The sequence below is a fragment of the Candoia aspera genome, chromosome 18 (genome assembly GCF_035149785.1).
Source record: "Candoia aspera isolate rCanAsp1 chromosome 18, rCanAsp1.hap2, whole genome shotgun sequence".
In the NCBI taxonomy this organism is placed as follows: Eukaryota; Metazoa; Chordata; class Lepidosauria; order Squamata; family Boidae; genus Candoia; species Candoia aspera.
In genome coordinates this window covers 880,972-1,165,243 of record NC_086170.1, presented here as the reverse complement: position 1 = coordinate 1,165,243, position 284,272 = coordinate 880,972, and the positions used below count along the sequence as shown (strand labels likewise).

Genomic DNA, 284,272 nt, shown 5'->3' with positions numbered 1-284,272 from the left:
AGAAAATAAGGAAACAGGTTAAGGGCGCGAACACAGCTTTGTAGACCGCAGCACTTTATTATTACTATTTTAAAAGGCAGTTTAATGTTGGGCTGCTGTGAGGTCTCCTCTGTTGTTGAAAGAGATTTTGCGGTGGCTGTTCACAATTCAGTTTTATGTTGTTTTGTTTTTAAATTATTTTGAACAACACTTAAAATGTCAGCCAGTTAAGACTCTCTTTTGTCACTTAAGGGACAGCAGACAGACATTGGAAATAGTAATTAGTGAACATGCAGAATTTGTAGGGTCTAAAGCACAAGGTATCTGCATGCTTTGGATTAAAACTTCCACAGTCCCTGATTACAGAATCCCCAGCTTGGGCTTTCCACTGGAAGTTCCAGAAATGAATTTTCTTGGGTTCTAAGTGGGAAGAAAAACAGATTCTGAAAGGACTGAAGTTTGTTTGTGCATTTTATATGCCCGTTTACTGCGCCTCCCCAGCCAGAGTCGGCCCCGCTCCTGGTTTGTCTTGCTGAAGATTACAGGCTGAGCTGAGCTGTCTTTTACCAGACACCAAAACAAAGGGGCTCAGTCTGGCTTGGAGACCGACAACGTCAGCGCTGAGAGAAGAGAAGTTCTGGGATGCAAACACCGCCTTCTGGACGGGACCCGCTGCACGAGATTTATGTGATTTGCCCTGAACTGTTGATGAAAAGAGCTCCTTAAACTGCGAGTTCAGGAGCCATTAAAGTAAAATTAGAACCAGCACCGAAATAAAAGAGGTCCCTGTATTGAAAATTAGGGCGTGCTGTTCCAGGCCTGCTTTGTGACGGAAGCAATGGGTCGATCATGCAGCCCAGCCAACCCCACGGAGTTGTTGCAAAGATAAGAGAAAGGAGGAATTAATTATGCTGCCCAGAACATCTGATGCAAACTTAACACACAAAGCTTTCTAGAGATTTGCTAAAATTGCTTAAGTTGTATTAGAACTTTCTACATCAGTAAGAGACTGTGAGGGTGCAAAAAGGAAAGTCATTCGTTCCTAAAGTCGAAATAACTGCAAAAAACACGGTCAAACAAGCTGCATTAAATATTGTTGGCTGCTGGAAACCAGAAGATTCTGGTTTGGCTCTTGCAGAGCCGGTTGGCCTGTCTCGGGGCACTTTCAGGTTCACACAACTGAATGCTCATCCGTGCAAAAATAGTTATCTCTGAATAACCAAGCCTTGTCCCCAGCGTGTTTCTTGTTCCTGGCACCGTGAAGATTTAGCACAGTACTCTTGCTGATTTTTGTCACGAAGGCTGAGTTTTAATGACAAGTTTAATGACTTATTATTAAGACGACAACTTGGGCTTGGACTGACCAATGAAGAGACTGGGTGGGAGTTTAGTATGTTCCCCCACCCCAAAATACAGAGCCTCGAATGCGGAAAAGGCGTACGTTCTCCACGCAATTCCAGCCAGTCACCAAGATCAATAGGAAGAATAAATCCTGCAATTCTACATCTTCTTTCACTCAGCTGCACAATACGGCGCAGAAAGCTAACGATTTATTTTGAATTAGGAACTGCTGTTTTCGATTTCCCCAGCCCTCCATCCTTGGTTTAAGCTGGCTAAAATGATTTCTGTATTTTTTGCAGCCTGTTTTCTGGGAGGCTCAATGCGCACTCTTGCGATGTGTTTATTTAAGAGGGGCAGCACTCAAGGGAATAAATGCACGCGCTCACCGCTGCGGACTGCAAAGTGGTGTTTTAGATTGCGCCTAGCATAAGAGTCTAATGGAACCCATTAAAGAAACTAACCCTAAAAACAACGGAACTTGTCAGAATCCAGTAACAGATGTTCTCTTAGAAATATCTGCCCCAGCCACAGCTGGCTGGAACAGTTGCCTTCCTAAATTATGCTTACACGCAGGAAGATGTGCACCATCAGCTCATTCTACCTAGAAATTTGTGCACTCACAGCTACGCACCTTGCTGCTTTGGCACTTCCTTCCGGCCAATCAAGTCCCAGTTTGTGGCCCCAAATATCAGAAGCTGACCTTTACATTTCGAGCCTTCAAGTTTCTGAAAAGGAGAAAAAGAACGACATTGAGGTGCATCAAGTTTTGGGAACCCAGGAGGGCTTGAATTAAGAGCTAAGTTGGATGCCCGGAATACAAGCTGAAATCCCCAGCAGAAAACAGTGGATTTGATTTTGCATCCAGAAAAGATGCAATTGTAGCCCATAACAAAAATAAAAGGCAAAACCCTGCCTTTACAAAACAGGAAACATTGACAGCCAAAGCCGCTGCTTTATGACTTTTTAATCCGCGGAAACCTTGCTAGTGAAACACAGAAATGGGTCAGACACCAGTGCAAAATGTCTGTGGTCACTCCTCATCCAGGAGAAAAATGAAGGGGATCAGATTAAAAGGATGCAGGAGTTTCCCAAATCCTTTCTGTGAATGCATCTGCAGTTTGGAAAAAAATTAAGCTTGCAGATGACCCGAGCATCTTTGCCGTTAAAAAAAGCAAATGCTTGAAAAAGGGCCCATATCAGCAACCGAAAGCTAGCTAACAAGATGCTAAAATTTTAGTCCTGAATCTCAGTCTGTACGCTGCTCTGGGGAACTTTCAATTTTCTCTGTAGTTGAGGAGGACCGCTGGGGAGGAACATCGTAAGAGCCAGAAAAGGGTGTTTTCGTCAACTTGATTTTTTTAAATTAATGAATAAAGGCAGCCTTTGGCCGCTTCTTAGCACTCTGAAAAGCAGGATGCAGGCAGAAAAAGGGGGGAGAGAAATGCTGGAGGGGCTTGGTACCCAGCAGAAAGTGTCACCACCGTAGCAGGGAGGAGGAGGTGGGTGATGCCTTCCAGCTGGACAGGGGCACCCAGTTTATTCTCTAAATGGAGCTTCCTTCTTTACCATTAAGAGCAGCAGCTTCCTTTTTTCCCCAGAAAAAAGCATGCCTAGACCCATTTCCCAGAGAGCAAGACCGATCCCCTTACAATGCGTTCCTTGGTGTGCTCCGGCTCGCTGACCACCACGGCGGCCTGGGGCGGCTGCAAGCCAGGTGGACTCTGCTGTTCTCCAGCCCCTCGCCCGCCTCCAGGCCGGGGTGCCTTCTTGCTCCCTCCGGGGGCCGAGGGCAGGGGCAATGCCAGCCCATCCTGCTCCTCTCCGCTGCTGCCCCCTCCCCCGTTGTTGCTGCTGCCGCTGCTGCTACCCCCACCACTGCGGTTCTTCTTCTTGGCTGTCAGCGGGGCCCCGCGTCCCGTGCCAGCCCGTTTGCGAGCTGCACCGGTGCCATTCCCGGAGCTGGCTCCATCTGCCTTCCGCCGGGGCATCTTCTGAGTCTCCTAGACTGGTTGTCCTCCTCTGCCAAAAACAGAAAAGAAAGTAAGAAGGCAGAAAAGCAGGCATCAACTGGGACCGGAATTTTGGTTGCTAAGCGAGGTGGTCATTAAGTGAATCCGACCTGAACTTATGACTTCTGCGGTGGCCGTTGAGTGAATCACCACAGGCATTAAGCAAATCATGTGGTTCCCCACTGATTTTGCTTGCCAGAAGTCAGTCAGGAAGGTCAAAAATGGAAATCATGTGACCACAGGATGCTGTGATGGCCGTAAGTGTGAGGACTGGTTGTAAGTCAGTTTTTTCAGCACCGTTGTAATTTTGAATGGTTGTTAAATAGGCGTAAGCCGAGAATTACCTGCAAGACCAAGGCCCCCCGTCTTCCGTCTGCCCACACCCTCAAATGTGCTGCAAGGCTATGGGTCCCGTATTTGCACTTCTCTTTACACGGGTGTGTGTGTAATTTTTTATTATTTATTATTCATACAGAGGAGTTTGCTTAAGGACACACTCCTGCATTTCATGGGACTGAATACCTGGATGCATGTGCATAAAACCACAAAATCGAGGGCCCATTAAATCAAATGGAATGTGTTTCCAAGGAAGTCCCCATATCTTAAAGGGGCCAAGTTTGAAAAACACAGACATGCTGAATTAATCCTAACATGGAAGTACCTTTAAACTAAAAATTAAGGTAGAAACAGGAAGAGCCACATCTCAGATTTGTTCTTCCCTCTCCCCGCCAGAAAATGAGTTTATATCTTACAAACAAGGCGATTCCTCCCTCAGACAATCCCAAACTAAAGACAATAAAATATAACACGGCCCAAGCTGTAACCCTTGAAGGGAAGAAAACCCCGTTTGATCTCTCTTCCTCATATATTGCTTATTTCCCCTTAAAAATGGGGAAGTCTGCCGAGCTGAAGTAAAAAAAAAAAAAAAAAAAGCTCCATTAATAGTTTGGCTCCTCATAAAACTAAAACAAAATATAGGTATTTAAAAAATGATTCCTGCATTAGGGCTTCCCTCAGAGGAGGAGAGAATAAGCTAAATAAATTGGAAGTCCAGACAGGGAAAGAAAATGAAATATATGACCGGGGGGAGGGGGGGGCCTTCTTAAAAATTTCCCGCATTCTGTCTTGCTTCTGGCTGAGAGGGGCAGGAAGACCCTCCCCAAATCCCACCCAAAGCGGCTGAAGTGGGCCCCCCGGCGGGTCTGGCCTGCCTTCGCCCCCTCCCCGGACAAGGCCCGAAGCCCCCCAGGCGGGCAGCAGGCCAGCCCAAGCAGAAGCCCCGCCCCTGGCCCAGACGGGCATCCTCTGCCAGGCTGGCATGCAGCACTCACCAGAGGGGGTGAGTGGAAACCAGGGCTAGCTGGGGGGCTGAGGTGCCACACAAGCCCAGCACGCTGAACTCCGGGTCCTCGGGGGACCCTGACCCACCACACTAGCCACGATTAGAAACCTGGCTTGGCTGAGCCAACTGAGAAGTAGAACTAGCCACAATTAGAAATCTGGTTAAGCTGAACCAACTAAAAGTAGAACTAGCTATGATTAGAAACCTGGCTTGGCTGAGCCAACTTAAAAGAACTAGCCACGATTAGAAACCTGGCTTGGCTGAGCCAACTGAGAAGTAGAACTAGCCACGATTAGAAATCTGGTTAAGATGAACCAACTAAAAGTAGAACTAGCTATGATTAGAAACCTGGCTTGGCTGAGCCAACTTAAAAGAAGAACTAGCCACGATTAGAAACCTGGCTCAGATGAACCAACATGACTCAGGTGCTGAATTCAGCCATGTTCTGAGGGACACAACCCCTGGATCGTCACATCCTCTGAGGAAGGTGAGACCCCGAAAGAGGGGGTCGAGCGGGCTGTTGCATGTGGGAAAATAAGCGGGAATAAATTTACTAAGTTCATTAGGGTTAAATTGTAAAGGGGGCAGCTGAGAGCCCCCTCTGGGTTGGCATCCCAGCTGGGTGTCCGGGACGTTTGGAAAAATGGGGGGCAGCAACTCTGAACCTGAATGGACAAAAATGGGGTACTTTATTAGGAACATTTGCATTTTCTATCGCAAAGCAGGGCAAAGGAGGGAGAGGAGAACTGGGGTGGGCTCAATTCCTTGGCCAATTTATAAAGATATATAGGAAAAAGTGGCCAATATTCCTTCACCTCCCCCAAAAAACTTTTTAGGGGCAGGAAACCTGAATCCTGCAAGCTGAGATGACTACCAGGCCCATATTGTCTCCAAGCCAGGTTTGGGCTGGGGGTTGAGGGCAACGAAGCCCCTCCCTCACCCCAGAGAAAAGGAGGACACCAGGTGAGGCAAGCAATCTCCCTTGGCAAATCCAGCCACAAAACCCAGGTTAGGAAAGAGTGAAAGGGGGCATTTGCAACCTGGGCCGATCTCCCCCGCCACAGCTTAATTTTGGCATATAAAAGGAGGCTAACTGCAATCTAGCCAAGTTGGGGGGGGGACTGATTCCAATACAACACAAATACTTAATTTAATTAACTCCATCCTTTCACTGCGGGGTGCAATGCAACGCTCCCCTTTCCTAACTTCAAAATTTCCTTCTCATCTTCACTTTGCAAGGCTGGGATGCTTGCAGTACCGCCAGTTGTAATCCAGGTTTTTTGGGGGGAGCCAACAGGACCCCAAAGTGATACTTGCCCACTTTAAAAGAGGGCCCGTCGTGCCTCCCTCACGTCTGCACGCCACCTTCCGAGTTGGGGACCGGGTGCACGCTGCGGGTATTTGGGGAGAAGCCTCCCTCCTCCAGGCCCTCACAGACCCCCTCAACAGCCCCCCCATCCGCGTCCCTCCCCAAGGAAGCCCCCCCTTTCAGGGCTTTGCAAGGGAGGATCCCCCTCTCTTTCGGAGCCCCCCAGGCCTCTCCTGAAGCCCCCTCCCCGCCAAGCCCTTTGTGCACTGCCATGTTCCCCACAAGTTTTTTTCTACACCCCCCCCCAAATACCTGCTGCTTCTGCTGCACGGCCCCACGCAGGGAATTTCTGCAAAACTCCAAATTCTCAAGAAATCATGATACGGGGGAGGCGGTTCCCCCAAGCTTGCAAACTTTTGGCCCGGGGAGGGGAGAAGCCATCGCAGGCTAAGTTTTGAGTTGAAAAAGCCCAATTTTCGCGCCGGACCCTTCTCCCCACAAAGCCCGCAGTCGAACAAAGGGGAGGAGAGCCGAAACGCGTCGCCCCCCCCCGAGACGCATTTTAATGCGAATAAGGCAACTTCACCCCAAAACCTCGAACAATGCAAGATTCCCGGCGAAGCAGGCTGAAAAAAACCCGCCCCCCCACTATTGCAACAGAAACAGCATGCAATACTCACCCGGTCCAAAGAGAGTTGGCCCCCGCGCCCAAAAAACGCATTCCTGGCACCTTTCAGAAGCCCCCCACCCGGGTCTCTCCCCCAATCTGCAAAAACACGCAGGCCTTCTCCAAACAGAATTGCAGGTAATTTTCATTAAAATCGACCACCAACCTCTTTCCTCCCGATTAGGACTTATTTCGCAAATGCAAGGAATTCGCTTCTCCCCCCCCCAAAAAAAAACCAGACGCCCCTTCGCGCTTTATTTTCCTGTCCTTCCTTCCTTCCTCGCTGCTTTTTAATCTTTTTTTTCCCCTTAAACCCACCTTCTCTTTTCTTCACTTTTTGGGCTGGGCCTTTGCCCCGAGAGTCCCGAATATAACCACCTCCTCCTCCGGCCCGCCCCCCCCTTCCTGGCCTAAAAAATCGCCTTGCACCTGCCTTTCTTCTGTTTTCTGGCTTTGCACAAAATCGGGGAAGAAAAAAAATGCAAAGAAACTTTGCAGCCTTCTGGGTCTCACGCCGTCTTCTGGGGAGGGGTGGGCTGGTCTTTCCCCCCTCTCGAAAATGCTTCTTTGCAAAATTATATTCCTCAATGCAAGTTGAGAATTATTAGACCCCCCGCTCCAGCGTCCCTTCAACCCCCCCTCCCCGTTTCCTCTGTCTGCCTTTTTTTTTTATTGATTTGAACAATGGGACCTCTGTCTGTCTCCGATTAAACCACGTGGATCCGCCTTCCTTCCCCTTTTTTTAAAATTCACCCCCCTCCTGAGTCTCCCCCCCCCCCGCCAATCTTGCAAAAAACGTACTCAACTTTAACCTCCCAATTGTAGTGGGCATCAGATTGCAAGCTGGCTGCAATGCAAGAGTGGAGCGAAAATGATTTGGAGGGGGGGGGAGAGAAAAGAAAGCAAGCTTTGAAATCTTTTAATGTTTTGCACTACTTCCTGTGAAAGGGTGGGGATCAAAAAACGGCTTTTGCAGAGCCCACCCACCAGATATACTTAAAATATAAATAGGAGCCGCCAGCACAAAACAGAAACACATGTACGGGCAGGAAAAGGAGAAAAAATGGGGAGTTCGTCTGAAAGGGCCCAGTTGCATCTGCACAGCACCACCTTAAGGACGGGAAGACTCCAAGGAGAGACGCTGGTTTGAGAAAAAAAAATACATATCGTCATCTTTGGAAATAAAACTCCGGCGGGGAAGCCCGAGCGTTTATTTGCAACCCTCATTTGCAAAAGCCACCCATTCTTAGCCATCCGCAAGGGCATAAATAGGCATTTTTTAAAGCAACAGCGGAGTAGCTTTGTTACGGCCGAACGGAAAGCAACGAAGCCAGCGTCTGGATCAGACAGAGCTCATGTTCAGGTCCGATAATTAGAAGGAAGAGGCACGCGATGCTTTTCGTGGGGCCAGAGCAAAGCGGGAAGCAAGCTTGGGAGTTCGCTTTACTTTTCTCAGGTTTCAGAAAATTGAAAACACCCCCCCCCCTTTGCCAAGGTGAAGAGGCAGGATGGCAAATCTTAGACCCCCCAGTGGAAATTTTCCATGGATCTCTTTTAGTGCCTGCACGGAGAGGATAAATCACGTTAAGCAGAACCAAAGAGATTTTGCAGAATTCCCCACCAAGGACCGCAGGGCGTCCCTGCCACCACCACCCCTGCTAGAACCGGGAAAATAATAAAATTTTTTGTTCTTATGTCATGTTGAGAAATCTGTCTTGCAATCCTACCCCTGTTTTGTTCCATCACAGCAGCCCCACCGCTGGCCACATCTCCAAACCAGCTGGAGAAATGTCTGTCCTCTTCTGGGTCCTGAGATCGAGGTGGGCCTGCAGACAAGAGGTAGGCAAATATTCCAGCAGAACCAGTTAAAACCAGTTGCGGGAGGGATGCTGGGAAGACGAGAGGGTGCCTGTGCAGTCGAGGCTGAAAGATGCAGATATGCGGCTGGCTCGTAAATCCCTCGGCTGCTTCTGCGAGGTTCAAAATAATGATCACTTCTGTGTTGCGTGGAAGCTGTCTTAACTTGTTTAATTGCGCTGGGTGTGTCTGGAGTTTTTGCTCCAGGCACAAAGTGGGGAAAACTTGTATTAAATAATCCCTAGATCAGGTCTGGTCTGATTTTATGCATTTTCTCTCCCCATCTGCATCTTGGCTGTCTGTATATGCGGTCTAGATTTGCAAAGTCAGGTCAGATACTTTGATGCATAATGAAAACAGAACTGTTTGGTAATGTTTGGTTCAGAACATAATGTCAGACTATTTACCCATGAAATTCAGTGTTGCTGCTTTATATAATCGTAGATGCTGGCTGGGGAATTCTGGGAGTTGAAGTCCATACATCTTAAAGTTGCCAAGTTTGAAAAACACCACTTTGGGCAAAGACCCAGCTCTCTGGAGAAGGTTCTAATGCTGGGAAAGGTGGAAGGAAAGAGAAGAAGAGGATGACTTGATGGCACATAATCCATCAATAATTTACCTATTCCAATGTTTGAGTTTTAACTGAAGAAATTTCTCAGCTTAATTTTTCTTAATTTACCAGGAATGGAACTGGGTGCAAAACAGGCACTGGAAGGGTCCTTCCCCATCTTTCGATAGCCCAGGGAGAGATACAGCTTTTTATTTCATAATGCAATACCTACTTTTGAAGATAGATGTAAATACAGGGCCCACTTTCCAGTCACTAAAAATGCAATTTTTTTCCCCTAAGAGAGCCTTTCTGCACCACTTCCAAAGCACCAGCAGGGGGTGCCCACGCTCCGAGGCTTCCCCTAAGTGAAACCAGGTTTGGCGCTCTCCCCCCACCCCACCTGCAAAAAAAATAAGTATTAATAGCATGACACATTTTTATGAAAGACATTACAGGAAGGTTTATATCATCTCGGACCATGGAGGACAAAACGGGTGCTGAGTTGATCTGACTCTTTGTTTCTTTGCACCAAATCACTTTTTCGGGGTGGGAATTATAAAAATTGTGGAAGGGCAGATGTTTTGCACCCCTGTCTTTGTCAGAAGACATAGCCCTCGGATGTCTTTGTTTTGGCAGAAATCCCTAAAATTGCTTCAAGGGGGATTTCCAGGCTGCAAGCCGGACATCGTTCTGCTCTCGTCTGCATGAACTCCAGCCCTGTGGCCCGAGCTGATTCTAGGGGCATCCATAGGCTCCCTATCCCACCCCCCAGATTTGTTGGACTGCAACTCTCAGCACCCGCTAGCCAGCCGGGGAGGGCAGATTGAGGAAATTTGCAGCTGAATGTCTTTCAGGAATGCCCTGTAAAAGAAATACAAACTATTGAAAAGTCTTAAAAACTTTCTTGGCAAGGGGAGACCTCTCCCTGCCCACCCCTGAGCTTGAATGGCAGGCTCATTGCTGTATTCCCAATTGAGGAAGTCTGGAGGAAGTCCTTGGCTAAGAAGAAAATCATAATGTCACCAGTTCCTCAACTTTATGACCAGGGCTTAGATTTAGAAACAGGACCGCCTAAATGCATGGCCTTTTTGGAGTTAAACCATAACCACGCGTCATCCTGAGTCTGCAGTTTTGGTTAAGAAAATGAAATCTTTTTCTGGACCGGCTCAGATTTCAACCATCTTGTGCTTTGCAGAAGTTGATCTCCCATATTCAACTAGATGGGGCTGTGTTGAATGAGCCCAGAATTGTTTTTGGCAACTTCTGGATAAGCCCTAAAAATCCCCACCTCTAATTAGGTCAGAGTATAATGCATTTTATCCTTGCAGCCTTCACAGGTGAGGTTTCTATTGTTCTGGTTGAGAGCAGCATTCCTCAAGCTCAGGAACTTTAAGATGACTGGACTTAGCTGGGGAATTCTGGGAGTTGAAGTCCAGTCATCTTAAAGTTCCTGAGCTTGAGATTATACCCTGAGAATGCTGTGTAGTTGCAAGTATAGGATATAACATTGATGGATAGGTATAAGATTAAAAATAACTGCAGTAAACATTAAAAAAAAATCTTTACCTGACCTGGGCTGCACAAATCCAAGCGAGGGCTGGATGGCACCAGTGAGGTGGTTTCTCTGCATGGAGGGGGTCACTTTTTGCAGAACAAAAACGTTTTGCAGAGTCCTGGCTTTGCAAAGGGTGGATCTTGGCCTCAGGGCTGCTGAGTCAGAGAACACGAAGGTTCCTCCCAGCAGGTGATGCTACAACGGAGGGGAAGTCACCTGTGCTTTTTCTTCGTAGATCTTGGGCTGGCTCCCTTGCCGTTTTTTTCCTGCCTCGCCCGGACGTCAGTCTCAGAAGGGGAAAAGGCGACGGGCAGACCCAGGACTGAGCAGCTGCTATTCTGCGCAAAGGCAACGAGAGATTTCTGGGACTGCTCAGGGAGTCAGCAAACAGGTTTGTTCTTCATTCTTTCATTGCTTTGATTTGATTTGAAGTCGTTGGTTAAAGCAAACTTTGGCACGAATCATCTGCAGTTTGATTATTTCTTTCCTGCCTGATCCAAAACTTAAAGCGGGCTGTACTTTTAAGCTGATCTCTGATTTTTCCTCTGAAGGCCCAGGCAGAGAAGACAATACTCTGAGCATAGGCAGAGTATTTCCCCCCACCCCCTGTCTTCCAGGGATTTAAATGCTGCTCCTTGGGTGTTCTTTTAGTCCTATGAAACCTGAACATCAGATGCTGTCTTGCATGGAGCTAAAATATTGATCCATTTAGCCCAGCATTGCATGCTCTGATATCCGCAGCTCTTAATCACAGAAACAATGTTTTTCCTCCAAACTTTTCTATCTGAGATCTTTATGTCTACAGGCAGAGAGGCTCAATTTTTGACCTGTCTACAAACTCTTTGCTCTGCCTCTGACTAAGTGTAAAAGGAAGGAAGTAGTTGCAATATTTTAACGTACAGTAATGTCTGCAGCACACAGTAAAGAAATAGGATTGCAACAGGTGAGCAGTGACCTCATCTTGTAAGGTGAGCCCGGGCACGATGAGGTCATTGGCACGATGAGGTCATCACACACATTTCATCATTCACCACTCGTTCCCCATCCCGGACACCCTCGTTAAAGCATGAATAAATGGCTTGCAGAAAAGGAAGCAAAGTCGAAACAAAAGCAGAAATATTTTTCTGAGTTAAGCCCCAGTTTTACCCCACCTATGGTTGGAGAATCCCCAGGTGGGCTGGTTTGGAAAAATGGTGTTCTAACTCAGAAACAAATGGACGTTTTCATGTCACTGTAACCTTTTGAGTTAGACAGTAGCCCAGGCCAGCTATCTCAATCTTTCCCAATCCAGCCATTTTTAATGTCTGGATCTGTTCCATCAACAGCTGCTTCATCTTTTTAAACTTGTTTTAAGCATGGAAATGGGCATGCAAAGCAAGAGGTGGTGTGTTGTACCTTATTCCAGATCAGGACTGACATACAAATGTACTTGAAACAGTGATTATGAATTGAGATGGCTTTTCCTTCGGGGGGGGGGAGTGGAAATCAATCGCACCCAGGTCTGAAGTTAATGGGAAAGTCTTGTTTCGGGGTGTGATGCAAAAGTGAGTTCCAAGCGAGTTCAGCAAAAGGATGCTTGCTCACTTCTTCCCCCTCTAGTTGCTTCCAGCTGGATTTCAGTGGCTTTAAAAACACGCTTCCCGTACCTTTTAAAAAGGGCACCATATGGAAAAATACACTTTTAAAAAAGGAAGCGAAGTTGAAACGTTGAAAGATTAGATTTTCCAAGTTAGCAAAAGCCACTGAGAAAAAAAAATCAGGACCTTATTTTGTCTTTGAAAAGGGCCAGGATAGCCAAAAATAAAAAATCCACCGGTGTAACTTGTGCCTCGATGGGGCTTTTCTGTTAAATGCCACAGGGCACCCCATTACTGCTTAGTGTGGGGTACGAACCTGGCATTAAAGTTTGTGCAGCCAGCCGTGGCTTTAAAAGCCTGTGTGTGTCTGCAGGAAATATGGGAATGGCTCACAAAGTGATTCACTCCCAAGAGGACAGTAGAATTACTTCTTCCAGTAGATTTAGCGAATTCATAGGACCTTTAAGTTTGCGGACGCTTTGGAAAGTTTTAGGAGTGTATTCTCACATTTGCATCTCTCCCTTCCCTCCCCAAAACCAGCTTTTTCAGGAAGTTAAACGAGACTGAAACTGATCGGGTTTAAATACTTCAGCCCAGGATGAAGCTTAAGAGATTTTGATATTCAAAGATGGAACCTCTGGTTCTTTCACCAACACATCAGATTAGCCAACGCATACGGGAAGGGGTGCCAGCTTCTGTGTAATTGTTATCTCTCCTTTAATCTTATTAAAATCCCTTCCCCCCCTTCCATCTTGATGTTCCCTATTGCGTCACCCAATCCTTCAGGAACAGGTACAGGTAGTCCTAACTTAATAACCATTTGTTTAGTGATGATTCGGACTTACGACGCTGCTGAAAAAACCAATTTACGACTGGTCCTCACGCTTATGACAGTTGTTGTTATTATTCTTCAAATTTTGCTACCGCCCATCTCCCCCAAAAGAAGGACTCTGGGCGGTTGCAGCATCCCTGCTATCATCTGATTACAGTTTGGGCGCTGGGCAACTGGTTCGCATTTATGACTATCGCTGCATCCTATGGTCACGTGATCACCATTTTCGACCTTCCCAGTCGGCTTCTGGCAAGCAAAATCAATGGGGAACTGTGTGACTTGCTTAAGGACCGTATGGTTTGCTTAATGCCCATGGTGGTTTGCTTAACAACTGCTGCAAAAAAAGGTTGTAAAATCAGGTCGGATTCACTTAATGACCGCTTTGCTTAGCAACCAACACTCCAGTCCCGATTGTGGTCGTTAAGCGAGGACTACCTGTAATCCATTTCTTGGTTGGCTGTGGTCTAGGCGCTCTCAGAAAAGTTCCTCAAATCCCTGTTGACCTCTGAGCTAACAGATAATGATTGCCGGTTAAAAAAGAACTTAACAAACATCACAACCCTTTCTGAAGATAATGCGTAGACTGCACGGTGGCATCTTTGTAGATAATCTTATCACACCAGCTTGTAACGATGATCTGGAGGGATGGGAAGAGATGGTTTCGAAGTGTTGGAAAAGCTTAGGATGGTGGCTGGGGCTGACGGAGGGGGAAATGCGGGTTGGGGACGTCTCCAGGAAGTTCATCTTCCCAGGCTAACAAGGATTCAAGACTCAGCAGGGCTGATTTTGCATAAAGCCGCACAGTTTTGTGTTTCTGGGTTCTCAGAGGTGCAGAAATTCCTCGTTATGTCTTTTAGACCTGTGTGTTTCATCTCACTGATGAATGTCAGGCTTCCTCTTTGTATCTTTTCTCTGTCCATGTGCAGGGAAGCTCGAAAGGGTTTGGGGACCCAGAATCCATAGCTAGCCAAATTCCGATGAATAAAAAGTCCTTTCCAACCAGGACAAGGGATCCCGTTTCATAAGTAAGTCTGGTCTACTCTATTCAGATTTTCTTGGACAGGCTGGGAAGGTGTCAAAAGAGAGAGAGAGAGAGAGAGAAAGGATTGAAAAGCCCCTTACATTTCATGCCAAAAAACCTGCTTGGTTACCTCCATGTCAGTCAAGTGCAAACTCAATTTCTTTTAACAAGGGCTGCAGGTAGGACCTCATTTACCCAGAACATTTACGTATTTCGTTTTACCTGCCTGCAGTAAATCACTACCTGGGGTTTGGGGTTTTGTGGATCCTTGCTGGTGTTGGCGTTCTTCAGGAATCAGCTCCCAACCCAGGAAATCGATGGAAACTGAGTCAGACCGTGTCACACTATTATCGGGAGCAGCCGAAGAGTTACTCCATGTTTCCAACTGGTTTTACAGCCATTCCGGAGACTGAAGCCACGTCCAGCCTCTATCAGCCGTGCCAAGTGTTGGCCCGGGCACAGAAATCTGGCCCCTTGAAGCCAAGAGCCCAGGGCTGGCCACCGGTTTCACACACTGCAGCTGCTGACGTGTGTTTTAAGCTATTGATCGTTGTTTATTTTTTCTAAACAACCTCTTGATTATCGCAGGACAGCCTTTTGCAAAGCAAACTCTATAATAATAATAATAATAATAATAATAATAATAATAATAGTAATAATCAAGGAAGTGGGGCCCAGATGCAGTGGGGTACTACTAACATTGTTTATTTTCAGTCTGTGAAATGTTGGGTGCCAGGGAGAAAGTGTGCCTGGTCTCCCTCCGTGGAAGTGCAGAGTTTTGCGCATTTCTTCCTTCTTCCAAGGCTCCCTCCCCCACAGCGCTGGCAGTCGGTGCTTCCCCTTCTGTTTTCCAAACCTGCTCCCTTGTGAGGATAGTTGGTGAACACGTCGCCCCACGGAATAGACAGAGGTCTGCCCGTGAGCTGGTGCCTTGGGCCAGGCTGCAATTGCAGACTGCAGCACTGGGTCTGCCGGTGTATTGATTTGTTCTCCACAGAGCAGGGAACTTTATTTAGCATTTAGGAAAGAGTGGGGGGGAAGGAGGAGGGTGGAAGGATGAAGAGAAGAGGGAGAGAAAGAGGGAGGGAGGGAAGAAAGGAAGGAAAGGAGAAAGAAGGAAGGATGAAGGGAAGGGAGGGAAGGAGAAAGAGGGAAGGATGAAGGAAAGGAAGAGAAGGAAGGAAGGAGGAAAGGAAGAGAAGGAGAAGGAAGAAAGGAAAAGAAGAAGAGGGAAGGAGAGAGAGGAAGGAAGGGAAGGAGAAGGAGAAGGGGAAGGAAGGAAGAGAGAAAGAAAGGGAAGAAAGGAGGAGGAAGGAAGGATGAAGGGAAGGGAGGAAGAAAGTATGAAGGGAAGGAAAAGAAGAGGAAAGAAGGAAGGAAGGAAGGGAAGAAGAAGGAGAAGGAAGAGAGAAAGGAAGGAAGGATGAAGGAACGGAAGAGGAAGGAAGGAAGGAGGAAAGGAAGAGAAGGAGAAGGAAGAAAGGAAAAGAAGAAGAAGGAAGGAGAGAGAGAGGAAGGAAGGGAAGAAGAAGAAGGAGAAGGGGAAGGAAGGAAGAGAAAGAAAGGGAAGAAAGGAGAGGAAGGAAGGATGAAGGGAAGGGAGGAAGAAAGCATGAAGGGAAGGAAAAGAAGAGGAAAGAGAGGAAGGAAGGAAGGGAAGAACAAGGAGAAGGAAGAGAGAAAGGAAGGAAGGATGAAGGAACGGAAGAGGAAGGAAGGAAGGAGAGGGAAGGGAAGGGAATGCAGGGTCCGTGCAGGAATCTCCCATCTTCAGCCGGTGACGTGGGGCTGCCACCGACTTCCCTCGGCCCTGCTCCCCTCCTCCGCCTGGTCACGGCCGGCCGGAGGGCTGCTGGGCCGGAGGGACAGGCCGGGCTACCATTGGATGCTCCGGCAGCGCATGGCAGGGCTCCTATTGACTGAGCGGGCAGGGGGTGGGGAGCGGGCGAACCCTCTCCGAGGCAGCCTCGTTGCTCCCTCCCCTCCTGGCCGAGCGCAGCGGGCCAGGATCCGTCTGGCGGGCTCAGCCGCGGCCTAGGTCCTGCTCCCAGGATGGGAGGACCACTGCCTGGCACAAGAGAGAAGACCTAACGGGGAAGCCCCACGCACCAGCAAGGCTCTTGCGCACCAGAGCCGGCCAGAGGAGAGCCGGAGGAGCTGGATTTCTAAGCCACATCATGCAGCTGTTCTTGGCCGGGTCCCGGTAACAGTGCCACAGAGCCAGGGGTCCGAGCAGCAGGGTGAGTGGACGGCCCCTGCGGGCTGGTTGGCTTTTCAGGGTTGCGCTGGGTGTGCTGTGGCCGAAGGGCATCTTTCTGGGCACAGCAGCTGGCCACCCTTCCCTTCCCCCCAAGTTTCTGTGATGCCACCCTATTTCCTTGGCATTCCTTTTCTTTCAAATCCTTGCCCACTTCTAGTTTTCAGACTGGGGTAAGTATCTGAAAAGCAAAACTTTTCACGCTGCCGAAGAGGCTGGGGAAGAAAACGTCCTTAGAATTGCAATAATCACGTCGCTCGGTGGTATTGTATAAAAAGCGGAATTTAGGAATAGCACAGTTCATAAAGCCAGGTTTGCCAGTGGGAGTGGGTGAGGGGGCAAGGTCAGTGGGCATGCCATATAAAGTGTCCTAAATGCCAAACAGACACAGGAGAACTTTCTGTGGCCAGCATAAATAGCCTGGTCCTGACAAGGGAATGGTTTATATATAACCACGCCGGGGTGTAAATAAATCCCATCTTGGAATTGGGTGGGAAGGGACGGAAGGCGAAAATGTGCATCCGTTTGCCAACTCGGGAATGGCACAGGTGTGCATTTTTGACACTGAGGGAAGATCTACAGCCTCAAGAGATACCAAACTGGTTCCTTGGGTTTACCTCTAAGATAAACAAGAAACGACCCCCTTCGGCACCCACAAATATCCTCTTCTTTGGACAGGCGTCCCCAGGCCCCAAAAAACATAGAGGAGAAAATGCAGAGCGTGGGGTTAAAATAATGGAGTCAAATTAATGACCATTCTGTTTTAAGCTTAAACAAAATCAGCAAAACCAAAGGGATAATCTCACGCTGGCGTTGCAAAGCTTTTGCGAGGCAGGAAGTCATTATCTTAATTCCGATACCAAATACATGGGACCAGACTTTGCTATTATTTATTTGTTTGTTTATTCAATTTATATTGCCGCCCATCTCAGACTAGTGACTCTGGGTGGCTCTTAGGCTGCCCTCAGCCCTTTTTGAGGGTGGCGTTCCCATCGGCCCTTAAAAAGACCGAGAGATTTATTGCAGAATTACCTTTCAGCCAAATGAATCAATCTGAACAGGGTTTTGCATGCCTAGGGGAGGGGTATTGTGGAGAGTGGAGAGCTGTGTGTGTGTCTGTGTGTGATTGAAACAGGACTTGGGGGATGTTCTTCCAGATTTCCCAAAATATCTTTGCATGCCTGCTTTTGATTCTCCGGTCGTTAAGGAGATGCAATCCTACATACATTTCCCTGAAAGTAATTCTCTTTTTAAAATATATTTTGTTTTGTTTTATTTATATTATTTTATTTTTTATTCTGGTTGTTCTATGTATGTATGTATGTATGTAAATAGAACAACCAGAAGATAAGATAAAGTACAACCAAAAATATAGCAGTGCTAATAAAATCAGGAGAAAAAAAATAGAGAGCGAGCGAGTGACATTTGTAGAAACTAAAATTGTACCCATCAACTGTTAATATGGAACCAGTATTTTTAAATCTAACCATAGAAACCATCTATTGCTCCATCTTCTCAGTTTTAGTACGATAGGCTATTCTGAGGCAACGACACTTACATATATGCCTGGATTCTTAACGTTCTGTTGTGTAAGTGCCAAATGGGAACGTAATTCTGCGTTTATTTCTGGGCACACCTGTAAGAACGTGATCACTTGCCAATAATGTTAAGTTTCTTAAATAACGAATAATGGCCAGTGCTTCCTTATTGGGTACGATGCGAACATCCAGCAGCGCAGAAAGGCGGCATGGGTCTGGGGTCTTCCAGTCCAGAGATACCCTTGTAAAGAAGTTCAGGAGCCTGGTCTGGACATTGCACTGGACTATGGTTTAGCATGGTGTGAACAAACATAACCGCCTCTTTGGCTCTGCACACCCCTTTTGCACAATCCACGTGAATCAGTTTCAATGTTTCTGTTTCCACGGTTGTTTAACAATGGCATCCTACGGTGTCTAGCCCAGGAGCTACTGTTAATACTAACAATATTAACAAATAATGTCAATAGTTAACGAAAGAAGCCCATTCAAAAACCAGGGTGCAAGGCTGGCTTAGCTGGCATAATCCACAGCTGGTTTACTGATTGTGTTTACAAATGATATCCGTTCCTACCACAAGACACAACATTTTCATTTATCTAAACAGTTGATTTGAACAGGAAATAATTCCGCCTGGCTTCGTGGGAGGAATGGAGGGAAAGAGAAATGCAGTGCAGTGCAAAGCAGGAAGGAATTTCTGATTTTTTTTCAGTGCTGGCTTCCCCAGTCTGGATGGACCAGTCTAAGGGCAAAGTGACTGGGGGATACTGGTGAAGGCTGACCCAATAGAGGGGCTAACTTACCCACTGATTCTGGCTTAGCGGTGGGTTGTGTGAACTCATCCACCAGAGTTTGCTTATGGTTTAACACAAGGCATGTGGCTTATTCAAATAAGCAGTGCTTGTCAAACTTGGCAACTTTAAGACAAGAGGGCTTTAAAGTTTAAGACAGGAGGGCTTCAATTCCCAGAATTTAAGCAGAATTCTTGAAGACAAGAGGGCTTTAAAGTTTAAGACAGGAGGGCTTCAATTCCCAGAATTCCCCAGCAATGCTGGCTGGGGAATTCTGGGAATTGAAGCCCTCCTGTCTTAAAGTTGCCAAGTTTGAGAAACACTGAATTGTAGCATAGTTTGTGAGTTTAGCCACTGAAGAGGGGTCTGCTTAAACCAAACCCTTGATGTGACTTTTGCAAACAAGCATAATCTTCCTGTTAACCAGCCCAGGGTCTTTGATTTGGGTGCGCTATAAAAACGGTGAAATATATAAATACAAGGCGCATTCTAGCAGCTACCTGGAGGTGTGCACAACCCACATTTTGAAACGTGAAAAAGCCACTGCTTTTTCAAATGTATTCACACTCATTTTTATCATCACTTTCCGACTGTATTACACTGGGATGTTTATGTCAAGGGCCACGAAATCCCTTTTGCGGAAGAGGGGGCGTTAAAATCATCATGGCTACGCCTGCTGTTTACACCTGGGCATTGAGTGCTGAAAACAGGAGCCCGGCTGAGTGCCGAGGGACCCTATGCATGTTTTTCTATTAAGAAATAATAGGATGTCCAGTGGAATTTACTCCCATGTAAACGTGCATGGGATTGGAGTTGAGGGGTCCTGCTGGACACGTGCTTCCTGACCCACGCAGAGGGCATCTTCCTGGGCAAAGGAGTGCAGAAGGTTTTAGCATCCTAGAGCAAGATGTGTTTTTTTACACCAGCTGCTGGGGGTGCCCATACTTGGGTCAACACAGATCTCTTCCTGCCCACTGTGGCCAAATATTGCAGCATTTGGGAAGAGAAGGCACCTTCTTGTTGAAAATTGGCAAGTTGGGGCAGAGCACACGTCAGGGAGGCACCACCTTAGAGATTAAAAACTAAAGGAAGATCCGCAGAGAAAAGGAAGCGGAAGGGCTGAAGGGCGGCCCTTGTGGATGAATGGACGTTTGGCCAAAGCAAGATCTGTTTGAGCTGGCCAGAGGAAACGGTGTGGAAATCACCTGCAGGCAAAGATTACCTTCCTTTTCTCACCCAGCTCCATCTGCTCTACCTTTTGACCTTTTTTTATTCTGTGCAGTTCTGAAAGAGCCACCTTCCTTTCATCTGGCTGATATTCAGATTTTCCCACTACCCACGTCTTCCCTCCCCATTTTCTAAACTCAGAATTCTAAATCTGGGTCACCAGTGGCAGGGCAATTTGGTAGCTGCACATGCTCAGAGGCACCCTTGAGCCTTTTTACAGTCCTTGTCTCAGGCATCCTTCTGGGTCTGAAATCCAAGCCAAAAATTAATTTATCTCCTTCCTCCCTTCCCCTTCCCCTCCCTTCCTTCCTTCTTCAGCAAGGCTTAGCTTTTTACAAATGGTTAGAAGTCCTAAAATGAGCTTTCCCAGGTCTATCGAGTTTATGTCTCACCTGCAGTATTTAAATAACAGTATATTTAATGAGTATATTTAAAGTTCTTTGGGTGGGATGACAAACCTCTTAAAAGAATTAAGCCTTAAAACGATGGAATGTGCCCTGTTTCCAGCCACTCTTTGGGAAGTCACAAGCAGATAAGAAGCTCTGATGCCCTCAGAGTTAAACTGCTCTATATTGTGTCAAATAATGCTGTTCAGCCCACAAAATTTCCCATGTAATCCATGCTTTCAGCTTTGCTAAAGATATGGCACAAGAGGAGAGGGAGTTGGAGAGGAGGAGGAAAAAAGCAGGAAACTCGAGCATCTGTAAAACTGCAGCCAGTTTTTGGTGGTAACAGAAAAAGCAAAAAAATTTCGACTTGGCCCCAGGAGAGTATCTTACATTCTTTGTTAGGTTAACTGCCCTTTTATCGGAGTATTCAGATTGCAACTGGTCCTCTAAAGCGCAGAGATCTAGAGATTTTCCTGTTCTACCGTCAAAGCTCTCCTTCAAAGCAAGGAGTTCACATCTTTCTCATGGGGTCTCCAGATGCTGAGAGGTTGGACCCCACGGCAAACAGGAGGCTGGTTTACATCGTCCTCTGAGCCAGAAAAGCAGCTTGTATGTATGGACCTCCCAGCCCTCCTATCAGTTTTTGTTCTTTTTTCCCCACCCAGTTTGGCTGATGATGACCAGGATTGAGGATTGTGCAATTTTGAACTCTGCTCTCCAGTAACCACACACACACACACAAGCCAAATTGCTCCAAGCAAAGGTTGACCTTAGACATTCTTGGCAGATTCTCCGGCAACCATCAGGGTGTGATCAGGCGTTGTCTCCCTGAAACAACACCAAATTAAACACCTGCGTAATGGAGGCAAAAGGTGGTGGAGTACTCTCCCAGCCGGGTTGGACTACAGGCCCCCTCATCCCCAGCCTGGCAGCCGTGTCTTCGCAGGGCACCAGAATTCCCCCAAAACTTGGGGGGAAAGCCTGTCTGCCAAGGGCAGGGGTTGCCTTTCTGGTGCCAAGTGACCACAAGCGTTAAGCCCCCTGCTGCCTTTCCTGAATTGGGATGGCGTGGAAGAATTTGAGATTTCGGTTGCAAAAAAACATTTTGCTGGTACCCCAACATGCTTCAGCAGGTGACATCTGGAACCACGTGCAAACCAAATGGTTGCATTGCCGCAAAGCAAAGCGAAAACGCCCCAGCTGGAACTGATGTGGTTTGTGAAGACAGTCGCTGAGCCCTTGTGCCACCCGGGCTGAGTACCTCCAAAGCCGCCTCGCGGCGGGGAGGCGTCGGAAAGCCTTTTGGCTTGACAAGTGCCAGATGGATGCCCCCCGACCGATTTCCTCTGCAGCAAGCCGTGTTTCTCCCTTTCTTTAACCGCCATCTGGTTCCTGCGAGCAGGTCTGCGATGGGAGAAAACGAGGAGACTGATTTATCTGCCCTCCGCCAGCAAACGGGCTAATTGCTCTTGCGTCGCACACGTCTTGTGTTCAAGACGGGAAGTGTTTTGTCACTTTAGGGCAATCGTGTTAACGCGGTTGCCGAAGCTGATAAAGACAAGAGAAGTCAGACACGTTTTTTCAGCTTGCTGGGTTTCGCCATATGTTGGCCCTGGCGATGGCACATCTCCTCAGCCACTCCCCGGCGTTGGCACAGGAAGGCCGAGGATCGGGGAGGGGGATGCCTGCCCCAAGCCACGAATGCTGCGCCAAGATCCGTCCATCCACCTTCTTGTGCCTCTCCAAGAATGGCAGATTTGGCGCTGCCTCAAGAGGGCTCAAGACCAGGGACCGAGCTGATGTCTGAGCTGGGCATCTCTCCAGCTGAACCAACCCTTTGTTCCACCGTCACAGCTCTGCACCACTGCAGCCCTTTCTGGAACGGCCTCAATGAGGACCAGAGTGATGACTAGCCAGCTTCGTCTGCTTCTCTAAAACTAGAACAAATGTGGATGAGTGCATTTTGCTCAGAGGTCCTCCCCCATGAGCCCAAAATGAATTAAAACAACATTCCCTCTTATGTTTATTGTTATATATCCTATCTATCATCTATCTACCATCCATCCATCCATCATTGATCTTTCATCTATCATTGATCTTTCATCTATCATCTCTCTTTCTTTTTCTCTCTCTCTCTCTCTCTATTTTGAGCGATCAGTCACTGAGCAAAAAATCGTGTTAGCTAGAAACCCAGTATCATTTTGGATTTCATTTTTCTCCTCCCCACCCACCATCTTTCCTCTTCGGCTAAACTTTAACAAGACTCTGAAGGAAACCTAAGGATATTCTCAAATTAAATCAAGTTTATTACAGCCCTAAGGCCAGATACAACCTCAGGAGGGAAAATCACCAAGCGTGAGGCTATAGGACATATGCATGAATTGCCATAGGCAGAAAATTTGAAAAGCAAAATGCACGTTTTTAGCCCTCGCAGGCCCAGAGGAAAAAAACGCAGTGACGCCATCAGCTGCCCCTGCTTTTTAGTTAATTCCGTGCATGCATTGGGCATTGTCCCCTGACCCTTGCAAATTCCCCTGCAAATTATTTTCTAGAAAGAAGAAGTGTTAAATGAGGACAAGGTGCAAGGGGAAACATTTGCTAGGAGAGCAGAGTCCCTGCTGAACACATTTCATCTACTTTTCTCCCTAGGGAAACGGCAGGGGAAGGAACCAGGACAGACGCCCGAGAAAGTGTGGGAGACAGACAGAGATGACCTCTTCCGAGCCACCCCCAAGGGCTTCTCTAGGTACCGTCACCCGCAAGGCAGCGGCTGGTGTTCCTGCAAAAATCAGAGGCAAAGAGGCTGCTGGGTGTTAGTGCAAGGGCCTGAAATGTGCAGCAATATAAAATATCTCTTTCCACCCATACTCCACCGTTGCAGGAAAGTCAACTTGCATATAAATGTAGAGCAAGCGTCTAGACCTCATTGTTGCTGGACGGAAAAATGAGCAGGTTTTTGACGTTTTCCTTCCTTGAATTTTTAGACTGCCTTTCTGTAGTTCCTGATGGAGGGGGCTAAAAAATTCCCCCTCTTTGCATGCTTCCACCCTGAGTAAGTCTTGCCGAGAAGTTCCAATTTGAAACATATTTTAAACGTTGATTTTCCTCCAAAAGGTTCAACGGAGACTTTTACCAGCACAAGTCGGTGACAATGTTTACCCCTTCAGCATTAATCCCTGGTCTTTGGGCAGCTGGACTTGGTCTAAATCGGGAGCAAGCCGAAACCAGACCCTGCGCAAGGACGTTTCATTCCTGTGCGCCAAGCTGACCTAGAGAAAGGGGGGCCCAGAAGAGAGAGAAAAAACACACATTTGAAATAAATACGTTGTGTTGCGTGCACCTGTTTCTGGAGCTGTCAACCTCTACTCATAAGTCTGGCTCCTGTGCTTTTAGATCCAGACCAGCCAACCCCATCTCTAAATCAATCATTATAACACCGAACTGATTTAGCTTTATAAGGCCGTGAGGATCTGTAATTTTACTAATCTTATTGAAGATTCTCTGTCTTTTTCCCCCCCTCTTTGGTGTCCCTAAATTGGTTTAGTTTATTTATTTGATGAAGAGCCTGAGGAACCAGACAGACATATGCATTGCAATAAAAATAGTGGTTTAGAAGAAAGTGTTTATAAACAGGAAGGTAAAAAAAGGGGCCAGGAAGAAACAGAAGGCTGTTGAAATGGGTATCCTCAATATCAATCAATCAATAATATTCATTCGGTCAGTGACCAGCAAAATTTAAAAGGACAAAAACAAAGAAATACAATAATATACTACCAACTAATAAAATAGATCATCAATTCACATTATAAGCCAGGTCCAGAGGAACATTTAGCCAAGCAGCCAAAGGTCTGAACCTGGTTTGTTTTGCTCAACCTCCAATTTTACTACAAATCTTTAAAGATGGGACTGCAGGCACTGCTGACTGTCATTTCAGCATCCCTAACGTTTAGCCTTCGGATTGTGGCTAGAGAGTCTGCCGAAGGTTTTATTGTGATTTGCTAGCAGCTCCGCAGCCAGCCACGGATGGCAATGTGGTGTCTCTGCCGGAGTCCCTGGATGTGGCTCAGAACGGGTAATCCCACCTCTGGGACCCCTGGATGGTAGCCCTGTTTTTAAGACTGTTTGCGGAGGGCCATTTCCTCTTCTGCCCCAATTCACTGCTGTTTCCCACCTGTTCAGGGAGCGAGGGGGATAATGGCGGGGAAGCCTTTGATTTTGAAGACAGTGAGGAAGAAGACACCACCAGGCTCGTGGTGAGCAATGCCAGGACGGAGCTGGGCACCAAGGGGGCACTGCAGGACCCTCCCCCGAGGCGAAGGTCCAGCATCAGCGATGACCTGGAGCCCCTGGGGGCCTGGGAGGCGGAAGAGGCGCTCCTCGAGGATCGGGTCCCCTTGACGTCCTCCGACTCTGGTGCCCATCTTGGTAAGAGTGGGCAGGGGAGAGGCGAGCATTCAAACCGGGCTCAGCCCTTTTCCGCCCCCCAATAAGCTTTTACTTTTTGGTTTAATCCGTTTGTGCAGCCGCCTGTCTCAAGGGCATGACTCTGGGCAGCTCCCAAGGTTAATACAAATATTAAAATTAAAAAAAGAAATAAAGCACACAGCAGCTGGGGAATCATAAAATGCCCCCACCCAGCCAAGAAATGGGTTCTATCCCACGCCCAGGGCCCCAAAGCTCGGGCACAGAACCGGGTCTTCAAAGCCTTTTCCCCACTTGTTGGTCTACAGACCTAGAAAAACCTTTTGCTGCTTTCTAGTTTAAAAAAAATCTTATTATTTCCCATCCCCTTCACCTGCCTGCTTTGAAATAGGTTCCTGTGGTTTTTCTTCCTAAGCTTGTTCCTCTTCATTCCTGTTCCTTGCCTTTCCCTCCCTTGTCTTAATTCACATTTTTAAAAACTTTTTTTGCCTTGACTCTGTATGTACTTACCTGGGAAGGAAGCCCAATGAACACAGTGAGGCTTGCTTGTACGTAGGCAGGCATGGTCCTGCAGATTTGCAAGGGGCAATGCAGCCCCCTTCCCCACAGGTTTCTGTTTAGGACCTTCGTTCTACTGGGTATCTATTATTATTATTATTATTATTATTGCTTTTACTATTATTATTATATACACAACAATGTGAAATCACAGCGGCCGGTTCCTTAGCTGGCGTTGAGCTTCATTCGCATTGAGTTCTTCCCAAGAACCTCAGATATCTAATGTATCAGCGTAGTAGGTGTGTGGATCCAAGCCATGTGGCCTTTTCTAATTGGCAGGTGAAGCTTTGTCAACGTGCAGATTTTCTAAGGGCTGTCCAAGGTTTTTATTATTATTATTTATTATTTTCTTATTATTATATAAAGCAAGCCTGCCTGCCTGCCTTCCTCCTTTCTATCTCTCCTTCCGTCCTTCCCTTCCTCTTTCTCCTTTCTATCCTTCCTTCCCTCCCTCCCTTCCTCTTTCTCCTTTCTATCTCTCTCTCCTTCCTCCCTCCCTTCCTCTTTCTCCTTTCTATCCTTCCCTCCCTCCCTTCCTCTTTCTCCTTTCTATCTCTCCTTCCTCCCTCCCTCCCTCCCTCCTTCTCCTTTCCACACATCATCTGATTCTAAATCACAATATATCCCAAACAGAATACAATTCCAAAGCGTTTTCCAAGTTGGTGCGCTATAGAAGGGCCCCTGTACGAGCTGATAGATGCTGGACATGCTACCGGGTTCCAGATCCCGGCGGTCCCCGAAGCCAACAGGTGGATGGGCTGAAGGACGGAGAAGGCCGCCCTTCATTCTGACGAGCTTCTCGCAGGCCAACTGACGGAGTTTCTTTTCTTTTTCTGACAGATTGCCGTGACCCGCAGGGACAGCCCGAGTAAGTGGCCCGCTGTACTTACACTTTAAAAAAAAAAGAGGAAATTGGTGTATGTCAGCTGGGAGGTAAAGTTCTGCAGCTTTGCCTCTTTTTCCTCCCCTGGGTTAATCACAGGGCGTGGGGAGGTTACACAAAGTTTCTGAACGGGTGTGGCGGTGTGGCAGCTGCCCGCCTCCTGCCTCTTTCCGGGCTGAGGGCAGCCGGGGGTTAATCCTGCCAGGGTCTCCATAGTCAGAGAGCTACGGAAAAGCTGTTGGCGCCCTGCCCTCCCAGGCTGCCTCATGGATCCAGCACTGGGGTTAATAATGCTAAAAGTTCCCTTTCCTCTCCCAGGCTGGGCTCCAAGTCCTTCTTTCCCAAGGCTAGATGGGTAAATTTTGGAAACCTGAGACCGCTGGGCTTGCATGGCAGGGACCCTCACACAGTGGTCCAGCAGCTTAATTTATGGGTATCTGAACAGGGTTTTTCTCTCCAGGTAAGGGAGATGAAGGTAGTTCAGTGGGTGGGCGACTTGGGCCTTCCCTTCTCTAGAGAAAAAGCCCACATGGAGGGGCGTAGCTTCTGAAATGCAAATAAAAACAGAGTGTTGAGATTCCAGTGTACCTGGAAAATATTTATTTGGGGTGTAGGGCTTACCTGTCTGTTGCAAACTAGACAATGTTTATCAGTAGGTTTGATTATATAGAGTAGTTGCTGATTGTTTTCCCCCCAAACATATTGCAAGTATTTTAAGCCACAGGCATAAAAGGTGGAGAGCAGCATATTTTACTGTTTTTTGTTGCTGTGCTTAGCAAACCTATCTATGTGGTTTGCTAAAATGGAAGTTATTTCACCTTGTATTAAAAGAGCCCTGTTAATCTTTTGCAAATAAGCCAAAATACCCTTTCTGGCATTCAAACCTTCCTTCCTTCCTCTCTCCTTTATCTCCCTCTCTCTTTCTTCCTTCCTTCCTCCCTTCCTTCCTTCCTCTCTCTTCCTCCCTCCCTCCCTCTCTTCCTCTCTCCTTCCCTCTCTCCCTCTCTCTTCCTGCCTGCCTGCCTGCTAGTTGTATGACACAGCTAAAGCCAGCAATGGCTAAAGGCTGACCAGTGAAAAGAATGGGTTTGGGTGCTCTCCAGGGCTCGTGTGAATGTGGTGTCCTTGTTTTGAATCTCCTAGGTACCCCAGTCTTGGTTCATAACTTTGTTTGTTTGAGGGACACAAGGCTTGCCTGAACATGCAAGGGTAGCATAAAAGTACTTTTTAAAAAATGGGGAAGAGTTATAAATGGCACTAAGCCGCATTTTTTCATACATCTCTCCTCCATGGTGTTTCAAAGGCCAGGTACAATCATGCGGCTGCAGTCCTAAGAAATATGGTTTGGCTGCAGTTTTTTCTTCCTTTAACTGGCGTAGCTAATTTATTCTGTTCTTATTTATTATATTTATTTTATAAATTTATTCACCGCCCATCTCTCCCCTATGGGGGGACTCTGGGCGGCTTACAATAAAATGACCCTCAAGTTTATGGCCGCCAGCCCTGGCAAGCACCCGCATAACGGGCAGAGGGGAGAGCCAGTCTGGTCTAGTGGTTAAGGTGCTGTGCTAGAAACCAGGAGTCTGTGAGTTCTAGTCCTGTTTTAGGCACGAAAGCCAGCAGGGCGACCTTGGGCCAGTCACTCCCTCTCAGCCTAACTCTGTGCAAGGTAGACCAGCCTCCTCGTGGTGCACCCTGGGCAACGTGGCTTGTCACGGCTAAATAGTCTACACCTCTGGCTGCTGGACCTCACAGGGATTTCCCAGCAAGGAAAAGCAGCATGAACACCGAACTGCCATGCCATATGATTAAGAAAAAAAAAACGGCCAGAGGGCATCTTTGTTGCCCTCTAGCCACATCTGGGTTTCTGCAACAGCTTTACTCAACCCCTGCTTGGTTCCCCAACCCAGAAGTCAAAAGAAAATTGGGAACTTCCCTTCACTGATGAGGTTGACACGTGCATGCTAAGCCAAAACTTAACAAGCCACCATTGTGAACTCTCTGGCTGGGTTTGCAAAGCACATTGAACTGGACAGTTTCAAAATGAGCGCCTTTGTTAAGCCTCGAAAGCTAAACTGGGCTGAATTTAATCTGGATGTTTGCTTGTTTGTTTTGGGTGGACTCAATCTATCGAATTAGGTTGTGTCTTGAAGAGTAATGTGAAACCGCAGGAAATGGGTGAATTCAGTAGCCAGGTAAGTGTATTGTGGGAATCCAGCCAGCCTGTATCTTGTTAAGCTGACTGGGGAGTAAAAAAAAACTGGTTTCTTAGAATATCTTTCCCAAACTTGTCAGCTTCTGATCTTCCCCATCTTACCTGCCTCTTACCTGCAAGACATCATGGGTGTTGGCGTTCGGCCCTGTGGTTGGGGCAGAGGGGCAAAGCTGCCCTCTGGGAAATTTTCCCCTTGTTTTTCCATGTCTACATAATCCTGTTACCTACCCTGTTTCAGAAAGGGTTGGGAATGTTTTTCAATAAATAAACTGTGTTTGGTCTGTAAATACTGCTGGAAAGGAGACAATTACGTGGTAAACTTTTCCATTAAAATCTAAGTTCCTGCTGGAGTAGTCTGGCTGTTTCTAAGTATTGTTCTTAATAAGGAGTACGGCAGAAGCTGCTTCAAAATTTCCTGCAGATGTTTTAAGGGGAAAAGATGCCACATGTTTTAGACTGATATATAATCAGGTTTAATCAATTTAAGAGTTTCTGTAACCACACTTCATCCTGCTAAATCCTGTTTCCTTCATTGGCAGCTTTTCTCTTCATTGTTTTCAGTCAGAATAGTTACACCACTTTCAATGTATTTAATGGCTGAAACCACCTGAGATTTGATTTAGTGATATGGGGAATGCAGCCCTTGAGTGAGTGTGAATTTTTGCCTTAAAGCAGCAAAGTCTTGGTGCGTATACATGCACCTGCATCCATGTGTGTGGGAATTTTCTGATAAGGGCACTGGGAATTAGTTAACACTTTTCTTGAAGCAATTTTTACTCAAGAATTGCAGTTGGCCCTATGAGGTTTTCAAAAAATTATTTCTTTCCCCTATTCATACATACTCTGAACATGGACAGAGTACAGGGGGGTGTTGAAACAGCACTTAAAACACGCCCTAGACCTGCTAGTCGGGCTGAAATGCAGACATCTATTCCTGCAATCTTTAACATGGCTTCTTGGTGGAAAATTAAGGGAGTTGCCCACAGAAAGCTTGATTTTTGTTGAATTTTGTCTTATCTGCCTCTAGAAAATCAGTTCCTTACAGAGGGCCCCCCGTTTCTCCCCAGCTGCGTGCACACCCCACAGAGGAGTTTTGGGGGCAATCAGGCAAATCCTGCTTTGGGAAATGCGGTGAATTTCCAGGCCTTAACTTTTGATCATCAGAGTCTGTCCTGGCCAGCAGCAGTGGGATTAGGCCTGAATTAGGAAACCAATCCAGATGTTGAAGAACACATTCTGGCATCTGGGGATGGGGGTTTCCAGGACAGGGGAGGGATCTTTGTTGGGAATGATGGGAAAGAAAAAAAGGAAGGGGGCTGGTTAAATCTGCAATATTTGGATGCTGTGAAGGGACTAAGCAGGAAGATGCTGGCAGCTCGGTTCTGCCCCCCAGTGGCAGCGGATGGGAAAACACCAATCTGAATTTGGCGGCCGATCTTTATATTTTTAGAAATAAGGGGATCCAGGTCTGTGTTCCTATGTTGTCCTGGAGACATTAGGTGGCTTGGTCTCAGTTTATTGCAACATGCAAAGCAAACTCCGTAATTAGGATCTGTAAACTGTGATTCTGTTGCTTAGGGTGTTTCGCTGAATCAAAAAAGTGGTTAAAATTGGGGGTTTTGTAGCATCAGTGAACCCCCCTCAACTCTTAATCGCAACAACCTTTAAAGTGCACCTGAACCCGAACATAACCCAGCCTGGGCGTCTTCTACCTCCTGTCAGATTTTGCTTGAGACTTCTCCCTGCAGACACGGTCCCACGTTCTCTGTTTTTTTTTAATTTTGTTTTGGCCTCTTGCCTGATCAAGCATTCTAGAGAATTTAAATGGGCGTGTTTCTCCTTGAATTAACCCAATATGGATATTGCCTTAATAATAGATTAGGAAACTTTTCCTAGAGTTATAATGACCAGGTTGTTTTTCTTTTTTCTTTTTCGCTGTTTTTGCAGCAGTTTTGATTAACTGGGATCATACTCATTTTGCACTTTTTTCAAACTGAGACAAAAGGAGAATCAAGTCTGTGGAGCTGTGCCCAGTGAGGGAAGAATGCACGCCAGCAGCTCATCTTCTCCTGTCTCTGGGAATTTCATCATCCCAGGCTGCTTCCTTGTCCCCAAAGTTGCCAGGAGTCGAGACAGACTTAAAAGCTGAACAGATAAATCGAAATTGCTATGTTAATGCACTTGGCAAGGGTTTTTGTTTTTGTTTTTTTTTCTCTTTCCTTTTCTGTTGCCAAGAAGAGTGGCTTTTATGAACCTCTTCCCAGCTCTGTCCATTAAGAGAGGGATGGTGGGAGGAGGCCAGCTGCTCGAAAAGGGTTTCCATTTAGAAGATGCTGAAGGGTGCTGGACAGGGAGGAGTCCAGATTGCTGGAAGCCCATCGCGTGCCCTGCAAAGAGAGGGAGGGGCGTTGTGCTGTATTGCAGTGTGAGGAAGCCGAGCAAGGGCGAAAATCTAAGCATCCTTCCTCTGGAAGGCGGGGATGCGTCCAGGGAGCCTCTGCCATCTTCAGGGTATGGTCTCCTGGCAAATGTCTTAGGGGATCTTCTTGCCTGTGCCCAGAAAATTGGGGTTGTGCACAGACGAGAGAGGAGGGTGGACTGGTACCACAGCGTAGTGCAGAACCACTGACACACAGGTAGTGTTACGACGTGCTTAAAAACACCAAAGGCATTATGGATCTGGGGGAAATTCTGCTTATTTCTGGCAGATCAACCCTGGGCCCATTCAAAGGACGTGAGCTGGCAGGGGTGGGGGGCTTGTGATCTTGGGCTGATTTGCAGGAAATCTTGGCAGTTGAATTCCAGATTAACAAAAAGCAACTTTTTTTTTTTTTTTGGTAAATTAAGATGCTGGGATGGCAAAAGCTTGGGGGGAACCTAGAATGGGCTGTGTTAGTTGCCTGTATGAGAACCGTGAAGGCAGTTTTGCTACTTGGCACTGGTTGCTGGCCTCAGAGGACCCTTAATCCTGGGAGTAGGTTAAATGCTTAGTGGCAGTTTCCTGGGAGTAATTGTGGACTGAGTTTTTTTGGGTGGGTGGGGGCTCCCTGGCTCTTCCCCCCAATTGCTTCCAAAAGCCCTGCCCTTCACCATCAGGGAAATCTGTGCATGAGAGGCTCAGCAAAATGGTGCAGCCTTAATACCTGGGCAAGTATTTTGCACCTTCCTTTAATTGCTGCAATTTGGGATTCTGATAAAACCTTGCATGAGTAGATGCTGCAAGGGGGGAGACCTTAACCCAACTAAAAACGAATTCTCCTGCCACCCCTGATGTTTTGGGCATGGATTCCTTTTTCAGGAAGACGTTGGGTGGCAGAGGAAGATAACAAGAGACGAAATCTCTTCCTGCTTGGATTCTAGCTGATCGTTGGGTGCAATTGAGTTTTTTTGCTTCCTGTAAGGGACGCCTGCTCAGGGGCCATAAGATGATTCCTGGCAGGCGAAGTTCAGGAATAGCCACTTGGCCTGGAGAAATGCAAGTGATTCCCGTGAGAACGAGAGGCAGAAGCTTTGAAGGGGTGCTGATCCATCCCTGTTCCTCTTTAGAATACCTTGTCTGCACCTGCTTGGGAAAGAAGCCAGAAAGAGTTTATGGGTGTGAAGGAAATAGATCTGGATCCTGCACGTTTTGCAAAACCGCCTTCCTGTTTCAGGTTGGAGGGCGCTGTGAGCAATGGAGGCTTCTCTCAGACCGGGACACGAATCTACAGCTGGAAGAGAAACTCAACTCAAGGTAGGGCACGGAGACATATTTATTGTCTGTTGGTGGCTGGGTGTGGGAAGCGATAGATAACTTGCTCTGGATTGCTCACCGTACAGGTAGTCCTCGACTTATGACTGTTGGTTTAATGACTGTTCAAAGTTACGACAGTGCTGGAAAAAGTGACTTACAACCGGTCCTTGCACTTAACAACTGTTGTAGTGTCCCCACGGCCACGTGATCAAAATTCGGGTGCTTGGCGACCGGCATGAATTTATGACGGTCGCGGCATCCCAGGGTCACGTGATCCCCATTTGCGACCTTCCCAGCCAGCTTCCGACAAAGGAAGGCAGATTCGCTTAACAACCACAGTGATTCGCAGCAAAAAAGGTAATAAAATTGGGCGTGACTCGCTTAGCAATCACACTGCTTAGCAACAGAAGTTCCAGTCCAATTGTGGTCATAAGTCGAGGACTACGTGTAGAGACAGTGTAACTCCAGCAGGCCAAGATTCTAGTCCTCACTGTGGCTTTGTCTCACCATCGCGTTAATATCATCGTTGACTTAGTCCCTCCTGGTTGATGGTTTCCGTGTGGCCAAATCCCTCCCAGGTGCATCCTTCAGCCCCCCCACCTTGTGTCATTTTTTTATTCCAGGTGACCAATTTACTTTCCCCTCTGCAGAGGACGAAGTGATTTACGATGACGTGCCCTGCGAGAAAGCCGACGCGCAGCAGTGTGGTAGGCACACACGCACACCACGCCCCTCTCTCACTCTTCGCACGCTTACTCCTTGCTCGAGATCACCGGTTGCCGCGTTCCCCTCCTGTCCTTCGACATGCCCCTTCTCCATGCTCTTCGGCCCTCTTCGTGAAATTGTCCTTAGTGGGGCAATTAAAAGGCTTCTCTCCTTTTAAAGGGGCAAAAAGGCAGGCCCGTGCCGTGAAGTCGGGACAGAAAGAAAAGGAGGGACCTATGCGTGATCCTGGGTTAATAAGTCAGTTTGCACTTCACTGGTTTACCTACCTGCTCTGGATAGAACGCGACCCCAGTTTTATGTTTTAAAGGAATTAAAGGAATATATTCAGTGTTTTAAAAGACTTGCGAGTGTTAGAGGAATTTTCTTCTCCGGGACGTTCCTTACGCGCAAGTGCTCTGCTAGCAAGTGACCCGTGATCCCCCAACTTGTTTTCCCTCTGTGAACAGAAGTCAGGAACCCCAGATAGGTGCTGAAAAAGCTGACTTACGACCGGTACTCATACTTACGACTGTCTCAGCGTCCCCGCAGTTGCGTAATCACGATTTGGGCGCTTGGCAACCGGTTTGCATTTATGAACGTCATGGCGTCCCATGATCGCCACTTTTGACCTTCCAGGCCGGCTTCTGGCAAGAAAAACCAATGGGGAACTGTGTGATTCGCCTAATGACTGCGTGATTTGCTTAACGGCCTTGGCGATTCACTTAACAACCGCTGCAGAAAAGGTCATAAGATTGGGTCAGATTTGCTTAGCGACCAAAATTATGGTCCCAGTTGTGGTTGTTAAGCGAGGACTATCTGCATAGAGAAGCAAGAGGATTTTCTTGCCAAATCACAATGCTTTTCTCTATATTTTATTTTATTTTATTTATTTATACATTTATTCACCGCCCATCTCCCCCTCATGGGGGACTCTGGGCCGTTTACAATAAAATATTCCTTACATTTTCAGACCTGATTGGTAATGTTTCTCTTTTATCAATAAAAAACAACAAATAGAAGACAACTGTTACGCTAGCTTGCCCGGTCTCAATTGGCAAAATGCTACTGAGGTTTTTAAGAGGGTGCCTGTAATTGAAAGACTTCTGCTTTTAGATCCCTGTTTTGCTTTTCCCACTCAGTGTAGCTAGAAGGACGTTGGACTTTTGCCCCTTTGGAAGACAGCTGATGGTGCGACATTTAATTCCTTCCTTCCTTGTTAGCAATCCCTGCAGAAGACCTCGGCCGTGGGGATAATCCAGGCCTGCATTTAGGGAGTTTATGAATCCCTGCTCTTGTTTGGAATAAAAACTCCCAGCTGACTCTAGGAGGAAATTGCCCCAGTACCACTCAGTAAGATATTCTAGCTTGGGTAATAACCTGCACTTACTTCTCTTAATTCCACCTTTTTTTTTAATTCACCCTGTGCCATCTGATGTACTCTCTGCAGTTTCCTGTCATTATTCTGTTTCGAGGTCTCCTGGTTCTGGGCTCCTCTTTGCCCCGCCTGTCGCCACCCTTGGCTAAGCGGTGCCATGCGCGTCTCCCTCTTCCAGATTCGCAGAGGAGCTTAATTTATGAAGACGTCCAGCACGCAAATGCCCTGCAGGATCCGGAAGACGTAGGCTGGAGCTCCAGCGAGTTCGAGAGCTACAGCGAGGACTCGGCCGACGAGAGCAAGGCAGATGCAGTCCACGCCAAGCCCAAAGTGTCCTTCCAGCCAAAGGTGATTGGGCAGCGGGAGCGGAAGCAAAGCCTTCGCGTGGTTTCCAGCACATGGGTCTGCCCGAGAGGCTGGCATTTTCTCTGATGGCAGGAAATATCTCTCAAGTCCTTAGTGAGCCTCTCCCTCTTGAGAAGGACTAGGGAGGGGAGGTGGGGTCTCCGCTACAGGTAGTCCTCGCTTAACAACCATAATTGGGGCCAGAATTTCAGCCGCTAAGCAAAGCAGTCATTAAGCGAATCTGCCCCGATTTTACAGCCTTTTTTGCGGTGGTCGTTAAGCAAACCACATGGTTGATAAGCCAATCACGCGGTTCCCCACTGATTTTGCTTGCTGGAAGCTGGCCAGGAAGGTCGAAAATGGCGATCACACGACCATGGGATGCTGCGATGGTCATGAATGTGAACCGGTTGCCAAGCGCCCAAATCGTTGTGTTTTTTTTTAATTATAAGAACGTTATTAGAATTTCAAGTAAAGTTCAATACAGAATAGAGAAAAGCTTGCATACAGAATTAAAGAAAAAAGAAAAACAAAGACAGTGCAGAGATAGCAAAAAAGAAGGGGACTTCAGACCTTCCCCAGCACAGATATAAATGTTTATTATACAAACTTAATTTCTGCCCAGAGCCCAAATTGTGATCCCGTGAATGTGGGGATGCTGTGACAGCCATAAGTGTGAGGACTGGTCGTAAGCTGGGTTTTCCCAGCACCGTCGTAAGTCTGAACCATCACTAAATTAATGGTTGTTAAGCGAGGACTAGCTGTAAAGCAATTTCAGCGCTCCTGTTTCTCTTGGTTGGAGACGAATCATTGGATTCGTCTCAAAGATCCAAGCCAAGGGGCAGCCCACGTTGTTCAGGACCCTCACCAAGGGGACGTAGGAACGCTGCTCGCCAGCTCGGTCCAACCCCGCTGCTGCCTGCTGGGCCCTTCTGATGCCTCCTTGCCATCCCCCGAGCGTTTGCTGAGATTGTCGCTGCTCACCCCGATTTCTGTGCGTCTCTCTCTTCCTTTTCCCGCGGCTCCCTCTCTTCTTCGCTGGCGCTCAATTTTGGGGGTGGCAGCTTTCTCCCGACCTTCGCAGGCTAAAGGAGAGATGCTTCGGGACTAAGAGGGACATCCGGGCTTTGGAAGTCGGGGGGAGAGAGATGCAGGAGCTGAGGCAGAGATACGACTGTAAGGTACTGTCCTCCTTCCTCCGGACCGCCAGCGGTTTCATTTTTCTTTCCCGCGCTGTTTCGATTCTGCATTTTCTGCTCCTGTCTGAGTCCTGGGCCTTCACTCCCTGCTTGCTGCTCCGTTCTCTTCTGTGCAAGAGTTAAACTTTTTTTAAAAAATAGGATGCTTTCAATCCTGCAGCTTGTTCCTGTTCTTATTTAGACTTAAGAAAAGTGACTGGGCGACGCTGGGGCCAGGGGGCAAGGAAAGGAGACGTCCAAAGAGCGTGTAAAAGAGAGGCTGACAGATATGATTTCGCTATTTCACTATTTCAATATGAAATAGTTTAGTTTAGGAGCTGTGCATCTTCTTCATGGCTCCTTCATCAGCATCTGGGGCCCTTGTCCGGAAGTTCCCCGCTGCAGAATTACGCCAAGGCAAGCAAGAAATGCTTTTGGGGAATATGCTCTCTCTGGAGACCTGCTTAGCACCCGCCCAGATTTTCCAAACCCACTCCCAGTTCCCGGGATTTTTAACATTGCATCTGTAACAACAAAAGATTGAAAAACTGAAACCTTGGCAAACAGCGAGGTTTGACAATTCAAGAGTTTAGCTTGCAATCTGCTTGGGGAAGAGCGGGCTGTACGTTTCAGAAACGGTAAATTACTGGGAGCTGTTGTGAACGTAAAAAAGAGTACAGGTAGTCCTCGCTTAATGACTGCCCTGTTTAGCAACACGACGGCGCTGAAAAAGTAACTTTACAACCGGTCCTCACACTTATGACTGTTGCAGCATCCTGTGGTCACATGATTGCCATTCAGGTGCTTCCCGAGCAGCAGGCACTTACGACCATCACAGCGTCCCATGGTCATGTGACCACCATTTGCGAGTTTCGCAGCCGGCTTCCGACAAGCAGAGTCAGTGGAGAAGCTGGCAGTGAAATTGCAAGTCATGGTCACGTGATGTCTCACTTCACCACCACAGGGAAAAGTGAGGTCATAAGTCTGTTGTGGTCATATGATGTCTCGCTTTGCGATGGAGTTGCCGGTCCCAGTTGTGGTTGTTAAGTGAGGACTAGCCTGTATTTTTCTGAACTGAAATAACAGCGAGAGGGGTTTTTTTGGCCAGGATATCCAAAACCACAGGTTTGTCTTCTATATATATTTTTTAATTGATTTTGTGCAGATGACACAGTTGATGAAAGCGGCAAAGAGTGGCACCAAGGATGGTCTGGAAAAGACAAAGATTGCTGTTATGCGAACTTTCCTGCATAAGAAAGATATCCCAGGTAACAGGACTTATTTGGCATTCTGCACGCCTGTTGCGTTCGGGGTGACCTAACGGACAATCGTTTTACTGTCGTTCATTTTCTTCGCCCACCCTTTTTGCTGAAAGCCCTCACGGCAAAGCCCAGCTCCGTTAAAAGATGAACAGCAAAGCGGCAGAAAATACAAAATCCAGCCATCAGATTATTAAATGCATTAAGAGCAAAGCTAATTAGATAGCGCAATTAAACTGATGACCGATACGTCCTCTAAAAATTAGGACTCGGGTGGAATAACCCTGGGTTCTTTCCGTTCTGGGTTGTTTCAGAAAGTCCTCAGTTTCGTCATTAGGGAAGGCATAGTTTCTCTTTCCTCATAACAGCTTCCCTTATAGCTCTACAATTGATGAGACAAAAAAGGGGGAAAAGTGCCTGAGACAGAAAATGTTTGTATTTCCCGGGATTCGAGTGTGCCATTCGGCTGCTACGGAGGCTCCTGAAGTGGCAAAATCTGCTGCCTTAAAAAGCAGGAGGGAAGAGGTATTACGGGGTAGATGCATTAGAAGAGAGAGAGAATTGTTGTGAAATGGCATGGGCTGATGCGTTAAAATTCTTTTGGAAATTCAGTCGAACTCAGGGACGCGTGCGTTCGGCCAGCGAGATGCGAAGAAAGGCAGTGGGTGGATTTTCTGCTTTACTGAGGTCTGAGGGGCCAACTGAGTCTCACATTTGCAAAGCCAAAGTGGCTACTGGGTTCGATAAATAGGGCGTAGCCACTTAGCGGTCCTGGCTCTGCCGGCTTGCTTGCGAAATGCAAAAATTGTGGGAAGGGCCCCATTTCCTGGTTGTGCGGACCCCGACAGGCTTTTGTACTGTTTTAATCGTTTAACTGTTTTTATGGTTGTTAGCCGCCCAGAGTCACTGGTTTGAGATGGGCGGCTATATAAATTGAATGAATGAATGAATGAATGAGAAAGAAAGAGAAAGAGAAAGAAAGAAAGAAAGAAAAAGAAAGAAAGGAAGAAAGAAAGAAAGAGAAAGAAAGAAAGAAAGAAAGAAAATTCCCCCTCTAGATTAGCCTTGTTTCCAGAGAATGTTGGAAGTGAGACCAGGATATTTTTTTCCCTCCTGCTATCTCCTTCACACTTTAATTTACGTTTAGTAAATTAATTATCTCTCTTCTATACGCCATTCCTGGGTCCCAAGATGTTTTGCCTTGAAATAATTACTTTAATTGTGCTTCTGCTTCTCATAGAGATGAGAGAGGACCATATCTCTGGCGTCTTTCTTTTTTACTTTTTTTGAGAATAACCTTTGGAGTTGGACTTCCTTGGTATTTTCACAGGCTTTTAAACTTTTAAAGACAACGTTATGTTCCTTGCAAGTTGGTGATTCTTTCTCTGAGTGAATAGTGTGTTGGTATTTAAATCTGAAAAAAAAATTAGTTCTTTTTATGGGGCTGGCCATCTTTGAACATTTGCTGTGAACTGGGTATAAAATTATATTGATACTTTTACTGTATTTTATAATTGTAATGGCTTTATATTTTAATCTTGTTTTATTGTAAGCTGCCCAGTCCCCCCGTTGGGGAGAGATGGGCCGTGAATAAATTTATAAATAATAAATAAGTAAAATGTTTCTGGAAAGCGAGCAAGTCGTGAAGGATGAGATGTGAGTTGCAGAACACAGCCTCGACTTTTTCTCTCTCTTGCACACAAACACACACACACACACACACGTGGAATGGGTGACGTCTCCCTCGATCTGCCATCTGAAGATCGTCCACCGTGCAATTTTCTTACCCACTTCCCTCTTTTGCCAGGCGCGTTGCAAAACATTGATAGAGTAATTCCAGAAGTGCTTACATGGGGGAAATAAATATTAGGAACCAGCTGAACTTCACATTCACTCCGAGTTTCTTTTACAATTATATAAATGCAATGGTTATATAAGGACTGCGGGTTGCAATTGAAGTAGAGAAAGAAGGCCCAGCTCAGCTTTTCAGAGGGGAGAAAATGCCAGATAGGTCTAATCCTGCCAAGATGCTTTTTCCAAAGAACAAACATTTGAATTCATGAGCGAAAGAATTAGGCGCTGCTGATTGTAATACTTCCCTCGCCGTAGCTGCGGATGGAGAGCCAGGCAGAAGGATTTTGGGGACGCGTTCTCTCTCCTGGACCGGGGAGGTCTCCAAGGTCCATAGCTTGTCCACAGAGAAAGGTACAGATCCCTCTGGATCCCCCTGAGATACAGAAGCATGGTTTGATGTGCAGCATGGCATCGGCTGGTGGTTGATGGAGTGACTCGCACCTGCCTGGAATCCATGCGTTTCGCTCAGGTTCTGGGCAAACGGGCTGCCAATGCTTGAAAAATAGTGCTTTATGGATAGCAGAAGGGGTAAGCCGATCTGTGTCTCTTCTTGTGTGCAATTGAGGGGACACAGAAAGGGCTTTTGTGAGCCTGCCCTGTGACTCTGCTCACCGCTGGACAGTCCCTCGCCAACCCACGGAGGTTAGGAAAAAGGGAAATTTGGAAAGGGGTTTTTTGGGGAGCCCAGCTTCTCAGGAATGCCCCAGCCTTTGTGGGCTTTCTTTGCTTGCAAGCACTCTGCTACTAAATTCTCCTCCTTTTTTCTCGCTTTAGCATTTCTGTATATTGACTAATTCTCTTCTGGGTTAATATTAGGAGGGAAGATGAGGATGCATCCGTGTCTGTTGCTTCTCCTGGGGGAGGGGGGAAACACCAAATAATGTTTAGGTCTACTATTTCTAATACTTAATATACCCCACTGTGTTTGCAGGGGGGTGGGGTTTGTTTTGCATCTCAGTTCCCAGGCACTATTTGCAAATGGCCAAGTTCCCAAAGGTGGAAATGTTTTACTGCTGTATTGTATATTGCAGTCTGTGAGATTCGTAAATTCTTCGATTTCTAAGATTTCTAAGCCAGGATGTTTTTGGAGACCCTGCCCCCCCCCTCTCAAGCTGCTTCCGCCCTCCATCGCCCTCCCCGGATGGCTGGTTTCCCAAGTGAGGCGGGCAGCTGTTCCAAAATTAGGGAAGGAAAAAGGTCAGCCGTGCCATCACTGCTCTATTCCTGTCGCCCTCCAATCCTCACCCCTCCCCGAGCGGCAAACGCCCTCCATTTTCCCCCTCTGCCGGCTGGGATCCCGCTGGGGTCCTTCGCCGTCTGGCTGGTACCCGGGCCCTCTTCTGCCGGGATGGAGAGCCTCAGGCTCAGATGGGCACCGAGTTAGTGTGAGTTTTGAGAAAGAGGAAGTTTCGGGCTGCCTGGAGGGAGGGGGGCAGAAGACCTCCCGCGGGAAAGATGTGGAGGAGACGGCACCAGAGCAGCAAGGAGTATGTGATCGTTCACTTCTCTTCCTCCTCCTCTTCCTCGCTCTCAGGTAAGGCCGGGGAGCCGGCGGATCTTGCCCGTGGTGCTCAGACCCCGTGCCAGGGGTGCGCGTCTGTTTTGGGCGCAGCAGAGCATCGGTTTCGCCCAAGGGCCCTCCCGCAGGAGCTGCCAAGATCAAACTCGGTGGCATCGCAGCCTGCGTGGCTGGCCCTGCCTTCGCAAGAGGGCGGGGGGGTTAATTGCAGTCGAGGGAAGTCAGTCTGTTTCCCGTCTGGCTGCGCTTTATTTTATTTATATCTTGCCTTTTCTGTCTGAGCACAGGTCTGCCTTGCGCCCTGTGGGGTAGGGTGAGCTGGCACAGGGTCCCCTGGGCAACATCACGTGCAGCAGGAACCCAAACCAAATCTCCCTCCTCCCCATCCAGCACCCTCTAATGCTCCGGTCTCTCCCCAAACCACGCAGCTTGGCTTACTTCCTTGAGTCGCTCACTCCTGCTTTTTCTGCCCGGGTCAGCCCACGATTTGGGTTGGATGGCGCCTCTCTGCGTGTCCTTCTGGTCCCTTCGAACAACGTGGCTCCGTAAAAATGGGGCAATTTTTGTTTACTTCCTCCGTCTTGGCAGGACTCCTGTTTGGAGACGCTGCCCAGCCAGGAATCCTCTTGGATTCCACGGGCAGTGCCTGCGGTGCCAAGCGGGTGGACTTTTGCTGAGTCACTTTGCCCCATAGCCAAAACGCCTCCCAGTCTTGTGAGCAAAGATCCATGTTCACAGCACACAGCGGGGGGCAAATTCACAGAGGACCGGTTAATTAAAAACTCGTTGATTGTTTGAGGGGTGGGGCAGGGGGCAGATAAGCCATGGCCCTCAGTCTTCCCTCGTGGGGCCCCCAAAGGAGTTTGGGTGTCTACTATAGGGACAGCTGGACTTTTTGTTTGAGCTAAATCCAAATCCTGCGTTGTCCGTGAGCGCTGTGAATAGAACCTCCCCAGTCAGGAGCAGTTTAGCCTTGCAAACCAATTATGTGGAGGGGGACAAGAGAGATATCTCTGTTTTAATGCCCTTCTGGTGGGCTTTTGAAACGTTTCTGCCTGACCACTTTTGGAAGGAGGACCTCAGACCAAGTGGACCAGGATTATGTTTATTTTGCAATGTTTCTCTGACGTTTCTATGGAGATGCATGCACGGAGGGTGCTTAGCGGGCAAAGTATGGGTTCTGCCACTAAACTGGGTTTCCTGTCCCTAGGAATGGCAATCCCCACCACCACCACCCTGCCTTTTTTTCAGAAGGAAACTTGCTTAGAAGTTCTTGTCCCAACGAAAACCTAGACTCAGGCCCAACTTCTGTGCTGTGGGATGATTATTCAGCAGCGACGGAGAAATAAATTCTGCACATGCTCAGAGGGCAGAGCTCTACCGGTAGATTTCTGCCCCCGCCCGGTCATCCTAAGATTGCTGCAAGGATAAAATGATGCAAGGGCCCAAGGCAGCAGGATGCTGTCTGGAAAAACACAGCAGGAACGGGTGCCGGTGCTGCGGCTGAAGCATTTTATCCATGGGTGGACAAGTGTCAGCCTTGCGGATGGTTGTCTGAGGATCTTGCAATGGCAGTTGCAAGATCTAACCCTGACCCTGACCCTCGTAGACCTCTGGAATAAAGGGGAAGGGGCGGCAAAGCCCCATCGTCAATTGGTCTGTGCTTGAAAAGGTCTTGCAGACAGATTGGTTTGCATTTAAAAAAAATTAGAAACTTGCTTTTTTCAACTGGGACTTTGAATTGTTGGTGCACCGGTTAATACCGCTCAAGGAGTGTGAAGTTGCTGAATAATAATAATAATAATAATAATAAACGTCACCTGACTCCCAACTTCTCTGGGCGGTTTGAAGGTGCTGTTTTTGAAAGTGAAAAAGGCTGTGAAACAAAAGTAACTGTGGAATTTGCATCTATTCATTTTCTCTTTCGCTTTTTCTTTCTAAAGGATTTTATATTTTAATGAGGACCAGGAACTTCCTCCCTTCTTTCCTTCCTGATGTATACTGCATTTTGAGTTTCTTTGAAATGGCTCAATATTTCCATCACAATGCAGCCGATTTCAAGCCAGCCTAGACCAAATTGTAATAGATTCTGAATGGGTAACAGATTTTCCAGCCTCGCTTTGCCCATTTGGTGAGGGATCATGGGAAACTCTGCGGTGTCTGTCTGCCTGTCTCGCAAGCCCTTTGCCTCCAATTTTCTTGGGAAAAATGATTAGGCACCAAATAACCTATAAAATAATTTTTTTTTTTAAATGTTCTGTATCATTGCTGTGGACTAAGGCAATATTCAGAACAGAAGGCCGAGCAGAGGAGTTAATTTTGCCCTGTGTGTTCAGTAACAATCAGCAAAACTGTGACTTTCTCAATTTATTTATTTATTTGAAATCATGAGCCACCCAACTCCAATGGACTTCTTAGAGTGGCTGCGATGGCCTCAATTTCCTCCTGATTTTGCCAGTTTCTCAATGGTTTGGCTGCATACTGTTGAGGTCTAGAAACATATTTTAAACCTCGAGTTGGAGGAGATGTGTGACTTGAAGCGTGTGAGCGGGATCCCTTCCCTGCCAGTGAACTTTAAGTTCATTCAACATTGCTCCATTCTGCCTTGTGGACATTAACAGCATTCCTCAAATACACGGACCTTTCCCCCTTGCTAAGGCGGTGGGTCACTTTATTTTTATTTTATGTGTTTTTTGTTTCCCAGGTGATTCTGAAGAAGACGACATGGGGTTCCTGGAGGTACCGGTTTCGGATGCAAAACATCAGCTACCAGAATTAGGGCCAATGCCTGAAGGGTTAAATCCCCAGCAGGTTTGTTCTGGGGACGTGGCTCAACCTCAACAGTTTTTGGCCGGTTCGAACTGGGTTCTCTCTCTGGACCTGTCTGGGGTTTGGGGGCCAGCGCTACTGAGCCCCTGTTTTTGCAAAAGACCCCATGCGCACGCCCTGCCCTGCCCTGCAGAGCTGTTGTGGGGAAATGATGGAGCAGGGCGGGCTGCGCGTGCCATCTGCAGCTGCTGGGAGAAGAGTGTGATCTAAGCCTTAAGGAATAAATAAGGGTCCTGGAGGAAGCAGTGGGAAATACATCTGTCTGGGGTCAGCCAGGCTAGAGAGCAAAAATAGTTAATATTGAAGATCTGAGTTCCTGTCATCTTGGACTGTCATTGCAAAGATTGTACAGAGTCTTTGTATGTTGCTTTTTATTAATAATTTTTTTATTGAAAGTTTTACAAAGGACATAAAAACTAACACAAGCTAGTAAAGGGTAGAAAGAACTAAGAGAAAAAAGAAAAAGTGCAAAGAGAAGGAACAGAAAGAAATAGAAAGAAGCTTCCGATTTCTTCTGCAGCAAATACAAGTACAATTGCAAAATTAAGCCCTGCTCTATGATTACAAAAAAAGCTCACTTTTTCCTGCTATGCAGGTTTTTTTCCTAATCATCTAAACCACAAATCATAACTGCATTTTGTTCCATTTCATATAAAAAGTCTGTAAGGGGTTTCCAGTCAACCATAAATGGAGATACTGTTTTTTTTCTAATCAAAGAAGTTAATTTGGCCCTAGTCTTCGTAGTTTTGCTACGAGAAGAGAGAAAATCCTGCTTCGGTTAGAGCCCTAAACAAACACATTGGACAGCTCTCTTATGAATGAGTCCACCCCAGTTGTGCATGGAGATGCACAAACGTTAAAATGCAAAACCATCCCCCAAAATGCATGCATTAGAGGTGTCCCTCAGTGTGGCTGTTAGGGATGAAGTGGCAGATCACTCGGCACCTTCTGGAATATCCCGGTGCATTTTCTGGCAGTAATTGGAAAGAGCTGATCTGGAGTTGTGCCCTCTGAGTGTTGCTTCAACAGGCAGGCCGCCCCACCTTGGAAACTGAGGAGAGTGCATCTGAGGGTGTGCCAAGCGCAGCCTGCTCTCTGCAACCCCATTACCTAAATGGAATTTAGGAGAGCAGGTCTTGCAAATTGGGTTGTGGATTAGGGCGAGATGAATCTGAATGGCCCCTCTTGTGGCTGTGAGTTCCACAAGCTGCTTAATTCTGTGCCTCTGCTTTTTCCCTCTGGGGGCCCCAGGTCATACGCCGTCACATTCTGGGCTCCATCGTGCAGAGCGAGAGAAGCTACGTGGACTCCCTGAGGCGCATTTTACAGGTATTACCAATTTTTACTTCTTGGGAAAAAAGAATACAGGTAGTCCTCACTTAACGACCACAGTAGGGACCAGGAAACTGGTTGTTAAGTAGTGTGGTCATTAAATGAGTCACCACACAACCGGACCCAATTTTACGACCGTTTTCACAATGATTGTTAAGTGAGTCACAGGTCATTAAACGAATCACCACGGTCGCTAAGCAAATCCAGCTTCCCCAATTGACGTTTTTTGCTGGAAACTGGCAAAAAGGGTCACAGATCATGATCAAGTGACCACAAGACACTGCAATTGGTCATAAATGAGAGCCGGCTGCTAAGTGCTCGAGGTAAGGGTGGTGCTACGTTTTGCAAGTTGTAAGTGTGAGGACAGGTCATAAAGCACTATTTCTGAGGCTGTTGTAACTTGGACTGTTAAACGAACGGTCATTAAACGAGAACTACTTGTACGACCCTCTCTTGGTTACCCATTGCCCATCTCTCACATCCTTTCGTCGAGATGGCAGAAGGGTTCTGGCCATGTGCCTGTGCCTTTTCAGACAACAACAGAGAATTGGTTTTTTTGACCTCCTGGTTAAGCCGATTGTCTTGGTGGTCTCCCATTCCATGCTGAAGCTGGTCCAACCTGAATTAGCTTCCTGGGATCAGCCAAGCTCAGCTTGGGGCTGCCATCTTCTAGAGCCCACGTGAAAATTAAGTTTCTAAGCGTTGGGGGCTTAATTTCCTGAAATCCCTCCTCCTTTGGCCCACCTGATGGAGTTACGTATCCTGGGAAGTCCCCCCCGGTAAGCCTGTTCCAACTGCTAAATTGGGGGGGACTTCCCAGGATATGTAACTCCATCGGGTGGGCCAAAGGGAACGATCGGGAAATTGGGCGTCTTCCCAGGCCTAGCGGTGGTGTTTCCTCTCCTCTCCCGAACAGGATTACAGGAACCCCTTGACGGAGATGGAGCCCAAAGTTCTCAGCGCCAGGAAATGCCAGATGGTTTTTTTTCGGGTCAAAGAGATCCTGCAGTGCCACTCCATGTTCCAGATTGCCTTGTCTTCACGCGTGGTTGACTGGGACTCCATGGAGAAGATCGGGGACCTCTTCGTGGCATCGGTGAGCCATTATTCGGTTAGAACGGCTCCCGCCACACCAAGCGAATCTTGGGGCCTCACCGTCCTCCATTTCTCTTTTCTTCCCTCAAGTTCTCCAAGTCCATGGTGTTGGATGTGTACAGCGAGTACGTCAACAACTTCACAAGTGCCATGTCCTTAATCAAGAAGGCGTGCCTGACCAAGCCGGCTTTCTTAGAGTTCCTCAAGGTAAGAAGAACAGATGTCACAAAGGTCCTGGAATGTGGGGCAGACCCAACAATGGGTTGTTCTTAGTTTAGTAGTCGTAAAAGTCTATCCATCAGCCTTCTACAGGTAGTCCTCGACTTACGACCATGATCGGAATGTCCATCGCTAAGCGAGGTGGTTGTTAAGTGAGTCACACCTGATTTTACGACCTTTTTGCTGCGGTCGTTAAGCAAATCTGGCTTCCCCCATTGACTTAGCTTGTCGGAAGCTGTTTGGGAAGGTCACAAATGGTGATCCCATGACCCTGAGACGCTGCAACCATCGTAAATATGTGCCACTTGCCAAGCACCTGAATTTTGATCACGTGACTGCAGGGACGCTGTGACGGTCGTAAGTGCGAAGACTGGCTGTAAGTCGCTTTTTCCAGTGCTGTCGTAACTTCGAATGGTTGCTAAACGAATGGTCGTAAGTCAAGGACTACCTGTACATCCTGGTTTTCTACAGATGTGTGATCGCTCCTAACCCATCTGAGGTTAGATGAAGGATGGGATGAAGAAGCCTGCATGTGTGCTTGATGTTTCAGCTGTTGAGTGTTTAGATTTTTATGAAAGCTGCAACTGAACAAAGATAATTGAATTAGTTAAGTAATCCATTCTACAGCTAAGTGCATTTGAATGTGAATGCATTGTGGGGAATCTAATGGTTATAATGAGAAACAGTATTTGCTGTCTGCAGTTGAGTTCAGAAGGAGAAAAATTAATAATTTGGGGCTAATCTGCTCAGTTAATTGGGTGTCCTTGTGGGGGTAAATAAGAATAATGGAGGAATGTGGTCAGAGGCTTGAAATGTTGTAGTCCGTGGTGTGCATTTCCATGTGCCGGGCGATGAAAGTTTTGCCCAGATGGCTGGCGAGAGACCAAGGTGCTTTACAGCTGCAGAATCGGATGCCGATGGAGAAGGGCTGGATCCAAAGCCCTACGTAGGAGTAGAGTTGTAGAGCAGAATGGTTTTCTCTGGCCCAGACTGAATTCTCTCGGTTGGCAAAACGGGCTTGTGGATGGGCCCGTAGCAGAGGCGATGCTGAAAGGGGCAAGCCCGGTGCCAGTGCTGTGCTGAGACTGGCAGCGCAAAGAAAGGGCCACCTGCACCCTGGAGAAGGAGGAGTGGAGGTCCACACTTCAGCGGCGTGACTGTGACCGTGGATGTTTCCCCCTCTTGCAGAAGAAGCAGATGGCCAGCCTGGACCGCGTGACCCTCTACGGCTTGATGGTGAAGCCCATCCAGAGGTTCCCCCAGTTTATTCTTCTGCTCCAGGTACCGTTTTGGCTTCCTGTGTTATGGAAGAACACCTAGATTGTGCCACGCAGAGGGAAGGGGCTGGCCTGGCCTTTTGAGGGACTGAGGAAACATCTGGAGCGGACCCTGTTGCCTCCGGGGCACAGATGGCGCCCAGCTCACGGTGCCCTGGCCTGCCTCCAGCTCCGCTCTGTCTTGCCCCCTGCCAGGACATGCTGAAGAACACACCGAAAGGTCACCCCGACAGGCTGTCGCTCCAGCTCGCCCTGACCGAACTGGAGACCTTGGCCGAGAAACTCAACGAGCAGAAGAGGTGGGCTGACCAGGTGGCCGAGATCCAGCAGCTGACCAGGAGCGTCAGCGACCGCAGCAGTCTCCATAAGGTGCGTGACTGTCGGCCGGACGGGCAGGATGCCCAACCCAGCGGTCAGTTCCCACCACCCTCGGGAGTCTTCGGATGACGGATACAAGCGTTGTTGTCATCTGGACCCATCTGGTGGGCTACAGGCTCAGAAAGTTTGCTTTGCTTTTGATTGGCTCTGGGAGGGGGCTCGCTAATTCCTGTGACAATTTGGGGGGGTCTGTTTGCTTCACCCAAATAGGAAGAATGGAAAGAGGCATGCAAGCAGGGAGAGGAATTTACAGGTAGTCCTCCCTTAACTACCACAATTGGGACCAGAATTTTGGTTGCTAAGCAAAGTGGTTGTTAAGTGAATCGGACCTGATTTTATGGCCTTTTTTGAGGTGGCTGTTAAGCAAATCACTGCTATCGTTAAGTGAACCACGTGGTTGTTTAGTGAATCACAGGGTTCCCCGTTGATTTTGCTTGCTGGAAGCCGGTTGGAAAGGTCGAAAATGGTGACCGTGGGACGCTGTGACGGTCATAAATGCAAACCAGTTGCCAAGCACCCGAATTGTGACTGCAGGGACTCTGTGACAGTCATAAATGTGAGGACTGGTCGCAAGTCAGTTTTTCCAGCCCTGCCGTAAGTCTGAACCGTTGCTGAACAAATGGTCATTAAGTGAGGACTGCCTGTAACTCTCAGGGGCTCTGAATTTTGGGAAGTCCAGAGTTATCTGAGCTGAAAGTCTTTTGCTGCCCAACAGCTGTTCTGGACATCAGTTCCCACCTCTTCCATAGAGCCATGGCCAAAGGGAAGGTTTAGCTGAAGTTTGCCTACTGCTTTCCCAGACTAATGTGGAGGCTCCGATTTAGATGTTCGCTGCCTTTCAAGCACCAGCAAAATTTGCTTTAGGAACGAGCAGCTGTTGGGGGCCAAAGCAGAAAAGACGCTCTGGAAACGCGGTCGCTTCACTCCCTGCTCCTGTCCCAGTCTCTTTACCGAAGCTGCCTTCAAGGGAGCCGACACTTTAAAGCGTTAAAAATTAAAAAAAAACATTTTGAGGCAAGCAAATACGTACAGAGAGCAAATACAGCCTCGAAAACCGGTGCCAGCATCTCAGGCGCCAGAAAGCATCCCTGCTGAGCCAGTCCATTTCAGATCTTAAACAACGAAGCAGATTTTTCCCCAGACAGCTTCAGATCTGAAGAGTCGCACACCCCTCGTTGGCTTACTCAGGGCAAGACAGCGGCTGAATTAAAAAAAAAAACCTGTATTAAGCCAGAATGTTCTGTGTGGGCTGGGATTTGTGGCTTGGCATTTAATTCTGGCTTACTCAACAAATCATGATTAAATAGTTTGTTGAACGATACCTGGACTAGCCCCCCACCTCTTTTCTCGTTTTCCTTTTCCCTCCAGGGAAAATAGCCTTTAGAAGCAGGAATCTTTTTAATGCCATGGTCATTTTCAGATAAGGGCTTCACTCTGTAATTTTGCTTTATTTTTCTTCCCCCCCCCGCACCGCCCATCTTTCGCCAGCTGTTAAGTTCAGGCCAACGCCAGCTGCTGTTTTGTGAGACCCTGACGGAGACCGTTTATGGGGACCGGGGTCAACTCATCAAATCCAAGGAGCGCAGGGTGTTCCTCCTGAACGACACGTTGGTGTGCGCCAACATCAATTTCAAGTGAGTGCCCGGAATAGTTGTGTGTCAGAGAGAGGAGGAAGCATGAGGAGGTCACGCTCCGGCACGCGTTGGAACAGAAATAGAAATTAAAAATGCAAAGGGTTTTTGTGCCCTCCCCGGGTGCAATCTGTTCCTTTGTCATTCTCGGGGCATATTGCAGCCTCTCGAAACGGGTCTGAGTTTCCTTCCCTGCGGGGAATTGTTGGCAGGCTCTGTGACAGTTACACCTTGTTCAAAGGGGGGGGAAATCTTGTAACTCCAGAAGGCTGCGGTGTGGTACAAAGGTGGGAAATCCTCACCCACCCACCCACAGAGTTGGAGGCCCTGCTGGTTGGGGAGAAGGCCACAAAACCAAGAAAATAAATCTCAGCAAGAATTCACCACTGGGGTTTGTGTTTAGCCCTTCATTCGCTCCAAATTGCAAAGGATTATTGTTGTTGTTGTTGTTATTATTATTTCAGTTCTAAAAGGGTAGGGGTTGGGAGGAGAATCGGATAATTACTTTTGTTTTGGTGTTTCTCTTCGTCAGGCCAGTGAACACCAGGTAGGACGTGAATGGCTCGGACCATGCTGCGTGGCTTGCTCCGGGCTGGAGGGACGCAGGTGGTTGTGTGAATGGCTTGCGTGCCCATGGATGCTTGGTGTGGGGCAGGCATGACCCTCTGAAGCATCTTTATGTATTTAATTTATTTGATTTCTATAGCCGCTCATCTCAGCAAGTGACTCTGGGAGGCTTTGTGCTGATTTGGGAGGCTGCAGCATGAAAAATTGGAGTGGTGGTGATGTGTTTCATTTTTTAACCGTGTTCCGGTGCAGAAAAACTTTTCCAAAGATGGACGGTTTTTCCTGGCAGATAAGGAAGACCACCCCAAGGTGAAGAGCTGGGCTGTTTCATGCCTTACTCTCCACCCTGGTGTGTGAGGAAGAAGGCTTCACGCCCACTAAAAAGTTTGGGCAGAAAAAAAGTTGAAATGGAAGGTTGTTAAGCATGTCTTAAGTTAAGAGTCCCCCATTGGGGGGAGATGGGTGGTGATGTAAATTTAAATAATAAATAATAAATAAAATAAATAAAAATGTCTTCCCTTCTCAAGTACAGGTAGTCCTCGCTTAAAGACCACAATTGGGACCGCAGTTTTGGTTGCTAAGCAAAGCAGTCATCAAGTGAATTTGATCCAATTTTGCGACCTTTTTTGTGGTGGTTGTTAAGCGGATCACCGTGGGTGTTAAACAAACCACGTGGTTAAGCAAATCACGTGGTTCCCCATTGATTTTGCTTGCCAGAAGCTGGCCAGGAAGGTTGAAAATGGTGATCACGTGACTAGGGGGTGCTGCGACGGTCATAAATGTGAACCAGTTGCCAAGCGCTGCAGTCGTGATCACATGACTCTGAGGACGCTGCAACGGTCGTAAGTGTGAGGAGCGGCCGTAAGTTGTTTTCCGCAGCACTGTTGTAACGCCAAACCATCACAAAACGAATGGTTGTTAAGAGAGGACTACCTGTATGTCGCTGGGCAGAGGTCTTCTTGAGACAGGTGTGGTGCAGGAAGGCATTTTGCTCCCTCGGTCCAGGGGCACAATGCCCGCGGTGGCCGTTTTTAGAAAGAGAGGAGATCCGAGATTTGCAGGGTCTCTGTGGAGACCCGCAAGAAATCAGGATTCCCGTGTGGCCTTTTTCTTCCCCTTGCACATCTTTCGAGTGTCTTGCGCTGGACCTGAAGCTGTGTTCTTGCGAATTCTGCCCAGAGCTTTGGGGGTTTCGGAGCATGGCTGCCGGACCGTCTGGTGCTGCTCTTTGGCTGGAGCAGGCCTGGAGGCAGGGCGCGCCCGCCCTCTCCTTTCCGCAGCAGGTTTTTCTCTTTTGCAGGGGGCAGCTAGAGATCAGCAGCCTGGTCCCTCTGGGGCCCAAGTATATCATCAAATGGAACGCGGCCCTCCCACAGGTGCAGGTGCTGGAAGTCGGGCAGGAGAGCGGCTCTCGGGACAAGGACGGCACGGCCATCCCGAGCGTCGGATCCAGGAAACACGCGCCGCCCGGCCAGTCTTCCCACAGTAAGCGGTCCCCCTCCTCTTCCCACTGTCCCAATTTACCAGCGGGGAGGGACACAGCGTGGGGGTCAGGACACCTGGCCTTCCCCCCCAGCCCTGCCTTGCAAGAGCTGCCTTGGACGCCGCCCATTCCTTTTCGGCCCCCGTTTCAAATATCACACAGATTGTCCTACTAGCTCGTTCTTAGGCGATTTAGGTGTCACTGGCAAACTGGAAGAACTTGGGAATTTTCCCAGTATTTCTCCTGAAAGGGAGCCAGCATTCAACAGGCTGCAGCTCCTGAATTTTAATTGAGGTGGCTTTTATTTTTAAAGCTGTTGGGTACCCTGTAAAATTCAGAGAGTGTTAATGGTCTCCTTCCCCCCCCCTTCGATACAGGTAGTCCTCGACTTACAATGGTTCGTTTAGCAACCGTTCAAAGTTACTTACGTGACTTATGACTGGTCCTCGCACTTGTGACCGTCACAGTGCTTCCCCCACAGTCACATGATCAAAATTCAGGTGCTTAGCAACTGGCATGTATTTACAACAGTTGCAGTGTCCTGGGGTCACGTGATCACCATTTGCGACCTTCCCAACTGGCTTCTGACAAGCAAAGTCAATGGAGGGAGCCGGATTTGCTTAATGACTATGTGATTCACTTAATAACTGTGGTGATTCACTTAACGACTGCAGCAAAAAAGGTCATGAAATCAGGTGTGACTCACAACAATCGCCTCACTTAGTGATGGAAGTTCCAGTCCCGACTGTGGCCATAAGTCAAGGACTACCTGTAGCATTCTTTTGCCTTCGGTAGGATGCATCCACCACCTGAGTTTGCCAGTAGTAGGAATAATGAATTAAAAGAAAAACAAAGAGAATTAAAAAGAACCTGGGAGAGGCTGAGTGTGCGCTCTCTAGGCAATTCGACCCTCTGGTGACGGCGCTCCCTAAAGTCCCAAGTTTGTCTCCTCCAGATAAAGTATATTTGGGACCTCCTCGCCTGTTTCAGGAGCTCCAGGATCTACAGAAAGATTTGGCTGTGGTGCAGCAGATAACTCTTTTAATCAGCACTCTCCATGGCACGTACCAGGTGAGTCCAGTTCTACTACATTTGGAACAGCATGAGATATTTTCGTTTGAAATGCAGAAGCTGTGAACAACTTAGGGGTAGCCTGTTCCCACTCGGGGGGGCTTGAGTCTTTTCTCCCTTCCAGCTCCTGGGTTCAAGCCAATCTCTCCCCTCTATGTAGAGGTTAAGTTGCTGTAGCATCATGCTGTTGTTTTGGAGGTCTTTTAATGTGCTTTGATGGGTTTGCAGCTCCTCCTCGTAACAACTGCTTGGATTTTTATTTTATTTTTTTACCAAACAGGGAATCAATGCGTATAGCACGTACTAAATATGTGGAGGGCAGAGGGATCAGGTGCTGACATTCTTTACTCTCTCTGGTGAGCTGCAGATGTACTGATCAGCTCATGATTCTCACAGCCTTGGGGGTCCACAGCCCCAAACACAGGGGTGGGTTGGCTTCCGGCTGCTTTGGAGGGATTGGAAAGAGTGGCTCTTAGAGAAACCCAGCGGGCACGTGAAGCAAACGTATTGTGCATGAGCGACAGGAGAAACCTTAGAGTCTTGTTTCTGCTGAAGTCGTCGAGATGGGTTTAAATCAGAATTTGAGGCTTTGCTGTAAACGAATCCCTGCAGTTCGGAGCCATGATCCTCCCAGGCAGTTGCTCTGGGAAGGGGACCCCGATGAATTCGTGTTTTTTTTTCCTCCTTGCTTCTAGAACCTGAATATGGCGGTAGCTCAGGACTGGTGCTTAGCTCTGCAGAGGCTGATGCGGGTGAAGGAAGAGGAAATACATTCTGCAAACAAGTGCCGTCTCCGTCTCTTACTTCCTGGGAAGCCAGACAAGTACGCGGGATTGTTTATTCTTTAACAAGAGAACCCAAACAGAGGTTTCAAGCCCACCTCCCACAGTCCTTGCTTCGGCTTACCCCCTCATTGCTGCTTCCTTCCACACAAAGCCAGGTATGGGTGACCCACCTGGCCTTCAAGGTCACCCACCTGGCCAGGCCTTCAAGGTCACCCACCCTAGCGGAGAGTCAATCTTTTATTTTTTCATTCTGGGAACCACCTGGTTCTAAAGACTCTGCCTGGTTAAATAGCCAGTGTTGACTTTTAAACAAAATGGTTGGTTTAGCATAACTTAAGAAGGCTGTTCCTTCCATGGTGTTTGAGATACCAACATTTCTCCTGGGTTGAAATGGTTTCTCCTCGGCGTTCCCAAACTCCAGATTTCATAGAAGCGTGTTTATGTAACTGTTCATTTTCCCCAAAAAGGAAGAATCTCATAGAATCACAGAATGACAGGGTTGGAAGGGACCTTGAAGGTCTTCCAGCCCAACCCCCTGCCCAAGGCAGAAATCCTCATAATCTGCCTTTAACTTACTGAAAGATGAACCACATTTGGCTGAAAGGAGATTTCTGCGTGCATGTCCTCATCTTTGTCCTCTGGCATTCATTTTTTAACTCAGGGCCGGGCGCCCCGTCAGCGTCATGGTGGTCTTCATCACGCCCAACCCGCTCAGCAAAATTTCCTGGGTGAATCATTTGCACTTGGCCAAGATTGCCCTCTGTGAGTAACCACATTTGCTTCATTATTGGTTGGTTCACCTTGGTTCAAAGCTTCTTCGGAGCGCAGCACACAAGCTTTGGAGATGCACAAGGCTGTTCTTCTGCTTCAGATTTAAGCAGGAAGAGAGAGGAATTTGCCGCAACAGATGCTTGCTAGCTCAGGATTATTCCTAGCTGTTGACAGGGTTGTCAGGAACTGATGTGCTAGCCCTCCCTAAAATACTCAGCTGTGTTTTTTTTAATGGCTTATATTTTAATTTTTCTGTAATTAAAATGCTGGGCTGCCACTCCCAAGACACGTGGCAAAGAAAAATAAATTGCCGATCCCCCCATGGGTGGCGGGGCTTTGTTCCGAACATTCAAAAAGGAAATAGGCAAGGGTCTGTGACTTTTAGATGTCTCGCTGAATTCTTCTCAGCCTGCAAGGCCTTTAGAGAAACCTTCCTTCCTGCCCCTTACATCATGAGATAACTTTAGGTGGACGCTTAAATTGCTTCATCTGTTTAAATTTTATTAATGAAGTGTGGCAAATAAACAAGGAAAGAATAATGCCGTCTGTTTAAATTTTATTAATGAAGTGTGGCAAATAAAAGAATGATGCATTAATGATAAGGAACTACATACATTCAAGCTGCTTTTCTTGGTCTCAGCAACTTTAAGAGTTCTGGAAGTTGAAGCCAGCACATCTTAAAAGTTGCCAGGGTTGAGAAACGCTGCGTTAAAGTGAAAATTATGTTACTTGGGTTTGACTGTATTTTATATATTTATTTATTGCTGATATTATTTATGGTTTTATTGAATTTTAAATCGTTTTTATTGTGGACCGCCCAGGGTCCCCCGTGTGGGGGAGATCGGCGGTCATAGAAATATGATAAATAAATAAATAAAATTAAGAGTGGGGGGAGGAGAGTTCAGGAAGAAAAAGAAGGAAGTCCCATATGCTATTAATGTAACATTAATTCAGTCCTTAATCTTATTATACCCAGATCGTATAAGAAGATACTGCTCCATCTTCTTTTTGGAAGTTAAAGACATTTCAAAAAATGGACGAAAACGCCTGTCTTGAATCCGTTCCATAACATCAGGCATATAAATTTATTTTCAGCCTCCTAGCTGAGCCCAATGTGCACTAGGTGTACGTTATATGTAGACAAGAGAGCCATCTCGCAGGTTGTCCTTTGGAAGGCTGTCCCCCAAAAGGCAGCAGTTAGAGCCACATTTGTGCACATTTCCAGCTGCAGAAATGGCATTTTCTGCTGCTTTGAGGAAGCCGACTGGGCTGCGGTGTCGGCTTCCATCCTTCTTGGCCTCGTCTTCCCTGAGCTGGTTTAATTCTTGAGTGTGTCTGTACCTCTAAAGATCGTGCATCATCCTTCGTTAAAGTAAATAAAAATATTGATAAATTTGATAAAATAAATAAATATTCTCCCCCTTTACAAGCATCCTGGGGTGGGGCTATCTGAGCCCAGTGCAGAGAAATCTCCATCATTGGGTGGTTCCTAAAGTCAGCAAGCTGGGACTCTGGGGTGCCGGGCGATCTGTGGTCACTTCTGTGCCCTTGTGGAGGGGGCAGTCAGAAGCGTTGCCACTTTTATCGATGTCCTAGATGGCTGTTCTGTCTCCTGTGAAGGGCGTTCCCACTCTGCTTCGCTTCACGGGCCTGGAGGGTTGACCATTGGCCAAGGTTGTACAAGAAGTGTCAGACAACGCGGCTGCAAAGGGGATTTTTCAACTCTTCTCTTTCTCTCCCTGCAGGGGAAGAAAATCAGCCGGGCTGGATCTGCCCTGAAGAAGATAAAAAGAGCAAAGCTGCTTTCTGGTGCCCCATTTTGGTGTGCCACCTCCCCGCCTTCTCCTCCAGGGCACTCGACTGGCAGGTAAAGAAACACCAAATTGTTCCTGTGCCAAGGGCCAACTTCTGACCCTTCTCCTCAAGGATTTGTGCTTTCTTCTAGTTCGTTAGAGCCATCTTGGGGAGTCCCTGAGAAAAACAGCCACGGTGGTGGTGGTGGTGATTTTCATTATTTATTGAAATTTGTTTCAGCCACGCAGCTCCCAACTGTTCTTCTGGGTCACAATCGTGAGCATTTCGGTTGGCTCATGGGTAGATTCTGCCCTGGAGTGTCATGGCTCTCTGGAAAGACAGGGCTGGTAAACAGAGACAGTCAACCTGTGGCTTTTGTTAGTCCACCAGGGGCTCACCAGCAGACTTGTTCTCCTGCACACCTGCTGGAAAAGCTGAGAAACCCACCTGTTCCCTACAGCACTCTGGCAGAAGCTCAGATAAGTAGAGGAGAGGGTTCTAAATGCCATCCTTTAAAAAAAATTAGCTTTTGAGCCACCGGTGAAGCGTGTTCTCTCTTGAATTTCAGCTAATTGGCTGCATCCCCTCCAGGATGGCAGACCCTCCCCCCCTTTATTTTTCATTTTTTGCAGTAGCTTAGCTTTTATTCTTCCTTCCCCCCATCAATCCAGCTGCAGTTTTGGCTCTCTTTGTTGATCTATGTTTTATTCCCATCCTTTTCTCCAAAAAAAAAACACAAAACGCTGATAAAGGGAAGCTGTTGCAGCACAGAATATATTATGATCAATCTACAAAGACTTTGGCTGCACAGTGTCCTTCCCTCTGCCCCAGAGGGTTTAAAACAGCTTCCAGGTTTCCGTGTCAGCATGAGAATCTTCAAAGGATGGCCTGTCTTTGCACCTCTAGTGGAAAAGAGTTTGGTTTGGTGTTTTTTTTTTTAGAGAAGAAGACAGAAGAAGTGTTTGAACTCTCTCTGCATTACTGTATATACATTTATTCGCAACCATAGGTTTTAGGGATGCTCATATAAAATGGCAACAATCCATATCAGTTCAATAAATCCCCTCTAGTGTTAACAGCACAATCTGTCAACATCTGCTTTCGGCCACTGCAAACAATGCAACTTGTCTTGTTCCATGTTCGTCTGCGTCAGTCAGCAGAAAATAGATTTTTTTCTTCTAAGCTAGACTGATTCAGTTGGATTAACAAAGGCATGATGAATCTGGCTCTAGGTTCCTGATATAATTTGCAATGTAAGAAGTAATGGATCGGATCTTCCGCCTGTGAGTTATTACAAATGCATAAACTGTGTGCTGTCGGTGATGCTTTATATCTTCCATCCAAATAGGCTGTTGTCCCTGTCTGAAAACGAAGTTCTGTGAAAGCTTGTCTCAGGGAATGGGATGTCAGAGGCTGTAAATAATACGACATTCCTTGTCCGTTTTTAAAGAATCGATACCACGTGGCCAATTTAAGCTTACGTGCCTGCTCCTTATCTTGTCTAAAATCTTTAAAAAATACGTAATCCCTCAACAGTGTACGATGAGCTGTGTCATTCAACAGTTCCTGATCTAATGATGATTGTGAGAATAGTTTTAGACACAAATCCACTCATCTATTACTGTTAAATTGTTCCTGGAGGCATTGTTTTGCCAAATAAAAGTTGGGCTTAAGGACTGGTCTCCTATAATATAAGATCGTTGCTTTCTCTATCCTTAAAGGCCCACTTCTAATCTCAGTGTTGCTGCTGGTGTACATGGGGTAAGACAGATTGATCTCACAAATCTATTCTGGACCTAATATCCACGGAGAGATGGTTTTCCCCTGGAAGATCTTGAGCGCAGGCTGAATTTATTTATCTATATTTCAAATTTCGGCCTCCTTTTGAATAGAAGAAGGAACAAATGGTTCTCGTTGATTCCATGGCCATTATTCTTGCTTGATGCTATCTGTTTTTTCCATGACGGTGTTTCCATAAACTGGGTACCCAAATATTTGAATGACCTCAGTTGTAGCTGCTGGGAGCATTGATTTTTCTACGCATGGATGAGGCCAGAGGGTTTTCAGGGCTAAAGGCAACGCTAGCTTGATTTGGCATAAGTACCCAAAATAGTGTGATGGAGAGAGAGAGAGAGCGAGCGAGCGAGCAGCGTTTGCTATTTATGCGCCTCTGGAGGGGAGACTCTGCTCTTAATCCCTGTAAATCCTCCAGGGCAGTGTTTCTCAACCTTGGCCACTTTAAGATGGGTGGACTTCAACCTTGGCTGGCTGGGGAATTCTGGGAGTTGAAGTCCACCCATCTTAAAGTGGCCAAGGTTGAGAAACACTGCTCCGGGGGCATAAAACTGGGAAATTCTAGGCTGATAAACCACCATGCAATTCCGAGCTTCGTGATTTAAAGCCTTCCTTCCGTGAAAGATCTGGGGTTTTTTGGGCTTTCTTTCCCAACCTCCCACCTCCCCCCAGAATCCCCAAGGGAAACTTCTTCTGGACTTGAGCTTCATTTTAAGAAGAACCTCCTTTCAGTTCCAGTGGGCGAAGTTTCATCCTGCGCTGCTGGCTGTTTCTTTTCCTCCCCACTTACGTTTTCTCAAGAGGTGGAAGAAAAATAGACTCAGCTGGAAAAAGAGAAAGCAGGCCCATAATTACCTTGAAAACCAGACTCTTATGCCCTCCCGTTCCATTTCTTTGGAACATCTGCAGTTTCCCAGCGAGTTGTGCCCTGTTTTATTTCCAGAGACTAATTTTAGCCCTCTGTTCTCAGCCCCTTCTCTTGCGGCCCCTCTTTCTGCCTTAATTGAGTGTTTTCATTGATTGTCTCTGTTGTTTTCTAGATATTTTTAGCTGTCCTTAACAATCGCTTCTTTTCTTAATATTTTTTTCCAGATACTGGTTGTAAAGATACGTTTTAGAAAGTTGGGCTTCACACTGCTTTGCCAATGCTCGTTTTGAAAGGCAGCGGATGCACCCCATAAAATAAATAACAAAGTTTTATCTTTTCTTCCCATTCTTGCTCGATTCCTGCATCCAGCTGGGTGCGGCTGTGCACAGCCCAGTCCAGTCTTCCTTGCTGGGGTTTTCCGCCATCAGCACTTCTCTGCCACAAGGCTACCTCTGGGTGAGTTTATGCAAAAACAGTGCCTGTTCCTTGCATCATGGTGAGCTTTGCATCGGTCTTCATCTCTGCAAGAGGACTGAGAACTGATGTCTTCCCAGGAGAGATCCCAAAAGGAAAAGAGAAGGGGGACCTTCCCATTCAGTACTTATGGGGCTGAGAGATAAGTTCCCCTTGTTTCTATTTCCAGAAGGCAGCAATAAATCCACTGCATAGCTCCCCTCCAGCAGAGGCAACTACAGCAGGGTGGAGGGGGACCCCAAGATTTATTGTAGCTCAAGCAGAATCCCTAAATGAGGACAGTCTTTCTTACATGGTTGTGGAATGCTAGCAGAAGAGGAACGGTGGAGGGTGTGGAGGAGGGTTGAAAGACCCCCACTTGTGCACAGCAATGATTTCTTTCATGCAGCCCATTCCTGCCAAGTCTAACAGGCAATCGGATTTCATACCTATGTCTCCGAAAGAGGACTTTTTAAAAGCAATTTTAAGAGGACTTCACTTTGGGGGAGCAACCAAGGTCATCTGCTAATTACTCTTTGCTGAAAAGAGAAAAAAAAAAAAGTTTTAAGCTGAATGATCAGCAGGTGGTAGTCCCTGGCTGATCTTCGCTGGATTTTGCAGTCTAGCGGAGCTGAGTCCAGCCTGGCACTTGGATGGGAGACCAAAAGGAAATCTCATGGAGGTAGACCAATTTGGGAAGCTAAAACAATAAGCTGCTGCTGTGTTGTTTGGCAAGAAACACACATGGATATCAGGACTTGACTCTGAGGCAGTCCTTAAGTTTTATCTAACTAGACTTCCCCTCCTCTTTTAATGCATGGACACTGTTATCTCATTAGGTCTTAACTTAGTTAAGAATGTGACTGTACACAGCTTTTTTCCTTCTCCATCTGGAATATTGAAAATCAACCTTCCTTTAAGACAGTGTTTCTCAACCTTGGCCACTTTAAGATGGGTGGACTTCAACTCCCAGAATTCCCCAGCCAGCCTGGCTGGCTGAGGAATTCTGGGAGCTGAAGTCCACCCATCTTAAAGCGGCCAAGGTTGAGAAACACTGCTCCGGGGGCATAAAATTGGGAAATTCTAGGCTGATAAACCATGCAATTCCAAACTTTTTGATTTAAAACCTTCCTTCTGTGAAGGATCTGGGGTTTTGGGGGCTTTCTTTCCCAACCTCCCACCTCCCCCCAAAATCCAAGGCTGAGAAACTCTGTTCTAAGTGGTGCCTTTCTGATATGCTCGACCACAGCTCCAATCATCCCCAGTCAGCATGGGCCTTGGGAGTTGGTAGGAATTGTAGTCCAACTGGAGGGGCCCAGTTTGAAAAAGAGGCTTTGTCAATGATAAAACCAGGTTAAATCCAAACCCAGGGTTCTTGTGTGCTTGGGAGAGACCTTTCTCTGGTCTTCACCCCACTCCTTCTGGCTTCTCTAGGTCGGAGGCGGCCAGGAGGGGGCCGGGGGCCAAGTGGAGATATTTTCCTTGAACCGGTCAGTGCCTCGCACAGTCAGGTCCTTCCCGGTGGCCTCCCGGGTCCTCTGCCTGGAATACATCCCAGAAAGGGGCAAAGAAGAGCAAGGGGAGGATTCTCAAACGGCTGCTGACCAGCCTTTTCCAGCCCAGCCTGTCCTTTGCCTCGGGCTGCAAGATGGCAGGTAAGGGCGTGTGTCCTGCAAACAAGGATGTGGGGGTCCTTGCAGCATTGGGAAGCCCCCTGCTACGTCTGGGCATGTCACCCCATGGTGAAACTCAGGAGCTATCACATATTGAGCCCCTGCCGTTGCTGGTCAGGCTGAATGCAGAATGCTGGCTGGATTCCTGTACAATTTGTGCTGATCCCCTCTTACTGCATATCTAAGGATTTTGAACTCGACTCTCCCTCCACCCAATCGCATTTCAAGATGTCTGGACAGCTTGGAATGGGGATGGAGAAGCACTCTGCACATGCTCAGAGGCGTCTAGTAAATTTGTGCTCCCCTTAATTCAAGCAAAGGGGGCAAACTGGTTCCAGCAGTTCCGTGTCAGCCACTGGGGGGAGCCCTTTCAGCGCTTGTGGTAGGTCTTCTAGCTCAGTGCTCTCCATGCAATTTCAGTGCTGGGCCTCTCTTGTTCCTTCTGCAGCATCCTGGTGTACAGCAGTCTGGACACAGGGGCGCAGTGCCTGTTAACGACCCGGGCCCCCGGGCCCCACCCCGTCCTCTGCCTGAAGCACAACGCCAATTACCTCTTTGCGGGCCTGCAGAATGGAACGGTAGCGGCATACGCCAGGACCAGTGGTGAGTGGGGCTGAGCATCCCTTCGTCCCGGTGCTTTTCCTGCCCACCTGTCAGGAGCCAGGGAAGGCTTTGTTGCTCCCCGAGGTGGTGCCCTCTCAGCACAAAGCATTTCTCCAAGCTCCCTTTTCTGACGCTTGCAAGATTCAAATGCAGGGCGATCGTGTCAAAATTTGGAATCCAGATGTTCAGTCTGTCCGGTGTCGGCCTTGTGTGTTGCTTATGGGGAGGTGTGTTTGGCAACAAGGAAACAAAACAGGAATGCAAGTTTTCTTGTAAAGAATTATCTACGTGGGCTGGCAGTGATTCTCCCTGGGAAGCCAGGGATGCGAAAGTAAGGGCTCTGCTGTTGAGCTAGAACTGAACCAAGTTTCTGGTCCTCATGGGTTTGCAAAAAGAGCTGATGTTATCAGGAACCTACGACTCTTGCTTCATCTACCCCAGCTTTGCTGCACTGGCTGAAGATGGCTGGGGTTGAATTTGTATTGAAGTAGGAGCATGGCATGTAAGTTATGCCTGTTTTCCTAAGCATGTTAAAAGTGGAGCTGTGTCTCCAGAAGTTTGCAGTACAGGCAGTTGAGAGGTTTTGATGTCTTCCATCCAGTTTGTTGAAACATCTTACTCTAATTAGAAATATTGCCCCCAAAAAACATACAGGTAGTCCTTGACTTATGACCACAATTGGGACCAGAACTTCTGTCACTAAGCGAGGCAGTTGTTAAGTGCGTCACGCCCAATTTTACAACCTTTTTTGCTACGATCGTTAAGCGAATCATGTGATCATTAAGTGAATCTGGCTTCCCACACTGACTTTGCCTGTCAGAAGCCAGCTGGGAAGGTCGCAAATGGTGATCAGATGACCCCAAGATGTTGCAACCATCGTAAATGCATGCTGGTTGCCAAGTGCCTGAACTTGGCACATGACCCCAGGGATGCCATGATGGTTGTAAGTGCGAGGAGTGGTTGTAAGTCACTTTTCCAGCACTGTTAATAACTTTGAATGGTCGCTAAACAAGTGGTCATAAGTCGAGGACTACCTGTAGTAATAACATTATTTGTGATTCTATCCCTCTGAGTTTGTATATATGGGGTGTGGTCTAGAAGAGGAGCCTATGGGACCCTGGGGAATAAGCTTCTGTGTTCGTTCATCACCCCCCAAGTTTCCCTCCAGGGGGACGTTTTACTCACACTTTGTTTCCAGGTGCTTTTAATTAATTTAAAATCTATTTTAATTTCCTGCTTGTTGCAAGCTAAGGGAGGAGGGGGAGGGAGGAGTGTTCCCTGCGCCGTCTCCCCATAGCCACCAAAAATACTTAACGTTAATTGGCTTTCGAAATGCAGCGTCTGGAATTTGGGTCCCAAGACAAAACCCTGAATTTGAAAGCTCTGTAATTTCCTATTGATCGGCTGTCAGTTCTCTCCGACGCTGGGGATGGTGGCCGTTTTACTCCTGCTGAAATCTGTCAGCTGGGTTTAATCCTCCTTCACTGTAAGCTTTTGATGGATTAAACAAAACAAAACAAAGCTGGCCTTTTGGTTCAGCTCGGTCTGGTTTTCCAGGATGGGGTGGACATCACAGGTCTGCGCCGATCTCACCCACGTCTGCTCCCACTTTCGTGTTGTGCGTGTTGCAAGGGAGCTGAGTATTTCACGCAAGTTTACCTGCCTGCTCTCCAACCTTTTGCTGGGTGCTCCCACTGAAACTGGGCACACCGATTTGCAGAGTCAAAATGCCCAGGGCGGGGCAGTCCTCCGAAAAACTGCAGCTTGAATCCAAGGGTCAAATCAGCTGTCATGCAGAGACGCCTTTGGGGTGTTTTCGTCTGAGTTCTCCCACCCCCCCACCCCCACCCCAATCCCAGCTTGCTTGTGAGCTTCGGCTATCTTGGCTGGTGCTGATTTGGCTAACTAAGCCATAATGCCCGGAGGAGTCAGCTGTTCATTAGCATCCGATATTGCTCCCTGGGGATGTCCTCGAAGCCCCGTCCAAGGTTATTTTTCAGCTTGCTGCGAAGGGACGGGAAGCAGAGTAGGAAATTCAAAGGGCCGTTGCTTATTGTGCGGCGTGTGGTTTCGTACCCGATTCCCCCTCCTGGTCCCCCAATTTGCTTTTCCTGTGGATGGGGGGCAGTTTCCCTTAATCGGGCACGGATTAATCTTCTGCTGCTCCCTTCCCTTCCTTCCCCAATTTTGTGCAATTTCACCCAGAGCGATTCCTCTCCATGTTCCATTAAATACCCACCATCTGTGACTTGATGCCCTCCGTTCCGGGGTTATAAATGGTTGTTTACACTGCACTTCCAAACTCCACTTGGCAACACGTTGCTTCTTATTAATTAGCTTTTGATAAGCCGTTTATGTTTTTTAATTAAAGTGTATGCTGGGGGCGAAGAGAGAGAGAGGCCATATCTCCCAGGCAGATACGGACTTGTTTAATCTGCCACTCACATCTTTGGAGGGCACAGATGACAAAGGCTGTCTTGTGTAAAGATACCTGTTGCACCTGTATTTTTAAATTAATGTATTGCTCGTTGAGAACACGGCATTTCTCCACACCTTGAATGGAAAAGAAACCCTGGGGTGGTTGTGTATTTGACTGAAGAACCATGCTTTTGGGTCTGGGACTAAAACAGTCCTCACTGAGGTGTTTAAACTCTTGTTCTGTTTGAGATCTGTGGAACTATATTTCTTGAAGGCTTGCCAAATACTAGCCTGATGCACCCTCTACAGTTAGTCCTCGCTTATCAACCATTTGTTTAGTGGCGGTTTGGACTTACGACCGTGCTGAAAAAACTGACTTGCGACTGGTCCTCACACTTACAACCGTCGCAGCATCCCTCACGATCACATCATTGCCATTTGAGCACTTGGCAACCGGTTCGCCTTTATGACTGTCACAGCAACCTGTGGTCACGCGATTGCCATTTTCTACCTTCCCAGCCAGCTTCTGGCAAGCCAGATCAATGGGGAACTGTGTGATTCACTTAACGACCATGTGGTTTGCTTAATGACTGCTGCAAAAAGGGCATAAAGTCAGGTTGGATTCGCTTACTGACCGCTTCGCTTAGCAATTGAAATTCTGGTCCCAATTGTGGTTGTTAAGCGAGGACTGCCTGTACTGAGCTGAAAATTTATTCTGGTATTTAGCCCCTCTCCAGGAGAGTAAGGCTAGCCTGCCTGGGCAGCACCTGTTCATTTTACCCAGGAGGTTGAACAACAGACTGACGATGATCTCTGTGCTGCCGAATTGGGTATGTGTTTGGGCAGCAGAAAGGCTGAGCTGATTAGATCTGGGGTGACGTCAAAACCATTGTCTAGTAGTAACAAAGCGACATGACGTGATACGGCCGGTTTTGACAATCGCAGTGGATGTGCGAGATTCCTCCAGCTGTGTTCGAAGAAACGCCGCTAAGAGCCCCCGGGAAGACTCTGTGCCACGGACATTTAGGACATTTGCAGCACTGGCAGACAAGGGCAAAAGATTACGATGCTTTATTTTAAACCCCAGAATTGGGAGAAGTCCAGAAATCTCCTTTACGGTATTTCAGTACCGGATCGCATGCATTTCTTCCACCCTTTAAATCAATGAGGCGGTGCAGAAAAGGAGGCTGTAGGAAGGGTGTCGGAGAAGGCACCGGATGAGTTGAGTTCGGTGGCCGAGGGGTTCTGCTCTTAAGATCAGTTAGGAACAGTGTTCAATGCAAGGATTCGCTGCACTCACAGGGATATACAGGCAGTTAGCCCACAAGACGTCAGTTTGTGCTCCCCAAAACAGGAGGAATTTTAAGCAGTGTGCACTTGCGGTCCAGGAGTGTAAAAACCCTGTGAGCTGAGGATGGAAGTGGAAAAACAGGGTGGGAACTTCATGGTTGGGGGAACAAGACGGAAGAAAATACAGATTTAGGCTCATCTTCTTCCAAACTCTTAACACAGCCACAGCTCGGTGGCTTCACGAAGTTGGGTCTTCCATTTTCCACTGGAAACCAGGTGGAAGGTGGGGCAGATTTTGTACAGGGCTTTGCGGGTAGTCCTCGCTTAACAACCACAACTGGGCCTGGAATTTCAGTTGCTAAGTGAGGCAAGGGAGGTGCAAAGGGCCAGGCTTGAGTGTGAACTATCCAGAGCTGTTCTCAAAAAGCTGAACAGGGTTGGAGCTGGTTAGAATGGGATGGGAGGCCACCGGGAAATGCAGGCCAGACTAGGAAAGCAGAAGGCGGCTGTGGCAAGCTACTCCCAGTTGTTCTCCAGAGACTGACACATGTCCGTGAAGCCACCAACAGTTTTTGTTATTGAAGAGAAACCCTCTTGAGCCTGGGGTCTTTTGCATCACCTCCTAAATTGATATTAATTTAATATAAATATAAATTTAATAAATAAATAAACGCAGGAGTGGTGTCATGCAGCTCCTGTTTTGAACCCATCGAGAAAAGAAAAAAATTACTTGTTTTTATTTATTTATCAAATTTTGTCATCTCCCTCAAAAGAGGGGGAGCCAATTTGGACTTCCCAGGTTGCCTTACAATTCTCCGTCTTCCCTTTGGGTCTTCGAAACCAGCTCCCCACCCGGTCTCATCGGCCTTCCTCTTCCTTCTGCAGGGGGTCTGTGGGACGCCGAAGCCGAGCCCACGTGCCTGGCGGTTGGGCTGGCACCAGTGCGGACGCTGCTGACTTTGGATGACGCCATGTGGGCCAGCTGTGGCAATCAGGTCACCGTCTTCGATGCCGTCAGCCTGAAGGCTCAGGTAGGTGGATGCCCAGGTGCGCAACGCTTTCCAGGGGTCCCCCCCGCAGAACCTGGATCACCTCCTTGCCCTCTCCTCTCACTTCTGCTTAAATATCTTAGTTTTTGCTTCTCTGGCCCCACCCTCATCCTCTTGTTTCAACAGCTTTTTCTCCCCCTCTTGCAGACGATTTTTGTCCCCCCACCCAACCTTCCTGCTTCACGACCCATCTTTGCTCTGCCAAAATTTGAATTTGAATTTTTGTCTTCCCCTGGCGCTTCTTCATCCATACTCCCCAGCCACGCTGCTTGTGGACGATGGGATTGGCAGACCGAGGTAACTGGGTGGTAGCAACGCTGGGAAGTTGCTCTAAGAAATTTCACCCACCTCTTCTGTTTCAAGGGAAGGATGAAGCCTGGTTTCCTTTTAATTCTCCCGTTCGAAGAAATGGCCCCCGCTGCCTCAGCGTCCCTTCCTCCTCAGCTGCCATGTCTTTCTCTCCCCTGGCAAGAGGAAGTTGCCACTCGCTTTAGCTTGGCACTTTTTGTCAGTGCCTTGTCAACACTAATGCAACTTTTTACATCTCCCCAGCTGCCCAGCGGGATTTATAGGAGCTCTGTTATTATATAGACATTTACAGGTACATAAATGCCCCGGTGGGAAGGGCTGTGTCAGCATTTTCAGGGTAATATTCTGGGTTTATAATGGAGGCATAAAAAGATGGTTGCTCCAAGCTGCCTAAGAGAGCTGCGTTCAAAGTGGGAGGGGGGAAAGTTGCCTTCACGGGGAGAGAAAGCATGAAAATTGGACTGGGCCACATTACAGGCACTTGGCAAAGCGGTGGCGAGGATGCAAGGGAGAGATTAATTCGAGCAAGGAGAAGTTAAAACTTAAATACTGTAAGAAATGTAGGATTGGTGAGGCTAGGAGGGAAAATAAGAAACGATTTCTTCCCCAGCGTTGGCTTCCTCGTCCATCTTGTCCTCTCCGTCTTGCCCAGTCTTAAAACCACCGCTTAACTTCTTGCTGACTTTCCTGCTGCTTTTAATTTGTCGGGTCGGCCATCGTGGTATTTTTCTTAGGGCTAATTGTTTTCCTCATCTTGCGTCATTGCCCGTAGCTTTATTTTGACCCCAGCATGTAGGGGACGCGTGGACCTACCAGACCGTTTTGCGGGGGCAGGTGGATGAGGGCTTAAAACCTTCACGCAGCACACTTCGCCTAGTGACTGCATTTAACCCGTGGGGGGGAGTTAAAACCAAACTAAAGTGAACCGAGCTCTGCACATGGTACAAATCCAGCTGCAGAATCTTTTTAAGGGCCTCTGTTAGACACGAATGCAGCTCCTGAGTCCTATTTCCATGATGTTTTAGCCCTAGGATTCTCCTACCCAACCCATGCTAGGTCTTCCCAGGATCAGCATTCAGGAAAAAGGTGAAAGTTTAGAGACTTACAGGTAGTCCTCGTTTAGTGACCGTTCGCAGTTACAACGGCGATGGAAAAGTAATTTTGCGGCCAGTCCTCGCATTTATGACCTTCTCAGGTCTGTAAAGCGGAAGAAAGCTAAGTAATGGCATAAGCACAGTCGTGGTTTCACTTGGCAACTGCTTCGCTTACCGACCGAGTTGCTGCTCACAATAGAGGTGGGATGGAGTTAAGAGCAAACTCAGGATAAGTTATTTTTGATCTTAATAAACCATAGTAATAAAAAACCTCCCTGAGTTTTTTCCAGCAAGTTTTCCTGCCTTGGATTTTAGTTTCCGGAAACTGCAAATGTGTCTTGCTCCCCATCTGGACTTTAGTAAAGAGCATTCCCCGTCTGAGAGAGATTCTGTTTTTGTTTTGTTTTAGTGAAAAATTATTTACCCAGAAGACTGTTCGAAAGGAAGGAAGCCTCCGAATGTCCGAAGGCTTAAGCGACAAGGAGTTATTTCAGAGGCACGAGACCTTATGCACCCCAATCCCCCACCACCTGTTCATTGCACGCCGATGGCCAGTTTCTCCTTTGTTCGCAGAAAATATTCGAGGCCCGCCCGGAGGAGGACAGCAGCGTGACCCACATGATCAAGGCCGGCAGTGGCGTTTGGATGGCCTTTTCCTTGGGGTCTTCCATACGGCTTTTCCACACCGAGACGCTGGAACTCCTGCAGGACATCAACGTTGCCACCCGAACCACGGCTGTCCTGCCAGGTAGGAAAGAAGTGGGATGAAACTGTAGGGATCCGTGGCACGAAAAGCCAACACAGAGTCCTGTGGCCCCTGGAATTCTCTTCGCCTACCTAGAAGTCACTGACGTACAGGAAACACTTTGTGCCTGTAAAGTCTGTCCAATCCACAGGTCGTCCTCGACTTGTGACCACGATTGGGACCAGAACTTTGGTCACTAAGCAGTGCAGTTGTTAAGTGAGGCATCACATGACTGCGCCTGATTTTATGACCTTTTTGGCACAGTTGTTAAGCAAATTGCATGGCTGTTAAGCAAATCCGGCTTTCCCCGTTGATTTTGCTTGTCAGAAGCTGGCTGGGAAGGTCGCAAATGGCGATCGTGTGACCCCGGGATGCTGCAACCATCATAAATTCATGCCGGTTGCCAAGGGCCCAAACTTTGAGCACGTGACCGCAGGACACTGTGACAGTTGTAAGTGCAAGGACTGGTTGTAAGTCATTTTTTTCAGCGCCACTGTAACTTTGGTCGCTAAACGAATGGTTGTAAGTCAAGGACTACCTATACCTACAGGCAATCTGGTTTCACCATCTCTTGCGGATGGGCGGATTAGCTTTCCTGCACACAGCATAGGGTTGGACTAGGTGGTCCCTGGGGGACCTTCCAGCTCACTATTCATGGAAATTATTCTAATTGCTGAATTGACATAAGTGGAAAGGCTTCTGGCACTCTAAACAAATACAGTGGGTTTTTAATGCGTTACAGTGGGTGAGATTCTGCCTCCTCTGCACTGTGCCCCTCGGCATCACCAACCTGTCTTCCCCTCCCTTCCCTGCCAACCCACCCCGGTTTAAGTCCCACATCAGTCCAGCCACTGTTTGCGTGTGATGAAGCAAAGGACCACGCACAAAAGCTTCTGCCTGTTTATAAAATGTATTACTCGGGAAAGATGCTACCTGTGATTTTTGAATTTTTTGCCTTGTGATTTTTGAATTTTTGCCTTGTGATTTTTGAATTTTTGTGAACGGCGGTCAACTCTCAGGCGTTTGTGCTATGGTCAAGCAGCTCCTTCCCTTTTAAGGACTTGACATTGGCATGCAGTAAGCAAGCTGGGTGCCCCTGTATCGCAAAAGCTGGGGGTCACGGGGTGGGTAGGATCACACCCTGGTGGGAAGGAGAGTTTTCTGCTCTGCTTCACGCAGAAAAGATGGCTGATCAGAGCCACTGTAAATTCTCCATTAATCTTTTCATTTTAACCTCCCTCCCGGCCTTCCTCTCTCTTTTCCACTTCTTAGCATGGAGTAATTGTATAATTAGTACTAAATGCATTACTCTTGTAAAGTGTTTCGTGTTTTAAAAAAAAAAAAATCCAGAAGAGCCATATTTAAAAAATTTATCGGGGCCGCTCTCCTTCCACAGTGTAAGTATTTTTGTATTAATGTATTTTTGAACTTAAGCTCTCTCATCCTTTTTAACTAGACAGGCCATTAATAAAGGCTTTTGCATAACAGAAGAGCCTTTTTAAATTTGTATATTCGCTGATGTATGGCTTGTCTGACATTGGAGCTTTAAGCCGGCCGATAAAATATTTATTGGCCCTCTTCCTGCTGTTTTCTGAGGGGGTGATGAAGATGGGGGTTCAAAATCCTGCTGCTGCTAAAAAGAGGCATTTGGGTCCTTGTTCCAAAAGCTTCAGGGATGGATAAATGGACTGTCCTCCCTTTCATCCTCAGAACAGCCTTTAAAGGTAGGCTGAGTGTCCTGACTAAATTTTATCTGCCTGGGAGCAAGAAAAAAAAATTCCAACCTCAGGATGAGTCCAAAATTAAATCCTACAGAAGCAATGCACACAAAGATATAGAAAAGCAGTCTTCATTTAGTGACTGCCTCGTTTAGCGACCAATCGCAGTTATGACACTGATGAAAAAGTAACTTGGCGACCAATCCTCGCATTTATGACCTGTAAAGCAAAGGAAACTTGAAGTCAGATCATAAGCAGTTGCAGTTTCACTTAGCGACTGCTTCTGTTAATGACCAAGTTTGCTGGCCTCAATTGTGGTCACTAAATGAGGACTACCTGTATTGCTCAAAAGAGCAATTCCACAACCCATCCTGTTATTAGGCAGAGTTCACAACATGGGTATTTATTGATGGAGATCCTGACTTTCATTCATTGATGGAGGAGAGGAAGGGGCCCAACGCCTCCCCGGGAGGTGGGATTCGAACCTGGGTCTCCCCCTTCCTAGTCCAGCTCCTTCCCCACTGGATCAAAATAACAGAAACTTTTGAGCCCCCACCCCCCAGATCTGGGTTTCTTTACCCTGTGGGGCCAGGGCTTGGCGAGAGATTGGTGGGGGGGAGCAATTATGAATCCAGATGTTGGGGGGGGTCTCCTTGCAGACTGATTCGGTCCCGAAACTCTTCCTTCCCTTCCGCTGAGGCTGTTCCTGTTCCTACGTCGCTTTATGGTGATTTTGCCTCCTCCCCTCTCCCCCCCCACCCCGCAACTCCCCTGGCTTTTCAGTAGCTAATTTGCAATTAAAATGCACCATTGCATCGCCAGACTTAAAAGGGGGAGAGGGATGGCGGGGGAGACGTTCTGCTGTTGCTTTTTCCCAGGATAGGTTTCCTGGGTCTCCTGCTGGAAAGGGGTCCAGACAGAGCTCTGCCTCTGCTCACGGACGGAGGAAAGCCCGCAGGGTGGGGACGGTGGGGTTCAACACTCGCCCTTTGCTGGTCTTTCTCCAAACCGGCTCCCCGGGGCGAGTGTTTTTTATTAGCTTTTTCATTATAAAATTTCTAAGTGTCTCGTAGAGTCGGAACTATAAATAAACGAGAAAAGGTCACGCGTTCTCGCCGAAGCAGTCCCCGTATCTTCTGCGCTCCGCAGAGAGTTGATTGATCTAAAATATCGCATTCGTGTGGCTCTGCCGCGATCCTCCATCCTCCTCCTCGGCCTTCGGGGATGCCGGCGGTTCAAACTGCATGAAAACCCAGTTTGTTGCAATTTGTAATTAGGGAGATTAAAAAACACCCATACCAATGGTTTTCTTAATCTGTTAACTGAATTTGCGGCCACCGAGGTCCAAGATTGACGGTGGCCTGTCTCCATTTTAAAAAATGTGGGTGGCTTTGGAAGGCAATGTTTGTCTGAAAAGCAGGTTCATATGAATAAATGATTAAAATTGGAGAAGGTTGGATACTCCCTGGATCAGTGCTGGATTCTTTGCAGAGCACATTTCCCAGTTTGCCCTGGGTCTGTGCCAAAGAGACGTGCCAGTCTGCCAATGTGGCCTCCCTTCTCCATTTGCCTTGGTTTTATTAAACTGGAAAACTGGAGCTGGGGGACACCTCCTTCTGGTCTGAAAATGCATTAATTCACACAGAGAGTTACAGGTAGTCCTCGACTTACAACCACAATAGGATCCAGAAAATGTGTTGTTAAGCGGTCTGGTCGCTAAGTGAGGCATGTGACCGCACCCGATTTTACGACCTTTTTTGCTGAGGTTGTTAAGCTGGGAAGGTTGAAAATTGTGATCAGGTGACCTGCATGGTCTGGATGGTGGAGGACAGCCAGATGAAGCCGAAGCCCCCTGCTTCTCACAGTGGCCGGTTTTTCCTTTCGTTCTGCAGGGCAGAAGAATGTCCGGGTCACCAGCCTTCTCATCTGCCAGGGCCTTCTCTGGGTTGGTACCGACCAAGGAATTTTGGTCCTGTTGCCCGTGCCCAGGCTAGAGGGGATCCCCAAAATCACGGGTAAGTCTCCTTCCTTATTCGCTCCGCCTGGACCCCTTTAACGGGGAGGTGGAGCAGAGCACCCAGCCCGCATCGGTACGGGGACAGGCTCCTAAGGATGCTGAAGCAGCTTAAGATAACCCTTTATTCTTATCTTTCACTTATTTTTATAAATAATCCCCTTTATATTTATCTTTCATGGCTCGGCTTGCAAGCACCCACCTGGGTTATTTCCTCTCATGTGTGGCTAGTAGAGAGATTCTCGCTGATTTGGTCTGACGGAGAGATTAATTCGGACCGTCCTGCATTCTGCTTGTGGAACGTCTTTTGGCTTCCCATTTTTTTTTTCTTTTCCTCTCTCTCTCTCTCGCTCTCTCTCTCTTTTTCCTATTCTTCTGCATGGCTCTTACCCCTTCGGTGCTTCTGATCAGAGGTAGAGCGAAACCTCTGGCTTTCGCAGTGCACGTTGGAGAATTGCATTACCTCCCTCCCCAGATCTTGCCGGCCTGCGCTTGTAAGGCTCCTGACACAGCGTGGGGCGAGCTCTGTGGGTCTCCCTGTTAATCGAAGGCCTTCTCTCCATTGCTCAGGGAAGGGGATGGTGTCGCTCAATGGCCACTGCGGCCCTGTGGAGTTCTTGGCGGTGGCTTTCAGCACGCTGGCGCCTGAGATCTTGAAGAGCGACAAGGAGGACGACGCAGCGGAGGAGCCTCCGTTGGCTGGAGACGAGCACCCCAACACGGGGGGCCGCCCCTCCGAAACGGCCACTCCAGACAGTTCCTCCACAAGGGAAATCAGGAAAAAGGGGATCTTTCTACAGTACCGCCTCCGATCCACAGCTCACCTCCCCGGGCAATTACTGTCCACGAGGGACACGCCTTCGCCGGCCGGCGGGAGTTCTCTGGAGCACACGGAAGAGGACGGCTCCATCTACGAAATGGCGGACGACCCGGACATCTGGGTGCGCAGCCGGCCCTGCACGAAGGACTCCCACCGTAAGGAGATCTCTTCCTTGGCCGTGATTTCCGGAGGGAGAGGGTACCGCAACTTCCGCGCCAACGGCCGGTCTCCCTCGAGCAGCGAAACCGACAGTATGTTGCTCCTGTGGCAGATCCCCTTGATTTTATAGCGCGGGCATTTTCTGCTCGGTCCTGTCGCCCCACGAGGCCCCAGTCCTGAGCAGCTGTTGCGTTGCCCGGTGGAGGTATGTGGGGCTCCCCAGGGACGTGCTGGTTTTGCTTCCCTTTCTGGGGAACGGACCTGCCTGGCCTGTCAAGTTTTTATCCGTCTCCTAGGCTTCGAATCCCCTCTCCGCCCAGCTGTGTTTGCAACCTCTTTTTAAGACTCCTTTTCATGCGTTCGGATCTTTGGTCTTTCCATGAGAAACGAGCTCGCACTTTCCCTGTTTTTTCCCCTGAACTTGTTTCAGGTTTTATAGGAATCGGCACCCTCCCTGCAGGTTTTGGAGAGGCCCAGTTGATTTTTCCCCCTGGATGTGTTTTCTTTCCAGAAAGAGGCATAAGGGTCTTGTGTACCCATGTGTGAATATCATAGACACACACACACACACACTTAATATAAAAGTGTTGTATATTATTAAATTGTATAAATAAAATCTGTATATATTGGGCTCAGAAATAAAGGTGGTAGAAAGCTCCTTCTAGTCCATCTGTATGACCGCTCTGGGGTGGTCTTTTCCCTGGTAGCGCTGCAAGTTTGGTGCAAAATTTGGCCATCTCATTAGATGCCAGGAAAGTTCTCCAGCCAATGAAAAGTCCAGTAGCCGGCCCTTAGCGGGCACCCTCTCCAGAGCCGGAGACGTGGAGAAAACCGCTGCTTTGCCTGCTGAGCTCTCCAAGGGCTGAGCATTCTCCTGATCTTGTTTTGTTATTTTTCCATTTCCTCTGCAAACCAGAATCTTCCCAAGAAAAGCAGGGAGCGACTTTTAGAGATCGTATAACCACAGTTGATCAGCAGGCCCGTAAATATCGTTGACCTCCCTGCATGCAAGATGCACAGACCTGCACGTGCGGACAGCAGGGACCGTTCGGCCAGATTGATGGGTGGTGTAGACCCACGTCGGTCAAATCCAGATTTTTAAGTCTTGTTCCCGAGGGGGAACAGAGCCAGGCAGGTCTCCCGTGGAACGGCATTGTGGTGGAGTTGCCCCTGGCCAAGGTCCCGAGGAGTGTGAGTTGGACGGTCCTGGGCCTGCAGGAAGCCCCCAACCTTATCACTGGTCTGGGAAAGATCGGGAAGGAGAGGCATTATTGCAAGAGAAGTGAACTCGAAAGCACACCCGGATAGACTCCTGTGCCGGTGAGCGTGAGGTTTCATCCCCCCATTCAGTCCGAATCCGATGCCCTGATAGGCTCCAGTTGCCTTTTTGTTTTCGTCTTTCAATTATATTCTTAGCAACTCAACCTTGAAATAGGGTCATTTCGACTGCCGCTGCTGGAGAACGATGACGAGGAGATGTACATGATTTCCAGAGCTTATTTTTTTCCTAATTAGACATTAAATGCCTGTAACGTTTCTCTCTTCTTTTTCTTAAAAAGTCTGCTCCAGATTAAGCTGTCTGCGCTCCATCCCCCCTCCCCAGTTTGTGCTCCGGCTTGGCAAGGAGGGGAGAAAGGGGGGAGGCGTTGGCAGGCTGCATCCCCCCCCCCGAAGCTGCGTGGCTGTGCGCGTTCACATCAGTCACACGTCATTGTGAAACCTTTCGGAAGAGAGCCGCGGATCCATACAATACGTGGAGATTCATTAAAGCATCAGTACAATTACACCAGGAAACATGAGGTCTTTCGGCCACTCGGCCTCGCCGTCCAGCTTCGCGTGAAAAATAGCCATTTTGCCTAGCTGGTTACCCTGCTTCCAACGGGACAGCCGTGTGTCTGAATGGGGTGGTGTTGGTCCAACTTTAGAGCGAGCCTGTTGGGGAAGATGGCTTTTCTCATCCTGGAGACGTGCAGATACAGACAGTCCTCACTTAACAACCATTCATTTAGTGACTTTGGACTACAACGGTGCTGGGAAAACTGACCTGCATCCGGTCCTCACACTTACGACCACACTTGGTAGCCGGTTTGCATTTACGACCATCACAGCGTCCCCTGGTCATGTGATCGCCATTTTTGACCTTCCTGGCTGGCTTCTGGCAAGAAAAGTCAGTGGGGAACCAAGTGATTCACTTAACAACCACATAGTTTGCGTAATGCCTGCAGTGATTCGCTTAACGACCGTGGGAAAAAAGGTCGTAAAATCAGGTCGGATTTGTTTAATGAACGCTTTGCTTAGCCACCGAGATTCCAGTCCCAATAGTGGTTGTTAAGCGAGGACTACCTGTAGAATGATTTTGCCCCTTCAGGTTCCGTTTGGCCCTTGCAGATCAATAGCTTTGCAGGCAGTGGAAAGCCTGCCCCACCCAGAGGAAAAATTAAGCAGCCGTACAGGACACATCCTGTACATTTTAGGATGCAACCATGCATTGGGCTTTGCATGCGTGCATGCATGCATCTTTTGGAGGGTGCATTTCAATGAGTGTTGCTCTGAAATATTTTTTAGATGTTTAGCACATTGCCCTTGATCATAGCTCTCCTGGATTTCAGAGGGAAGTGCCTGGTGCCAAGAACTGAATCTGCACCATCTCTCCAAGACTCTAGTCCTCAAGCTTCTGATGAAACAACCCGTTTTAGACAAAACCCACAGGGTGTGGCCTTACGCTGTCTCTGCTGTTGTTGCCTTGTCTGTGTTGTTGGTAGCTGTCCTTGTCTAGGCTCAGAAGCTCAGCAGCTCCGGTCTGCTTGGATGGGGGACCACCAGGTTATCCTAAAGTTGGTTGAGAACTCCAAAAAGCATCCTGGGAGAAGGCCAGGGCAAACCAGCTTTGTTTTGTTACTGAGAAAGGGTGCAGGATTTACCAGGTTTCCCACCAATGTCTTAACCCTTGGATTAAACCTGCGCAAAGCAGCCCCCCCCCCGCCCCGGTTTTAACCTTTCCTCCTCCTCCAGGAGCAAAGCCCCCTAAATCGATTGATCAGTTTCTCACTGGCTGTGGAAAACTTGAGCTGCGTTTCTTTACGAGCAGCCATAACAAGCTTGTCTTCTGCTGAAAAGCGTTCCACAGAAAGGAAAAAGAAGAAGAGATGAACCGCCTTCTTGCCCGTCTTCGCACCCCCTCATTCTGTCTCTGAAGTCAGCAAAAGACTTAATGGATGCACAACTTGATCAGCTTGTTTAATGCCATTTTTTTTTTATGTTTTAGTATGTTGTGTGAACTCAGCCTGCTGGTGAGTTAACCTGACAACAGCAGTACAATAACCAGGTTCAGCACGAATTGTGTCCTCGAATTCCCCAGATGCAGAGGTGCCCTTTTTGTAACTCAGGCTGGCAAGAGAGAGGATGAAAAAGGCAAGCTCTAAGAACTGTTTACTTACTTCTGCTTTAATACGGATCTTTCTGTGCCGGTCTGGTCCAGACAGCTCCGCAGAGCCACAAAACAGGGTTAAGGACAGCCAAGCAGTGACAAAACGTTACATTATCTTGGCAGTGACCAGCAGGGGCAGGTCCTAAAAAATAGCCAGCCCCAACATCAGCAAACAGCCACGGGAACTAGACTGGCACAGCCTCATTAATCAGGTTTAATACCAAGAAAAAGGGTTCGGTTACAGAATCCTGGAAAGTAGTCAGTCTACTCCTGCCCTCGTTTATTAGCAAGGGGGCAGTCTGGCCCTCTTCCTCGCAGGCTCCTTAAGGGATGGATGGATGCCTTGCTTCAGAGATAAAGTCGATTTTCTTCCAGATCATTTGCCAAGCTCCTTATTCTTCCCCGTTCTCTGGGAACGCAGGGATCCATGTAGTTTTCTCAATGATGGGAGAATGGCTTATTTGGGGTAGGGTATAGGAAAGCCCCCTCTAAATGCCCCTTTTTGCTCAAAGCCAACAGGGAAGAATCAGATGGGATTTTTCAAGCAGAAACGGCTGCTGAGGTTAGATCACTGCCCCCCGGCCCTCCCTAAACCATCAACCTTGATTATCTCTGGATCAAATTAACATCTTCCAGCAGGAGCCCCTAGCTAATGAAGATGTTGGCTTGTCACCTCCTTTTCTGCTCACTGATTAATAAGGTGGGTGCTGCCGGTACGGAAAACCTCGTTGCAGATTGAAGCTGTCCAAGCCTCCACTGTCCATCCTGGCTTCTCTGCGACGGCCCGGCGGCTGTGGGTTGTGACTGCAGCAGGGGGCTGCGGAAAGAGGGAGCCCCCAGGGCCCAGCCAGTGGCGCGTCTAGAGCCGAGCCTGTGGCTTCGCTTCCGTGGCACTTGGCATGGGAAATCAATAATTCATGCCACCCGTCACCAGCGACGGGGAGCGATGGAACGATTTGCAATATCGTTTAGCTCCAAAGACAGAGAGCTGCCGATGATGGATGGGGCAGAGCCAGCCCCTGCTCAACAAACCAGGATGTAAAGGGAGAAGTGAAGGGCAATGCGAACATCTGGCAAACTGGTTCCTCGAGAATCCCCTTAAGTCGAGCAGCTGGGCATTCTTCTCTTAGGGCAGCGTTTCCCAGCCTTGGCAGCTCGAAGACGTGTGGACTTCAACTCCCAGAATTCCCCAGCCAGCGGAATTCAGGGAGCTGAAGTCCACACGTCTTCGAGCTGCCAAGGCTGGGAAACGCTGCCTTAGGGAACTTGGCTAGTATTTTAGGTGTCATCAGTGGGAAAAAGAGGCTAGCTTTGCCCATCGTGTTTATCCAGGATTTGTTAGCTAAGTCACAGGGGCTGGGTTCATGCGACATACTGCAGGGTTACCAAAGCAGGTAGGTGCGTACGAGATGCTAAGCCCAAGGGGAGCACACGAGTTGTGCTTTAGAGTGATGGGTGTGTAAGTGTCTGGGAAAGAGAAGCGGCCGGTCGGAAAATGCCAAGAGATGAACCGGTGACTTCTGAGAGGGTCCCTTGCGCCTTCCGCCGGCCGTTCTCCATCCGCCAAGTCCAGGCCCAAATTGCTCCGGGTGACACCAGCCGGTGAATGGAGCGCAAGAGCAGCAGATTCTGGCGAGCGCCGCTCTTCTCAAATTGAGGTCAGACTCCGTGATGGAGGTCTTAGAGGGAGTTGTGGACGAGGCAGGCGGGGGCCAGGCGCCCGAGGCCGCGGGGCGTCGGGCCAAACTCTGTAGAAAGTGCAGGGTGGTTTCGGTTGGTCGAGAGGCTAATCGCGGGAGATAAATTGGTGTCAGAGGAGGGTCCCCGCCATCCGTCATACCTGCTCACCGGCACGTCCTTTGTGGCAAAGGGCGGGATTCACTCTCCTCTGCCCACAGAGCGAATCAAACTTTTAACTCTAGAATCTCAGCCTTTTTTGTTTTCATTTTTGCGCAAAATGAGAGGGCCGGAGGGCCAGTGGGGAATCTTTTCAGGGAAGTGGGCTCACGCAAATTCAGTGTCCCCTTTCTTCTAACGGCCATCCGTGTCAGAGCCCGGCCGGCAGAAGAATGTTTCATATGTCGGTTTCCGTTGAACGGGGACCGCCGGGATTTTCTGAATCTCTTAGAAATCTTCGGGTGGGAGGTGACGTGGCTCTGTTTGGGATACACCCTACCGCTTATGGGTATGAAGAGCAGTATTCCCCCCCTTTTCCTAATCATTTGGGATGTGAATCAGTAGAGGGCAGAGGCCAACGCAGAGTAAAGGTTTCACATTTTGCTCTGCAAGTTGGAGAGTTTTTCGGTTCGGTTATCCCAGCACCCAAAGAGTTCTCTGTCTTCTGTTTACGGAGGAATTGGGAAAGGGGGGTTACGTTGCTGCCCTCACACCCCACATGTAGAGTGACCCTGTGCTCTACTCCATTTGCAAAGGGATCCGGTGTTGGCAACGGGTGTTAAGAAGCGCGGAGCCTTCGGGAGAGAGAGAGCCACCCTCGGACGGACCAGCAGCAGGGAGACTGGGTGAGAGAGCTGGTTGCGTTCCTATTAAACCACAGCGACGATTGCTATGCGCATAAACCCTAAATGTAAGTTAGCTTGGGCGCAATTTAGGCAAATGTGTGTTTACTTTTCGATGGCCCCTGATCCCACGAAGGAATTCCCAGCGTTTGGGCTCTGTGTAATATAGGGGATTAAATGCCTGGTCAATGCTGGGAGTTTCTCTTGGCCTGGCAGCTGTGTGGAAGAAGAGCACAGGAGGATGACTCCACTACAGGTAGTCCTTGCTTAACGACTGTTCGTTTAGCGACCATCCAGAGTTACAACAGCACTGAAAAAACAACTTGTGACTGTTCCTCAAACTTACGACGGTTGCAGTGTCCCCGTGGTCACGATTGCCATTTTTTACCTTCCCAGCCAGCTTCTGATAAGCAAAATCAATAGGGAACCATGTGACTTGCTTAATGACCGTGTGGTTTGCTTAACAACCATGTGAATTGCTTAACGACTGCCACAAAAATGGTTGTGAAATCAGGTCTGGATTTGCTTAATGACCACATTGCTTAGCCACCTAAATTCTGGTCCCAATTGTGGTTGTTAAGCGAGGACTACCTGTAACCAGTTTTGGTTTTTCTATGGGACGTGCACACACAAGGAAGGTATCCAATCCTATAATATATGATAATGGGGTTTAAACCCAGACTCTGCTCCTGGAAGGTGGGCATCCTCTGCATTCTTAACAGCCTTGGAGAAGAAAGTGGATTTTTGTTTGATGCAACTTCTGTGGCTTGATCCCTCCCAGCTGAGAAAATGCTAAAACGCCTTATCCGCTGTCCTTTGCACCCTGCCGGGTCACTGGCCTTAAGCCACCGGCTGTCCATCTGGTTTCCTGCGAGAGAGGGCTGAACGATTCCTCATGCTGCCTTCTCGCTGGACCCTACGAGCGATTATCTTCCAGCCTTCCTGTGGTGTTTTTAAAAACCTTTCCTTGCTTGGCTTGGCCCAGGACCAAGCTGTTGGTGAAAACCCAGGAGAGGCCGTGTGGCGGCGGGGAAGGATCGGAAATACGGCGGGCGGTCACTTCTTTCTGGTGCTGGCTGAAGGTCGAAGGATGAATTATCCATGACCCCGTCTTCGCTTGCTGTTTTCGAAACCCCAACCACTCCATTGCCACCCAACTTCTCCAGAGTGGTATTTCAGTTGCGGGTCTCTCTGTGTGCACGAGCGAACAGGCTCTTTAAAAGCCGGCAAGGCGAGGATCACGGATTGCAAAAGGACGGTGTGTGCCCAAGGGCACAGCCCCAAGGAAACCGGCCACCTCAGTTGGGTTTGACACCTGCCCAGAGGCGTTTTGCATCACGAAGGGCAGAGCTGAACCAGGTTTGGGAGGGAAGGACCTCAGAAGGCCAGTGGGCAATGCAGCAGCAGGCCCCCTGCGCTGGTGCTGAGGATTCCTTCCTTGCCCTGCGCACGGAAAGCACGTTTTCCCCTTGAAGTTCTTCAACCTACGTTTTCTCCTCCACATTTATTTAACGGGGCGAGCGGCGGGGGCAGTTCCAGCTTCTGCATTGGGCTCCCTCAATTCCTCCTCATTAGTTTGCATTTATAAGGGTGTTAGCTCACGGAAGAGAACGGCTATTGGAAATTAATGGACTGTCTAGGGATGCATAATCCCTTATGTGGAGCTTCCAAGCAGTCTTTTTAAATGGAAATATTCTTGGAAGTGGAGGGAGGAGAGGGGAAAGTGGGATGCAGTTGCAAAGGATGGGGGAGCGAGGAAATATTCTAGAAACTGCTCTATGGGTAGTCCTCGTCTAGCAACCACAATTGGGACTGGCAACTTGGTTGTTAAGTGAAGCGGTTGCTAAGTGAAACCGTGACTGTGCTTATGACCTTACTCCAGTGCTGCTTTACTTTACAGACCTGCGAAGGTCGTAAATGTGAGGATGGGTTGTAAAGTTACTTTTTCATCACCGTTGTAACTGTGAATGGTCGCTGTATGAGGCAGTCGCTAAACAAGGACTACCTGTATATGAAATCAGATCCTTGGTCTGCCCAGACCAGTATTGGAGACCAGCCTCGTCAGGACCACAAGCGGGAGTTTCTTCGGTGTGAAGATGCCACAGATTGACCTGGAGGTCTCTGTGGAAAGACTATAAACTCTCCTGACCTTTACCTTTTTGGGGCAGTGATGGTGCAAAGGCAGGGATGCTGGTTTTCTGAATGGGGCAAAACCAGTACGTATATCCAGACCGATATATGAACCAACCTTTAAGCTAGATGAAAGCGAAACGGTGTCGGGTTAGAGCTTGAATCGGAGGCTACCAGCTGATCTAAGGTCTGTAGCGTAGGGTGGGAATAAAAAAAATCCCAATACAGAACCCCCAAAAAACTCCCTGAAGAAGGCAGAATAAACTAATGCTGTGTTTCTGCCAAGAAAACTTCATGGCTGAGTAAGCCATAAAGGAGGAAGGTGCAGAAAGATGAAGTCCTGGGCATCCTCTCTCTCTTTCTAAATCTGCAAGATAACTTGAAAATCGTGCTCCTGCTGGTTGGCAGCGCAGAAGCATCTACCATTGCACATTTCGAGGCTTAGAAGCCATTGGAGCATTTCCCAAAATTTCTTCCCTTGTGTTTGGATGTTCTGCTTGGAGGTGAGACACAACATGATGACCGTTTGGGATGATGAGGGTCATTCGGTCTGGCAGGCTCCGGGCAGGCGTTCTGCGCCATGCTGGACTTTGACCGAGTCACCACAGAAGGCTTCGGCTCCTGGTTTGAAATCAGATCTCTTTGGCGGACGGAGAGCGCCCGGGGTGCATTTGGGTCAGAATATCCCCCGCCCGGCACTGTGGGCAAAGCTTTGCCACTGACACCACCTCTCCTGGCTGGGTTGGAAAGGCTGCTGGGAAAGAGGCAGGTGGTCCTTCTGGCGGACGCAGGAGGCTGTGCCAGGACACCTGAGAAGGCAGGGATGGAGCAAAGCATGGGCTGATGCGCTCCTCAAGGTGCCATGAGCAGGCTGGCAGGCTCCCCTCCCGGAGCTGTTTGATGACCGAGGCGGTTCACATCCGAGCGGCTCGCTTCTTTGAAGGTGAGCGTCTTCCTTGGGACGTCCACCTTGGCAGGAAATCAGAACGTGCTCTGACTTAGCTGGCTGCCAGTGGAAGCTGCAGAGTTGCCCGTTTCTGAAGGGAAGCTTGCTTTGAGGGCCCTGTTTCTCAAAACCAGGAGGAAGTGGACGATGGGTAATGCGCACACATGTGTGCAGTGCCATGTGATGGGCCTGGGGGATGTCTGAGTCACCAGCCTTGCAACAGCTGCTGGATGTCTGCATCTGTAGAACCTCTGTCTTTAGGGGCAGTCTACCTTAATATGTTGAAATGAAGAATAAACCATAGAACCTCTGTCTTCATTGCAATGCTGGATGGGGAATTCTGGGAGTTGAAGTCCACCCATCTTAAAGCAGCCAAGGTGGAGAGACCCTGCCCTAGACTGCAATCATGAAACTTGCGTGGGAGAATTTAGCAGAGAATTCGCTCCTTCATTTTGTGCTTTTGTCTGTTACAATTATTTGTTTTACCTCATGTTTGTTTTATCAGCTGTTGGGGTTTTTTTTTAGGAAATGGTTTGTTTTCACCATATTTTATTTACGATATGCAACGTTACCCGTTGCTCGAAACAAAAGCGCGTCTGTTTACGTGCTTCTGTCCAAAGTGTTTTTCACACCCAAGCACAAGCAGGCTTTTGGAAAAAGGGAAGTGTTCCCTAAAAACACATTGGCGGTCTTCCTGAGGGCATCTGATGCCCTGTGCTTTGGTAGAGAGACAGCCAAAGCCACTTACGTGGGACTGAGAAGGGGAGAGCGGGCACAGGGGCTGGGGTGGGGGGCGGCCGTGGAAGCCACGGAGAAGCAGCTGAGCAGCCCCCCCACCCCCTTCGAACGCTGGCGCATGACGGGAACTGTTTTTCGCGGCATCTCTGAATCACCTTGCGGCTGAGAAGGAACGTCGGCCGACGCAGGGAACACGGGGGAATCCTTAACTGCTCAGCCCAAGGAAATGGGGAGCCCTGCTTTCGACGGTGGATTTTTAACGGAATGACCAGCAAATTCTTCTGGGTTTGAATAGGGGCCTGGAAGAAAGTTTGAGCGTCTGTGTAGATGGGAAAGGATGCAGTATCTTCGCTTGCAGGGACAGTTGCTCCATTGGGCTGAGCGAGATGCTGGAGGATGCAACGAACTGCCGAGAGAGTTGTTGTTGTTGTTGTTGTTGTTGTTGTTATGAAGGCCGCCCAACTCTCGCAGGGTGGCTCTGGGCAGCTTACAGAACTAGAGTGCTTCGGAGCATAGGCAGGGAAGGGAAGATGTCTGCCAGCCAGGGAGGTTGCCGGGCCCGGTGGAGGAGGCCAGGGCTCCCAGGAGCGCTGTCTGGGCAAGGCTGGAAAGCTCCTTCCGGCGAATTGGGAAGGTCCTCTGCAAGGCTGGAGGTGGAAGGCCGCGATTCGGAGCGGTCATCCTGGCAACCGGCTCTGCCGCTTGTAACTTCTCTTTTCGCGCCGTTGGTGACCAGGAGCCAATTGGGCCTCCCTTCAGCCCTTCGTCCCCAAGTTACTCAAGTCTATCCCCAGGTTTAAAATGGCTAGGACCTCTTACCACTTTTATGCTTACCACTTGATCGCAGCCCAGAGGTGACCTTCTGATGAAGATAGCCTGCTGAATCACTTTTGCATACTGATGCTTATCCTCCTGTCTCCCCTTAGACTAGGGAGTGCGTGTTATTCTGAAGTGATTCTACCATAACGGCATACAATCTGCAAGGCTTGTTAGGGTCATGACATATGTGCAGGTCCAGACTTACCCAGGGAAGACAAAAGGGAAGTCCTTCCCCTCTCTAAAGGACATAATCTTGAGAGGGGAAGAACAAAAAGAAGGTCCTGGAGGGGAGGCAGAAAGAAGGGGGCTTTACCATCAGCTTGGAAGTTCCAGAAAAACTAAAAGCAAGTCAAAGAAATATTGAATCAGGAAGGGACGTCTGATTCAAGGAACTATGGTTGGAGTAGGTCTAGGTAACCAAGTTCAGCTGGACATTGTAGGAGGAGAGCTGCTTAGGGTAGCGAGAAAACAGGAGCCTGGTAGCACCTTTTCCAACTCACAAGTTTTACTAAATGATAAAATAGCCAGAACCTTGATCTCACCATCATGGCCTCTGTCTTGACTTTTTTTTTTTTTACCATGTGCTGTGGACACCCCTGTTGCTGCTGCTAACGTTGGGTGAACAGGGGCAAGGTCTTTGTGTTCTCTTAAATCTCTGGATTCCTTCCCCTTAGCCTAAGCACTCATCCTGGAAATAGGAGGCCTTCTTTTTTTTCATCTCATGCAAAAAATGGAGGCTTTGCAAGCTTAATAAGTAGCAAGTAATGGGTACTGTCACTGAAAGACCAAAACAAAATCCAGAATCCGGAATATTTTTTTAAAAACAATACACCACTTTTCAAGCATGATTTAGGTCATGCTGACCAGGAATTCTGGGGGTTGAAGTCCAAAACATCTGGCGGAGGGCACCAAAAGGCTTCTACAGCAGAGTGAGTAGCTGTGATTGCCTGATTTAGAACGCAGTTTGCTTTCAGGATGCTCTGCTTGTGCTCCCATAAATGGGCTGATGTGTTGTTATGAATTGGTTATGGATTCCTCTCTCCCAGTGAAAGGGAAATGCCACATAAAAGCCACCTTTGGGACATCTGTGAGATAAAGTAGGACCGTGTGTTGCTTCCCATTTTGTAGCAATACTTGTAACAGGCCACATGTCGAAGAAATGTCAAAAAAGGTGTTGCAGGTCCAAGCAAATCAGCATGCCTCATTAGCACATGGGTGAGCTCACTCTAGGCAATTCTCTGGGCTGCTGGAGGAAAGTGTTGTTGCCCGCCCACTTCCTCTCTGTCTTCTCCTCCTCCACACTAAATGCGCTTTTCTTAACCATGGTTGATTGAATAAACAATGATTTGCTGGGTTTGCATGACATCCTGAGTTACATGTCCTCATATACAAACTGCAAGGGTTGGTTTCTTACACTAAGCCAAAACTGCACAACCACTTTACAGCTTAGTGCAGTCTGTCAAACGGATCCAGAAGAAGGTAAGGGATGGCCAAAGTGGGTTGAACCACCTTTAGTCTAGTCCCGTGTCTGGCATGCAGAGCCCCAGAGATAGAGAGGTCCCGCAGCTGCTTTGTCCTTGGGCGTATCCTCAGGGAAAGACCCCTGCGAAGGCGGCTTACAGGCAGAAAATACAACCGGCCACCTTCAGGAAGGCACAGCTCCCTTCCGTACCAATCACGACTGCCGAACATGCTGTTCTACATTGCTCCCCGTGGGTATTCAATCTGCAAGTTGGTGCTTGGAATTCATGGGTAGCCTTAACTGCTTCTCAGGGCTCAGGTGCAGGGACCCCAGGCGCACATGGAGACTTTTTTTTTTAATCCATTCAGTCGTGCGGATTCTTGGAGACTGCCTGGACAAGTCCCTGCAGTTTTCTTGGCAAGCTTTTTCAGAAGTGGTTTGCCATTGCCTGCTTCCTGGGGCTGAGAGAGCGGGACTGGCCCAGGGTCACCCAGCCAGCTTTCATGCCTGAGGCAGGACTAGAACTCCCAGCCTCCTGGTTTCTAGTCCGGCGCCTTCACCACTAGACCAAACTGGAGGCAATAACTACCTAGTGCTGTTGACTTTTCTAAACTTGGGGATGCTGTCTAGAACTCAGAAAATGCCTTTAAAAATGTGGATATTAGAGACACCCCAAAAGAAATAGCACGTCCAAGTGAATATATTTAGAGAAATCCTCATGACAATCCACACGCTTTTTATACGGATTTAAAAAATGCAAACAGATGGAAACATTTTTCATGAAAAATGAAAACCAAGACTGAGCTAAATTAAATCTGAAAGACGGATTCCTGACATCCTGGGCTGGATGGAGCTGTTACGTGTTGAGGAGAAAATATACTTGACACCTGCTTACAAATTTCTTTGTATTTGATTTTCACCTTTCGGGTCTGAAATGGTCTGAAATGAAGAGAATCTCTTTGGCTCTACTGCAAATTTTGAGTCTCTGCTCTGAAGCACTGGCCTTTGCTGCAGAGAGTAATGCGGGACATGCCTCCAATCAAAACGAAGAGAAAAAAAATCAATTTCTTTTAAGATATATATTAGGGTGTCTTCAAATGGCTTCTGTCTTTTTTTTTTCCTGTTTTTCCTTGAAATCGACAACAGTCTTCCAACTGAGATGTCTTCCACCTTGCGTCCTAATCATATCCCTTATCCCCTGTTATTGGAGGATTTTAAAGAGGCTGGTGAAACTCTGGAGGGTCATCTCCAGAGATTAAGAGAACCAGAAACTCTGCCAGCCAGACGGGCTCAGCCTTGAGCAGCTGCACTGAAAAGTGGTGGGCAATATTGCCAATTAAATTCTTCCCTCGCCGTGTTGGCTGTAGCCCCAGTAAAAGGGTGGATTTGCTGCAAGGAATTGCGGTTTAAGTGGAACCCGAAATGGCCCAAAATCTAATTTACCTGGGTGCAAATTGCTTCTCCTTTGTGACTACTGGGCCATACGCTGGATGTTGCATCTTGTGTTGTTTGCAGGCAGGAAAGATACAATACAGTAAAAAGTTTGGATATTTGAACTACGAGGATTTTACTATCGCAGCCTGTCTCATCTTTAGCCGGCAGCCCGGTGCTTCCTGTTGTGGCTAGCAAAAATAAATTTCCTCCATTTCCAGTTACCTGCTTCTTTCCATCCAAGGGCCAAAGAAGGGCATTGAATCCAGGTGGACAAATTGCTGGCGGTGGCTTTTCGCAATGGGATTTGAGTTCACCCCCTCCCTCCCCAAAGCTTTTAGCTGCAAACGTCCTGGTCCTTATTTTTTCCCCACACCGGGTCATATTTTGTGTATAGAAATGCTCGTCTCGAGTTCAAAGCTTCCCAAGCAACAGATGCTGCAGATGGATTTTGGAGAGTGGCTGCCAGTCGATGCCATAATCAGCACCCTTTAGCAGGGGGGAAAAAAAGCTAATTAAGGAGGGAATCAAGAGGTCCTTAAACCTGCCCAGGGAGTCCTCAATGGAGAGTGACCCATGCAAAATTTTTGTGTTCGATGGATTTCCACGCGCACCATTTTTTCCTACTCCCGCTTTGAGAATACCTTGGTTCATCTTCTTTGCCTGAATGTCAGCCACAGTTTTAAGCATTGTGGGTTTCAAAACGCCCTCTTCGTGCCCCCCCCAGCACAAAAGCTTCAGGCACGCAGCTGTCTCAGCTGCTCCCTTGCCCATCCTCTTCCCGTGCCCATTTCCCATCATATCTCCACCTCATCCCCGTTGGCCCCCCAGGACACCTGACATTTTTAGTAATGCCATGCCTGGCATCCCCAAGGAGTAACTCACCTACATTTGCTTTCTCTTACATTTGCATCGATTTTGAACAAGAAAGAAGCCCCCCCCCCCTTCCTTTCTTCCCTTTCTCCTCCAGGCATCCTTGATTGTGGTAGAACAGTTTGGTGAGATGAAAGTCCTCCTTCCCTCTCAGGAGGGCACCAAGGTGACTGTACTCAGCAGAATGGCCATTTCTTTTAAAGAGACTTTGGAGGCCATGTGGTTCTGCCTCCCCCCCCCCAAAAAAAAAGCTGCCGTGGTTGAGGGAGATGATATTGAAAGGCCCTGAATGGAGGCTTTCCGAGAGAGATTGCTTAGAAAAGCCACCAGGGCATTTGGAGAACCAAAATGTTGGAACTTAGCCCTCATGGCTGGCGGCACCAGGCTCGCATGGGCATCTTCCCCAAACCCATTTGGAGAGGACCGAAACTCAACTGGGAACCAACGGCATACAAAACGGGTCCTCTGGCCCCAGAGCCATGCTTTACTGACTTCATGGGTCAGATGTCTGTCTCCCTTTACGAACGCAAAGTGGCCTCCATGGGGGTCTTCCTTCATGTTGCACCACAACAACCCCCGGGATAGGCTGGGTGGAGAGAGAGTGCGTCTCAAAGCCACCGTGAGTTTCTGCATTTGAGAAGGCCCTTGGTCCTCCAAGCGTCTCCCCCACCTAAAAATCAACTCAGATGCTAGTCCTCATGGTTGATACGGATTTCATGGCTCAGAACGTTGCGTACATTGATTTGGCAAGAGGGATCTGGAGGAATTCAGGGTAGCTGCAGAAATACAACTTGGTAAAATGTCCTACAACTCTGGGACGGTGTAGACTTCATCTCCCTGCAGATGTAGGCTCTGGATCCTCTGCAACAGAGCTGGGGACAACCCTGGGCGTGGATTATATTCTAAGAGCCAACCCTTGCCCAGAGGGGGACTGGGGAGTGGGGAAGAAGAGGAGGAGGAGGAGGAGAGGAAGAAAAACCCTCCAACAATGTGATAATCCAAGGCAGGCTGGGAAAATCTCCCCATGGCACACCAAGAGGCAAGACCAGATGGGTGCAAGCAGCATTTTTGCGTGTGCCGGATCGAAATCTACACAGAAAAGCATTCCATCGAATGCAGGACGGCGCAACTTGAAGCCAGCAGGCCGGGGTATCAGAGGGAGGGTGCTTGATGCGCAGACCCTTGGGATGAAGAGGCTCCCCACCGCTCCCCTCAAAGAGATGTGGCCCTGTTCGCCCCCCAAGATCTCCCCCTCCTCTGGCAGGGGACAGGAAGCCAAAAAGGGCTTTAAACCGACTTAGATCTCCAATGGACGGAGATGTTTGGACACCTCTGCCCAGTTGAACGAAAGAAACAAAGTGGGGCTTCGCACGTGGGGGGGGGGGGTCCCCAGGGTTTGCAAGCAGGCAGAGGCTTTGTGATCGGGAGAACGGGGTGTGCAGAGAACAGGGGCTCACTTCCTGCTTAGGAGTGCAGCTATAAGAGTTTGTCGGGAGCCCGCTTTGCGATTATTCTTTTACAGGTATTTTTTTTCATCCCTGGATTTGACTGCAAAGATCTCCTGAGATTCGGCATCCTCCTCTTAGGCAGGGAAGGAAATAAAGCTTGGCAGGATTCGTAACCGCAACATGACTCATCGCTCTATTTCTGTTGCTTGGGCCAGAGTGCCAAGTCTCTGGTCCTCAAAGAGGATGAGCCGTTGCAGGGCCTGGAAATGCCGCTGCTGTTTCTGTGTATTCCCGGGGTGCGGTTTGGCGTGACATTTCAAGCATCAGGGCCAGCAAAATCCAGGTGGCATTCTGAGCCTGTCCTGTCTCTTGCGAAGTCTCCAGTGTGGCTTTGCTGTGCCCTTTTCCCTCCACAAGCCCTGGCACGCCGGCATCTGACACTGCCCAAGACATCCCACTGTCCCTCTGAAGCTAGACGGTTTCCGCCGGAATTGGCACGGACGTGTGCTGGACGAGGCGGGCGAGGAATTGGTTGGTGGTGCCCAAGGGGGTAGCTTTAATTATAGGAACAATGTTTCCCAATCGATCCTCTTGAAACCCTTAATGCGTGGAGGGATTGATAGGGAGAGCCAATGTGATTGATCCCCAGGCGTGAAAGAGCAGCCTGCTCCCAGCTACAAGCATAAACAAGGTCTGCGTGGAAGTCCATCTTCATTTCTCTCTCCCGGGCCCTGGAGTTCAGCAGCTTATAAAATACGTCCTAACCCGATGCCGCTCTGCAGTGATGCAGGCGGGGCCTTCTCTCTCTCTCTCTTGCCGAGGTGCGCTGCCATGGGTCATGGAGGCTCTACCTAGGGTTACAACACGTGGCTTCTCCAGCAGTTTGTCCTTAATTGGCAACTTCCTTTATTCAAAAATCCTTTATTCAAAAATCAGGCCTTGCGCGGAACAGGGAGAAAATAATTTAGGGTGCCCAAGCTGGGGTGGAAGCCCGTTAGCCCTGGCCACAACGGTCCATGGCAAAGGGTGATGGGTTTTGGAGTCCCCACATTCTCTCCCCTTCCTGATAGACAACATTCAGAGGCATTCGTGACTTTTCTCCCACCATCCATGATGTTTTAGCTCACATTTATCCCTTCTATACCCAGCAGGTTTTGTGAGTCCCCCTTCTACCCCCGCCCCCCAGACTTGGTTGCTGAGTTTGCTTGCTGTTGGCAAAAATGCCAGCGTGAAAGGGCGGGAGGAGAAATACTTGGAGACTGTTTCTTTCCCACCCTGACAAATGTAAGACCTGGGAGACCTTCTCTCCCCCCCCCCCCGATTTTGCGAGACTGGCAGCATCCGGCAAAGCGAGATAAGGTTATTAATTTTCAGACCGAGCCTCATTAACAGGGTGGTAATTGCAATCAAATTGCACTGTGGGGAGAGGGAACCCGAAGTGTCATGGCAGCAAACGGCAGGGGAAGGGGCCAATCAGGGCTGGATGTCCTGATCTGCAGGGGCTGCCCCCTCCTGTGGAGGCAACTGGCACCCACGCTCCCCATCTCTGTTGCCCCTTTTAATCCTCCCTCTAAACGATTTCTGGATTTGAATATTCACACTGGGGACGGATGCTCTTCCAATGCCCCATTTTCTTTCTTGCACACGTTGAGTCTGTTGGCCCTGCCTCCATCTCCCCCACCTCCCCGTCAGCCTAAGACCTCCAGAGGTTTGGGGTGATGACTCCCACCATCCTGTGTGAGCCGCAGTCCAGGGGAGCCAGGCTGATGCGGCAGCCGCAGAAGAGGGCTCATCCATCTGTCGTCTGCCTGCCTGGATCACATCCTGCCCTCCTTTCCCTCCTCCCCTGTAATTCCAAGATTGATACCCCTCTCTTCTCTGGGGTGTTGACTGCCCCCTGATTGGGCCTTAATTAAAATGATAAATGTCTCTCTCAAGGGGTTTGAAGCTTCTCTGCTCACTTTCGGAGTCATCCTTCCAACTTTGTACTGCTTCTCAGTGGGAAAGCTGGTGGGTGGTACCCAACCCTGCTCTGGCTGAGTTTTGTTTTTGCAGGGGCAAAGGCCCGCCTTCTGCAGCTTCCTTCTCTGCACCAGCACAGGAGTACACCAAAGACCATGTGCACCCCAGAGGAGGCTCTCTGGCCCCTGGAATCTCAGGTCCTGTTTGCACCTGCGCTTCACCTGAGGCCTTTCCTCTTTCTTGCAGTGCAACCCTCTTCCAACACATTCTGGTAAATCAAGAATTTAATCCTCCCCCCCTTCTGAAGACCCCGTTTCCAATCACCCTCTGCAGCCACTGGCGTGGAATTCGGGAGAGGGCGGGGAGCAGCGTTTTGCTTGCAAAGAGTCGAGTGGCTTGAGAGAGGTAGTGTAATGGTTGCCTAATCCCAAATACTCAAGTCTCACAAGCTCGGGCTTAAAGATAACTGATTTATTAAAGGAATAGTATGCAAATACAGAGAAAGCTGAGAATGAGCAAAAGCGCGCCAAATACAAACTTAAAAGCCTTGCCTTCAATCCAGTCCCGCCCCAAGCACCCGTCAGCACGCACCCCCTCCCAGGTGCTAGGAACCGTTACACGCGCCTGGGAAAGTAACCTTGAATAGGATTGCAAACCCAAACATACATTCCAAAGGTCCAAAACAAAGCAGAGCGCAGGAATGGAAAACCCCCGAAATGAGCCAGGAGGGTATACACGGAAAACGGCTTGACATGTGAAACGTTACAATGTTAACAGAACATTGAAAGGGGAAACATGACAGGTAGCAGGAGGAAGGAAGCTTCATGCACAAAAGAAGGCTGCAGGAGCATTACCCTGGGAAATGAGACCATTTTTCTCCGTAAATCCGGATTATGAGAATCTCCGCTTGAGAGGAACCTGGCCCGCTCAGGGCACTCGCCTGGCGCAAAATACGGGGGGAAAAAAATCTCAACTTTTCTCCTCTGAATCTGTTGCTAAGGTGAAAATGGGAGAGGAGAAATCACCCCACGTATCTCCCAAACGGTAAAGGAAAATGTCCAGAGTTGCCTCTCTGGTTGGTTTTGCTGAGATTTGGCTGATCCGAGAGTCAAAAAGGTGAGGGAGCGAAACAGCAAACCAGCATTGGCCCTCTTTGTTGGGAATGAAAAGGGCAGGCAGACACACAGTTTCTGAAAATGGTCCTGCCGCACTTGCGCCTGCATTTGTGGGGCGTGCAGATGGGACGATGTTGGCATGCATAAAACTAAACTGACTGGGATTTGCGTCTGATTAATCTTAGGTCACATTGGGGCAATCTATAAATTACAAAACAGGAACCGCCCGGTTGAACTGGACCAAAGTCTGCTAAGACCAGCTTCCTGCTTCCAGCCATCTTCCTGTTGCTGGTTCTCCGTGGCTGATCCTCAGGTAGACTGCTGTGCTATATGGAGATTGGCCAATGCTTCCACTTAGACTCATAATTAGATGTTTCAAGGAAATCCACTGGTGGGTAGTGAAAATGTTGGCCTTTGGGGAGTGGGAGTTTGTGCATTCTGAACATGGAATTTCTACTGAGTTGCATTTAGTTAATCTGTGAAATGAGCTGTTTTCTGTGAACTTTGAGACACCCCTGCTTTTTAAAAGCAAAAATGGCAAATGATAGTCCCCCTCCCATCTCACTGCATCCTGTGGCAGGTAGTTCCACAGAGTAAGCACACGGACATCCTTCCCTTTGCCAGAATCTCCTCCTCCCAGTTATGAGTGAGGAGGGGTTTCAGCAAGGGAAAAAGCCACATTTTAAAGGGTCTGGGGGCCCATCCTCCCTCCCGCATGCAGGCCCCAGGCCCTGCCCGCCCCATCTGGGGCCAACTGAGCCAGAACATTTTCGGCTCCCTCCTTTTGCTGGCATGTCAAACGCCACTGATTAGGGAAATAAAATTTCCATCTGTTGAGGAGTTTACAAGAGTTATTACTCGTCGTAAAAAAGCCATACAGAAATTCTGATGGGGATCCAAGGGGGCAAAGTGCCTGCAGACAGCAGGGAAAGAGGCTTTTAAATAAGGTTACAGATGGCCTTATTATCTGGGGTGGGGAAGTCCCTTCCCCGGTGCTGGGGAAGGAAATGGGTGGGTTATTTTTTCTTTATTTCTTTTTAATTCCCCCTTTTTTCCTCCAGGAGGGTGAGGATTTCTAGAGAGAGAGAGAAAACAGAGGAATCGGTCGCAAAAGGCCAAAAACCCCGCCTCGTCAAACCCTCCGCACCTTCCCTGATCTTAATGGTAACAATAAATCAACTTCGCGGAAGACTGTCTGGGCCACCGGGACGTTCCCGGGCGGGAACGAGGCAGGTTTCGGCCATCGGGACGTTTGGGCCCCAAGAGGGGCCCTTTAAGGGAGGGAGGCCCCGCTGCCTGCCTCGGAGGTAGACTGCCTTGGAGCACGGAAGATCCACCGGCCCTCTTCCCCGGCGCGCCGAAGGCGGCCCGGGCAGAGCGCCAGCGGCTTCGCCCGCAGCTCCCGCGGGGCCGCAGGGACAGCGGGGAGGGCTCCTCCGGCGCCCCGCCCTCCCGCCCGGGGGCTCCGCTGGGCGGCGGCGGCGGCGGGGGTCTCGCCCTTCCGGCCCGGGGCTGCGGTGCGCTGTCTCGCGGGCGGCCGGCCGGGCGGGGGGCAGCGCCGGCTTCCCTCGCCAGGCTGGTCCCCGCTGCGCCGGGGAGAGGAGCGCCCGCGGGAGCCGGCGGGGGGCCGCACGAGGGGTCCCCGCCCGCGGCTCGGCTTCCGCGGCCCCGCCCGGCCTCGCCCGGCGCCGCCGCGACCCCCTGAGGAGGGGAATTGGGCTGCACGGGGGCCGGGCGGGGGGCGCCCTGAAGGCGGGGAGGCGGCCTTGGCCCCTCGGGTGGGGGCCCGCTGCCTGCCGCGCCTCCGCGGCGCCTCCCCATCCTGCCGAGCCTGAGGCGGCCCGCGGTTTGGCTGCGGTTTGCTCCCCGGCCCTTTGGGGACCCCCCCCACCGCCGGCAGGGGCTTTTGGGGCCTGGGCAGACTGCGGAGGTGGGGTGGGGTGGCCGGCGGGGTCCAAAGCCCCGTTCCCCGCTAGGGCCAGCTGAGGCCTCCGGGAGCCCGGAAAAAGAGGGGAGGCGGTTGCGGGGGGGCAGCCAGGGAGGGGCCCAGCTCCTGGCCCTAAAGTAGAGTCACGGAATGGGGGGGTTGGCAGGGACCCTGAAGACCATCCAGCCCATCCCTCGTGTGCGCACAGGGCCCTACCTTGGGAGACTCTGCCCAAGTCTGCTTCTGAATGGTTCTTTCCCCAAAGTGAGTAATTTCCCCCCACAAATTTGGCTGACAGCTAAAGACCTGCCTCTTTATGGCCGGCTATAAATTTCTAGTGATACCCTCGTACCGATCATGATAACGTTGCCACTGCTGCTATTATTTCAAATTTTGCTCTTAATTTGATTAAGCGGGGGTGAGCGATTAAGTGCCTAAGAAGGAATTAATTAATGGGCCTGTTCTTCCCAGGCAAGGCTGGGCGATGGCGTGGCTCTCCTTCCCTGTCTTTGAGGGTGGAGTCCAGAAAGAGCTAAAAAACGGGCTTTGGGGGGCTCCCCCTTTAAAGAAAGCCGTCTCCCCAGCTGTTTTGCTGCTGGCAGAAGACAGATTATCCAAGTAACTTTGGTTGGCAAAGAGTAAAATGTCATTTTCTGTCTGGGTCACCCCGAGGAAGCATCTAGCTTGGCAAACCGTCGCATGCCACCCTGGAAATGCTGGGTGCTTCGTTTTCTCAAGCGTGTTTCCCTCCCGTGCAGTGGTTCTGGCTGCATGCAAAATCCTGAAACTCTGAGTTTGCACCACAAGCCGCTCCGTATTTTAGACTTCAGCTCTGATTGTCCTCAGCTAGGGATGATGGGTGCTGTAGTCCAAAACACTGGGAGGGTGTCTTGGCTGTGTATTTTCATGCAGGAGGGAGGGAGTGCAGGACCTCCAAAGAGATTTGGAAGGCCGCCTGAGTTTTTCCAAAACGTGACATCTTTTCAGAATCAATTGTGGGTCAGATTGCTCACAGAAGGCCTGGTGGGGGGCAATGTTGTCTTGATCTGGAGCTCATCTTTTAGCCCACCAGGCAGTTAGGGAATGCTTTTTTCCCCTCCCCAACGGATTCTGGCCAGGCAGAAGACAAGCATGACCTGGCCGTGAACCTCATTCTGCCAACTGGGGATAATGCCAGCCTGAAGCAGGGGTGACCTTTCTCTTTCCTTATCTCTTTCTGCCAAACCTGGCTGAAAGGCTGCCTTTTGGATGCGAGGGGTCTCCATAGAAGTCCTGTGGTTTTGCAGCAGGGGTGTAACCGAACTATTGAGGACTTAAAGGGTTTCAGAGTGGAGCTGAGGCCCAAAGCGGCAGGCTGTATCAAGCCTCCAGGATCTGGAGTTGTCTGTCTTTTAAGATCTGTCTGGCTGCCTCTCTTCCCAGGGAGAACAAGTTTAGCAAAATAGGTCATATGTTACTGTGGTGGTTGTTCCTCCTCCCTCCTCCTCCCCACTTCTTCTTCTTCTTCTTCTTCCATGTTAATCTCATCTCATTTTCCTTTTCTCTGCTTCTCGGTAGGCCCCGATGAATTGCATCACAGAACAGCCGTTTTATCTGCTGGTTCCAAGGAAGGAACTTCCGTGTATTTAGGAGAAGATCCCAGAGGCTCTCTTTGTGGGCAACCGTCAGGATCTGCTGGGTACGAGGGAATTAACATTTCTGGTTACTTCCCCAGACCTTCGGAACACAACATTTTGTTGGCAATTACAGAAGGCACGCTAAACGATACCTTGTAGGGCATAATTTCACAAAGGCTATATGTTCTCTTAAATTCTAACTCTCCCGAAACCCCGTAGAGGTTGAATTGGAGTTAAATTCTGCTCAGCAGCCTTCGGGGCCTCCAGATGTTTTCGCATCGAGGCGAGGATGCCTGCCTGTGTGTGGTGCTTTGCCACGCGCGTGGCCGTCCATCCTCTTTGGGGGTGGGGGATGCAGGAAAAGAAAAGTAGCCAGGAATTTATTAGTCTAATTATCCTTCCCTGATGCAGTTGACCTCAGCTGTATGGCAGCGTGTTGACCAGAGCTGCCATCTCCCCAACATTATTGGAGTTTTAATAAGAGTCAGTTGGCAAGAGCCATTGCAAGCTGAAGTCTCAACATGGACTCTGGAGTTCCCTCGGATGAATGGGAAGAGGAAGCTACAGTAATATTTATGTTATTAGCAGTGGTTAGCTTTTGGAAGAATTTCGGTCCTAGAGAATCCACCTTGGAAGGGACTCATTTGGGCTTGCGTTTCTCCTGCAAAAGGAGGAAATTAACACGGTTTATTTGAGTATCTGGGCGTCCCTTTCTCATTTTTCATTCTCCCTCCTTGCTGCGAAGGAAGGAAAACCTTAACCTACCTTTGCAACCTTGAACAAAGTGTTTTCTTTTCTTGCATAGGTTTTAAAATCAGAATCACAAACCATTTGAGTCATTCTTGCAGGTATCTGAAATGGGAGTGGGCAACCTTGGCCGATTTGTATTTTTGTATAATCCAGACGGTTTGGATTACAGCTCCCATCATCCTCAGACAGACCGGGCAGGGTGGTTATACCCTGCAGAGTGTTGCTGATGGAATTTCCTGGGAAGCGAAGTTTTTAGGGGCAGGGCAGAGAAGTGGCTATAGCAGCTGGGGGGAGCTGGAGGCCTCCCCCACTTTGCTGAACTACATCTCCCAGCATGCCTCACCGATGGTCTTTCTGGGAACTGTCGTGCAAGGTTATCTTGAGATTTAAGTGGGAGAGAGTATTCGCCGTTTTCTTCAAGGTGCTCGGAAAACGTTGCAGGCTGGGGACGTTTTGGGAGGCCAAGCACGTACTGCGTATCTCAGCAAACGATGGTTGCAACTTTCCCCCACCTGGGGGTGTCTCTGCACAAATCTCAAACTTCCAGCCTCTGAATTTGTGATGGGTTTAACTACAGGTAGAATCACCATGGCAGATGGGGTGGTTTTAATAGCACCCACCTGTGTTTTAGGAGAGGGCCTTTGGGATGAAGAGGGGCGGATTGTGAGACAGAGTTGCACCTTCTTAAACAGGTACAATGGGGAGTAAATACCGTTCCTGAACCTTTCCTCTTGGTTGGTTGAATTATGTAACAAATCCTTTTTCTTTCTGTGTTTTTTCCCTGCAGTGTTTTAGCTTTCTACGTAAAAGAGGTTTATTACACACACACGCACACACACCCTTACATGCATAAATCACACTGTTCCCAAGACATTTCAGAACCTTTATCTCTCTGCTTAATGAGATTAATTATATTAGAGATTTATGTCTCCTTAGTGGCATTTTGGAACTTCTGGCCAGAGAATGGTAACCTTTATTTATTTATTTTAAGATTTCCTCCTCTTTGAGCTTAGTTTTTGGGTGGTGGTGATAATTAGAATTAATTATAGGCACAGGCAGCGCCTTAGGGTGTGCCTCGCTGTCACCGCTGATGGATCCTCCTTGTTTCGAGGCAGTGTATCTTTTTCTTGCGGTTTTAGCGGAACTTGAGCAGAAGGAGGCTGTGATTCTTCGTTCCATATATAGATGTTCTTGCTGGGGCCACATCTATAACTTTTTGCCACATTTCAGATTTTGAGAACTTACTTGGAGCACCATTGCCAAACAGTGGCAGAGAAGGTTGGTGCATTCGCCAAATGATTGCCCCATGGGATGTAAACAATGAAAAAGCACTAATCTACTTAAATTTACTGGTCCACCCCTTTTGAGGAAGCCTCTCTCTGGCTGCCCATGTCCTTTTTCTGGACAAACCAACACACACATTTTCAAAACAGCCACCCAAAGAGACTGGCCCTGAAGCTGTTATTAATCGCGTGTAATTTGGGGTGCGTGTCCCAACACTTCGGAATAATTATGGGCCCTAACATTTGCAAATAAAGGAGCAGAATGATTATTTGGCACGTTCTGTCCAATTTGCTTCATGAGCTCATGAAAGCTGATGCCTTGTCATAAAATTTGTAAGCCCACCGGATTATTATTATTATTATTTTTGCCACCATTGACTAAGACTTGAGGAGGACGTGTGTTGCAAATACTGCTTTATATATCCTGGAATGCATACCTGTGAAAGGAAAACTCAGAGTGCTTTTGGGCGTTAATTGTGTCAGTGTTTTTCGTACCCGAGTGCAGCCTCATCGAATTCAGCCTCTGTTAATGCCATTAAAGTCTCCTTCCAATATGACTTTTTCTTCCCCGTAAATGGTTTGATTAAATTATCCTCAAAAAGTTGAGACATAACCTTAGCGGCTGTTGCGCTTTCTGCCCCCGCTATCCCCCCCCCCAGCTTCTCCTAGTTTTATTTTATCTTTTCTTAATGGAGCTTCACATTGATCGATCAACTGGGTTTCGTTCCTGACATTCTGGGCGATAGGATCACGGCCAAGCACGCTTAAGATTCAAACCTTGTGCTTGGCTAGCTTGGAAGCGAGCCTCATGGCCTGCAGCAGGGCAGATCTCTTAATAAAAAATCTCTGTTTTGGAATGTCGTGACCCCAAGCCTGGGGGAAGGAGTGTTGCTGCCCCAGAAGCAAGGGTTGTGCAAAGATTACCTTTAGGGGTCGGCTAAATGGGGCTAGTTCTGAACTTGTGGATGGCTTCAAATGGTTGTTGAGCGCCTAGGAAGCGTTGCATCTGTAAGCAGGCACAAGGTTCTTGGCTGTTTACACTGCCACCCTAATTACACTTCTTAAAATTATGCTGGCATGTTTGTTATGATGGGGAGAGGCAGCAGTGTGGCCCCTTGACTTCCCTTTTTGCGTCGTTCTCATGCCGTGGTCTGAATCTGAGCTGCTTGCTGTTTTCCACTGACTCTGCTAGAGGGCATTGACTTTTTAAAGATGAAATGGTCAGCTGCCGTTGTTACTATTATTATTGTGGTATTTTATAAGATAACACTTTGTTTTAATGTGTACAGCCGCCCAGGGAATATTTATTGGCAAGGAGTGGTGCATGCGTAATGAATCAAATCCATCTTCGCCGATGCCACCCATGTAGCATCGCAGATGGAAAACTGCACCCACCATCCCGGATGCCCCCCGCCACCCATCCAGCTGCCAGTGTTGTTCTGTTAAGAGCTGGGCTGCAGAGGAGCGGGAGCTTTACATCCTTCATCTCAGGCCTGAACAGACAAACAGACCTGCAAGGGATCACCTGTTGTCAAGAGTCCATCCTTAATTGTGGTCAAAGGGCTGCTGTGTGCAGAACAGCAAAGCGTTAGAGATTTAATTTTGATTCCTGAATGCGGATTTCAGATGTTTTATTCATGATGTCTAAGTTTGGCTCTAGCAAATCTTGGTCTATATTTAACACAGTTAATCATCATTGTTGACTCCCCAAGGGGGCTTGGATCCCTGATTAGCTGTGCCAAAAGGGGTGTGTGTGTGTTTGAAACCCTCTTTGGAAGCCACATGCCTTTATCAAGTAGTGTCAAGCCCTTTAGGATGGAATTTAGACGGATGTGTACAAATGGAAGCTGTTGTTTGTTTCCCCACAATGAAGGATGGATGAAAATGCAGACAAAACTGGTGCTATTTAGGAAATATCCAGTGACGGCAGACAGACTTCTTTGAGGGACAGATAGTCTGCCCATAACTGGCATGGGGTGTGTTTTTTGAGGAGGGGGCAAAGTTTCAGGAATGTACTCATTTTCGTTGGAGCAAGTGTGACATTGTGACCCCATGTTCGTGTCATGGACGCCCTGTAGTGTGTGTTGAGTCCCAAGGATGTTGGGTTAACAATGCCAGCCGGATTTAGGCCAATGGGCAGCTTCCTTAGACCAAGTTATAATATGGGTGCAGCTGGTTGGAAAACAGGCTGGTTGGCTAAGGGGTTGAAGGGATTTCTGGAATAGTTAAGAGGGAGGGGAGACGATGGGTTAGTTAATATTTGTGGAAGAGAAGGTTGGATGTCGTTATATTTCATAATTTTAATTTTCTTTTCTATCTTTTCCTTTAGATTTGGCTTTTACTGTATGTAGAATTCTTAATATAAATAAATATATAAAAGGAAAACCTGGGAAAAAAGAACCCTCGCAAGTGGTGGGAGTGGTGAGATTCGAACCCATGCCCCCGGAGGGTTGGCCTTCCTAGCCTGTGTGCACCCTTGAGTTTGTGTGTGCGTGTATTTGAGAGAGAGGAATAGAAGAGCAGCTTGCAATCGCAAGATGGGCAGCTGTGTAAATCCATTCAATGAGTAAATAAATAGGCCTGTAAATCCAGGGACTGGCTTCCATTCTCCTTGGGATCAATGTTCCTAATGCTTCCGGTGTTTTGGCTCTCCTGTTGGCTGCCCCTCCTTCTGCTTACAGGCAAGGGATCCTGGGATTGGTAGTTCTCAAGGAGGCATGTCAGTTTCATAGACCTGGCCGCTCTGTTTGGGCATGTGATGCTCCAGTGCATCTGATAAGGTCTCTGCCCCACCAGAAGTAAGCTTGCTCCATCAAGATTTGCAGCTTAGCTTTGTGCTTTTTTTCTCCCTCTCTGGCAGGTTTGAAACTGTGCCTGGACTTCTGTCTTTCAGGGCATGGTTTAACTTTCTTTTGTGAACAAAATTCACGCTCTCCGCTCTCCAGCCCGTCCCTGCCTCTCCAGAGCCGGTAAATAGGGGTCCATCTCTTGCTCAAAGCCGCCTATTGATTTTGGGATGAGGTTTTCGAATCGCGGCGTGACATGGCCCTCCTGCTTGCGGTTGGTTCCTCGCCCTCCTCTTCTGCCTGCCTTCTTTTCTTGCTCCGCAGCTCAGTTCCACTTTATCTCCTGCTAGGATCTTATTAGCTGTGTTTACATGGCTGGGATGTCTACCCGATTAATATTTAATGGCTTGGCTTATTGCATGTTTGAATGGTTTATTGAGTAATTCCCACATCTTAAGATTAATTCCCCCTTGAGTTTGGGAGGACCGGCGAGCACCATGTTAATCAATCTTTCCAAGAGCCGGGAGGGAGGGATCCGTCCGTTCTCCCTGCCTGGCAGAGGTGTGTTTAAAAAACTCAGGTGCCAGGAGGTTAAGGAGAAGTAATTAAGCTCTGCGCTGGCACCAGACAGATTGGGAGATGGTGCGGGCTCTGCCAGTCACCTTCCTACATGTTCCAGATGTGAATTTTGGTGATCAGGGTTGCTGTCTGTCTACAATAGTGCTTCTCAACCTCAGCAACTTTAAGATGTGTGGACTTCAACTCCCAGAATTCCCCAGCCAGCATGTAGCTTACTCCAGGAGACAGGGCTGTTTGTGTTTGCGCTATCTGGGTTACCACCTCCATTGGAGACACACCTACCGTTCGTAATGCTTGGCTAGTTTTAAACTAGACGGAGTGGCATTGTGGGGTTCCCTACGTGGCAACACCAGGTCAACCATGTTGCCTGGATGTAGTGACCCTTGTGGACCAGCCCTGCCTCTTGTTCATCAGGGCACCAAGAGGCAAGCTGGCTTAATCAGGAGGATTTAAACCGAGTCTGAACTGTCATCCACCAAAGGAGCTTTTGCGTGGCGTTGGGCTAAACATCTTGCGGGTGATTTTTTTGCCTTTTGAGCAGTTCTAAGCCAACTGAAATATTTCTGCTGCTCAAGGGGTGGCAACTTGTGGACTCCCCTCTCTTGCAAAGTGGAATAAAGCTCAGGGCTTTGACTTTTGATATGAGACCTTGTTTAGAACTACAGAATTTAAATTTAATTGCTGCAGAAAATCAGTGATGCCTCCATTTGCTAAGGCAGAAAGTAACCCAGGAGGGGTGTTGGTTGCAGGATGCTTGAATGTAATACAGGAGGGGGTTTGGGTGTAGGGTTAGGTGCAGCCCCCTCTCCCATAATCCATTGTGATGGCTCCTTAAACCACCTTTTCACGTCCAGAAGGAGGTGCCTTTAATTTTGGCTGCTAAAGAGAATCTGGCTTGGAAGAGGGTAGGAATTCGTACTTTGCCGTAGTTTATTAACCCGCCTTGATGGGCCCATGTGGGTGTCCAGAAGTACCTCTGTTTTTCACTTATTAAAAATACAGTGCTTAACCTTTAACGTCTAAGTGTCGACTTGAGATAATCTCATCTATAATTAAGAGCTTATATTTCAGAGCTTCAAATTGCTTTGCCTATTTTTGCTCTTGACTTCCCAATTTAATTTCCACTTACGCTGGCATTCCTCAGCGGTGTTGGTCTGCGCCAGGTATAATATTTATTATTATTTTTTTCTCTCCTGCTGCAGAGATCTGCTGGGGGGGAGATGTTTGATTTTCCTCCCCCCTTTTCTCTGTAAGGATTTGTAGTAGCAAAATCTGTGAACAAGATTCTCTGCAATGAAGCTGGTGTTGATTTAAACCACTGGGGCATCTCACTCCCAGTTGGCAGCCTTCAGGAAGATTGCCCTGCTATCTCATTTTCTTTAATTGGAAATAGGTGAAATCTGGGAATTTCTGGAGGGCAGCTTCCAGATCGCCTCCCCCCTTACCTGATCCACACAGAAGCCATTCTGGATTGTGTGAGGAGCGTCCCTATTGTGCTAGGTCCAAGAAAGGACATTTTCTGAGTATTTGTTGGAGAATCAGTGCTGAACTGACCCATTCTAAGCTTTGGTTCATCACATTCTTTGCCCAATGTGAGCTTGATGTCTTCAGGGAGAACTGACCAGAATGTGTCATTTAGTGTCCTCCCTGGCATATTAGTTTTTTTAAATGGGGGTGTTTTGGCATTAAGCTGCACAACATCCTACCCGAAGACCCACAAAGCGTTAAATTTTTCATCATGCAATCCCTATTCCTGTCTCTCTCCTATAGAAGCAGTTTTATGTCGGCCGCCTTGGAAACATTCATTATTTTTTTTTAATTTTTCCAGTTTCGCTTGTTCCTGAAGTGGAACTAACCAGCCCTTTCCTTGCAAATTCCAGGAGTCGAAGTCTGCATGTCCTGAAGTTGCCACGGTTGGGAAACTCTGCTCTAGTGGTGCCTTTCCGGTGCGTTGGGCCACAGCTCCAATCATCCCCCGTCAGCACGGGGCTTGGGAGTTGGGAGGAATTGTAGTCCAGCTAATCTGGAGGGGCCCGGTTTGAAAAAAGGTGGCGGGTGCTTAGAAATTCGGTTACGCGGATTTGCCTGGCCAAATAAAGGCAAGGAAGGGCTGAGACTGGCCAGGCGGGAGCCGGCAGCTCCGAAGGGAAAGAGGCTTGGACGTGGGGACGTATCTCAGCGGCTGCCTCATCAGGGGAAAGAAGGACCGGCTGAGAGTTTAAAATCAAAAGCGGGGCTCTGTTTCCTGTGCTCCACGGAGAGCAACCCACTCTTTCGTTTGAGGCTTCAGCTGTGTCTGCAGTGAGGCTTCTAATCTTGCGAAGTCCTGTCCACACTGCGGCTGAACCCTGTTCTTTTCTTCTGAAAAGAAGAAATCAAGAGCAGGCAGCTTGCTTTCTTGACAACCCTCTGCTCTCTGCCTTGAGTTCAGGGTGCTCCATGTTTGAGCATCCAATTCAGGGAATTCTCCTGATTCGATTTGGATGCTTGCACTGAATCTGGTGGATTTGATCCAGGTTTCAGGGCAGGGAAGAGCGGTTTGGGCAAGCTCATGGCACTGTCTGAATGCTTCTACAGATAGTCCTCACTTAATGACCATTTGTTTAATGATGGTTCAGACTTACAACGGTGCTGAAAAAAACGACTTACAACCGGTGCTCACACTTAAAACCGTTGCAGTGTCCCTGCGGTCACATGACCACTATTTGGGCACTTGGCAACCAGTTCGCATTTATGACTGTTGCAGCATCGTGTGATTGCCCTTTTCGACCTTCCCGGCCAGCTTCTGGCAAGCAAAAACAATGGGGAACCGTGTGATTCACTTAACAGCCATGGTGATTCACTTAATGACCACTGCCAAAAAGTTGTAAAATTGGGTCGGATTTGCTTAATGACCGCTTCACTTAGCAACCAAAATTCCGGTCTCAGTTGTGGTCATTGAGCGAGGACCACCTGTAGGTTTTGGAGAGTGAGTGCAGCTTGGAGGGTGAAATCTCCAGATCAAATACTTGCCCACTGAGAACCCTGTTTCTCATATTGGATGATTCAGAGGATTCTGGCTTAATGTGAGGTGTGGTGATGATGCCATCAATGGTGTTCGAAGGCAGAGAGAGAGAGAGAGAGAGAGATGGGTCCAGCCCCATGGCTATCCCATGCAGGAGCCAAATTTGCAGGGCAAAGCAGACAGGCCGGAAGATGTTTTAGGGTGTGTGCAGAAAGACGCTAAGAGGACTTGGTCAATAGGTGGCCTGTGGCCAGTGGTGCTGCCTGGTTGAGCCTGACGAATTTTTTCCTGATCCTTTTTTGCAGTCTGGAATGTCCAACAAAGCCATGTTGGCTGAGGCTGGGCGATGAAAAATCCTTTTCTGCGTAGCTCCCGAGAACGCATGCTCTAGGTAAGCTTTTGTAGAAGGGTAATAAATTAAAAGAACTAGATTTATTCATTCCTGTGCATGTTTTTTTTCCCTTAATTTAAAGAAGCCTTCATTTAAAAAGCAATCTCTTTTTAGTGAGAGGCATTAAAATCTGGCCTTAGCCAGATTCATGAATCTTTTCATGGTCTCCTGCAGAAGTTGATTTATTTCCTTCTCTGTCTCTGGATCGGGTGCTCTGTAGATGGGTTCGATTTGAATGCCCGTGTTGGCTGGGGATTATGGGAACTGAAATCCATCTGAAGGGGCCCAGGGTGAGGGATGCCAATTCACTCGACTATTTCAAAACATTCTCTTTTGCTTTTCTCGGGCAGTTTAAGGTTGCTGGGAACAGAAATCCTGAAATAAACATAACCCAACAGATGTATTAAGACACACACACTTAAGAGAGCAAGCTAGAGGTTAAAAAAAGCAGCATTTGTGAAAATGGTTGTGATGAGTGCAAGATGCAGTCCAACGTGAAAAAGCTCAACACTCCAGGGTCTTCAGGAGGATCATCGTGGGTGGGTGTGCAGGCATGGGTGTGCTTGTGTGTGCTCCGTATTTGGCAGGGAGTTCCAAAGTCTTGAGTGTGCAGGAAAGAAAACCACTGTTGTCTTTATGGATTTGGAACAGACGCAGCAATAAAGTTCTCCAGATCTTTGCTTAGTAGCCTACAAGTATCAGCCAATGTGCTTGATTCTTTCCATTTCATCAGTGGGGAACCACATGATTTGCTTAACGACCATGTGGTTCGCTTAATGACCACCACAAAAAGGTAGTAAAATCAGGTCGGATTCATTTAATAAGCACTTTGCTTAGCAACCAAAATGCCAACCTCAGTTGTGGTCGTTAAGCGAGGGCTACCTGGAGTAGAATTTGGCATCCTTGTCCCTCTAGCCAATGCTGTTTGCCTTTGCTCCTGTGCATAACTGTGACTATGCTCAGAGGCACTCTTTTCTGATCCAGCTTCTGTGGGTGGGTGGGATGAATCTTCCATTAAACCTCCTGCGGCCCCTGAGCTCTGCCTCTGGAATTCATAAACACACGTAAAGATTAACTACTTCCTATAACAGAATTTAATTACCTTGTTATGCGAGACTAACTGGCCACTGTGATTGGGTTTTCTGTTTTTTTGTTTTTGTTTTAAACAAAAAAATTAATTAATTAATAAATGCCATAAAAGGAGAAGAGTGATCACCAACAATTAAAATTAATTGCATTTTCTTCCATTTAATTACGTTATTCTTTAAATAGGACAGAGAGCGCGCCTACCAGTTGAGTCGTTAAAGGGGGAACGAAGTGATTTGGGGCATCAAAGCAATCAGCCTCTCGGAGACAATGCTGGACGGGAACATGGGCAAGAAGCAAGGTATCCCTCTTTTATACCATTGCCCGCGTTTTCTCCCCCCATCTCAGAGTATTGACACCTCACTTCTCCGTGTGCAAAATGGGCACGCGTCAGGGCCGGACTAAGGCCAACCGATGCCCTGAGCCCAGCCTGACGGTGGTGCCCCTTGGCCCTTCCCTTGCTTAACGGACAAGACATTAAATGTTGAAGGTGAAATAAGAGATTAGAAATCCATCTTCCTTCCAGGCCATCCCCCAGGGTGGTCCCCATTACTATTTTAAATATGGTGATGCTATCCGTTCAGTCGTGACAGATTCTTGTCGATTCTGTGGACCAGCCCCCTCCACATTTTACATTCTAAGTATAAACTTCTTGAAATGTTTGTATTTACTGAACATGCAATAGCAGTAAGCAACAATATAAGCGCATTATCTACTTATTAGGGCAAATGAAAAACGTGCAGAACGTCAACGTTTTTCAACATAAAATGGTGATAAGGGAAAAAATGCCAGTAGGAAAAAATGGTCAGAAACTAAAGTCGAGTGTGGCAGTGAAAGGGTGTGATAGCTAAGGGGGAAATCTCTGTGGTGCCCCCCTTCCCTTGGTGCCCTAAGCTCGTGCGTGTTTTGCTTAGTGGTTAATCCAGGGCTGCTCACGGTGGGCAGGGCAGGGCAGGGCAGGGCCCTTTTTTCTCTTTCTCACAACCCCCATCGCTCTTCTGGGAGAAGGTATGTCAGCTACCCTGAATCTCCAAAAGTCTTGAAACCCAGGTCAGGAGGAGTTCTCACGTGCCCCAGAACAAGCCTGCTTTCCTTCAGCAGGGGAAAAAGCAGGCCTCAGTGCTTAGTCCCGTTGACTTCCTAGTAACCCAAAGTAGAGTCACTCGTGTTTGTTTTAGCTTCTCCAAGGGCAGTGGGGTGGTGCTGCTGTGGTCTCTGAACTTCTGTGGTTGTTAAGCCATGGTTTGTATGATGGCAGGGGCCGAGGAGGAACACTGCTGAGAAGGTCTGCAGGACCGCCTATCGCAGAAGTGTTTGGTGTAGGCAGTGGTGGGCCTCGGGGGGCCACGAGCTCTTGTTGCCCAAGCTCTGTTTCCGGAAGGACACCCGCGTCCGAGAAATGGCAACGCTGGTGATGTTTCTGCAGAACAGCCTGGCTCTAGAGAAGGGAGGGGGCTCACCATGACTTCCTGGGACTCAAGTCTGTTGCTACCAATGTTGGGGGGGGGGGAAGCACCATCCAAGAAGCAGGGTTGAGCGGGACTTCCATTAAGCCGTTTTGCTGATAACGGTAAGGAGGATTCTGAGAATCTGATATCTGAGTTCCTCGATCCTTTATTGGCAATTTCATCCAAAGAGGGTCTCTGGAAGCTCTCAAGTTTCCTGTTTACATGACGGGCTCAGAATAAATTGCTTTGATGAGCAGGAGAAACAGCCTCTGCCGCCTGCTGATCGTTTGCATCTGCAGATGTTCCTCTGTCGATTTCATGGGCCGCCCGAACAACATCTCAGCGGTTCCAAGGAATGAAAGGAAGAGGTGCAGTTGATGTGTCAGCCCGTGCTTCCTTCCCTAACAGAGTTAGCAATTTAAGAAAATTACCCAGGAAGGTAAGTGGGTCCTTGGGAGGCTGTGTTCCCTATCCAGATGTTTCACCAAGTTGCATAAATTCCTCAGCTGATGCTGTATTTTTGAGGAACAAGGAGAAAAGGCGTCCTTGCAGGTGGCTGACCGATTATGTGTCCATTTCCTTCTCTGCAGATCAGGAGAATCGGGGTGAGCCCAGTTCCCCCCCCCCAATTCAGCCTGCTCTCCATCCTTGCTTTATAAACCCCCCACCCCACCTGCCTGCCCTTTGCTGAAGGTTTTTTTTGCCAGGTCTGGCCGTCCCCTGGATGGATTTGTAAGCCGGCAGGCTGAGCCTTAAATCTGCCAAAGGGCAAATAATTAATAATCATTTGGAGATAGCAATCAGAGTGAAAACATGAAATGTGCCTGGTAATGAATATCCACGAAGGGAGACTGATAGATGGGCAGCACAAACTTGCTGGGGCGCCTATCAGGAGAGGATTTTGAAGGGTTTCTAAAAATGCAACCGGTGCCTGGAAACGTGGACAAGTTTTTAAGCTGCGACCGAGTCTCCGAGGGATGGCTGAATGCGTTTCTGTATTGATATTTTGCTGTCACTTTTGCCCTTTATGCTTGAAGCTTTTGTCCCTGGAATATTGTTGCACGTTGGGTGGGGTGCGTTTTTTAATATTTCCTGCCTTTATGGCCACTTCGATGCCCACCTGCCCACAAAGGCACCCCACAGCCTGTTGCCAAGTGTGGGCAGCCTCATAATAATCACAAAAGGGTGTGTGTGATATTGGGGATTATCCTGAGTAAATAGTCTGCGGAGATACTGTCTTCAACTGTGCCGGTTGCGGGAAAACACGCGTCCTGTTTTCAAAGCCATCTCGTTGAGCGTCTGTGGCCTTAACTGCCTTTTCAGTGAGGCAAAACTTTTCCAAACTTTAGGGGCACCAGGGGCTTGAACTGGCAGGGGATGTCATCGATGGCTGCGTGGGACCCTTGAATTGAGGCAGTTGCTTGGGAGGGCAGGTTCCCCCAAGGGGGTCTTCCTGGAGAGATGGCGGGTCAAATTTGCAAGTGGTGCACCCAGACTGGAGCCTGCTGATGATTTGAAGAAAATAGAAGGAGTTGTATTTCAGGGCTCTTGGGAGGAGCTCTGCCTTGGGGCATGCTTTGATTGCAGACCCCCACCCCTGCAAAAAAACCCATTCCCCAGGCCCCTTCAGTATTTTCCCTTTCAGTATTTTCATCTTGGTTTGCATGAGTAGGCACCGGAGTCCGTCTGACCTCCTTTATTCTCGTCCATAATTACTGTTATCCCAGATAATCGTTTTGAAATAACTGCTGCTCCTTCCATCTTTCTGCAATTTCACCCCATTTATCTGTTAGCAGATCTGTGCCTGGGGAGCAGAGGTTTTTTTCCCTGTTGCCTGGATTGCTCCCCATCCCTGCTGCAGCTCCGTTGCACGCTTGCATGAACTGATGGGTGCAGCTGAGCACAAAAACCTGTTGGCATTTCATCTGGAGAAGATACTTGCGGGTGGCCCTGGAAGTCCCAGCTGGTGAAGTTGGTCCTTCTTCAAGGGGTTGGTTCAGCGTTCCAGCTTCATGTGAAGAGGGTTGTGAGTTCAGTTCACTGTGGCCAGACAGCAGGCAACAAAACGTTCTCTGGGTAACTCCTGTCCCAGAAGGAAGAACTGGGCCAGAGGCAAATTAAGTGTACGGGTCATGGTTCCTCTGAAACAGATTCTCCAGGAGGTAAACCAGCAGTCTGGAAATCATTGTATTTATCGCTCCCTCTTGGAGGCCTTGTGACCCGCCCCGAAGGCAGCTGTTTGTTTATGGAGGCATCTCCTTTTGGGTCCAGAGACATCTGCTAGAAAAATTTGAACCCAGGCCTTGAAGGGGGGCACCTGATCTTTAAATCACTGCGGAGTGGCGTCTGTTTGTAGCAGTAGAAGGAGGAGGGCAGGTTTCTTTCAGAGCAGATGGCGCTGGGCATAAGACATCCAGTTGATGAGTCAAAGGAGAAACAGCCTGAATTTCAGCAGAATCGAAGCTTCTTTTTGATTTTTTTAAAAACTATTTCATCTTCAAGTCTCTTTGTCTGAGTCTGTCCTACGGTGTTTTTCTGTGACTCCTGTGTACCGTGTCACAGAACCATTAATCAAATCTGAAAGCAACCTGGGCTAATTCTGCTTTTTCACCACGCTTTGCTGTTTCGCGAGTCGTTTTTCACCCCCCTCGCCCGGCAGATTATACAGCCAAGGGTGTGAAGGACTCTGACCCACGTCTCATGGTGGGCATTGGCATAGGATGCTTTGTAGATTTTTTTTTTTAATGCAGGGTTTATATTTCTACCTCCTGGATTTGAAAAAAAAAAGCACAGAGTATTTCTCGGTTGCTTTAACTCCACCAACATTTAAATAATACACTGGAAAATTAAACCCTTCCATTAACCTTGAAGTGCCACCTTCAAAATAGCTGGACGATGTCAGGGGATGTGCTTAAATGCACACAAAGCGGGCAGATCTGTTGGAAGGGAAAACGGGGGGAACCAACCTCTTTCTACCTGTGCCACAAACACTCAGGATTAAAACATGCTACGCTGTCCTGAATCAATGGGATAAGTGTGGTTGAAACACCCCAAAGGAGTTAGTAGAACCCATCTGTTGACCCCAGTGATTAGACTGGATCCAAAACCGCTGTGGCCATCCACAGGGTTTATAGCTCACTAATGGGGGCTGTCCAAACTGACCCATTGTGTGTACCCGTGTTGCTCATGGGGCAGCTGAGGAGAGTTGATGGGGGTTGTGGCTGTGGGCTCAAGCTCGGGGGACGGAGTGAATGAAGTCAAGATCTCCCATTCCCCCTTTTAAGGGTTCTACTTTAAGTGGGAGCACTTAAATTGACCCGAACCCCTGTCTCAACCTTAAATTGACCTGAATCCCAGCCTAAGCTAAGATTATATACAGCTCTTTGGGTTTTAGGAAAGATTTTCCCCAGGTTTTGCAACATGCCAACTATGAAGGCTTTCCCCTCAGTGAGTTTCTCCTGGTGCTTCCTCCACCATCTTCTTCCAGCTCCTTGGTCATTCCTTGGAAGAAGGCCCTCTGAGCACCACGTCCTAACACCACCTTGGAAGGCATGGGGCCCCTTTTTCCTAGGGGGCTGGAGGGAAAATTCCTGCCCCATTTTCTGTGCCTTCCCCATAGATGCCACGAGGCCCAGCTTTGTAGAGCACCATTGATCGGACTGTGCCTCCTCCTCCTCCTCCTTCCTTCTTCCCCAAGCGGTCTCCCTTCTCTTAAGTTTCACTTTAATGAAATTATTCAGGACTTTTAGGCTCTTCAAAGTGGAGAGAAGAGATGAACAGGCGGAGGAGGGGCAGTTTCCATGTGCCTTTACTGCGCCGCTTCCTTTAATCTCCCTCTTGCCACAAAGAGTTGGCGTGCCTGTCCCTTGCTGTAGTCGCTTGCCTTTGCTGCCCTTGAACTTGCAAAATTCTGGGATGTAATTTCTTAAAAGGCAGTTCTGTATGTCTCTGAGATGATTAGATCAGAGATTTTTTCCCTTTTTATTCTTTTTGACTGGCTCCTTCGGGGAAAGAGGGTTGCAGCAGCAGAGTGTTTTTCCAAAACGTTTCTACTTTCTCCTTGACTTTTTTGCTCTTCCTGTGAAACCGGTGGGCAAGGAGACAGGAATCTGTGCTTCGTGCCCTGCGTGGAAAGAGTATGCCATTAGCACGTGGAACTCTTTGCTACAAGATGTGGTGAAATTAAGCCAATTTCATGGTAGGAGTCTAAAATAAAACTGGATTTTTACAGGCTGTTTAACTTTGAATATTGGGTGCTGGGGATGGTGGTTTCAATCTCTAGGTGCCCTGGAGATATTTTTTACTTGCTTGATGTCAGAAGTAGGATGCTAAGCTAGCTGGTAAACCTCCTGTAAGTGCTCAAGTGTCATTTGGTTATAGTAATGGTGAAAGCAGGTAGAGAAAAGTGTTTTCTTCTGCTAAACCACAATGACATTCTCTGCTGCTGCTTGTGCTTGAAATAAATCCCGTTCCCTGTATTTGCAGCCAATGCTTCAATCCCACGAGTCTGCCTGGCTTACTTCTCTTCCTGGTCGGAGCGGAGAAGTGATTAAGTTCTCAGAAATGCCACGCCGTTCCACCGAGGAGGCTGGCGTGCCGTGCTGAGCATGGCTTCAGGCCGAAATCCAGTAGGGGAACGGCTGCTGCCATTGCATGGAATTTGAGGACACAAATAACATCTTCTTTAAAACTGGGTGCCCTCCAGCTGAATCTCAACTCCCGGAATTGCCAGCAGCAGTCTGTACATCTGGAGGCTGGGGAAGAGTTGGTGGAGCAGATGCCTCATGAAATCCATTTTAGCAAATGAAGGAAACGAGCAGAGAAGAAGGCGCGCCACCTTTGGAATGTCCTCTGCCTTTGGCTCTTCCCCTCCGCTTCTTGGCATCTTCCGTTCACCCAACCTTGGCTTTTATCTCGTTTTTGGATCAAGAGTGAGTTGTACCTTCCTGCTGATCCCATTCCTGTCCTTTCTGGAGCCTTTCCAGTAGGTTGTTCTACTGGGACATGCCACCTGTATGATGACCCGAGAAGGATGCTCTTCCTAACTGGGTGACGGCTCCTGACAACCAGTGAACCTTCTTCTCACAAGCCAAAAAGTGTGCAATGTTTTGTGTGTCTCTGGAGAGGAGGTAGAAGGGGAATTGGGGCGTGGGACACAACTCCAGGACCCTCACAGAACGAGCAGGATGCCGCCCTGGGCGTCGAACAACACAAAACGGGAAATTGCAGCCTGGAGAATCCATCTTTTTTATTTGCAACCTGCTATTGATGCTGCCGGCGAGATAGTTTGAGACGGATCTGGGAGGGAATGTGTGTGTGTGTGAGACAAAGGGAGCCGTCTTCAGAAGGCAACGTGTGCAGAGAAAGTGAAGTGCAGAAGAAAGAAGATGGGCCTGGCATTCTGCTGCCAAAATCAATGGCTTTTACTCATAATTCCCCTCATTTCCTTGACAGGTTGGCAGAGGTTGAGCTGGGGAAAGAGCTGGCAGCTGCGGAACCCAGCAGGACAGTGTCCTTGAGTGGCCACCAAGCTGCTTCTCGTCTGCCGGGGGAGGAACATCGCAACAGGAGCCCTGGTAGATCTGTGGAGCAAAGGAGGAGTGAGGAAAAGGGAGAAGGAGTGGCAGAGGAGGAGTGAGGAAGAGGAGGAAGAATCCAGCTTCCAGGACACTTCCCCGTCATCTCAACGGGGCAGTCCATGTTGACATCCCAAGGGGTGGACTGGAGGGGGGGTTAAAAAGAGAGTCTCTAGGCCAGACTGGGGCAGCTACGACCCATTCCTCTAGGGAGGAGACCCTGCAGTGCTTTCTCTGCAGCGAAGGAGCTGTGAAGGTGGGGCTCCGTTCAGGCGTCCAGATGGTGGGGTTCCTTGCTGCCTCCTCTCCTCGAAGGACTCCTTGGCGCCCCTTGTCCTCCCCGCCTTGTTCAGAAGCAGAACCAACCTCCGAAGGAAGTTTAGGCTTTCGAGCCTCAAGGATAGGCCTGCCCCGTTCATTTATTTATTTTTGAAATAAAAAAATGAATGGGGCTGATCGTGCGCCGCTTAATAAATATTTATGCCGCGGTGAGAATTCATGACGGAAATAAATAGCAGTTATTTTCCGCGCTTAGGACAGAAAATGTTTCTGAAGTGGAATTAAATGCGTGATTTATACATCCAGGAAGGATGTAATTGGATTTATAATAAACAGGTGTTTACATCGTTATCGTCTGTGTAATGATGTCACAACAAGGGAACGGAGGCGGGGAGATGTCTGGGATTGCTCAGGTAGCAGGCACCCGGTGGAAGGTACGGCTGGACCATAATTCCATCAAAATGGGACACGCAGCTGCATAAACTTTGGACGCGCCAGCCTGCAGACAGCTGCGGGCAGAGCGAATGGCACTCTGGGTTCAAAGCTGCAGTCCCTCCCCTTTCCTGCTGCAGGCAAGCATTTCTAGTGCAATGTGTGAGCCTCCCTTAAGGAGAAAAGGAATCCTCGCGGCAACGTGCGGATGCATGCATTAATTTCCGGAGCTATTGAGAAAATTTATATAGCCATAGTGACCAGGCAGATTAGCGTTTTTGTCTTGGAGTTTGCAGCTGGGGCTGTGGATCGCTTTACATCACGTGCCCACAGGGATGCTGCAACGGCCATAAGTGTGAGGACCAGTCGTAAGTTGGTTTTTCCAGCACTGTCGTAAGTCCGAACCATCACTAAATGAATGTTGTTAAGTGGACTACCTGTATAGGACTTAATCCTAAATAGCAGTGGGTTGTACGGTTGGGAAGCAACTGTGGGCTCCTCAGTTGTTGCTAAGTCTGCTGGTACCCATCATCCAGGCCCATATTAAGAGATGCTGGAAGTTTCAGTGGGCCAATATCTGGAGTTTCATGTTTCTCCACCCCCAGGACAAGAGCATTCAAACATAGTTGCAGCTTGATTTATCAGTGGATTTTCCTCCAATGCCGTCTTTAAGTTTATCCATTTCTTCTGAGCAGCTCTCAAATTGAAAATTGCTCAGAGACCCAGCAGGCCAGCTAATAAATGGCTTTTGGGCTGCCTGCAAATCAAAGCCGCAACTCTGTTTAAATAATCACACACTTGCTGTTCTAACACAACAGATGAAACCCCGTTCTGCAAAGTCAGGTTCGGTTTTTGTCAGACCGAGCTTCGGATGAGCTTCAGCCAAGGTTTTCTTATTTTCATGGCTGTGAAAATTAAGGGAGGGCCCACTACATCGGTAGATGGTTCGGCAACCCAGTCTTTATGAAAAAGGCTTGATTTTTCTTTTAAGAAAAGATTGGCAAGACTGAAGAAGCAGCGTAAGGCTTGTCCTTCTGAGGACCATCTGAACATGATTTGGAGGACCTGGTATGGAAAATTTCTCAGGAAAACTTGTTCTGGCTGCCTTTCAGACAGAGATCATAATTATGACAGTTGCACCTGGGACTGTCTGACACCTCTAGAAATTCTTGGGTTTGAACCAGACTCTGCAAAAGATGGGCTGCAGGGAAGATGAAGGAGAACTTGGAGGCCACGTTCTCATCAGCCTGATGGAGACCATGTGTTTGGAGCACTCTGAGGTGCTGAGCTGAGAAATCCTCCATGGCACCAAAAACTTGCATTGAGCTGTCAAAGCTGGAACAGGGCATCAAAGGGAGTGTGTGTGTGCGTTTTCTTGAAGGTGATACCCACGGCAACTTGGAGCCCAACCAGCTTGGTCTGGCATGGCTGCTTTGGAGCACATGTGGTTCATGTGCCAAATTTGCGTTTCCACTCAGCGCACCTTTCCAGGTATATCCCTGGCATCACCCGTGTTTTTAGGGCAGCTGAATGATGCCATCCTGCCCTTCAGGCATCGCCTAACATTTGTGTTGTGTGTGGCTTCTGGTAGTAAAACACCCAATTGGCAACCGATGTCCTTGATGGCATCCCCCTTTTGGAAGAAGGCCAGTCAGGTTATAATTCATTAACCTCTTCGCCTCTAACTGTTTTCCTCGTTTTGAATTGTCCTTTGCTAGAAACAGATGTCTTCTCAGCATTGGATTTTGGGAGGGCCTATGATTCCCTGAGGAGCAGGAGGCTGACTTCTTGCGTTTACACTGGTCCTGAGCTTGGTTTTCCACTCGTTAGCCGGGAGTAGCGGAAATCCCTGGATTTCGTCGGTGGGGATTGGAGGACCGCATCCTTGGCGGATAGTGGGTCTTCTTCCAGCTGCCTCAGTGCAATTTGCTTTCTCTCGGCTCATCCTCTTTTGCAGACTCATCCTTCCTCTTCCTCCTGAATGGCCTTTCAGAAAGTTTTCGCAGACAGGATGCCGTTTGTAGGATTGTTACCTCCTTTTTCCACCAGAGAGGAGGAGAAGCTCTTGATTGCTGAAGAAAGGGAATTTGCTTGGATGGCGGAAGGTGTTTCTTCAAGGAGAGAGGGAGGGAAGATGGGGCAAGTCCTTGATCGCAAAGGGCTGTATCTGAGCTGGTGTTGGACACGCATCGCGTGCCGCTTCCCTTGCATCGAGCGCTGGTCAAAGATACAGCACCGACTCCAGTGCGGTTGATATAGCAACACTTTTTGGCTGCAGTGATGGACACATTCCCCGAGCTTCATTTTCAATTTTGGGTCCTGTTGCACTTGAGCGCTGACGTTATCAGGAGCTGTGAGAGATTTAGAAGGTCTTGCTGCCCACAGTTTCCAGGGGGGAAAAAGGAGTTGTGGATAATCTTGGCTGTGTTTGTACACAGGCCAACTCATAACACGGCTTGCTGGCATCTTGGTTTAAACGTGGTCTCTGATATCTTTGTGCACCTTGAGATCTCTACTGCTTTGTCTGAGGTCCCAAATATCTGGGGATGCTGCCTTGGAAGCGTTTCGGCCACCAGCGAGAATTTGGTTTGGGGTCAGCGAAGGAAATCTTGGGGATTAGCAACTTGCTTTTCAAAGGAGCGAAGCTCCGTAGCCTGGTCTTGTGTGGGATGCTAGAAGAGCTGAAGAAGGAGGGATCACCAGTGTTCTCACAGTGTATTGCTCTGTATGGTGGGCAGACCACACCACCACTCCCAGCGCGCTCAGTAGTCTTGTTGCAAGGCTCCTTGGACCCAGACGCCAACCGGTGGGGGGTGTTTTGGTTGTGCCCACCCATTGTGGGCTTTTCCTGCGGTAGCTTGTTCCTGTCATAGGCATCCGTGACATCAGCATTGCATGGCGCCAAAGAGGCGTCGGGGTTGGCCTGACCCTTCTTCTTCTTCCAGAACACGCTACGGTTCCCCTCCTCCCCAAGGAGATGTTAGGAATGTGCACTTTTCAAATTCTATGTATTTTTCTCAGCTAAAAGGGAGAATTCTTGTTGAAACAGGGTTAATGACTTGCAAATCAGGTCAGCTGCGAGCTTCCAATAACCCTTCTCTAATTCTCTGTGCTGCGCCTTTCCAAGCTGGCAAGACCTCCACGCAGGTCATTAGGACTTAATTGCTGTTTAAGTGGTTTCATTTGTTCTCTCCACGGCCCCCCGTCAGTGTGAAGAACAGGAGGGGAGGGGGCCGTCCAAATCTCCTTTTTTCTTTTCCCTCTCCGTGCCGTGAAAGATCTGGAAGATCACATCGGGTCACTGTGGCTCTTTCAAAGCGGCGTGGCCTGTTGTCCTTTCTGTTGCTCCTGATTGATTAGGACGCTGTGCTCACCCATTTAGCATGCAGGCAGATACCCTGGGTTCTCAGCAGCGCGATACCTGTTCTGCTGGTGAAGCAAGATACCAGCGCGGCTACGGGAACGTGCCAAGAGCAGAGCAAGATAACGGCGTGCTTAAGCGAGAGGCGCTAGATAAATTATTCATTAGGTATGATGCTCCCGGTGCTGGACGTGATGGGGCCATTGTGGGATGCATCAGCAACTGGGTTCTTGGGCTCCACCCTGGAGTAAGTCCTGCTCACAGGCTGTGTCCCCACAGCGCTTGACGCACAAGTCAACCAATGGCCTTGCAGTTGCGCAGACCCATTCTGGTTAGTTGAAGGCATCACGTGAATCCAATAATTTGGGTGAATGCCACTAACTGATGGTTGCATTAATTCTGCAAACACGCCATGCCGCATAGGCCTTATTTATGGGCAAGGTGTATGTGAACTGACCTTTTTGGGGGGTCAGGGGTGCTCAGTGGGGCTCATGGCCCCACAGCCTGGGTAGGGGGGCGCTTGAGTACTGTATATACTATGTTTTTATTTTGAAGCATTAAGCTGTCCTCCATCTGGTTCTCTCTGTGCTGATGCTCTTTCTGTCTGGAAGTGGACTGGTTTAGCAATTGCCTCGTACAGTGACTGTTCACAGTTACAACGGTGGTGAAAAAGTAACTTTGTGACCAATGACTGCATTTATGACCTTTCTAGGTCTGTAAAATAAAGGAAAGCTGAAGTAAGATCATAAGCACAGTCACGGTTTCACTTAGCGACTGCTTCACTTAACATCTGAGTTGCCAGTCCCAATTGTGATCGCTAAATGAGGACTACCTGTATCTGGAGCACCCAGGAGGATTCTTTCTTAGGATTTCTAAAATCCTGGCAGGATTAGACCCTTGGGAACATGTTAGTTTGCTACTGAAGCACTTAATGTCAAAGTAAATGGGTGAAGGGGCCAGATGTTCCAAACATCAGGCAGATGTTCCAACCCTGGTAGGTGTCCCTAGGCAGATGTTCCAACCCTGGTAGGTGTTCCTAGGCAGATGTTCCAACCCTGGTAGGTGTTCCTAGGCAGATGTCCCAACCCTGGTAGGTGTTCCTAGGCAGATGTTCCAACCTTTTGGTGACACCAAGCTGGATCTTTGGAGAAAAGTAAAGATGGGAACTACCTTCAGGAAGAAAATGGGGAGGATGTTTTATAGCCCCCACCCCCCAATAGCTGCTTTGAAAATCCTGGGTTTCATCATGAAGAATAAAACACATCTCATCCAGATTCTTCTCTTTATTCTTAATGGCTTCCTCAGATGTTTCTCTTGAGCAGGAATGACCATGATCATGTCCATTTCTTAACTTCCAGCACAAGCCATTCATTGCGCAATATAATTTTTGGCAAAACCCATCCCTTCTGAGTATAACCAGGCCCAGCCATGGGCATCGACCTCTCAAAGTCATTTTCCTTTGTTGGCAAAGACAACAGTGCGGAATGGATCAGGCAAGTTGGAAAGGATCGTTAGAACACTGGATGCTTGTAGGCGCTCCCACGATACACAGAAGAGACTCTCTCCATATTTATGGACGTCCTTTGTCTGTCTGTGAAGGCGAAAAACCAAATTTTGCCCCCGGCTGCTGGGGCTCAGAAGCTGGCCTTCTTCACCACTGTCCCCTTTCTTCACCACCCAAAATTATTTAATCAGATCCATCCATTTTTAAGTGACATTTTCTGTCTGTAAACCAGGAAGGGTGGCAGCTTGTAATGAATAATCTTCCAATTGTAGGAGAAGAGATTAGTCTTGGGTGGCTGAAATACGACTTTTTTCCCTGCTATTCCTTCTGCCGTGTGTGACTCGGTGAGTGTGCCCATGCACGCAGACATAAATGCATTTTGTCACTCCGTGGACAGCGTGATGAAAAGCGATCAGGAATGAGAAGCACTGAAGATAAATTTCTGCAGACGGAAGGAAGGAGGAAAGAGGATGTGCTGGGGAGGAAAACCCACGGGGAGAGAGATTGACGGGTTTTTAGCATGGTGGCGAGGCACTTGATTCCTTTTTGGTACTTTGGGGGTGGATTTGCAACCCACACTCAACTCCCTACCTACTTCAAGCCAAGGTGGTGAGAGAATCAAAGGAAAGAATAAGAAGATCTGAAATTAATACACAAGATGCATTTCTCAGAGAAAACGCAGAATGCCCTCTGCTGACTGACTCCCCCATAGCTTGGGTCGAATTTGGTGCCCTGGGCCTTAAAAGGCAAGGCTGTTTTTGACTTCACTTGGGTATTGGCAGATAACACAAAGCATTAATCCCGTCTTGTTCTTCCTTGCTTCTGCTACCAACTGGAAGTGGGTAGGGGTTGGCCTGAGATGCTTTTTCCTGGCCTAAAGTGGTCCCAGAGGGTGTGCAGCAAACAAGATGCTAAGGAGCCAACTTGGTCTGGAGAGCTGGCATTACTGACCATGAACAATGCCCATTCAGAGGGAGGGCGAGAAGGTCCTGAGAAGATGAAATACTTCAAGACAGTGGAACATACAAAGGGGGGTGTCCCTCCCTGCGAACATGCATCATGGAGCCACTTCTTCAGGTTCAGTCCCAGGTTGCGCTAAGCGTTCGGGGCAGCATAAAGCTAGATGTGCCAGTAGCAGGTTCATGTGGCCCATCTGGAGCTCATGGAGGAATGTTAATGGCGGGAGACAAGAGCTTTGATCTGCCTGCGTTATTAAAGCAAAGTTAATTTTTGTCATCATGAAGTGGCCAGCTGTCCAACAGGGCCCCTCCTTCCCTCTTAGGCTTCTGCATTTATGCCCAGAGACATGGGTAAGGTGTGGTCAAGGCAGTGTGTCCCAAGCAGAAATGCTGGATGATCTGGAGGTGCGTCAGGAGGATGTCACGGTGCACCAGAAGGCCTGGACGTCCTCTTCTGCTCTTAAAATTGGGCCTCTCTCTCACTTGGGACAACTTCGGTTGACTTTCAAGAGTGGTCCAGTCCTCGCTGAGCATTTGCTACCACCCCATTGGCCCAAACTGCTCTTCCTGGACTGGTTTGGTCTCTAAAATTTGACACTCTGTGGCTCCTCGGCGCCTTCCTTCTGATGCACTGCCATAGATACTTCTTTGTGGACAGCTAGCTTGGCTTGCTGGTCAGATGAGAGATCAGGGTCCATCAATTCTGGAGACCCGTTGGGGGGATAGGCCACTAGGCTGCCTGAACTATCAGCCCCTCACCTCCCCACAGATGTTGACGGCACTGGGCTCACAATCTGCAGTTCAGACCATTTCTGAGCCCACGTTCAGGGCAGATGGGTGAGACTGTGTGGGCAAGTTGGCCCAGTGAAGCAGATGGGGTCCCAGCTGCATTTCTGGCCAGGCTGTAGGAGAAATGGAGGACAACCAGCCCCCTTCCCCAAATGTGTGCTGATGCCCTTGGTGTTCGGTGTTTCCACCCAAGGCAAAGGCGTCTGTTCTGGAATTTTTGTGCTGTCGTTCTCTGTCTTTGATACCTCTCCTTTCAGAAGTCACAGCTATAAATAACCACCTAGACAACAGTCTCATTCACATGTATTCTCTCCCTCCCTCTCCGCTATATTTTAAAAACCCTCCTTCTGTCGCTTGATTTCTTCTTGTCTTGTTCTCTTCCACTGGCCCAGGGGCTTCTCTTTGGGGTTCACCCACAAAAATAGGTGCTAAAAAGCTTTAATTAAAAAAAAATTTTTTTTTGGTCTTGCCTTTTGAGCTGGGATAAGAATTGGTCCCCGTGAAGAAGAAGGCAGGGTGTGCTTTACGCTGCTTCTCCCCAGCCTTTCTTAAGCTAGTGCACCCAAATATGTTGGACAACCTGCCCATCATCCCCAACAAGGCAGGGACCTGGGAATCCTCAGTTCCTGTGCAGTGCAGTCGATGGACCTTGGTGATTCTGCAGGATTTTAGTTTCCCTGTGTTCTTACTCCTGGCTTGGGAGTATCAGTATCAGTATCATCATCATCATCATCATCATCTCCTCCTCCTCCTCCTCCTCCTCCTCCTCATCTCCTTGGATGGGTTTCCAGGCCCCAGTTCCCCCTGGTGGACCTTCTCTGCAGAGCAAAAGGTGGGTCTTCCCCAAGAGTGGAATGAGTATTATCTGGGGTTCAAAGACCATTCTCCTGCTGGTGGAACCCATAGCTTCTTTTTGGGTCTCGCCCTGCTGGATCTTGAGGTTATAAAGTCACGGAACCGCTCACGCACGACGGCTGGCATCTAAGGGAGGGTGAAGGCGTTATAAGAGCAGGCAGTTTCCTGCAGGGGTCTGCTGAGAAGAGGGAGCCACCCATTCAAAGCCCCTTCCCCTCTTTTGTTGGAACCAGAACCAGCCAGCTTTCACTTCTCATGGTCCTTCAAGAGCCAAGCCAGGAAACAACAAAACGTTCTTTGTCATGGGGCGGATGAGCCTGTAGTCAAGAGGCAGTCTACCCCCAAGGCTAAGCTAAGGGATAACCACCAGGGAAGACCCTTTTTTCTTGGTTCTAGCTTGTTGGCATCTCAGAATCTGGTTAGCCGTGAAGGCAAGTCTTGTTTTAGGTTTCTCACCTGGGCCATAAATCACAGGAAGCAGTTTGAGCACCTGGAACATCTTAACAGCCCACCCTTAGTAACTGTGTCTTCAAGAGCGTCCATCCTACCGTGGCTGGATCCCTCTTCTGCTCCTCCATGACGGGCTTGCAGGAAGTGTGTCAACCTTCTGCTCTGCTCAAGGTCTGTAAACCAGATTTACACCTTTTGGGCTCCTGGCTGACAGGCGCTGCACGGCCTGAGCCATTTTGTGATTGCCGGCTTTGCAAAACATCGTGATTTCTGGCTGGGGAAGCAGGATCTCTCTTCCTTCTGGGTGGCAGAAATGTGGACAGGTGTTCCCCAAGGAAGGAATGTCTCTCAGCTCCCTCCAGAGTCGAATGAGACCACGTTGGAGGGTTGCTTGGAAGTAGCAGTGCTGATGCACCTTCAGGCCTGATCCGGCACCCTGCTTCGGGCATTCTGCTGTCCGGGAGTCCTTGCTCCATGGAGGATTTTCTCTCCTGCAGCGCAAGGGGAATTAAAGGTGGCTGCTTGCTGCTGGAAAGGCGTTTTTTCTTGCTGGCTGGAGAAGTTCTGGGCAGTAATGAAATGCAAGTCACTTCCCGTAATGAACTGCTGGGAGAACTCACTTTTTCTACCGCTCCCAGCAAATTAGATTTGGATTATTGGAGCATCGAGAATTGAATGATCGGCGATGTTATCAGCAGAGAGTTGGACTCGTTTCCGGCCCTGAGCTGCGTGTGTTTAATTACCTGGCATTAAACGACCCCTCCCTGGCAAAACGAGGAGGCAGGGCAAGAACACTGACACAAATCCGCATCCCCGCTGGGGAGACTGGATCTCTCCCGGTCCTGGGCGGGGGAGAGGGAGACGGCGGTGGAAAAAAAATCGGTGACCGCAGACCGACGGGGAGATCTTTGCAATCTCATGAACAATTTGTATCTCCCCAGGAGTTTCCAGAAAGACATCTGTTCAACTGGAGGGGCCATCTCAGCTGATGCCTCATAAACCAGGCTACGTTTTGGCTCGCCATTAATTTGAGAGAGGTGCCCATTACCCGTCTTGCAACTATCGAATGCAGAAACTTCCAAGGCAATTTTTTTCCTTGGCCTCTTTGTTCTTTTTCTTCCTTCCCCCACCCTGCCTAAAACTTAACTCTGCAAGTTTGGCAGACCAATAATCCCCCTGCCCCTCAAATACAGACAGTCCTCATTTAGTGACATTATCAGGATTAACAACTTGGTCACTAAGTGAGATCGTGACCGTGCTTACGATCTTACTCCAGCTTTCCTCCGCTTTACAGACCTGCGAAGGTCGTAAATGTGAGGACTGGTCGTAAAGTTACTTTTTCATCACTGTTGTAACGGTCGCTAAGTGAGGCAGTTGCTAAACAAAGACCACCTGTACATTCCAGAACTCTGCACTAGCTCATAATGTTTAAGCCCAACTTCTTTCTATCCAAATTTACTTTTTGCTCCGTCTTAGCCGCCACCCCACATCTCCCTACTGTCCTTGAGCAAGCATGAGTCTCTTTGAATGTTGATATTTATCTCTCTTCCTTCTCCCCACTGCCCACCCCTGTGGTTGCATATATTTCCCTAATTATTCCGAGCTCTCCCTTTGAAGTGAGTGTCACTGCGGAGAGGTGAGTTAATTTTTCACCCTGCCCCGCTCTTCTCCCAGTGCTGATGTATTCATAAGTGGCCGTGAAAAAGTTAGACAAACAATGTATTTACAGGTTTGTTTTTCTGTTTCCCAATCTGGGAAAGGTTTTAATCAATCCTGCATGGGGCGTGCTCTGATTAAGCCCCGTCGATGTGGATCCTGCTGTGAACTGAGATGGATTCCTGGGGAGGTGGCGGTGGGAAGGCCTCGTAATCAGAGATGGGCTGGGGGCCCCCAGCTCTTTCCGCTCCCCACAGCTCCACCCGGTTTATTTTGGCTCCCTCACCCAAACCGTGCGGGAAATGCCACCTCCGACCAAATTCTCCATAAATTAATTTATCACATTTCTCCACTGCCCATCTCTAAATGCTTCTGGTACCCCCACGTGTCGGCAAATCAGAGCTGGGAAGCCCCCTGGGCCAATTGTGAAGATAACGGTCAAAATAACGTCATTTACACAATGCAGAATTAATGGATGGGATTTGTACATGGCAGCTTGTGATTTTTCTTCCTGGTGTTTATCGCTTTGTCTATAGCCACAGGGAAATGGAGCCTCCCTGTTAAAGAGCAGTCGTCTTTTGGGCACTCGTGGTTGGGAGACCTTTTCAGCTGATGCCTTTTGCGTTCCTTCAAGCCTGGTGACCAGGGAGGGATTTTCAAACGCTTTCCCCCTTCTTCTATTTTCTTACCCCTTTTTCCCTTCACACAACCCTGGGGAATTTCCTCCGATTCAGATGGGGTGGGTGTCAACTTCTACCTGGCTGGAAATTCTTGAAATTGTAACCCTAATCTGTCTCCCCGGTGGCACCTTTTGGGTAGGTAGTTGGAAACATTTATACAGGGCAACCTTAAGATGACAAAAAATTGACCCTGTCCTGCAGCCTAAGGTGGATTCTCTGTGGTGGGAAAAGCTGGGCTAGGTCAGTTAGTGTTTGGATGGGAGACCACCAGAAGATACCAGGGTCACAGGCTAAGCTGGGAAGTCTCAGTGTTATCTCAGAAAGGCACAGTGTATTATATTCTGTGTTGTTACTGCAAAAATTTAGTGCCCTTTAATTGGTAACAGCTCTTGGTATGCCTAATTCAGGTCCATGCAATTGCTTGAATCTTTTCTGCATAGGAAGACATTTGGGATTATGCTTCCAGCCACACCTGAGTTGCATTTTCAGGATCTGAAATGGGGGGGCTGAAGCCCTGGAGGGAAGCAGAGCTCCCCCCCCCCCCCCGTCGGATGCAGGGTTAGGTGGTTCCCTCTGCTCTTAATTGCGGCTGAACATTGAGTTCTGCAACCAGTTGTGGCTTTGCTCGTGCGACCACGCGCCAGCCTCTGCAGGGAAGTTTTATTTTCAAGCCCCTCCTCTGTGCTTGGAAACTGATTTAAAATCCAGTCCTATCAGCAGAGAACAAACAGATTTAATTAAACATAACCTTCCCTTTAGCAACAAAATAAAACACGGCCTCCTGATAGAACAATTAGTATTTACCATCCTGGCCCCTCGCTCTTTTCCTTGGCCCCCATCCTCCGCCCTTTTTCCTTAATGGTGGCTTCCTTTATTGCAACAAGCTCTGTCTGATTTGTATAAATTAGTGGAAGGAGTTCCACAGGGGGAGAAGGAGATGGTGGAGAGAAGATGTGGCCATTGGGGACAAATTTTGACAGGCTGGAATTTCAGCACATGCTAAGTTGAATTTTGGGGGTTTTTTTCCTCTCTGGAGCAAAGGTGGCCACAGGAATTGGCTCTCCATGGCATCCCATGGGGAGGGTCATCTCATTTTTTTTTAGAAGAACTTACTAAAACTTGCAGATTATTTCCTAAGGCAAGGGACTTGAGGAGCAGATATGAGGGACAGCGAAAATGAGCTACCCATCCAGACCACTTTGAATTCCTCTGTGCCCCACTCTGCTTATTCCGCTTAATTCCGACTGCATCTTGCTTTCGCTCAATTCTTTTAATATCTTCTATATCTCACCAGCTGCTCCTGATTATTAATAGGAAGACTTGATGGTTCCACACTGGGAATAATTGTGTCTATTGCAGTGTTCCTCAACCTCAGCTGGCTGGGGAATTCTGGGAGTTGAAGTCCACACATCTTAAAGTTGCTGAGGTTGAGAAACACTGGCCTGTTGCATTGAGCTGATGCCCTTGGGTGAGAATTTCATCCTGTTCCTTTTAATATGCAGATTTGCCAACATTCTCCAAGTGAAGGGGAGGAAAGGAGTGGAGATTTGGGGGACCCTTGATGGCAATAAGATGGGCTTGTGATGACTTGAGGAAGCTCAGGGGCCAAGGAACTGGGGTCCCCTAGAGTTGTTCTCCCCATGAAGCCCAGCCAGCAAAATCTGAGGGCCACTGTGAGAGTGGGAGCCGCAGATGGAGGGCAAAGGACAGAAAAAGCCTTTTTCCTACCCAGGAGACGAAATGGGGGAAGGGGAGAAAGGTTGAAGGGGGATTATGCTTTTCAAAGTTCATCAGGTCCCCCTTGAGGCTTAAGAGAAGCAAATTTGCCAGCCTGGGCAGGGAGCCAACGATTGCAGATTGCTTTAACGTGATCTAAAATATGGTCTGCATCTTCCCTGGCAAGGTGGGTTCGGATAAAAGGCTACACCTGAGCATGAAGGTGCACAGGAGATGCGGTTTCACGGGTTGGCTGTGGGACCTGCAGACTGGGCGATTCTCACCAAACAGGTGGGTGATTTTCCAGGATGGGCAACATCGGTCCCACCAGGGAGCTTGGAAGCTCTTTTCCTTGTCCAGGAACACCAAGATCTGCTTCCTCAGGAGTGAGGCCACCTCTCCTAAGGTGCTCTTTCCCAGCTGCAGTCAAGGGGACAAAAGACCCCTCTATTCCCTGACTTTCCTTTTAAAAAAGGGGGGAAATGGTCTTGCCAGCAAGCACCAGCCTCAAGCATCATCTGTAAGTAAAATGGTGCATCTGAGCTTCGTCAAAGCCCCGAAGTCTTGTTAGAAAACTTCAAAAAATGGGCTGCTGCGTGGGCCTTCATCTAAAATAAGCCCTCCTGAACAGAAAAGATAACTTTTTAAAAACACAACTAAACTCAGTTGTCCTTGTTTCAAGCACAGCGTTCTCGAAATGGGGCTGGCTTTTCAATGCATCCATCCCAAAGATGCCCTTTTTTGTGCTCATTCACGGGCAGAGAATTCTGGGCACGGATAGACCTGGTTCTTTGATGCTGTCCTGTGCCCAAAGGGCCTGTTTTGGGGGATCCCATTTTTGCCATCAGCATGGATTTCTTTCTCTCCACTGTCATATGATTCGCCTCCCCTTGCCGTCCCCAATTCTGTGCCAAAGTTTCTTAGCTGTGATATCACAACCCCAGAGGGAAGTTGCTCGTGGGCCTCCTCCTGAAAAAGAGGAGGAAAAAGAGCCAGTTTGGTCTAGTGGTTAAGGCGCCGGGCTAGAAACCAGGAGGCTGGGAGTTCTAGTCCTGCCTTAGGCAGGAAAGCCGGCTGGGTGACCTTGGGCCAGTCACTCTCTCAGCCCAACCCACCTCACAGGGTTGCTGTTGTGGGGAAAATAGGAGGTTTTTTAAGAGAGTCACTTTGGCCTAGTGGTGAAGGTGCTGGGTTAGAAACCAGGAGGCTGGGAGTTCTAGGCAGGAAAGCCGGCTGGGTGATTTTGGGCCAGTCCCTCTCTCTCAGCCCAACCCACCTCACAGGGTTGCTGTTGTGGGGAAAATAGGAGGAGGAAGGAGCATTAGCTATGTTCGCCACCTTGAGTTATTTATAAAAATGATAAAGGTGGGATAAAAAATTAAAAAAAAAAATAAATTAGAAAAAATCTTTCTCCGTCTCTGTTCTGCAGCCCGCCCTTTTCCAACATTAGTGAGGTCAGCACATGCACTTTTTTAACCTGAACGAGGCACGCTGGCGTGATAGGCAGCCAAACAACGAACCCCGTGCTTTTCAGCACCACCGTCTTCCAGACCACCTTTTCCCCATTTTCTCCTGCACAAAAAAAATAATCATGTTATAATTATAACTTAATTAAAGCTGAGGAGATCAAAGCCACTTTAGACAGATTAATGATATGCCCAACGCCATGGATTTTACCGGCGCGCGTATTAGCGTCTGCGGTGGTGCGTCTGTTTCTATTTTATATTTCATTTTCAAAAGATTGTCAGTGCGTTTGCCAATTCAGTCCTTTCATTCCCGTTCTTTTCTTTGCTTCTCTTGACGGATCAAGGATTTTTGAAGCCCTAACAGCTGTAGGGATTTATGTGCAGAGGAAAGGAAAGATTCGGGAGGATTATCAGGCGGAGGGAAAGAGAGAAATCAACATTTTTTTTTAAAAAGGAGAAGATTGGATGTGAAAACCAGAGATCCACTGAAGAGTTGAGGCTCCAAAATCATAAGCCAAGGAACCAGCAGAAAGTTGTTGGGGGTGGTGGTGTATTTTATAAATTTTTCTTGGGGGGGAGAAGAAAAACAATAATTTAGAAGAGTATGTTGAGTTCAGTGGATGGCAATTCTAATTATTAATATTTTAAAATCAATAGGATTCGCATTACTAGAGCATCTGAAGCCACATTGTTCCATCAGCTGTCCCCAAATTGTGGTATTAGGGGAAAAAGAGAGAAAAATATCTCTTCCTGCACAAAGGGTGTGTGTGTGTGTGTGTGTGTGTGTGTGAGAGAGAGAGAGAGAGAGAGTGTATATGCAACTTCAGGCAACTTAATTTGCATATTATGTAAAACGTTTGATAGTTAAGTGCGTGTTAGTCTTGCTTGGCATGAAAAATGTATTTTTTCCAGAAATGTTTAGAATGCTTGCCTGCACCGCAAGTTAATCAAATGCCCGAGTTCTTAAGTAATTAATTTGGGTTAGGAACGAAGTGGAAGGGAATTCCACCGTCTCCTCCATCTGTTTTGCATGTTTGGATCTTTAAAGGCAAAATGCGTGTCTCTTTTGGAATGGGAACAGGGCAACTGAGCTGTAGATAAATGAAACGCTCTTGGGGCAATCGCTGCAGCCGTGCAGTGCCAGGCTGAAAATGGGGGGGATGTGCTTAGCTGCATTCACACATCAGTTAAACCTCAAGAAGGGGCGAACGGCCTCTGCAGGAAATCGTTGGATGGAATTTTTGCAAACTGGTTATCTTTTTTCTAGTAAGGTGGGGAAAAAGAAAAAGGAAAAAAATACCCAGGTCAGCAGTTTTCAAAAGAGGGGGAAAAGAAACCGAGAGCTTTGCAAAGCTGTTTGAAGCAGTTTTATTAAGGGCAAGTGGGAATAATGAAACACACACACACATCCCTGGATGTCTGTGTGGTAGGTGGGGGTTGACCTTCTGCTGAGAAAATTGTATGAAATTGGGAAGAAGGACCTATTTTAGCAGGGTTCACCATCCCCTTGTGCTCATTATGCAGAAAGGTGAAAAATGCTTTTTTGCCTTTTGCAACTTGGTCACACACACACACACAGACATATTTGCAGGGTATTTTTTTTTCCTCCCCATGGTGATCTCATTTCTCTCTTTTGGAAGCATGCTGCAGTAATTTAGCAGGTTCTTTGAAACAGGAGCAAGGTGTAAAAGCGCCCAACAGGTGGATCCGCTTGGTCTCCTTGTCTGCACTGGCAATCTAAGTGGATTGCGAAGGCCCTCTTCTCCACGGCTCACCTGCGCTTCCAACTTAATCCTGGCTTTAGGACCATTTAGGTACCCAGATTCACCTTCCAAGAAAGCATCTGAGGGAGGGTGGCTCGTCCTTGGTAAGGAACTACATTTCCCTGGTCCCCCAAATAAAATTTTCTCAGCTTTCCTGAGCCAGGAGCAGACCACCTGCTCTGGATGGCAAAGCGGTTGGAGACATGTTCCTTTACAAACCCCTTTTACCGGTTGAGACCCTTCGTATTTCAGCTATTTTCTCGGTATCTTAGAGATACCAAGAAGCCCTCTTTCTTTTGCTGAAGTCTGATGACTTCAAGAAGATACTGTTCTCCATCTCAGACAGGAAGGGATCCTTTAATCTGCTGCTGCACGAAACCACAAGTGTCGCTTGACATCCTGTAGGCTCTGTTGAACAAAGGCTCGGGAACGATCCTCCTTCGTTTTTCACTCCTGCATCCAACCAGCCACCGCTGGAATCAATATGTCAGCATGAATTATGGAGCAAAACCATCCATTGACTTCTGACAAGGTGTTAGACAATGAGAAGATGTACCCCAGGACATCACGGCAGCATTGATGTGTGGAGAATAATGGAGCAAGCGGGGGAAGAATGGAAGAGAGCATATTGCTCAGCTGCTCCGTTGGCTTTTTCCAAGTTTTCCTGTGATTAGATTTTCCTTGGCACTAAGTCCTGCTTGTCTTCCCTCTTATGGCTCTCTCGGAAGCGCTGGGCTGTATCTGTACCGAAGGGAACTGTGCTTGTTGTCAGGGAAACAAGCCATCTCTTTGATGCGAGGATGGCTATTCTCTACGAAGATTGGACTCCAAGTCCCATCATCCCTGCCCACATTGGCTGGGATTACTGGGAGCTGCAGTCTGCGGAGAAACAGAATAGGAAAACCTGATGTCTTTGCAGGTACGTGTGTGCACCTTCTTCCACGTGTTGTCGAAGTCTGTGAGAATCACACCTTCTTTTACGCCCTCGTTTTCACCTCCCCGAGACACACCAGGGTGGGAATTTGGGGGGCAAAGCAGTGCGTGACAGAGTGGTTGAACCCTGGACTATACGGCGGTGGTTGGTCTTGCATGTCCATTAATGGAAAGCTCATCTGGATATGAACCATACAACCTTCTTCTTGGCATGAGTTTGCTTAGCGGGGCATTTCTGGACTGTCTGATAAACCTTCAGGACTTTTCATTATTCCTTCAAGAGCACTTTTTCCCTTGTAATGGAGCTCTTTCAAGACCGGCATCAACACTGACTGACTGACTGATTGATTGATCGAGTCATTCATTCATCCGTTCGTTCGTTCATTGACTAACTAACTGAATTTCTAAAAACTCCAACCGCATTACCTTCAACGTTCAGTAACCAGACGTCGATTGGGTGCCGGACGCCTCTTGGCCAACTTTCTCCTTCCTGCCTGCCTTGGCCGCCAACAATATGAAGGATGCTTGACCAGTTTCAAGAGAATGGGGATCCAGCGGCCCCTTCCAGTTACACCAATGTCCTGCCACCCCCTGGCTCTGCCCACCACCCAGGCAGCCATCGCTTTTCAGGCGATGCCCACGTGTTGCTGCAGTGCGCCATGGACGTGTCTGCTCTCCACCCACACTTTGGAACGCTCTTGGAATGGAGGAGCGAGCTGAAAATACCTGACCTAATTTTCCTTGGATTTATTTCCCGCCTAAATCCACCTTTTTTTTTACATCTTGGCAGGTCCAGAAGGCACTTTCCTCTGAAAGCGCAGCGTGAGGCTGAGAGGTGTCGCCTGGGCTCAGGTGAAAAAGGAGCTGCAGAGCTGCTGGGCATGGAGAGGCTGAGATGATGACCTGGGAATGGTTGAAAGCAAGCAGCCACGCTGGTCGGGAACGATGGGAGGTGCAGCTCAGCCCTTGGTTGTGAGGAGCCAGAGGATGACCTCCGGCCTCTCTGCAGGGTGAAAAGTGTGCGTCAGGCAGGGTACCCAATTTGGGGGCATTGACGCCATCCAGATAAGACCTTCTGTATCATACTTTGCTTTTTGCCGAAAACATTTACCTCTCCGACGTCCTGCAAGCTGCGCCTTGGAAACTGCATCATCCCCTTGTCCCTTGCCGTCTGCTAGTCCGGCGGAGGATGTCGTTGCTCGATGTCCTGCAAACAAGTCTGCAGGGCTGGTTCCCCCCCACCGCCCACACACCTTCCCTTCATTAACACCGCTCCCTAATTGGAAGCAGGGATCGTGGCTAAAAATGACTGAACGAAGGAAGCAGAAGCAGGCAGCTCCAGCAGGGTTTGGCTACGATGGCTAGGGAGTGTGGTGGGTAGAAATAAAGCCTCCATGTTCTAAAGTAGTATACCTCTGCATAACAAATGTGGAGAACCCCCTGGGGAAAGGCTGCCTTTGTTTCTTGATTGTGGCCACTGTTGGAAAGAAGCTGGGAGCCAAACCTGTGGCCCAGGCCAGCTCAGTTTGCTCATGTCCTTAGGCCTCTCTGTCTCCTCCTCCTCTTCCTCCCTCACTCCTGGCTGTTGTCATTGAGACAAAAATAGTCAGTGCCCCTGAATTTGATATCGGGAAGCAGCAGACGGCTTGGTGCATCATTGCCATTGCATCGTTTTTCTTTCTTGGTGGTTCTTTTCCCCTTTGAATAACTTTAAGTTTCCGGGAAATGTCAGCCTAGAAGGCAGAAAAGAAATATCGCCTGTGACGTCTTTCTGCTTGGGTGGTGACGTACCCTGTCCCCTTCCCCAGGGGGTTGGACTAGAAGACCTCCAAAGTCCCTTCTGACCCTATGATTCTCTTCTCCTCCTGGAGGTCCATATCAAGTGGACAGATGTGGATTTAACTCCACAGGTAGTCCTCACTTAACAACCATTCGTTTAGTGATGGTTCAGATTTACAACGGTGTTGGAAAAGCCGACTTATGACTGGTCCTCACACTTAAAACCATCACAGCATCCCTGCAGTCGTGTGATCACAATTTGGGTGCTTGGCAACTGGTTCGCCTTTATGACCGTTTATGGTTTAGGTTTAGCATTTAGGGTTCGCTTAATGCCCAGGGTGATTCACTTAACATCTGCAGTGATTCGCTTAACGCCCGCTGCAAAAAAGGTTGTAAAATTGGGTCGGATTTGCTCAATGACCACTGCGCTTAGCAACTGGAATTCTGGTCCCAATTGTGGTTGTTAAGCGAGGACTATCTGTACCTGCTCTCTTTGCGAGTTACCAGGCTGAGTGCCAGGTTTCAGAGGCCAAAAGCCAAGGGGGCAGGTTTCCGTTTTGGCCTTGGTTGCTGTGGTGCGCGAGTGGCTTGGCAGAGGTGGCCTCCCCCCCCAGGCTAGGAGGAACAAAGAGGCAGCATATGGTCCCTGGGTTGTTAAACACCCCAGTGAACATTGTAGGCAGGGAGCTTGTGATGTTTCCAGTGTGTGTGACACTCTCTGCTCTCGGAGATAAAAATGAGACGGACCTTTCCTCTCTTCCTCCGGGAATATCTTTCCCACCCTTTACTGCCAACCCAGGTGCAGAAAGAACTGGCAGATTTCGGGAAGGGAATAAAAGGAAGGCTCTTTTGCCCAGGACACGGAACTGCATGCATTTATAAAAGGAGGGAGAAAGGATGAACTGGAAGGAAGAGAATTCTGCCTACGGTTTAAAGAGGGCGCAATTTGCAGAACTTCTCAGAGGAGCCTGGCGCTGTGGTGTCCCCATTTGATCTCTCTAAAAGGGGAGCGTGTAAAGAAGCGTTTTCCTTAAGCAGGAGAAAATGCTGAAAGAAGATGCTTTTTAAGTGGATGGGAATTTCTGTCCAGTGGTGGAAAGGTGGCTTGCCTCAACGCCCCCGCCCCCGTGGGGACAGAATGATTTGGGATTAGCTGGGCCGCCTGCGTTCAGAGAGTCACCGGGAAAGACTTGCCCAAAGTACCAAAAGGCAGGATGTAGAGCTAAGAAGTAAATGCGTAAAAAAGAAATACTCGCTAGGGCAGAAGCCCTTTGCTTCTGAGGTCAGCTGTGGATTCGGTCTGCCCCAGGCTTGATCTGAAGGGGAGGGGGGCACCAGTTCAGGAACAACATTTGCCAACACCTCTGAGCATGCCGGTCATTGTTACCTCTTATGACCCAGTGTCCACACAAGATGCTTAACCACATCAGTTGCCCTCACCCAACATCCCAAGCTTGATTTGTCTTAATCTGGGTTGTTTGGGGTGGGCTTGTTGTGTTGTGTTGTGTTGATTGGTAGGTGGTGGTAGCAAGCCAGCCAAGGGGATTTTTCAGTCATCCAAATGCAGACATGGGTATTGCTGGGAGTTGGGTGGCATATAATTAGCCTTGCAGGGACCAGCCTTACCCCTTTATGGGCTGAATTTGATCTGCCCCTACTTGGATTTTATTGTACTTTATATTTATTGAGTATTGGTATTATTTATAATTTTTGTTGTTGTTTATTCGTTCAGTCGCTTCCGACTCTTCGTGACTTCATGGACCAGCCCACGCCAGAGCTTCCTGTCGGTCGTCAACACCCCCAGCTCCCCCAGGGATGAGTCCGTCACCTCTAGAATATCATCCATCCATCTTGCCCTTGGTCGGCCCCTCTTCCTTTTGCCTTCCACTCTCCCTAGCATCAGCATCTTCTCCAGGGTGTCCTGTCTTCTCATTATGTGGCCAAAGTATTTCAGTTTTGCCTTTAATATCATTCCCTCAAGTGAGCAGTCTGGCTTTATTTCCTGGAGGATGGACTGGTTGGATCTTCTTGCAGTCCAAGGCACTCTCAGAATTTTCCTCCAACACCACAGTTCAAAAGCATCGATCTTCCTTCGCTCAGCCTTCCTTATGGTCCAGCTCTCACAGCCATATGTTACTACAGGGAACACCATTGCTTTAACTATGCGGGCCTTTGTTGTCAGTGTGATGTCTCTGCTCTTAACTATTTTATCGAGATTTGTCATTGCTCTTCTTCCAAGGATTAAGCGTCTTCTGATTTCCTGACTGCAGTCAGCATCTGCAGTAATCTTTGCGCCTAGGAATACAAAGTCTTTCACTGCTTCTACATTTTCTCCCTCTATGTGCCAGTTATCAATCAAGCTGGTTGCCATAATCTTGGTTTTTTTGAGGTTTAGCTGCAAACCAGCTTTTGCACTTTCTTCTTTCACCTTCATCATAAGGCTCCTCAGTTCCTCTTCACTTTCAGCCATCAAAGTGGTATCATCTGCATATCTGAGATTGTTAATGTTTCTTCCAGAGATTTTAACTCCAGCCTTGGATTCCTCAAGGCCAGCTTGTCGCATGATGTGTTCTGCATACAAGTTGAATAGGTAGGGTGAGAGTATACAGCCCTGCCGTACTCCTTTCCCAATCTTAAACCAGTCCGTTGTTCCGTGGTCTGTTCTTACTGTTGCTACTTGGTCGTTATACAGATTCTTCAGGAGGCATACAAGATGACTTGGTATCCCCATACCACTAAGAACTTGCCACAATTTGTTATGGTCCACACAGTCAAAGGCTTTAGAATAGTCAATAAAACAGAAATAGATGTTTTTCTGAAACTCCCTGGCTTTTTCCATTATCCAGCGGATATTGGCAATTTGGTCTCTAGTTCCTCTGCCTTTTCTAAACCCAGCTTGTACATCTGGCAATTCTCGCTCCATGAACTGCTGAAGTCTACCTTGCAGGATCTTGAGCATTACCTTACTGGCATGTGAAATGAGTGCCACTGTTCGATAGTTTGAACATTCTTTAGTGTTTCCCTTTTTTGGTATGGGGATATAAGTTGATTTTTTCCAGTCTGATGGCCATTCTTGTGTTTTCCAAATTTGCTGGCATATAGCATGCATTACCTTGACAGCATCATCTTGCAAGATTTTGAACAGTTCAGCTGGGATGCCGTCGTCTCCTGTTGCCTTGTTATTAGCAATGCTTCTTAAGGCCCACTCAACCTCACTCTTCAGGATGTCTGGCTCTAGCTCACCGACCACACTGTCAAAGCTATCCCCGATATTGTTATCCTTCCTATACAGGTTTTCTGTATATTCTTGCCACCTTTTCTTGATCTCTTCTTCTTCTGTTAGGTCCTTGCCATCTTTGTTTTTGATCATACCCATTTTGGCCTGGAATTTACCTCCAATGTTTCTAATTTTCTGGAAGAGGTCTCTTGTCCTTCCTATTCTATTGTCTTCTTCCACTTCCGCGCATTGCTTGTTTAAAAATAATTCCTTATCTCTTCTGGCTAACCTCTGGAATTTTGCATTTAATTGGGCATATCTCCCCCTATCACTGTTGCCTTTTGCTTTCCTTCTTTCTTGGGCTACTTCTAGTGTCTCAGCAGACAGCCATTTTGCCTTCTTGGTTTTCTCTTTCTTTGGGATGTATTTTGTTGCCGCCTCCTGAACAATGCTGCCAACTTCTGTCCAGAGTTCTTCTGGGACCCTATCTACTAAGTCCAGTCCCTTAAATCTATTCTTCACCTCCACTGCATATTCCTTAGGAATATTAGTGAGCTCATATCTAGCTGATCTGTGGGTCTTCCCTAATCTCTTTAGTCTGATCCTAAATTGTGCAAGAAGAAGTTCGTGATCTGAACTACAGTCAGCTCCAGGCCTTGTTTTTACCGACTGTACAGATGTCCGCCACCTTTGGCTGCAAAGGATGTAATCAATCTGATTTCGGTGTTGTCCATCTGGTGAAGTCCATGTATAAAGCCGTCTCTTAGGTTGTTGGAAGAGAGTGTTTGTTATGCAGAGTGAATTGTCTTGGCAAAATTCTATCAGCCTGTGTCCTGCTTCGTTTTGTTCTCCCAGGCCATACTTACCTGTAATTCGAGGTGTCATTTGACTGCCCACCTTAGCATTCCAGTCTCCTGTGATGAAAATAACATCTCTTTTAGGCGTGTTGTCCAGTAGGTGCTGCAGATCCTCATAGAACTGCTCTACTTCAGCTTCTTCAGCATTTGTGGTTGGGGCGTATATTTGGATCACTGTGATGTTAGATGGCTTGCCCTGAATTCGAATTGAGATCATTCTGTCGTTTTTTGGGTTGTATCCAAGCACTGCTTTAGCCACTTTACTATTAATTATGAAGGCTACTCCATTTCTTCTGTGGTCCTCTTGTCCGCAGTAGTAGATCTGGTGGTCATTTGATGTGAAGTGGCCCATTCCAGTCCATTTCAGTTCACTGACGCCCAAAATGTCTATCTTTAATCTTGACATCTCACCAATAACCACATCCAATTTGCCCTGGCTCATAGATCTTACATTCCAGGTTCCGATGGTGTGTTGATCCTTAGAACATCGGATTCGCCGTTCACCACCAGCACCGTCGGCCGCTAGCCGTCCTTTCGGCTTTGAGCTAGCTGCGTCATCACGTCTGGGGCTAGTTGAGCTCATCCTCTGTTCCTCCCCAGTAGCATTTTGACCATCTTCCGACCTGGGGGTCTCATCTTCCGATGGTATACCGACATATCTCTGGTTGTACTGATCCATTTAGTTTTCACGGCAAGAATACTGAGGTGGGTTGCCATTACCTTCCCCAGGGATCGCATTTAGTCTGACCTCTCTGTCATGACCTTCCCGTCTTGGGTGGCCCTTCACGGTTTAGCTCATGGCATCATTGAGGTGCTCAAGCTCCAGCACCACGACAAGGTAACGATCCTTTGCTGAAGATTTATAATTTTACTGAATCTTAAATTGTTTTTACTGTGAACCGCCCAGGGTCCCCCGTGTGGGGGAGATGGGCGGTGATAAAAATATGACAAGGAAATAAATAAAAATAAACATAAATCTTCTCCTTCTCCTTTTCCTCCTCTCCCCCCCCCCCATTCCTTGCAAAAATCTATCACATCATAGCTAAGCATGATAGAGAAACAATTCTCTGTGAAAGTTGCAGGAATCAACAATATTCTTAGCTGGTCTCCTTCCCTAGCCCAGTGATAGAACTATCCTTCACAAATTCCTATTTATGATGCTTGGGGATCTGTAAATCAAGCGGGCAGAAACCCTGGTTGGCTAATCTGTACTCTGCAGGTGCTGAAGAATTCGGCTTGCTGCATTGCACGCCCATTGCGTTGCACACCCATCCCACTCACAGCCACCTGGTTGTGTTAACACACTCTGTACATGCCCAGAGAGGAGTTACCAGTGCTGCTCAAAAAGCATGTTTTTCTGCGAACCTTTTGCCTCTTCTGGGGCCAGATTGTAAACTGAATTAATCTCCTTTGCAGGACTGAAATGGCTTCATTTTACAGCACCTGCTTCGGGCCACAGTCGATGGGCCGCGAGGCTTCCCTGCTTCTTTAAGAATTTTCTTGGTGACCCTCATTAATCATTTTGCAAGGGAGAAAAGGGAAGAATCCTGGGTGTAAAAATGGGAAGATGGTGCAGCGTTTAGTAAGACAAGGAAGGGAAAGGGCAGGATGTGGACAGAATCTCCTCTCCAAATCAGTGGGACGGGTGGAAAGAAGGCCATGATTCTGCCCCCATTGCGGGAGGTATTTTTTTCTTTTCCGGGGCTGGGGGTGATGGGAGCTACCGAAACCTGCCTTGTGCCAGTTTAGAAATGAGCCCCCTTGAATTTGGGGCAAAATCCCTTGGGCAGGCTCAGCTGGGCTGGGTTTCACAGGCCACCTTTGCACCATGCTCAGTTAAAACCACGATGGCTGTGTTCACACTGCATTTCATTAACCTGGTTTTTGTCTGTGTGTTTGTGTGTGTGTGATGGCTGAGCGCATTGTGTGACCCCAGCTGATCTGCACCATACTGGAAGTCCAAACTAACACGGGTGAATTCGGGAACCAGGACATTTCGTTGCGTGAATGCTACGTAGATGTTGGTTTGACGAGATTGTCCTCAAATAAGAAAAGCAAACCACTATCTGCTTCCCTAGATTTCCTCTAATTATGATCCTCCTAATGAGCCTTCTGTGGCAACGGGGGGCCGGTTTTGGGTTGAGCGGGGAGGAGACAGTGCCAGGGAGGATTGGCCCTTTATGCAAATGCAGGGTCGGGAAGACCCTCCGTTTCAGCCAATGGGAAGAGGCGCCTGGGGAGGAGTGGGCTGTCTCTGGCCCCTGCCGGGATGAAGGGCCAGGGAAGGGGAGCCCCCAGGTGGGGCAGCCCTGCTAATTGGCTGAGTTTTGGCGGGAAAGCGCAAAGGGCAGGGCGGCCATGAGGGAAGCTGGCTGGGACCCAGGTGTGTGGCATCTGAGGTGTGGAGCCACCCCAACAGGAGGGACAGCGGGCACCCCTGGCCCTGCCCTTCTAATTTGCAGCTCCCGGAGTGGGACCCCCAGGTGCCAACAGGCAGTCCTCTGTGGAGTGCCGTCTCCCCTCAGGTTGGCACCTAGCTGCTCTCCACAGCTCTGGCTTTTCATCAGCCCCAGTGGCGCAGCCGGAGAGGCACATGTACGGTGCCCTCTTCCTTCGGGACTTTGGCCGGGGCCGTGGGCACTGCCCGCTCCTCCGAAGAAACCCGGCGAGGCCCGGGCTGACCCCGAGCAGCTGCAGCCGGGAGGGGCCCGCTCTGGCTTGGCGACGGCGGCCACAAACGGCCCGGTTGGCGCTGGGCGCTCGATCGGGGAGATGGAATAGAGAGATGTGACGATAAACACAGCCTGGGACATTAATAACTCATCAGCATGTGCCTTCTGATGTGCCGCTGCAATACATTTTTAACCAATGCTTCTAAAATGAGCTATCACCGAACCCATTAGCCTACACAGGGATATATTGATTACCAAGGCTGGGAGCGTTATTTAAACATCACCACTGAGGCAGGGAGGGAGCTCGCTCGCTCGCAAGCGCGCCCCCGTCTCCCTCCTCTTCCTGACTCTCGTGGCTGGGATGATGTTGGGGCATGCTCCTCGCAAACCCCGTGTGATTTTGTGGGAGAATACACCACAAAACGCGCACCAATCCGAGGGAGGGAAGCAGTGAAAATTTAGAGCCGGGGCAATCCTTTGCCCTCACTTGGAGCTGGCTTTGTGACTTTGTCATGAGGTCAAGCTAAGTGGCCACATGCTAGTGTGATGCCACCACGTTGGGCCTGAGGATGTGTGGTTGGCTCGCCTTAAAATTGGCATCCTTCGGAAAGGTCACCAAAACAGCTGTTGGAGGAAGAAGGAACAGGACTTTTAAAAATACACCATTTTCCAGTTTTCCAGAGTATTTTGAAAGCGCGTGGGTACTGTCATGAGTACGGATGGTGAGCAGGAGGGGGGCCCTGTCCAGGGGGAAAACGCATGCGTAGTTCAGAGGCTTTGAACCTTCCGTCAAGGAAACTCAGAGCAGGCCCGCCTTGAGTTTTGAGTTTGTCTGTGTGGGTTTCCCACGGCCTTTCAGTTTGGCGGGATTTTCTGTCTCCTAGAGCATTCGGTAAACACTAGAGACCAACTCACTGTCTCAGCGTGGTCCTTCACTCTAAGTTAGGACAGGTACCGTGGCTTGGGGAGAGATCAGACTTCATGATCAATACTGCAAGATGGGATCCATTGTAGGTGGGATTCTAAGGTCAATATTCTCTTCAAGATCAATACTGTAAGATGGGATCCATTGTAGGTAGGAGATGCAGAAGTTTCTTGATCTCCTTGGGGCCTCGTTTTGGGGTTTGGACATTCATCAGATGCTTCAGCTCAGAAGGGTCTCCTGCACCACCACCCAAAAAACATTTTATAAATTCTTGAAACAAAGCTTGATGACCCTCCTTGGAGGGTGAGGCCGCCCACCCAGGACTTCTGCTAGTTTTAAGGCTGATAGAGAAGTATTTTGAGATGCCAGAGAGCCAGTCCCTTGGTTCTCACATCTGGCAGGGCTGTAGATGTTCCCAGTTCTGCACTTACTAATTGCTTCCATCCCACAAAAGACATTTCTGGTTGCTAAACCAGAATTGATGAATGTGCAACCTCTTTGGAATTTATTGCTTTGTCTACAGGGTGTGTTCAATGGACTGAAATATCTGTCTTGCAGGGCCAAGACTGCTACTAGTAACAGTCAACCTGAGGTGATCTGGTCCCCCTCTGGTTCTGATTCAAACAAAGCTCCCTGCTACAGATAAATCAGGCGTAAATCTCATGCAAGATTTTGGTCCCCTTTCCCCTGTGTCCGAAACCTCTAGTCCATTCTAGGTCCCTGCTAGCATGCCTGTAGAAATCCCAGGCACGTTGACTTTACTTGAGTCTTGCTCTGAATCCAGTTTATTGTCTTTACAAGTTTTGTCCGTCAAATTCTTTCACTGGAATTTGCAGGCGAGTAAGAAAATTAGCATCCCCTTTTGGAAGTGCGTTCCCCTGAGATGCACATTTCCCCCCTTCTGCCTTTGTCTAACCGGCACGCTTTTGCACGTTCTGAGTTCTGCATTGCAAGTTTTAGAGAACGGCATCAGTGGATCGATTCTGGGTCCTGTTGTGCTGGAGAAGAAAGGGAGGATCGCTTGGTACCGGTGGGAAAGGGACCCAGGGCTTCAAAAGGGAGGAATGTAGCGTCGTTCCCAGAATCGTCTTGGCTAACCTTTATCCCGGGTGGAGGCAAAGGTCCCTTGACGTCCTGCGGGCTGCCATCTCTGCTCTTCCTCCGAGCAGTTGTAAATCTCCTTGAAAGCCATTAAGGGATCTTGCAGCCCTGAGACAAATTAAGAGGAGGCCCAAAAAAGAAATTGGAAAGATCAATGTTGGTTTTTTCCCAAGTCACATTCATATTTTTCTTTCCCTTTTATTTAATGGCAAAATCAATGCAAATCTTTGTGAATAAAATGGGGGTAGGAATATATTATTGGATGCATCTGTCAGGGAGAGGAATGCACCTTTCTTCCTTTTTTTTAAGGCTTAGATAGCAGCTCGAAATGGGGAGGGACCACAGTATTTATATTTCCTTTTTGTAGTTCTCGTGGCTGTGTTTCTACATTGGCTGTAATCGATTGTTTTGCAGTTTTTGTACGCTTTGAAAAAGCTTTTTCTAACTCGCCTGTTTTTCGCTGCCGTTCTTGGTTTATATTTATAGACCATTCATACTGTATATAAAATTTGTTTGCCTGCTGCCTGGAAAAATAGGTGTTTTGAAAGATAGCATATAAAACTCTAAAATAAGGTCTTGACTGAATTGCAGGGGCCAATTTTCTCCTTGCTGCTCCTGATCTTCCTTTGCAGACAACATTACCTCGTTGTCTTCCTGCATCTTATTTTTGACTTCTGCCTTGTTCCATACCTCCTGATTTTTTTTTTCTCCAAGTAATTGCTTTATTGCATTATAAGATGCAAGTAAGGCATAATAGAATACAAATATTAGCTGAGTACAGTGGTATTTATGAAATGTAAAGTAAAAGTCGGGAACACTGTGGTGATTTAGTTCAGTTAAGCCTTTAAAGATAAGGAGAACGTTACATGTAATTTCTGAACCTTCCTCCTGATTCTAACCTCCCAAGTCTCTGGTTTGGCAGAAAGATGGAGGGCCAAGGTGTCTCGGATTCCCCCAAGTTGGCCTGCAGCCCTTTTGAAATGCAGACATAATTTCCCAGGAATTTCCTCACAGGACCTCACTAAGAAACTCCTTGGATGAGATTGTTTTTGGCTTGCCTGGCTCTCAACACCCCCTTCCCTCAAGTCTGCATTATAAAAGTTAAGGTTGCCAAGGGAGAGAAATCACACACACACACACACACACACACACACACACACACACGGGCTTGGAGGGGGCCTGCTTGCTTCAAATCTCCTCCCCCCTATGGTTAGCGGTGGGTCGATAATGGTTATAACCTAATAATTATTTTCCTCCCATCTCTCTCTCTTTTATTTTTAATTAGATATTGATAACGGATACAGGTGGGAGAACATCTTGAGTGGGCAGGTATTGCAGATCGGCAGGGAACGGAGGAAAGGAGACGATGCCAGGGTAAGATCCATAAAAAAAAAGGTCCCTACAGAACAAGCGGAGGGGCGGGCAGCCTAGGGAAGGATTAGCGATGGAAAACACCCACCCAGTCTGGCCTCTGCTCAGTCTTTCATAAACAGGAGAAATTGGTTTCCAGCCCTTCAGGTTTCCGGTCCAGCTGCAAGCAGAATGGGGAACGCTGGTTTTCTTGGATTAAAATTCCTGTTGGTGGGTGCTTGGGTGTCAGGGCCAGCCTCACTCCGCAATAAGACACAGACTCACTTAATGGGTATTAAGGGTTTCTGGTTTATTGGAACGATAGCTGACAGAACGAAAAACGGGAACGGGGTAGGTGGTGTGGGGGTGCCCCTTTTATACCCCGCTGTATTGCCCCGGGCTTCCCCACCCTGCTTTGACCCGATCCCTCTTGATGGGACCCTTGATGACTGCCTGGGCGTTTTCCCGGTGTCGTCTTTTGTCTCCCAGCGACGGTTGTGTCCTCCGGGGCACCAGGTGCGTCTTATCTTCGTTCCTCTGACGTCTCTCTTTTCAGTTGCTTATGGGTCCATGGGTGTGGGTGCCTTTGGGTGCTTGTGTTAATCCCTGGTTTGATTATCTCCTTCCCCTTTTCCTTAATGACCATGATCCACGTTGTGAGGCTCTTTGTGCCTTGCAACGAGGTCATGACATTGGGGAGCTGGACTTTTCTGCCCCGTCGTAGATCTCAGGAGATGTTTTTGTCCGCTCTGGAGCTGTCCAGGCTTGAAGGTCTCCTGAAGAAAACCTGGGACCGGCTTAGCTTGTATAGGGTGGTGGTCTGCAAAAACAAAGCCGAAACTGTCCTCCTGTATGGGGCGCAGGAGAGGGTTCCAGCTGGGGAGTTGGTGAAGTGCCTGGGATCATGGTGCCAATTTGTGACCAATTTTCCATGCCAGAGTGAATAAGCGTCCTCTCCTGTAGCGCATAGGGGAGTGGTTTTTCAAGAAGACCCATGGCTGTCCATCTCCCAGCAATGATGTCTGTGATGGATGGTTGAAAAGGTCCTGGAAAGAGCACTGGCCCAGAATATACCTCTTTATCTCTCTCTGTCTAAAGCCTTGGAATATTTTGGCCTCCAGGTACCGGTGCTTAGAAGAACATCCTTTCCTTTACCTGACATGGAGCTTTTCTTAAATCTATCCATCATTGTTATGTCTCTGGGTAGGGAGACAACTGGAAAGAAGAAACTGGCCAATTAAAAAAGTTTATTTTAGCCCTTTATCTTCCCTTGGGTGAAGTTAACAAGGGAGGAAGTCAGGGATCTGGAAAGAGGATTCCACTAAAAAGCCAGACCTTTTAGTCCCTGCTACTGGGGGGGCTTTTGAATAGGAAAAGAATGTATCTATACAAAATACATCTCATGCCCAGGAAGCTGGTTCTTTTGAAAACTGTACGGAGGGTTCTCCTCTGGGAGTGCTTTTTTAGAAGAGAGAAGGTATGGATTTTCTCTGGAGTAGGGTCAGCATCCAACAAAGATACAAGGTGGTGTTTGAACAGGAAGCAAAATGGTAGTTCATAAGGGGCAACGTTTGCAGGAGGCGAGGACCACAGGGCTGAAAAAGAGCTTTTGTTAGCTTGACCCAATGTCTGGACTCTAATTGGAGCCAAGAACGGTTTTCTCTCTTGGAATGTGGGAGAGTCTCTGTTGCAAGCAGCCCCCCCGCCCAGAAATGGATGAGCTGTACAGCTGATGGTTGAGATCTCATCTGGAGCCAATAGTATCTCAAGCAAGGCAAACTTTAGCCTCTATGTGGCATCTTGGAGGATGCTTCCCTTGGGTGTGAGTGGGAGCACTTGCAAGTAGAAAATTAGCACCACAAAGAACAAGCAGGACTAGAGTCCTCGACTTATGACCACAATTGGGACTGGAGCTTTGGTCGCCAAGTGATGTGGTCTTTAAGTGACCATACCTGATTCTGTGACCTTTTTGCCATGGTTATTAAGCAAATCACCATGGTCGTGAAGCAAATCCAGCTTCCCCCATTGATTTTGCTTATTGGAAGCCAGCTGGGAAGGTCACAAATGGCTGTTAAATGAATGGTTGTAAGTCGAGGACTACCTGTATTCTCTTGTGGTGTTGGGTTCAGTTAAATGTCCATGGTGGTGCATAGTCCTCCCCATTTGCCCCACCACTGTGAGGTCGCCCCAGAATAACTTACAAGATCTTTAATCATACTAATGGTTGGCCTTCTTCTCTTGGTCCCCCTGTCTTTTTCCAACATTAACAGTTTTGACACAGGAAGCATGCTTTCATCCTGGAGAAATCCCTTCCATGATCGCCCCTTTTCCCTTTTACAGGTCTGCTCCTGGGGTAATCAGCCTAAACATTTGTTTCTGCTCCGACATGAGTTCTGTTGGGCTTTGTTTTATTTTCGCCTTGAAAGGAATGGATCTAGGTGACAGCCGAAAGGGAATCCATAAATCTCATTTGAGAATCAGGGAAGGGGAAAATAAAAAGCATGAAAAGTCTTTTTATGTAGTCCCCCCCCCACACCTTTACTTTTCTGCGTGAGGTTTGTTCCCCCTTCCCCTAAGCAAATTTCCCAAAACAAATTTAAAAGAAAAGTCCCAGAGAGAGCTGAGCAAAATGCAGTTCGGCGGTTCTAAACGAAGGCAGAGGTGCCGAGGCAATATTAAATTCATTCCCAGCAGAATTGGTTTCATTTCAGCTCTGAATTGGCACAAAATCAGGTTTTGAAGTGTAACCGGTTGCTCCCCGTGTCCTCCTCGAGCCTCTCCCCGTCTCGCTCACGTCTCCATTCAGCCGCCCAGCGTGAAAGTTTAATTCTCTCTGGTTGTACCGACAGAGAAATCTTTATTTTCAAAGGAAGGAGCTGGGAGCCATGTGCATTGAATCTCTTCTTGCCAGCTTTGTTGTGACGCTGCCCTCGTGCCAAATCCATGCCCACGTTAGTCCGTGTTGTTGGGGAAGAACCAAATGTTGTCTGTTCCTGCTCTTTTCCGACAGAAAACACATTCAGGGTTAGAAGTGCATTCCTTCCACAGCCAAGCAGGTTTGCATCCGAGAAAGAGGCATACAGGTAGTCCTTGCTTAACGACCATTCATTTAGTGATGGTTCGGAAGTACAATGGCACTGGATAAAACGACTTACGACCAGTCCTTGCACTTACGGCTGTCGCGGCATCCCATGCTCATGTGATCGCCATTTTTGACCTTCCCAGCTGGCTTCCGGCAAGAAAAAAATCCACGGGGAACTGCATGATTTGCTTAACTACCATGTGATTTGCTTAATGGCCATGTGATTTGCTTAACAACCGTGAGATTTGCTTAATGACTGCCGCAAAAATGGTCATAAAATTGGGTTGGATTTGCTTAACAACTTCATCTCTGCGACCGAGATTCCGCTCCCAATTGGAAGGGAGGTCCAGGAGGGATTTGAACGGGGGTCTCTCTTCTTCTCAATTAGCACATTTGCTGCCACAGTTCCCCCATCTCTACAATAACGGGGTCCTTGTGATGGTGACGGTGGGAGGCCGTGGAAGGAAGGCCGGAGATTTAGAATAACTTCCCAGAAACTTCATCAGCAAACTGTGCGGTCTGGGGTGTTAGTTACGGAGATGAAAGATGCATGGGCTTGGATGCTAAGTGGTGCTTTAATGCATTAGCAGCAGCCACTCTGCAGAAAGCCAGCACCGAATGTAATCTCGTGATGTGGTGGCACCGTGCCAGGGGCTTTAAAATCATTGGCTGTCATTTTGGGGGTGACCTCCTCCTCTTAGCTCCTCTGGGCTCCTCAGCTTGATTTTTAAAAAGCCTTCTGCCCTTAAAAGGGATCATCTCACACCTAGTTCAGCATTTGCACAACCAGCAGTGTTGCATACGTCTATACCCCTATCTCTGTATCTCTATATATCTGTGTGTGTGTGTTTTAAAAGCAGTAATAAGAACAAATACAAACTAAATTAGAGAAAATGAAAAAAGAAAGAGAAATAACGGAAAAAGCTAAAAGGGCAATAAGAAAAGAAAAGAGAAAAAAAGATACAAAGAAAAATATAAAGATATAAAAGATAAAAATATAAAAATACCTTTTTAGATATTTAGATAAGCCTAATATTAACAGTATAAAACATATTTTTATATAAAGATAAAAATACAAAAACATACAGATGTAAAGATGTAAAGAGGTAGCTTCTGATGTTCTTCACAGCAATTATAAGTACAATTAAGTTACGAGTGACTCTCTTCTTTCTAGAATCTAGCCTGTCTAATCATCGAAACCATAAATCCCAAGTCTGCTTATTTCATTTTTACACAAAAAGTCCCTAAGGGGTTTCCAATCACCCAATAAATATTGTCCTTTCTCTAATCAAAGAAGTTAGTTTGTTCACCAGCGGTGTTTCTCTTATGCGACAGTCTCGGTTTGGGTTCCCTTGGCACAAACCCCAAGGTTTTAGTCCTCAGTGTTTAATGACTTGCCTATCTCCATCCTTGCATTTCTCTCACTGAATAATGATGATGATAATAATAATAATAATAATAATAATAATGTATTAAATTTACATGCCGCCCAACTCCCAATGACTCTGGGTGTAAAGATGTTGGTCCTAAGCAGAATTATAAACAATGGGCATTTTCATTTCTATACTTTCTCTCCCAGCTCTAGGAGACCTGAAAATGGGAAACTTTCACCTTTCTCTCCTCCTCCTTTTTCTTGGACTCTGGAGAGAGAGAGAGACAGATCATCTGAGCTTGCATAATTTAATGGCTACGAGTATTTAAAAGCACAAAAAGTACAAATGCTTTCCAAGAACTCTGGGTCAAAATATTGATATATGCATGTGTGTTGTGTGTGTGTGTGTGTGTGTATGTGTAAAACCGTGGAATTCAAAGTTAGGGTTTAATTTCTCGTTTCTTAAAAGCAAGATACGGATGTATGATTGATTGGATGTTTAGTTTTAAGGCACATTTATATGAGCAATCTGCACGTTGTCTACGATAAGACTATCCTTTTGTTCAATTTTTTGCTTGTTTATTATAAAAACTACATTTTGGAATCCTCGTTTTCAGGAGAAAAGAGCTTAGGGAAGATGATGAATGAACAGAAGTCCATGCTGCAGGTGACCAGCGAAAATATACCACGTGTGAAGACAATGAGGTGAGGACAAAGGAAACACACAATTTCAGCCACTGTGTTTTTAACGGTGGAATACTGTAGGTCTTGTGATGCCCAACTTGGAAGGGATGCCATTCAGAGCATCAACCTCCTTTCGGGAAAATGCGTCTTTAGGATCCATCCGGCATCACCAGTTGGACCATTCAGATAGTGAACCAGGTTTTTCTATGACAATATTAACACATGCTTGCTTGCTGCTAAAAAAATAGCATGCCCCTTCCAAGGGAAATAGGATGCTTTCTAGATTGGCAACCAGTATCCCTGCACTACAGATTTTAGGCAGTGCTTAACGGTGGAAGAAGATGGGATGAACTTACATTACCCCCTGGGACCTTCTCTTCTCACACAGATTAAGGCGGGGGAGGTAGAGATTAGTTAGAATTCAGGCAAGGCGAAACTTAAGGATTTTAATGCCCACCCATCTTAAATGCCGTGAACCAGCTCTACTGATCCTGCTTCTTTCCTACTTCAGAAGGAAAATGGGGTGGGCTAAACTTGAGTTAATTCAGATGAACGTTGCTGCAGTACTCTTACATGGGGTAGATGTGTTGTGTGCCACTCACAACAGGATGGGAAGTATTGCAGATAGCTTGCGTTTTGATTTGGGAGAAAAAAACCCACTGGGAAGTTAGGCTCCCAAGCCGATGTCGGTTGATGGATGGGAGGGATGTCTTGGCCTTAAAAAGCAGCCGCCTTCGTTGGAGCGTCAAGGATGGTGAGGTCCTTCAAAAGGTAATTCAAGATACCTGTGGAAGGTTCATTGAACCAAATGGGCCTGGTGAAGCCAACCCCACCCCCTGAAAGTGTAGTGGGCAGTAAATGGAAATAATCTCGTGTTTTACAGGAACTCCCTCGCAGGAGATAATGTAGAGCTGTCATGGTTGAAAACCACTGTTGGCTTTCTCCTGCGAGGATTTCTTTCATCTTCATTTAAGGAGGAGTTAAGAGTGTCACATTTTTTGTTCCAACACTGTTCACCTTCACTGAAGGCGTATGGTATCCTTCGCTCCCTACTGTGCTCCATCTTGTTGAAGGAGTTTTTTTTAATGGCTTATGGACCAACTTCCTTGCCCCAGCTAAGGATATTCATTATTCCAAAGCAATTGAGTTAATTTCAGAAGAAGAAATAATAATTTGCAGATACAGCTAATGCGGTGCGTGTCCCACAATTAATGCATTGATGTATGGCATCCTTTACAAGATGCCCACATTGCGTGGTATCAGAAAGGTTATCTTGTAAGAGAATTAATTTGTTGGAAGGCGTCATTTGGGCACTGTATTTCTCCTGGCACACGCAGGCACATCAAAAGGTGAGGAGAAGGGCTTCAAGTAATTTTGCATTAATCAATCTCTTTCTTAATGAACACGAGCCGGAAGGACATGCCAAGGCCACTGATGGAAAAAAGGAAATCTGCCGTCTTCGTTCTTCTTCCGCCGACAGCATTTTTACAAAGAGAGGTGCATTCCAAAGTTCAGTATGAAACACTGTAAGATGTATAGTTATTATGATTATTTAGAAATAAGTCCCATTACATACAGTGGGGCTTACTGGCAGGTAAGCAAGTACAGTTAAAGGCAGGATAAAAAATAAAATAAAAACAAAACAGGTCTATAACCCCAGAGAGCTTCATCATCACAAATTAAGACTGTATGGCTGTCTCAGTTGAACTGAACCCCCAGGGTGACATAGTACAGCTTTTGGTCTCCTTTGGGAAGCCCCCCAGGAGATCCTAAAGAAAGCAGACTTCCATAAAAAACATCTATTCCATGGGAGATATGCTGGGTCTTTACAGGGAAGAGAGAATCCTAACAATTCCCTTTTAGTTCGCACCATCTGGTGTAGCGGTCCTGTTTCCAACCACAGTCAAGAGGTGCTCACAGTCTTCCATCCAGGGAGTATGTGAGGATCATGGTAATATTTGGTAGAATCAAGTTGGGGCAAGCGGAGTTGGCCAAGATAAGGAAGCTAACCCAAGTCAAGATTTGGAATCATTGGTGAGGGGAAGTCAGCGCAGAAGGTTACTTTTGCAGAAGTCTGATAAAACCAAGACTGACCCAAATAGGAGGATGTTCCTTCAGGAGGGAGCAAAAGACAACTGAGTGTTACATAAATTAACAAGTCTTGTAGGGCGATTGTAGAAGGAGTGAAGTAGGAGGGTGTTGGAGATTAACTCTTGAGTCCAAGGATGGTGAACAAAATTGGTCCCCTAGTTGGGAGGGTCCCAAGCAAGGAGTCAGCAGGTTCTTCACTTGAGGACACAGGCTGAACTTCCTTCTCTTTAGGGTCTGGTAGAAAGCACAGGGTAGAAAGACTGGAGGTCTTCCAAGCCATAGACCAGGGCTGGAAATCTTCCCTTCCTCAATCATTCGTTCTGAGAATCCGTACTTGGAAGATAGATCGGCCCTGACGGTGGAGATTTACAGAAGGGAGGGACCAGGATGCATTGAGTAGATGGGTTTAGGCATTGGCTTGAAATGGGATTTACACTGGAAAAAAAAAGTTTATTCATGCATTGCTTGTATGGAAGAGGTGTGTGTGTTTGAAAGAACAGAGATCAGAAACATGATGACTCTTCCACTTGTCACCAGCTGCCAGCTTCATATCTTGGCAAAGCTGCTCTCCACACCTTAGGTAGTACGTGGCTTGACTTGGTAGAAGAGTCTCAGATGCAACTTGGCCAGGTTACAGCCTTTACTGCAGGCGGGGATGAAGCCGCATTCGCATTCCCTGCATTGCAAAGCAGAGCCTTTATAGATGTTGGTGCTCAACGTTCAAATTTTCTGCCTTTTTTTCCCTCTTGACCAGTTCTCTTGGGAGGCAGCTGAGATATCATTTCCATTAGCCTGGTTGCCTTCTTACCAGTCTCACCCTTAAACCCGCCGTCCTGTCTCCTTTCACTCATCTGGGATTTTCCTAACCTGTTTGTAGAAGAGCTAATTGCAAACTTACTGTGTGACTATAGCCAGTTTCAGAAGTTGATGGTTTTGTTTTGCTTTTTTTAAAAGAAGAAGCAGAGGGAAACCAAGTTTTGTGTTGAATATCTCTCTGGAGTATATAGAGCAAGGCTCTTGGATAGGTGTGTACATTTAGAGGACCAGCTTCTCTTTCTATCCTTACTAGCAATGTGTTTGCCCTGCATCCAACTTACAGCCACTCCAGTTGTGTTTCAGTCGGGAAATTTGGGATATGGCTTTGCATCGGGCCAAAATATTATAGGAGAGCAATCGTGTTAACAGCGTGAGTCAGCAATGTACTCTGGTTTTTTTCCCATGGCATCATTAATTAGGAGCACTGAGCTGAATGTTGTCCTTGGAGAGCCTTGGTCTTAAACTCTGGGAAGCTAAGTGGGACAGAAGACATAAAGCCAGTGGTCTCTTCACCCTCTGTCCTCCCCACTGGTGGTCTTTGATGAGCTCCCCATCGTTCCACATTTCCAGGTGGATTTTGGGTGAGGAGAGACCACCTGGTACGCAGAAGGGCTAAACCACATTTCTGACTCAGTGAAAAGATGACGTTTTGTCAATTGTTTAAGAAGTTTCATAAGCTCAAGGGTCCATGAGGTGGCCTTGAAATGTCTTCTGCACGTTCAGGTGGACCACATAGTTCATGGTGGAAGATGCAGAAAATCCTACCCATTTGCCCTTCTCTGTCTGCCTGTGAAGGCAGCTGAGAAGGTGATCAATCCTATTTCCCAAACTCTTCCCCTTGGCACAGCGAAGACACGTGGCAAGCAAAGAGTTGGCCAGCAGAGTCCTCCTTTTATTGTGTTCCTAAATATTTTTTTCCCTCTAGGCTGCCAACAGATTTGCCAATTAAATAGCTGTTTAGAAATCTTCAGAGCCACTAATCAAATCTGCCAAAAGCCTTAATGAAGGCCTTTTATTTCCCCTTTCCATTTTTTAAAATGCTTAAAGGTTCATTAAAGATCCACAAAGGGACACAGAAAAAGTGTTGCAAGGCCACGTGTCCTTCCTCTTCTGAATCAAGGAAAGGTTGCTGGCTTGCCTGTGCCTTCCTTGTCGATAAATGTCCAGTTTCCGTTCTTGCCCTGCGGAGGCCAGGACAGTGGGCCTTAAAGTTAGAAGCACGCCCACCCTGGCCATCTTCCCTTGACCAGCTGCGGATGCTGTCTTTTCCCCTCAATTATTCTAGTTCTGGATGAATCGCCTTACATACCTGAGCTCCGAAGGGACAGATGAGATGAGCTGAAGTTTGGGATTATTGTCAGGGGTCAACTGGCGCAGGATTCTGGGAAGCTGCAGTGAATATCACCTTTTGATTAAAAAAAAAAGGAAAACACTACAAGAATGGGGGAAGACTGGAACCCCCAGCCAGCACGGGAACAATCCTACGGCACAAAGAGGTGGTGACGAGGAAGGGAGGACCATCTAAGAACAGCTGCTAGGCAGCTGATCCTCCTAGGAAGGAGAAAGTGGTGGAGCAAATATGGATGCCCAGCCTTGGGTTTCAATCTGTCACGGTCCCAACGTTGCTTCTTTCGGCCAGTCTGTTGTTGGGGAGCACTGCGGAGATCAGAGTGAACCAGCCTAAACGAGCCTAGACAAATCAGGATTTTTGAGTCATTTCAGGGTCTTCAGTGGAGTATTATGGTCTGTGGGACTGTCATTTTCCCGTAAGAAAAGAGTAACCAAGGAAGGAAATTGAACTGCATCCACTTAGCCTACGGTTGATATTACAGCTCCGTGCATTTCTTAGTTGGGTGGAAGCTGTTTGCTGATTCAAACCATGGGAATAAAGCATGCCCTGCATAACTACAAAACCCACGAGGGTGTGGGCGTGGAGGAGGCATATAGGTCTAATGGCCCCAAGATGCCAAGAGAGACAGCAAGCGTGTTCAGAAGTACCAATCCATCATGCAGTGGGATGTAAAATCGGCACAGCAGGATCGTTACGATGCTCTGCAAGCACGCAAAATATGAAACTAAGACTGTGGATGTACTGGCACAGAGAAGGACGCCCGTCCTCAAGGTTTGAGCTAAGTGGATCGACTGGTTGTGTTCAAGAACTGGCAGCCACACATGAGCAAAATTAGAATAGCCAGGCAGGTTGCAAATTGCTGCCCAGGGATGAAAGATGGTGGCCAGCAAATGGGATTTCTCCTCCTCGTCTGCGTGTGCCTGCGGCAAGCGGCCCTCCGTTCTAACTCAGGAGCCTGGTCTGCAAGTATCTGCATGCAGCTTTTCCGTCAGCAAACCTCGCGCTGAAATAAAGTCTGCGGCTCAGCCAACAGTGATGGCTCCCAAACATTTCGTGGGAATTGCTCCTGGAGAAGCGGAGCATATTGGTCGCAAAATCTGTTTCCGCCTGTATTTTTATCCAGAGCTGCTCCTCGGGGGTTGAGCTTTTGCCCACTGTTTACACTCGCTGGAAGCAAATAAACTTTGCTCGCTGCAAAACACTCCAACTTGTAAATTTTACGAAATGATAAATTCACAGTAGAGATCAAAGGCTGCGTGGGCTGCAGCAAGCTTCTGTGGTTCTTTTTATCACTCCAATTGATGGATTTGCAGATATAATCTCCCTTTCCTTCCTTTTTTTTTTTTTTTTAAACCAATGCTTTAAACTGATTTTCCCTGACTTCCTCACATGGTCTTACTATGTAAATATTTCACATCCTTAAATAAATGCAGCCGTTCCAACCTCTTTCCTGGTTGCTAAAGGTTACTGCTCTATTAAGATGGGATGGATAAGAGCCATCTAGCCAGTAGAGAAGATACAAAATGCCTGTATAAAATTAATCAGTTCCCCAAATATTTTGTCCCTGTGCTCGTCAGTCAGTGACAGATTGCATCTCTTGAATTTCAGTCTTGATTCTTGGGGGACTGTTTGTGAATGAAGAGCCGGAAGTCTCCCAAGTTCACAGACTTCTATTGTCAGGTGCAATGTCCAAATTGGAAGATGGCAGTGAGTGTTCTGGGCACCAGAATGTCTTTAGATTCCTCCCTTGGCACCTTCCATGCTCTCTGCCCTACCTCTCCTTTTAAAGAGCCTTTCAATTTAGAAGAACAACAGTCTCTGCCATTACCTTATTTCTAAACATCTCTAGCCCTGCACGGGCAACCTTGGAGAATAGAAATGTTGGGTATTTGCACCCGCCTGTCCGAAAGAGAAGAGAATGTGGACAAAGAGGCTGAAGATGGGGCTGGAGAGCAGCATTACAACGTTGTGATGATGGCAGATCTTCTGAAGGTGTGATGGTGTGTGAGAAAGACCTTGAAAGACGGGGCGAAGAGATGCCTAGGGAATGGTCAGATAAGAGGTGGCATAGCCCGCAGCTGCATAATGGGAGGAGAAAGAGGCTCAAAAGGGACCTCCTTAAGTTATTGGGCTGTAAAGGAGACAGCAGGAGAATTACACTTTCAGTCTTGCAAGATCCTGTTAACATAGCCTTACCATAAAGTAGAATTAGTTCACCTGGTTGTGTTTCCTGTCTGGTCTACCCGGGAAGGCTGACAGTAGCTCTGTGTAAGCCCTGAGATTTGCAGCCATTTTTTAAAGGCCCCTTCCATGGCATCCCCTTGCAAGCTTCAGATGTGGAAGTTGGCCTGCCATCAATTACAAACCTTTAATTACAGGCTGGACAACAAAACTGTCCCATTTCCTGCATTGGGCAAACCGGCTTCTGTGTTCTCACTTGGGTGCTGTCCTGTTTATTTGGGAAGGCACCCAACAGAGACTGTCTCATTTTGCGGGCACCCTTCTTGCACCCTTGAGATGGGAATGCAGCACCCCTGAACCAGTTGCAGATGTCTTCCTTCCTTCCTCTTCTTCCCAATCCATCGACATTGCTCCTCCATCACTCTTTCCTTGAAGCTCCAAGCTGCTTCATCTTTCCATCAGGGCACCACCCTGCTTTTCTTCAAACTCTGCTCCAAAGTTCCTCTTCTGTCTGTCACCCCATTACCCTCTACATGCTGGCTGCCATCTGGGTATCTTTATTTAATGCGTCTTTGCAATGAGGAGCGCCAAACCACAGTCCTGTTCTTTGCCCAAGGCTGATGTCATTCTCGGGGCTCTGGATGCGTGTTTTCATGAGAGAGGGAGCTAGTTGGCAGCTGGGGCTTGCCCCACGGGTTACGTCTCTGTGTAAACAGCGTCCTTGTGCAGGGCATTCGGGCACAGCAGCGTGCCAAGAATTACCCTCAGTGCAACGCAGCAGAACCTGAGGATGTGCTGCTGTGGCATCTTGCTGCCAAGTCCCTGGAAAGAGTCTTTCTGGAAGATGCGTGGTTTCTAAGGTGCTGAGATCGTCTGGAAACATGCCACCCACCCACCTGTGAGCCTGGTACCAATTAAAAAGGAACGACCGTTTCTGCCACCCCACCTTGCTCTAATGGTGTGGAGTCCAGCCCTGGGATTCTTGCCTTTATGCTGACTATATTGCAGCTCGTCTGTTAAATACGCTTGGAGTGGATTTCACACTGCTGAGGACCCCACGGGCTTGTTCGTGCCCAGAAGCCGAACCAGGAGACCCATTTTCCTGCTGTCTACCCCCATGGCCAAGAGGAGGCTGCTGGAAGCCCTGAATTGCACAGTGCCACCTCTGCCATCCGTCTCAGCCGCCCCACCCGACGTTCATCGGGGCGCCTCGCCTTTCGTTTGAGGATCCACGTAATTAGACATTCCCCCCCCCTTTGCTGGGAGAGAAAGAAGAAATAAAGGAAAGGGAGAGGGGGGGGGAGCAGGAATTTTCCACAAAGCGCTGAGAAACAATTAGCAGCACATTGTGTCATTAAACACTAGACTTTAATTAAATTGCATAGAGATAACTACCTTTAACAACTAGAAGTCTGGAAGGCGATGGAAGGCAAAGTACTCAGCATAATGGAGTAATAGGCCCCATAAATAGAGACACATCAATGTCCCCTGGCTTGATTAAGCACCTGAATGCCATTGTGTAGCCTCATCTCCTCTTCCTGGTCCCAAAACTTTGCCATTATCTTGATCTCCGTTTGATCTTCCTGAAAAGTGAGGCTTTTGGGGACCAACTTAAGGGATCACAACTGTCCATTTCTACCTTTCTTTGAATGCACTCCCCTCCTCCTCCCTCATTTTTCCCCCCTTCCTTAATTTTGCCCCATTGTTAGAAACTTGGGCCTTTTTGCATTCCAAGCTACTGAGCTGTGGCTTCTCTGTGGATCTTTCCTAAGGAAACTCTTCAATCCTTCCCTTTGAGAGGCAGCTTTCCAGAGGGGCTTGACTACAATTCCCAACAGCCCCTTGGCCAGGGGTGAGGGATGCTGGGAATTGTAGTTCAGCAACATCGGGAGGGCTTGGTTGTGGTTAACTATAGGGCTAGTCATGCACTTTGGAAACTCCGGAATGCACGACGAATTACTTCTGCGCCATAAACGCGTGCAGATATTCCAGCGATAACTGAGTTTTTGTGATTTTCTCCCTTGAGACTGTGCTACCCCAGTTGTCGGTCATGGAAAATGAAAGACCGTGTGCCTGCTTGTCTGCCTGCACAGACTGGTTCACCCTGGCCAAAGGGGTCACGATGCGCCAGCCAGCTCCGTGCGCAAATACAAAATGATTATGGCGTTTTTGTAGTTGAACGTTTAACCTTCCCAGACGAAACAAATTATTCTGGAAGATCCTTTCAAATGAGTTAGATTATCCTTTCCTTCTCTTTTTATTTTGGATTAATTCCATTTATTCCCACCCTCCCTTGCTTGAGTACAGGAGAGCTGACGTTCACAGATGCCTAATGATACAGAAAGATGCTTCCCCCCACCTTTTTTCCCAATACATGGCTGTATTTCCAAGGTGTTTTCCACTGAGATCATAGCCGTAGCTAAGACCATGTTTGGGGGCCTCCCCTACCCCACTCTTATGCAAACCATAAGTGCTGTGTTACTGGGAAACCTGCTAATTCTTTCTCTCCAAAAGAGAGAGCTGCATGCAGTGTTTTTATAGCCCATTTCTTTCCCAAAGCAGAATAGAAATGACCAGAGTAAAACGCCCTATTAAAATCAACTAAAATGCCCTATTAAAATGTGTGTTTTCGAGCTTGTTTTTTGCAATCAAGACACTGCAGTATGGAGACCTCCTGTCTAACTTCATCACTCGCTGCCTCCCTGTTCTAACATTTGCCTCCTCCAGGAGAGGAAACACCATCCCTTGGAGATGGAGAACAGTCTTGACGTGCATAAAGTACCTGGGTTGATGCCCAGATAGGGTGTGACAAAAATGCCAGCCACAAAACTCCAGAACTTTGTAGTTAGTGCAAGCAAGATAAGGCAACCCGGTTTTTTGCAGATAGTATAGAAGGGGTACTGTGCTCGTTTACGATAGCCCCAAATCTTGCTGAGTAGCGCATTTTCAGACTACAGGTGGTCCTCGCTTAACAACCATTCGTTTAGTGATGGTTTGGACTTAGGACGGTGCGGGGAAAAACAACTTACCACCAGTCCTCACATTTACGACTGTCACAGCATCCCGCAGTCGCATGACTGCCATATTCAACCTTCCCAGCCAGCTTCCAGCAAGCAAAATCAATGGGGAATGGTGTGATTTGCTTAACGACCATGGTAATTTGCTTAATGACCACCACAAGAAAGATCATAAAACCGGGTCAGATTTGCTTAACGACAGCTTCGAAATTCTGGTCCCAGTTGTGGTAGTTGAGCAAGGACTACCTGTAACAAATTTTATTAAATGGCATGAGCGTTCAATGTTTCATCCCTGAATTGCTCCTTCCCTGTTGGCAAGAACATTTTTCCTGCTTTGATCTTTCTGTCTTTGTGACATGCCTGTGGGCCTCTCCATCACTAATCCATTCCCTTTCGTCGCTGCGGTTTCATTATACCTGGGTGGACATGTTTGCCTGCCTGGTAGAAGGGCTGCCATAGCTGTATGGTGCCAGGGAGGGAGCTGGCATGGAATGGCAAGCGGGTCTTAACAGTGGGTCGGCCAAGCCCACTTTGGTCCTCCCTCGCTGAAGGAGCAAAGTCGCTAAATGGATTAGCTTGATCTTGTTATAGCTGGGCAGAGTTTTAAAGAGGGTGGGGGGACAACATCTCTCTTCTTAAAAAGGCTGAGAATACAAGGCTGATGCCTGCTGAAAAAATAAATGGTGCCTTAGATGGAAATGTGGATTTCTGCCCTCTAGTGCTATTTTGGGAACATCAAGGTTGGAAAGGCAGAGATGGAAGAAAATTCCAGAGGTGGACTTGACATTTTCTTTGTGGCCTCTCCAGACAGCTGGGGGTGAAATTTGCAGGGGAAGGGAACAAATTTTGGCTGACTTCCTGGAGTTTAGAGCTCTTGAAAAGTGGATCAGCCTTCCCGGAGTTGCATAAACAGAATTTGGAAGGGCCTACGGTGATATTTGAGCCAAATTTGGAAGACAACAGCTGAATTTTACATCGAGCTGGGGACAGACTGGTTGGCTTCGTAAATAATTTTTGACTGTTCTTGGGCTGTGTCTTCTGCGATACGGGCCGATAAAGCCCCTCTCCTGGCATTGGGTATCTCCACAGAGTGACCCCCTTTGCATCGGCCCTTTGCCACGAGCCCAGCAATGGGAGATTTCGCTGCTGCATTTCTCACTGCTTCCCTTCAGCCAGTGCAGAAATTCATCTCCCTCTTTTAAAGCAAGCCGTGCCTATTCTTCATTCTGCTCTCTTTGCCAACAAATAGATTTAATACTTAACCACAGCCCTTCCTGGTGCGTACACGGTCTCCTTACCTGCCTGAGGAGATGCGGCGAGTGATTTGCATATTTATTAAATATCTTTTAGTAGGGTACACAAAGCGCATTGCTACATCCTGCTCACTCTATGCCGTTGTGGCGGCGCGAGGGAAGAGAAGGAGACGAGGAAGGGAGTAGCGAAGGGGAGATGCTGAAAGGAGCTTGGATGTATCAGCAGCCCGGTGGTGGGGTGCGCAGGGGAGGGTGAGCAGGGACAAGCAAAGATCTGGGGACCAAGGCTTTGTCCTTAATTTGAAAGTGGGTCAAGCCACCTAAGATTATGGATTGAAGTTAAGAGGATAGAACATTATCTTGGGTGTGGAGGAATATGTTCCACAGGTAGTCTTTGCTCAACGACCACAATTGAGACCGGAATTTCGGTTGCTAAGCAGAGCGGTCACATTAAGTGAATCCAACTTGATTTTATGATCTTTGTTTGCAGTGGTCATTAAGTGAATCACCTTGGTCGTTAAGCAAAGCATGCGATTGATAAGTGAATCGTGTAGTTCCCCATTGATTTTACGTACGCTGGCTGGGAAGGTTGAAAATGGCGATCCCATGACCACGGGATGCTGCAACAGTCATAAATACGAACCGGTTGCCCAGTGCCCAAGTCGTGATCATGTGACCGTGGGGATGCCTGGACAATTGTGTGAGCACTGGTTGTAAGTTGGTTTTTTCAGCACCGTCATAAGTCTGAACCATCACTGAACGAATGGTCATTAAGTGAGGACTGCCTGTGTTTGGTTTATGGGAAAGTCTCCCCTGATAGGGCTGCTCTGTAACTGGGGTTACTGGGATTGTAACCCAGGGTGTCTGGAAGGCCACTGGATTTTGGAAGGTGGACCAGTTGACCATCACCAGTCCTCCTCTATCCTCACGAGACAGCCTGCTCCGGTGTCTGGGTTTGCAGCAGAGTGAGCACCAAGGAACCCAAACCAGGCTTAGCAGGTTGTGTGCACACGCCGCTGAGAAGTGTGCAGCTGATCCCCTGAGGTGCTTTTTGTGCACGGACCCGGCCTCGGGCTGATGTTCGCGGCTGCCTTGCAAATTGCCAGCGTCGAGAGCTTCCCGGAAGAGGCTGTTTGTCCCTGCTTCAAAAACCTCTCTTTCTCCTAACGGTGCTTGTGCTGATGAGCCCGACAATTGTTTTCAGGATGGAAGTGAGGGTCCTTCCGAGATGCCCTGCGAATGTAGCTGAGCTTCTGAAGACATCCTCTGAGGTCTGTAGGCTTTTACAGCACCCTCTCCCTGGTTCTCTCTTCGGGGCCATCTTTCATGCGGAGGCCAAGAAAGGTCTCTGCCTGGAATACCAGCTTCAGACAGCTGTGGCACATTGCTGTACACCATCCTGGGCAAGATGGAGTCACAGTCTGCTCCACGCTTTCTGAGAACCAGGACAATTAAAATCTTGGTGGTGGTGGTGGTTGGAAGTCAGTGGCGTGGAAGGGAAAAGTTTTGGTTTATTGCAGAGGTGGTAGAGGGAGGTCTCGAAGAAGAAACCCCTGCAAAGCTTCCAGCAGATCAACTCCAGCGTCTGCGGGCTTCACGAGTGGCGTGTGCCTTCAAAATTTTGCTGTCCTTTCATGTTGCCAGATATCCAGGGGCCCACAGCTGTCACATTTGGAGGGCTGTAGATAAAACCGGTCCTTTCTTTGAAATCCTGATGGAGGACTTAAGAGATTTGGGGGCTTTTTTCCCCCTCATAAGCCTCCCCCCTCGCGTGTTCCTTCTTAGCAAATTCTTGGATGCATTTCCTCCTTGACCTTGAACATTGCTAAGAAAATCCACTCGATTTAAATGCAAACTGACAGGTATCAAGTTATCCCATTGATTTTTCTACTTTTTCAACTACTTGTTGAGTTCTCTGCTGCGGCCTACGTGGAGATGTTCAGAGCCAAGATTTCCATGTCGGTGTCCTTCCCTACATGCGCATCACGATTGCTTTTCTTCGTCCATCTTTCTCACCCTCCCTAAATATTTTCCTTTCTTTTTACTACAGATGGAACATCATCTCTCCACCCCTCGTAAGGGAGACATCAAGCCCGGGCTATCAGATAGGGGCAGTTAAAACTCAGATTACTACTAGATGGCAGCAATCAGGCATTTCTGTCTCTTTTTGCTGCTCCCTGCTGGTTGCCCGCAGCTTTGCAGCCCAGACCTGGTAGCCTGGTTTGGAAATGATAATGTGGAAATGATAATGTGCCATACTGTAGTCCCTTGTGCAGAATCTCAGTTTCATACCAATATTCCTTCCAAAGCAGGCAGGAACCTCCATTAAAAAAAAATAATAACAACCAGGAGGACGGGCTGGGCTAGAAGTTTCCATCTCTTGCCATTTGTCATGATCTTTCCAGAGTGGTAAGTTTACCCAGGTGGCAACCCTGGGATTATTTTTCTTCCTTGCTCTGTAGACCACAGGCTCGTGTGTCATTCTCTTGCAGGAGTCTGCCTCACACATGGCGACTGATGCAATGATGTAGGAGACAAATTGCTTTGCAGCGGAAATATTGCTGGATTTATCCAGATGTGACTCAGCAGGTATTAGCGGGAGCTGGCAACAGAGTGGTATAGGAGGAACACACGCACACACACACACACACACACACGCACGCAGAGCTCAGTAGGAGCTTTTCTTCCACTCTTCACTGTGCTACAGAGGAGGGATTAGCAGAGAACAATCTGCCCTTGTTTTCATGCCAGGCTAGGCAGGGAAGGGACGAGAAAGTGAAGTTGGCCCGCTGCCTGCCCTTTGCTCTTGATGTGGCCATTCCTTTGGTTGTGAATTGTGCACAGGGGGGAGGAGAGACTTGGGAAATGGAAAATATAAAATAAAATGAAATAACGCATGACAGATCAGAGCTCCACCAGCCAACGACATCAGGGTTAAGTGGCGACTTTAGGGTTGTTTATTCAAAGGATATTCTGTTGTCATTGACTTTTGTTAATGCCTGTGCCAGGCTGTAATTCCTAGCCTGAAAAGAATAAATAGTTAATAGCCTTGGGGTGGGGAGGGAACCCTCCCCAGCTACGGTTTTTATCCTGAACCGAGCGCACTAGGAGGAGAATATTCTAATGCGCTTGCGAACACGGCCTCGCCTTCTTTCCAGAGAAAGATGCCAATTCCCCATGTGGCCGAAGGAACTGGAGCCAGTGCGTGTGCCACGCTGGACAGAAGGGTTGATGTCTTCTGTTCTGCAGTCACGAGAAGAACAGCCGTCTGCTGGCCCGGAGGAGAATCTTGGTTTTTTTCCAGATCTTCGTGGAGTCTTGAGCGAGCCTTCATCGTTCCTGTTCAGATGACACATGTAAGGCCGAATGAGCGCATTGGGTTCATAGGTGTGCTGTCGTCTGAAGGCTGGACTTTCAGCGTCCACTGGACCTGCGCTGAGGGGTGGTGTTAATCAACAAGTAGAGTTTCACTGAGTAGGTTCTGAGTTCAGTTCCCCGGGGAGGATCAGCAGCAACCACCCGAATCAACAGAATGCAGGCATGACTTAATTCCATCTAAGTCCGTGTTGCATACGTGGGGAAGACTGCCCCTCTGTAAACTTGGAAGACAATGGTGGTTCAGAAGTCCGTGCATCCCCTACTGTCCCTTGTGATCACTCAAGAAGTCACAGTTTTCTTCCAAAGCTGCAGACCCCTCTTCTCACGTGCAAACGTGCCAGCTCACCATCGAATCCGCTTTTCGAAACCTCGCCTGCGGGAGCATGATTGAACTGCCTCTCCACTCCAGTGACGGAACTGCACAGAGGTCAAGTATGCAGGTGGCGTTTTGCATTTGTGCAAGTTTTGTGGTGTGCATGCGCATGGGATTTCCATGCCATGTGTTGGACGTGCGGGCAGTGCTCTTGACTTGATGAAGAAAGGACCTGACAAGCCTTTTTACTTCGTGCGAGGCAGGCGAGCTGTAACAGTAGTAGTAATAATAATAATAATAATAACACTCCGGTAAATAAAATTCAGCAGTCGCAGTGCTGTTGCAGAGAGTGGGGACTGGATTCTGCTGAGCCTAGCAATATTGCTACCTGAAGGGAAACAGCCCCTATAAAATATTGAAGGGAAACTAATAGAAAGCGAGACAGCATGAGTAACGGAGGGAAGTGAGGGGACGGCGCTGCGCTGGGTGACTTTGGCGAATGCAGCTTGCTCCCCCCTTGTACGCATGAGAAGGAATCCCACAATGCACTGCGGAGAACCATGGATGGTACCAAGGGGATGGTGGGAAAGGAATCAGGGCCCTCTGCAGGGCCAGCATGGTTTCTAACACCCGTCGCCTTCTACTCGCCCTTTTTGCTGAAAATTATGTATGCGGTACATAATGGGAGGGATGTGGAGCACTGGAGTGCCCAGAGAAAGGATGAATGGATTTGAACCCCAATCAAGGGGGAAGAGGAGGTACCCCTGCTTGGTCTGGTAATGGTATGTGGGAATGACCCTGGGAGACAGGAGGAAGCAAGTCATCCTGACTCTTCTTGCCTTACCTCAAAGGGGTAACAGGCATGAACGCGCAGGTTGTTGTGGAATGTCATCCCAGTGCCATCTCTTGCCAACTTCACATGTGGTGGGAATCCAGCTAGAGAAGAAGATCTCAGAACTTTGTAACCTGTTCCTGGCCCTCGGCTCAGCATACCGATCTATCAACGAGGAATGAATGCTCCTCCAGCATTTCTTCAGAGATAGCAGCCCTCCGAGTTTGTTGACCCACTCTTACTGATTTCTTCCGGATGTTTAGCAAAAAGACACGGTCTTGCGGATTTCAACTCTTTGTGGTATTCCTGCTCTGATGGTTGCTCTGTCTCTCCTGTGGCTTCCCTGGAGATCTTTGGAAGCGGCTAATCAGGACAGGCCTTTGACTGATGTTCCAGAAATTGATCCTCACTCTTTCGGGGTGGGAGTGGCAGATGAAGACAAGCCAGCCAAATATTTCTCTGAGCATGTACGGCGTTCCTTTTTTAGAGAGAGCTTCCAATCCAAGGTGAGAGGTCCAGGCCCGTCAAACCCACCACCATCTTTTTCTCTGTTTCGCTCTGTTTTCCACGCCGTTCTTCGTCTGTGTTCATTGTAAAGAAGGCTTTCTCAGAACCGCTGAATTCCTTCCGTTTTCCTCGTGTGGAGAGTTGTTTATTTGCAGAGCCATCCAGCCCAGGTCAGTTGCCCCGTCGTTCTCAGACCTCTCTTCAGATCAGCTCTAACAGACCAGAAAGTTCATACCTGAAGGAGTTTCTAATCAGCCCTGATTGCTCCAGGGAAGCCACACTGAAACTCCGAGAGACTTCGTTACGCATGGCGTGGGTGGGTCGCTTCTTACCTTCTCATTTTTCCCGGTCACACCTGACACCACTTTTGAAATGTTTGAAGCCGTCTATTGCAAGTGCTTCTGAGGGTTTGACGCCACTCAGTCGCGTTGCCCTTTATGGTTCCTCTCATCCAAGCACCCCTTTGTTGCAAGGACCGAGAACGGCTGGCGCGTGATCTCGGAAACCGCGTATTTTCTCTCCCCCCATCAACCTGCAGGGTTTCTCACCCTGGATTTCTGCCAGGATTGGACCCCCTGTTGCTCCAGAAAGATCCCATTCATGAGTATTTTCTTAGAAACTGCACTTCTGAGTTATTTTTTTGGGTAATTGTACTGGCTCTGTTTTTTGATGGCTAGACTTCATTGCTGTTAGCCTTTGGATGCTAGGTATCAGCTCTTCGCTTGAGAGGTTTGTGCGGTGTAACTTTGGACCTGTGTGGAGACTTTGCCCCCCAAACTATGGAAAAGTGTTGTTTCCACAAGAAGGCCCAGGGTTGAGCACCAAATCTATGGGTGAGGGAACTGGAGTAAGGAACGAGAAGTTCTAGGTTAATTGTGAAATCTTCCTTTGGGTGGAAGCTAAAAATGTAACCTTTGTGGGGGTTTTCATTATTACGTTTTGCGTGGCACTTTGGAGGAACTGGGTCGTCCAAAGAAAGAGGAGCTTTTGCCACCTTCAAGGGCTTTAAGTTCTCAATTAAGGGCTGACCTCTTCCCACTCAATCTTTGGGGTCAAGAGATAATGGTTTAAAACGTTGCAGCCCAAAGAAGAAGTTGAGGAGCACTGAGGACCTCTTAGCTGCGCCTTGAAATCTCTGTTCTTGGCTTCCTGTTTTTCCTAAAGAGCTGTGAGTCGTACGTAGGTGCAGATGGCAGGTGGCTGCTAGAAATGATTGGCAGGCCAAAGCAGAGGGTGGTGGTCTTTCTGCCTACTGTTCAGCTGGTGATGGTCCTCATGGACCACAAGGTGGTTGGGAAAGAGCTCCAGCAGGTTAAAAAAAGGACCATGGATGCTCAGGATGAAATTTAAGTTAGCCCCTCAGCCATTTCAAGTTCTCCCTGCTTCTTGGCCAGGAAATTTTGAGGACCACCGCAATGTGGAATGGTTGCCATCAAGAGGATGCTGTTTGTCTGGACAGAATAAGTTAAAAAAAAAAACAGTTTGCATGGGGAGGGGGGAGCCAGCACTGTCAAGGAAGGGCTCCCCTTTGGACTGGTTGGGTGAGCTTAAAAACTGGTAAAATGTGCAGAGGACTTTTGTTTTTGCTTATGCAGAACCTTCAGCAGAAGTTTCTTTGTCTTGGCTCACCATGTACCAAATGACGGTCGTGAAGCAAAACATCATGTGACCGTGCCAGACTTAGGATGTCAGTTCCTCCGCGGTGGTTAAGCGAATCACCTGCAGGTGCTAAGTGAGACATCACTTGGCTGTGACTTGAGATGTCACTGCTGGCTTCTCCATTAATTTTGCTTGTTGGAAGCTGGCTGTGGAGCTCACAAATGGTGATCACGTGACTGCGGGATGCTGCGGCGGTTGTAAATTCGAGGAACGGTTGTAAAGTTACTTTTCCAGCACCGTTCTAACTTTGAATGGTCACTAAACAGGGCAGCTGTTAACCGAGGACTATCTGTACTCTGATGTGGCAAAACTTACCTTGTGTCTCTTCTTCTGGTGGTTGTGAGGTCCACAGGAACACTGCAGCTGTGTGTGCCCAGCACACGCGACTTGGTTATTGAACTAAGCCGTTTCCTGGGTTTGCAGAATACCTTAAGTCACAAAAAGCAGCTTCCTGCAGTGAAAACTAACCCAGCATGTTGCGTTGTGAGAATGCAGCCAGGAGGTCTTTCAGCCAGTCTGTTGTGTCTAAATCCGGCCAGTCCACTGTTCCCTCTTGATTCTGAGCCTGGCTAGGCTTCAGCTCTGCTTCCCATTTGCGTCCAGGTTTCCCAGGTTGATAAGCTTCAGGGTGCCTGCAGATGAGCTCCTGATTTTGTGTGTGTTTGTGCGTGCGTGTGTGTGCGTGTGTGCACATTCTGTAATTATAGGTGCCAGTTTTGGACGTGGAGGAGGGAGCTGGTGGCTTGACGTCCTCTTCTGAGCTTCTCTTCCATTGTTCAAAAGCTTCAGAAGCGAGCTAAGAGAATGGGAAGTTCGTGGCCAATGGGACCTCCAGGGCCATCTCTCTTTTTGTGTCTCTCTCATCGCTCTGGTCGCCTTTGACCGTCTTTCATTGTCTTGGGTGGTGTGCCCGAGCATTTTTCGTCTTTCGTTGTCTCTGCCGGCCCATTGTTACCCCTCAGTTTGCCATCTCTTGTCTTCCCCTCGATTCCCCGCCGCGAGAGGAACTATTTGTGTCTGTTGCTATAGAATTAGCTGCAACGGCAGCCTGGAACAGCTCCCTGCAATAGATGAGGGAGCCAAGTGGGGTCAAGGGAGGTCGGCCCTTACCTGCAGGCCGTCAAGAAGGTGGCAGGTGCCTCTCTGTCCATCCTGAACTTCTGTTCTGACCCCGACACGTTAGGAGACAGCAGGATGCTGAAAAATCAAAACTCCTCTGAAATAGATGTTATTCTCATGGAATTGCTTCTTACAGGGCCTCCCTCTTGGTTGAGGCTTGGCCAAGGTCCACGGCGCCCACCCAGTGTGCTTGACTACAGAACCCATTGCTCCCAGCCAACATAGCCATGAAAGCTGGAACTGACTTTCCCTGCCGATGGTCCCTTTAGTTTTCCCAGCGAGATATACTGGGGAAGTGGACTTATGTGGAAGGTCACGTGGCTTGGAATCATCATGATGTCTCCCATGACTTCATAACTCATCAGGAAGCCAGGCCTGAAGACCGGGTAGGACATCTCCTTGACTGCGTGTTCCCTGACTGGCTGGATTTGCCTCTGTGACCAGTCCAGGAAAGAGAAAATTGGCTATTAACCTCATTATCCAAACATTTGGGGAAGAAAACCTTTATGCCATCTAAAATCACCACGTTTAGCTCCTGAAAAGTACTTGTCCAATGGTAGCCAGCCAAATACTTCTTGGTCTCCCCTGATGCATAACCCCCAGGTTAAACTGCCCCTGCACACTGAGGCTCCATGTGGTCATGCACCTATGTTCCATAAATGCCTGTTCGTAGGTACCCGAATTGGAATGCATCAAAGTATATTTTGTGAGCAGCATCCTTTTACCACAAGGAGTCAACTGAATGCTTCCAGGAGACCCCAGGGTGAGGTCTCGGGGCCAGAGCCTCCTTAGCCTGGCTGGGGATAATGTGCTCTGCAGTGCAACGCATCTAGAGAAAGCCAGTTGGAAAAGCCCGATCTGTCAGTCTGGTGGAAGGAATTTCTGTTCCTCACTTGATACCCGGAGTCCTTCATTGAGGAACACCAGCTGCAAACCCAGGCCTTCTGCCCAGAACATAGGTGCTCACAGTGGGGTTGCCACCTGTCCCAGGCCTTTGCACATCCATTGTGGCCCTAGTATTGCCAACTTACGTTGGCAGCAACCCTTTTTCTGCTCTGCTTCTCAAAACCACACCTGCATTGGCTGGAAAAGCCTTGTGGTCGGTCCTCCTCCTCCCCACCACCTTGCCTCCTCCTCCTCCTCTTCCTCTCCTCCTCCTCCTCCTCCCTATGTTTTCCATAACGACCTAATGCAAATCCTTTTTTTTCCTGAGCGTGTGCACGTACCTTTCTCTCTGCCTCTCTGCCTCAATCTAGCTCCTTTTACTCACAACCTCTTTCCTTGGGAGAAGAGTCCTTGCGCATCTGATCTCATGAGGAAACCCAAAACTCAACCCCTAAACTCTTGGGGTTCCTTAAATCCTCCTCTTAATTCTCTCCCCAGTGATTAGGGAGCCTAGCCATCGAAGAGAAGCCAAATTGTCAACGCGCTTACGAATGCATTTGGGGGGGCGGTATGTGTTCATTTGTGTGCTACCCTGGAAGCGTGACTTTGTTGACTTAGTCTCTAACCAGCGGGCCTCTTCAGATCACTTCAAGCTGGCTGGAACCCTGGTTGAAGTGATGATGCAGCTGCTCCAGGTTGGAGAACAAGTGGTCCTTGAGCAGTTGATGGGCTTCTTCCCCCAGCATCTTTCACTGCTGGCTGGCTGGAAGTTTTAGTTCGGGAAGATTTGGACAGCCCCAGATCCCCTCCTGTATTTCATCCTTCCTGCCAGAAATTTAACTGTCTGGATTTAAATCTTGGGTTGGCCTGTAGGGAAAGAGAGAGAGAGTAAGCAGATGTGATTTTAGCAATGTATCAACTAGATTCATATAGTCCTCGTTTAGCAACCACAAATGGGACTGGCAGCTTGTTGCTCAGTGGAACCATGACTGTGCTCACAATCTTACTTCAGCTTTCCTTTGCTTTACCACATCTGTGCTTATGACTTTACTTCAGTTTTTCTTTGCAAACCTGCAAAGGTGATAATGCAAGGATTGGTCATAAAGTTACTTTTTCATCACCGTCATAACTGTGAATGGTTGCTGTAGGAGGCAGTCACTAAACGAGGACTACTCACCCATACCTATGCCCATCCAGAACTTTGCAAAGCGAAATTCACTTTTGGTGCCTAGCTTCTGAAGACGCTATCTGCTACCACTTGGGCACACTTTGGTCTCCAAAGAGGACTGGCAATAATAATAATACCATGCAGTGATGCTCAGATTAATTAAAAACTACAACACAGAGATACTCTCCATCCGTCTGCCTCTTACCCATGCAGAGAATCGCTCCTCATCGTGGCGGGTTCTAGGTTGAACCTGCACCCGTGTGGCTTTTGGGGCAGACTTCCTGGTGTGTTGCCCTTGGGCGTGCACTGAGGGCATCCATACACCAGAGATAAACCAGTGTGCTTCAGTAGGTGCTCCTGAACCTCCAATTTTGGCTTCTGCTGAAAGGGAATGGAAATGCAGGTGGCTGAGAAATACAGACCGATGAGCCAACGGTGGCTGAGAAATACAGAAAGAGAAACTATTATGCAGGGTGTGATGAAAGAAAAGATCAGAACGAAAGCCGTGAATGGGAGTCAGGCAGCAGCATCCAGAATCACCGAGTGTCAGTGGAATTCTCCTTTTTTCCCCACTTTTTAAAATCGTCTCCATCCTTTATCGCTAATGCACAGCGTGTGTTTCCAGCTAAGAAGAGGGAAATTTTGGAAGACAACAGGAGGTGGAGGAATGTGAAAGCAGCAGGAAGGGAGAAAGGGAGGATCTTCTGTCCCAGATTCTGCCAACAAAGACCTTGGAAAAAGGATTGGCACTTTTAGGGAGCATCTAAATACCTCCAAATGGGAGTCTGCTTCAGGCCAAACATGCATTTTGGACGGGCGACATGGGACGTCTGAGGATGAACTGGTGGCAGGTTTATCCAGCTAAGGTGGTCGTGGTGAGGTTTGTTCAAGGAAAAAGGAGAGCTTAGCCATGCTGAGAAGAATTCAGCTTCAGGAGGTTGTGGTAGGGGAATCGCTCCTAAGGGTCATGCCTGAAGGATTTCTCTGCTGTTGGAATGGGACAGCACGGGCCTCAGCAGAAAGAACTGCCCCTTCGTTTGGTCCGTTGCAAAGCATCCATCCGTCCCTTGATTCCCTTTGTGGACAAGCACACTTTGGGGGACGAACACAGACTGTTTTGATACTCCCCTCCGACAGTTTATCCCCAAAAGAGCCCCCGCAGGTAGCTCTTTCTGAAACCCGGATGGTTACTGTGGTGTTAAACATGCATTTATAGCGCGGTATGAAAAAAATAATGCTTCTTGAACGGATTTTGCAAGATGAAATACACCTTCTTTGGTAGACCTTTTAACATTTGAGGCTGAAGAATAATGTACTTATTCTGGCTGCTGAAGGGGAAGCAGCTGGTTTCTGGGATGGCCACTGGTGGACCCACAGGGAGCAAATGGGTCAGCTGGAGTGGAGCAAGGCTGATCCCAAAGGGTTTTTTTTTTTTAACTTGCAACTCTGAAGTCTTGGTTTCTACTCCACCAAGGCCCTTCTGGGGTGTGCTTAATTCCCCGCGAAGGGCAACAGGGAGACAGAAAGGAGGAAAGGAAAGCGGGCCAGCTTCCTCCTCCGGCTTCCTCATTAATCTTGATTATAGTGCCTCGGTGCTGAAGTTAATTTTTGTGTAGATGCCTATCAGTCATGTTAGCCACGAATCTCTCTCCAGCTAATGAGGAAATAGCATGCTTTGCTGCTGTATTACACCCCTAATTAGCAGCTGGATTCTTTCTGGTGGGGGGATCAGCAAGAAAGGCCGAGTCAGCTGAGAAGAGGGCACCGCTGGCCGGAACAGGGCAGTGAGATGTGGGAATCCTTGGTGGGCTAGGTTGAGACAGGTTGTTTAACTGGGACCTGCCAAATGCTGTTTTCCAAACGCTTGTTCTTCTGGAAAGTTGGTCTCTCTGCAGTTCAAGGTGGCAAGGAGATAATGGGTGCCCTTGGATGCTTGGGAGTTGCAAGCTGAGTAGGTAGCACCACCTCTTCCTAGACAGGAAGCTACCACCATGTGGTTTCTGAATCTCCACCATCATCATCTCCTCCTCCTCCTCCTCCTCCTCTTCTTCCCTGTTCAATGTGCACATTCATGAGGAGGGCAGAGTTGGCTGGCAAGATCCCACTTGACCCAGGGAGCTTGCGTGGGGAGCGTTCCTGTTGGCCCGCAAAGGGATTTAGAGGCAATCTTGGAGAAGATATGGAAGAACTACGAAGGAGGGACATGGAGAAAAGATTAGAGGGTCCAGAGACAGAAGGAAGCATGAGAAAGAAACTCACATCTCCTCTCCGATGGGAGGAGATGGGCGAGAACAAATTTAATTATTAAAATAAATAAATAATAAAACAACCTGCCTCGATTTTGTTCAGGAAGAGACGAGCTCAGACAGGAATTTGGACAGACTTGCAAACTTCCATGATTCTCCTTTACTACGATATTCCTGGAATCCCAGTGGGGTCTGTCTCTTGACCTGGCCTGCCTCAAAAGGCTGACACAGCCCAACCTAAACTGGTCCATAGCAAGGAATTGTGGGAAATATCCAAAATATCTGGAGGGCACCAGGTTGCCTGTTTGCAAGGAGTTGCATCAAGATGTATCTGGTCTTGGACTGGAGCATTTGTTAACCACTTCTATGGAAGAGTTTAATGGAACAGGAGCATGTGTTGCATAAAAATAAGAAAGAAGTCACGGAAATACCTCTTCCAAACATCTTGCTTTTTTTTTTACTTTATTTCAAGGGGAAATATATGTGATGCATTTTTTCTCATTATACCTAAACTTAACACACACACACCAAATGTATTATATAACTTTTAGGGCATGCCATGACAATGCCGTTTACTTTATTAAAGAACATAAATGCTTTATATTAGTTTGTATTAGTTTTTATCCTCCTCCTTAAAAACCATTAGTAAAAATTATTTTAAAAAATTATGCCTTTACGCCTTCATTTCATCCTGACAGCAATTACCTATGTGTCCAAGTGTGAAAGCTGGAGGTGCCCCTGAAGGTACTTAAGTATATCTTTCTTTTTGTCAGCTGGAAAAAAAATCAGAATACAATTAAAAATGAGAAATAGAAATCATCTATATTGTGGTAGACAGGAAGCAAGTTTTAGTGTCTTGAGTTTTGAAGTGGTCTCAGCGTTCGGAAAGAAAACTGGATAACCTCAGGAGAGAAAACAAAGAGTGTAATTAGGGATATGGTGAATTTGAATATTAAGCTGTATTGTCCTTTCCCCCTCTGGTCTCCTGCAGCACCGTGGTGGCTGGGGAGAATGGGAGGTGTAATCCAATGCATCTCCAGCTGGGGGAAGCTGAGCTAAGCTTTGATGCAACGCTAATCCTTGTCTGTGATCTGTGCTGTTAATCCACCGTCAGATCACGGTCCTACCTGCATCAGTTGTGCTGGTGGGCCATATTGCGGTTTCAGACAGCTGGAGGACGCCTTCTTAAGGCCACAGTGACCATCTTCAGAATCAGCTGTCTCTTGTTGTGTCAGAATCCATGACCAAAGAACCGGTAGATCGTTTGATTGTGTTCTCTGCCAGTTTAAGCCACCGCGTGTCAAGCACCAGGAGGGGGGGGATTCAACGAGAGTGTGAAAGAACGGTGTTTGGACTAATGATGGGATTCAAGGTCGTATCAGCTGGAGACATCTGGAAGTGGAATGCCGGTCTGCTGGTGCAAAGGGGAAGGAATGCGGAGGGGGGTTCTGGCTTGCCTGTTGGCTTTCAGTTAGGTAGTTTAAGCGGGAAATTTCAGTTGTGGCTTTTCCCTCTATTCTGACACATCTTCAATAAATCTGAATTCTGTATTCCAGTGGATGCATGAGTCAGACCGTTATTGAGGCAAGTGTGTCAGATTCTTACAACTTGGAAGACAAGATCTCCTGGTGGCCAAGGGCAGCAGCTTCCTGCAGCGTAAAAGATGTGGCCAAGAGGCAAGGAAGTCCCAGCTGATGGCCGCCTTTGACCAGGAGAAGAGATTCCTATTTGCAAGCCTTGCACCTTGCAAGATCGGTCACCTGCGTTTCAGCCTCTCTTTCCCTGCCTTGGTTAACTGCTTTTCCTCAGCACCCCTGTTTCTGGCTTTGTTTACATCCCCCTTTCTGCAGCCAAAGTCCAAGCATCATGCACGATGAGAACAGATCTTGCAAATGGCTGGGAAGTCGCTGCTGAATTTCTTCCCGTCTGTCTTCCTCCGCTAGAGAGGATGCAGCAATAAAGCCATTTTCCACCCTCACCTCCGTTTTTTGATGGACCACAAAGAACAAACCGAAGAGGGCCACCATTATCTTGATGTTCCATGATTTCAATGTCTTCCAATCCAAGTTTCTATAAGAAGGTACCAGGAGAACACACGCCCCATCACGTCTTCAACGCCCTGGAACATCAACAGCCACCCCGGTCCTGTGGGGTAGGACAGACTGAGCCACACGGCCTAAGTTGCTGTCCCCCAACGTGCATCGCGGCGGGATGGGATTTACCGTCTTTCATCCGTCTGGTGCGTCCTCGTGTTCCCTCTGGTGTGGGTCCGACAGATTTTCCGTTCTTCTCGCCCCTCTTCCTAGCAGGGGGAGCACATCTCCTCTGACTAGGGAGCCCATCTTGCCCCAAATTAAATTCCAAGTAGAAGAGAAAATGCACGAATCTCATCTGAGCTACAGTCTTTTTCATGTGACAATTTACATTGTTTACTGTCATCTTAAATGTCTTGCAACGGGCTTGAGTCCCCGGCTGCTCTCTCACCCCACCATAATCTGTCTGAAAACCATCAGAACAATTTCACTCTGCTGCTAGCAAGGAAGGCAGGCAGGCAGGCAGGCAGGCAGGCCACTCCAAATCTGTTTTCAAACTGTTTGGAAGAAGGATACTATCCACAAACAGAAGCTATAAACAAATCAACCACTATACTTTGTCTGCTGAGCAGCTGGAGTGGAAAAAGCAAATAAATACCCCAGAACAAGTGTTTTGCTGTTCTGTTTTGTTTTCTTGGTGGTTTTGATGATGTTGCTTGCAAAGAGCATAATTGGAAATAGTTCGGTCTGTAGCCTTCGCTCCTGCATTCTGGATTGAAGTCCATTGCCATCAGGGGCACTTTTACAGTTCAGCACAGGCGCAATCCGGTCATGGGAATCCGTGCTAGGTGTGGAAAATGCTCCTGGGGGCCCAAGCCTGGTTGCTTAATTAGCAGGACATTTTCATTTGTCTTCACCTCTGGAACCGACGACTGCTTCTTTCAGCAATAATACCTCTGGTGGGTCTTTTAAGAATTAGATTCCACATCCAGGCTTTTCAGGGCCTCCGTTGATTGCACGCCTTTGCTGAGACAACACCTTTCTCCGGCTTAATTGTTGCTCCCTGGTACAAAACTCTGCTTTGCTACTAGCCATGAACCAGGGTGGGCAGCTGCCCACATTCTGCTTGCTACGGTGCCACCCAGATACAGGAAAAGAGGGTGGCAAAGCTGCGGATGGCTTTGCAAAAATCAAGGAAAGGCCTCTCTGCGGCGTTCACACAACTTAATGAAGCGTGACCCGTTTTAACTTGGGGTTTTAGTTTCAAGCAGGGATTGCGCTGTGCAAACCTGCCCTGTGGGGCAGATTCACTGTGTTTTGTGAAGCAGAAAATGGATTGATTCAACAACCAGACTCAGTAAGCTGGACAGTCAAGACCAAATGCATCCTGCTGTGGAAGGAAGTTTGATGTTGCTGTCATGATGCATCACTCCATGTCAATTTGTCCAACCCCCTTTTTGGAGCCATGGGCAATTTTCCCCTGTGGCGGCAAGTTCCACAGTTCAAACTCTGGGCTACATGACAGACTCCCCGTTGTCTGTTTTGCATTTTCCATATCCGAGTTAGATGTGGCCCCTTTGGTTTCTATCAAGCTCTCAGCAGCTGATTTCAGTGGGAAACAGGATTCTGCCGGAGTTTTCTTTAACAAGATTTATGGAAGGGAGATGGAATAAGGTTTCAGAAATCTCAACCATTGAATTTCTTTCACTTTGGAACCCAGCTTATCTTTCCGGTTATGGCAGGGGATTTTTTTTACTGTGAATCTGTTTGTTTCGCCATGGACCGAGGATCATGCCGAAGTTTTCCCTGCCAACTTCTGAATTTCTCAGGCCCTGAGCACACGCCATCATGGCACAACCATTATGAAAGCAGAAGAAAAGTGAATTCGCCCTTATTCATCTTTTCTTCAGGTGACCTCCCACCTCTCTGAATTTGAAGAGGCCGCTGTGCAAAGCAGAAGGCTGAACAAGACTTGTGGACAGATGCAACTGGGCTCTTCTCGTACACAGCGCTCTGTGTCACTCTGAAGCTTGCACATCCCTGATCATCATGCAGCTTGTTCAGAAATCTCCCTCTAGTCTGCCACCTGATCCCTCCCAGAGCAAGCCTGTTTCTGTAGCTTTTGTGTCCCTCTCAGGGTGTGAATCTGCACGCCAGAGTACTTTTGTTCCTCCTTCACTTTATAATCTATGTCATCAGAGCTTAAATAATGGTCTAAAAAAGATTTGTTTATCAGGCAGATTCCCACAGAATCATAAAAGCATTAATAACGTTTTGTCTTTCTGAACAAGCTGGCGCATTAGTGTCGCTAAAGGACAGCGTGACTTTCGAAGGGCAAAAACCTTCCCGTGCATGGATGTCTCTAAAATCTGTGCCAGTTCTCAAGTCAAGGGTGGCGTTTTTCTCCTTTTCTCTTTGCTTCCTACTTGCTGGAGATTTCTGACTTTTCAAACAGTCCCCCCACCACCACCCTACCCCTTTCCTGGCACAAATAAACTTGTGACTGATGGGAAAATTTGGCGGAGGAGGGAGAACAGGATGATGAGAGACGGGAGATGGTGGGGAAGTGTCCTATTTGTTCTCAAAGATGATGCTGGTATATAATTTCTATTGATTTGTGATTCTGTGTTTGTGTGGGTGTGCCCGGGGAGGGGGCAAGCTCCCCCGCCGAGGAAGGAGTAACCTCGTTGAGAAATTGAGGCTGGCATGTGGATCAGGGGGTGCAGGGCAGGGAAAATGGGGGGCTTTGGATGGAAGAAGGGGAGAGTTGGTTGCATTGAATTCACCTGCCTGCAAAAACAAGAGGTTTGCCAGGCAGATTTAATAATCACACTGCTGCAGATGTGGGCCCTGAATATGTGTGCATGTGGTGCATTCTCAAAAACAAAAACGAGGGAGGTGTCAGAGTGCATTGTTTGAACTGTTCCGTTTGGAAGGCGGGTGCAGAATATGCCAACTGAGAGCAGCTGCTAAGCGTGGCTGGAGGGTGGGAAGTTTACGGCTGACGCTGACTCTGGCCCATCTCGGGGGGGTGAGCCAGAGGCATTCACAAGATTCCCAAGCAGGGTCAGCGGAGCAGTGGCCCAGTTCCTGTGTTGCTCTCCAGCAGCTTTTCAAAACCACTTAGCAGGATTGTGTCTGGATGGGAGACCACCAGGAGATCTCAGAGCTGTGAGTAGGCTGGGAAGTAAAAAAAGTCTTGGAAGAAGATTATTTTTGTCAATTACCCGACCAGTCCTGTAGTTGACTTTAGCTGAGGGAGACTTTATAATATTTCTTTGCCTGTGATTCAGGATGAGGACTAGTGTCACAGATGCTGCTTCCTCCAAGCTAACAATAGTCCTTGCCTTTTGCTTCTGTAATGTCATAAATACTTTTCCATCCCTTTTTTTTCCCCCTGTCGCTTCCACTCTGGGGCTGCTTGTGCCATGCAAAAGGTGGGTGCCAACTTTGGTGAGTTACAGCCTGCGTTTCCCACACACACACCGTCTCCTGTACAGAAAATGGAAAAATTCCTCCATGCAGAGCAGAGCTGGCAAAGATGGAGTAGGTGGAATTTAAATTCCTGCCGATTTGCAAAACCAGTGCCCCGGGATGCTGCAGACAATGCTTAGATTGAGCTCGGTAATTTTTATAACGGTTAATAACTTGGAGCTTGGCAGGCATAAAACGGTGGGGAGAGGGACCCTGTTTGCACTGAGCAGCAGACAGCAGGCTTAGGAGGCGGGTGTGCTGGGGGATTGCAGGATTTTGCATTTTGCAGAACTAAAATTCGCTCGTCAGATGTGCTTCAAACATCCTGAATAGGGGTCGGTACATTGCTTGCGTGTCCAAGTTGATGGGATGCAGAAGACAGTATGTTGGCTTGTGCATAGTCCCTGGATTAGAGATCCTAGCTTGTGTGAACATGCTTGGGATAAAACTAGGCGTTGCAGTTTTAGCATGCTGGCCAGCCTGTGCCTAAACTGACTGGCGTGTGTCCTTTCCTTTGCAGAGCCAAAGGAAGTATTTTGAAATCTTCAGCTCCTCTTCCAGTCTGAAGTGGAGCAAGGAAGAATATTATTATTATTTGACTAATTTGCAGTCCAGGATTCAACTGGCAAGGAAGGATAGACTTAGAAGCCCATAAATGGCTGCCAGGACTAAATTCTTTTAACTCCTCTGTACCAGCCGAGTGTAATTTGCTCTCCCCCTTCTAGATGGGGCACATTTCCAGAGGAAACCCAGAACTGCACCCTTTTTATTTTATAATGATGTTGACAAGTCATATGTGGGGCTCAATCTTGGAAGGAAAGATCAGGCTAGCATCTGGCATGGCACTTTGCAGCAAGCCAGCTTCCTTAATTGTTTTTTTAAATAAACACACACAAACAGACTGAAATACATCTGAACACAGTTCTGCAGTAGCGTTGGTGCCAATGGGTGCAATGCGCCTGCATGTTAGGGAGAGCTGGAAAGACCGATGGTCTTATTTCCCCTTTTCTCTTAAATTCTTGGATCAGAGGGCAGCCACCTCTCCTGGTGGTCTTCCTTTGGATTTGCACATTGAGTAGGCCAGTGTTCCTCAGCTGTGGTGGAACAACTCCCTATCCTTGGCCAAAGTGAGCTGCCAATTCAACTACAGCTTCAACACAGTGGTGGACTCCTGGTTGGAGAAAGCTGGGGTAGAAGATCCATGTTCACTTTCCTTCCCCCAACCGAGTCTTTTAGCTGATCAGTGAAGAATCTTCTGGTTGACCTGGCCAGGCTCCTGTGTGGTCATGCTGATGAACAGATTCCATCCAGCATATCAGTCAATATGTTTCAGAGAGATTATTCCCCAACAATTTGCCATTTTTCCAGTTGAAGGGTACTCTTCCGCACTCCAGCCCAAAACACAATCATGGGTCTTGAATTAATTGGATTATTCCCAGAGTCTCTTGCATCCACATTGTATGGACTGTGGAGCGCATGCATGGAATCAAGCTACGGAGAAAAGGACTCAGTTGGAAAATTAGCATATCATGCAGCCAAATAAGAACATCATTATTGCATGCCCTTTGATGGTTTCATCCAGAATCACAGCAGTATTTTGCTGGAGATTTTAGGAGGAAAAAAATAGATAAAACTATTTTGTACAAAACAATGCTGAGTACTAATTGATTTCCCCCCCCTTCCTTCCTCTTCAAAACTCTGAAATAGTTTGTGAGTAGTTTTCTTGAACGTTGTTGATTAGAGGCATTGAAAAACATTTTTTAAAAAACGGGGACAAAAAGGAATTTGATCTTCAATCTGGATTAGGTTTTTCCAAAGAAGTTTATGTTTCAGGTGATAGGAAGGGCTTGGAGTTTGCATGGGTTAAAAAGAGAATAGCCAGGGGGTGTATAAGTTTAAATAATAATAATAATAATAATAATAATAATAATAATAATAATAATAAATGCCTCCTTTCCATAGTGCTGTTGTACAATTCAGTGACAAAGGAGCTGTGCAAATCTCTCTTTGCACATTTAAAGATATTTTTTTTTAATTGATTTATATAGTAATTTTCAGAGAGGTTATACATAACTGTATCAATAAAGCTCACTATAGAATAAAAGGACTGCAGGGCCATTCCAGTTGGATGAGCATTAGAAAATATTTCAAACATTGGATATGCAGATGACACAATTGCTGGGGAGATAGCCAACACGCCAGAGCAGGAGGGTCTGGACAAGCTGTAATAATGTGCAGTAGCCATCAAGATCAGTTTCATATTGAGACAAATGCCAGGCCTCTATGAATACAGAATGAAAGGGACCATATTGGGCAGGCCGGTGAAAGGGATTGGGGTGTCTTGGTGGATCAAAGGCTGAAGAAAAGTCAACGGTGTGACACAGCTGCAAAAAAAGCAATTCAATCCTTGGCTGCATCAACAAGATCAGGATCAAGAGACATGGTGGCCCAGGTTGCATCTGGAATATGCATCCGGTTCTGGGCACTGCATGGTAGGAAGGACATCGACAGACTTGGAGAACGTTCATAGCAGAACAATCGAGATGATAAGGGGCCTGGAAGGAAAAAAACAAGGACCGATTGGAGTTGTAGGGTATGGTTAGCCTGGCGATGGGCACTGTGTCCAATTCTGGGCATCGCAGTTCAAAAAGGTGCAGGCTTAGAGCAGGGCTGCTAAGATGGTGATGGTCTGGAGGCCCAGCCTCTAGGAGGAACAGCTAAAGGATCTGGGCATGTTTAGCCTTCAGCAGTGATGACGAAAGGGAGATAGGACGGCAATCTTCGAATATTTGAAGCGTTGTCCCCAAGAAGAAAAAAATAGTCCTACTCTCCATTGCTCCAGAGAGAAGAACCAATGGATTCAAACATCGAGGAAGATGGTCAGGCTAGATATCAGGAGGAACTTTATGACTGTCCATGCCATCAGGCAGCGGAACAAGCTACCACATGAAGAAAGGTGGACTAGATGACTTCCAAGGTGACTTCGGTTGGAAAAAAATAGATAATACAGTTAAAAAAGAGAAATAGAAGTCATCTATATTGTGGTAGACAGGAGGCAATTTTAGTGTCTTGAGTTTTGAAGTGGTCTCAGCGTTCGGAAAGAAAACTGGATAACCTCAGGAGAGAAAACAAAGAGTGTAATTAGGGATATGGTGAATTTGAATATTAAGCTGTATTGTCCTTTCCCCCTCTGGTCTCCTGCAGCACCGTGGTGGCTGGGGAGAATGGGAGGTGTAATCCAATGCATCTCCAGCTGGGGGAAGCTGAGCTAAGCTTTGATGCAACGCTAATCCTTGTCTGTGATCTGTGCTGTTAATCCACCGTCAGATCACGGTCCTACCTGCATCAGTTGTGCTGGTGGGCCATATTGCGGTTTCAGACAGCTGGAGGACGCCTTCTTAAGGCCACAGTGACCATCTTCAGAATCAGCTGTCTCTTGTTGTGTCAGAATCCATGACCAAAGAACCGGTAGATCGTTTGATTGTGTTCTCTGCCAGTTTAAGCCACCGCGTGTCAAGCACCAGGAGGGGGGGGATTCAACGAGAGTGTGAAAGAACGGTGTTTGGACTAATGATGGGATTCAAGGTCGTATCAGCTGGAGACATCTGGAAGTGGAATGCCGGTCTGCTGGTGCAAAGGGGAAGGAATGCGGAGGGGGGTTCTGGCTTGCCTGTTGGCTTTCAGTTAGGTAGTTTAAGCGGGAAATTTCAGTTGTGGCTTTTCCCTCTATTCTGTACACATCTTCAATAAATCTGAATTCTGTATTCCAGTGGATGCATGAGTCAGACCGTTATTGAGGCAAGTGTGTCAGATTCTTACAACTTGGAAGACAAGATGTCCTGGTGGCCAAGGGCAGCAGCTTCCTGCAGCGTAAAAGATGTGGCCAAGAGGCAAGGAAGTCCCAGCTGATGGCCGCCTTTGACCAGGAGAAGAGATTCCTATTTGCAAGCCTTGCACCTTGCAAGATCGGTCACCTGCGTTTCAGCCTCTCTTTCCCTGCCTTGGTTAACTGCTTTTCCTCAGCATCCCTGTTTCTGGCTTTGTTTACATCCCCCTTTCTGCAGCCAAAGTCCAAGCATCATGCACGATGAGAACAGATCTTGCAAATGGCTGGGAAGTCGCTGCTGATGGCCGCCTTTGACCAGGAGAAGAGATTCCTATTTGCAGGAGTGACTTCCAGCCCTTACACTCTACAATCTATTTAAATCTGTGTGCTGGCATTTTGTCTTCAGAGGACAGAGTGGAACCAGTTTCCAGTCCCGGAAAGATGGTGCCCACACCAGAAGACACCACAGAAGATTTTCTATGCAGGAGAAGAAAAGGTTTGGAAGAGCGAGATGCATTGGCCAAGGAGGGGATGGTCTTCTGAGGAGAAGCAGCTTTTTCCCCAGCAGAACCCTGCAGATGGGAACTGGGGGCACCACCGTACAGGAATCCGTACCCTCAGTCAGAAACTACTCCAATTATTTATTTATCCTTTGCACGCCTCCACAAAACTGCTACAGAATCCAGCAGTTACAGCGACAATGACAGATCTCCTCTGTGTACAATGTAAAAGTGGACGCTGGGGCTAGAAATTTGTACTTTACCCTCCTGGACTGAAAAGAGAGAAAATGGCTGGGTTGACCCATTCAGAGACATTCAGAAAACAAGCTGTGTTTGACTTGTTTGAATCAGTGGCTGCCTGCATGTGTTTCTCCTGAACCAGCCTCGGTTATGGTAGGATTTAATGTATAGGTGGTGTTTTGGTAGATGGGTGTGCGGTTTGAACACAGCACATGTCAGTTCAACCACCCAGTGGTGGTGTGTGAATGTGTCCCGGGGTATTCCATCGTGTTGGGTCTGCAATCTCGCTGGGCCGCAGAACGGAGAGAGTCAGGGTGAGGTCAGATAAACTTTTATAAAATTCATCCCAAGTCAACAATCCTTGCCAGTCTTTGCAGGGACAAACTGCACTGAACTTGCTTACGAATAGAAACCGGGTTGAACTGTCGGCTGCTGCATTCCCAGGGCCCACATTTGGGAAGATCCAAGGGTGGGTCTTTCTCAGTTAAACCCCTCCCTCTGCATCTGAGCACAGATTTAACACTGCCAGACCCGGTGCTCAAGGCTCATGCTTCTGTTTACCTCCCGCGGGTACCATGGTCAAGGCAAGGGATTATGGGAGCGGTAGTCTAAAACCTCTGCCTGATACCCAATTCCCTGCCCCTCTTTCGCTGACCCTTTCCTCTCTGCAGATTGCTTTTCTGGTATCCCCATTCTGCAGATGGGAAGACTGAGGGGAGATAGGATTTTCTCCCCTGAGGTTGTCTAATGAGATGCTCAGACCAATGCTGTGTTTCGGACCCGGAGATGGAGAAAAGGGGGTTTCAAACTGGAATTTGCAGGTTTAACCTCTTGATTTCTCTCTGCATGGGCAAAGTCGGATGATCCTCTGGAGAACTGCAGCCACAGTAGTGAGGACAAAAATGATGATGGTGATGATCCTTTTTAAGGATGTTCCTTCTCTCGGGTGGTGGCATTGAGGTGGTCAGCTGCAGAAGGGTTAAGCCTGTGTGTGTGTGTGTGTGTGTAAGGGGAGAGAGGAACTGTTTGCTCACCTCAGCCCACCTCCCTCCATGCCTCCCTCTCTTTCTTCCTCTTTCTGCAATAAATCCAGCTTAAAGGACGACAAGGGAAGAGCCTCGGACGGATTAAAGAAGTCTGTATAATACAGACACCAGCGCCAGAGCAGAAGAGGGAGGGAGGGAAAAAAAATAAAGAGGCAGGCGACCGAGGGGGGGAGGAGGAGGAGGAGGAGTTGTTGAAGGTTGCATCCTGAACTCCAATCTGACTCTTACATTGGGGGAGGAAGACGAGAACCAAAGACCTGCGTCCGCCGGGTACCACTCACAGCATCCCTCCGTCTCTCCGTCTCTCTTTCCCTCCCTCTCGGCTCCTTCTTCCTCAGTTCCCCCCAGCGATGGATGCTACCGGCCCCCGGCGCTTCCGTGCCCCTTCTCTGCCTCTGCTCCCCTCCGGAGCCTCGCGAAATGGGATGTCAGGGTCCTTTTGAACCAGATGGCGCTTAGATTCGGAGGGGGAAGCCATCCACAATGAACTGCCTGCTCCCTCTTTGCTTTCTATTCAGCAAACTCCTCGATTATGCTGCCTTGGGTAAGTGGGGAGCTCTTGCTGGGGGGAGGAGGAAGTAAGGGGGCTGCCTCTCCCACCCCACACCCCCCCATGGAAGGAGATTGACCGAAATACTCAGCTCGGGGGTACAGGGATATTTGCGGAGTTCCCCATCAGCCCCCGGGGGATGGAGCTGGGGAGGAAGATTAATGTTTTCCTGAACTCGTGCCAACTTTGACTCCCTGGGTTTGGCGGTCTGAGTGTGCCAAACCCGTCCTTCCCTCCCCAGCGTCCCTCCCCCTTCCCGGCTGCCAACAGCGGAGTTAATTTTTTGCCGAAGGAGATGGGGGAGAGAAGGGTGCTACCGGTGCTCCTTCGTGCCAGTCCTCTGCCCTGCTTTGGTGCCAAGATCTGTTCTCTGTCTTGGTCTCTGTGTTCTTCCAAGGCGGGGAGGATCGCAGTGGCAATAATGGTGAAAGCCGCCTTCGTTCGAACTCCCCTCCTTGATCCACCAGCACTGTGGACCCCGTTTGAGGGGTGGATGGGAGACGGTGATGGTCCCCTTTGAGCACCAGCCATTCAGTGGGTGCGGAAATGAACTGAGGAGGTGGCAGGTCAGGAGGGGGTGAGTGCAGGGTGTAAATGGCCCCCGAGAGCCGGCATCTGGGTGTGGGTCGACGTGAATGCGTGTCTGTGCAAGCGGGGGTGTGTTCACAGCAGGGATGACCAGCCAGTTGACTAACCCATGATGCATTTTCTTGGGGGAACATCACCGAGAGCGTTTCCATGTTCAGCTGTATGGCCTCGTCATCCCAAGTCAGTTTAGCCCAACGCCCTGGAGGGCATCAGAATGGGCAACAGCTTATTAACCGGCGCTTCCTTTCTGCCTGCATAACCTGCCTTCACTTCCCACCCACCCACTCACCCATCCTGTGTGCGGTGCATCTTCTTGGCTTCCCAGCTTAGACTGAGCTAACAGAAGCCCCTTTAGATCGTCATCACCCCTCCTGGCCCAGGGGTTATCCCGGGTCACGTGGTTGACCCTGCTGTTGGCATGTGGGGGTGGCAAGGAGAAAGTTTTTCCAATTTTATTTCTCAGGGTGATGAAACTAATGAAACCAGCCCACTTTGTGGCAAGTGCAGAGACACCCAACACAGGGACACCAAAAGGCACGGGCACGACGGAGTATTTTAGCTTGGCTCCATCTGAGGTTTGGGGGCCCTTCCTTCCCTCCCCGCTGCTGTATTTTGGGGGGGGGGGTACAAGCTAGTTATAAATGAGCTCAGAATCGCCCCCAAAGGATGCTTATTTTTGGTTCTCCAGTCTAACCTGTTGGCTTGGAAGCATTTATTACCCGAAAACATTTCCCTCTGCCTGTCTTTTTAAAAGAAATGCTCATTTTTAAAAAAGTGAGTTTGGGGGAAAGGGTGGCTTTAAAAATTGTGTAATTTGGAAACGACAAGTGGATGAGGCTTGGTTGCAAACCCTTTTCCAGTACTGGAGTGACGTGTGAGTGGGGAGCTCCCTGTTGCGGTGTTTCCGGTGAAAGGGGCAAAAATGGGGGAATGGTTTTTACTGGGAAGTGCTCTGTGCGACACTGCTGTGGCACCAAAGTTGCGGGTTTTCTTTTTCAGCTGGACTCTGTTCATTGAGGTGAGCTGAAATTTGGGATGTGAAACCTTTGAACTGAGTTGCGTGAAGAGATTTTTTCCCAGCTAGGAAACCAGGTTTCTTTAAGGGGAGAACAAGAGGTCGTTATTTATTGCATGTGATTAAAAAGATTAACGATGACTATGTTGTTTTGTTCGATGTTATTTACAGATCTTTCATTCTAAAGAAACTTCTTTGGAATGCAGCTTGGCTCATTTGCTTGAGTTACCTAGACATGTGATCTAGATCAAGATCCCTTTTTTGCTGGGCTGGTCCCTATTGATTCAGCAGAGGTAGAGGGGCAATCAGAAGTTAGGCAGGTTATCTTCCCCACCTCTCCAAAGGATCAACAGAACCCATTTTGAGTTTAGATGGCTCTCTCTTTGCAAAAGGTGGGATTCTTTCCTGCCCCACTGTTGCATTCATTTAAAGGACATTTTGCAAAGTTCCCTGAACAGAGGAAGGGCAGCAGGGCAGTTCCAATGGGAAGTTTACTCTTCTGTGTTTCAGCAAGGATTTAAAAATGATTTAAAAATGAATGTGTAATTTGAGTTGGTGGAGATTCCTTCTTTGCCCAGCAGAGGGTGCTGCTGGGTACATCTCTCTAGCCATCATAGTCTCTGTGTTGTGAATCTGGCAGACTTTGGTTGAGCAATAAACCCCGGGGGGGGGGGTGTTCAGATAGGAAAGCTGCCCCCATAAGCACAGGATGCCAGCCTTCTCCCTTCACCTTCATCATCCCCCCCCTCTTTCTCTCCCTGCATTTTCTCCTCTGGGCCCTGCGTTGTTGTGTGGATGAGAAGATGCATGCCCAGGGTGTGTGTGTCGGGGGGGGAAGCTTTAAATAATGGAAATGCCACAGAAGCTGGACTTCCTTTTGAAGCTGCTGGCAGGCAGTAAAAATTTAATGGCCTGGAAACTCTCTGCCTGCCTTCATGCTTGGCTGCCTGTGGCAGTGGTCTCTCTTGTGTTACTATGCAGGGGGTCAGAAAAATGTCTGTAAATCTCCTGGGAATGTGGCACCCGCTGCTGTGGGTTGAGAATTCGTAGTGCGTTGAGAATCCGGGGAACGAATCCGCCTTCTGTTCGGCACGCCCAGAAGGCAGTTGTGCAAATACCTTAAATGTGTTTGCCCTGGGGAAACCCACACCTGTGTTTGGAATGGCAGAGTTTTATTGGCACCTCTGACTTCGCTGGGCTGACCGCGCTGGGCATGCGCCTAATGCAGGTTTACTCAAGAGTGGAGCCTCACCTGGTTCATGGGCTTTTTGGCTCTCTGTGAAGGGCGGACCAGACGGGAACCTTTGCAGGTTGGGTTCAGACAACGTGCTTAACTTGTTCTCGGGATTTGTACAACACGGGGAATTGTAAACTAATCAGAAGGAACTTTGGGGGGCAACGGGTTTTGGGCAACGGGTTCCTCCATGGCCAGGAATGGTGGCTGAGTGTCTTCTTTGCTTGTAGGGAATCACATCCTTGTTGTCCTCCATCAGAGTTTGGAAAAAGTGATGTCTGAAGCCCCCAAGAATCCTATCCAAGTTCATGTAAAGTCATTTCTTGTAGCTTTTGAGCCATTATAGTCTCAGCCTAAATTGCTTCAGGCTCATGTGTAAAATGGGCTGCTGTTTCAGCCTGTTGCTAGAATTATCAAGAGGATAAGGAAAATGCCATATTTCTTTAGTAATAATAATAATAATCCCATTGCTACCCTCTCTGGCCTGGAATCCAGTCTTGTTTATTCCTGTTGTGCGGTGTTTTCTCAGGCTTGATGGAAAAGGACACTTTGTGTTGGAAGGGTCTCCTTCAGTCATCTAGTCCACCCCTTGCGTGGCCATAAACTCTTGCGGCTACATTGTCCCTGACCGAGGCTGCCCAGACTGTTCTTAAATACGTCCAGAAAATCAGAGCTGATCACTCACTGAGATCTGCTGCTCCCTGGTCAAGCCGTTCTTTCTTTGAGATAGATTCTAGCCACCGGTTTTACCCCGAAAGACTTGCAGACATCTGCTCTATTCCACTGCTCCTGAGTTCAAATTGGGCGCAGCTCCTTGGAGACCAACTTTTGTACCCAAATGGAAACAGAGAAACCAATTCCGTTGATTCTGATTAAAATCCACCCAGGATTACGTGTGGAGGTCCACAGGAGACCTCGTTTTCCTCAAAATGATCAGGTCCAGGAGCGTAATACTGTGTTACTGTTTTGCTGGGATAGGAATTCCATCAATTGCTAGTGCGCTGCCTGTGCCAGAAGCCAGTTTTGGAAAAGTCAGCAGCAGCCTTTTGCCCGAGTCTTTGGCTGTTTGCTTTCAATGCTGTGATTGGATGTGAGACAACGAACACAGGGCGTTCAGACGGCAATGCGTGTTGGGGGTTATCAGTGCTGGCTAAGTGGTGGATTTTTTCCTTCTGCTCCATCTGGATTCTGAGTGGCATTTCTTTAAGGCACAGACGCCCCCTCCTCATCGCGTGAGACGTGGGCCAGGTGGGCAAAGGGAATCTGAGAAGGCAAAGTCAGGTTTTGGATAGGCAGGCAACAGATCTACGGTGGGAAAGGACACGCTTTCATGGGGAAACACGACAGCCTCCCTTGCTCCTGGCTGGATCTCTTAAAAAGTTAAGTTCTCCCAAAAGGGTTTCGACGTAACAGCTCTGGGCCACGTATTCTAGGGCAAGGGAGCGAGAGAATCCATTTTATGACTTCTAAACCAACAGAAGGTTGAAAAGGGACAATGGGTTGGCTCTGGATCAGCCTCTCTGAAAATGTTGCAGAGCGGGACCAAATTTGAGGCCAAGGAGGACAGAAGCGAAAGAAAGGTTGAGTGTGCAAATGGGCTGGATCCAGGTGGGGGCTGCAGAGGGGAAAAAAATCCAGAAGAAATCCCCCAAGACGCCTCCTTGTGAGGAGCAACTGGGCAGTGGTTCGAGATGCTGCCAACAGTGCCTTGCTAAGCCTCTTCCGCCCGTCATTCGAGCCGCTCTTGAGGACTTGGAGAGCATCGCCAGAGCTGCGCACGGCAGGGACTCCCTGCCCGGCTTCCTTGGACTACCATCTTCCCCTTGCCTAGCAGAATCCCCCACCCTCAAGGGGCTGTTGCTGTGGTTTTGCTGAGGACGCTTCCTGTGCTCTGTAGCTTTGGGGTGAGGATGCTGCCTCCAAAATCCACGTTCTTCAACTGTTCAGGCAGGGTGGAAGCCGATCTGGGGCACCTTCCAGGAGAGACAAACAGGCTGTGCCCAAAGCTTGTGTTTTGGGTAGTTCTGGTGCCTCCACCACCACCACCACCCCGTGGTCTCTGTGCCGTGACTCCTGCGAAGCCTGGGGGTGCTGCAGCTGCTTCGGAGAAGGAGGAGGAAGGGTTAAGGAGGATAATGTGCCCTGATCTGCCTTGCAGGAGATGGCGGATGCCCATAATTTATTGCCCAGTGGGTTCAAGTTCTCCTTGGTTTGCAGCGAGAATTTTGCTTGGCTGTTGGAAAGGAAAACTGCGCGGATGGTCCCTTCCTGCAACAACCTGTGGTTCTCCAGGTGCTCTAATCCCATCTGCCCCAGCTGGCCAGCAGCAAGGAATCATGGGACTTGGAGTTCGAAATCCCTAGAGGGCAACTTACCGCTTATTGCGCTGAGAAGCTTCTTGCTGAGATGTTCCCCAGCCCCAACCTGAGACTTCCTGCCTGCAAGGGGCCAGCGAGGCCCCACCGCTCCTCCTCAGCAAAGGAAGCAAGTTTCCAGTCCTCGAGATTTAGAGGAGTTACGACAAGCTGTAAATGTCAGCTGGCATTTTCTCCATGTCAGTATTGGCAATGCTCTCCCACCCTCCAAAGGACAGGGCCACAGTCTGCGAGGTCCAGATTTTTTCTTTGTGTCTTCTTCCAGCCAGCCGTTTCCTCTCGACTTCTCAATTACATGGACGTGATGGAGGAGGCGGGAAAGACAGAATGGAGATAGGAAACCTCTTCATTTAGAGGCAGTCTACCCCATTCCTGCATTGCCCTGCCTGGGCAGTTCCTTAAACCGTCCGCTGCACTGGAGGCACCCTTGATTTTCTCTCCTGCCCAGCTACAGGTAGGTGTGTCTGATAAAGCAGCCCCCAGCTGTCGAAAGCTGTTAAGGAAGCCCCTTTTTCTTACTCAAAAGCATCCCCATGCAGATCTCTTCCAGCCACAGGTTGCAAGAGGATTCCCTGTGGTGTCAGCGATCCCCACCCTCCTTTTAGAAGATCCTGCTTTGCGATCCGGTTCCCTGGGATCATACTGGCAGGGGGGAGATTCCCTTGGATTTCAGTCTCTCTCCCCCCCCCATTCCATGCACACCCTTCTGCAGAGTCCCTGCCTTCAGTCTGAATCACTCACTTTATTTTCTGTTTCTCATTTCCTCCTCTTGCCTGCATTTCATTAACATACAGGAAGAATTATAATAATCTACCCTCCATTTCTACCTCAACTCCTCTATTTCCCCGCCCCGGGTTATGCTGTTTGCTCTATTAGAACCATGCGTTGTTTGTTGCATCCTGTAAAGGCCATGTTGGGGGGGGGACTGATGGGAGCTGGGGTCCAACCAGCAAGGGACGTTGCAGCCCGCAGTTGCAAAGGTGGTGCACAGGACACGTGGGCAAACTCCTTGGACTCTGCAGTCTGATGAAGCTTCACTTTGATCCACTACGAATTCTGCTGGGAGAGGTGTAAGGGGTGATATTTCAGTCTTTAAAAACCCCAAGGATGACCGGCTGGTGATGCTAGTTGCGGGTGGAGGAGGGCAATAGGGCAGACCGGCTTCATTTCCCCCTCTCTGCTTCCCCAACTTCTTTGGGGCTCGGAAATAATTTCACGTGGCAAGATTGCATCTGAGCTGCCTCTCGTGCCTTGGCACGTGGTGAAAGCTGAGCTCCCCTTTCTTTATCTCCTGGCAGAGTTTCCTTGTATGTGAGATGGACTTTTCATTTATTTGTTTTTAAGACCAGGGATTGTGTGATCTATCTCCTGGGCTTTATCTTTCCTTCCTCTTCTTCAGCGGCCTTCCCGAAATAAACCCTTGGTGGTAGACTAGGTTTTTCTATGGAACAGCTAGAGATTGTGATGTTAGCAGCTTCCTCAACATGAGGTGGATGCTTCTGGCCTGCTCCTAGGAAAGCTGCTGTGGTGTAGCGACCAGGAAGTGGCATCTAACCTAGGTTTGAATAACCCAGTTTGGCCAGTGGATTCCCCAAGATGACCTTGATTCAAACGGTGCTTCTCGGAATGGACTACCTCACAGGGTTGTTGTGAGGCTAAAAGGAAAGGAGGGGACCCATGCATGCCCCAGATGTTAGATGACACCGAGTCCTTATTTACAGGTAGTCCTCAACTTACGACCACAATCGGGACTGGAACTTCTGTCCCTAACCAAAGTAGGCATTAAGTGAGTCATGCCGGATTTTACAAACTTTTTTGGCCATGGTCATTAAGTGAATCACCATGGTCATTAAGCAAATCAGGCTTCCCCCATTGACACTGCTTGTCGGAAACCGGCTTGTCGGAAGGTCACAAATGGAGATCATGTGACCCCAGGACACTGCAACTGTTGTAAATGCAACCCTAACCATCGTTGCCAAGCTCCTGAATTTCGGTCATGCAATTGCAGGGACACTGCGAAGGTCATGAGTGCAAGGACCTGTTGTAAGTCACTTTCCAGCGCCATCTTAACTTCAAACGGTCGCTAAATGAATGGTCGTAAGTCAAGGACTTACTTGTATATATTGAAATTTGAGGTGCTTTTAGGCTGCTGCAGGCTCAGTGTGATGTTAGATGAGCCTACCACCAAGATGGTTACGGGGGACTTCTAAACAGGAAGGCTCGTCCTCTCCAGCCACGGAAAGGAGGGACTGATGTGGCCAGATGTCTTCTCCATCTTCTCCCTGGCTGGAAGTTGTCGCGCATCCTCTCCTTCATGCCGACGGGGGAGAAGAGGACAATTTGCCCAGGTGTGGGACAGCAAAGGCACCCCGCTCAGATGGTTTGCGTGTTTCCAGCATCGATGAAGTGGCTCTCCGCACGCCTCTGTGAAGGGGGTTCTTTGATAAGACAGCCCCTCTCCCCCTTTCGGACGACAGCCCTGGATTCCACCATCGGAACAGGCAAAGGTGCCGATTCCAATTAACGCTTCTGTGAAGACGCGGCCGTTTCAAAGGGAAGTGGTTCTCTGCCAAGGAAGAGGAGATCCAGCCAACTCATTACCCTGCCTGCAAGGCCAGGCCATGGATGTCACATTCCTCGGGGGGCTGGAAACACCTCCTTCCCATCTCTTTCCATTCAGGATTGCTTCAGGGACCGCCAGATCTGAGCGTGGTTTTTTCAGGACGCTCCGAATGCTCCTTATCGCTCAGCTTTGCAGAACAGACTTCCTTGTGGGCCTTGCCAACCTTTTTTTAAAGGACAGCTTGTATTTTTAATCAGCATGAAAAGGAGGCATTGGTGCTCATGTCCCTGCAGAATGAGGGTCTTGCAAAAGTGGGCCTGGAGGGAGAAAAGAAAAGGAATTTCAGAGGAAGAGAGGAGAGAATGCGTGGTATTTGGCTTGCTTTGACCAAAATAAACCTCCTGCACCCTCCTTTGTCTCTTCTCTGTGGCCTGGGATTCATTTGCCTGCCAAAAGCCTGGAAGGACTCCAGGCCAGGAATGAAAGAAACAGTCTCAGTGATCCGCCCCAGGTACTGCTATTCCTAGGTAGACTGCCTTGGAGCTGGGAGGTTCCAATGTGCTGGGTTAGCTGTGGAATGTTTCCAGGGTTGCAATTCTTCAGGTATTTGTGAGGAAACGGTTCAGAGGGAGGCCTAGGTGGAAGGCCACCTTTAGCATGGAATGGATGACTTGGGATGACTCCATGGATGGCTTCGGGCTAGTTCAGCCTTCATCTCAACTGGGCCTACATTACAGGGTTGCTGTGCTGGAGATACAATTGGGGCAAGGAGTTTTTCTGAGCCCCTGGAGGAAAGGCAGGATGGAAAGCAAATCCACAGATAAATAACAAATAGTTTCCACCTAAAATTATTCCAAAAGCTTCTCCTCAGATCATCTTCTGAGTATTTGCAAAGCCAACTTTTTAGCTGTGCTGGCGGCAACCCACTCGTTTCCTCTTCTGCTGGTGATTTAAAACTCCCCATCGGGGAAATATGATCACGCTATGAATATCTGGCTGGAAATGGTGTTGGTTTTCTCGTTCGGTTGAACAAGAGGCGGCTGCGGGCTCTCCGCTGTGTTGAACGTGATGGAGTAGAGGGAGCAAAAGTCCACCTAAGGGCATCTGAGCTCTTGCAGTTAGAAAGCAAAATTTCTCAAACCTGTAGCACGCTGATTGCACAAGCAGACGCTCCCAATTAGAGCCTCAGCCGAGGGAGAGAGTTAAATAGTTCTTGCCTGGAACGCAAGGTCCAAGCAGGAAGGCATGGCTCTCTTCTTTGACTGAAGATGTGGACTTGCTGGTTGGCTTCGTTGGAAGAGAAGCGTTCGGGTGGCTTCCTCTGAAGACCTAGAGGTGCTTCCCACCTGGTTGGGCGCTCTTGCCTGTTCTGGGCTACCCAAGGTGCTAGGTGACTCTACTTGTGGACTTGTTGTGGAAGAGACCAAGAGTCAGTGGTAAAGCATCTCCTCTGCCCACATTGGACCCCTCTGCACCATTCCCTGCCCCCCCCCAGGTGGGGTGGAGAAGCTCTTCCTTGGCCAGATGCTGCTGGTTGGTGCCCAGGGTGAGCAAGCCACCTCTTGGGGATTGGAAGCAGACAGGGACTGTCATATCAGGGGCTGTGCTATCCCTTGTGTGTCTTCTCATCTCAAAAATTAAGAAAGGTGCTTCTGATTTCCAGCAGCCGCATTGCTAGAATTCTGTGGGGTTGGAGAAGATTTAGGAAGCCATAAAAACGTGGCTGGTGGACTGCTGCCGCTTGGTCTAAGTCAGCACCCGGCGTGGTCTAAGGCCACCTCCTATATTTCCATGGAGCGGCTAATTTGGAGGCATACCCCAGGGCGGAGTGTGCCAGTTTAGGAACTGCGTCCCCTGAATGTTGTTGTTGGGCTGAATTTGTCTTTGGTGGGGAGCATTCAAGGTCCTGCTGGGGTGTCCATCCAGGATGGCACCCCCTGGACAGAGAAGGGCTTCTCAGGAACCGGTTCATGGCTCCGCGCTTGAGATGCCAGGCGGTTCTGTTCTTGGCTGCGAAGGTGAAAATGCAGATGTTTGCATGTGGAAGGAGTGGGGTGCTGAGCTAAGCAGCCCTGTGAAGTTAGCACACACCGGGCTGCACTCAGAGGCAGGCACTTTCATTCCTGTGAGCGCAACTTCTGGGGGAAACACTGGGGGGGAGGTGGATGGTTTCTTTGCCAAATCACCCACCTCCTGGAGGCTGTGGGGGGGTCCCCTCCTCAGCCAAAAAGCACAGGCAGGCTATGGTGACCCTTGGAGGTCTTGTGGAAGCCCTGTGTGCCTGCGTGTCTGTGCACAGGATGCATTCTTCAGTGTAAGTTTCCTTGCAGCTTATTGTTTTAGGCTGCAGATTAATGAAGATTTAATTGATCAATCCATCAACCAGTCAGGTAATTAATAGATTTGAAAATGAGCCGGTTTGGGGCAGGGATATTTTTTTTGCGTATTCTTGCTGAATGTTTGGAATACACTCAGCCAGGCACTGTTTTACCTTGAAGAGTGAGAGGGATGGGTCGGACTACATCTCCCATTATCCTCCAGCCAACATCCCCCTTGGAAATGGCCAGACTGGTACTGTGATATACTGGCACTCCTCGTTTAGTGACCACAATCGGGACCAGCAAATTGGTCACTAAGCAAAACTGCTTAACATATTTCCCTTGCTTTACAGACCTGCGAAGGTCATAAATGCGAGGACTGGTCGCAAAGTTACTTCTTCATCACTGTTGTAACTGCAAACAGTCACTAAACGAGGCAGTCGCTCAGCGAGGTCTCCCTGTACTTGAAGGGCATTTGTTCAGAAAAAGCCTGAGCTATGTTTTTAAAAGGGAGCCTTTATAAAAAGTCCCATGTAATAATTTGTCTGCGTTGCTTCAGCGATTCTCCTAAGTAGGAACTTTTGTATATAATTTCATCTAATACACATGAGGTTCCATAAAGCCACATCTCCAACATTTTTGGTTCGCACACTGGCTGGAAAGGCACAACGTGAGAATGAACCTCGATGGATATCACACACACACCCCACCTTTCTTGTGGTTCTGTGTTTATCAAGTTCTTGTTTCGGATTTCATGGCAGAGAGAAAGAAAAAAAAGGATTTAATTTGAGCTTGAACTCCTGGTTCCTTTTACCTAGCTTTTAAGTTCCATCTCAAAGGAGAGTTGCATCAACGTTGGCCTTAATGCTGGGCAGGTAAATTTGGGCACTGCTGGCTTTTGGGGTGGGGTGGGGGTGAGTATGCAAGACGCCGGTTTTGCACTCTCTGTGTTTTCACTTTGCGTGTGCCTGTGTGGTTGATAGAAGCTGCCCTGGGAATTCCAGCTGGAAAGGAGGCCTAGATGTAATAAATAAATAAGCAAATGTGTTGGGCCAGGCAGGGGCATTCTGTTTCCCGCGAAGACCCCAAAGGGTTTTGCAGCGTTGCAGAAAAAGAGGAGGGGGTCCTTTCGCCTCCTTGCTCCCCAGCACGAGGCTTGGTTGGTGTGTGCTCCAAAACACAGACTTCAGATCTGTGGAGGGGCATGTCAGCACTGGCAGGTCCCAGCTCTGGTGGCAGGAAAGTTTTTTTCTTTTCTTCTCCTTTGCCCCCCCCCCCCATCTCCTCTCCTGCTCACTAGAAAGCTTCCCACAGAGGGAAAAATAACCAGACTGTTTAAACATTTAAAGGGCTTACTTAAACAATGCTCTATCTGTCTCGGAAATAAATAAATGAGAACGGGAAGCATTTTTAATGGTAATATTTATTTCATTGTGTGGGACACAGCAGATGTGGAGGGATTCAGACATGGGGGCATTGGGGGCATTAATTGCTTGCTCTCTTCTGGTTGCATTTGTTGTTAAACCCCAGCGTTGCACATGGGAAGGGAGGATGTTAGTAAAAGAGTAACGTATACAGGTAGTCCTCACTTAATGACCATTTGTTTAGTGATGGTTCAGAGCTATGATGGTGCTGAAAAAAACAACTTACAACCGGTGCTCACACTTACAACCGTCGCAGTCTCCCTGCAGTCACATGGTCATGATTTGGGCGCTTGACAGCAGGTTCACATTTATGACCGTCGCAGTATGATTGTGACGTTGTTTGATTGCCATTTTTGACTTTCCTGGCCAGCTTCTGGCAAGCAAAATCAATGGGAACCATGTGATTCACTTAACAACCATGTGGTTAATTTAATGACCACTGCAAAAAAGGTCATAAAATTGGGTCATTTGCTTAATGACCACTTCATTTAGCAACCAAAATTCTGGTCTCAATTGTGGCTGTTAAGCAAGGACTACCTGAAGCTGGGGATCTCCTCAAATCAGGGTGTTATATTGCTCAGCTTCATTGCAGGACATGGAGTTTAACCCACCGTCATGAAAACCTCTTCCTTTCTTGATTAGCAAAGCAAAAAAGCAAGCTTCTAGTCCTTAAGCAGAATGCAGATGCATTGTGGGAGACTGGCACGTTTTAGCATAGATTTTTTTTGCATGACAAGTGTCATCTGTTCCAAAGGTTTCAAGGTGCCCTTCCTTCTTTGGCCCGAAAACATGTAGTAGAAGTCCTGATTCTTTGCCAGAGGACCTGTTGTGTTTCTGCACGAGTTTGCGCCTGGCTGTGGGTCATTCAGAGTTGCAACAGGCACCCTCTTCTGACATGGGTTAACTCTGCTGGGAGATGTGGGGGGTGGGTTATGAACGATGCTTGTTCAACAGACAACCTTTTTCATCTCTCCCAGACAAACTGCCAAGTGCATTACTGAGCTGTTACTATTATCCATCCTCCTGGGAGCACTGAATTAAAGGAAATATTTTACGATTCCATGCTTCGTTATGTTTTATTAAAAGCAGTGTGTCAGCTTTCCTTCCCACATTCATCATATAGGCCGTCTCCCTCCCCCCCGGGCTGTTTTTAAAGGGATGGCTGGTTGCTTGGACTGGCTTGGGAGCTCCAGATCTTACGATTTGTCAGCCATATTCTTTGTATTATTGTTGTTGTTGTCGTTGTTGTTGTTGTTGTTATGCGACAAGAACATTAAAAATAGCAGCATCTGAGCACATATTGTCTTAGTTGCTGAATGATTAGGGTTAGGGCTGGGGGGGTACTTCGGGATGATATTCATCCTCTATTTTATTTCAGTGCTGGTGGCTGTGGATGAGAGACCCCCCTCCCCAGTTTCACTGGACTTGATTTTGCTGCATTTTACGGTTAGTCACTTTATCCACACCAGAACCGTGCAAGGAAGCTTAGACTGTTAATGGCGAGCCACAAGATGCTTTTGCACGACATCCTCAGATCGGCTCACTTTTGCTAGGACTAATTAGTGCTTTTGATGGCCCGGCAGGGGTTCGTTTATAGAGCAAAGCAAGAAAATGGGCCCCAAAACCAGGAGGTTGGGCTGGGTGAGCCAAGTAGCTTTTATGATTAGGAGTGGAACCTCCCTGTGCAGAGGAAGTCTACCTCTGAATACAAAGCAAGGGATGGACAATAGGTTTGGCGTCTTGCTTGTGGGACACGCGGTTGCGATTTTGCACCCTTTTCTCTTTTTTTTTTTACCCAAGAACCCCGGTGTGAAATTTGCTAGTTAGAAGGATAACTGTGTTCTGGTGAATTCGTGCAGCAGAGAGCAAATCCCATTACTGAAAAAAAAATAATAATAATAAGATGCTGTATTAGATTAAATTCTGCAGCCTCCCATGAAAAGCCCTGATTTGCTCATTTCTGCCGTGAGGGTATCCTTCATGTACAGGACGTGGAGTTTGCATATAATTGGCAAAGACGGGCAGAAGAGTTCCCGATGAATATTTGATCAGCTTGCATACCGGGGTGAAAACAGGAGATCTCCGGGCCTTTGTTCGCTTTATTCCTCACCAGCTTGCTGGAGGATTAAGGTAGCATGATGCTCTCTCTCCTCTTGATTCTGGAAGGGGTGGCAAAGTAGCCTTCTGGGTCTGGCGCTGTAAGAGAGCAGTTTGAATCTTATTAGCCGGCCCAGCATTATGGAAAAGGAAAGGAATATTAATTGCAAGGTTCAAATCAGTTTCAGGTGGAGGGATGCAAAGGCGCTTCGGCATCGCAAGCGTGCATTGTAGTTTAATTCCAACCGGATGAATGTTGGAGGGAGGGACATCCTGACAACGCAAGGTGGGAATGGGGCTGTGTTGAAGGGGCACAGGCGTCCACTGAACTTGTTGGGCCAAGGTTTCCACTTTAGATCCTCTGGGTGTGTTGGGGTAAATCCTGCTGGTATAGCCATGGATGGGATTTGTAATCCAGCCCAGGCTCTTACTCTTTAATATTTCTTGAGATGTGGGAGGTGAATGCTTTACAGGTAGGCCTCACTTAACAACCGTTTGTTTAGCAATGGTTTGGATTTGTGACAAAGCTGAAAAAACCAGCTTATGACTGGTCCTCACACTTAAAACCATTGCAGCGTCCCCACAGTCATGTGACCACAATTTGGGCACTTGGGAACTGGTTTGCATTTATGACCGTTGCAGCGTTATGTGATCACCATTTTCGACCTTCCCAGCTGGCTTCTGGCAATCAATGGGGAACCACGTGATTTGCTTAACAAACACTTGGTTCGCTTAATGCCTGTGGTGATTCGCGTACCAATCAGCGCAAACAGATAAAATCAGATTGGATTCGCTTAGTGACCGCTTCGCTTAGCAGCTGAAATTCCAGTCCCAATTGTGGTCTTCAAGCGAGGACTACCTGTAAACAAATACATTTTTTAGGGCTTGCCTTTCATGATTGAGGGGATGCTCATGCTAATCGTCAGCAGCAATCCAAAAATATGGGGCGCCGGCATGGAATAGAGCAGTTTGGGCTGGCGAGTTTTCAGATGCATGCTGGAGACCGTTGCGGAGTGACTGTGCTGTGTCGGATGGGTGTTCAGATCTTTTTTTTTCCCTCTTGTGTTCTGGAACGCCCCGGAAATTAAAAATGGAGTCCTCTACAATTAACGCTCTTTTCTTCAGCTGCAACATTTTTCTCCTTTCTACAAGTCGGATCGATCCATATCAGGTTAACACGGTGGACCTTTGGCAGCAGGGTCTCAGGTAGAAAAGCATTTTGATTCCCCATCCCAAAGACCTCTGATCCTTTTAGCAGTCTGCAGCTGGGGGAGGCGGGGGGGGAGCTAAAAAAAAAATCCCTTCAACTTAGCCAGGCAGTCATGTGCAAAGTAAGTGGGCTGAGCAAAAGACGAGGAACTTGTTTTGAGGGATGTGAAATGCCTGGAAAAAAATGATGTGGCAGGGGAGAAGAAGGATAATTTTTTCCCCTCATATTTAATGAGGGCTCAGAAAAGAATATAAACTGCCTGAATTTCGTCTTGGGTGAGCTCTTAGAGAACTGACCTCCCCCTAAAGATATCCATGCAAGCAGGTACGTCTGAGGAACATTTACAGATAATGGAGGATATTAAGTAGAAGTGTATATGTAAGAGGGTGTTGAAATGTTGGTTTTAATGAGACATTTCAGAGCCTTTCCCTCCGTTGTTTTGATTAATCTACCAGTAATGGTGTAGATTTCCTCCCAAGAAGTTGGTTGGTTTTAATGAAGGAAGTAGGGCATTCTTTCCTGATGGAATCCAAGCCCAGGCATTAAAGAGAAGGGTATCGAGAGAGAGAGAGAGAGAAAAGAAGGATCGATATTTCCAAATGAGATGGATCCCATAAAAACACTGCAGTAATTGGATTTCCTAAAAATTCATCAGCTGGAGCAACCGCCCATCCGTTTCCAACATGGTCTTCTTTCTCTCCCTGTCGATTTTATATTCTTGAGTAGGAGACAGGGAGCAGAAGACGTGGTTGGAGTCCTTTGAAAAGAAAAATAAAATAGCCCTGTGGTTGTGTGAAGAAGCAGTCATTGAATCAGCAGAAAGTGGGGGAGCTGAAGGGGGCTGAAGACCTGTTCTCCCCTCCACTGAAGATCTTACCTAGTTGGGTATGAAACATCTGCAAGAAAACCACCAAGCTCAGGAGACACCAAGGGCTCCACTGTTCTCATCACCCTGGAACATCGGCTGCGTGATCTCACGACGTAAGTCAAGGATGGAGGGTCAACACACAACCCCGTGGCTGGAGACCTCACAAGTGTTGGGCATCACACATCGTGAGTCCATTGACCAGCCAGCCAGCTGATGGATTGGTGTTCAACGGGTCAGATGTCGATGCGGTAATATGGGCTGGGGAAGATGGCTTTTGTGATTCTGAAACCCAACGGAGGAGAACGTTGGGAGAGGCCATGAAGGTCGATAAGGAGTTCCTTCACCGTTGGTAGAACTCGGTTATGGGAAGGTGTAGGGTGGACGTTGAGATGGTTGGTTTAGAAGGGAATTGGACATGTTCCAGCTGGGGAGGTACCAAGAGTGCCAGTATTTTGGGGAAACTGAGGGTCCCTTGCATATTTTGCTAATGAGAGTTGACCACAAAGAGGATGAAAGTTGGACTAGATTGTCCTTTGCCGCCTTCCTCCTCCTAATCCAGGATCTTCCTCCTGATATTTTGCGTTCCCTCAATGGTACAGAAAGACGGTATCCATCCTCAGTTGCCTTTCTAGGACATCCACCCCTAAATTCAGCTCTTTCTATCACAAACTCCACCGTGCCTCCTTTTTTAAACCTAGAAAGCTTTTCGTTCTTCTTCCGGAACATGTTTTGCTGCATTTTTAGCGGAAGACAGCCCATCTTTGGCTCCCTCTGAGAACTTCTAAATATTCTCGCCATTTCCAAATTTGGCTCCTTCGTGTGCATACTGCCGATGCCAAAATATGCAGGCTAAGGAAACTGGAAGTGGTCTCTTGATGCTGTATTCATTCCTAAAACCAGCAGGATACTCAGGATGGGCCAGGCCTTGTACCGTGCATTTTTGCAATGGATGTTTTATCCTTCCGCAGGGAGAAATCTCTCCTGTTATATAATATGCTGTAGATTGCTGTGTATGCAATCTCAAGCTGAGGAGTCCGAGCGTCACAAAGGAATTGCAAGAGGTCCTTGAAATATGGCAGAGGAGGAGATGAGAACATGAATTTCATATTAGGCTAACAGGCTTGAGTTCACAGGCTATGCTAGGAGAAAGATTTAACACGAGTGATCAAGCTTAGCTCATCAGTCGGCAATGGCCAAGCGTGTCACTGATCTGCTTTTGGTGTTGTGTGAATGTAGCCCTCATGTTTTGCAAGACAGCTTTCCTCCAACTGTATTCACCAAAGGTTTTGGAGAACAACCCATCTCAAGCTAGTGGCTGTCAATCGGTACATCAGGAGGCGATTCCCTGCATGCAGTAATCCAGCAGATCACGGAAGAATTTACCTGGACTCAATAACTCCCTGTGTTTGGAAATCTATGTGGTTGTCTGATAGCTGGAGATAGAGCAGGAAAAGACTTCCATCCAGTGTCCTGAGAAGGAGATGTTAATAGGACTTTTAACAACAGGTTCTTATGCATGTAGGAAGGTCTTCAACTTAGTGGTAGAGAACATGGATGGAATGCAGAAGATCTGAGGTTTAATCTTTGGTGCTTTGGAAGGAAAAAAAAACTCTGAAATCCTGGAGAACGTCAACAAAACTGTGGTAGGTGGACCAAGGTGGTCTGATTTGCTAGAAAGCAAGCCTTGTGTGTACTGGAAATCGTGATTGCTTGGGTTTCTCATGGACTCGTGGCCACCTGAGCCAAGGAAGGTCCTCCTCCTCCTCCATCATCTCCTCCTCCTCCATCTTTTCCTTCTGCTTCCTGTAAGGAGGAGAACTGTCCTATCTTAGAGCGAAGGACCACGCTGAGACAGTATCTTGGTCTCTAGTGTTTATTGAACAACTCTGATAGACAGAAAATCCCGCCAAACTGAAAGACCATGGGAAACTGACACGGATAAACCCAAAACTCAAGGTGGGCCTGCTCTGAGTTTCTTCGAAGGAAGGTTCAAAGCCTCTAAACTACGCATGCCTTTTCCCCCCTGATAGGGGCCCCCTCCTGCTCACCATCCGTACTCAGGACAAGAACACACCAGTACATTTGCAAAGGAACGGCCTCGATTCTGAAAGGTTCTTCCTGGGCACGTCAATACATTTTTTCCCCCTGTGGCTGACAACGCAGGTGACTCTGGAATTTCTCTTTCCATGTGGTGAAACAGCCTGCGCCATCCCTGCCTGGGTGACGGCATCTTAATTTCTGCAGATTGTAGAACCGGGGTGTTTATATAATTATCAGGAATGAAGTATGTGTGTTCAGCGAAGGGAAGGGGGTGCCCAGATGAACAGCCTGGGCGTAGGTTAGTAATCAGAGAGCAGTGAGCAATTTAAACCTCTTGATTAAATCTACCGGGGCGGGGTGTATGTGTGTGCGTGCATGCGTGCCATTGCTTCTGTGGCAGAGGTGATGATCACAGGCAAAAAGGAGGTTGGTAGCGAAGACGGGCTCTTTTTGATTGAAATGACTTTGGGAATGAGACCCATCTTCACAACTCTCTTACTGTCCTGGAGCTCCTGCAGGACACAGTAGGATCTGGGAGACTACATTGCCCATAATGCCCCGCACTGTGGATAAACCTTGCATCTTCTCCAAGGAAAAGACATGGGCACCAACCTCTGTGGGCACTACCTTGTGCTCACCTGGGGCTTGATTCCACACCCCTCTTTCACACAACTGTGCGCAGTGCCTCCATGTGGGACTCCATGGAGGACACACCATCGCTGGGGGCGAATCTGGCTGCGGGCTGCCTCTCCTGGCGAATCACGAAGCTGGTGAGATGTGGTGGAACCCAAAATAGGTCTTCCCAACTGCTCTTTTCACAATCCTAGAACGCAGGGCGGCCCTGCAGTGAAACTGGATGGTTGGAGATGTGGGGCAGTCAGGAGCAGATCCTCCTTGGCGCGGGTCGTGGTTACTTTTATGTGGTGTGGGGTGGACCCACCTAGTGGGCAGTTGGAATAGAGATTAGTTGATTTCCTGCGGGGTGTGTTACTGAGAGAGGCCGGATTTGGTCTGGACGTGGTTCACCTGCAAATATGGGAAGGAAGCCAAGCGGAAGGAAAGATGCTTCGCCTTGCAAGCTGCCTAGGCACATGGCCATTTTCTGAGCTCGGTGGCCTTTACCCTCATCCGGCATAGCTGCCCCTTGGTTAGTTGGCACGTGGCTTGTTTTACAGGCAGCAGGGCCCAATTTGCATAGATGTAAATAGGAGGCTTGCTTTGGGAGCCCTTGTTTGACCCGTAGGCATGTCTCGCATTGGAGCAGACAGCTGGTATGCAGGTGGGAAGGGCGGGCAGGCGGGCTTTGGGCCTCCTGCAGCCCATATGGCTTCAGCCAACCTGGCGCCTTGAATTAAGGGTCTTTTCATGGACTGGAAACCACAGGAGCTGGACGCTGCCCATCTCGGCCACTGGCACCACACGGTCAGTGGGAGAGGCCCAGCCAGGAGTGCAGCCACGCGCCATAAGCCGCTTTGCTGTTTTCCAATTCTGCCACAACAGATAATCCTGAACACATCATGCGCTGCTTTCTTCAACAGCAGCTGTTCTGGGTTAGCAAACCTTCTGTGCCCCCCTCCCGCTAGGGGGCACATTGGAACCAGCCTGGTGGGAAGAGAACTGGATTTTGCAAGCAAGGAAGCCATGCTTTCCGATATACTTCCCCTGTTTGTGGAGGTTCAGCTTTCTAGCCATAATTGGTAATTCATTCATTGTCTAACCTTGCACTGAGTTTCTGGTATGCTCCCCCTGTACATGGAGGTTTTGCTCTCTGACCATAATTCATAGCCTTTGGGAACCTCTCTCCTGTAAATTATCTAAATTTATCCCGTTGACCCGGGCCACAGCTGCGGGTTTGATCTGCTGAAAAGCCTGATGTTTTTTTAGCAAGCAACACTAACAGCCGAAAGCAAACAGACCTCTCTCTCTCTCTCTTTTTAAAATTTTTTTTAATGTTGCTGTTTCTATTTTCTCATACCCCCGAGAGACCCCCTTCCGAAGGAACAGCAAAAGGCTTTTGCCATGATTTAGCAGAGCTCCCCTCGGCTTTGAAGGGAGAATTTATAAATAAAACTTGGGTCTAAGAGCAGCAAATGCCGCTAAAACATTATCCGCGTCTGCGTGGTGGCAAGAGATAAATATTAAATCTGTAATTTATGGAGATGGCTTCCTGGCTTGGAGGGAGGAGGCCAGTATGGCTAATAAAAGGCTGTAGATCAAGAGGGCCTGCTGCCGTGGCTGGTGCATGGACACGCTGCCCGTGATGCTTGGAAACCTTCCTTGCCTTGTGCCTCCCCCAGGGCCTCGTTCACACAACCCGGCTGGAGAGAGAGCCCTGCTCTGCATTTGCACAGCACTTGGGACCACCTGCTCTCTCTTGGTATCGTGGGGATGCTGTTCCTGGCTTAGATTTGTAGATTCCTTCCTGCTTCGGGTGAGTTATCAGCACCCTTATGGGAGCGGATCCAGCCGCCTGCTGAGGTCCTTTTGGAAAAGCAATGTTTTCCCCGCTGGGAGGGCACCCGACCTCACTCGGCCAGCGCTCCAGTTGGCGTGGTGTCTTGAGAGTAGCTTTGCCAGCGGATGGAGGGCATAGTCTGTGTCTGAGGGTGCTTTTCTGAATGAACCAGGGATGAGCCAAGCCTTTGTGCGCCCAATCACTGGGCTTGAAATAGCTTCGTGTATTCACACAACCGCTGTGGATAATTTGCAAAAATACTGTATTTTTAAAGAACGGGAATAAATTCATCCCTGGAAGAGAGCAACCATCTTACTCGTTAAAAATACTTGGAGGCTCCATCTGGCAGCATTCTTTAACATCCCATCAACGCGTTAGTCTGTTTTTCCTTTTCAGTCCCTGATTACAGGCAGTCCTCGACTTACAACCATTTGTTTAGCAACCACTTGAAGTTACAACGGCGCTGGGAAAAGTGACTTGCGACCAGTCCTTGCACTTATGACCGTCGCAGCATTCCCCACAGTCATGTGATCAAAATTCAGGCGGTTGGCAACTGGCATGTATTTACAATGGTTGCAGCATCCTGGGGTCACATGATCACCATTTGCAACCTTCCCAGCCAGCTTATAACAAGCAAAATCAATGAGAGAACCACGTGATTCACTTAATGACTGTATGATTTGCTTAACAACCACCGCAAAAAATGTCACGAAATCAGGTGTGGTCATGTGATGCCTCGCTTAACGACTGCACTGCTTAACAATGAATTTTCCAGTCCCTGTTGTGGTCATAAGTTGAGGACTACCTTTATTTCAACATCTAGTGGCAGTGAGTTCCAAGGACAGCCATCCAGCCTGGGAAATTTGGGGGTTACCCTTCTGTGGGGTTGGCATTACCCTGCCCCCTGTGGGGCTTCAGCCTTGTTTCCAGCTCTCCGGCCTCTGAACAAGCATCCTGTTGCGCCTATAAATCCAGCTCCTATAAATCATGGCCTGATTATGACAGCAAATAGTGACCAATAAAAAGCCTGTAAGCACCTGCTTTTTATCTGGCCTATTACGTTCACCAGCCGCTAATGAAAAACAGATCTGCTGGAGATACAATCATCCATTACAGCTACGTGGCCGGTGCCAGGCCGGAGACGAGAGCCTCTGTTAATGTCTTTATTTCTCTCTCTGGATCTTCCGAAGGCCGGTGTTCCAGCTCACCGGAGCACAGTATCAAAAATTAGTCCCTCGGCCGCTTGCTTCAGCGAAGGCTTCATGAGGCTGTGACAGCTTCCTTATTTTGCTCCGGTGCAGAAATGCTCCTCCATTAATCACAGCATTTTAAAGACTCTTGCATGCAGAAGTAAACATGCCAAGGATGATGGCGTTTCTCGTGACATACTAGTTTTCCACACGTGGAGCCTTTTTACCCTCTGACTGGTAGAAGCACTCGGCTGTGAAACGTCCCTCATTTGCGGCATGAAGTAGCAAAGCCCAGCCAGAATGTTCTGCCCGGCCTGCGAAAACAAGGCCTTTGGTACAGATCAGGCACCAATTCTGAGTTCTTTGCGGACTGTCAATTCAGAGTAATGGCATGAAACGTCGCCCTTCCTCCAAATAGGCTTCTGTAGAACCAACCAAGATTTCTTCACAGGGACGGTTTTATAAATCCAAATTGGGGGTTGCGAGGCCAAAAAGGGAGGAGGAGCTCTCCCTTACTTGCAACTTTTAAATGTGGTTTCCCCTGCAAGGCACCTGTGTGCCTTTGGGGATTTGGGCTGTATTTCCAAGCCAGCTTCTATACTGTGGCAAAACGTCCATAAAATAGAATTAAAGGAACACAGGTAGCTGTTTTGTGTACATTCTTACACATCAGGGCGGTAAGAGACATATAATTAAATGTTGGTACTTTAATGCAGAGCACCATGAAGGTAGATGAATTTTAATTACCAGTTCTTAATTGTTTGGTCGGCTTAATATCCTATTTACATCGTGTTAGTTGAGTGTGCCACTTGCCAACGCTGCCTCCTCTTCTTGGCAATAATGGGAGGTTTCTGCCTCTCCTTTCTGCCTCCTGTAATGGTGTGGGTGCAGACTGAGCTTGGCACAACAGGCTGTAGACCCTTACGTTGACCATCCCTCATGTTGACCAGGACTGGAGAAGACAATTCTGAAAGTGGTGGGCAGAGACCAAGAATTCAGCAAAACACATTGCAGCTCGGGAACAGTTTCCCTGCCTTCTTTTTCCAGCCCTAGCATCCCATTCGTTTAAAAGGTGGGGGTTTTTAAAGCTTGTTTCTCCTGATGTGAGCATTTATGACCAGTTCCTCCTCAACCCCCCCCCCTTTTGTTTTGCAAATAGATTTCCTTAATGGTAGGTTTTTGTGCGTTCGTTTCACCAAACCATACATTTCATTCAGACTTTTCTCATCACACATGAAACTCTTTTTTTTTTTTTTAAGCATTGCAAATTATGGGAAACATGAGTTTCGGAGGCACCAGCCTTTGCATGGATTTGGAAATGCAAAATTGCAAATTGCACAGAAAAGATTTGCCCTACCTCCTCAGCTGACAAACTGGGCCTCTTCTCGGGGGCTAGGAGGAATCAAGAAGTTTGCATGGAAATTCTGCTTCTGCCAGCCTCTGTAGCCCCCAGTAGCCAAAAAGAGGTGTAAAATACTAACAGGAGTATTCCCACGACACAGGAATCTTTTGCAAGATGTCTGCTTCAACCACTTAGCATTTCAGGTGCGTTCGCGTTCATTTCCCTCCGAGCTTTGTCGTAGAAATTGAAACCACACACACCTCTCTCTTTCTCACTGTTGTACACAGAGAGATGCACGCGAACTCTCTCATGCTCCTGCCTAAAGAGACTGTTGACTTCAGAAGCGTGAAGCCAACTTTCCTTCTAAGAATAACGTTTGTCTCCCTTTACATCGTTTGTCAGCTACTAAAATAGGCTTTCCCCGTGATTTACCCAGGTGGCAAGGTGCCCGTAAGGTTGGGTCTAATTTATGTATTACTGTGCTTGCATTGTGTGATGTTCTGGGCCAGCAGGCCACCTTTGAAAATCCTGGTAGTTCCCTTAAAGATAGAGTTAGCATTTTGATTTGGTTCGTGCTTACATCTCGTATCTATTTTTTGCCAGGACGACAGTCCTGTGAGGTAGGTTGGACTGGGAATAAGGGATTGTTCTAGCCAATCAGAGATCACACGGTGACTGGGATTGTTCACAGAGTTGTGTATTGAATCAGGTTTGTGTGCAGGATGGCACGTGTGAAACCATGTCTCCTGGTTGTCTCCTGGTTGGGTCAATATGAAGCATTATGGGTTGTCTCCTGGTTGTGGTCGGTATGTCTCAGCTTCTTGATTTTGTGTCGTGGGGACCCGGCGTCTTGGCTAACAGCTTGTTCCATCCCCTCTTGGGAGAGATGGACGTCTTGAGTTTGATTCCCTTCGATTTCTGTTTTCTTCCGGAGATCGCTGACCTCTGTCCTACCCCTGTGTCATTTGGTACTTTAAGGCAAACAAGCAAGCAGATTCTACATGGTAACTGCTGCATGGGTTTTTCTTTTTATGGGCACAAAATTGGTTCATTTTCCTAACAGGCATGTCTTAATGGGCAGGCCTGATACGGTTCTTAGCTGTCAGCCCTACAAGGTAGGCCAGCTCAGGAAACCAACTCCGCAGGAAGACGAGAATTCTACTTTATTGAGATAGACTTAAGGAATGCTCCTGCCCTTGTTTCAGTCATGGCTTCTGACTGTTGCCTTCAAGGCCATCTCCATGGCTCTCTCCATTAGTATTGTTGTGTGCCCATCATGCCGTGCTTCATTTGGAAGTCTCCTGGACAGCCTACCCTTCTCCTGCACATGTGCTGGACTATAGTGTTGTCATCCTGCAATATGGTTGGCCATGCCAGATGTGGATGATGGGAGTTCTGTGCAACCACATCTGGAGATCCCGTCGGAAGGGCTGTTCGTGCTATTCTAGAGGAGGAAGAAAGGGTGGACCATCACCCCAGGACTGAGGACCACTGATTCCCCACTTCCAGCTCTGCAGGTGATGTCACCAGAAGGGACTGATTTAGTCCATGAGAATCAGGAAGTTCATAAAATCCAACTTTCCAGCCTTGACATCCTTTCAGATTCCTCCAGACAACCCAAAATTCAGCAGCAAATGTGGCTGGATTTCTGTAGGGTGATTTCAGGGTGATCTGGGTAAAGGCTTAAGGTTAGAGATGGACGTGGCCTGCCTTCCAGTAGAGGAACTTCCATCCCATCCCATTGGTAAAGGATTCTTCTCTCCAAAGCTTCGTGGGACAGCATAGCCCTCTGGTTTCAAGGGCCACAATTTTGTTGAACCCAGTTTTGAAGTGGTGGTAGGGCAGCCAATGTGGGCCTTTCTTCTGCCCTTCCCTTATTTTCCTGGGTGAGGGCCACAGTGGGCGACGGGTGGTAGGTGAAGATGACAGACAGTGGTGGGCAGAAGCTGCCACGGGCAGAGCAAAAGAGAGCGATGGATGGAATCCTTTAATGGACTGCCCTGAATAATGCATGAAGTTTTGTTAATCATGTACTGATTAAAATGATGATGTGTTAATATTATCTCTTGTCACCTCGGGAGAGCGAGGCCGAGTGGAAGCACCTGGGGAGGGAGAGGAAGGCCATGTCGCAGGAAGAGCGACAGTTCCAGGGCAGAGATGGTCTCCTCATGCTAAGGAGATCCCTTAGAGGACCCTTGAGGACCTTCTGAGAGAGTTGACTTCAGTCGTCAAATCAAAACGGGTGCCTCCTAGTCAACCAAGACAAATTGGAGCACCTCTGAGCATGCAGACATTTTCTGACTCTGTTTAGAAATCCAGATCAGCCCAGCTCAACGGTTGGAGTTGCATCCGTTCAACTAATTGATTCAGATTGATTTTCCAAGTGGAATTGATGGTTCAGGTCGGCTTTCTCCTGATCTGCACAGCGTAGGAATCACAGGTGTGTGCCACTGGGTTAAAGCTGAGATTTTAGAATGGCCTTCCTTCCTTAAGGAGGCCATAAAATTGTCACACTGGAAGGAATCCCAAGCATCATCTAGTCTAACCCTCTGCCATGGGCAGGAAAACCGATGAATCCATTAGTTTAATTCATCCAGTTAGTTTTCTGCAGTTCTGTAGCCTGCCCAGGGCTCAACCCCTCAGCCCCCGTCCATTTCATTGGTTCACGTGAACAGCCCGTCCAGACAGAAAAACAGGTACTTGTTCTGTTTGGGCTCCAAGTACAAGTCAACAGATTTGAGGGCATATGCAGACATTTTGGCACTTCCCAGCAAACTCCCTGCAGACCTTTGGTAGCCACAGGACTCAGAGGAGGAATAAACAGTAGCTAAAATATTAATCTCAGATTAATACGTGGTTTTCGCCACAGAGACAAGACGAACATTTCCGGGGAATTGCTTAGACTGTGTGAAATGGGGCCTCAGAGACCCACAGCTGTCAGACCATCTATCAACGTCTCATCTGGACGTGCTATGATTGACAGCCTGCTTTTCGTGCCGTCAATCAAGTCCCACAAGGATTTGGAATGGGGAGGAAATGAAGAGAGGGCGCTGTTTGGGAAAGTGTGTGCCATGTTAAAAATGGAGGCGCGGTGGATTTTGTGCTCATTCTGATCATAGGTGAAAGAAAGAGAATGTCCTTGCAAACGTGGCGAGGTCTGAGGGCCTTCCCAGGATGTTTGTTGATGTTCTTTGCAAGTCTGGAGGCCAGCTTGAACAGAAAGGCTCGAGGTTCAGTAGAAAACTGTGGCTTTGGCTGCATCCCAATGCAAGTTATGGAATTAGACTGTTCTCAGCTGGATCACCAGGACATCATACAGCGATTTGACTTTTATCTGGAACTGAGCTGAGCTGGCTTTTCTCAAGGAGAAGGAGGATGTTTCAGGGGGATGTGAAATTGGGCCCCTCAAAGCAGAAGACCATTTGGCCAAATATTATCCTGGAACAAGTGATGGTCCTCTCCCAACCAAGCCCACCTAATGTTTTTTATGCCCTACCATAATTCAAAGAAAGAAACTCTTAATAAAATGCTGAGGAATTTTGCCCCATGTGAAACTTTTTAGCAACATGCTCCTTTTTTCAGTGACAATAGACATTAGGGAGAGGAGCAGGCTCCGTTTTCAGTTTCTTCCTGCAGTATCAAATTCAAGTGTCCTCTCTTTAAATCTAAATAGCCTAAACAAGGGAATAAATCCAGTGGACTCATGTGGGGCTTCTTTTCAAGGGAGAGAAGAGAACATGTTGCAGGCATTTGCATTTTTTAAAAAGGATGTCTGTCCTGATTTAGAAGGACAAATTGTATTTATCTCTCTCTCTCTCTGGCTGCGTTTGAAAATGGGTATTACAAATGTTACCTTTGGTGCACTACTGGGAAAATATTTGTATTCTGTTGGGCTGTTATCTAATCAGGAGAGATGAAATTCCCAGTTGGTAAATTTAATCAGAATGTTGCATTTCAGTGACAACATTACAGAGGAGAGACACAGCTTCTAAATAAAGGAACCCTTTCAAGTGGGGACAGGAATGCCAACAGCAGCCTAGTAGCAGGTCTGTTCCCAAAATAATCTCAAATCCTCGGCCTGGTGATCAAAATGAGAAGTTCCTTTAGATTCCTACCCGTTGACTTTAAATCTCCATCCCTTCATAATCATGCTATTGACATATTTTCTCACACTTTCAGAAAACTGCGCATTAGAAGGAAAAATTGAATTCTGAAATTCACCGCGGGGACAGCATCTAAGACCCTTTCATGCAGATTTTTATTTTGCTTAAGAGAAGAAGCGAGAAACTGGTGCGGTTGAAATAAATCAATAAATGAGTTTGCTTATCCTGGATCCCCCATGGAAGTTGGGCACTGGTAGGCATATCCTGGAGTCCAAAGGACCATCTGCCCTAGTTGGGGCCAGAAGCAAAGAATCCAGGATTTCTGCCGCCAGAATCCAAGGAAGCAACAGACAAGTGAAGGAAACAGATACAGAGGTTAACATTTAGGAGAACTGGAGTTGAGGCAGCATCTTTGTGCTAGAAATTAATTTCTCAAATATAGGCAGTCCTTGTTTAGTGACGGCCTTGGACAGTGACCATTTGCAGTGACAACAGTGGTGAAAAAGTAACTTTGCAACCGTTCCTCGCATTTACGGCTTCCGCAAGTCTGTAAAGCCAAGGAAGGATGAAGTCAGATTGTAAGCCCAGTCATGGTTTCACTCAGTGACCGTTTCGCTTAATGACCGAGTTGCCGCTCCTAATTGTGATCGCTGATAAGAGGATCCACGCATTAGAACCTGGCTTCTATAATGGGCAAGGATCATAGCAGAAGGCTCAGTTCAAGAACTGCCCCATGAGTCTGAAAAGCAACCCACAGTTGCCCTGAACCTCTCGGGGATGAATTCACATCCTTCAAAAAACAAGGTGTAAGCAAAGAAATGTGCATGTCCAGTTTTAAATCAGAGGAACATCTGAAATGTGGGAGCCTCTGGAAGGAGGTTGTCTTAATCCTGATGTTGTGAAGGATGCCGGGGGCTGTAAAACGTGTAATTATTTTGCCACAAAAGGCCAGTTGCTTGACGCGATAGCAGCCATGTTGAACCACTTGGACAAGTATCATGACAGGGGAAGGGGTCTGGAGTCCCTGGTGGGCTAGCAGACATGGATGGTAAGCTCTGCATGCCTGCTTGTCCTCTCCCCTCAAAGGGTTGGTTGACATACAGCAGCACACCTGCCTCAACCGCAGATGTGGCTGTGTGTCCCCAGGTGCTGGCCACCACTCTCCCCCTCGTGGCTTTTGCTTAGAGCCTTGCAAAATCCGGTCTCTGCAGTGGCATCAATAAAATTGGATTGTCGTCTTGAGGCTAAACATCGCGCTCTCTGTGAATGCAAGTACAGAGAGGGAAGGGATTAGTTTGCAAAGGGCCTCTTGCACATTTTGGGGAACGAGAGGAGAAGCTAAAGAGAAGAAATTGCAGAGACCGACTGAGGCTAGGTTGCCTGACTCCTTCTCAAATATTGCTTTGTAGGGTGGGACGAAGACTAGTGGGCGCTGGATGCGGTAGAGCTGTGGCGTGGCAGTGAGGTCCATTTCGGTGGTTCACTCCCACTGGACCCTGCAGGGAGTTTTGTTGAGAGTTTACAAAACAGCTCACAGTTGGGCTGACCTGGGTACGACCTCAGAGGAGCAGTCTTGATGGGACGTCCTCCAGATCCAGTGGCTCCTGGCAATACTCTTATCGGTGTTCTTCCCTGCCAGTAACGTTCGATAATGTTGGCCTTTAGATCCTATTCCAATCCAGTTTCACGCCTGGTCACCCAGTGGCAGGAAGATGCCCTTAGATGGATTATACTTTTGAGGAGTAATACTTTGTAGGATCTCCATGGCTGAGTGATCTCCACAGGTGGAAGAGGCACTGTTCCAGCCCAGATCCCTTGCAGCCACCAATTCCTGCTTGGACGAGCCCTCTAGGAGATTGGGTTGAAGTTGCTTGAAGTACTGTCAAGCTGGGAGTGCTGCCGTTGCCTCATGTCCCATCTTCTAGTCCCAAGGATGCTGTGAAGACCCTTCAGATTGTCTTCTGGCAATGGTCCAGTAGCCTAGAGCACCTCCAATTTTGGCACCAAAGACCTATTTTTTAAAAAATCTGCATGCAGTGGGCCTGCTCAGCCTCTTCCTCTTCTCTCTGTTAGAAGACCTCTGGATGAATGAAGATGGATCCCAATGTTTTAAGGAAGGTTGTTCCGGGGAGGAATGCGTTTTGGACAGGATAGTGCAGAAGGAAGGAGACAGATGGGGGGGAAACGGGGTGCACGCCCAGGAAGCCATCTTGTCTGGAAGTCCTCTTACATCTGATGGAACAACCTCAACCTTGGATCGGAAAATGTCAGCTTCTTCCCTGGAATAAGAGAGGATGGAGGATTTTGGAGTCACACCGGAGGGGTCTTGGGCTGCTGTGACCTTGGTGTGGCCGGGAACGAAATCTTTGCAGTCCGAACACACACCATCTGCTGAGATGGATCGAAGGGCCCGGAAACACAGATTCATTTGTATGTGCCGAGCACATCGCAGCCTTTTCAGGAGGGAGAAAGGCAGCTTAAGAAGTCATTTTTCAGAGTTTGACACAAAGTCTCTTTTTTGCTCTTGCGCCAAGCTAGATAACTATCAGCAGCTGGAGAGATTAGAAAAAATATATACATTGTATTGGAAAGGAAGTCGAAAGAAGGAAAGGAGGGAAGGGACCTCCATCAGTAGGAAGGAAACAGCTTATGCTAACGTTTAATTTTTAGCAACGGCGTTAGGACGAGGAGGGGAGCTGCTGGGGAAAAGACACATGCTGCCCCACCTAGGATTTTTGGAGGGTGGGGACCCTTTCTTGGCCAGCTCTGAATGCTAAAACCGGACGATTGCTTTGTAAAATAAAGACAGAAACGAAGTTGTATGTAAGGGAATCATTTTCCTAATGGCAGCCAAATTCATACAACACAAATAACCCAATTTCCTTTTTTTTTTTTTTTTGCACAATAGAGTAAAACATGAACTCACCAAGTGGTGCACCACGGCCCTTAAAATCAAGGTTAATGCCTCCTGAAGTCCCTGGCCTGATTACAGGGGATGTGTGAACACGATCCATAAATCAGCAAGAGATACTGAAGTGGAAATGTATAGGAGGGGACGGGTGTCCGCGAATGCGTGGATTAGAGGTGATGCTCTTGAAAATGAGCCCTGCCTGCGATTGGCCAGTGGAGCGGATTGAACTTAAGGACTGAAAATGGAGCAAAACCATCGAGGGAAATCTAAACGGATTTGTAGCAAGATAGGGAAGGATCTGTGTGTCCCTCCGGCTGCTAAGAGCACGGTGTGGGATGATGGGAGTTGTAGTACAGCAGCATTTCAAAAGGGGCTGAGGATCCCCCTGCGTGTACTAGAAAGTGGCTAAAAGCCGTGCCCCCAAATTGTTGCTAAGAAATGCAAATACTTTGTGCCCCGTTTGCTTCAGCTTGTCCAACCAGTCAGCAATCACAAAGGGTTATCGTGACATCCTGCTTGCCTGCGGTTAATGCAGAAAAGCACACCAATTTGGGATGCTTCCTGAGCATAGAAGCATGCTTTCAGCAATCACGGAAGCTGTTTTTTTCAGTGCTACCAAATAAACATTCCGAGACAAGGAGTGTATTTTCATCTCAGACCTACTTGGGGATCTGATTGACAGTTTCTGAAGTTGGCCCAACACTCTTGGGGGTCGCAATCAAGTGGAGATGAACTTTTTGACTGAGAAACGCAGTTAATGTTTTATTAATTGCTGTTACTATTATTATTGCACCAAATTGACAGGCTGGTTTGGATTGCACCATTCCTTCCCATCTCTGCTGTTCACCCACAACACCATCTACAAATGGAGCCTTCCAGTTAATCCAATCCCATGCTGCTTTTTTTTTAAAAAATTGTTTTTTTGTTTTTTTGTTTTAAATCACAACTCTCAGCGTTTGGTCCCCTTTGCAACTCCTTCAGACAAGACTCCCATCGATTCAACCGTTTCATTTTAGGTCTCTGCGTGGCCGTACAGAATAGATCCTGCACATTTCATTTCTGTTCCTCTATCAGCAGCAGATTAAAAATATAACAAAAGATAGTTGAGTCTTGTAAAACGGAGAGTTAGCTGCAATCCGGATATGGACAAGCGAATTCCCTCTTTTTTTGTGGTGTGTGTGTGTGTGTCTTACCTATATCTCTCCTCTCTTTAAGATGCAGAAGAGATACTTTTACAATTACCACTGCTAGTGTGAAATGATTTTTTAAAAATTACCTACAGAGTATTGGGCCCAATGCCATGGAAATAAGGGGCAGGTTTCAGACACACAGGCTATGATAGGTGTAAGGGAAAGGATGACAAGATTAATGAAACCTCAGCTAAACCTATGTGGTTATTATTTTTTAATGCAAACTTTCCTAAAGGTTTCTTACTATCCCTCCTTAATGGTTAAGGGGTCCAGCCAATCATGAATCATGCAGCTTGCTAAATTGCTTGAAAGGCACCAAGATGTTCATTTCCCCTCCTCAGGGAGATTTTTGTGAAGCTTTAACAGGTTTCTCCCTTGTCTCAGCCTCACTTAATTGAACCTAGCTGGACACTTTGCCAAGCAGTCCTGAAACGTCTGTCACGATAACTTCTGTTCTCTTAATCCTAGGAGTAAGTATAAAGATAATAAATAATTGCATAAATAGGTAGATAAAAATAAAGGAAAGTTGGAAGGGAAGAGAAGAGAAGAGAAGAGAAGAGAAGAAGAGGACAACCAGCATCAAGGTGGATGGACTCAATTACAGGAGCAATGGGTGCACCACTGGAAGACCTGAAGGACCAAGCTGGGGAGATATCATCCTGCAGAAGGTCCATCCATGTGATCACTAAGAGTCGACACCAACTTGATGGCATTTAGTCAATCAATATGAAGACCAACTCTCTGGAGAAGTTGATGATGCTGGGAAAGGTGTAGGGAAAGAAGAGGAAAACCAGCATCAAGGTTACAGCGGTATGGGTGCACCATTAGAAGACCTGAAGGACCAGGCTGGGGACAGATCATCCTGCAGAAGGTCCATCTATCCAGTCCCTAGGAGTCGATGCCAACTTGATGACATTTAGTCAGTCAATCAGCATGAGGACCCAGCTCTCTGGAGAAGGCCCTGATGCTGGGAAAGGTTTAAGGAAAGAAAAGAAGAGGGCAACCAGCATCCAGGTGGAGGGACATTATGAATTTTGGAATCATCTGGAGCATTTGTCTGCCATATATCCTCCACGGATGTTTGGAAGCTCCTGTTATGGGTAAGACATACATAAGGAAGGAGAATCTCAGATAAAAGTAGTAACAACCTAGAGAAGTCAACGAGCTTTCTTTTGTCTCTAGTAATCCTTTCTCTTGAGCCAGCTTATCTTGGAAAGAACAGTTGTTTTGCCAATGCGTTATGTACATAATTTATTCCGGACCCCTTGGGCACTTTGGCTTCATCTCAGGTGAAGGGAATTGAGAGGAGAAGGGAAGAAGAATGTTTGCATCCACATTCCTCTCCAAGCACAACTGCGCAGAGGTGTGAAATTGAGATTAGGCTGATGAGATTGATTTTCCGACTGCTTGACAGGCATGGGTTTCTCGCAAAAATTCTTCCGGAATAGGAAGAGACTTGGCTGCTTTGCTCCCTTGTGGTTTTCCCCCTGCTGTTGGTGGTGGTAGAATTTGAAGGAAGGCTATCGCAAGGTGAAATTGACAGTAAGATGATGCATTTATTGTTTGCAATTGTTCCGAGCACGTTTGAAGCCAAGGTAATCTGGATCCTCCATTTTGCCCAGAAAGCATGGGCATTATATCCCTTGCATCAGATCGAACTGGGTTCCCACGATTAAAAATTTTGAAGCTCTGCCCTGATAGGCTGGCTTAAATACCAGTCTATTCGAGATCCTAGGCTTGGTTTCAGTGGGTGATAATTGTTCATGCTGCAGCAGAAACATATTACAGTAGTCCTCAGTTAATGACTGCCTTGTTCAGCGACCATTCAAATGACGGCACGAAAAATAAATTTACAACCAGTCCTCAAACTTACGGCCATTGCCACTTCACAACTGGCATACATTTACAACAGTTGCAGTTTCCCATGGTCACCTGATCACCATTTGCGGCTTTCACAGCCAGCTTCGGACAAGCAAAGTCAGTGGGGAAGCTGGCAAGTCGTGTGATGTCACACTTAACAACTGTGGGTGATTCACTTAATGACCACAGTGTAATTGACATACGTCATTGCAGCCATGTGATGTTTCACTTAATGACGGTGTCGCTTAGCGGTGGAGTTGCCGGTCCCAGTTGTGGTTGGGGATATGCAAGATAATCTTGCTGTTGACAGAAAGCAGCCTGTTTCTCTCTTTGGAAAACAAAAGACCAGTATGGAAAATTGAAAGATACCTGCTGGCATTCCACCTGGCACTCCTCCAAAGTTAATACCCCTCCAATTTTAAGGAAACCAGCAAGGAAATCTTTCAGAAGCAGTTTTTCCGTGCAGATGAAGCTCAGGTTGAAAGGCAGAATCGTGTTTTGCAAAATCTTCTTGGGAATTGCTGAAGGACTACAGATATATTTATTTTGTGGTCCCTGATCCCTTAGGACTACCCGGGTCCGCCAAATAACAAGCGTTGCTCTGCTTCTTGATGGTTTTAATTTGCTCTTAATGACATGGACAACTAACCAAAGCTGAGAGGTTACATTGTGTTTTGCAAGTTTTTTATTTGGTCCTTTATTCCTGATCAGCTGGGGTTCCATAATGAACGGAAATGGTGCCAGAGCGGCGACGGAGGGTAGAAAATTTCCGGAGTGGAAAAGGAGAAGGAGTGCAATTAATCTCTCAGAACTCTTCCTTTAAACCTACTTTTGAGCTGAACCATGAATTGTCTCAGCACTAGACTTGTGCAGAATATCCCTGCTTGGTCTGAGCAAAAAAATACATTTTTAGGTGTATTTAAACATGCAGATAGCCACTAGGTGGCAGCAGCAAGGAGATAATGGAAGCTCAAACTCTTCGTTGCCATCTTGTGGTCACCTGAATACCTGCAGCCCAGGCTCAACATCCTGACTGCTTCCTTATTTCCCTTTCCTCTGTTCTGCCCCGTCTAGATTTACCTTCCTGTTAGGAATACCTCTCCTCTCGCCTCCTCTCCGGACCAGCTTGGCAGGAAGTCAGCTGAGAAATTGTGATGGTGTGTGACAAATAGAGCTCTTCAGATACAGATCATCTAAACATTGAGGGGCTTTGTTTAGGCGGAAATGGAAAAAGCCATTTTTGAAAATAAGATGATTGCACGGAGAAAGACGGGTGAGGTGCCCGCCTCTTTCAACAACTCGGCTGTTGCGTTCTAGGAGGATGGTTATTTTGGAAATGGAAGGACCTGTTGGCCCTTATTTTCCCTTCTTGGTGAATGGAGGTGGCCTCTCGGGGAAGAAGGACCTTCAGGGGGTCTCAGCAGCACGCCCCTCTTTCTGCTGTGCCCCGATTCTGCCCCTTCCTCTCTGCCATGCACGATTGTGTTTCCATCATTCCCTCTCTGCATGACAGCTCCATTAAGACGTTATTTACATCTCCCTGTGATATGCTCCAGTGTTATTTCCTTTGGGCGTGGAGATAAAATTGTATGTGAAGAGGGATCTCTTGGAAATAAGCCTGTTCAGTTCCGCCATGGATAACGGAGACAAGAGGTGCAGATTACTTTTCAAAGGGGCAATGAGGCTGCCCGGGGGGGATTTGGGTCCAAGAGGGAGTGGCCCATGCTGGGGGTTATGATGTAAATGTTTGGGCTGTGTTTTCTGTTCTCCAGCAGTCCTCTGGAGATGTGCAAACCAGATCCTTTTTCTTCCGCCAGGACCTATTGTGGAAATGCACACTTTGCACAGATGCAACGTCTGCTAAAAGACCAAGGAAATACGATTGACTCCCTCTCCAAGGCATTTTGGAGTCCACATCTTACTAAACGTTGTGTGCTTGATTCAAGCTTTGTCTTGAATCAAGAGGGTCTTCAAAATTTCTTCCAGATTTTGTGCTACCTATCCCTTTTTCCATAAACTTGAGGCCCTATCCCCCAGAGCCCCAATTCCCTGTTCTTTTCTGCCCTTTTTCAGCTTAGTGCATGATGATTTAATTTTACGATAAGGATAACCTGCCTTCCCATTGTTGCTGTCGTGCACTGAAGTTGCAGCAGGAAAGGGAGATACATGGTTTAATATAAAACCATCAATTTCTGTTCCTCCGCAGTTTTATTTCATGTCAGATATTTGAGCTTTTGAACTTCACTGAACATTTCAGTTTAAACGTTTTGTTGTGGCTAAAAAGGGGGGGGGGATATAATCAGTATAACTGTACACTCCTTTCTTGTGTGTGTGTCTGTGTGTGTGTGTGCTTTAACCAAAGTGCAGGAGCTTTAGAAACTGGCTGTATGGAAGAAGTTTATAACTGAAGTATATACCTTTTTATGTCCTGGATTCAACCACCTGCTTTTTCTGTGTTGCAGGTTTTAAGATAGGGCTTCCTTTGTTGTCTGGGGATTTGTGCCTAAAACGATAACGAACATACAAAAGAGAAATAGGTCCCATTCTGAAGTCTTCTGTTCAAACTTCCTTGATTAGCTCAGCAAACCTGGAGAACACTGGATGGCCTTCGTACCCCACCTGTCAGTCTTCTTCCTGTGCTGGGACTCATCCCCAGGGGGCCCATGCTAAATGTAAACTTTTGGCATGATCCAGATGTTGGATCTTGCCTTAAGATCTTGCCTTGGTCTTTCTTGACCGGGTTGCATCACTGGTGGAAGGGCCGTCCAGCAGGAAAGGATCAACTCCAGGACCAGGTTGTAGAGTTGCAAGGAAGTCACCTTCCGAGCAACTAGTCAAAGGGTACACTTACACCATCTGGCCTGCCACGGTTCACCCAGTGCAATCCCAGTGTGTTTGGGGTCTGAACCTGGGTATAGCTACAGACTCACAGGTCCAGAGAACCTTCCTTGGAACAGCTGTTAGGTACAAGAAAATGTATTTAAACAGATGGCATTTGCTTTGTGAGGCTGCCCTTAATGCCTTTCAGCGCAAGAACCCTCAACTTCACCAAGAGAAGAAATCTGTACTTTCCATTCTGCTGCATCCCCGGCCGGTTGCCGAGGAGGCTAACGGGAACTGGAGGAAAGACGATTACGCCATCCCTAATCCATAATTCACTCCCTTCAAGGTGGTGTTCTACAGCTGTCAGAAGTCACCTGGCACCTGGGGGGGGGGGGGCTTCTGCATTTTTCACAGGGCTTAAATTTTTAAAATCCTGTTGCGTCCGTCTTTTGCCTCCCCGCTTCTGTCCTACCTCACCTGAAAGCTCCACAGCGTTTAAACAGGTGTGAAGGATGTCGATTTCTTTTGGTCAATGGACCAACTTGTAGAGCTGTTGGGAACGAGGAGAAATAAATTGAAAAGCTGTGGCTAAGGGTATCAGGGTGAAAGGAATCCTAAAGAATTTTATTTTCTGCAGTTCTTATTGCATACGTTAGGCCTGTCTAAATTGGTGTATAAAGCTGCATTCATTTTGCAAGAAAAAGAAAGGCATGCTTGCTTTATTTGTAAGCTAGAATCTAGGTCCCCATTGTAAACTCAGGCTTGTGATTGGCCTCTGTGGTGCCAACCCAGCCATTGTGGATTGTGAATTAGGGTTTTTGTGGCTAAGTCTGTTGTGTGAAACCATTGAATTGTGACCTAGTTAACAAAACGTGGTTGAACAAACCAGAAGTTGGTGTAATACACAAACACAACCACGTGATCATAACCATTTGCTTGGAGGAATTCCAATATCCACTTGCCCATCTCTAAGCTTTTACTCTTTTGCTGTTGATTTTGGTTTTATGCAGAAATACCCAAAGAAGAGAATATCTGTAGCTCAGGGTTGAACTGTGGAGTCCTTGGTGCTCTCTGAGCTTGGCTGTTTGATTGCAGACATTTTATTACCCAACTAGGTAACACTGGGTAGCAACCATGATGATACTTAGTTGGGTAATGAAACGTCTGCAATCAAACAGCCAAGCTCAGAGAGCACCAAGGACACCATAAAAATACCAAAATCAGAAGTCTGCTGGTTGGAGATCCGCAGAGCTAAGTCCAACTGGTCATCAGTGTTGTCCATTTTGTCAATTGCTTTGTAATTATTTTATTCATTTATATATTCTCCTTGCATACCACCGAATCCATACAGACTCACCGCGGTTTTCAGGACAGTGAACACAAGGAAACCTCCACGAACAGGTAAAACAGTCACATATGAGTGAAAATTAAAAATAGCCAGTTCCTAAACCAATTATAGAAACACACGGCTAATTCAAATCCCAGTAATGAAAAGTAAAGCTAAAATAAAATAAAACCATAACAAGCCAGGCACAAACAGGAAATAACATAGACGGATAAAAGCAATTAAAAGTAAATTTAAAGAGAAATAAAAATGGAGATGACAATATCTGGAAGAGTTGGAACATTATCAAAAAGAGAAAATCTCAAAATTGTTTTTTCACGCTTCCTAGCATTTCTACAGTTGGTTTTTGTTTTTTGCACTGTATTTATATTGTCTTGGATTATTGGCCCTTCTATAGTATGTTTGCTGAAGAATTGTGGCTGAGTGTTCAGAATTGATGAATGCAGATGATTGATGAATTGATACCGTAGCCAATCAAATCGATTTTCCTCCTTTTTTTTATTGACCCCAACATGAACTGTCCACGTTCCAAGACGGTGTGCCTTCAGTTCCCAATCCCTTGCTGCAAAAAGCCAGCCCCTCTGCCATATTCTTCTTGTGGTCTTCTCCAGGACAAGGGAGAGATCGGCTTGGGGTCCTCAAATCCAGGAAACAATCAGGAAATGATTCATTACTCACCTCCTTCCTCTTCTCTCCTACTCCAGGCTACCTCACGGTCAGTATTGAGCCGCTTCCGCCTGTGGTGGTGGGCGATGCCGTGACTTTGAAATGTAACTTCAAGACCGACGGCAGGATGCGGGAAATCGTCTGGTATCGGGTGAGTGCGGTTTGGCTTCTCAAGAGGTCCACGTTGTGGCCAAGCGACTTCCACACCGTGGCAGGTATTTGGGCTCTGCACAGGAGCCTCAAAATTCAAGGCTGAGAAAACAGTGGATCTCCAGGCCTTGTTGCTCTAGGTTTCCTACCAACCTCAGCTGATGTTGAGCAACATCTGGCGACGTTTAATACTTTAGGGTCCTGGGAATATCTCTTTATAGGCTGACCTTCTTCCTCTCTGACAAGTCAGGATGGAGGATAAATTTCACTGGGTTGGCATTCTAAAGCGCTTGTGAGCCCCCAGGGGTAGCATATAAAGTGGTATCCCATTATCCTTTGCCCGTTACACACCTCTGGATTTGCAGCCTGCTTCCCAGCTCACCAGTTGCGTGCCAAAAACGCCCGAGTTCTGGAAAGTGAACAAGTATGCAAGAGAAGAACTGTGTAAAGGCGTGTCCAAATGTCTGTATGTATGTGTGCTTCCCCCACCCACCCCAAAAAAAGACAGTAGTGTAGGGAGGAGGGAAGAGACTTCTGTTCTGGCTGGAAGCCTTTGGAACTCACCCATCCTTGATTTCACTGATTAACCCCATTTTTCATCTGGGTATGACTGGACAGCCCCTCATAGTGCACCAACATCCCCAGTGGAAGATAGCTGCCCAGTTCTGCATGGCTCACTGTTGTCTCTGCTCTGTGCAGTGTTTGTTTGCATTATCACCCATGAATCTTGGGAGCCACTAAGTGTTTTCTTACTACGGTAGTCCTCAACTTACGACCACAGTAGGGACCAGAATTTCAGTTGTAAGTCATTGCGGTGGTAAGTCGACTCACCATGTGACTGGACCCGGTTTTATGACCGTTTTTACGATGGTCATTAAGCGAATCACAGGTCATTAAATGAATCACCATGGTCGTTAAGTGAATACAGCTTCCCCAGTGGATGTTAGGTTGCAAATCGCGACCACGTGACCGCAGGACTCTGCAACCAGTCATAAATGCAAGCCGGTTGCCAAGCGCCCGAATTGCAATCAGATGACCGCAGGGGTGGTACGACGGTTGTAAGTGTGAGTACAGGTCGTAAAGCACTTTTCCCGAGGCTGTCGTAACTTTGAACCATTTTTAAATGAATGATCGTAAGTCAAGGACTACCTGTAGTTTAATATTCAGTAGCAACCAAGGAGGATTTTTTTCCCCCCTGTTCTGGAATAACCCCTTTAGAGGTATCTTCTTTCAGTTTTAAGTGCCAACTCAAGAGCCTTCTTGTCTTCCAAACTCCTTCACCTTTACCTCTGTGCATGCATAGACTGCATTTATCCCTCCCAGGACGTTAACAATGCATCTTAGGACATAATGAGAATCCAACAGATTGGTCTATAATTAAGCAAACTTTAGTCTAATACCTGCACTTGGATTGTTTGATTTGCTTTTTTAATGTTGTTTGTGGACAGTTAGAGTCAGATGTGCATGTCTTAAAGGGAAGATGAAAACGTTTAAAGGGGGAATAGATGGAGTCTTGTGCAGAAAAGAGGGTCCAAAATCAGGACCACCTTTCTTCATTTCAAGAGCTATTACATTCAGTGATACTTGCATCTGCGGAAAGGTGCTGGGTTACCTTTTTAGACTCCATTGTCCAGTCCTCTCTGTCAGAGTTTAGGGCTAATTTTATAAGAGCGGTGGAGGTGTCTGGCTGACACAGCCCAAAACGCATGTAAGACGGCCTGTGTCTGCGAGCAATCTGTGTCGACACCGTTTAGTTGCATCACCTGGATGGAGCCTGAGACGGCCTTACGTGCAGAACCATTAAGTTCTCCAGAAGGCAGGTGGTGGATGGTATTAAAAACCTGCCTGAGTATTTGATTGCCATTTTGCCTTAGGCGTTGCCCTGGGTGACTTCTTTGGCTAACCGTGTTCTTGGCAAAGGGGAGAAAACCGTTGTTCTGTATCTTGGTCTCTTTGCCCCAAGCAGTCTATATATATTTAAAATGCAGCCATCTTCTTGTCTGTATTCTGTGCAAGGTAGTTTCTTCCCAAGTGGGAATATTTTCAAGGTGCTTTGATTTGGAGGTAACTCAGTCCCATCCGCCTTCAGATCCGAACGGCGGAATGGGAACAGCTGTATGGATTCAAAGGGGGGCTTGGCTGATTGGCACACCCCTAGCGCGGTGCAAAGGCAAGATTTGAGCCAAATTAGGCGTTTATTCAGCGTTTCTTTAATCTGCCCGTTGACAGAAGTGTTCTGGATAGATGATAAAGATATACATGGCCATGACAGCAGTAAAAGTCACCAAGGACTTGAGGAAGAAAAAGGAATAGGATATAAAAGCCAACATCTCCTTGGAATAGGAGCTGTTGAAAAGGTCTCATTTTAATTTCTCTGAACAAAAGCCTTTCCCCTCAAATGGAAAAGAGATCTCAGAAGTGAGACATTAATTGTTTCAGAGAAAGGATTGTGGCATGGTGTTGAAACCCCAAGAAGTGGAAGGTTTTGCATGCTCGCCGGTCAGCACAGAGTCATTTCAGTCAGGAGAAGGATTGGGAGGCATCTGGGGATGGAAGACCTGGAAGGATGAGGGTCATCAGCGAGGAAGAAGCAAAAGGGGACGGTAGGGGAGGAAGGCCAACAGCATTGCAGGCTGCAGGACTCGTCAAGAAAGAGAATTAAGTAGTCTGGGCACTACCCCTGAAGTGGAGTTCCACACAAGCTGTGAAATATTAATCTAAGTTGTGAACTTAGCGGTGAGAAAAAAAAAAACCCGAAGACGACCTGGGCAGAGGGGGATGCGAAATGTATTTGGCGTACAAATTGATTTCCACCCTCTGTTTTCTGGCACCCTCCCCGAGACTCCGGCGAGCTTGCGGCTGTCTTGCCGATAGGAAATACAAATCTGGGGACTTACGGGTAATGTAAAAAATATTGGAAAATGGCAGGCACGGGGCGGGAAAGCAAAAGTCACTTGCGTGGTTTGAGGCACAAGGACGTCTAAGGGTCCTGGAGACAAAGCGCGACGGGTCCATCACAGCCCAGCATGATCCCAGCTCAACTGTGAGGTGAAGCAAAGACCTCTGTTGGCATAGGGGCCGTGGTGATGGCTCTGGTTGAGTGGGTGGTTGTGAGAGCCAGTCCCCCCCGCCCCCAAGCTCCCCCTCACCAGGTCAAAAGCAGGAAGATCAAGGGTGGCCACAAGGTCCGTGAGACAAGACCATCTGTCAAGAGTCTCTTCCCGCTGTCACAATTACTTGGGTCACCCCCAGAAAAAGCCACTTCAGAACAGTGGACTCCAAGATCAACCCGTAATCTAGGTGGGCAGCAGGATCAGGACAGGCTGTCTGAAAGGACCCAGAATTCAAAGGTGGTATCATTCCTCAAACAGCAAACTGATGCGGTGGCAACTTTTGTCTCCTGAAGACTCAAGGTTGGGTGCCTAATCAGACCTGTTGGAACAAGAATTGCAGCTTAAGCTTGGAATGGGGTTTTTGTGTGTCTCTGTGTGTGTGTGTCTGTGTCCTTTCTCTCAACTTTATTCTCTGGTCCTAAGCTCTGAATGTTGGCTTGACCTCCTGGGGGCCAGCTCTGCCAAAGTTGGTCCAACGTGTTTCAAGCACCAGTAGAGGACCCTGTAAATGTTCACCAGGACAAGAATTTAAGTGCTGTTCCATGAAAAGCCACCAGATATTGGATGGAATGCATCAGAAATAACCGTAGGAGCCCATTTGGAATCTAGCGGTGGCTTCCTCACACTGAGTGTGTTGATTGTGGTCCGTCGTGGTTGGGAAAAAACAGCAGGCATTTTCCATGGGTCTTCTCAAGGGGATTTATTTATCTATTTGTTTATCAAATTTTATCACCACCCATCTGCCCCCTAAGGAGGGACTCCGGGGACAATGGAGGGGTCCATTGTAATCTGTGCGGTCCTACATTTAAAATTCCGTGCAAAGCCATCACAGGAACCAATCTTCTTGTTTCCCCTCTTGCTCTGCCGTATATTCTTGATGCAGCAGCTTGGATTTACAAGCAGCCATCCATGCCCTTTGAAAAAGATGGAAATTCTTGCCAGGGAACATGTAGCATAGAGTCCTAATAGTCACCTCATTAAAAGCGAAAGCAAAAACGAAAACAGGCCTTTCTGCAGAACTGTGAATTGATGGTGATAATTAAGCGCTGCGGTGCGTAATAGATTATTCGGATCAGTTAATTGATTGGACAACTCTTATGATTGATTAAAAAGGGTCAGGTCGTTTTGCAGAAATGATGCATTGTTTTTCATACCAGTTTTGCCAGTTTGAACTTTCTTAGCAGAGGCATTCCTTTCGTCTGTCTGGCAGAAGGACAGGCAAATCCAATATTATCTCCCAAAAGGGATTAGATATAAAGGTGGATAATTTTTTTCCCCCTCCTTCCCTTCTCTCCTAACAAACTCTGTGCAAATTTAACCAAGAATTTAATTAATGTCTTATTTAAACTTCCACGCTAATAGTAATAAGAGAAACCTGTTGAAACTGAGAATTTTGTTGCTGGGTGAAAAAGTTGTCACTTTATGTGTGAGAGAGAGGGGTTTTTTTTTAAAGATGTCTTCACTCCCATGTATTCGTATAGGTATTTGGGAGGGGGTTCCCCCCATTTTCAGGGATTCTGAACCATAAGAGACTCTCAGGCCTGTTCCAATCTCCTCCTTGTGTGTGTGTCAGTACCATTTTAGACACCAAATTTGACATCCTTCAGCGAGTGTGCAAGGTTGAATTCGTTCATCTGCCCCCAAATCTTCCTCTGTTGGTAGCACAGGTTGTTTCACCTGTGCATTCACCCCCATCCTTCCCCTTGCCCCCAAACGCCCCCCCAGTAGACACACACATACATCCCTTTTTTCCACTACATTGCTGTTCTGCTCAGTAATACTGGATTAGCCTGCTTTTCCCTGGAAAAAAAATTGGTTTCTGTTTTGCATAATCCTCTTCCGGTTTGCAAAAGCATTGTGCTCCGGCAGTAAGTCTCTGGGTGGTGTGCACATGTGTGTGTGTGTTTGGGGAGGGGGAACACATTATCTCTCCACACTGAATGGTGAAAACGGGAGGAACGTCAGAGGGGGATATTCTTCTATTTTTAATCTGAAAAGGGAAGGAAAGAAGAAGAAAAAACTTCCACTCTTTCTAACAAATAAGATTGGCATCTGATCTGCCTCCCAACCATCACAATCTCGTTCTAATTGCCGACTTCCTAGAGAGCGTATTTGCAAGCAATGCTTAGAACAGGCCAGCCATGACTGCCTGAACTTCCTTTGCTGCCAAATCTTCGCCTGAAGTTTCTATGAAGGGCAAAGGCAGATTTCAGGTAGACACAGTTTTTATTTGTGCCAAACAAGCAGATGGTAAGTGCTGTGCCATGTTTATCCACGGGCAGGAAAATTGCATTTCTGGGTTTTTGTTGAGGGCTGGGTGAACGCTTTGTTAAGGAGCAGGACCCGCCACAGTTTTGCGGTCTGAGGCAGGGCAGTCAATGACACCCCTCATCCTGCTCAGCCAAGGTGAACGGCTCCTCCTGATTTTGGGACACGGGGCGTCCCGAGCTTTGTATCGTTTCTGTGGCTAGAAATTTGCTGCTCGTCCGTGATGCTTAAAAATAAGTTGCCACACTGTGCCCGGTGGTAGGGCCGGCTCTTAGGAGAATACTTTTTCTTTATAGAACAGTAGAGAGAAGAAGAGACTTTTAAAAACGTTAATGGAGAAGAAAGCAAGACTTATGCCACCTTCTCTTCATGCTGAAAGTTTGGATACCTGGCTCCAAATACTGCAAATTTGGATACCTGTGCATGCAGCCGTGTTCGTGGTTTCTGAATTAAGTTTACAATTTCTTCTTTTCTCAACAGCTCTTCATCTTCTCCTGCATGGATAAGAATGTGTTGTCATGGTGCAACATGTTCTTGTCCATGCAAGGCATAACTTGACTTCTCCCTCCCTCCCTCCCTCCCTCCCTCCCTCCCTCCCTCCCTCCCTCCCTCCCTCCCTCCCTCCCTCCCTCCCTCCCTCCCTCCCTCCCTCCCTCCTTCCTTCCTTCCTTCCTTCCTTCCTTCCTTCCTTCCTTCCTTCCTTCCTTCCTTCCTTCCTTCCTTCCTTCCTTCCTTCCTTCCTTCCTTCCTTCCTAGAAACTAAGAATTGCAATTTTCTTGGGGCTGAGTTCTGGCGGCTTTCTGCATTTTGATCATCTTGAGTTCTGTCTCTGATCTGTTGCGTGGACCTTTTCCCTTCCTCCCTGCCTCAGTTGTGCCAACTCTGTGTTGGCATAGACTTGTTCTGATCTCACAGGAAGGAAAGCAGGAGCGAATGCCATTTCAGGAAGCATTATTTCAACTCTCTTGGTGTTGGCGTGTTTTATTATATTGCGGATGTCTGTGTTTGTCCTTTGTACATCACCCTGCAACCCAGGGCAAAGTGAAATATTTAAAACAATGGTGTGATCCCCTCTTCGTATTAGTGAAGATGCTGTCTCTTGCTGCTGCTTCTGTGCCCTTTCTCTTGGTTCAGCAAGGAAAGTAATACGTTTTTTTTTCCTTAAGAAAAAGAATCTTTGTATTCAGAACCACACAATTTCATTATCAAAGCCTCACTGCCGTTCTGCAGTTTGCAGAAATATTTCTTCGTTCCCTGGAGAGGAGAGTCTATCAGGTTTGTTTTTTTTTTGGCACAGGCCCATCTAACAACTTTCTCACCTCTTCCATGAAGGAGACGGGCGAATGATAGCATCTTGCTGGGAAGCACCTGATCCTCCAAACAGACTTGGGTTTATGGATGGGTCCAGCTCCTCCTGACAGCTCATTCCAGGGGAATTTGGGAGAGCATGCTCAAAATTTTTTGCTGTTTCAGTCCTCTCTCTTTTCCCCCAAAGGTGAGAAGAGACTCGGTCTGTGTATCTCTTCTGGGGCCACCATGGATGCTTGCGGTGGGACGTTGAATGGATTTGGGCAAAGGAGGCCTTTAGGCTGTGCTGCAAACAGTCGACTTCCCCACTCTGAAGTCCCTGAGCCTCAAAGCTGCTGAGAGCTAATCTGTCCTCGATGCCTTTTTCCGAAGAAGGCATTTATAGTCTGGCCTGGACCATCTGATAATATGCACAGCTCACTACGCCATAGAAGCAATGTGACTGGAATTTATCCAGAAGGATGCAGTGGAATCTGGTGGTGGTGGGAAGGAGGGACTTTGTAAGTGGAAGGAGTTTTACAGACTGCAAAAGGGGCCATCAGAACATGGGGCAGCAAATGTTTGGGCTCCAGAGGAGGCTTGGTGCTTCTTTGCCATTGCAACCATGTCCTGTGGAGTCTAGAGATGGTTTCCAGCACCTGTCTCCATTGTCAACAAAGAGTGCTTCTTAACAATTGATCACCCAGGCCAGAAACCTAGGAGGTAGAAATTCGGAGGAATCCTGCCAAACTTTCGTTCTTTCTGTCTTCTCTGTGACAGGACTTCTGGCCTTCTTCCCTCTGCTGGGCTTAGATCTCTGTGAGCGGAATGGTGGCGGTGCCAGGCACACCACCTCCATGCTGGCATCAAGGTCACTATATATTTATTGCCCTTCAGGGAGTCTGGAAACCTAGGATTGGTGCCAGTATATTAGCATGAGCTGCTGTAAACTCCTGGCACCGTGGAAGGGTCTTGGCCAAGGACGAGAGGCAGCAGGCAGGGTCTCTCAGCTCTCTTCCCTTCCAGATCTTTGCCCGGCCTCAGTGGCATGACATCATCATTTTCCCTAGCTTGTTTACTGATCTCAAATGTTGTTGGCTGGTCTTACTTATTGAACCTCATGGCCATTTTTTGCAAGAGATGGTTAGGCTAAGGTTAAAAAAAAAATCTGACTTTGGCATATTAATGTTCCCCATTACAATAATCCACCGTCATATTAGGGGCTGGGCAAAAATTCAATTTGGAGAAGGGATTCAGAGGCGGTTTAATTGAATCTCCAGATCTAGTCAACTTTACAAATCGAATCGGAGTGGAATGGGATTGGAGCAGATACCTCTGAATCAATTTTGAGACCAGGAACGCTTCAGAATCAGGTTTTCCTGATGGATTCAAATTGTCGAATCACGGCGATTTTCCAAATCAAGTCAATGATACAAATAAGATTTGGCCCGATAGGCCTAGGAAGTAGGTTGTACGCAGCTCTCTCAAACCTTGAGCAACGCGGCAGACTGTGGTGGCCTTTACAAGTATCTTTTAGCTCAACCCTCCTCCTAATGGCTTCTTTCCCCCCCCACGTCTAAAAAAACCAGCAATAGCAGCGCTAGCTTTCCCCCACTGGTTGTGATCCAGCCGAGATTGGCTGGAAGGCTCATCTATGACTCAGAGAAAAACATCCCTGCTTTGAATGGTTGCGTTGTTCAAACCGTTGCCAGGCTGAGCCTCTCTCTGAATTCCCCAAACTCAATACCCGGGAAATGGTTCTGGGCTAGCACGCAAGTTTGCATAGCCTTCCAAAATGTTATATATTTATGGATGGATGGATTATTTATTAAACAAACTGACATAGCTGCCCATCATTCGGGGCAGCAAACAAAACACAATACAGTGAAAAGACCACTTCAAACAATAAACAGCGCTGAGGCTCTGATAAAACTTGTGTTTTTCTGCCAACCACCCTGTGCCAGCTCCATCAACTTCCTGGCCTCAGTGCCTGGGGTAAAAGCCAGGACTTCACTGCTTTTCCATCTGTATCTCTGGGGCGAGGCTGTTCCATGAAACAGGTGCCATGACTGAGGAGGCATGTTTTTGAGGCCCCACCAGGCAATCTTGTTTCAGTGAGGGGACCTGGAAGATGCCCTCCATGCCAGATCTAGTAGGATGGGCAGAAACCACTGGGGAAAGTTGGTCCAGCAAGTAACACTTTGCACACTCTGAAGAGTTGGACCAACCCTTAGTAGCAAATTTCAACCAAATATCAGCTTCTAGAGCAGTGTTTCTCGGCCTTAGCAACTTTAAGCTGGGTGGACTTCAACTCCCAGAGTCCCCCAGCCAGCCATGCGGGCTAGAGGGTTGTTGCTCATACCTGCCAGACATCAGAAACCATACATAAATATGCTAATAAATAAAATATAAAATCTCCTTAGGCATCTCTTCAGTTTTTGACAGCCCTCCAAGGCAGGGATACCAGGAGCATTCTTCATCTCAATAAGGTAGAATAGCCTGATCTTGGAAGTCCATTCAAGTTTCTGTCCCATCCTCTACTGAACAGAATCAACATTTCTTTCTCGTGCTTCCCTAGGTCTCCAAATGGAGCAATCTCTTTTCCAGATCCCATCTTGACAGTTGGCTCCTTCCTTCTCCATGGTCAATTCTCTGTTCTTTTTGAGTTTTGGCTTGAGGTTGAACAAAAGAAGAAGCAGAAACGTTGCTTCCTCCCTCAATGACATTTATTGTACGTAGTTTCTTCAGGTGATCCTGCCTCTTCAATGTGGTTTTGCTGTGAGTTGAGACCTAACTCAAACTCAAGTATCCAACTCAAAATAAAGACCTGCCCAACTATTAGTTGGTTCCAGGTGGCAGTAGGACCAAGAAGGTGGCCTGAGATGGCCACATAGCTATCGGTCAGGTTTCCTGAGCTGCAGAGAAGGAAGAAGGAATTAATTGCAAGGCACAGACTTTGAAGCTGTGGGCTGTTGGCTTAGGAAGGCTGTTGGCATTGTGCAGCCAATATGGTGAGGGCAGGAAGAACAGCTCTGCGGATTTCAGAGCCATGGAAATCTTAGCAGAGCTCTTTGGCCGAGATATTGTGACAGAAGGCATGTGTTGTGTTTATAAGCCTCCTGTGATCCCTTTTTAAGGGTCTTTTGCAAAGAGAGAGGATTAGATAAGGAGTGGACTTCTGTGTCATATGTCTCTGCAATGCCAGAGATAGACTGTGGTGATTAAGAGGCACATGATCTGGTCTGGACAGTGATGTAATGTAAGCCAGGCATGTCACCTTCCTGTATGGATGATGGTTTTGAATTGGATCCAGAACTGATGTCCATTAGAGCTGGGCAGAGATCCGACTTTGATCGGCCAGATTTGATTTGGCATGTGGGAAAGACCTTGGGAGACAGGGAGAAGAGATGCTGCCTAGGGAATGGTCGGGTAAGAGGGAGCATAGCCCGCAGCTGGATAATGGGGAGGGCAAGAGGCTCAGAAGGGACCCTCCCTATTTTGTTGGGCTGTAAGAGAGACAGCGGGAGATCTGCACTTTCAGACTTGCAGGATTCTGTCAATGTAGCTTTACAATAAAGTAGAATTAGCTCATTGGGTCGTGTTTCCTGTCTGGCCTACCTGGTAAGGCTGACAGTTGCTCCTTATAGAGTTACATGCACACCTATGCAAGTTCCAAGTTAAATTTGGCACTTCAGATTTCTGCGCAGCCTTGGTGTCTACTACGTGGAGACGCACCAGGTATGGGAGACCTTCCATGGCTTGACTCTGAATTGGCTCAGTATTTGGGGGAGAACCTAGCAGTAAAGAGTTCTAGGGAATTCTAGGAAATCCAGTTCATGAATCTTCCCCCACCCCCTGGCCCAGGAACAATAATGGCAACTATGAAATCTTAGCCTTCAAGCTTGCCTCTTGATTAGTAGTATTATTGTTAAGATCCGTAAAAAACCAAGAAGAGATTAGGATTTACTGTTATCTCTCCTTCTGCCTTTAGGAGGTCTTTCCTCCTTCCCTCTTGTGTCTTCCATCATTCAGCTTCAGCGGATGATCCAGTTGGGTAGCTGCATAATTTTATCAGCCTCTGCCTCTAAAGAGCTTGTATCCTTTCCTCATCGGGATGAATCTTGGTATCTTTCTCCTCTTTCGAACAAGCAAAACCTTATTCTACAATGAGGAATCAGCCTTTGATGGAGAACCAAGGGTTTGTTCCTGGTGGATTCACACCTTGAAGGCGTGGATGAAGAAGGCCTCCTGGTTGGGCGTTTAGGTAAAGCAGGGTGCTAGAGATGTTGTGGGCTAATTAGCCACTGTCCCTGATGGCGGTAAAGCTCTTTCTGCCGTGCAATTGTCAACCTCTTGCTCCGCGTGTGAAGGAAACAGCTTTGCTCCAGCGAGTGGAAAATATCAGGCGAGATGTACTGGGGCTGATGAATTACGCATGCTAGTCTCACTCTTGGAGATGTCCTGATCTCTGACAAGCTGGAATTCCTGCAGGAGACCAGCCTGCTGTTGTCCATTAAGGAAATGAGACATTGAGACCTCGCCCTGAGACTTATAGATAGGTCCAGAGGCCGTGGAGGAGGAGGAAGGATGGGCCTGCTGAGTCTGTGTAGCCATCTCCGCTTCGGCTGGAGTTGCATTTCTTTACCCTGGAAATTGGGGGAGTTCAGGGAAGGACTCTGGAGACCCCTTAGTAAACCTTGTGGAGTTCTCGAGTGCAGAGCCCCCCTCAGGAATACAACAGGAAGGGTGCAGTTCCCCAGCTGTTTTGGCTTCATGATGCTTCTCCTAAATTTAAGCCCATGGAGTCTAGTCCCATCTGGCAACGTGCAGCCTTTGTTTCTTTCATGCCAGATATACATCAATAAGTAGAAAGATATTTATAGATAAAGCTGTGATTATGTGCTATGACAGCATGACATGGCGTAGGTCTTGTGATGCTACCCAACCGTCTCCTGGATGCTAAGCCAATGGAAAGGAAGGAGCTGAGTTTTTTCCTAATTATTTCTACTACAGAATGAGAACAGCTGGCTTCTGGTCAGGCAAATTGAATGTTCTGTTTATTCTCGGGCCCAGCGTAAGTCTATTTGCTGGTGCCAGCAGGGAGGTAGAAGAAGAAAGATCTTTCGTTTCTCCTCTTTCGGTCTGCCTTCTCCATGGCAACAGCCTTAAGCACACTCGCCTCGATGTGTAAGGGAATGTGCTCGCCAATTCATCTGGGAACGCATGGCTGTCAAGCGAATGGAAGATGAGGGTGTGCCTGTCTTTTCAGAGAGATGAGGAGGCTTCTGCAGGAGAGGTGCTGGGCATTTCCTTGGGCACCCTTGGGTTCAAAGGTGGTTGAGGAGGAAAGTTTGGGTGGGTGAGACGGAGGCAGGAGAAATACTGCCTTATCCAGTCCTGCGTCCTTCGCTTTCAAAGTACATCTGACTGTGTGAGCGTACATACGTATCTTAAAACTCTTAATCCGGGTTTTAGTGACTGCATCTGGGGAAAGTAAGGACTTGGTGGCATCTCCGGCAGATCCAGTTGGTGTTCTGGTGGCCGTGGCAGTTGTGATGCTGATGCTGAGTGAATGCTTTTCTAAGAGGTGGGATGTTTTCTGTACAAAGTTGTCATTCCCCTCTCCGCTCACCACGGCCATGCTCAACCGAATGGAAGGGCGAGGGGGACCCCAGTGAACCTGCTGAGCGTGGAGAAGGTCTCAGACGAAGCACCGCTAGTTAAAATGGAGGGAGGGAGGAAGAGTGCTGTGGCCAGGTTGTGGCTGAAGGTTCTCTAAGCAGATGTTGAAGATGTGAGAAGGCTCCGTCCTGCTCTATCTCAGAGAGTTGGCTTGGTTTCCCTGGAGAAGCTCGACTTCCAGAAGAACGATTGGCTTAATGAACCTGACAGCCTTGCTTGTATCTTCTTGCTCTGACCTGCCTACACAGGGTGAAGCAGGTGGTACAAGTCCCACACTCTACCCATCTTTTTTTTAGCAACCCAACTTCTTTAGCATTTCGTTTCCCACCACCACGCTTTGGAGAAGCACACAACGGGGGCAGCTCTGCAAAATCCTGCCCCTGGAAAGTGTCCCCCGCACCCGCTGCTGAGTCAAACTGCCTCTAAACTGGACATCCCAAGTGTCCATGGTCATTTAATCATCTAGACCAACCACCAACTCTGGAAGGTGTCTGCAGTGCAGGAATAATGAATATTTATCTTCTGTTGAGTGCCTTCAGTTGAGCACCCCAGCGGCAGGCTGTTCCCCTCTCCAACAGCTGGAGGAAATTTCTGCTTCTGTTCACACCAGAATCTTTCCCCTGTCACTTCCATCCCATTCCAGTCTTGTCTTCTGCAGTAGATAACAAGCCTGTCCTATCCTCTATGAAACATTCAGATGTCAGGCGGCTTCTACCATGATCCCTTCAAGGTAAAGATCTGCTTTGCTATCTTGCTTGCTTGTTCGGACACCACACCACACATCCGGGATGGACCTTTTAGGAAACAAAATTGGCCGCCAAGGGTTGGGCCCCTTATTTCCCTCCATTCCTGTTTCTCATGGCCACCAAACAGGTTCTTCTGGGAATTTTGGATGCAAAATTGACAGCTTTTGGCGTTTAGAAGCATCCTCCCTTGGAACATAACTTTCCTTTTCTGCTAGCTGGCCGTGAATTCATTTTCCATGAATCTAGAGGATCCATAATGTTACGAACCTCATGTTCCATCATCACCGTGGCTAAACGAAAAAGGGCCAATAACGCTATCAATCTGTTTGAGCTGTTCTCCGGCTCATCTCTCACACTTGTTTTATCCCACTGTGATCAAAGCACAAACATGGACATTTTATCGTTGGTGTGTCTACCATGTACATTTTATTATCTGTACTCTTCATTGTGGAAGTTGTATTTATGTCATTGGCTGTGGGTGTTCTGATGATTGATTTGTGTAAGCCGTCATGGGTCTTCATCAGTTTGGTGGCCCAGAACTCTAATAAATAAATCAACTTTCTATAATGTGTCCTGTCTCTAGATGGGCTCCATCAATCCTGGGAACTTCCTAGGGAGATTTGCTGAACGGTTTAAGCTGTTGGAAGCCAACCACTGTGACTTGTTTCTTTCATTTATTGGCTGTTATTACACCTGTTTGCAGTGGTGGTGGGATTGGGCTATGAAGTTTATTATAGCTATCTTCATTCTGTAAGTGGTTTTGTAGAACTTTGAAGGGGTGGTGGGGAGAGACCCCTGGGAAGCTGCTGGGGGAACTAAGTTTTGATCTGTTTTGTTTGCACCAGCTGGGTGGAAATCACCGTCCTGTCCTCCAGCTGTGCTAAGATGTGTCTGGAGGCCTTGTTGTAATTTGTTTCTCCAGCTGTGACTAGAAGCATGAAAAAGCAGAAGGGAATAAAACGCAGAAGCCCATATCCTGTCACAGGTTGACCTAAATTGGTTGAGTTGTCAGAAGGAGCAAACTTGGAGCTAGACTTGAATCCATTTGCTTCTACCAGGTCAGACACTTGATGCATCTTAATTTATATACCCTAGAAGAGCCTTATCCAACTTCTGGTGCCCTCCAGCTGTGCCAGGTTTTGCATTCAACTCCGCCTCTTTCTCTTCCTTTTATTATTACTGTTATCAGACTGAATCGATCCACCGTAGGATGAAAACGTCTTCATTGATTGGTATGGACCGTAACGTGCCATGCTGGTCCAGTGCAGGTTGGTAGGCAGATGTTTTTCAACTGCTCTGGGAGAAGGTGACTGGTCCAGAGTCATCCAGGGGGCTTCTGTGGTTGAGGGAATACTAGGACCTGGATCAGCCCACTCCTGTTCCAGTATCTTAACCACCGCAGTCTGCTGATTCTCTCTCTCTTTCTATATCCATCTATCTATGCATCCATCACACTTCCGTATACAATATAGGCCCACCACCATCCTCTCTCTTTCTCACACACACAAACACAGATAGATAACACCTTCTCACACATCTATTTTCCACATTTCTCTTGCTGAAATACCTTTGTAGTTGATGCCCGTTTGGGAACCAGCAACTCTGAAATGGATTTCACACACAATTGAATTGTCCATCCATCCTCAGCCAACCATTTAAACACCATGGATTCTTCCATGACAATCTTCCCCAACTCACGGCCTTTCGGATGCACTGGAGTCTAGGTCAGATCTCTCAGTTGACAGGGATATCAATTTCAGGTCTCATGTGTGTCTCTTGCATTTCCCTGCCGGCTGATGATGATTGAAATGGACAGATCCCCTTCATCTCCATCTGCCCAGTCCCTGGGTGATGTCCACAGTGGTCCATCCATGATTAGGTAGTTAATCCCTACTTCAAAGCTGAGGAATAACGGGTAAGCTGTCCTCTAGAAAAATGGTGTTGCTTTCTAACTCCAACCAATAATTGATAGATTGTTGAGTTGGCTAGCCAAAGAGGTACAATTGTTCAAAATTTGGTACAATTGTAGTGTGGGATTGTCCTATCACAGCCAGTGTTATGGCCTATTTCCTTGGGAATTGCCCATAGTACGGACCATCCCAGCATGAGAAGGAGAGGAAGTCCCATCTTTTTTGCCAGTAATTTGTTGGGTGTGGAAAGCATTTCTTTATTTGTCCTATGGGAAAAAGCAAATGCTGTCCTTGTCTTGGAAGAACTGTCCTTTGATTGATCAGAGGGAAAAATACCAGGTTATCTTCTGCAGAAGGACTTAATGAAGAGTGAGGTCGTCCTGCATTTTCTGGAACGCTAAACCAATGGATTGGCATGCAAAGAGGTGTTGGCTGCAAGGAAGCACTCCTTGAAAGTAAGTGGCCTATTTAGGAGGAAAGACTTCCTCTTGAGTAGACCTTCTGGCCAACAAACTACCAGTGATACATCGGTGGGTGGCCACTGGTGCAAGAGAGACTTCAGTTTCCTGGGGAAATTTCTGAGAATTGGCCCGTATCTGTATCTTGGACCTAGTTCCATTGGCTTTGTAGACCATGGTTCCCATCTTAAGACCTTGCCAGGTAGAGCCAGGAAGCTCGCTGGTGGGGTTGGACAAAAGCAGATCGATGGGGTCCTACTCTGTCTTTGCGGTAGAATCAGGCCCCGTTATCATGTTGGGGTGAGGTGGGGGCTAATACCTGGAACCACATGCTAGAAGCAAACGTTCTCTTAATCCTGCATCTTTTGGTGGCTTTTGATAGTGTCCACTTTGATTCCTTTTGGCCCTCTCCTTTTGCTTTCTTAGAAATGCTGATCACAGGGGTCCCAATCCAAGGTGACGTCTCTGGCTTTGGAAGGCAATTCCACCTTATTTCGAACACCTCTCGGCGCCCCTGGTTGGTGTGCAGCTTAACGGCAGGCGCCAAGTGGACACGTGGGTGAATCTGTCCCTCCGTGGATTCACGTTTTATGTTAGAGCGAAGCTAGCATTTAAGGGAAGTAAAGACATATACATTGAAATAAATAAATAAAACTTTGGGGGAAGCCAAGAATTTCCCTTAAATAGCAGTGCTGTTAGGGTGTGCTTCTAATACCAGTCGGAGGAGCGTGTCACATCTTGCCATCATCTGTACAATATTTAGTACAGGGTCACATCTGGAGCCAGGAATCTACCTGTTTGCTCTACCCAGGCTAATGAAATAATAACAATAATGGCGGTGATAATAACAGCAGTCCTGATGGTCACAAAAGCAACAGCTGAGTCGCTGACGATTGGTTGTGTCCTTGAAAACTTCTGGTGTGTGTTTTTCCAAAGTGTGTGTGATTTACAACCCAGATAATGTTCTCTCTCTCTGATTTTTTTTTTCTCGTGTGGTGGAGAGTGTATATTTTCTTTGTAATAAAACCTTGGCTTAGGCAAATAAATTTGAGGAGACAGTTTTACTGACAGCTGCCCTCCCTACTTTCTCCCCCCATCCCAGTTCCCATGTAATAATAATAAAAAAAAAGGCAGAGTGAAATTTCAACTAGGACAACGCAGAGCGCATTTTAAAAAACCAGAGCTGTGCGCGAGGTGTCTGCAAAAGTGCTTCCGAAGGGCCACTCTGCTTTGATCTCACCGTTTCAAGTTTGCCCGGCTCTCATTCGAGAAAAGAAATCATAAAGTGAGGCCAGAGGTGATCCCTACCAGTTATCGCAAAAGATTGGATTTGAGAGATCCTGGATATTTTTCAAAAGGAGGAGAGATGTGAGATGGTTCGATTGGAAAAGAAAGAGAAAGATAAAGAAAGAAGAACTTCTCCTTTACTCTCCTGGCCACACAGTGAAAAAAGAAAACATGCAGGGAAGAATTCACTACAGGGAGGCCTGGTTTAGCGACTGCCTCGTTTAGCAACTGCCTCGTTTAGTGATCATTCACAGTTACGATGGTAATGAAAAAGTAACTTTACCACCCATCCTCGCATTTACGACCTTTGCAGGCCTGTAAAGCAAAGGATTGCTGAAGTTAGATCATAAGCACAGCCACGGTTTCACTTGGTGACTGCTTCGCTTAATAACCAGGTTGCCGGTCCCAACTGTCGCTAAACAAGGACTACCTGTATTCCCATTTATTTGCCAATTTGCCAATGCTTAGTGCGTTGCATGCACCCAGCTGTTATCCTTTAAAATTGCAGATAATGGCTTATAATGGCTTAGCGTGTAACGGGACCGCAGCGACTTTCTGCCTCTGAGGATGGGGTGTATCGGGGGACCGGTCAAAGCTAAAAACCAAATATTTTGTGGAAGCGAACGTCTTCAAGGGCTGGTAACAATGCAGGCCAGCGTCTTTCGCCGTTCTCCCGGTTCCTGCCCCCTTTCCTGCCCCCACGTGCCCATAACTCCGCCGTCTCCCCACGTATTTATTTATTTATTTTATTTATTCGTTCATTCATTAATTCCCTAGACATTTGTTCCGGGGAGCTTATTAGCACCATCTGCGTTTTCACATTTCCTTTGGAAGAGACATTTTGACACTGCCTCCAGGTATGTTATTTCATTAGCAGATTCGCACCTTGTCACCTATTATCTTGGAAACAAGGAGGTGTAACTTGGACGTGGAGGAGCAGCTGAGGTGGAAGAGAGAGCGTAGAGCTTTTGATTCCGGTTGCCTTAAGAGTCTTTGTCTTTCTCTCTGTTCTTATTGTGGCCTTGCCTTTCAGGCCATGAAGTGGGACTCTCCATTTGAGGTCTCTGGGGCTCTCACAAAATGGCGGACACGTTAGGTCTGGCCCACCGTTTTCCAAACTGATGCGGTTGCTCCCCACTGTCATAGGGTGCTCTGCCCCATCTATCTTCCTTTGAGCAGATAAGCCCGCTTCTACCTCTACGTCTCCCCAACTTTTTAGTGTTCTACAGAGATACCTGTCAAAGATACTAAGCCACTTTTGGAAATGAAGATGAGGAAGATTCTGGGGCTGGGTTGTGTTTCCAAGATGACAACTTCTCCTTTATTGTGAGTTTTAAAGAAAATAAACTAGAAACAACGCAATCCCAAAGGACAGGGAAGCTGGTAGACACCAAGGAAGGTGTTGGCTGACTACCCTACTGGGCCCGGTGGTAGACCTTAAAGTTTTGTTCTTTTCGTGGGAGAAGGAGTCGGCACTTTAGCTGGACAGATCCCTTGTTCGTTCGGGTTGCCCAGCTTCTGCCCGGCTCCTCTGCTGTGGCCAGGCTGGGCAGCTCCTGAAACCAGCCAACAGAAATGGAGCCGGCTGATGGTTCAGCCCAGATTAGCTCCACTTTTTGTAACTCATCACATGGTTACAAGGAGAGCTAGATGCACAAACCATTGGTTTTGCTTAGGAATGCAAGGAATAATACGCATTCATGCCATGTAGGAGATGAGTAGCTCAAAAAGATCTGGAGATCTTGCTGCTGCTGCTTCTTCCTAGCGTTATTCCCACGCTATGGCAGGGTCAGCTTGTCAGCATATCCATCTGCATTTGACTCAATCCAAGGCATCTTCAGGGGTGGCGTTCACGCATTCCATGTCCTCCTTAATGCGGTTCATCCACCATTTCTTGGGTCTACCACGGGGTTGCTGGCCACCAGAGTCCAGACGCATGGCTGTTCTTGCCACTGAGTCTTCTTAGCCACGTACGACGTGTCCATACCATCTAAGCCTTCCTTCCCACAGTTTTGCCACGATTGGCGCGACTCCCAGAGTCTCCAGCAAGATCTGGAGATCTTGCTAAGACTTTAAAATGTCTGGCCTGATCTTCAAGAGTTTGCATGGAACCACAGCCCAAGACTCTTGACAGTTTCCCTACATTAAAGCTCCCCAGTTTAAGTCTTGAGGGACAACTGCAGGTCAAAGGTCCTTGTTCTGTCCCCTTGTGCTCTACCATCCATCCATCCATCTCTATCCCCACCTGTTCATAAATCCTCTTTTTTTCCTCCTTCCCAAGCACTTTTTGTACAAGTTTGTTTTTAAACATTCCTTAACTGCGGAGAAGCAGAAGTAAGAAGAAAAAAGAGAAATGTGGTGGGGTGAGAGGTGAAAGAAATTTCAATCTTATTTTCAGGGGAAAAGGTAGTAGAATTAAGTATTTGCAGGTGGGTGTCTGGGAAAATCAGTGTATAATTGTGAGGGAAGCTGTATAATTGTCTTGCGGCCAAACCTACCCATTTGAACGTGGTGCTAACACTATTATTACGCTGGGGAAGCAGATACCTGTCAGTTGGAGACCTTCCCTAAAATAAGCATGGCTTAATCATTGATTGTTTTTGCAAATTGTGAGAAGCACACTCAGGTGAGATTCTGGTTTGGTGTGGTACGTGAACCCACAATTTAGTTGAAGGTCTTCTGGGAGGTGGTTATTTTTCTTAACGGTTTCTTAATTGTTTTTATAAGGGGATAATGAGTCTCATGTCCGGAAGGGGACCTGTGCAGTTTAGCCCCCAGTTCCAAATGAACCAGCAAACACATGTTGGTTGGGGGAAATGGAGATTGTGGAAGGTGGTTGGACCCACAGAAAAGTTGCAGTTTTCACCCTCAGTGTTGGCAACAGCCAGTTTAGCGATTGTGTAAATCAACAAGAGCCCCTCAACCAAAGGGTAGTTTACATCTTGTGAATGTTCCTCCATCCTTTTGACATCTTCAGTCTGACGTGCTCCAAATTTTACATTTGGCTTTTCTCTGCTTTGACGCTTCCCTTGGCAGGTAACTGATGGTGGCACCATCAAGCAGAAAATCTTCACCTTCGATGCCATGTTCTCCACCAACCAATCGCACATGGAGAACTATCGCAAGAGGGAGGACCTCGTCTACCAGTCCACAGTGAGGTAACTCGAATAATCTCCTTGGAAGTAGCTCCAACAGGTTGTAACTGCGCGGAGATACGGTTAGAAGTTGAATCTTCCATTAGAAGTGGGCCAAACCACTTCCATCCAGCATTTTTTTCAGAGTCAGGTTGACTTGATTTAACAGCAGAAATCCAAGTCCAAATGGATCAAAAATCCAAATGGATCAAAAATTACTGATTGAATTCAGATGTTCAAAGCCGTTTGATTCCAATCAAACGGCTTTGAAGATCGAATTGCTTTGAAGATCTGAATTCAATCAGTAATTCCAGTTGGGTCTGGCTTGATGAGAATGCGCCTATGGCTCTGTCACCAATTATAGCATGGTTTTGTCTATATTTAAACGTTAATTGAATTACTGCTGTCCCTGCTTTTCTTTCTGCGTTTCACCGTCCTTTGTCTGTACTCTTATAGACCTGCCAAGTGATATAAGATTTCAAAAAATGGGGAGAAAAAAAATTGGTGGGACTTAGAGCACCGTAAGGCTCGTAAGAGGTTGGTCTTGGGTACCGCAGACCTCCAGGGACGTTTTGTGAAAACATCACGGAAAGACTACCCTTCGAAAGGGTTACCGAAAAGGTAGCTGTTGCTGTCATCCCTGATTGGCTAAGATCAGTTCTTATGCTGATGGGCTAGGACTAGCCTTGGGATTTTTGGATAAGCTTTGAAATGGGCTCCTCTCCTCTCTTGGGGACCACAACAGAGACGTAGCCTGTCTAATATCCGATTGCCTGTGAAATGCTGTTCACTCTTGCCCGGTGTGTGATCCCTGATGGGTTGTATCTTCTGACAAAGAATTGGAGCCATTGCAGTGTAGGGGTGAAGATGCTGAATAAAGCAGGGAGGCCCAGAGACTACTTCAGCCACCAAAGCTTCCTGGGGGCTTTGGGCCAGTCCCTGTCTCTCAGACCAACCTACCTTAAAAATTGTATTGTGGAGGAAACTACAGGTAGTCCTTGACTTACAACCACAGTTGGGACTGGAACTTCCGTTGCCATGAGAGGTAGTTGTTAAGTGAGCCATGCCCGATTTTACAAACTTTTTTGCCATGGTTGTTAAGTGAATCACTGTGGTTGTTAAGTGAATCCAGCTTCCCCCATTGACTTTGCTTGTCGGAAGCCAGCTGGGAAGATTGCGGATGTTGATCATGTGACCCAAAACGCTGCAACCGTCCTAAGTCTGAGCCGGTCACCAAGCACCAGAATTTTGATCACGTGTCCACAGGGATGCTGCAACAGTTGTAAGTGCGAGGACTGGTTGTAAGTCACTTTTTCCAACACCTTTGTAACTCTGAACGGTTGCTAAATGAATGGTCGTAAGTCGAGGACTATCTGTATGCCGTGTTGAGATCTTTCCGGCATCACCTTCTCTTACTTTTGCTGCACAGATGTTATCCTGGCTGCTTTTGATCAAGGTGGGAAACAGTTGCTTCCTAGTTTTGGGAAGGAAGATGTCAAAACGTTCAGTGGCGGGGGGTGATTATATTTTGCAACACGCTCCATTCAGAGCAGGAGAGACAGGAAGGGTTCCATTATTCAGAAGGGAAGGAAACCGTGGAAGGAAGGAAGCATTAATGCAAGGCGAGGGGGCCAGGCAGGGGGAGAGAAAAGTGGAGGAGAAACGTTGGGTGGAAGGAAGGGGCCCTCAGAGGAGCGGCTCCACATGCTCCACAGAGGCCGCAAAAGTTGTCTGCAGAAGCAGCCCCTGCTGATGCTTGATCGGCCAGAGAGACTTTGGGGATAAGGAATCCACATTTGCATATAAATGAAGATATTTACAAATTAATTCATTTTGAGCAAGAGGAAGTCCCAGTGCCGCAGCTGCCTGCCTGGAGTGGGACTCTGCGAGGCCACCTTCCTGTGGTTATTTGGGTGCTCCGCTCTCCAGCACCCCCTTGAAGGCCGGCGGGGAGACCAGGAGCCCTGGGAATGGGTGCTCCCTCCTGGCCTCATGGAAGCGTTGGTTTTGGCCCCGGGTCCCCCGAAAGCCAGCTCCACCCGCTGTCCTCAAGTCCCCTCCTGTTCCAGCTCTCCTCAAACCGCTTCCCATCGATTCCCTTCTGGGCTCTGCAGGTTTAATTATGCGCATAAAATATATTCCCAGAATGGGGTTGCGGGGGGGAGGGAAAGAGAAGGAGCCTTTAATGAAAGGAATAAATCTTTGCATCGATTGCACAAAGCGAAGGGCCTTGTTTCGTCTGTCTCTTTGCGGGACAGGAAAGTAGGGAGCCTTCCCTGCTCTGCAGAGCTCGTCGCTGTCTTCCCTCATCCAGGACCGCAGCCAAGGCTGGCCTTGGTTCAGCCGCTTGGAGACAGGCCGTGTTGGGGAAGGAAGGGCCGGGGGCTCGGCTCCCCAGCTGCCCTTTCTGCAATTTTCCAGCTGCCTCTGGAGGTCCTAAGGCAATTTCTCCAATGCTTAATTTTGCTCGTAATGAACTCCCGGGGTTGATCTTTGGTTCTTGACCCTTTCAGAATAACAATAGATTATAGACTCCTGGGATCCAGTCCCGCGGCTGGCGATATCGTGGCATCTCCATGTCATTTTCATGGCAAGGGTACACAAGGAGTTTTTGTTTTTTCCCCAATTTCCTGGTCCAACCCTCCGTTCTGGGATCTCAGAATTAACCACACTCAGCCCTGCTGAGCTTTCCAAGTTCAGCCAAAGTGAGGTAAGCATATGCAACTCAGGCTTTCAGTGGTGAGCAACTGAGTGTTGTGGAACCCATCTCCCACAGCTAAGCCAGCATGGACAGTGGCAAGGAATGCTGGGAGTTGTAGTTGAGCAATGTTGAGAGATTCACGGATTGCCCACAACTTGTTTGAGAGCCTGGGACTTCTCTGGGTAATCATAAGGAATAGGAAGGGGTCAGGGGTAGGGGGGAGATGAAACAGAGAGGGTGGGCAAAACCCTTCCCTCCCTCTATGTCTCTCCTTCCTTCCTTCCTTCCTTCCTTCCTTCCTTCCTTCCTTCCTTCCTTCCTTCCTTCCTATGTCTCTCCTTCCTTCCTTCCTGACATTCAAACGCTTTTCCCACATTTTATTCTGACCAATGTTTGCATATTTGCAAATTGCCTACATAATTTAAGCCACTTTCCCCTGCGTCTTTCTCCCATGGATCCCCTTAGGGGTGAGCGCACACTTTCTCTTGAAATGGCGCTGTTGGGTACGCCCTACTCTGAATTGCCAACTGCAACTGTGCAGGTTTCGGCAGCCAACTGTGCAAAGGTGTGGAAATGGCAACCTGGCCAGGGACCTGTAAAAAACACAGGTGGAAGAGCATCCTCCCTTCCTTCTGGCTTGCATTTTCGGACAGTTCTTCCCTCCCTCTCCGCTGCCGGTCCAGCTAATTAATTACAGCCGTTTGCGTCTTCTATTTTTACATCCTCGATGCCAGAACCCTAATCAGCTGCTCATTCACCATGTGGCTGCAGCTTGGCTCACTGCCCTCCATAGCATTGGAAGGCTTTGCACACACACACACACACACACACACACACACTTCAGCTTTCGGCCCTTTGTGACTGGGCGGTTCCCGGGGAAGTGGGGTGGCGTGGCTCCCCCTAGTGGCCCTGAGGTCTTCCTGCCAGCCCTGTGTTGTCGTGTTGACCCCAGTTCACACATCACCCTAAGCTGTACCATCTAGTTGTAAAATTGCTACAGTCTGCCAGGGGTGGGATAGATGGCCTTCAGAGTCCCAAGGAAGGTTTAGAAAAGCAATGGTGCAGTCTAGGAGGACACAGATGTCCCAAGAAGGCACAAGTTGAAGAGGGTGGTGAAGGAGGAAGGTAGTAGGAAGGAAGGTGATCAGGGGGCCATTGAGAGCAGAAGGGGAAGCAAAGAAGAGAAAGCCTTGCTTCGTAGAATGTCGCTTGGCTCACTTGCTTGAGCGAAGTGTAATTCCTGTGCACTTTCTGAGGCTGAATCTCACCTTCTCGCTTACATCTGTGGTCGTCCACCTTCACAAGTGGCAGTTTTTGCCTTTTTGGTAACATGCAGGAAGTCATGTCCCCTGTCTGTACAGGTAGTCCTTGTTTAATGATCACAACTGGCGCCAGCCACTCAGTCGTTAAGTAAGCAGTTGCTAAGTGAAACATCACAATTTTATAATCTTACTTCAGCTTTCCTTTGCTTTACAGACCTGTGAAGGTCATAAATGCGAGGGCTGGTTGCAAAGTTGCTGCTGGGAGGTACAGTGACAGGCTTAGCCACTTTGGGAAGGCTACATCTGTTCTGCCACTGGGGGCTGGGCTATGGGGAGAAGTGGAAGCCAAGCACTGCGAGTGGCAACTGAGCCCCCCTCCCCTCTCTGCAGCTCCCCCCACACCAGCAAGAAATTGCTCGCTGCCATTTTGGCTTTATTACTAATTTTATTGCTCCTTTTACACCTGGGCTTATAAAGTCTCCAAACTGGGGTATAAAAATGTTATGGTGAGGTATAATATAAGGCTGGGCACCACATTCCTTTTTCATTTCTTTTTGGACGGGAACAGTATGGAAAGGCCTGGGTGCATTTTAGCACTTGTTTTTCTGGCCACGGAGAAGAGAAAACCTGGACATCATCCACAGCATATTAATTCTTTGCTCATTTGTTCGACTTCTGCTAATTTTGGAATGCTCCCTCCCAGCCTGTCTGCAAGAACTTAAACATTTGCTCACCTCTGTTGAAGCAACGACATCATTAACCTTGGAAGTACAGCTTCCAAGAGTGGCCACGAGTAACAGATACAGATAGTCCTCATTTAGCGACCACAATTGGGATGGCAAAACAGTCGCTAAGTGAAACCACGACCGCTTATGATCTTCATTCAGTTTTCCTTTGCATTACAGACCTGTGAAGGTCATCAATGTGGGGATTGGTCGTAAAGTTGCTTTTTTTATCACCACCATAACTGCGAACCTCGACTACTGTACGAGGTAGTCGCTAAACAAGGACTACCTGAACTTGGTTGATCAGTTAGCCTGTGTGTGGATATGGAGGTTCCATTTAGCTAGTATGACTTTGGTTCATTGTGCCTTCTGTGAATTTGTCACGGCCATCTTAAAAAAAAAAGGTGTATAATCTCAGGAAGAGTTGAATTCCCAAAATCAATTATGTTGTTACGAGGACGGCTATTTTGCCAGTCCCGAATTTAGCACCGATCGCTTTCACCTGATTGCGTCTTCGGGTTTTATTTTTGCTGGAGCCCAAATCGGTCACCTTCTTGTTGATGTGCAATTAAAGGCGGTTTGCAAGGGCCAGGTGTCAAAGGAGCAGGAGGCGATGCGAAAAACTTTCGGAGAGGTGATTAAGCCAGTGGTGTCTTTTCTTTCCAACCACCTTTATTCTCCCTGTCAGAGCACCAGTTTCACCTCTTTGCCGAGACTTAAGAACAAGTTGAATGAGCAGTTTTGTCTCCGTAGTTATGACCCTGGGGTTGGCTTTGTTCATCACAGAATTACTCGCCCAGGCTTGTCGGATACTTGGAAGAGAGAATCCCCCCTCGGTTCTCGCCAGAGGCTTCTGGGCACCGCGGGTCCCAGTTCCTCCCCCTTAAATCCTGACCGCAACCCAGGCAGCCTGCTTTCTGCTCAGCCACCAGTTTAATTGTTGTGCAATCCACTGACATGAGTAATTATTGTTTTGCAAGAATTTCGCGGGCTTTACTAATTCATTACATATTCCCTGACTTGACAGTTTCCTCCTTGGAGAATGCAGAATGGGCTTTCTCTCTCTCTCTCTCTCTCTCCCTCTGCTGCTCACCGCGCCGTGCCCTTTCTTGTCCCTTCTCTCTCTTTATTGACTCTCGATATTATATCAGAAGCTGTTTTTTTTCTCTCAACGCCAGAGAATGCCTTGAGAGGTTTCTTCTGGAAAGGCTCTGATTTGGATCTCCAAATTGCTTCGGTAGTAAACTTACAAAGAGTAGAGTCTCTGCCTTGGTGAGTTGAGAGCAGGAATTGAGCCTGATTATGCGAATAGCTGTAGTGAAGAAACAGCCAGATGGAACTCCTGTTAACAGAGGCAGTGTATCTTTCCATTCCGAGTGCCTGAGACCCACTAGAGAAGGTAAAAAGTTGATAAAGATTCAGGGGTTATAACTTGCATTGGTTAAATAAAATCTCTGCTTCCAGTAGCAGTCTACCTGTGTCATTGGAGGAGGACCCTGTCGCCTTCACACCCTCTTGGTGGGCTTTCTGAGTGTACAGGTAGTCCTTGTTTAGCAACCACAATTGGGACTGACAACTCAGTCGCTAAGTGAAACCATCTTACTTCTTCAGCTTTCCTTTGCTTCACAGACCTGCTAAGGTTGTAAATCCGAGGACTGGTCATCAAGTTACTTTTTCATCCCCATCGTAAGTGCAAACAGTCACTAAACAAGGCAGTTGCTAAATGAGGACTACCTGCAATCCGATTTTTTTGGAGCTGTTCTTATGCCTTGAGTCGGGCCTGCTTGCAGCCATGCAAAATGGAGCATCCATCTTCCAAAGCAGTCTATCTCTGTACTGCTGCCGCCGCCCTGCTGCTCTCTTGTCTTGCATCAGGTCCCCTTACAAAACGTGGTAAAATTAATTGCCAAGCGCCGCATAATTAGCAAAGTGAATTGTGCAATGTGGGAGAGAGAGCAGAGATCGCCTCCTTGCACGGATGCTGCAAAAGTCCGTTTTCCCTTCTCGGGCACAAGCTGCCCTCCCTTTATTGCAACCCTGCAGAGCTGGGGACATAGAATGAGACGCCTGCGGGAATTCTAGGCCACCCATTTCAGAAAGACAGAGAGAGAAGAAATCTGTCTCGCCTGAAGGCAGCCCTGTGCTGGAATGCATTATGAGCCAGCAATTAGACCGTATCAGCCACACGGGTGTGCGCTGCGTGCTTCTGTGTCAAGGCGGGCCCCTCCCAGATGGGGAGGTGGGGGTTTCATAGCCTCGCAGGGTGCCTGGGTTCGGAGACTGAGGATGCCCTGGGTCCTTTCTCTTCCCCAATCACACGTGCTCCTGTTTTTGCAGGGAAGGTGTAAGTGTTTCAGTGATGCGTGGAGCCAGCATCTTATCGAGAGTTGAGGTCACCTCCTTGGGAAACCACTCTGAATTCTTCCCTTCCCAGCCACTGAGCTGCTGATGGGGAGAAGAAGGGGAAAAAAAACTTCGGAGAAGTTAACATTTTCGAAGGGTAATTGAGTTTGGCTTTGCCCATTAGATGGAAAATGCAAAATTGGATAACATCACATTAAAATGGGAACGTAATGAATTTCTCTCCCGTCCCTCGGAGAGACAGCCCTGCAGTCATACCTAGGATTCATTTTCGAGAAGAAATTGTTCTGCCGCAGGAGGGATGGGAACCTCGCTTTCCCAGTTCCACTTGGAGGCCTTGCGTCTTGGCAGGGGATAGGGTTAGACACTGCGTGACCCTTCTCCTTTCTCCAAGGGGTTGATCCTCACAACCAAACTGTGAAGTGGATCGGGCACCAGATTCCCAAATCCCCGGTGGGAGTTCGTTTTTGCAACCCCTTCCTTCCTTCCTTCCTTCCTTCCTTCCTTCCTTCCTTCCTTCCTTCCTTCCTTCCTTCCTTTCTCTCCTACTCTTTCCTTTGGAAAGGTGAGTGGGGCTGGGTGACCGCAGCAGAGAAGAGGGGTCACCCAAAGGAGTTAAACTGGAACCAGAAGAGACCTCTTGGTAGTTAAGCCATCCCTGAGGAAGGGCCAGCTGCAGAACTGCAGAAAACCGCGGATCCTTGCTCTTTCCTGCCTTTAAAAAGTGGCACTTCACTCAACAGCTATGCTGTGTTAGATGATGCAAATTTTTGGGAGACGAGGGTGGCTGGTCTTCTGATCTTGGTAGAGCCACATCCTTCTGGAGGGGGCCTCTCGACCCCCTTCTTCTTGGCTCTCAGATGTCTCCAATCCAAATTCTCAAAGCTATCCCTGAAGCCGTTACCTCCTGCAGGAGGGACTCAGCTCAGCAGCCGCCGCCGCCTCTTTTTTCCTCCCCATCCGTCTTTCTCCTCTGGCTCTTGCGTATTGTAGAACTAACACAATTTACAGGCAGAACGGTTTTTGCTGGCCCAGCACTGAGCACTTAAAAGCCTCAGTAATTGTCGGCCAGGTTTCCACAAATTACCGGAATTACTGTGATGCGGAGCATGTTTGCAGAAGTGGGTTTTCGGATTCCACCTTTATTTCAAACAGTGCAAGCCAGACGCCAAATGTTGTTGCCTTAACATTTATTTATTTTTGTGGCTGGATATAGAAGAAAAGGAGAGAAAGGCTGCTTTATCTGCTGCAGGAGCAGGGAAGGGCATTCTGTAGCTCTCCAGGTGGTGCTGAAGCCCAGCTCTCATCAGCTCGAGGTAGCCATGATAACGCTTCATTGCGCTCACGGTCTGACAGCATCTGAGCAAGCTCCTCAGTCCTCCTCTGCTGGGTATCAGAGAGGGCCTTTTAAAATAGTTTTGATAAACTGTTAAACCTCCTTGTAGGTTTTTCTAACTGATCCGGGAATTAGGAAGGTAGCCTCGGCCCCTCAAAGCAAGAGGTGGAACCCAGTGGCTGCATTCACACAACTTGCTTAACTTGGTTACTGAATTAACCAATTTTCTTTGTTTTGTTAACGTACATTTCTCCAGTCAGGCTGGGGCTTGCAAAGACATTAATCCACAGGGAGCCCAGTTTAACCTTGACCAAGACTAGCATATTGTGCGTCCATGTCTGCTTGGTCTTTCCCTGGCCTGGTTAAACAGGTTGCATGGGCACAGATGGCAAATGCCAGGGCTGAGCAAGGATTTGGATGTTGTCTTCTTAAATTCATCCACCTGTGTTCATGTCCCACACCAGCCCAATGCTTGCTTTAAGCATGTTTTGTTGATTAAGCCACAGTAGGCTGGGTTCACAGTTAACCCATGAAGGCAATAATTAGAGCAGGTTTTCTCAACCTTGGCAACTTTAAGATGTGTGGATTTCAATTCCCAGAATTCCTCAGCCAACATGGCTGGCTGGGGAATTCTGGGAGTTGAAGTCCACACGTCTTAAAGTTGCCGAGGTTGAGAAACCCTGCACTAGAGTGCTGGTGTGCCATCATATGCCCTTGGTATTTGGTCACGTAATGACATCAGCAAGGGCAACACTCTTCCTCATTTCTTGGTTTGGCCTCCACAGGAATGCCAGTGTCGTTCCCTTGACTTTTCTCCCCCCACCACCACAATGTCCTCTCTTTGCTTCAGTGCATAACTGAAGAACACGTTAGGTGGGGTGGGGGAAGCGTTCCTAGGGAGAGCTGTGCCCTTTTCCTCGACGTTCTCCCACCTGGAGAAACATCAAGGGATGGTAGAACTCAAAGGGAGAGGTGTCTTGCAGCCAACGAGGCCACTCGTTGTTCCTTTCTCCTGCTCCGTCCTTCCGTGATCCAGATCAGAATTGAGGGTGTTGCTTCTCCGTAAGTCCTCTCCGTGCAAGGAATTGGGGTTGAATCCACTCTGCTTTTGCTGCTGTGGTTTAACGGTGGAGCTACCAGGCATGGTACCTTGCTACTCCAGACTGTAGGTGGAAACGGGGTGCCCCTGCTAGAGGTATTAGGTCAGATAGAACAAATCTCCAACCTTGCTGGTGTGTTCAGTGAACTTGAGTTGTCAGCAAAACAGTCTGGCTGAGAAGGGCCTAAACCTGTAAGCCAGATAGGTATCTCCTCCCCATCCTTCCAACGTCTTTGCAACTCCCATGTCTTCTCAAAAGTTCCCTTTCCAGATTCTTCTTGAGAAAGAATCTTGGCTGTCAGCAAAGTAAAAGTATGCATGCATTATTTATTCTGAACTGCAAAGCTGCTTAGTCGTTTTTTTTAACCTGAGCAATTGCTTGTAAGTGAAAAGAGGCCAAAAGTCTGTGACGGTGGGAGGCAGAAAAGGCCATGAAACATCTGTGGTTTCTTCCAGAACCTCAACACTTTTTCTGTCTCTCTCTCTGCCTGCTCATAACCTCCGTTCATTATTTTGACATACGGCCCATCACTGGACTGGAGAGCTTTAGCAAGGCGTGATAAAGGATCTCTCATAGTAGCCGTATTTAGACAGATGCTTGTCAAGATCCGTTTGGGGTTGTCTGTATGGCTTTTGGCTGAACCCAATTCAGGATTGGCTTAGTGAGCTCTTCCTAAATCCAGCTGAAGCTGGGTGATAACCCATTATTTCACTCCGTGGGTCACGGGGTCAGCAAAATGGTCTCCGTGATGTTATCAGAAAGGGAGCTTCTCTTCAAAGTCCTTCAGAAATGAATGAGAACCAGAAGAAGAGGAAACTTTACGTAGGTGTGGCAACCAGGTGTCAGAAGAGGTCAAAACATGGGCAAGGGGGTCTTCCGTGGACCTCCATTCTCTTGCGGTAGAACCTTCAGGCTCTATCCAGAAGAGCAACCAGGTGTCAGAAGAGGTCAAAACATGGGCAAGGGGGTCTTCCGTGGACCTCCATTCTCTTGCGGTAGAACCTTCAGGCTCTATCCAGAAGAGCAAGGAGAGGATATTGCTCCTGGTTGTTCTTCCTAGTTGCCTCCTCGTTTAAGGAGACAGGTGATCAAGCAGTACAAGGGTGCCATGATGGAGCTGATGGTTTCATCAAAAAACACCTTGCTTTTGAGCACTTAACTTCCCAATTCCCGGCCTTCCAGGCTGCATCTGGGCCACTCACATCTAACCTTTTTCTTTCTTAAAGCATTTCCCTTGCTCCAGATGGCTTGGAAGCTGAGTGGAGATGGGGAGGGAGGGGGACAAATGGGTGGGGAGGGCCATTAATGGGCTTTGAAGGACTTGGGAGGCAGATTTTGACACTCACCAAAAGAAGCAATGAAACCCACTGGGCTCCACTGTGGGACTGTCTTCAAATCAGGCAGCCTTCTTCGCCCCCCTTCCTTCTCTCCCCAGCTCCTCATCTCCTCCTTCGTCTGGCGGATTAATTGGCCACATTTGGAGATGCCTGGATCAGCCAAACATATTTAAATCAGACACACTGGCTGATTTGTATCCCATGGAAGTAATGACTGAGTCGATAGCCGCTGTGTTGAATTCCAAGGATAAGGTGGGGAAAATACAGAGGGGAGATTATCTGTAGATGCTGAAGGCTCTTGAGAGCTGGGCTGCTGTGGTGTCCTGTCAGGTGCTCCTGGGCATCCTTGCTCCTCAGGATGAGCCCCGCTGTGGGCTCCCTGGCACCCTGCAGCATGGGGAGGTTTCAGAGGGGAAGAATGGCTGGCTCTGGGTTCACCTGTCGGTTTTGGCCCCTCTGATCCTCCCCTCCCCAGTGCCATCACCAAGAGATTGTCCCAAGAACAGGCAGATTGTGCTGTCAGTGTAGCCCTGGATCCAAGGCTAGAGAAGGAATAGCTGTGGGTTGACCATGTTTTCTTTCCAGAACCAGAATAACCCATGTTTCTCCAGATGTGGGATTCTTCCCAGCCATTCATCTACTTCCAGGCATGGGAGGTCCAAAAACATTTCACAGTCCCTACGGCAAAGAGGGTTCATGCACGCCTGGTTGGGTTTTCCCATTGTTTCCCAGACTGATAGAGGTTCTGGAGATGTTAGGTAGGTAACTAGAGCTGCAAGTGCGCTCACTTTCAATAAAGAGACACCCTTCCTTGCCGGATCATAGGAAAGAAAAATCAGGAGAAAAGAAAATCAGAAAACTCTCCACCCTATTGTACCCGGGGATGTATTGATTCTAAACGGGAAATAGTTCAGATGCTGGCGTTCTTCTAACCCCATCGCTTTCTTCTCAATAAATCTTGCTAAAGAAAACTCTGAGCCGACCTTGCTTGGAAGAGCATCATGTGCGCTTTTGGGCAGGTTGAGGCCCGAGAGCGTTAATCCCCAAAGCTCCAAAATTTGGGATTGCCTCTAACCTCCTCTTTTGATTCCCGATGCCGGAGTGGTTTCCTTTCTGCTTCTTGGCCTCCCCTCCGAATGCTTCCCCTCCCTCCTTGCAATAATGCAATTACTTACTCTTCTGAGAAGCTGTCAGTGTTGGTAAACTCCAGCTGCTAAATAGCATTACACACAGATCTCTCCTTAAAACCTTCTACAGTTTATTAATAGTTTATTGATCCCAAAGCCCCATCGCTGGTGAGAAAGAAGCTTCGTTCTGATCTTTCCTTCTCCCTCCCCGTTATCTGAATACTGACTAACCAGGCAGCAGATCGATGGCACTCAGTTCCCAGAAGGAATCGGTGGGTGGGGCACTCCTCCCTGTTTAATCCAGGTTAAAGAAGGGGGGCTGCTCCGGGGAAGGCTGGAAGGGATAATGTCAAATGGAGGTCTGAGAGTTTTTGAGGGTTATGTCTTCAGGGATAATGCCACCTCCCTGCCCAAAACTTCAGGGCACCTTTCCTTGGAGCCTGGCTCCTCGGCTCCCTGGCATGGGCTTTCAACCAACGGCTTCCTTCCCTCTCTGCCAGGTTCTCTCAGTGACCCGGGGCATCCTCCCCCTTCAAACTAGGCGGGCAGTTCACCAGGCCTGTTGCGCTCTGTGGCCCTAACAGTTGAGTTGGATTTCTTTGGAGGCCTTGCTTAATGGGAGAAGACACTTCGTGCATCAGGAGTGAGTCCTCCTAGGATATCTTTCCACTTTCCATGGATGGTCATGGTCCTTATCTGCTGTCCCCCATGCATGTTGCTATAAAGACACTCAAGGCCAAGCCCGCCAATTTCTCCATCCCAGGTCTGCATCTTTGATCACAAACATGGGCTTTGTTCCTAGTGGAGATCTGCTATGGGGTCCTTCATGCAGGCCATCCCGCTCCAGATACAGGTAGTCCTCACTTAACGACCGGAATTGAGACCGGAATTTCGGTTGCTCAGACAAGCGATCATTAAGCGAATCCAACCCAATTTTACGAACTTTTTTTGCAGTGGTCATTAAGCGAATCACTGTGGTCATTAAGCAAACCACATGGTCATTAAGTGAATTGTGCGGTTCCCCGTTGATTTTGCTTGCCAGAAGCCAGCCAGGAAGGTTGAAAATGGTGACAACGTGACCACAGGATGTGTCATGAGTAAGGATGGCGAGCAGGGGGCTCCCATCCAGACTGTCAAGCGCATGCGTAGCACTGAGGAATTGTTCAGCCATTCAAAGAGACACAGATCGGGACCGCCTTAACCCTTGGGGGTTATATGTCTGGGTTTTTCCCACGCTTCTTCAGTTTGTTAGGATTCCTGTTAAGTAAATATATTCCTGTTAAATAAATATTAGAGACCAGTTCCTTGTCTCAGTGTGTTTCCTGGTTGTTAGGACAGGATGCTGCAGTGGTCATAAATGTGAACTGGTTGCAAAGTGCCCAAATTGTGATCATGTGACTGAAGGGATGCTGTGGTGGTCGTAAGTGTGAGTACTGGTTGTAAGTCAGTTTTTCCAGCACCATCGTAAGTCTGAACTATCAGTAAACAAAAGGTCATTAAGTGAGAACTGCCCGTACTTAGAGCCACACGGTTTGCAGCTCCTCTGTGCCCTTGCTGGATTCCAGCCTTCATTCTCGTGTTTTGTTCTCCATTTGTCAGCAAAGTGACCAGCAAAGGGGGACACGAGGATGGTCCTGGCCTCCCCCGGGGGACTAGATTCTGAGACAAGTATCTGTCTGCTTAACTTTTATTACCTTGATGCTTTGTCGGTGCAACTAATTCTCTGCCCCCAGGATTTAGCTCCTGAGCTGCACGTTTTAAAAATATTAGTCTCGTGAGAGTTAATTTCCAATTTTTCTGCCCTTCTTCCTGCTTCATCAGACGTTGGATCAATTAAATGAAGATTAAAGAGATTGAGGGAATTTATTCTCTCTGTCCGGCAAGTATTTAATTTACCTGTCGGCTTCCCTTCTTTCTCCCTTGGTGCTTTCTCTGCCTGTGGCCTGAGACTGCCTCTGACCAGGGAGGGTCTACAGTTAGTCCTCGTTTAGTGACTGTTCACAGTTATGACAGTGATGAGAAAGTAACTTTATGGCCAATCCTTGCATTTATGACCTTCACAGGTCTGTACAGCAAAAGAAAGTGAAGTAAGATCATAAGCACAGTCATGGTTTCCCTTAGCAGCCTCTCCACTTACCGACCAAGTTGCCAGTCCCAATTGTGGTTGCTAAACAAGGACTGCCTTACTTGCCGCTGTTGCCCGATGAAGGAAGGTGCATCCGCTCTTAAACCCACTGAAGTCTGTGTCCAGTTGGTTCATCTTTTGCAGATTGGATCTCAAGGTTCTAGTCCCTGTTTTTTCCAAGCGCACCTTCTTTCTGTTCCCAACTACATCTTTTATTTTTCACCATTTCTTCTTACTGACTTGCTCAGTCGTGCTCAAGCGTTTTTTCCCCGAGAAAATCACCCCATTTCCTCTCCTTGGGGGATTCTCTTCTGATGAGATGGCCGTCAGCCCAGCTGTCGTTGGAACTTTCTGTTTGCCTCCCCCCAGTTCTGCCTCCCAAGGGCTCCAGTTTTCTTTGATTAACTTGCAATAGCAAGCCCCCCCCCCCCGCCCCAGTTTCATCCATCCAGGTTTCTTTGTAGAAGTGAGACTTCATCTTGTCCTCTCTGGAGATTCATTTTTAGCTCCTGTTCCAGGTTGGACTTTGCAACACAGTGGAATCACTTTGATTTTCTTTGCTTCCCCACCCCTGGTGCCTTCTTGTGTACCCTCTCCCCCCCATCCTCTTTTAGACTGTTTTTTTTTTAATTTGAAGTTATGTCACTTGATGAATTTCACCCCCCAGCGGAACGATGTCAGGAGACACAGCAGAATTGAAAAGAGATCTGTCCAATCTTGGACTTAACCCAGGGTACCAAAAGATACCTATATGGTCTATATTCCCCCCTCCCCTTCCATTCAGAAAACCCACACTAATTCAGGATTTGGGGAAGGGGGGTGCAATACAGCTAGTCCTCACTTAACAACCATTCATTTAGTGACCATTCAGACTTACGATGGTGCTGAAAAACCCAACTTGTGACTGGTCTTCACACGTATGACCATCGCAGCATCCCCGCAGTCACATGATCACAATTTGTGTGCTTGGCAGCTGGTTCACATTTATGGCCATCACAGCATCTCGTGGTCACATGGTTGCCATTTTCAACTTTCCCGACCAGCTTCTGGCAAGCAAAATCAATGGGGAACCACGTGATTTGCTTAACAAGCGTGTGGTTTGCTTAACACCCGCAATGATTCGCTTAACAACTGCGGCAAAAAGGTTGTAAAATTGGGTCGGATTCGCTTAATGGCCACTTCACTTAGCTACTGAAATTCTGGTCCCAATTGTGGTTGTTAAGTGAGGACTACATGTAGTTGTATGATGATCAGTATTATTTTTACGCATTTTCTGGAAGTAGAAATTGCATGTCAGACAGACATCTCAAACAATACAACGCAGGCTCTCCTTCCAACATGGGACTGGACCAGTGTTTCTCAACCTTGAGAACTTTAAGATATGTGGACTTCAACTCCCAGAATTCTCCAGCGAGCCATGCTGGCTGGGGAATTCTGGGAGTTGAAGTCCACACATCTTAAAGTTCTCAAGGTTGAGAAACACTGCATTAGACGGAGGTTGGAATCCAGAATTGCAACCTGAAACTTGTTTTTCTTTCTGTCGCTCTCTTGCAATGATCTGCTTAGGGTGAATTGACTGTGTGGAATTAAGACTAAGAATTGTTTTAGGCTGGGCGATAAAGTGGCATTCGTCTTCCTTTTCAAACTGGGTTTCCAAAAGCCAAACTTGGATTTGTGCAAAACAAGGTTCAGTCTGTCCTCACCATCTGCAGCGTCTGGGTTAATATATGAGGAGAAACCCAGCAAGGACCTCAACTTCCTGCAGCGTATTTAATGGATCACAGGGTCCTTACCTGGCCCTCTCTCTTTCTCTCTTGTCACTCCAGACTCCCCGAAGTCCGAATTTCAGACAACGGACCCTACGAATGTCACGTGGGAATTTACGATAGGGCGACGCGGGAGAAGGTGGTCTTGGCATCAGGCAACATCTTCCTCAGCGTGATGTGTGAGTGGAGATTGCTGCTGTGGTCAAATGGGAGTTCGTTATAACCACAGGGGGGTGATTTTAACACCAGCAACTTTTCACATATTATTCCACTCTGTCCTTTTATTTTTTTGCAGCGGAAAAAGTATGCCAGAAAATCTGCATCCATGCTAGGCAACATTGCCCAGGATGCAAAGTTTCGCTTGCGGCTTTGCCTAACACGCCCTTAAAAAAATAATCTGTGTATGCTGTTTAAAAGCATTAATTACTCCTTACCTGCATCGTATTTTCCGCAAAGGTGCACTTGGAGTGGGGGGTGGGATTTCACCTTTATCGGACATGCGCTTCTTCGTGTGCAGCTTTTAGTCAAGAACTGCTGATTCTTTCTTGATTTCGCCCAGAGTTGTTTGGAGATCTGACACCACGTTGCTTCCTTTGCGGTGACTGTGGGTATTCCCCTACACTCATCTAAGCCTAGCTTTTTTAATGCATCACAACACCTTTTCAAGCGTAACCACTTATCTGTAAGAGATTGTCTGGTTTATTATGCCAAGAGGTGATCAAGCCGCTTTCACACTTTGCGTCCTCCCTGAATTTTACAACAGGAGTGGAAACGGGGGAAGGAAGATTTTCCCCACCGTATATTCAAGAGGCTTGCAGATCCTGGGCTGAGTCACTCCGTAACTCACGAACGTTCACCGCAGTAGCCTTTTCCTTATTTTTTAAAAATAATTTATACCCAGAGGGCAGCCGGCTGGCTGGCTGGATGCATACATATTGGCTTGCTTGTGCACCATTGATACATCGCCAGGCGTTTTTTCCTCTTAGAAGCGGTCCCGAAGCCAGGATAGATGCTCGTTTTATTATTTCTCTTTTAAAATATGTCTTACCCTTTTATGCAGCAAAATGGGGTGTGCTTTCTGGTTCGACAGAGGGCTGTCTAAAACCAGGTCAGGGCCTTGCTATGCCGTCCAAACCACAGGCATCGCTGCATCGTAGCAGCGGCCTGGATGCCCTGCTTAAAAAATAATAATAGGAATAAAAAACAGGGCGTCTGTGGAAATGCAAGCGAAAACTTGGAATCCTTTGTCGCTGTAAATCTAGACTTTATGCTCCAGGGAGGCAGTTGGATGGTGACGGAGTCAGCAGGTTTGAGCTGCGGTAGCCAAGAGGCTGAGCCCCCCCGTTGCATTTTACAGCAAGGCTGTCGCAGTGGGGTGAGATGTGCCAAGCATCCGAGCGCAGCAGCTGTTGAAGTCCTATTTACCAGTCAGCTTCATTTGCTGTCGAGGTACCTGATGTTGACAGATGAGCTTCAGGTGGGCACCGGGGCAGGTTCATCACCAGCTGTTCTGCATTGCGGAAACCTCTTGCCGCGTTAGGAAACCTTGGAATGGTGAGACCACCTCCCTGCTCTGGCCAGCCATGCTGGCAACTCTCCCACCTGGGCACTGACTTGCCCCCCTCTTTGAGAAGAAGCTTCCGGTCTCCGATTGACTCCGCCCACTCCGGTTGGCCATTGACCCTTCCTGGTGTGGAAGGTCCATAAAAGGGCCTCTCCTTCATTCGGCCGGACAGCAGGATTCCACTCGCAGCCTGGTGTATCCTTGATGGGTGTTTTTTTGGCATTTTACACCGTGTTCTGCCACCCTGGCCTGATTAGATGCTTCCTTCCTGAACCCTAGCTTGTCTCATAAATCAAACCAGGATATACAACCAAGGAACCAAACCTTGTTCTGTCTGGGAGAGCAAGCAAGGGCTGACAGTTGTGAGTTCCAAAGAGCAGCAACATGAAGACATCACCAGTGGATTGCTTCTGATCTTAATCAGTTGGGGACCTTGTTTAAGGCCCTTCCCACATGCACTGGGTGAGATATCTGAGAAAGACATGGCTGGCTAGCGGTGGATGGCTTTTCCTTGTGTCTGCACGGAAAACCAGCACGTCCTCACGCTTTCAGACCCAGACCCACCATTTCTGAAGAACGCTTTATGTTATAAGGATTAACTTCCTCCAGCTAAACGCCATTCCCTTGCTGTCCTGTCTCCTTTTTCTTATTTTTGGTGGAGTAAGAAATCAATCAGTGACGCGGTGGCGCTGCGGGTTAAACCGCTGAGCTGTCGATCGGAAGGTCGGCGGTTCGAAACCGCGCGGCGGGGTGAGCTCCCGTTGCTCGTCCCAGCTTCTGCACACCAAGCAGTTCGAAAACATGCAAATGTGAGTAGATTAATTGGTACCGCTTCGGCGGGAAGGTAACGGCGTTCCGTGAGTCATGCTGGCCACATGACCCGGAAGTGTCCTATGGACAACGCCGGCTCCAAGGCTTTGAAACGGAGATGAGCACCGCCCCCTAGAGTCGGACACGACTGGACTTTACGTCAAGGGAAACCTTTACCTTTACCTTTTAAGAAATCAATCAATCAACGTTTATTGATTAGCCCTTAGGCCGCATCAGAATGCAAGGTTAAACACTGAGTGTTAATAAAACTCTGTATAAGATTAATATAAAAGGACAAGTTAAATGAAGAGTAAATAAAAATGCAGTAGGTAAGTATACATACAAGTGAAAACACACATCGTATTTCCGTGTCACTCCTACAGTTTACCCCAATCAACCCCACATATATAGATCTCAAGAGTATTTATTTGCTTAAATACAGAGCTATGTGATATGTTATTTTGGGGTCTTGGCCACACGTAAAATACGTTGTTCTAATATGTGATTCCTAGGGGGTCGTTCATTTAATGCATGGGCCGAGTTGCAGATCTCTCTCCTTCTTGTACAAATTACAATTAAATAATATATGTGCTACCTCCTCTATTTCGGGTGCTCCGCATATACAAATGCGCTCATTATAAGGGGTGCTGTTAAATCTCCCGTATCTGACCATTGTATCAAGCTGATCAAATCTAGCTCGGGTGAATACCTCCCTGAGATGTCTTGGCATTGGTATTTTTAAATAGTTAGCAATTTGACAAGTGTGTTTATATCGGCTCAGCCGTTTCAAATTGCCAACCTTACTAAGGGTGGCTGTAGCTTTTTGCACTTCTATATCCAAGATTCTTCATGCGGCACTCGTTTTGACTTGATCTAAGAAAGTGAGGTCCATCCAGATCTTGTTCTTGCACATCTTTGGAACTAAATATCTCCTTGGGGTCTGTAGCTGAAGGACAGCCAGAGACACTCCCTGAGAAAGGGGGTCGCTGTGGTAGGACCTCCATTTTATCTGGTAGCAGGGGTGATGCTGGAAGGCAGCAGGGTTCATTGGGACACCTCCATCAGCTGAGATGTTTGTCAAGATCCCTCCAGCCCAGGTGAGGTGAGGCCCTCGGAGGAGGAGAGCGAATTACAGAAAATTCAAAGCTGGATACGTTTAGAACTGCTGTAGGAAAACAGATGGTAAGGGAGAATTTTCCTCTTGCTGCAGATAAACTGGGCTGGTTGAACTCTGTCTTTAAAACTGAATGAACAAAAAAGGGCAGTTGGTATCTTTAAAACTTAACTAATTCCCTGCAGCCCCAACCGTCATAGGGCACAGCTTTCTTCACCAGAGGCTGTTTTAAGAATAATAATTAAGTGTGAGGCCAAGAGGCCGCGAAATTCAAGGACTACGGTCCTGTGACATTTCCATGCTAGGCACTAATGTTTGGAGCAGCATGAGTTTTACAAGATCGTGCTATTGCTAATTGCTGCTGGGTTGAAAGGGACAAAGGGTTTATCTTGTGTGCATTTTAACTTTGCGTGAAGCTGCCACAGACTCTGGTTTCTGTAGCATTTCAGACCCATTAGACCATTTCAGTATCTCCTCTGTCTGTGTGCATAATTCTTGGGTATGCATGAGAGAGGGAAGAATGGAGAGAAATTCATCTCCTGTTCACAGTTTGCATTCTCCAGCCAATATTTTAAAATCCACCTTGTCTAGGTTCTACCGTGTAATTCTGCAGCTGAAAATATCATTTGAAAATGGGTAGGATGCGGCAAGAGAAAGTGCGTGGGCAAAAATGCGAACATCAGAGAAAAATGATTGCCCCCCCCCAAAAAAGGAATACATTAAAAAAAATAAGTGTGTCAAAAAAGCTAAGGAAGCAGAGATTTTAAAGAGAAATATGAGAAGGAGAAATATAAAGAGAAGGAACAGATAGAGAGATAGATAGCAACTTAGATGTTATTTAGAAAACTGCCAGGAACTTTCACTTCTGCTTGGACCTTTCTCCATTCCTGAACTTAAGAACTTGGAATAGTTTCTGGTTACGGCACATTTTGCTTGGCGAAGCCTTTCTTAGCTCATCTCTGTCCTGTTCAGCACTAGCAGAGGCTCCCTGCTTGAGCCCGACCTGGGGCAGATCCACACAACGTGACTTTGGTGTGCTCCATAGGAGGAGAGCAGGAAGGGGAGGTCTCCAGGTTTTCATGGATGTCACACCTTTAATATTTCTGTTCCTGAGACACATTATATTCCCCTGTCCCAGTGTGAAGCCATTCAGGAAGCATAGAATCACCTGATCCTCCTGGAGATGTAGATGGGTTCCTCAGCTGGGATGTTGTTGTTATGTCTGTTGAGTTCACCTCGACTCCTGGTGGCTGAAGGTACAAGTCCAGGCCATTTTCTTGAGAACTTTTTCAGAAGTGTAGTCCAGGATCATCTGCTGAGAGAGTGAGAAAGTCCCCCCGTTAGCAAGGCTAGAACTCATGGTCTCCAGCCTCTACATCAGCACCTTTAACCACTGCACCCAACTGGCTGTGGGACAGAACCACAAGCAGAAGAAGAATCAATTCGTCCTTCAGTTTTGGAAATGTGTTAATAGAAGAAGGCCTTTAAAGCTGTCCCTCTAAACAGGATACTCTTCTTCCACTGGCATTCAGGTCTTGGTTCTGAAGACCTTTTTTGAGTTTCTCTTGTTCAGCAGCTCTTCTTGCCCTCCCTCACCATCTCAGTGGTCCTTCATTTTGGCTTGATGTATCCCCTATCCCCAAGATGGATCCTGTCAGCCGCTGCAGCAGGGAAAGAATAATTCATTTCCTAACAGGAAACCAGGTCCAGAGCGAAAGATGTAATTAACTGAGGAGGTCCTGGGAGGGACCTTTCCATCTTAAAACATTCTCATAAATAGAACTGGTCCTTTTGACAAGGCCAATGAAGTCCCAGAGTGAAGATCTGATTGTGTCCTTCCTAAGTCACCTCTCTCACTCAGCTGGGGGAAAAAACACAGCACAAGTACCACTGGACATTTTCACATACTTTGCTGCAAATGTTTCCTGGTTTCATGCCAAATTGGAAAATAAGGGAAGGGGGACATTCCTCCACTGTTGTGTATTTCATCTAGACCTTGTGTATGAGGGGGGGGGGGGTCAGGCTGTGTGTGCAACCTTTAACCACCTCATGGGGATTGGATCCAACTTGGTTGATTAATTAATTAAATATCATCTGATCTGTGGGGATCTTAGTGACCGTATAGATGGACCTTCTCCAGGAAGATCTACTCCCAACCAGGTCTGCCAGCAGTGCATCTGTTGCCTCTGTAATCCAGTCCACCCACTTGCTGCCGGTTGTCCTCTCCTCTTTGCCTCCTTTCCTAGGATTGTGGACTTCTCAAGGGAGCCAGATCTTCTTCTTACGGGTCCAAGATGTGATTAATTGGAGCCTGCTCATTTGTGCCTCAAGTGAGAACCCTGAATTGGTTTCTGTAGGATCCACTTGGTACAGCTCAGCCAACCCCAGGGGTGCGCAGATTGGCGCTTCATAAGACGTTGAGCTTGGACCCTGACATCCTTATTGGTACTTCATGGGACCTGCTGCTTTGGGGAGGCAGATTCTTCATCTTGGACCCCCTGCATGTCAGGAAATTGCACACCGCCATCTTTTTCCCTCCACAAAGGACAAAAAGTAAATTTGGGAGAAAGCTAAGCTCCTAAATGAATCCCACCCAGCTAGACCTTTGGGTATCAGTTCGACAACCTGGGAATGAAGCTGAGTTGTAGAAACCCACCCATCCTGGGCTGGCACCATCCCGACAGGCCTGCAGGAAGGTCTCTGTGGAGCTCTTTTTCTTCTGGAGATTTGTTTTCCCAGCAGAGGTCTTGGCTCATGACGGAGAGCCTTGTAAGTTTAAAGCTTCGGAGATTGAACAAGAGAGATGCCTGGAGGCTATTACGTTTTAAAAGGAGCTCTTGGGCTAATCCGTAAGTTGTGCGCTTCTTCCTCACCGCCCCGTCCAGAGACTTAATGGAGGTTCCTGGGCTGAACAGAGGACTGAAAAAAGTGAATAAGCGTGGAAGAGGAATTAGAAGGGTGGAAGGGAGAGAAATGAAGCTTCTGAAGCTAACCTCCTGCACATGAGCTGCTTCAAGGGAAAAAATTACAAAGAGGAGATGAACCTTGAGGCGGGAGAATGGGGAGCAAGGAGGAATCCGGGCCTCTTGGGCAACAGAAAAACGGGGCAAAAAGAAACAAGGGTCAACAGGAATGTCTCACTGGCTGCCGTCCATCCACGTAAGTCAATCCAGCCCAATGTAGCACCAATGTGGCTATACCAAGGCAGGGCGAGACCTTTGGCTATGTCAGCTGGTTCAGACATGGCTCTAAGCTAGAATAGGCTTAATGTGATGTATTAAACACAGCCTTCTGGTTCACAGAAAACTTCTAGGCTCACCCCAAGCACACATTCTGCCCATGGTTTGTCTCGTTGCTCGAGACACACACGAGACAGGTAGAGGTAGGAGGAGAGCTGGAAGCTGAAAATTCATGGTGGCTTCCATGGAAACAATATGATGGCTGGAAGAGGCACTGCTGATGCCTGGTGAAATTGCAGGCAGGTAAGGAAAGGTGAGCAGAATCCACAACTTGAGGGACGGCCGACTATACCAGTGCATGGATTTTAGAGTATGTGGTGTGCATTAAGCAGAAACTGGAGCAAGGTAATAAATTTAGGGGTATGGAAAGGGCATGTTCTACCCATGAGTAGTCCTTCCTTCCTTCCTTCCTTCCTTCCTTCCTTCCTTCCTTCCTTCCTTCCTTCCCTCCTTCCTTCCTTCCCTCCTTCCTTCCTTCCTTCCCTCCTTCCTTCCTTCCTTCCTTCCTTCCCTCCCTCCCTCCTTCCTTCCTTCCTTCCTCCCTCCCTCCCTCCCTCCCTCCCTCCCTCCCTCCCTCCCTCCCTCCTTCCTTCCTTCCTTCCTTCCTTCCTTCCTTCCTTCCTTCCTTCCTTCCTTCCTTCCTTCCTTCCTTCCTTCCTTCCTTCTCCAAGAAGCCTGCTCTATTTGGAAGCCACCAAGGAAGTTCTGCTTATTAAAGCAGTGGGAGATGAGCTTGGCCGCTGAGAAGGCCTTTGCAGCAAATACTGTGCCCAGTGTCCCGAATGGGTCTTCGGTGCTTTTATGCCAGCTCGTAACGTTTATACCTACGCACGCTTGGACATTAAGGGCAGTCAAATTACATGCTTGGGGAATAAAGTCAGCACCCCATCCAGGGATCCTCTTTTCAGTGTGCAGTGTTGCCTTGCGTGTGCCACGGTTTTAATTCCCCTCTTCATGCCACATCTGGTATTTCTCCTGCAAATGTTGTGACACGGAGACCCGATTGCATTTTAATTAAGCGAGTCTGCTTGCTTCCTTGAACCAACATAAGTTCTCAGTTCCCTGGGAGGAGGGTTGGCGGCATCTGACCCATCTGTTGTGCCCTGACCAAGCGTCCGGTGTAGAAAAGAGGAAAGCAGATTAGATGGTGGTTTCAGCAACCTCTGCGTCAGAAACGCTCTTGTGTTTTAAACAGTTGCCCCAAAACCAGTCCATCCTACTCAGAACCCTTCTTGATGGCTTGATGGTTTCTCTTTAAAAGAGAATTGGGCTCCGTCTACTTTCCTCTAGCGTCTTTCCCTTATTTCAGGACTCCCTGGGTGGAGGGGCGGTGGAAGGGGGAGTGACAGCGTTAAAAGAGTGCCATCAACAACAAGAGGTATAGATTTGATTCATCTGCTCGCAATCTTCCACACTTGAGGATATATTTACCCCACTTCTCCATTTATGCAATTATTTCTGAAGTCCCCTGAGTGTTCATGCACAACATTGCTCAATATTCCTCCCTTCTCAAGTGTTCTTTCTTGGTGAGAGGTTGGAAAACTGCCAGCCGAGTTGCACAGGTCCGAGGGGGTGACCTGTTTCCCCCAACGGCTTCATTTTAGAGAGAGAGAGAATCTAAACCATCTAGGCCACGAGCAGTAAAATTGAATATGGTGGGGGAAAGGGAGGGGTGGAATTATCAGACTTCACAGTAGAAAGGGAAGAGGAGAAAAAATCCAGCCGGTCCTTGTGACTGACTGTGCTATCTAATGACAAAAGATTGTAGTTCCTGATGGAACAGAATGTTCTTTAAGATTGCAGACCGGATTGGCGGCTGAGGAAGTCATGCGTTGCTTTGAAATGATATCAGTTCCCCAATAGATTAGATGGAGCCTTCCTTCCTTCCTTCCTTCCTTCCTTCCTTCCTTCCTTCCTTCCTTCCTTCCTTCCTTCCTTCCTTCCTTCCTTCCTTCCTTCCTTCCTTCCTTCCTTCCTTCCTTCCTTCCTCAGATCTAATTTTGAGAAGAAAACATACTTTTGTGGCAGTATATAGAGCCACCTGTGTACCAGTTCTATTGCTAGAAGCCAATTGCTTCCTGCAACTTTAAGCCATATTTTAAGTTGGGGTAAGCCCCATGGAATCCTCAGATGCCACTGTCCCCTGCTGTTGGCTGGGCCTGGTAGGAATTGGAGGGCAGGACAGCTGGCACGCACCAGCTTGAGCGTCCACTGAGATGACCAGAATACCAACTAGGTTTGCAGCTGAATTACCGAAGATTGAGGATTCTTATGCAACCTGCTAAAACCAGCTGGCAATCAAAGATTTCTTCTTAATGCATAATGTATTAAAGATGCAGAATACTGAGGCTGAGCCCAAGAGAAACACAATTTGCACAAGGACAGCTATAGCAAATAACTTTTTAATTTTTTTTCCTTTTTAATATTTCTTCTTCTTAACTGTTAGGCATCCAAAACCTAGATTGCTCTACCAGGAATTGTCAAGACGATTCCCAGAGGATCCCCAACTACTTTCAGAGTAGTTTTGCTGCAAGGGGGCGTGGGTTAAATATCTATCTGGACCGCCCAATCCACGCGTAGCTGAGTCGCACTGCAGGTGGATCCATGGCAGTGTGTCGGCCCTTCAGGGTAGGCCAGGCCAGGAAACATATACCAGAACTCTTGTTATAAAGCCAACGGATTTGGAAGCCTGACAATGTCTTTCTCCTTCCTTCTTTACCAAAGGGGGGCAGTTTTGAGCTATTTGCTCACCCCTTCCTGTCTTTCTGGGCGAAGTCCCATGTTTTCCTAACATATCTTCATCAAGGCTGTCTCTTTACTCTGCAGGATGCAATCATGGCCTCTAAAAGAAAAAAACAGGATCTGGAAGGCCTATCCAAGTCCTGTCTGGATCATCTTACGCAGAACAACATCAAGGAGGGGTCGTTTTGAGTTTCTTTCTCATGCTTCCTTCTATCTCGGGACTGCGTAATCTCCAAGTCATTCTTTCTCGTAACGGTGCCCTTAGTGTCTTTCGAAGGGGCCATTTCAGAGGCAAGGATGGAGGATTGATCTCCTTGAGTGAAGCTCTGAGCAAATGCTGAGAAGGACCACAAGACAAGTTGGAGGAGGTCTCCTAGATCTTGCGATAAGCCAAGGAGAACACGTCAGTGGCATTTCCGGTGCCAGACCATCCCCTCCCTCCGTTCCCAAACATTCCTTGTGAGAAGCCATTCATGGAAAAACAGTTCACCAGGATGAGTCCTTAGACAATAGACCAGTCCATGGATGAATTCACGGAGGACGTTGGGAAGGCTGTGAGTTTTGAAGACTCGGTGTCAAGAGAGGAATTTGCAGGGGAAGAACAGAAGAAATTGGGCATGTTTTTGCTTCCTGCTTACGGGCGACTCAACAGCTGACTGGCTGTTGGGTTTCCAAAATGCTGGAATAAGAAGGGTCTTGGCCTACTGCAGTAGGACTTTTTGTCACGGGTGCTCTGACCCGTCCTTCCACACTCTCCTGGTACCCTGGTGTCCTGAATATAGCTGGCAACCTGGATTGACCCCTGGGAAGTGATTTCTCACGATTCCCCCTTGTGGAACGGGGGTCTCTTGTTCTGTACGTTCTTGCAGTGAAAACATTCCCATCAAATCGTGACTGGACTCGGGGGAAGGATGATTATGCTGCTCGACAGACAGGGCTGACGTTTTCCAGTCTGCTGACTTCCCTCCTCTGCCTTTCCCGAATGGGTGCTGGGGGCAGGAGGGAGGGGGGCAGCCTTGCAGCTGCATAATTAGATTCTGACATCTCCTGGGTCGAGCCACGCAATTTGCACCTCTCTGTCGGCTGCTTCTAAATTTAGCCATTGCAGCATTAGGTAGAGTTCTCGTCCTCCAGACAGGACCCTTAATTGGTTGTGATGGGTGACTTCATGGCTCGGTGTTCTGGAGGCATGATTTAGGAGGGTGGTGGAGGCTGCTGGCACAGTCGTCAGAGTGAAGATGCTCCGGGCAACGGTGGGGGTGTAAAGGTGGAGGAGGCCGACGCCAGACAGAGGGACTCCTGTAATAAGTCTTCTCGCTAACATGACACATTGTCAGTCCCTTATGACGGGTGCCAGCGGCTGATGAGGAGGTAAACATTGCTGGTTAGAGTCTGCCTGAAGTGCACAATGATCTCGAAGCCTGGGGACCTGTAAGGACAGGCAGATCCTCCTCTGATCACAGGGACACCCACAGGGGGTTCCTTGGATGCTGGTCCCTTAGCCCCACCACCCCTCTTCCATCTTCCTTGCTGCTTGGTCAGCCCTTCGCGGTAGGCCAGGTCAAGAAACAGACACTGGCAGGGATTCCTGGAATATTCCTGTAGGGTCTGATAGCAGCATCTGGACAGCTTGCCCAAGCTCCTCCCCGGCTCATCTTGTGCAGAACAACATCAAGGAGGGATCGTCTTGAGCTTCTTTCTGACGCTTCCTTCTATCTGGGGGCTGTGCAATCTCTTCTCCACGTTGTTCCCTCCTGAATGTCCTGCTCCTTCTTGTAATGGTGCCCTTAATATCTTTTGAAGGTCAGCTCTAAATTCCTTTATAAGTACAGAATCATTCGAGGAATAATGAGGAGGAGGAGGAGGCTGGAGAATGATACTTCGTTGTGATTGAGGAACAGGAGAGAGGGGATCAAGCTTTTACGCCTCCCTCGGTACGAAACTGGGGTACTCCCAGTGGATTTTAGTACAAAAAAGAAGCCTTGTGAGTTTATTTCTCAAATTTTTGCTACCGCCCATCTCCACCCCCCACCCACCCAAGAGGGACTCTGAGTTGCTGGTAGAAGGAACTCTATGCCACCGATTAGGGTGCTAGCCTGCAGCTTACTTGAGCTTTTAAAAGGAATTGGATAAATTAGCAAGGGGGTGTTCTGCTAGCATCTGCTTGGTGGCTGAACCTCCTCCTCCAGAGGCAGTCTATCTGAGTCCCAGTTGCTGGGCAGAAGCACTGGAAATACTGTGCCTGTTTCAAGGAAGGGAGAGCTGGCTGAACTTTAGGAGAAATAGTTGATGATGAAAACAGGTTTCCTAAACAGGTGGATGGTCCCTTGGGTGAAGCCCACCTTCAAGAGAGGCTGGATGGTTCTGGAGTTCCTGTGTTGAGCTGGGGGTCAGACTCGATGCCCTCGCAGAACCCCTTCTCTATAATCCTCTGAGTTCTTGTGCAGCTGTTGCAGGCTCCTTATTCCTCTCTGCTTCTTTTGAAGCAGAAATGCCTAAAATATTGCAAACACAAATCTTCCACAGGGTACAGCTGTTACGTTCTGCCGTCTAACGGCAGCTCCGCTCCGTAATTTAAATCTGCAGCCAGACTCCTGAGCTTGGGCCTCTATATTTTCCTCCCTCTCCCTCTAACACCCTCCTTCTCCATTTATCTCCTTCCCATCTCTCTCTGCTCGGAACAATTTCTCTTCCTTTCTTCCCGGTCCATCTTTCTTGCCTTGGGGCGTGGATCTATGGCTGCAAGGAAGGAGAGAGGGAAACAGGATGGATCTTGCATCAGTCGGAAGAGACAAAGCCTGGCAATTTGCAGCTGGGGCTCTTGAAAGCTCTTCGGGGAACGGCACTGCCCAAGGATGCCAGAGGAGCGTCGTTGGAGCTGGGGGGGACTTCCAGGCTTTCAAGAAAGAAATGTCCACCCCAGAGAAGCTGGTAGGGAAATGGTCAGTGCTCCCCTCTCTCACCAGAGGGTCCAGTTTCCTGCGTGTTGCTGCGGCCCCAGAGACCCCACCGGAGGAGCGAATGACGTTCACGGACCATTGCTTGGCATAAATCAACAAGCGCTCCTAATTCTGGTGTCACGGCAGTGGTGTTCACCAGCTGGGGCTCCCAACCTGCAGAGCTGACCTGATTTTTAATAAAGGAAGGTACACGTCCAGCTGATAGCAGAGAAACGGGAACTTTTTCAGCAGAGAGCACCACTTGAGATTTCCGTAGAAGTTTTTATTACTCCTGTCGGGAGTGAGGGATTTGTGGCCCTCCAGAAGTTGATGAACCAGAACTCACATCACCCCTGGCCAATGGCCATGCAGGCAGGGCTGCTCCCAGGTACTCCTCGACTTATGACCACAATTGGAACTGGAACTTCCATCACTAAGTGAGGTGGCCGTTAAGTGAGTCACACCTGATTTTACGACCTTTTTTGCTGCAGTCATTAGGTGAATCACATGGTCTTTAAGTGAATCTGGCTTCCCCTATAGACTTTGCTGGCTGGGAAGGGATGCTGCAACGGTGATAAGTGCAAGTCACTTTTTTCAGCACTGTCATAAGTTTGAATGGTTGTTAAATGAATGGTCGTAAGTCGAGGACTACCTGTAGTTCTGGCTGCATGAAGTCAACAATGTGCCCCACAAATCCGTATTGTTTGAGGAGTAGCTTTGCATAGTCTTGAGAACATGGAGAGTGTAATGAGCAATAATTTTGGCTTGGGCTCAGCATAAACCACCCCATCTGCTCTCATTTCATCTTTTTTCTCTGGATGAGTTGCTCATGTGAGCTTGGGAATAAAAAGCTCTCCATTTTTCCAAACGTTAAAAGAAAAAAAAATCGTTAGGCCTTTGTGATCATAACCACGGGGGACAAGAGATTTTGCTGCAGGGGGAAAAAAACAAGTATTGATTTATTCTTGTTTGCTGGATCTGCATTTCTTGGGTTGTGAAAAGCGCCAGTGAAAGATGGGACAGAAAGTGTGTCCTCCCATTTAAAAACCTGGAAACGAAACTTTGCGTGTAATTGCGACCAGTCCAAGGGTTAGCATGTACTGTTAAGAGAGAATTTAAAACATCTGTGTCTTCATCACTTCAATAATGGAGTTTGGGAATAACTTGGATGTCATCTGGCCCGTCCCCTGGCAGATGCCCCCTACTCTCTCCTTAAATAGTGCAAGAACGTCTATTCACTCCCAAGAATATCTGTCCTACACTCAAAGAGTCCTTTCTTCCATTTTGCCTTGCAGTTTCCCTCATTACAGCTACTCCTGGAGTTGCAAAAGAGGATTCTCCTTTCCCCATTTCTGGCATGACAGTCTGTCAGGTGCCTGCACATGAGTCTTGCCTCATCCCCTTCCTCCCAGCCTCCTTTTTTTCAGCCTGTTTTGTTCTCTTTTCCATCCTTTCTCCTCTCCTTCCTCCAGATCTTCTCCAGTGGGTCAGTGCCAGTGCGGTGACGTGGAAGGGGCAGGAAATTGTGTACCATTTGCAGGGGGCCACATTGACAGGTGTGAAAACTAGGCACACAGTGGGTTCCTGACACATCTAACCCCGCTTTGGAGAGAAGCCTGCTTCACTAGGGTCTTCAAGATGCAGGAAGTCTTTGGGGAACACCCCCGTTTGGCCTCGTTTCTCGGGATGCTCATGGTTAGTCAAGTGGTAATGGATCTTCTTCCTTCCCCCACCAGCACCTCCCACATCCATCTCGGTCTTTGCTGTGGACACCCCAGCTCCCTTCAGCCGCTACCAGGCCCAGAATTTTACCTTGGTCTGCCTTGTCTCTGGCGGGAAACCTGCCCCCACGGTAAGTTTTGGTAAGCATGGAACAAGGACCACAGTCAGCATGGCCTGTCTCCTTTCTCTCCCTTAATTGGCCCTTGCAGCCTGCCAGACTTTGAAATAAGGACCATTGGCAAGATGGATGAATCCACCATCGTGTGAATGAGTCTCCGGTTTTCACTTCAGTCCCAGTTCATAAACAGGGTGGATTCAAAGCACGTTGAAAAAGAGCAGAGGATCCCTACCAAATTCGGAGTTTTTTAAATCTGATCTCAGGTCAGGCATCTGAGAGGGCCTTCAGATATTTCTGTGGTTAAATGAATCTACCTCTCTCCCCCAATCCCCCTTTTTTAAGCAAAAAAAATTGGCTCGAGTACCCATAGACTTGAAGTGAATGGACACGCCTCTCTTCCCATCTCAAGGCAGTGCATGGTGGCTAAAAAAACCTCCCAATTAATTCGTTATCCATGTGGATACAGGTAGTCCTCGTTCAGCGACCATAATTGGGACCAGCAACTTAGTTAAGTGAAATGGCTGCTAAGTGAAACCGTGACTGTGCTTATGATCTGACTTCAGCTTTTCTTTGCTTTCAGACCTGCAAAGGTCGTAAATGCAAGGATGGGTCATGAAGTTATGTTTTCATCACCGGCATAACTGTGAATGGCCGCTAAATGAGGCAGTCGCTAAACAAGGACTACCTGTAATGTTTTCTATATTTCAAGCTGGGTGATATTAAAAGGAGTTCTGCAACAGCCTTTTCTGCACAGTCTTAGAGCTGATATTTTACCCGGTCTGGAGGTATCTGGAATTTTTCTTACACACACACACACACACTTTTAAAACACGTTTTCCCTAGTGGATCATCTTTATACAAACACAGGATGCTGCAAAACAGTGGGTGGTGGTGAGGGGGAGCTTTTGGGTCTAGGCATCCAGATAATAATTTCTGCTTATTAATTCAGAAGTCTAAAACATCTACGTTTTGAGAAAGGTGGGGGGGGGAGGGAACAAAGCTGCTTGCTGCTGATCTCCCTCCCCACCCAAAAACCACTTATCTGCAAACATTCCTGAGGCTGTTTCATTACACCGTGACATCAGAAGCTTGAAAAGAGGCCTTGAAAATGGAATACAATCTTCTCTTCAGAGGCACGTTCAAAAAGACTTAAACAGGCGTTGTGTTTGTCGTCTTCCCGGCTACACAAACATGCCCCCTATTGTGGCTGGGAATCTCTTGCATAGACGTCTCCGCAGTCGCAGCTGACTCCCACGTGGGGTTTGGGGGTGATCTTGGGTGCCCTCGTCGGATGAACAGGTTTCCCACGCTTTCCAAAATTGACCTGCCCTAAATTTCACCCTAAACATCACTATCCCTCTCCGAAACGTGCCTTATTTCAAAAGCTTTGCTTCCGTTCCTTGCAATTTTGCATTTTTGGCCATGAAACAAGGACTATTTTAAGAAAGGAAGTGTGGTTCGCTGCTACAGGTAGTCCTCATTCAGTGACCACAATTGGTCATAAAGCGAAGCTGTCGCTAAGTGAAACCACGCCTGTGCTTACTATCTTATTTCAGCTTTCCTTTGCTTTACAGACCTGCGAAGGTTGTAAATGGGGGGATAGGCCGTGAAGTTACTTTTTCCTCACCGTTGTAACTTCAAACTGACTAAATGAGTCAGTCGCTAAACGAGGACTGTCTGTATTTCCCTCCCCTTCCACCCCATTTTTTCCCCCTGTGGCTTATGCCTTTCTAGAGTGTGCATCAAGGCATCAACTTGCCTCGTCCTCCTCATTGCAACCACGCACCGTGGCTAAAGAGCTGAGTTGTTGGTTTCCCCTCTCCCCAATACATAAAGGAAGTTCGGTTCCTAAGAAGGAAGAGTCTATAATCTCCTTTGATGCTTCCTCCCCCAGGTTTATTTCAAGAGGGATGGGGAGTTCATACAGGGTATCCCTCTCACGGAGCCCCCTGTCGACGCTGCTGGGTTGCAGGACAGCCGAGCTTCCCGGAATCTCTTTCATCGGGACCTGGATGACACCAAGATGCAGAAGTCCCTGTCTCTGTTGAACGAGGAGGACCGGGGCGGGAGGCTGCACACCGAGGACCCCTTTCAAGGTCTCACCTCTGACCAGGGACTGTTGCTGAGCCCCACCACCGAGAATATCCCTGAGACCGTGGTGAGCCGGGAGTTCCCGCGGTGGATCCAGAACGCAGACCCCACTTATTTCTTCCACCACACCCACATCCCCATCAGCGACGGCACCGTGGAGGTGCGGGCCATGCTTATGTGGACGCTTAATCCTCAGATAGACAATGACGCCCTCTTTAGTTGCGAAGTCAAGCATGACGCCCTCTCTATGCCCATGCAGTCCGAGGTTACTCTAGGTAAGAGTCCAGGAGCCCACTTCCTGGGTGGGTGGAGACGGGGAAGGCACCAGCAGACACCACCGGGCCCATCCAGAGCTGGTGGGTCTTTCCGATCCCCGGGTGGCATCCGTCCTGGGCATCCTCGTGTGGCTGTTCACTAGGCTGGCTTCAAAACCCCCCAAGTGGAGCCAGTCGGGGGTTACGGTGCATCGACGTTTCTCCTGAAGAGAGAAGGGCCATCAGGGGTCACACCTCTCAACCTGCATGAATTCCTCCTGGACTTCTGGCACGGTTGAAACCAACAGGTTGGGTCTCCAAGGGAAGGAACTGGCGTGTGCCACCGGGAAGAGAAGCCGCGGCCCAAAAGGGCTTAATCCTCCTCTCTCCCTTCATCAATCTCTCTGTTTCAGCAAAGATTGTAGCTTGCTTTTGAGTTTCAGCCCTGCCTGCTTGCCCTTTTGTTAAATTTAATGGGCTCCTGGTGCCATTCGCAGGTACGTGATGGGATTCTGAGATCCCCTTCCAGCCGAGATTTTTTTTTGTGTGTGAAAGCGTGCTCTTCCTTCTACATATGTATTTCTCGCTCTGTTTTGTTCTCCCTTCCTGGCTCGCTCATTAATAGAGGACCCCTTTTTAAGGCAGTGGTGAATGCGCCAGATCTGTCTCTCTGCTTCGCTCCCTTTTATTCTTGTTCACTGGGAGACCTTTCCAAGCTAATGACACTTGGCAGGCTCGGAATCAGGAGGAATAAATGAAACGGGGGAGATTTCAGGCCTTCCCGTCCTTCCTTTCTACCGTCCATCCATGAACCATCAACTGGAGAGCCTGAACGAAGCCGTGTTGAGCCTGAACAGGTCCCCCTAATTTGCTCCTTCTGTGGCAGGCGCTGAATCAGGAAAAGCAGGTGATGGTTTAGCAGTCTTCGCCGCCGACACGTTCATCCTTTTTCCGTTGGAAAACAGCAGTGTCCCAACACATCACCTTCAAAAGGGTATCCGTTCAGGACCTGTGGATTTGATGGGGTTTATAGGGAAATCCAGATCCTCCCCTATCTCTGGTTGCCAAGCCTTGATTCAGCTTTTCCCTGTTGGCTGGGGAGGGGGAGTTGGAGGGCAGCATTTCCCCTTCCAAATCCATTCTGAGCAGTTTTTACACCAGAAGTATCTCAGCTCCCCTGTCAGTCAGTTGGCCTTTCTGGATTCATTCTCTTGCAGGCAGGCTGGGGAAGGGGGAATCTCCATCAAAAGAGGCCTTAATCACTTTAGAGAAGTGATTAAAGGGCCTTTTCTTGATCCAACTCTGCCTTGGCCCTCTTTTTCTTAGCCCCAGCTAGAAGAAGATTACCTGATGTTCTTAAGGAGCTAATCCTTGGAAGGGTGTCCTGATCAAACACTTCATTGAGTTCTGCCTTTAGAAGGGCCTCTCTCTCTGTGTCGAGCCCAGCATTTACATATTAAAGACAAAATACCTTTTATGTTAATCCCCAGTGGAAAAACTGCCTTTGGCGGAGGGAGACATAAATCTTACACATCCAGAATAATGGGGCTTGGTCGAAGAGACTGTTGGCTTGGAATAAAGAAATTCAAGGCTTGCTTTGACTGGCTGTCTTTAGAGTTGGCTGCATCTTCAGTTGTGGATGCCTGCCAACCCAGGGAGGAATCCATCTTGGCTCCATTCAGTTGATTGAGGAGGCCGAATTGATTCCGCTTGAGGATTCAGATCATCCAGTAGGGCTGGATTGAATTTTTAAACGTCCGCATGCGTGAAACCAGACTGGCCCGGCCCAAATTGATCTGAATTAATCTGAACATATTTGAGTCCGTTTGACACTTTGAATCAAGATGTGAGCTTGACTCAGTCAAATTAGCTGTGAGTAAAATTAAAAACAGATTTGCACGCTCCTAGTGGTGATGTTGAACCAGTGTTTTTGTTTTAACTTTCCACCAAACACAGAATTGAGTGGAAAGTTAAGAGTGGAAAAAAACCTTTTTCAGAATTGGAGGATGCTATGCATTGTGCTAAGAAGCTTCCTTTTTCCCCTCCAAATTCCAGCTTTTTCTTTCCTTTCTCCCTCGTCCACATAAGCATGGCCCTCAACCCTCTCCTTTGCTTTCTCCAAATTTCAATCCCCCTCAGTTATTTTTTTCAGTTCAGTTGCAGTGTTGCACCTTTCGTATGTTCGAATGCAAATAAATGCATTGGGGAATGGGGAAAAAAAATGTAGAAAGGCCATCCTTGGCAAGATGCGCCTAACAAGATAATTTCAGAGACAAGCATCTGAAAGACGGCCCTGAAGGATTCATGTTTTTGCAGGCTGCGGTCCACTTGAAACTGGGTTTTCCTTCACTGGGCTTCAGAACGTAAAGGCTCACTTTTTAGAAAAGGGATAGAAATAATAAAGAGTACCTTTCCACTGTTTCCCCAATCTTTATATTGGGTAGAAATAAAGTGTGGATTTGTCAGGGTCTCACCAGGTATTCTGGAACTTGTGGGCCCATTTTCCAGCTGAACAAAGATGGCGGTTAAGTGGTACCATTCCCTGCGCCCTGCCCTTTGGGAGGAAGAAATGGGAATCAGGGTCTCTCCGGGTTGCGCAGAACAGGCTGAATCCACAAAGCCAACTGCAAGCAGAGCAGTGTTCACCTTGATCCTTTTCTAAAGCCTTTGATCAGGGATGTTTGTGTTTAAATCAGTATTCCTGAACTGTTGGCGACCTCCCTAACTTCTGCCTTGATGCAGTTGGTACTCAGGAGGCCTGAGTACCCCGTTTCAGCACTGTGGACAGCACCAGCAGAGCCTGGTGTTGACTCAGATTCCATCGCACAAAATCTTCCTGCTGGAAAAATAAGTTTCCCGTGCAGCCTGTTGTGCCAGTGTCCTCGAGCTCCATGCCAAGGGCTCAGACCCATTATCCATCGCCACCACAGTGGCTCACCACCCTCCATGCTAAGGAGAGCACGTCAGTTCTTGGATAAGCAGACTAGAGACTCAGGAGGTGCCAACTTCATTCTTGGTCGCTCTGCCTCAGCCAAGTTGAGGGTTCTGTTTCTTTTGTAGACTATAATGAACATGAATCTCCTCCTCCCAGCTCGTTCTGCAGCTGTTCAGGTCCCAAAAGGATCCAGCCCCTTCGGGCATGGAACTAGGCTATCCAAGTCCTCGATGTTCAAGCATAAATAGCAGCTGTAAGGGAACCATGATACTTCATTCTCACTTGCACCCTTTTTGGAGATCCTTCATTGACCATGGTTGGAAACAGAATGCTGGACACCTTTGCCATCTTTATCCCAGAATTCTTCTGCCTTGAAATTCACTCTCCATCCCTGAGTCTGAAAGGAAGCCAAGGATACTGTCTGATCATAAACCAGCTCAGTGTCTCAGGACGAGATGGAGATGTCCACTCTTGAAATCCCAAGGCACACTAGCTTGGACATCTGGGGATCAAAGTACAGCCTATCTGAAGGCAGCAGACAAGATCTGGCTTATTTTGGGCATTGTTGCCCATTCTCCACGTGTCTCTCTTCAAGAGAAGCCAGAGAGATTCTGCTGATTCTCATTCTTCTGATCTCTATAAAATAATAAAAATAGACTTTTTTCTTCTGCTGAATCCCAACGCACAGGCCTCAAAGGTGTGTGGGAGATGCCCTTTGTAAATCAGACTTCATCTGCTGTGAGAGAGATGCTGTTCCCTCTGTTCTCCATTACATTTCATTACAAGGTTGTCTTTTCACTGCTTAGAGTCATTCCAAGCCAACGGCAACAGGTGAGGGAACATGTTATTGGCAGCATGAGAGAAATTTCTGTGGCAAGGTGGAGGATTATCCTCCCCACCCAGAGATTGCAGGTCAATTGTCTTGGGATCAAGAGAAAAGAGGAAATCTCTCTGCAGACAGTTGGAGAAAAACAGGACCCTGTGGGGTGGGATTCTACCTCCTCCCCCCCCCCCCGTATTATTGTGTGCATCTCTGAAGCAGATTTTTAAGTTGTCCTTTTAAATTATATTTAACGTTTATTTTTGCTTTGATATCTAAAAGATGGTTTTATAGCTGTTTTTATGTCTTGGGTTCTTTCTGGATTCTTTTGAATTGCTTGCTGACTTTTTAGCAGAAAAGACACTCCAAAATTGCTCTATTATTTGAGACAAGCATTGCTGAGCCTACAAAGCTGTTGGCAGGCCTGCAAGCATGACCAACTGAAGTGGCATTTTGCTTTTCAATCCTCTGCTCCCAAAAAGCAGCACCACTGAGTTGAAGGCTGTGTTCACACAACTTACCAACCAGCAGATGCACTCACCCCAAAAGGCTAAGATTAGCTAACGTTAACCTTGGTTAGATGATGGTGGTTAATGCCTTAATATGTTGCAGGAATTCACCCTCCTTGCTTTGCATAATATTCAGCGTTGTGCAAATCCAACAAATGAGTAGATTGATTAAGGTTAAGTGTGTTGTCTAAACAAACTACAGGGGTGGGAAATCATGGGTGATGAAGTACATCTTACGATCCTTCCAATGAATGTCCTGGGAGTATCTGCTTTGTGGCATAGAAAGGAAAACCACATTCACACGATGTGTTTAACCTTGTCATTGATGGCTGGAACTGGCTCTCCCTGGTCCTAGTCCAACGTTACAACCATCCCAGGTCTTGTGGGGGCAGGAGGCAAACATGATCCCTTTTGTATATTATGTGAAAGGTGGAATAGCTTTGGCAAGTTGAAATGTTGGCAGCCCCTGCAGGGGTGTTGGAGAAACAGGGAGGGCGAGATAGGTAGAAACCCAGCACTTGGAGAACTAACCCATTCCCTTTTCCTACAGTGGCTCCCAAGGGTCCCAAAATTATGATGACCCCAACGAGAGCCCGCGTTGGAGACACGGTCCGCATCCTGGTCCAAGGGTTTCAGGTGTGTATGACCCTCATCCCCGTCCCCAAAATCACACTCCTGCTAGCCATTTTAGCCCCTTGCCCGGCCGGAAGGTTTCTTTGTTTTTGCTGCTATTTTGCTTTATCTTACAGGTCACTTCTGTGAATAATTTAATAGGGTTTAAAAAATGACAAAGAAAGACAATTATGTACCGAAGACCAACCAACTGTGAAAGAAACACCCGCATTAATTTGTTTGCTATGACTAATTGGTCTTACAAACACAGAGGGGTGCATGCGTTGGTGTGTGTCTGTTGTCGCGCCTAAAAGTCAGATAAATTTACAGTCTTGGATGCATTTGGAGGTCTGGGCCAGGAAAGGCTCTGCATTCATCTGTCTGTACGTTGGTTGCCCCAAAACTCTGTTGGTGCATTTGCTGTAAAGAAAGGGGCATAGCTGCCTTCTGGCTTTGCAGACCGGCATGACGCTTCTTCCTGGCTGGTGTTGGCTAGGCGAGGTGTGGCTTTGAAGTGCACCAGAGAGCCCTGAGCCCACAGGAGTGTGTGTGTGAAGGCCATCAGGATGGGAGTGCCCCAATGGCCCATGAGTGGCATACGAGGGGCATAAGACAAATCTGTTGACAGATCCGATGAGAGGATGGATCTCGGTTGGCAGAAGAGCCAGCGATGTCTTTAAGAGAGACACCTTGCAACAGCATCAGTGCAATTTCCCAGAATCCTCAGTGAGGTCTATACTGGCCGGAGGATTCTGGGAGTTGACATCTGCATTTCTAAGGATGGGGGAAGCCCCCTTTACCAGATAGACTGAAGCTCAGTTGGTAGCGTTCTTCCCTCAGCCCTCACTGTCTGTAGTAAGCACCTTGGACAGGCTTGTCAGATCCAACCAGCATTTTTGAGCCTCAAACTCAGTGGCCAAAAACATGCTTTGCCCCCTCCATTCCTTTGCCAACATTCCCAGTTTATTCTGCCAGGTCCAGAAGAATTTGATGCAGGGCTGAGCCAAACTTCCTTATTAGAAAGCAGCTTTCCTGGGTTTTTCTGCCAGATGTGAGAGACTTGAAAATTAAGACACTGGGAGGCAGCTGGAGGGAGGGGGGGAGCAGTTCTTCTCACACGTTCTGCAGATGGTGGGATGTGGCTCAGACTCTGTCGATTCTCTTGCGCTGTTAACTCCAAGCTTCTGGTGCAAGGTTAGTCAGCTTTGGGGTGACGCGCCATGCGTGCGCTTCTAGACGGTCCTCATCCAGCCAGTGCGGGAACGTATTCCAAGCCAGACAGGGCACTTCTTCCTCAGCTTGCGTTCAGGCACCAAGTGTGGCACCCCCTGTCTTCCCAATGAAGGGGAAAGCAACCTATTCTCACACCTGCCCATGTGTGGGTCTTGGGGGAGAGAGCAGAGAGGTGAAAACTCAGCAGAAGTTGCTTGGCGCGTCAACGATTCATCCTGTAACTCAAAGGCCGTCTAGGCATTCAGAAAGTGCTGTGGACCCAGGATTTGGTGACACCAGGCCAAGAGAGATGCGCTCCCCCAGAACTCACATCTGTCTGTCTTGGAAAATATGGTCAGCAGACCATCTTCAACTTAATATTCCCTGGATTTGTTAAACTACAGCTCCTAGCACGGGCCGTGCTGGCTGGGTTGACGAGAGATGCAGTCCAGCACACCTGGAGGCTCCATTTGGAGAGCAGAGCCAAACCCTTTTAACTCCCCCACCCCCCAAAAAAAGAAATACATTTTTTGAGTGAATTGCAGAGGTTTTTCATCCAGGGCCCAGTCCCTCTGAACCTCTCTGTTTTCTTCTAACATCTACCCAGCTAGAGTCACCCAAATCAGCCACGTTTTGGAAGCACGTTCTCGCCAAGGGCCTTTCTTGCGGCGTGGCATTTAAGTTGCTTTTGCATGTATGTGTGATGAGGCTGCGCAAGGAGCTTGACGGATATCCTTTGGATCTGGAAACCAACCCGGGTTCCTCGTAAGTTGCTTCCTCCGTTCAGATTTCGGTTCCAGGTGTGAGAGGACCCCAGCAGAACCTTCAAGGCCTTTCTCCGGGAATAACCGCCAAACCCGTTTTCCTCTGGTGCTCCTCTGTTGATGTGACTGTTGGGGGGGTGGGATGCTTGGTTCCAGAACGAAGTCTTCCCGGAGCCCATGTTCACTTGGACCCGTGTCGGGAGCCGGCTTCTGGATGGCAGCACCGAACACGAGGGAAAGGAACTGGTGCTGGAACGCGTGCCAGCCGAACTGAACGGTTCGATGTATCGCTGCACCGCGCAGAACCCCCTTGGATCCACAGATACCCACACCAGGCTGATGGTTTTCGGTAGGGGGGAGCCTCCCATCCGCCCGTCCATCGACGGCTTCTGTGTTAGTGGGTTCGGCCGCATCATTTCCCCACCTTTTGGCTCATTGCTGACGTCCTGCTCATCCTACCCCCTGTGGTCTCTCGAGGTCTGTCCGGCTGCAAGAGTGGGGCACCCTCTGGGGAGGAAGCCTGCAAGGCTGGCTTTCCGTGGAGCCCAGCAGGGCCATCCCATCATCCTGCTGTTGATCCCCACCTCCTGTGCTCCCCCAGAATGCAACACTTCCTCCTGTGTTTTCCATTCCTCGTCCGTGCGCCAGAATTCATCCTGCCCACGCTCCATCCATCCAACATCATCATCATCGCTGCACTTGATTTTCTCCAATGCCAACTGACCGTCTTACTCTTTTCTTTCCACCCCCCCTGCTTCTAATTAGAAAACCCAAATATCCCAAGAGGAATGGAAGACTCCAATGGTAAGGCCTCGATCCAACGTGCCTCCCTGCCGAGGAACTTTTCTGTCTTGTTTCTTGCGCTTCTGTGGAAGAGTGGCATTTCGTTCCCCGCCATGCTCTGCCCCAGTTTTCTTCCCAAAGCCCCCTGGAATTCGTGCTGGGGGCCGTGCGCTGTTCTTGCAGACCCGGCTCCCTCCTGCAGCTTCCTGCACGTGGTTCGCCCTTTCCCCTGCGGCCGGATCTCCCCTGATGCTTGCTGTGCGTGGCCACTGCTGTTTTCGCTTTCCCACCGTTGCATGTTTAAAACCCTGCCAGCCAAACTGGGCAATGCATGGCTTCACAGCTGGAGGGACGGGATGACAACTTTCCACCCAGTGGCACCTTCTAAATCAATCTTTCTTTCTTTCTTTCTTTCTTTCTTTCTTTCTTTCTTTCTTTCTTTCTTTCTTTCTTTCTTTCTTTCTCTTCCTTCCTTCCTTCCTTCCTTCCTTCCTTCCTTTTTCTTTCTCTCTCTCTCTCTTTCTTTCTTTCTTTCCCCCCCCTCCCTCTCTCTCTCTCTCTTTCTTTCTTTCTTTCTTCATCCTCCTGCACAGGTTCTCCAACCCGCCAGTACAGCTGCAGACTTTTTCTGGCCATCATCTTTACAGTTACTTTGGAACTGACGTGAAAGGGTTCATTTTTCGAATCCAGGTTTTCCTCCCCAGACAGCTCTGTCAAGCCTCCATGTCTCTGTTGACCGATTTTCTATTCTTTTCCTTTCCTTTTCTAAATTATTTACAGTCTTGTTATCAGCCTCTTTCTGTCTGTGTCTTGGCTTTGTCATCCAGTTTAATTAAAAACAAACAATACAGAAAATCCACCACGGTAACAACATCTTATGTACGATGTAAATAATTTTCTTTGTCTGTTGTATGGGGTGATTTAAAAACAAAACAAAGCAAAAAAAAAACACCTGGCTGGCCAGGATATTTGAGTAGATGGAAGAATAGCAGAGCACATGAAAGAATTTTTCAAGCAGAAAGGCACGATTGAAGGGTTTCTGCTGTGCAACATAGGGCAAATGTGAATTTAAGCCAGTTTCTCATGCACAATGATGTTCAGGGAACAGGACCGTCCCAGTTGGTTGGTTTCTGCGCCTGGTCACCAAAACAATGGGGAGGAATTGCCTATTTCGTGTCGTCAAAAAGCCACTCAAGGATCTAGTCCTTAAGATCACGGATGTCTGCTCAGACCTGGAAACCTGAACGAAGACAGGCCGAGAAAAAAACCTCTGGAGGTGGAATCAGGGATCAAGTGAGGTGGGGGGATTCCCCTCCCCTCCCCGTGTGGTTCCTTCCAACGAAGTCTGTTATGCGGCAGTCAATGTTCAAGAAATATTTGCCTAATAAATTCTGCACAAGAACGCCAACAATGTTGATTTTGTAAGGGGAGGCTGCTGATTGCAGAATTAATCTCTCCTTGGCCCTCCCCTCCCTCACAGCGCAGGGAACGCCTTTGCTTAATTGCACACGTTCCTCAAAACGCTCGGGTTGCATCATTTTTCTGCTGCTGGGGTGTCAGGCCGGGCGTGCCTGTGGTTGCCAGGGCAGAATATTAGCACGGAAGCCTGCCTGGCACTTGGGCTTTTCGGGAGGGGGCAGAGAAATCAAAGGTCACTTGTCCACCCCCTGCCACCATTTTAATAAGCAAACAAACGCAGCAATTAGATTCCTGCCTGGTTGATTAATTCCAGCACGCTGGGGGCAAAGCACGGGGACGCCCATTACCCTTCGCTTCCCAGCACTGGCGTGTTTGCGGGGATCCGAGGGAGGGGTGGCTGAACACGGATTTTCCGGCCCCTGCTTTGCTCCGGTTCGGTTCCGGGTGGGGAAAGGTTGGGACCCAAAAGCAGCCTGGGAGACGTGTGGCTTTGAGAGATCCGTTTCTTTTGCAGAGCAAGCAAGGACAGAGACAGGTGGCAGGAAGCCAGATCTGGGGGCCACTGTGAGGACAGAGACAGGGTGCGGTTAAGTACTTTCCAACTCTGACCTCAGCGGGGAGTCTCCTTCGATGCCGCGGGCGGCTTCTGCTTCCACACGTCCTGCTTTTTCGGCTGCCTGGGGCCCTGGACCTCCGCGTTCAGGTTCGGTTCTGATTTCCCCACCTAACGCACCCGGCGTTGCCGTCCCTTGAGGAGGTCACCTGTGCTGGCTCAGAGAGAGACACAGCGGGCAGCCTCATGGCACTCGTGTTTGTTCCCAGAAAGTGCTCAATCCACCGCCCTCGGGAGCCCCTGCCCTACCCTTCTGGGTATAAGCAATGCCCCGTCGTTGCCCCCAGCAGGCATTGTGTTGAATCTCCTATTCAGGAGGATGCCTGTTGCCACTCTGGATGAGTTGCTCCTCTGAGTTTATTTTCTTCTCGTTGGAACCTGGGGATGCCCCAGAGGGTCCAAATAAAACTGCCCCTCTCTGGGAGGAGCACAATTCCCCCCCGCCTTGGGGATCCTTTTAAAGTGTCCGTATTTTCACCTTTGAGAAAGGCTGTTCTCATTGGCCATTTTATGTCAATGTGCTGGAAGTTTTCTCCATCTACAGGTAGTCCTCGCATAATGACCATTTGTTTATTTATTTATCATTTATTTATTTATCAAATTTGTCACCGCCCATCTCCTCTGACCAGAGGAGAATGATGGTTCAGACTTACGACGGTGCTGAAAAAACTAGCTTGTGACTAGTCCTTATATTTATGACTGTCACAGCGTCCCCGTGGTCATGATTTGGGCACTTGGCAACCAGTTTGCCTTTATGACTGTCACTGCATCCTGCAGTCACATGATCCCCATTTTTGACCTTCCCAGGTGGCTTCTGCCAAGTAAAATAATTGGGGAGCTGTCTGATTCGCTTAATGACCATGTGGTTCATCTAACAACCACCACAAAAAGGTCAGAAAATTGGGTTGGATTCACTTAATGATCACTCCCCTTGGCAATCAAAATTCTAGTCCCCATTGTGGTCGTTAAGCGAGGACTATCTGTACAGCAGTATTTCTCAACCTCAGCAGCTTTAAGACGTGTGGACTTGAATTCCCAGAATTCCCCAGCTGCACATTAAGCTGCTGAGGTTGAGAAACACTGAGGGAAAACGTGGACATGCAGGAAGGGGCCATTTTCAGAGGGAGCAGCAATGCCCCCCCAACACACACACCCAGGGAGACTTCACAACTGCTCAGAATTACTCCAGGTCTGGGGCACCCAGATGCAAAATACAAAATGGCTACTAACTGTCTCACCTGGGTAGGAAAAAGGAGGTTAAAGAGTAATTTAAATATGTCTTTGAAGGGCTTAGCTGTGGCGTGCTAGATGCTACCTCTGCCAGAAATCGCGACCCCAGGACTGAGGAGGCACCTCGAGAAACAGGTAAATCTTAGAACGCAACAACAAAATGTTTAGACCAAAGAGAGGGGATTCATGGAGGGGGAAAAACCCACGGGAGCGATTCAGATTTAGTAAACTCTAGGCTAAGCCCAGAAGAAGACTGTTGTCCCTTCCTGCCAGCCCATGCCACGTTTTCTGCCAAGTTTTAATAGCAAATGGAGCCCCCCAGGTGCAGGGGTGTTGGCCCAAGTTGCCCCCTTTGGGCTCGTCTGTTACGCACCCCGGAAGCCGGGGGCTAAATCACGGCCTTTGACGGATCCCTTGTGAGCGCTGGGAAAGCTCGCCCGCCTGCGGAGAGCCTCGTTCGTCACCCGGTGCCGAGTCAGCAGCCATGAATCTGCCCAGAGGAAAAAATGTTCCCAGACGAGTGCTCGCAGCCCTCCCTGAAAGGTTTCCACGCTGAGTGGCCACCAGAGAGGGGTGCTGCACCCCTTTATTTATGGACTTCGAGGCCTCTGGATCATGCGTTTGAAATGAAGTGCGTTTGAAGCCAGCCCACCAAAGTTTATTAAGGCCTTTACTGCAACCGAAGAGAATGACCGGTGCAAGAAAATTGGTTGGGGTGGAAAAGGGTGGAGGGTGCCGGACTCTTAACAGATACCCCACACTCCCTGTTGCTCTGTCTCCCTGTCTTTTGGGGTGCAGGGGGAGAATGGGGGAGACACCTTGTTAGGGCCTCCGTCCTTCAGAGTTCGCCATCCCCAAAAGGTTCTCCCTTTCTGTTCGGATGTTGGGAAGCAGACGGGAGGCTGGAGATAATCTGCTCCATTTGCTGACAGAGGCACACCAGCCTGTTTGTGCTCCCCAAACACACACAGCCTAACGCACTTACCTTTCATTTCTTACACCTTCCCTACCTCTGCAATGCGGTTTTGCGGTCAAAACCAAGTGTACGAGAATGTGTCTTTGGGCACGAAGTGCGCAGGAAAAGGGGGAAGTCCAAAAATGGGGGGTTGTGAGGGGGGAACCGGCCAGCACACCAGTTTACAAATGGGTTTTTAAAAGAAATGATTGCCGACAGAAGCCAAAGCGGAATGGTGGTGTGGATGTGTCCCAGGAGGCAAAATTAGCTCCTTTGAAGGGTCAGTATTTAGTTTCTAAAGTTGTAGTTTGTTTATTTTATTTGTATTTCAAATTTCTGTTACCGCCCAAAGGGAGTTGTCTGCCCTTGGAAGCACAGTGTTGGTCAAACGGATCATCTCTGGTCCAGTCCACAGCAATTCTGTGTTAGGTAGAGCCGCTTTACTTCAAAGTAATATCAGGTGAAGGGGAGGGAACGGCAATGGGTGGTGAGGTTCAATCGTTGCAAATGGAGCCTCCATGATCAGAAGCAGCCTATCCACCGGGAAGGGGGATCCCTTTCACGTTCCAGCCTGTGGGACCCCGGGAAGCATCGTGGAAACGGGCTGAACTAGGTGGGTCTTAATTAGTTTTATATTCGTACTGTTGTTTAGAATGAAGCCTCCCTGTTCAGAAGCAGTCTACCTCAGCTTAAAGCCTCCGCCTTCTGAGATGCATCTGGCTGGCCAGTGGGAACTTCAGTCATATTCCGCATTTATTTATGTTTAATTAGGTTACACCTGCATCTGTAGAAGGCAGTGTTTTCCTTATAAGGGAGATGGGTTGAAATTCAGCTCTAGCAGCTCTGCTCAGGATGATGGGCTCTGCAATGCAAACTCTTCCCGGGGCACTAGGTTGGGCAACTCAGAGTTTGCAGTGGTGTGTGTGTGTGTGTGCGCTATTTTTTAAATTTCCTCTTGGCAGGAGACACTGTTCTTGAGAGGGTCTGTGAAACTGCATTGATGAGAAAAAGAGGCCTTTTGGGGGGAGACTGGGGGGGGGAAATTCCCCCTAGAACAGGAAAAGCATCTCAAATGCCCACCCTGCAGGCCCCTTGTCAGGAAGGGGTTTTAAGGGGTTAATTTGCACCATTCAGAGGGCATTGGCCCCTGGCAGAGCGAAGGAGGGCACAACAGGTTGCCGGAAAAGGCCCCAGATGGGCAATTTCTTTACCCCCTCCCCAATTTCTTTGCAAAGAGAGAAATTGCTGCTGACAGCCAACCCCCTGCAGACTGCTCTTGACTTTGGAAGCTCTCTCCCATAGCAGCCGGGTAAATAAATCCTTTTTTTTTTTAAACGCGGGGCTCAACCCAACACTCTTTCCAGATTTCCAGTTGAATTCAGCGTTGATTGGATTTGAAAGTCCTGCTGAATTGCTTTTGCGTCTGACTTCTGAATCAAATAGGTGCACCGCCGCCCTATCCTGTGCATCTGATATTTGTTGGCTGTATTTTTTAGATATCTGGAGATTTATTGTCTGTACTTGTATCTCCGGCGAGGGAGCTAACCGTTACTGAGTTCGCTCTAGCTTTATAGGGGTGGGGGAATTTCTCGAACAACCAATTTAGGGCCCTGAGGTCGATACCACTTCCTTTTCCCTCTCCAAGATGGTGCAGTCTTGGGGCTTCAAGAAGACCCACACTCCTTCGTTTAGAGTTCAAACTCAATTTAGAAATTCAGAGAGCTGATACTTGGAGGCCTGTTGCCCACGAATTTATCAAATCCTGATTTTGTATTCTTTAGATTTAATTTAGATCTGGATTTCTTCCTTCTTTTACAGCCGAGATATGAACATAATCCACTTAGAATTGTCTTCACCTTGAACTCATTAATTTCCTTTGTTTATTATAATAACCTTAGGCACATGCACATGTTCCATCCCAGACATACGTAACCAAAAAAGGAGAAAACCTTTAAACATCCACCCCCTTGTTCTCCAGGGGCTATTAACTACGAATAATTTATCCTGAGAATTTGTTATGTTAGAATTACCAATTAGATATGATTATAAGTTACCGTGGCTAGCGCTGTGCTGCTGTTGAAAAATCTGAATCCCATTAAAATCAAATTAGCATATATTAGGCAAAAGA

The 284,272-nt window shown here is 47.9% G+C and overlaps 3 protein-coding genes across 8 annotated transcripts in view; 2 read left to right on the top strand and 1 right to left on the bottom strand.

Moving 5' to 3' along the window:
• Positions 1-7,263, bottom strand: part of RCC2 (regulator of chromosome condensation 2) — a 15,186-nt gene extending 7,923 nt beyond the window's left edge. For both annotated transcript variants that reach the window (XM_063317315.1, XM_063317317.1), the window contains exons 1-3: positions 6,966-7,263; positions 2,970-3,339; positions 1,952-2,045 (exon numbers count right to left, since the gene is read on the bottom strand). In XM_063317315.1, coding sequence (XP_063173385.1) covers positions 1,952-2,045; positions 2,970-3,308 — 433 coding nt within the window. In that variant the 5' untranslated portion in view covers positions 3,309-3,339; positions 6,966-7,263. The remainder of the gene's footprint in view (positions 1-1,951; positions 2,046-2,969; positions 3,340-6,965) is intronic.
• Positions 7,264-16,038: 8,775 nt separating this feature from the next.
• ARHGEF10L (Rho guanine nucleotide exchange factor 10 like) lies at positions 16,039-73,180 on the top strand. Of its 3 annotated transcripts, XM_063317645.1 has the most exons (28): positions 16,039-16,279; positions 22,888-22,984; positions 24,418-24,663; positions 26,059-26,086; positions 31,970-32,049; positions 32,673-32,756; positions 34,308-34,477; positions 36,818-36,920; positions 39,021-39,116; positions 42,989-43,095; positions 44,365-44,442; positions 45,362-45,541; positions 45,631-45,747; positions 46,948-47,040; positions 47,232-47,405; positions 48,903-49,048; positions 50,913-51,097; positions 52,051-52,166; positions 52,862-52,989; positions 53,613-53,713; positions 55,468-55,589; positions 58,548-58,634; positions 60,066-60,286; positions 60,753-60,907; positions 65,501-65,646; positions 67,641-67,815; positions 71,423-71,545; positions 72,115-73,180. In XM_063317645.1, exons 2-28 carry the CDS (start codon positions 22,948-22,950, stop codon positions 72,651-72,653), a joined length of 3,837 nt encoding a protein of 1,278 aa, XP_063173715.1. In that variant the 5' UTR covers positions 16,039-16,279; positions 22,888-22,947; the 3' UTR covers positions 72,654-73,180. The 3 variants fall into 3 exon arrangements, with proteins under 3 accessions (XP_063173715.1, XP_063173716.1, XP_063173718.1); XM_063317646.1 differs by lacking the exons at positions 16,039-16,279; positions 39,021-39,116 and having other exon boundaries at positions 22,723-22,984; XM_063317648.1 differs by lacking the exons at positions 16,039-16,279; positions 22,888-22,984; positions 24,418-24,663; ... (4 more) ...; positions 36,818-36,920; positions 39,021-39,116 and adding an exon at positions 40,197-40,299.
• A 67,343-nt stretch (positions 73,181-140,523) lies between these two features.
• IGSF21 (immunoglobin superfamily member 21) lies at positions 140,524-278,805 on the top strand. 3 transcript variants are annotated; one of them, XM_063317515.1, is made up of 11 exons: positions 140,524-140,607; positions 145,655-145,742; positions 217,862-217,974; positions 237,762-237,883; positions 253,760-253,878; positions 267,844-267,959; positions 269,842-270,313; positions 275,107-275,192; positions 277,301-277,493; positions 277,910-277,948; positions 278,521-278,805. In XM_063317515.1, the coding sequence occupies exons 3-11, from the start codon at positions 217,951-217,953 to the stop codon at positions 278,592-278,594; spliced, it is 1,245 nt and encodes a 414-aa protein (XP_063173585.1). In that variant the 5' UTR covers positions 140,524-140,607; positions 145,655-145,742; positions 217,862-217,950; the 3' UTR covers positions 278,595-278,805. The 3 variants fall into 3 exon arrangements, with proteins under 3 accessions (XP_063173585.1, XP_063173586.1, XP_063173587.1); XM_063317516.1 differs by lacking the exon at positions 277,301-277,493; XM_063317517.1 differs by lacking the exons at positions 277,301-277,493; positions 277,910-277,948.
• The last annotated feature ends 5,467 nt before the right edge of the window (positions 278,806-284,272 follow it).

Coding starts and splice junctions, on each gene's coding strand:
- ARHGEF10L (XM_063317645.1), top strand. CDS start 22,948: ATGACCTCTTCCGAGCCACCCCCAAGGGCTTCTCTAG. Junction 47,406..48,902: donor ACCGCAGCAGTCTCCATAAG/GTGCGTGACTGT, acceptor ATCTTTCGCCAG/CTGTTAAGTTCAGGCCAACG. Junction 60,908..65,500: donor GGCATACGCCAGGACCAGTG/GTGAGTGGGGCT, acceptor TTCCTTCTGCAG/GGGGTCTGTGGGACGCCGAA.
- IGSF21 (XM_063317515.1), top strand. CDS start 217,951: ATGCGGGAAATCGTCTGGTATCGG. Junction 237,884..253,759: donor GTCTACCAGTCCACAGTGAG/GTAACTCGAATA, acceptor TTGTCACTCCAG/ACTCCCCGAAGTCCGAATTT. Junction 277,494..277,909: donor CACCAGGCTGATGGTTTTCG/GTAGGGGGGAGC, acceptor GCTTCTAATTAG/AAAACCCAAATATCCCAAGA.